Raw genomic sequence first — 238,882 nt, forward strand, 5'->3', positions numbered from 1 at the left:
GAGGAGACCTTATTACCACAGATCAGGACATTAGAAGTGGCTACCAGGATGATGGAGAGTCCCTTTTAACAAGGAGTCCCACAGAAAAGACAAGGGGTGATGGGTACAAGTTACTGCTGGGGAGATTCCCATTGGACTCCAGAAGAAAATGGTCCCCCATGAGAACAGTTGGACATTGGAATCATCTTCCAAGGGAAGTAGTGGATTCCCCTATGACTGTGCTTGACAGGGTGCAGGGCCATTGTCTCATTTAAACTGGACTATCACCTAGAAAGCTTGGATCAGATGATCTTTGGGGTCCTTTCCAGCCTGGCATTCTGTGATTTACTGCTGCTCAAAATCAGCACATTCAGTCTGATTCTGGGGAGCAGTGGCTGCATCCTGCAGCTGTAGCTCGGCTTGTCCATCCTGGGAGACAACCAGCCCAACTGCAAACTGGTCAGGGAGAGCTACATGCACACACACACCCCCCCACACCACCACCACCGTGGGCTTGGCTGGGTTTCAAACTGCCTTGGAAAAATGCCTAGAGTACATGAAACCATCCATTTGGGATTTGGGATAAGAAACCCAGCAGCCTGACTCAGCAGGAAGTTAAACCGAGGGCTCTGGCCAAGGCACAGGAGAGCGTGCTCAAAAACACGAGGCACTGACAAAAACCTCTTCTCCCACCCTGGTGGGAAGCCACAGATGTAGAGGTTGGGGCTCTGGAGCAATTTTTCAAGAGTAAATGATGTTGTCAAGGCCTTTTTGCACAGCAGGGAGGGGTTTCCCATGGCTCCCTGGGGATGACCACCACGTCCTCTGTGCAAAGCCCAGGAGAGTGTTGTGCTGAAGTGCTGCAGCACTAAGCGAGCTTGGGGCTATCCCTTGTTTAACACAGCAAGAGCTATCCAGGCTCTGTCCCGACTAGAGACAGCCCTGAAATACAACAAGATCCAGCTTGAAAAATCACCTTTGGCCAGGATGAAGGTTGGCTTGGCCTTCCCTGGGTGAGAGCACACTTGTCCTGCAGCTTCTCCTTGGAAATGAAGCTTTCTGCTTGATTTTTCTGAAGGCTCCCCCAGCAGTGCTCTGGCAAGGACTGTTTCATCTGCCTGGCTGGCATTGCCCCACTGGTATTTAGGACAAGTGATGAGAGCGTTTGGCCTGGTGAGGTGCCAGCTGGAAGGGCCTCAGCTCTGACCTGAATTTAGGCAGCAGCAGCAGCAATGATCAGTTGGTCAACTCCTGTGCGAGTGTTGTGCTGAACTTAACTTGGTTGTGTTGTGCAATGCCTTAGCTGTGACCTTCAGCTCACCCAGCCTTGGAAGAGATCTTCCTTATCTTTTCAGAGGGCTTTCAAAATAAGTCCCAGCGTTTCCAGCTTCTCCCGAGATGTCCCAGAAGGCAAAAGCAGCTTCTCGAACTGCTGGTGAGGCAACCAGGAGCTATTCTGGGAGCTCCCCACCACATCTGCTGAGTTGCAAGTTTGACCAGACCAGGGAAAACAGCATTTTACAGCCCTCCTTTGGCTACTGCTGCCAAGGCAGTTACTTTTGAGATAAGCAAATCTGGGAGGCTACCTCTTTCTTTTTTTCTGGTGGAGTCATCGTGACTGCTGCCTCCCTGTTCAAAAGGAGGACTTCTTGGGTGAAGCAAAGCCCAAGCCAGATGGAGCAGATACCACTGGCACTGCTGGACAGATTCATCTCACTGCCAGTGACTTCTGCAGTGTCTCATCGCTTCTCTGCTTGCCCAACCCAGCCCACAGAGCTTTATGCTAATCTCTTCCCCACTGGCTCAGCCTGTGGAATTTCTATCCTGTAAACACAAAACACAGAAGAGTCCATTAGAGGAAAACAAAAGCAAAAAAAGGTAAGTTTTGTTTTGGTTAGTGTTGAAGTTTGGGTTTTTTTCCTTCTTCTTCTTGGTTTGGGTTTTTTTTTCTTTGTGGGGTTTTTGGTTTCTCCTTTGTTGGTTTAGGTTGGGTTTTGGTTTTTTTCACTACTGTTTAAATCTTTATAAAACTTTGGAATTGTCTGACAGAATTCTGGAAGTCTGGCTTGGCTTTTGTCTTTCATTTTGCCCTTGGCTTTTCTCTTCCCACCCATGGCACCGCTGGCTTTGCATGTGCCACAGCATTTACTCCTCAGAACAAAGCATCTCCTGCTCGCATTGTTGGATGCTTTGATGACACACACCAAGGGACTGATTTAATCTAGACAATGAGATAAAATGTCTCGATTCAGGAGGAACAATTGGCCTAAATGGGAGTAACTGCTGTAGCTTTCTTTTAATGTTGGGTGAGGCCATGCAGGTTTAAAGATTTATATCCCCTGAATGACGTGGGGAGATGGGGGAAGAGCAAAAATAGTGACATGAGGAGGAACTTCTTCACTCTGAGGGTCACAGAGCACTGGAACAGGCTGCCCAGAGAGGTTCTGGAGTCTCCTTCTCTGGAGACTTTCAAGACCCATCTGGATGTGTTGCTGTGTGACCTGTGCTAGAATCTATGCTCCTGGTCTGGCAGGGGGTTGGACTTGATGATCTCCAGAGGTCCCTCCCACCCCCTAACATCCTGTGACATCTCAGCAAAAGCTTTCCAACTTCCAGGACAAGTATGGTCCTCATCAGGATTCCTCCCTGATTTTCACTCTTTTTTTAAGGTGATACCTTAAAACTTGGATCCTGCTGACATTCAAGCACAAGGCCACCCCCAAGCACTGCCTTTCCCCAGGGATTAGCATGGCTCCAGTGCCAGTCAGCTGTGCAAGCTGCCCTGCTTCTCACACCCCCATGTACCCCATGTACGAGGCTGCTGCTGGCACCCCTGGTGTGTGGCACTTCGTGGGCATCAGGATTCAACTGTTTCATGCCCTGGGGGCCACCTGAACCACTTCTTGCTTCTCAATCATTCTTCAACCCATGTGTGAAGCCACCAGTGTTTCCCATTGCTGTCAGCAGTGAGCTTCCTAACTTCTGACCAGCACCAGCCTTTCCCTTTCCTTCACCAGAGCTGGTGGTGGTTCCCAGCAGAGCTCTAACACTTGTGACCTCTGACACTTCCCTGGGCTGTAATCTGCAAATTAAAATTGAACACCTCTATTTCAGCAAGTCAAGAGGCTGCTAACTTCACCTCTTGAAGGTTCACAGAAGTTGAAGATTTTATGCGGATCACCCCATCTGTAAGTTAACAAAAGGCTTATCTGTTTCCTTGCCACTGTAATTGACAGGCCTCTGTAGACACATGTTCAGCATTTCAAGACTAACTTAAAGGTCAAATTTGTCATGCAGGCAGGCTGGATGAGCTCATGGTTGAGGAAAAGAAAGACCTTCTAAGGGTGACTTGCCTAACATCTGTACACACACACAGGGCCTACACATTTCACTTTGGTCTAGTCTTGTCTCGGCCATCATCCACGTGCCAAGAGACTCGGGATGAAGCTGTTCGAGAAATGTTACAGGTGGGCTGAATTTGGCACCTGGAATGCAAGGCAGCAAGGGTCTGAACAAAGGAGAGATGTGTTCAGAAACAGGCAGAGCAGAGTTTCTTTTTTCTGACCACTCTAATCTGAATCTTAGTTGCACCAAACTGTTTGTGTTTAAGCAGTTTAGGATAGAGTTAACCAGGTTGGAAAAGACCTTTGAGCTCGTCGAGTCCAACCCAACACCATCTCATCAACTAAACCATGGCACCAAGTGCCTCATCCAGTCTCCTCTTAAACTTTGTGTATCCAAGCATGGGTCTGTGCCCCACCAGAGAAAGTGCACAGAGTCCTGCATTTCCCTGCACCTGTCCAGGTTCAGCCCAGAGTCAAGAGCAGTACCTGAAACAGACCCTGGGGAGCCTGGCACAGTCATCCTCCAGCCGTGGCCTGTGACACCATGAACCCTGGGCATGTGCTAAGCCCTGCCCAGAGCACAGCTCCCAGTGAAGTACTGCATGTCCTTGGCTTCTTCACACAACTTTAATGTAAGAAATTCAAAGTATGACAAAATTGCAGGCACAGGGGACCCGAGTATGGGAAGTGGATAACTTCCCCCAGTTAAAACCAGTATCTTCAGCAGCATCTCCCTCCAGCCTGTTTGGTAGTGCACTACAGGATGCCGGCTCTCCTGCTGGACAGCAGTGGTCAGAGGAAAGTCCCTATCCTCTGGGGGTTTCTCTGGTGTGTCTCACAGACTTTCTGGCTGAGTGACAGTTTCCAGCCACCCCACCCTCCTCCTGGCAGAACTACAGGTGGTGATCACAGAAGAGTTTGGAGATAGGAACTGCTTTTTCACCAAGACACTGCAGCAACTATCAGCTCTCGCCAGTGCGCATCCAAAGCAGGACCTGTACTCTATCTCCCCTCCCACCTGTCCCATCCTGCTCCCGTGAGCCTAATCTTGCACCACACACCTCCCTCTGGTCCTCGTGCTGACCACCCCACCTAGTCTTGGAGGGACGCCCATGGCCATGGGGCTCTGGAAGCCCCAAAGCTGGCAGCAGCCAGTGAGTGCTGGTGTGCCAGCCAGCCCAGCAGCTGGTGGAGAGGTGCCCCACACCCTGAGCAAGGACCTGCTGCAGAATGAGGAGTGCCACCATGTGTCACCACGGGGAACTGGGGGGGAGAAATCAACCAGATGAAACTCGGGAGACAGAGTGCACTAAGGAAGGAGAGGTCAGCTGCATGTACCTCAAGTGGGGCACAAGCAGCAGCACTGGAAAGAAAGATTCTGTGGCAGTAATGAGGCAGAAACTGCCTGAGCCCCTGCTGCGGTGTTGTGGCACTGGGACAGTCCTGGATGCTGGAATCATCCTGAAGGAGAACAGTAAGAATGAGCAGAGCAAGCAAGAATGGAGTCTTAGGGGATGAGGCTGATTCTAGTTGTTAGGACTGGTGGAAGGAGGACACAAGGTGCCCTTTGCAGATAAGATTAGCAAAACCACCCCTCCTGCCCACTGAGGAGAGCACACAGCTGTGTTTCATCTGCAGCAGGTGTAGGTTGTGTTCTCTTAGCTACCAGAGTCATCAAAATCATTTCCTACAGGTGTGGGTTTTCCTTCATCAAGGGAGCACAAACCCTTCACCTGGATTTTCCTTGACTCTACCTCAGAGCATGACAATGACCTCCCGAGGTCCCTTCCAACCTCACACTCCTATGACTTGCCTTAAAGAGGTAAAACAGCCTTAAAATCAACCCAAAACAAAGGCTGGGAGGGTACTGCCCTGCCCTGCCCTGCTCGAGGCTCAGGTCTCTGTGTACAGTAGCAAACTGTTATCGTTTCTCTCAGCTGGAGTGTAAGAGGTATTGGGCAACCTTGTCCCCAGGTGGTGACACATGAGCCAGGGTGTGCCCCAGGCCCCGCAGGGGCACTGATGCAGCACAACTGCCTGCTCAGCGTCTGGTGTTTGCCTACCTTCTGCTCTCCAGTGTCTCCTTTTGCCCCCAGAGAAGCTGCACGTTGGCCTGGTCTGTCCTGCAGGCACGTCTCCCTGCAAGCAGAAGCTGCTCTGCCCTGTTCCTGGTGTGACTCAAAGCTCTGAGAGGATGCCCTGCCCCATACATTTCCTCTTCCTGACAAAAACCAGTGCAAAAAGTGCTCAGGGACCTGTGGATCCTTCTTGTGCCTGGGTGCCTGCAAACCTGAAGGAGCAGAAGTAGAAATACAAGTGAAAAAGCACCTGTTTGTTTCAGGGAGGGCCAGCTTCCCCTGCTGAGGGCATGTGCTGGCCCTGCCCAGCAGGCAGGATGGGCTGGACCAGGAGAAGATGCAAAGTCCCACCAAGCATGAGCAGCAGGGCTGGCATGGGCAAGGGCTCATAGGAAGCATGGCACTGAGAGGCAGCTTTGGGTGAGCACTTGCTTACTAGAAAGCCCAGGCCCTGGAGAAGGAAGGACACAGCCTGAAGCTCTTTGAAGTGTCTCCAGCACTGCTGCCAGCTCACCAAGGCTGCTGTCTGGGAGGGGGTCCCTCCTGGTCAGCAAGGAACCAGCCAGCCCATGCCAAACCTGTGGGCAAAGCTCAGGCACCTGAGCCAGCACCTGGTGGGCTGTGCCAGGCAGCAGCAGGGATGCTCATGGTGGGATCAGCCTCTCTCCTGCTGGCAAAGAAAAGTGGCTGCTGCCTCCTTGTCCAGCAGTGGGGTCACCTCCTCGCTCGGCAGGGTCCCAGCACAGCCGGCCAGGAACTTGTACCAGACTTGGGCTCCCAGACAGGAAAAACAAACCACTGCCTGCCTGCTGTTTACATTAGCTGTTTATTTTACAGTTCATTTCACAATCTGTTTCTCCTCTCCCTTTGCTCTGAGCTGATTTATGGTGCTGCAGATCCTATCTGCCTGCCCTGCCCAAAGCATGGACTTGGGGAAGCACCTGCCAGGGGTTCTCTTCTTGTCCTTGCAATCTAGGAGTTAAACTACAGCAGCTCCTTCCAAACAGCCATCAATTCCTCTCCTGCTCCCTTGTGGTGTCTTGAGAGGTGGGTGGCTCATCGTCTCTGAACAACACAAGAGCAGGGTGCTAAGGGCTGCTCCGAGTTTCCCTCTGGCTGACTTCTCCTCTGGCTGGACTGGTGCTGAAGACTCCTGGTATGCTGTGAGATCGCAGACCCTGTGCCCCATCCACTGTGCCCCATCCACTGTGCCCCCTTGATGATGAGGTGTCCTAGCTGGCCATGGGTTGTTGGGACAGTGACTGCAGGATGTGGCTGGTTCTTGCCCACCCTGCCAGGGGCTTCTGGGATTGACCAGGATTAGCTGTTCCATGGCACATTTAAATTCGGGGGTTTATGTCCCCTTGTCTTAGGTAGGAGTCTTAAGGGAGATGTTTTGGCTTCACTGGTTTAACCAAGGCCTTTCCTCCACAGCTGAACTTGCAGCTCATCCACAGCTGAGGATGTGATGCACTTCACTGAGGAAAGATCTGATCTGAAGGTCTGGTGGGAAATCCTGGAGCAAAACCTGTCCTTGCTTAGCCGGCTGGTTGCTTTGGAGCAGGAGAAGGATTCACCACTTCCTTGTACAGAGCCAGGTGCTCCCATGAATAATGACCCGACCTAAGAGCAGGAGGAAGTGTGCTTAAAAAAAACAGAGGTGGGGTAATGACAGCATTGTGCTGGAGGTGCTTGTGTAACCCGTGGGCTGTGCCTGGCTCCTGAAGAGCCTCAGCCACAGCTCCATCGCTCCTTGCAAACAGCCACAGACTCCTGGCAAGTGGACTGGCTGGAAGGGTGATTTCCTCTTCCCCAGGAAAATGATGTTCACCACAGGCAAATGTGTCTCCTCGTGGCCTGAATGCTCCTGTGGCAGATGCAGTGGCTTCTCCACATCCAAGCCAACAGCTCTGAAAGGAGTTTTCTTTCCCAGTTTCTTTATCACCATAATTGCCCTGATGATGATGATGATGTGAAGGGCCAGTGAGGAGCAGAACAGTTTCACACAGAGGGCACTGAGAACCTATGATTACCTAAATTAGCAGCTGAATAAGTGTCTCCCCACAAACTTGTTTAGCAATTTACACCTTTCAAATTGCAATTGTAGCATGGGGGTGGGGAGGGGTAGTGTTGAGAAACTGCTGTCCTGTTCAGCTTGGTGCAAACTGGAGTCTAGAAGGGAATCCATTTGGCCATGCATGGCTCAAGCTCTCTGGTCCAAACTCAGCCCATTCCTGGACTGGTAAAAGTTCTTAAAGGCAATATGAAAAGACCTGCTTTTTCCTCCTTCCCTACAGGAAAAAATAAAGCAAGCAGAGGTCCTTTTATTTAACCCAGGTGTGGACTGGTGGTGGGGTCTCCCAGGCCTTGCTTCTGAGCTCAGCTGGGCACCATGAGCTGGCAGAGATACTGTGGGCACCCCAGCACTGCAGTATCACCAGAGAGAGCCCAGCAGTGCAGAGGTGCCCTGAGTAACTTCACATTGCAGAGGTGCTGTGAGTGCCCCAAAACCTGCCTGCAACCTCTCACACCCGATGCAAACCCTGCCCAAGAGGCATTTGCAGGACACAGGCTTCCCCCTCACAAGCCTGCTGTCATCTGGAGCAAGAGTGGAGAGGTCATTCTCCTTACCTCTGGCCAGCCTTGCCTGCCTGACCCGACTCAAAATCCCAAGGGAAAAGATTTCACTGACGTTGTGCAACATCCTCCCTCTCCCTGTTTTTGCAGACCCCGTTTCTCAGCCTGCTGGCTGAAATCGAGTCAAGGACACCCTGATCCCATCCTCCTCTGCTGCTCAGGAGGGAGCAAGGGGAGCTGCAAACAGTTTGGAAAGCATTTGTTTGCATTATGTTGACATTTCTTGGGAATCTTAAACGAAGTAGAGCAAGCCATGAACTGGAACTAGCCCTGGGAAAGCAGTTAGTAGAGGACTGTCAATACATGCAGGGAGGATGCAACGTGGCAGACATCATTCTGCTAAAAAGAAAGGAGATGGAGCTGCTGTGAGCTGGGTTCCTCCTGCTTCTAAGTCAAATTTAGTGCCCTGTGAGGATGTCCAGCTGCCAGTTCCTGAGCAGTTTGACTCCTGAAGTCCTGCTCCCCACAGTAGGCTCTGTAGATGTTGGTCTCTGTAGTTTTATCCTACCAAAACTTTGGCAGCTCATGAGGGATGGTTTGCCAGCACTTTAATTCCACCACATCTCCTGAGAATGCAGCTCAGGACTAAGGCAGATGGAGGATGTCCCTTCAGAGCAGCTTGTACTCAGCAGAATGATGTGTGTCACGTTTACACAGGCAAACCTTCCCCTAGATGTATCTGCTAGGCACAGGGCAGAGCACAGAGCACACCAGCCAGGTGTGACAGCGACAGAACAGAGCCATGTCCCAGGGCAGGACAGCTTCCTGCTGGATCAGCAGCCCAGGGGGGAAGCTGTGAGAGCTATGGACCACAGGCATGCAGACCAGAGGTGGTAACAGAGAGAACTGCTGGCATAGAAAGAGCTCCTGTCCTTTACTTGGCACCCAGAAATGGTCCATAGTATCAGGAAGGGACAGATCAGAGATCTGTGAGTGCTACTTGGTGGTTGCAGGGGACTGCATTAATAGGGCTGCTGAATGTTGATAAGGGCTGCCATAGTGAGAGAAGCCAGCTGATGTGATAAGGCATGAATTTTCATGTCACATTTCAAGCCATTTGATAGCATTGGGTGGGGTGAGCAGGAGCAAAAGTTGGGTTAAAAGATGGCCTTTATGGGAAAGGAACCTGGCTGAATCCACCCTCCTGGAGCAGGGAAAGGAGGATAAGGTAGTTCAGGTAAAGCACTACCGGAGTGAATGATGCTCACAGGAAGGAAAAGTGCAAATCCCTATCCCAGTTCTGCCCATGCAGCCTGCTGGGTGTGGGGAGGGATTTTTAGCACCCCTCATAGAAGCATTGCCAGGGCCTGTGGGAAAACAATGGCATCAGTTGTAAGAAGCTGTGAGGATTCTGCACTCTGCTAGCCTAGGGACAGGGATGCCAAAGGTGCTTTCATTGCCTGTTATTTGATTAACCTCTCACTGAGGCCATGAAAGGCTCTTGAACCAACTTGGGCACCTTTTGTGTGTTTCAAAGGCCTGAGTGGGCTTTTTTTCTTAGGATCCCTCCCCTTTCCTTCAGAGCACAGAAAGCCTGCAACTGGGGGTGGCTTTCAAAGCTTCAGATCTCACTAGCAGCCAGGGCTCCTTGGGAGGCAGAGTGGAGGGGCTGAATTGCACCTGGACCAGAATGAAAGACATTTCAAATGGTACCACTCGACCCCTGGGGCTGGGACCTCCCCTCATTTCTGGGTGTGCATGCTGGGAGGCCAGGACTTGGCTTTGGAGCAGGTGTTGCCCATCATTTGGCTTGTAAGTAGTAATCAGTTGCTCCTCCTCTGACAACGGGCAACAAATCCCCCTGCAGTTCATCCTCTCTGCCGGTACCCCTGGCCCCTCTGGGCACGGCTCCCTGTGCAGAGCAGGCAATGCATACACATTCACAGGGGCTGTTTCCAAAGGTCTGTAGTGAAAGGATGAGAGGTAATGGTTTGAAGTTAGAGGAGAGGAGGTTTAGATTAGGGTTAAGAGGAAGCTCTTCACCATGAGGGTAGTGGAACATTGGAACAGGGTCCCCAGGGATGTAGCTGAGGCTCCACCATTGGATATATTCAAGGTCAGGCTTGATGGGGCTCTGGGCAACCTGAGCTAATGGAGGATGTCCCTGCTGACTCTGTGTGTGGGGTTGTTCTAGATGGCCTTTGGAGTCCCTTCTGACCCAAACAAGTCTATGATTATGGTGATCCTGCTGTACTTGACTAAAACCAGCCAAGGGTTTCAGGAGCTTCTGTACAGGGATTGTCTGATGTGGTACAACTTGTTTCTGCAGAGAACCAAGCCTGAGCTGACCTGAGTGCCTGTGCAGAAGATGAAATTTCTTATGTTTCCTCAAAGAGAGCCTGGATCTTTCCATGGCCTTTTCCAAGGCACCCCAGAAGCCTTACCTGAAACACTTCAGTATGCTTGCAAGCTGTGTGTGGTGTTTTTCCATCAAGCAGCTCTGGTAGCATCAGCATGTGGTAACATCCAGGTGAAGAGCATGCAAACAAGGGGCACTGCTGGAGGAAAGAGGAAAGGCAGCGTGTGTGAGCTCTGGCCATCTCTGCAAACCTCAGGGCTAGAAGATGGTGAGTTGTTCCTAAACTTTGACTGTGATGAAGTGGGTCCCTTTTGTAGGACTCACCACCCTGCTCTGGTGTACCTGGGTCTGTGTTTAAAGCCAGGTGTCCTGGTGGGTGCCTCACGGTGTCGGATTTGTCTCTGGAAGGGAGCTGCCTCTGGCACAGCAGAGCGCTGCCTCTGCCCCCTCAGCCTGCCGTTTAGCTGCGTTTTACAGCACTACAGCTTGTTTGTGGAGGGAGGGAGAGAAAGAGATCTTTCCACCTTGCCGAGGTGATTCTGGGGCTTTCTGCAGCAGGAGGGCTGGCAGCTTTTTGTCTTGCTTCACAAGGTCGTTAATGTCGTTAAGGGTCGTAAAATCATTGCGCTCTTTCCTAACATCAGTTGACTTTGAACTGGAGAGCCAGTGCCACCCTTTACACTTCAGCACTTCACAAAGACTCCAAATGCTGGCAGTGAGAGCTGGGTATGAGCTAATCTGGGCAGCAAGTTACGGCGTTGCTTCACTTAAGCTTTTCCACGTGTTGACTTCAGGAGCAGAGTTCCTGCATGAAGCTCTGGAGATTGTATTTAAATGTGAGTGCAGGCTGTATGTAAATGTGAGAAGTATTTCTCCCCCCCCCCCCCCATCCTGCACTTGTTGTGTCTGAGCTTGAAAAATCAGCTCCTCTGAAAGCCAGCCTGGTTTAGGGGTTGCTGAAGTGTTCTTTTCTTTCCAGAGAAGTGGAGTACTGGGCTGAGATTAAACCTCAGTCCTTCAACTTGCAGTCACTTCTCTCCCTTGGCACAAAGCTGAAGTGACACAAGGTAAAGACCATTCCCTTCAGGTCTTTGCAGAAGAGCCTTTTGCCTTTTCTGTGAAGTACTCACAGGCTGAAAGCTCCTTCAGGAATGCAGCTTTATGGTACACCTTTTGGGAGGGCAGTATCGGGAAGATGGATCCCATACAGTTTTATCTGCACAACAGATGTCTGTGAGCCTTCACCCAGAGTCACATTTTAGTATTGCAACTGGAGGCAGCTATTTAATTGTGCTGGTGCCTGCAAGAAACTGAAACTGTGACTATTTCACAATGTATGAAGAGGTAATTTGCATCGAGAATCAATATGTTAATTATTGTGTCAACACTTATTGTTTTGGCATCTTTCTTGGCTTCTTGTCCCAGGGTATGTATGCAGCCACGTATGGCCCCGGTTTGCCTGCAAGATGTGAGATGTGTTTTGGCTCTGCAGCAGTCACAAGGCTTGTTAAAAGAGATGCAAAGCCAAAGATGAAGGAGGCAGGCACAGTTTGTGCTCTCTTATCTAGCTTAGCTTCGTTCTGTCAGGAAACATCAATTAAATCAGGTGAGGAAATGAGGGAATTTCTGTGTGTGTGTGTGTCTAGCTGGTGAAGTTAAATATTGATTGAAATAAGATGATTGCTAAAACAGATGAGTCAAAATAACCACCACACCAGCCCCTATGGTTTGTGTAATGTCAAGTGGTGTTGGAATACAGGTGTTAAATATGGTCCCAAAGATGTTCTCCTCCTTCATTCTATTTATCTGGAAGATGGCTGTGTTCTGAGTCAGGGATGAGGAATAGCCATGCCAGTCACTGTGATGCCTCAGAACTACAAGAGTAACTTTGCTTCTTGGCTTCTCCTGCAGCCTGAAGGCTCTCTGGGACACCAGGGTGATGCAGATGGGGAGGATCGTGGGTACAGCTTTTAACACGATGGCTCCCAGCATGAAGCAGTATAAACACAGAGCACATGCAATGTCTGGCTGCAGAAGGGTTGGCTGCAGAGTTTCTGCTGTCTCATACTTGGTGATGGGGCTGAGCCACCCAGGAGAGCACCTGAAATGGCCCTGGGAGCCTCAGGAAAGCGACCAGAAAACACTAGGCTGGCTCTGCTAGACCTGTTAGCTCTTAATTGCTCTGCGTTAACTACTGACCGAAGAGGCCAGGAAGGATTGTAATGCAAACCTGCATCGTGCTCCTGGTCTCTTTTAAGTGCTTGCTTTAGGGACTGTGTATACGTGCGAGGCATGGGGAAGGCCAGGGGAGCGGAAAGGTGCTGTGGGTCAGGGTAAGCAGTTGCATGAGGAGAATGTGTCTCCTTACCCAGTGCAGGCAAAAAGAGTGAGCACACAACTGAGAGCTCCTCCCTTTCCAGAGGCTGACAGCACAGATGAGAGCGACTGGAGCTCCTGCAGCTGCCCAAAGAGCCACTGAAAACTTCCTGGCAGATCACTTGGTGTCCCACCCCCGGGAAGAAGGCTGCTGGATCAGCGCTTTTCCAGCCAGCTGCTCACCCAGTAGCTCACAACCAAGTCTGACACCCCACTGGGCTCAGAGATGCTTACCAGTTCTTGTTACTTGTCTCCACAGCAACAAACCGGCTCTTAAACCCACCGAGGTCCCTGTCTCTGCTGGGGATCCCAGCTATGGGTGGCCAGGGGCTGGTGGCGGGCGGTGCTGGTCCCTCTCCAGGTTTCCTCCCCACCTGCAGCAGGAGTCAAACAGCTCTTTGCTCTCTCTGGTGCAAAGATAAAGCACAACAACTAGGAAGGGTCCATGATCTATTATTGCATTTGCAAATACAATGATCTATCTATTGCATACCCATGATCTATCTATTTGTATTCACAAATAATTTTCAGCTATGTTTTTTGTAAGCCTCTGTGATCAGGAGCTAGACCAAACCATCTCTGCCAGTGATGCTACTCCTCACCTCAAACAGCCATCAAAGCCTTTATTTATTAATCTTTTTCTCTCAGTACCTCTACTTTTACTTTATGAAGTCTGCCAAGGACCTTCAGAGACTGGTGGCAACCCTGTTCATCAGAGCAAGCACGTTTTGGGGAGGGGGGTTCTCCCAAAAGGTGAGAGACAACACACATGCAGGGCAAAGCTACCCTTAGAGATGATCTGCCCTGCTGCTGGCTCATTGCTTTTCTTTTTCTCCTGCTTTGTTTCAGATTTGGTTTTGCTGGCACATTTCTGGGCTCCAGTTGTTGTGCTTCCATCCTAACATCTGACCTACTGCTTCTGTTTTACCTGCTCGCTGTTTCCAGGCTGCTCACTACCAGCAGGTAACTGAGGGTTTGGGGCTTATGTTTGTTTGGGGTTTGTTTGTTTTGGTTGGGTGGGAGGAGATTTTGTGTTTGATTGGTTGCTTGGGGTTGGTTTTGGAGGTGGTTGTGTTGTTGTTGTTGCTGTTATGTCTTGGTTGTTGGTTTGGGGTTTTCTGAAATCATAGAATCATTAGGCAAAAGACCTCCAAGATCATCAAGTCCAACCATCAGCCCAACACAGATTGCGTTGGGTTGGAAGGGACCCTCAATGGTCATCTTGTCCAGCAGCCCTGCAGTGAGCAGGGGCACCTCCCACTAGATCAGGCTGCCCAGGGCCACATCAAGTCTGACCTTCAATGTCTCCAGGGATGGGGCCTCCAACCTGTTCCAGTACTTTACCCCTCTCGTTGTGAAGAACTTCCTCCTTATGTCCAACCTAAATCTGTCCTGCTCCAGTTTCAAACACCACCATGCCCTGTAGTTCCATGTCTTCATGGGTTCATGGGTTAGCTGTTTGGGTGGGTTGGATTGGTTGATGGGTTGGACACGATGATCTTGAAGGTCTCTTCCAACCTGGTTTGGTTTATTCTTATTCTAAAGGTCTTTTGGACACCTCCAGGGATGTTGGTAGAAGTTTCTTTATCTGTAACTTAGCAGAGAGAGAGCATTTTACTGAACCCTAGGCGCACTTGACAAGTCCCCCTCATAGTTTCCCTGGGTCCTTTCACTCGTTTCCCTGCAGTAATTAACCTTTCCTCCCCCAGCCCCCGGCGAGCAGCTCTGCCAGGGGGTCACCCCCAGCAGCCACTCTCCCAGGTGAGCAGGGAGGCTCACAAAGCAGAAGTGCCTGCAGGCCCTGGGGGTGTCAAGAGGTCTGCTGAGCTATGCTGGGTTTAGTCATGCATTTTAAGTTTCTTCCTGCACCGGGGTCTTAATTTCTGTGCCATTTTCCCGGGACAAAGAGGTCAGATTATTTATAGGTCGGGCTTCTTTGTGTGCGTGCAGCCAGCAATGCCTTCAGTGCTCCAGTTCCTAGCACTCCTTTCCCCCCTGGCTCTTAAGTCTCAGCTCTTCTCTCCTAATGCAATAACAGTAATTACCCTATCGCTGCCCACCGCTGCACCCTCCCTCAGCGCCTGCCTCACCTCGCGCCCGGCGCAGGCTGGCAGCCAGCCACAGCCCCTGGCATTTAGAGCTCATCAGAGAAGCCAACCAGCCCACGGGCTTCCTGTTTTGTAGAGGTGGACTTCCCACCTTGCCACTGCTGCCATCGGTGCCATGGGTGTGCTGGAAAGGCAGGAAGACAAAAGTAGTGCACAGGCAAAGCTCCGGCCCTGGCCCTGTTTGTCTCCTCTGCTGTTTCATCCAGGCATGCAGTCAGGCAAAAGCATCGAGGCTCGATGCAACCAGGAGACAATATTGATGTGTTTTAAGCTCCCCAGCAGACCCACAGTGTTTCACAATGTAATTGTTGTTTTGCATCCTGGCTGCTGAGCACAGAATGAGAGGCAGGGAGCTGGCTCTGCTAAGGTTTCTCTGCCAAGGCCAGGATTCAGCACCACGGCAACCTCTTGCTTGGTTTTGCTGTCCTACCGTGTCCTATAGGGCATGCTGTATGGTGCCCAGCCTGACTTCACAGCTTCTTGAGTCCTTGTACTTTTGCAAGGCGCATCTGTGGCTCCTTTGGGCTGAAATCCATGGTCCATCAGTCCTCTGACGTGTGGCTTGATCTCAGAGTTGCAGAAAAGGGGCTGAGTGAGAAGGAAAAACACCTTTGAAGGACAGGGATGCTTGGCTCCTGCCTGTCCTCCTACCACCAAACCACTTGGCCTGAGGCAAGTTTTCAGTCTGTCTGAAAACCACACTCTGCTTCTGCTTTTGCCCCCAAACCTGCTCTTTCTATAGCCAAACTTTCTCTCACTCTCCACACCCCAGGAAGTGCTGTGCTGGGCAGAGAGCTGCCTGTGGGGGATTTCTGTGCATTGCCCCAAACTGGACAGCAAAGACCTGTCAAGTTGTTGGTGACCCAAACCATCCATGGCCAACCTAATGGCCCAGCTGCCCAGCTCAGGCACCAAGAACTGCTGTCACTGCCAACAATATTTTCAAAAGTGTAACCAGCTAGAAAGCAAACTATAAATTCTCCTTGGTGACAGCACTGGTGGTGTTTCTGCTCTTGGGAGGAGAAATTCTTTTCCCTTAAGTGCTAAGCTGACACATCCAGGAGGATTTGTGGGGCAGAGGTAATTGATGAGGTTAGGCAAAACGAAAAGCAGGTCTTGAAGGAATCACTCCTGACACTGATCCCAGCCTCATCCAGGCAAGGCCAGACAGCCCGTTGTGCAAAGGGTGCAATGTGCACTCGTCTGCCCTGGAGAGACAGCTCAAGCACAATCTGCTGACACCACTTGGACTTGGCCTGCTTCTGTCCTCCAGGCAGTGAGGAGCATTTCTCCCTGTGCCTTAGGACACCTGGCTGATAACAACATGCTTCCCAGCATAACACTTTCTGGCCATGTTTTGCTGAGAAGCTTTTTCACTTCTGATGGCCACATGTGCCCTGAAACTCAGCAAGAGCATAGCCATGGGGTCAGAAACATGCTTTGGTCTTTCTCCCTTTAGCTGCTGCTCGTGGCTTGGGCTGAGATAAAAGCTCTTTTGGAAATGGTTCTTATCTGCATGCAGTGCTTTGGCAATCTGAGGAGACTGCATTACTCAATGATGCTTCCAGTGAGCGATGGTGGGGCCCAGATATTCTTGGATTTGACAACCAGCAGACATCTTCATCAGTGAACTCCTACAAGGTGATGGTGCTTTGATGTACAATTAAGTTACTAGAGATCTAGTCACAGAGCAGGGCTTTGAACTGAGTAACTCTCACTGTTTGAAGCAAATAGGGGGGTAAACACAAATGCTTAAGCACCTAAGACTTGGTTTGCCAAGAGGCAAGCTGCTGATGTGGGGTGATGTTCCTCAGCACAGCCACCTCGAGTAGGGAAGGTGGAGGCTTGAGTGCAGGTGAGGCACAGAGGTGAGGGATCCCATACCCTGCCTGCTCATTCCATACCTCCATGGCACTCAGTTCTTTGGTCAGCCTTGCCTGAGGAGCCTCTGGAAGGCTGTTGGGAAGACAGAAGGGTTCACAGGCTGCAGAAAGAGGACCAGTTCAAGAAAGATGTTGAGTTGCTCAAATGTGTCCAGAGAAGGGCAACAAAGCTGGGGAGGGGTCTGGAGCACAGCCCTGGGAGGAGAGGCTGAGGGAGCTGGGGTTGCTTAGCCTGCAGAAGAGGAGACTCAGGGGAGACCTTACTGCTCTCTACAACGCCCTGAAGGGAGGTTGTAGCCAGGTGGGGGTTGGTCTCTTCTCCCAGACAAGTAGCACCAGAACAAGAGGACACAGTCTCAAGCTGTGCAAGGGGAAGTTTAGGCTTGGTCTTAGAAGGAAGTTCTTCACAGAAAGAGAGATTGCCCTTGGAATGGGCAATGGTGGTGGGGTCAGTGTCCCTGGAGGTGTTAAACGAAAGCCTGGATGAGGCACTCAGTGCCATGGTCTGCTGTTGGATGATAGGTTGGACACGATGATCTTGAAGGTCTCTTCCAGCCTGGTTTGTTCTATTCTATTAGTTAGGGTTGGGTGATCAGTTGGACTTGGTGATCTTGGAGGGTCTCTTCCAACCTGGGTGATTCTGTGACCTGATCATTTAGAGATCAAGAAATGCCAGGATAACTGTCAAAAGCAAACCTGAGCTGAAAGTTGTATTCCACAAAAAAAAGGGGGGGGGAAATTCTTCAAATCTCAGTGTAAGAGAGGAAGAAAAGCAGAGTTGGGCTGCTGTGAAGTAAATGAGATTAAAGATAATCTAAGCATGGCCTAAAATCAAAGGAGTGTTTTACCTCTGTTCTTGTTTAAGGAAGACAAATCCTAGAGGCAAAAGCAGGCTGGTTAATGGGAATTGGGATATGGAAATGGAATCAGTGCTGTGGGGAAGCAAAGCTCAAAGAGCAGGCTGTGTTCCTCTTGGGGGTGGGGTGGGGAGGCAGGTCATGCTTCTCCAGGAGTTCTGGAAAGACCAGCAGGTGAGGTGGCACATCTAAGAGCAACTGGCTTCATACATCTGTCAAGCCAGTGAGAGACCCTGTGACTGCAGAATATCCATTACAATGCCTTTGGTTGTGCAAGGTTAACAAATAATCCAGCCAGCCATTGGCCTTGCACCTCTGACCTCGTTGGCATGTGGTGAGGCTTTGGAACATGCCTGGAAGGTTAATTAAAAATGCAAAGGCACATCAAAAAAATGGGATGAAATGCAGCTAGAGGTACATCCTGCCAGACTAACCTGATGGCTCCCTTTGATAAAACAATGCTTTTCCCAGACAGGTGAGATCTGCCAGGTTTGCTTTATCTAGACAGTTGCATGTATTTGCTATGATGTCAGGCATGAAACAACTGATGTTGCTCCAGACAAAACAGATTAGCAGAGGAGCTGCATCATTGGTGAGAGGAGACACTGAGTGCTGAGGATGGAGATCTCAGGCCAGGAGGAGTTATCTGGGAGGATCCTCCAAATAAGGCTTCACAGAATGCCAGGTTGGAAGGGACCCCAAGGATCACCTGGTCCAACCTTTCCAGGTGATGGTGGAGCTGAAATGATCTGGCCCAGCAGCCTGTCAAGCTGAGGCTTAAAGCTGACCAATGTGGAGGAATCCACTGCTCCTCTTGGGAATTTTGGGACCACTTTTGCTTTGATGGTTGCATTAATGGCACACTCCTGGCCCATGCAAGCACTGTGCTGATAATGTGTGCTGCACAAAGCCGTGATGCATTGCTGGCAGGGAGATGGTTTGGAGGCCAGGCAGGATGAGCAGGGCAGCTCAAGAACAGCTGTAATAAAAAGATGATGACATTCAAGTAAAAGACAAAGAGTCATGCAGGTGAAAAACAGTGTCAGAGGTGGCTTTTGCTATTAGCAGGGAGTGAATCATTTGGGAAAATAACTGAGGAAAAAGAAAATTCAGCAGTAGATAGCCAGAGAATTACAGAACCCCAGAATGGTAGTGGTTGGAGGAGACCTCTGAAGATCACTGAGTCAGAGAAGAGTTGTGTGCTGCAAGCTTGGTCCTTATGTTTCCTCTGTTTCTAGTTAAGATGAGGAAATAGTAGTGTCAGATGCACAGCCCAAATTTGAGTCTCTTCACTTCCCACCCCTCCTTTTGGGAAAGGTGCATCAACAGCAGAGCAGCTGCAGAGAAGAGCTGCAAAGGAGGCTTAGGAGACTGGACACCTTCTCTCTCCAGAGGCCTGGATCATGCCTCTGTGTTGTGGAGAAAGAAATTTGCAGGAAGGATCCAGATGAAACCCAAGCAAACAGGTAAGTGCAGACCCTGACCTTTCGGCCATGCCTCAAGCCGGTCACACGTGTAGCAACCCGAGTCTGGAAGCTGCATTGCTACCTCTTTGGAGAGGGGCTGTTGCTGGGGGCTGTCAGGTAAAGCCCAGCAAGCTGCTGAGAAGTGAGGTCAGGATGGGGAGCAGAGATGTTTGAGGCTGTCAAGACTTCACTCCAGGGCAGAGACAGCATGGGTACACTGGGGCTCTGAGCAACCTGACCTAGCGTGAGGTGTCCCTGCCCAGGTTGGAACTGGGGGATGCTTGAGGTCCCTTCCAACCCTGACAATTCTGTGATTCTACATTTCTGAATTTCTTTAGCTTCCCCAGGAGCCAACACTGTCTCCATTGTTGATGCCTTTCTAAAGGGAGGGGAGAGAGGGAAAGGCAGAGTGTGAGAGAAGAGTAAATATGAAAGAGAAGAGCTGGATGCCCATGAGAAACCACAAGAATTAGAAGGGGAGGCTCTAAAAGCTTGTGTAAGCATTTGCAGGTTTGGCAAAGCATCCAGGAGGGCTCCTGCTCCTTCGGTGAGAGCAGAGTGGGACTCTCCCAGCGGAGAGCCCTGGCAGCCTGTTGATCAAGACATTGATGGTGAGTCAAACACAGCCGTTCAGCTGATTATTCATATTTCACTCTGCTCACTGTGGGGAAGATACTCCTTTCGGGGTTAGGTTTATGGGCCATACAGATTGTCAGAGTGAATCTAATTAGCAAGAGAAATCCGAATGGAACAATGCCTGGTAATTGCTGTTAACGATGTGAGCCTATTAAAGCGGCGCTAATGAAATCCGGAGTCGGGAGCGGCGCCCAAAGGCAAACCAACCTTAACAGTTGTACCTTCAAATGCTACAACTCCCTCCCTCACCTCACTGCTCTCAGGGGTGCTTAAGGTGAGCTCTCGCCTCTCAAACAGCCACGGCTTGCCAAATGCTTCCCAACGGCCACTGGAGTACAATGCTGCAAGCAGTGAACGAGCTGCGGAGCTTTGGTAGGAGAGGCGGATCTGGAACTGGTGGACAGGCTGGAAGCTACCCCCTGCTTTGCTGTCACTGAGGCAAACCCCACAGAATCACAGCATTGCCTAGACTGGAAAAGACATTTAAGATTTACAGATTCACAGAATGGGTTGGGCTGGAAGGGACCTTAAAGATCATTTAGTTTCCAGCCCCCTGCTATGGGCATGGACACCTTCCACTAGTGCGGGTTGCTCAAGCCCTCACCCAACCTGGCCTTGAATGCCTCCAGAGAGGAGGCATCCACAACCTCCCTGGGCAACCTGTTCCAGTGTCCACCCTACCTTTAATGGAAGGAACTTCTTTCTAATACCCAGCCTAAAGAACACTGAGTCCAATCAAACCACAGCTGCCTCCAAAGCTGGTTTAAAAATCAGAACTCCTTTTGCTTGCACAGTCCTCTGGACTGTGCCTCTGTGCAGGTACAGGGCCTCCAGCCTGGGAGTTGGACCATCCCAGGCTCCCCAGCTGTTGCTGTTGCTCTTGGCACACCTCTCCAGCTCCACCAAGCAAGTGTAGGATGGGCCACCACCCAAGTATTTGGGATTAAACTTGGATTGTGAACCATGCAACAGACACACAGACCCTATTCTGCTGCTTTTGCCACTGGAGGTGGGCACACACACCTTGTCTGACTGTACAGCAAGGCTGTGCATCTGAGTGAGTTAGAAAGATCCGGTCCAGAGCCTGCCTTGTGGTTGGCATACTCCAAACCAGAGTGCTGGAAGGTGTCCAGAGGAGGGCCATGAGGATGAGCAGAGGGCTGGAGCACCTCTGCTATGAGGACAGACTGAAGGAGTTGGGGCTGTTCAGTCTGGAGAAGAGAAGGCTCCCAGGTGACCTCATTGTGGCCTTCCAGTAACTGAAGGGGGCTACAGGAAGGCTGGGGAGGGACTGCTCAGGATCTCAGGTGGTGATAGGACTAGGGGGAATGGAATGAAGCTGGAGGTGGGGAGATTCAGGCTGGAGGTGAGGAGGAGGTTCTTCCCCATGAGAGTGGTGAAACCCTGGAATGGGTTGTCCAGGGAGGTGGTCGAGGCCCCATCCCTAGAGGTGTTTAAGCCCAGGCTGGATGAGGCTCTGGCCAGGCTGATCTAGTGTGGGGTGTCCCTGCCCATGGCAGGGGGGTTGGAACTAGCTGATCCTTGTGGTGCCTTCCAACCCTGACTGATACTATGATACTATGCTGAAGACTGGTGCTCTCCGTCTGTGGAAACTGCCATCAGTGGAGCTGGGACAACTCATAGCAGTTGTGGATTTGGTCCAGAACTGAGCTTCAGCTCTTACATGGGATGGCCCTGAACCCATGCCTTATTTTTAACTTGCTTTCTAGCCTTCAAAATGTTTCAGTCTGGCCTTCAATGCAAGACCTACCTGTTCCTCTGCAGTTCTTTTAGGTAGGATGGGTACATAAGAGGCCAATTGTGTAGAAAAGTTGTGGGGAAAGGTGGTTCAAGCTGCATCATTTTGTTTGTCAGAGGTTAAATGCAAGTTAGCTGGTTTGGGGGGGGGGGAGGGGTTGAGGCTTTTTTTTTGTGCTGCACTATAAATGTAAATGTGGTGGGAAGCTTGGACAGTTGAAACATTTTTCACTTATTCATCCTTCCAAATGTGTGTGGGCAAGACAATGTGGTACAGCCAACAATGCAGACTCTCTCTTACCTTGGAATGGGCTGCCCAGGGAGGTGGTGGAGTCACCATCACTGGAGGTGTTTAGGAAGAGACTGCATGGGGTGCTTGGTGCCATGGGTGAGTTGATTAGATGGTGTTGGGTGATAGGTTGGACTTGATGATCTCAAAGGTCTCTTCCAACCTGGTCTGGTCTATTCTATTCTATTCATCTTTGGATTTTTCTGTGGCATAAAAGATGAGCCTTATAATGGCCAAGGGTGGGAAGGAAAGCAGTAAGCATGAATATTAGAGGGAGAGTTTTGAGACTGTGGCATCCCAGAGGACCTCCATGCCTGCAGGCCACTGTGTCCTTGCTCAGAACATGCAAAGCTGGTTGTTAAATATCACTTCATTGATGTGATGTTGGAGTGTTGGTGATGGAGCTACCACAACAACAAAAATACTTTTAGTCACAAAAGAAACAGAGGTTTATAAAATAACTGTAGAAATGGAATGGGGACAAACAAAAGGGCTGACAAATACCAACACAGACAATTTTTAGTGCATTTCTTCTCTCCTTACTGAAATCTGGAGTTTTTCCAGATATTTGATGGTTTGTTTTTCATCAAAACCTTGGTCAAAGTGAGACTGCACCTTTTGGACTGTGTCTAGCTCTGGAGCCCCTGTTACAGGAAAGATCTGGAGGTGCTGGAAGGTGTCCAGAGAAGGGCCGTGAGGAGGAGCTGAGGGCTGGAGCTCCTCTGATGGAGGCAGACTGAGTTGGGGTTGCTCAGTTTGGAGAAGGAAAGCTTCCAAGGAGACCTATTGTGGCCTTCCAGTATCTGAAGGAGGCTACAGGAAAGCTGGGGAGGGACTTTTGAGGGTGTCAGGGAGTGATAGGACTGGGAGGAATGGAACAAATCTAGAAGTGGGGAGGTTTAGATTGGGTGTTAGGAAGAAGTTCTTCTCCATGAGGGTGGTGAGACACTGGCACAGCTTGCCCAGGGAGGTGGTGGGAGCCTCATCCCTGGGAGTTTTTAAGGCCAGGCTGGATGTGGCTGTGAGCAACCTGCTGTAGTGTGAGGTGTCCCTGCCCATGGCATGGAGGTTGGAACTAGATGGTCCTTGGGGTCCCTTCCAACCCTGACAACTCTGTGATTCCATGATTCATTATTAGCAGTTAGAATAAACAAAACCATTACCTTCAACTGGAAGGCTAGGAAATGATTAAAAATTACAGAGAGACCTCTTGGTATTTCTTTAACAAGAGTGAACAAATGCACAAGAGGAATCTTCACAAAGCATTTTGCTAATTCATTTGCAAATGTTGTGTGAGAAGGCATAACAGAACCAGCAAGACACCTCTGATCATTTTATAACCAAGCTTCATTCCCTCACAGCTTCAATAGCCTAACAAAACCCTTCTGTCTTTATTACCCAAACCCACCACACTGTAGCTAACTTAAATTGCCTGGTGGTTTAAAGGTGCTTTTACAGACAAGCCTCTGTGGTGCAAGTTTCCCCACGCATCTGCCTTGGAATTAACAATCAATGGAGCATTTAGGCATGCAAAACCGAGTGCAGCATGGCAGCGTGGGTCACGATGGGCTTCCCAGTTGGCAGCTGCACTCCCTTTTTTTGCAGTAGCTTAGGACATATCAAATACCTCACATGCAGCTCCCCCAAAGGATGTTGCTCTTATTTATTGCAGAGCTGGAAACAGTTTTGTTTAAGACACAGATTAATTTTCCAAGCCTCTTAAGAGTGGCTGCTGTGGGTTTTCAGGAACTGGAACGATTCCACCTATGAGGTGGTGGCTCTAGTGACTGAGAGTGGCTGTCAGCAGCACAAAGATCTGTTCTCAGAGCTTGAAAGGACCAAAACTGCAATCACAGTTGTTGATTTAAATGCCATCATCACTTCCCCCCTCCCCCCTCAGATGTTGTTCAATGGCAGTGTCCACTGCTTTTTGTGCACATGACTTCTCCATCCATTTCCTTTCCCAGGGTTGCTCTGAACTGAGTGTTTGGCAATACTGAAGAGTAAAGAAACACCTTCCATGCCACCTTCAGCCTGCCCCAGAATGCCTTCCCCCACAAATGCTGGGTGGAACTCCTGTGGAAGAGGATGGTGAGCAAGTGCTGGGCAGTGGAAAATGGTCTGCTGCTGGTTATAGAATCATAGAAACATCTGGCTGGCAGAGACCTTAAGATCATCAAATTTAATCATGACCTAACATCTTCCTGTACACAACTGTTAGACCATGTCTCTAAGTACCTCATCCAAAGATCTTTTAAACACCTCCAGGGGAGGTGATGACTCCATCACTTTCCTGGGCAGCCTGTGCCAGTGTGTGATGACCCTAGGAACAGGCTGCTCAGGGAGGTGGTGAAAGAAGCCTTCAGATGTTTTTGCTTCTTATTCCCTCCTCGTGGAGATGAAGCTGCAGCTGATAAACTTCTGCCTGGAGTAGAAGTCTCTCCACCCTTTTTGTTAAGCAGAACATAACTTTACTCTAGTCTGGGGACAAGTCAAAAGCTGTAATTTGAGGACAGCTAAACTGGCTGTGCAGTTCCCTTCTGCTCAGCCCAGCCTTTGTGTTTCCTATCGTGAATTAGGTAGGGCAAACGCAGGCAGACAAAACAAGGGCTGAAACCTGCCATCAGAGCTCGGCCCCATCACACAACCAGTGCCCGAGGCTGGAATTCGATCATGGGGGAGCTAATAATAACAACACAGAGCAAAGAGCAGAGTACTTTGCTGCTGTTGCTGAAAGCAGGAAAAATACCATCTTAATTTAGAGACTTCTTATGGCAGGGCATGCCAACAAACATTGTGTTCTGCTCTGGTATGCACTCTTATTGCAATCAGCTAAAAAAAAAAGAGAGAGAAAAGGAAAAATCACCTTCTGAAAATAGTTTGCAAAACTCTAAAGCTGCTCTGCTCCTTATTCAACAGCACCACCAAAAAAAGAGAGCTTCCACATCCACAAAATACTCTAAGTGGGCAAAAATAAGCTAAAATGAAGCAAGTAACTTCTCTGCCTCTGGAAACCTGTTGCTTGCTTCTGAGAGTTGCAGAATATTCCAGGAGAATGCTTTGTATTGGTTATTATTATTCTATATTTGTTTGTCATCATCCTTAACGTGCCCATTTTATCAAAGTTTATTCTTACAAATCCCCAACCTTGCAGCCAAAGGAACACAGGCACTTCTGAGGCCTCATCCCTGGAGATATTCAAGGTCAAACTTGATGGGGCTCTAAGCAACCTGATTTAGTTAGAGATCTCTCTGCTTGCCCTGTGTGTGCGTGGGGAGTGTTTGGACAAGATGACTCTCAAGGGCCCATTCCAACCTGTGGCATTCTATGAAAAGCCTGCTGGCACTCCATGGCTTTCATTTTCCCTAGATGTGAGGAAAAAGCTCCAAGCCTTTCAGACATTGCAGTGAGATGGATTAGGATGCTGTTTGCATGTGGGTACCAGGGGCTACCAGTCTGCTTTGTGCCTTCTTGTATTGCTCCAGCTGGGAAAGCAGAGGTGGGCTTCAGACCTGCTGGTTGAATGACCCTTCATTGATTGAGCATCTCATCTTCAGGACTGAAATCCTTTGCTCCATCCTGCCCTCCTGGCAGGCCAGGAATGGGAGAGGTGGAGAAACTTAGATGTACCATGAGGTTGCTGAAGACTGACATCCTTCAGAGCCATCATTGGTCCTCTGTTGGTGCTGAGGCTCCCCAGTGCCAAGCTGGATTCAGGCTACCCAAGACCTTATCAGAGACCTTCTCACTCTCTACAACTAGCTGAAAGAAGGTTGTAGAGAGGTGGAGGTTGGTCTGTTCAACCAAGTAACAAGAAATAGGACAAGAACAAATAGCTTCAAGTTGCTCCAAGGGAAGGTTAAATTGAACATTTTTCTTAATGTCTGTACTGAAAGAGTGGTCAAGCACTGGAACAGGCTGCCCAGGGAGGTAGTGGAGTCCCCATCCCTGCAGGCATTTAAGAGTCCTGTAGATGTAGTGCTTAGGTTTATGGTTTAGTTGAGGACTTGTCAGTCCTTCAGGTTAATAATTGGATGATCTTAAAGGTCTTTTCCAATCTAGGCAATTCAGAGCTTCTGTGACACTCTTTGCTCTTTCACAGTGTCTCCTGTTAGCACAGTGGACAAAGCCACCATGATAGAGGAGCAGGCTGCACCATCCCCAGCAGCACAGCCAGAGCATTCCACAGGCACCCTGGGAAGTGATCTGCATTTCATTTAGCAGCAGTTTAGCTTTATTTTCCAGTAATTGTAAGAAGGCTTCTTAGTGCAAGAGCCAGAGGAATCCTAAATGTGGTTGGAAAATGTGGTTAGGTGATGATCAACCTTCTCTGTCTGGTGGAGAGATTATTCTCAGGAGTTGCAAACCATTCTCCAGCAAGGAATGAGTGGTTGGGATTTCCCAGTTTTAATGCTGGTAAGAGATCATTTGGCTGTCACTAATGTTATGTAAATACAGGGTTCATGTTTATACTCTACAAAATGCACTTACAAGAAAAAGGTTGACTAATTCAGAGGTCAGCTTCTAATTCAAGGTTAGTGCTCAGCAGTTGTGTTGGTTTGGGTTTTCTTTTTTAAACTCCCTGCCAAACAAAACCACTAAAGGCTAAATTAAAAGCAGGTGGCTCTAACCTACCCTTATCTAGTTACTGATCTAAAGAAGGTGGGAGTAGTTTTGCTATTGAATTTAATGCCACTGTCAAAGGAGTGAAGTAAAACAATCTGCAGAAGCTTTTGCACAAGGATGTGCACCAAGACTGCCTGACTTAAAAGGCGTGAAGAGCTTGAGTACCTGAAAGCCACCTTTCAGTGGTCTGTCAGGTACTCCTAGAGGCTTGATTTCCCAGGAATAGGATTAAATAGACAGCAACTAAATCAACAAATCATCCTCTTCATTAGGAAGAGCAATTGGCTACAGGAAAAAAAAGCCCAGGTGATCAGCATGATGATATTTGGTCACCTGTTAGATGTTTGGCTAGCCCTGGTGAAAGAGATTAGGTCCACTGCCTCCTTTAAAACCACACTGGATGGGAGCAGTGAAGATGGCTGCCAAACTTGTCAGCTATCAGCTGTCAAAATCTGCACCAGCATTTCATTCTCCCTTCCAGCTATTTGCTTACTCACAGCTTGAAAACTATCAGATCTTTGAAGTGTCACTTAAAACTGAAATGAAATCTCAAGTCCACTGGTATTTGCTGGCTTCTCAGGTGTAAGACTTGAAATTCCCCCACCAGCTTCTGAAGACATTCTGCCTGGAGAGAGCAGGAGCATTCATCTGAAGACTCCAGCAGAAGGTTAGTAATGCTACTCAACTTCTGCCAGGCTAGAAGTAGGTTGCAATGTTTCTGTTCAGCCCCATGAGCACACTCTCAAACAGTCTAAGGACTGTCTGGCCCCATCTCTTAATTCCCTTCTGTCTCCTCCCTGGAGGTGCTCAAGGCCAGGTTGGATGATGCCTTGAGCAACCTTGTCTAGTGGAAGATGTCCCTGCCCAGGGTGTTAGGGGTGAAACTAGATGATCTTTAAGATCCTTTCCAACCTGTTCTATGATTCTATGAAGTGTTTGGCTCAGGTCTGTGAATATGTGTTGGGGTAATAAATGCCCAAGAAGGTGCAGTGCTTGTCATAGTGGTGGGACTGTGGTGTGCAGGCAGCTAGCTCCCATGTGGAGTCAGCCTGGTCAGGAGCTTCCCAACCCCCTGGCCACTGAGCTATGGACTAGGATCAGGTAGGCTCTCCATAGATGCCAAGCAACACTTCTAGTACTTAACAGCTGCAGAAGAAGAAAACTTACTACTATGAATAGAGAATTCAGTTGTGCAGCACTGCTCTGTAGAGCCAGCTAGCTCACAGAGGAGATTTCTTTCTGGCCAAATCGCTGTGGCTATCTAAAGTAATCTGCTAATTTTGGAGTATAAAATAGAAGCTGAATTATGAAACATCAGGTCAGTACTGCCTGTAGGTCTAGCACAGCATATCCAGGGGTGCAGTGACCCAGCAGAGAGAGTAATCAGAGTGATTAAAGCCTAATATTGAGTCTGTGTAACTTCAGTCTGTCACGTTGCATCTGTACCTGCGTTCTGACCGTGACTGCAGAGCCTTCCACAAGACAGAATATGCAGCCTAAAGAGAAAGAGCTTTAGGTTTTTTGGATTAAGTGGAGAAATGGTTTTGAATGGATCAGCCAAGATAGCAATAATTGCCATGAGGCTTAATGCAGCTTGTGCAGAAAATGTTTCTCAATTGCTTATGGTGGATTGTCAGATGTGAGAGCAGACAAATAGAGCAGATTGTGAAAACAATCCTAGCACAGCTTCCAACAACAGAAGTTCAACTTCTTTTTTTTTTCCCTTTTTAGTTGCTAAGAAATGTGAAATTACCAAAAAGAAAAAAGGGAGGGGGGGGAGGAAAAAAAAGAGTAATACCAGTTGCTGCAGTACCAACTAAAAGCATCAAATACTGCTAGCTGCAATCATTCATTACATGTCATCTGATGAAAAGAACTTGCTAAGTGGCACTTTCCAAGAGTTGCCCTTAGATAAAATGATACAATTTGGCAGGAAAGGTCTTCAGTATTGACATGCACATAATGAAGCTCTTTGCAAATGCAGAGGAGAGTTTTTAAAACTGGGTTGGGGGTTGGGGGGAATAATAAAGGTAATAAAAAAAATGTAAATACATTTCCTGCTGTTCACTAAAGACTCAAACCAGATTAAAACACTTCCCTATATATATATATACACACACATATACATATATATAGAGAGAGATTCATTAGCTGAAAGAGAACTAATCTGTTGTTTGAGTGTTTTCAATGCAGCCATAAAGCAATGTCAGGAATTTTGGGGGAAACAAAACAACCTCTTATGTACATAGAATAGACCAGGTTGGAAGAGACCTTCATAGTATCAGTCAGGGTTGGAAGGGACCACAAGGATCATCTAGTTCCAACCCCCCTGCCATGGGCAGGGACACCCCACACTAGATCAGCCTGGCCAGAGCCTCATCCAGCCTGGGCTTAAACACCTCCAGGGATGGGGCCTCGACCACCTCCCTGGACAACCCATTCCAGGGTTTCACCACTCTCATGGTGAAGAACCTCCTCCTCACCTCCAGCCTGAATCTCCCCACCTCCAGCTTCATTCCATTCCCCCTAGTCCTATCACTACCTGAGATCCTGAGCAGTCCCTAGCCAGCCTTCCTGTAGCCCCCTTCAGATACTGGAAGGCCACAATTAGGTCACCTCGGAGCCTTCTGTTCTGCAGACTGAACAGCCCCAACTCCTTCGGTCAACCCACCTAAACAACTAACCCATGGCACCAAGCACCCCATCAAGTCTCCTCCTGAACACCTCCAACACTCAAAACCCAGCTTGTAACCAAATTATATGAATTATACCAATACCAATGAATTCCTCCTCTGTATTTGGAGGAGCCAGATTTAACTTTGGGGAATGCTACCTTCTACAAACTCAATGGAAAAAAGAACTGAGTTGAGTGAGTGCTGCCAAGCAGCTTCTGAAGTCCTATATATTGCATGCATCTATAATAGATGATCATTTCATCTTGAGGCCTCTGCATGGTTTTCTATCATTTAGAAAGTTTAATCACCTCCCCACGTGTCAGAATTGCCAACCTTTGTCAAACTTCAGTTCCTGGGAACGATAAGGTGTGCCCTTAGCATCACAGTTTATCTCTAAACCCTCAAGTCAAAAGACCTTAAAATGCTTTTCCAGTTAATAGGAGTTATTTTTGTCCACTGTGTAAGAATTGCTCAATTGCAATTTAAAAATTCCTCAAGTAGGAGAAAGAGGGTGATGAAGGAGAAAGAGGGTGATGAAGAAGAAAGAGGGTGATGAGGGAGGTTGTGCCAGGGCAGGTTTGAGTTGGGCATGAGGAACAATTTCTTCTCGGGAGGGGTTATCAGCTCCTGGACCAGGCAGTGGTGAAGTCCCAGTCCCTGGAGGGAATTAACAGCCAGGCAGATCTTCACCATGAGAGTGGCGAAGCCCTGGAATGGGTTGTCCAGGGAGGTGGTTGAGGCCCTGTCCCTGGAGGTGTTTAAGGCCAGGCTGGATGAGGCTCTGGCCAGGCTGATCTAGTGTGGGGTGTCCCTGCCCATGGCAGGGGGGTTGGAACGAGATGATCCTTGTGGTCCCTTCCAACCCTGACTGGTACTATGATACTAGATGTGGTGCTGAGGGACCAGCAGACTTGGTAGTGTTGGGTTAATGCTTGGACTTGGTGATCTTGAAGGTCTCTTCCAACCAAAGTGATTCTATGCTTCTGTGTTTTCAGTGACTCAATGCTCCTTATCTTCACCTTATGCTCTGCTAGAAGTTTGGCTGCTCTAATTTTCAAGCTACCTAATCTTTTCTGTGGCAGAGCACATGAAATCATGCACTATTAGAAGCACAAGTTACAAGAAGAGTTCATTTGTTTGGTGTTCCATGTAACACCTTTATCTAAAATGCACTGTGTGGTTAACCAAAAAAAAACCACCTCATTTAGTTATATTCATTAAGTCTCAAAGTTTCCCTTCAGAGAACAAAATTGCTTCAGCTCAATTGAGATATTTTATCTGGGGGGGTGGGAGCAATGAGGGTTTTATAAGTTTATAATCACCAGTGAAAGTTTAGATGCTTGATAGTGAATTGGATGTGAAACCTTTGCAGAAAGGATGCTTTTTGCTGGGGGAGATGCATGCAAGTGGGTGTAGAGACCTTGGGAGTCTCACACTGGAAAGCAGTCACACATCCTCTCCTGAGAAATGTGAGTTGATTTCTATCTCTTAGAGCAGTGTGGAATGTTACATTAATTTCACTGTTGCATTTGAGGCATGTATGAATATTTTCTGTGTATGCACATGGCTGGATCGACTGCAGAAACCTTTTAAAGGCAATCCCTGCTTGAGGTGGAGCTCGCACTGCAAAGTGATTTTAGCTGTAGAAGTAGGGAGTTTTATCAGTTGACTTTTTTTGTTTTGTTTTGTTGTTAAGATGTGCTTAAATGCACTGCTGAAGTGATGCTTATCAGTTTACCAATAAACTGAAGCTTATCAGAGTGGAATGCCACACTTGAGAGCAGTGGAAATTTCCATCCTGGAGAAAAAAATCAGGCAGTGCTTGAAAAGCAGAACAGCATTTCCTGAAATGTCACTTAAAATAATGTTCCTAAGGCCTACCCAAAAATGTGTCCAACCTGCCCAGCAATGCTGCTTTCAGGACAGATGATTTCTTCTCCACAGTGCAAGTCTGAAGCCATGCTTTCAGTTCAGTCCTGGGACTTGGGGGGTTTGGGTTGTGTTTTGTTTTCAAGTGTCACTAAATCTTTCTCCCTGCCCCTCTGCTGCTAGATTAATTCTTTTCTGTGTAAGGGCCCTTCTTCTAAAGTCCTCCATTATTCCTTTTTGACCATACTGGGGAACTTATCCAAGCCAACAAAAAGGCAGCCTTTATCCCAGAGAGGCTGCTCATGAAGTGGATGGTTTCATGCATTACTGGGGGAGAATTGCCTTAACATTGCCTATTCAGGCTGATGTACCAGGTGCATCCACTTACATGACTCAAAAACACTGCTACCACCACAGCCTCTGCTGCCAAGACCATTATGTGCTCCAAGTGATGGAGCAAGAGGCAGGACTTAGATCTTTCTCTGCTGGGAAGTGGAGAGAGAGAGAGAGACTGATCTTTGTGTCTCAAATAAAAAACCCAATCTGCTGTAGGGAACCTTTTAACTCTCTGCAGCTCTGTGGCTGTGAGAGGTTTGGAAGAAGATGAGGAGGAAAGCAGCATGAGTTGAGAGCAAGGCTCTGCTCTGCATCACTGCCCTGAGATACTGTAAAGAGGACAAAGGCAAACTGGGATATAAATAGAGAGTGACATTTTCCTTGCATTGTCCACAATGAATACATTTGTCCACGCACAGAAAGCGTTGGAACGAGACAACATGCATGCCTGATGTCGAAGAAAAGCCTGTTTGTGCTTAGTACATTGGAGACATTGTTGGAAAATAGTTCATCCTTTTGTAAATATTGCCTGGGCATTGGTGCCAGGGTCACTGCTGCTTGGCACTATCAGCTGAGTAAGTATCAGTCATGCATGTGCTGCTGGGAGAAATTTGAATACGGGCTCCAGATTGGAGAGGAGAAAAATTATCCTCCTGAGGACTCTGCTGTCCATCAGTAGTTAATACTCCCTGGTTTCCACTCCTTTCTTCCATACTTACCCTGGGGTTTTTTGCACCTGAAGGGTGTTTCATGTGTCACCAGGAAATGAAACCTACCTCACCCCTCAGGTGCTACTACTGTGTGTAAAATAAAAAGGAGGACATCCTCTTTGGACAAAAGCCTGGGTGGTGGGAAAGTTGCTTTTGCTTTTCATCTGTGGTGATAGAACAGGTCCAGGCTATGTTTATTCCTGGAGCAAAGTGGCTGATGTCAGCTGGATGGTGCCAGGTTAGAGGTCTTGGCCTTGTCAGGTGGGCAGTGCCAGGCTGGAGGTGTGTTGGCCTTGTCAGGTAGACAGTGCCAGGCTGGAGGTGTGTTGGCCTTGTCAGGTGGGCAGTGCCAGGCTGGAGGTGTGTTGGCCTTGTCAGGTGGGCAGTGCCAGGCTGGAGGTGTGTTGGCCTTGTCAGGTGGGCAGTGCCAGGCTGGAGGTGTGTTGCCCTTGTCAGGTGGGCAGTGCCAGGCTGGAGGTGTGTTGCCCTTGTCAGGTGGACAGTGCCAGGCTGGAGGTGTGTTGCCCTTGTCAGGTGGACAGTGCCAGGCTGGAGGTGTGTTGGCTTTGTCAGGTGGGCAGTGCCAGGCTGGAGGTGTGTTGGCTTTGTCAGGTGGGCAGTGCCAGGCTGGAGGTGTGTTGCCCTTGTCAGGTGGGCATTGCCAGGCTGGAGGTGTGTTGGCTTTTCAGTTTGTTTGCTTGTTTTCTGGAAAGCCAGCTATGTGAAAACACTTCTTTTTTTTTTCCCCTCCAGAGTTTAGAAAATTCAGCAAACCAAATACTTGTATCAGGTGCAGAACACAATCTATGAAGTGAATGAAATCTGTTCTGCACCCAGTGAAAGCTTCCTTGTATCCCCAAGCAGAAGGCAAATGTGGTGAACAAGATACTTCTGTATTTGTCCCCACAGCCAGCTTTTTTTGGTGTGAGATACAGGCTGTGGTTAGTCTGGGAGGTAACTCTTACTGCCAGAAGATGCATTTAAGCCATGTGTTGGGTTTGGCCATCCAGGAATCATGCAGGTGTGGATGGCAGAGTTAATCTGGTCCCTGGCTGTGCTGGCTGAGACCTGGTTTCTGTAAAGGTCATTCAAACTGGAAAGGTTTGAACTAAATTGTCTCTGAGTGACCCCCACTAGAGGTAATCCTGGTTGTAGGTGGCCTTGGCATCTTCTTAAATCCCAGCTATCCATAGCCAGTGGGGCTGGTTTAACTTTAACCCTAAACAAAATTTTATCTCACTTGGGCCAAACAATATTTGCCCTTTTTGTTTGTTTGTTTGTTTGGATGACAAGGGAATATGAAAAGGATAACTCCACAACATTACATCTGCATCTTGTATTAACATTGCATATTCCTGGTCTCATTTTGGGTATCCCAGCCTGCCCTCATTTCCTTGGCTGATTGGGAATGGGCTTTTATTTCCTGAAAAACCTCCTGCTCCAGGAAGGGAATTAATGTATTTGTAATCTGAGGATGCTGCTCCCCATCAAGATAAACTGCAACCTGAAACTGCAGAAATTGCAGGACCCTCCAGCATTTCATGCCAGCAGGCAAATGCAGTTATCCCTATGACACTGACAAATAAATCAGGGGGAAAGTGAACTACTGACTTGCCCTAAAAGTGGTGGATGGAAGAGCTGCAAATTACACCTTTAAAGAATGCTATGATGTTCAGGCAATTTTGAAAATGTTTCTCTGCCCTAAAGAAGGTGTAGTTAAAGTTCAAAGAAGATGCAGTAGGAACTATTGTACCAGGCTTATACAGCAGCTGAGGATAATGAGGCCACACATCCTGAAGATTACTGTACTCTGCCACCCTTTGCTTTTATCTCTATGGCCACGGTATCACAGATTCTATGCTTAGGTTGGAAGAGGCCGTTAGGATCACTAAGTGTGAACTGCTAACCCAGGGCGGCCAAGTCTCCACTTAACCGTGTCCCTCTGCACCACATCTATCTGTCTTTTAAATCTCTCCAGGGATGGTGACTCCATCACTGCCCTGGGCAGCCTGTTCCAGTGCTTGACAGCCCTTTCAAGGAAGAATTTTTTCCTAATACAGAACCCAAACCTCCCCTGATGCAACTTGAGGACCACTTGTCCTATCGCTTGTTACCTGGGAGGAGAGACCAACACCCACCTTGCTACAGCCTCCAGAGAAGAGCAGTGAAGGGTTTGGAGAGCAGGGTTTGTGAGGGGTGGTTTAGCCTGGAACAAAGGAGGCTGAGGAGAGACCTTCCAGCTCTCTACAGCCCCCTGAAAGGTTGTAGCAAGGGGGTGCTGGTCTCCTCTCCTAAGTAACAGGACAAGAGCAAACGGCCTCAGGTTGTGCCCGGGGAAGTTTGGGTTGGATAGTAGGAAAAATACCTTCATTGAAAGGATTGTCAAGCAGTTAACTTGCACCAAAGTTCATCTGCTGTTTTGTTGCTCTGTTATTCAGCTTCACAATGTCTTCTCTCATGCTGTCTTTGTGCTGGCAGTAATCTCTGCCATGTTTATTCATGCCCCTTCCCAGAAGATTTCCGAGCTGGCTGTATAATGCTGGTCGAGGGCTCTCTATTTGTCTCCCATCACCACCAGAAGTGAGCATTCACTTCTGTGCTTTGCTTCCTCTCTTTTCACGTGTTTGCCCGTGTGAGAAGCTACCCACACAGCTTACTGACTTTGAGAGCCTTTGGTAAAGGCTGTCAAACGTCCTTTTCCGATGTGTTGTAGGTGTGCCCACCAGGTTTCCCTCTCCCCATACAGAGGAACTTGCAAGGCATGGCTTCTCCTCACAGGAGCTGCCTGTTTCTTTCCCCAAGTCACATTCACTTACCCATTTGGTCACTAATTCTTTTCTTTAACCAGTTCACCTAGCTTGCTCATCAGGCCTAATGGTCTGTTAATTACCTGGATCTTTCTCTAGAGCCACTGCTAAGAATTAGTGCCCTGTGAGCCAGTGAATTTTACCTTGAACTCAATTTTTGATACAGTTCATAGTGGTTTTAGAGACATAGCCTGACACAGAGATGTTCTTCAGCATTTCCTTCATTTGAGTGTAATTTCAGGGTTTTATAGGTTGCCTTTTAACTCCTAGCAACCTTAACCACGTTGCTTAGCTATGCTCACTTTCTTTTTAAGACTTTATAAACCCTCCAAGATAGGGGCAGCCCTTGGCTGGGCTAGAAGTGCAGTGTGAAAGTCTTGGGGCAGTAAATTGCAGGATTTAGAGGGGCTCTTATGTTTATGATCTCCTCAGCTACATGCTCAAGACTCCAAGAAAATCCTATGTTTCACCATCATCTCTGTGAGTGAGCTTCTCCTCGAATCTTTTACACAGAGGTGACAATGGGGGGGAAAAAAAACAAACTTCATTTAGCTTGCCTTATTTCTGAGTGGGAAAACTTGTACAGCTCAGCCCTTGAATCCAAGTAGAGAAGCAGCTACCTCCAATAGGATTTTAGAAGTTATCAGAGTTTAAAAGGGGGACAGAAATTGGGGCTGCCCACCAAGAATTTGGATGCAAGGAAGCGCAGGATAAATTGGATAAATAAAAAAGAAAACCATTACAAAGCTGCCCCAAGAGGACACAGCCTCAGGCTGCACCAGGGCAGGTTCAGGTTGGATGTGAGGAAGAAGTTCTACACAGAGAGAGTGATTGCCCATTGGAATGGGCTGCCTGGGGAGGTGGTGGAGTCACCATCACTGGAGGTGTTCAGGAGGAGACTTGATGGGGTGCTTGGTGCCATGGGTTAGTTGTTTAGGTGGTGTTGGATTGGTTGATGGGTTGGACACGATGATCTTGAAGGTCTCTTCCAACCTGGTTTATTATTATTATTAGGCAGACAGTTCAAAAATCCACCAAACTCCCTTTTTTTTCCCCCCTGCATCCAGGAAATGAGCTGACTTAACCTGACTGGATTTCAGGAAAGTAGTTGTTAACCTGCCACTTGAAAATGAAACCCAACCAAACCCCCAAAACTAAGGAGGACAGCAATTACTAAATTAATTCTTCATATGAATGAAAGCTTGTGGAGTAGTTTTGAAGGGGAGGAAATCTCAGGCCAGAGGAAAGCTGATAGCAGACTTCCCTTAAAAAAAAACTTAACCAGATAGATCTTACTGCTAATTTTCACTGACTGCCTTAGCCTAGGAATCATCATCCAGGGACACAAAACCAGGGTACAGAAAGGGCTGGAATGTTGTGTAGCAAAGGCCATGAAAGCCATTTTAGATGATGGACTTGGCTCAGCATCCTGGAGCTCAGCATACACCAAACCTAGCCAAAGATCTTCAGTGTGGTAAACCACCACAGTCCAGCTTCTTAGCCACCCTGCAGGCACAGAAGTAAAATATATCAGGTGAAATGACTGTTTAGAAATGCCACAGTACAGATTTCATACAGCAAATCACAAGGAAAGACAGAGTAAAGAAAGAAAAATAGATGTTTAATTAGGGGCAACTAGAGTCATAGAATGGTAGGGGTTGGAAGGGAGCTCTGGAGATCATCAATTCCAACCTAACACTGAGTTTGTGGAGTTACTAACTTCCACAGATCCAACCCCTAAAGCCTCCAGGTTGCTTTATTTTTAAAGAAAATAAGTAAGTTATTACATGTTATTCAGGAGTGCCACAACTTTTGTACAGCTTGCTCTCTGCTCATTCTCCCAGGCTGGAGGTTAACCTACAGGATCAATAGAAACAACATAACCTGACTCTAACTCCACCTCCTCTGCTGAGCCTGGAAAAAACCAGTTCAGAATTTGGTCTCTTGCTCCCAGAGCTGTCAGATGAAGCCAGAGCAGGACAGCGAGTCAGGAGTACTGTGTGACACTCTAAAGGCTTACCTGAAATAACACACCATGGTGTGCCCCAGGTAAGGGAATACTGGAGACAACTCTGTTTCATAAGCCAGGCTGCCTCGCCTGTACAGCCCTGTGCCCTATCAGGTGCATGTCCCAGCTCACGTCCGTAGCTGTGCAAAGTGTGGAGATTCCTGAGCAAATCTGGACATGCCAGGAAATTCAGGGGAAGCCCCTGGCTTGGATTAAATTGATCACACCCTTCTTATTAAAAGGGGAAAAAAAAAAAAGCCTTTTGACAGCCTTGTCATGCAACACCAGTGTCAGAGTGCAAAAGGCAAGGTCATAACCCAGCAATTAACAGCAAGAGCTTTTGCTATCAGCATCCATAAAAATAAAAGGTTAAGTTGGGTGCTTCAGTCAGTCCTCCAAGCCTGTGAGATGCTGAAAGCAGGGAGCTCTGAATAGAAACATTGAAAATTAACCAAAAAAAAATAAATCAAAATATTAGTTGCTGTTTGTCTTGCAGGGATAGGAAGGTATTAATGACACCACGAGAGGCCCTGCTGCCTTATCATCTGGAGTACGGTGTCCGCTGCCAGCCCTGTGTGTTAAAAGAGGTTTCCTGAAAGTGGGAAAGGTGCAAAGGAAAGTGAGCAAAAAAGGTCAGGAAAAAGCATCCTTGTCTGCCACAGGTATGGCACAGCTGTTTTGGCTGAGCAGATGTTGGCAGTAGCCTGTGAAGCTGAAGTGGTGACAGATGAGAAGGGACATTGTGCAGGGAGAGGGAAATGCTCTTTAAACTGAAGTCAGAGGCCACACTGAACATGAGAGGCTGAGCTGGACATGAGAGGGACAGAGAACAAGGAGCAACCTCATGGCAAGGGTAGCTTCAAGATGGAGTCTGGCATTTCTGCAAGGAAATGAACAGTGCAACATGGCTGCCTGCCATAGCTGGGAGCAGGCCTGATGGCTGAGGAGGTCTTCTCCGCTCCTGCCTACGTCCAGATCAGAGCTGACTATCGAAGCTCTGATCTTCAAAACTCCTATCAAATGTACACATTTGTCACCAGCCAGTGTATCACCACCTGCTATCTTGTACTCAACAGCGTTACACAAGAGTGTGAATTAAGGTGGAGTGCAACAACCCTCCTAATTATTACAGTTGGGGAACAACTGGGGCCGTGCATATGCAAGTACCTAATTAGTCACGCCGTGGTTGCACGTATGTGGAAATGCCATGCTTGCCTATGAAATCACACTGCCTGCTCTGGCTTATACAATGATGTGTGTTGCTGTGACTCTTGCATAAGGAGAATTAGGCCTTCTGTTTTAATAATACTGCACCATTCTGCTCAATTCTGAGCCCTTAATCTTGCATCACAGCAAAACGCTGTAGCAGCAACACATAATTGTATATTTTGCCACTTTTCCATGTTGTAAAATGCTAGTTCCTGACCTCTGCTGAAAGTGTACAGTGACTGGCCTCGACACAATGTTAACTGAGAAGAGATCCAGTGTAGCTGTGATAGCAAAAAGAAGGTGACTTTACCTACTCATGAATTTGTGCTTGGAGCCCTCAGAAGAGCCACGGTCGTCTTGGTACATCTCGGGTGCAGTTTCACAAGTTCTGTTTGTTTTAGACTGAGATGACTTGGCCTTATTAGCTCCTTCTATCCCCTCCAGTTTTGGTGGGGTCCCAAGTGCCTCCTTAGTGGTATTGCAAAAGGAAATTCCCATAAACTGCAGAAAGCCCTAAAAAAGCTGAGGGGAAATCAAAGCCGCTCTCTGCTCTCCCAGGCAGCGTCCTCCCCTTGCGCAGCGCTGCCACCGTGTCAACGGCAACTGCAAAGAGACAGAGGAGTGCAGCCCACAGGTTCTGCTGGCTCTCCGTGGCTGAGGACAGCCTCACCAGGAGCACCTTTTCTGTACGTTGCTCGACGTTTGAAGGAGCTTATTGCTGGGATTTCCCGGGCAGAGAGGCTGTAGTGCTTCTGAAGTGTACAGATAACGAGTGATGAAACAGAAAGACGGTCTGGAGGATTGGGCACAGTGCAGGGTCGTGGTCTCCAGGGCTGGTGAGATTCTTGCCTTTCTCCTCAATCTGGAGGGGCTCATTTCTCCAATTATCACTGCTTCATTTAGACAAGCATCAGCAAAGGATGGATTTAAAAATGGTCTGTGTGGTTTTAACCATGCCTGGATCTTTTCTGCAGGATAGGGTGATTCCTTTTGCTCCTGTGTAGCAATTTGGGGTTAGTTTTACCTCCTTCCCCCATTCCCCACACAAAGACATGTATGTGCAGAGGTACATGCACCCAGGCATACCCCATCAAAATTATTCCAGCAGCAGCATGAACAGCATGAAGCAAAAGTTTGGCACCCCTACTAGAGTGAAAGCTGACTGCCACCTATGGGTAAGAGTTCATCTCAACATATTTAGATAAAATTTTAATAGCATTCTTTGCAATTAATTCAATTTCTAATTATCTAGCAGGGCAGAGTTTCCATTCACTGGCTATATATTTTTGTCCACAACAACCACTGCTCATCCTCTGAAAGGTGGGTATTAACACCAACTCCCTCCCCAAGCTTTAGGATGAGTTAAAAAAAGAAAGAGAGAGGTTCTGATTTTTCTGATTCTGAATTTGCAATACAGAAAATTTCCCTCATTCCCCTTGCACAGAAAGAAAGGACTCAGCTAGGTGCACATTAGAGAACATTGTGTTTAATGATTGTTATCATTTGCAAGTTTAGCCATCTGAAGGTTCTAACATTTTTGCTTACTGCTTCCTTTTCCTAAATACATACTAAATAGCTTAGCTCTGCAGCCTCATGAAAGCGTGGATGCAATCAGCATGTCGCAGCAATTGTACATCCAACATTTCCCCCCCTTTTTTTTTTTGCCCAGAGTAAAATGAAAGCTAAATGGGGGGAAGGGAGGCGATAGAAAAATGTATGGCTTGATTATGTAAGCCTCAATTTCTCTGATAATCAGTCTACGAAGCCTTCACCTCCAAAACTCCAAAGGATGTAAAGACTAAAAAGCCAAACATTATACCTAAATGTATTTGCTTTATTTTCCCCCCCCAAATTCACCTTTCAGGTACTCAAAAGCAAACAGGCTGACAACTCGGCCTCTCTGACAATGAGAAACGCCGGGTTACAGCTGCTGTGCTGCAGTAAGCTGCATTAAAATGGACACTACTACCTATCTTCCTAGAAATCACCTCAGTTCAACTATCTGGAAGTCCAGGAAATGAAAGCATGGATTTCTGTTGGGGGGAAAGAAAATGAAATAATCATTTTGCTCCAGTACAGAGAAGCTAATGGTAGCCATTCTATTTCTCCCTTTTCAGGGCAGGGGCAGAGCATTTCTGAAAGAAGTGAGACAGGAAGGAGCTTACAGAAGGGAAAATTGTTATCAAAAGAGAGATCAACCAACACAAACTAAGGGTGAGTCTGATTTATTTATTTTTAAATCTCCTTTAAAAAGAAAATCATCTCAGTCCTGGGCCTTCTCATCTGTATTCTACTTTATTACACATGATAATCAATCTACCTAAAAAAAACCAACCCTGTGAAATAAATATTACACTAATGCTTACCTCATGCATTTTCACTAAGCTTTATTGCTAAACTTTATGTTACAAACTCACAAAGCAAGTGTCAAAGCAGTCAGTAAATGCCAGGTAAGTACCAGAGGTTGTCACATCAACGCTTCCCTCTCGCTCTCCGACAGCATCGGTACCCTTTATGACAAACGTAATCCAGACCCTTACGGTAAAAATTCTGTGCTCCACGGGGGGAAAAAAAACCCCAAACATCTTGGGGCTGAAGTAACTCTGCTCCACAGTAATATATTTGTGATGGATTTTCCTTTTTACTTCTGAACTGATAGATTTTTTTTGATGCTGCAAAAGCAGCCTTCTCCAATTCACTTCCTTGAGCCCACGCTGGCTACCGAATCAAAGCTGCCGACTGCCCGGTAACATTTCCCCTCTGTTTTCAAACCACAATTGAAACTTAACCCACTTAGACTCCTTGAAGGGTAACTTCACAGCAGACAGAAATTATTCCTTATCATGTTTGATGAATCCAGCTTAAAACAGAACACCAGAACTGCATGAACATCTGTGACAAATGACTTGTCTCAGTCATTCTGCTCTTGCTTATTTAATCTCCCGCTGGAGTACAATTTGTAGGTACACTACTTTACACTGCAGACCTCCTCCCACCAACCTACTGCTTGCAAAAGGAGTAATAAAGAAAAAAAAGTAATGTATTTTTCATGTGTCATACAAAAAAAAAAAACCTGAGCAGAATACAGCTGAACTTTAAAAAATAATTAGGAGTAGGAAAAGGGAAAGAAACAAGCCAGGGCGCCAGATTTGGAGGCAACAAAAAGGCACAAAACCATCAAAATGCAGCAGTCCAACTACCAGAGCTATGAGCAGAAAAAGAAACAAACCCTTCCTTTCCTGGTGACACATGACTGAGTTACTAATTGTATGCTTCTGCAAGTATAAACTGCATTTTTCCCTTATATAGTCACTATTATTAATTTTGAGCTATTCCCATTTCGGCATCTCTAAACCCGGGGCCTTGTTAAAGCACAGGATGCCCGGAACGATCTCCGTGATGCTGCAAAATCCAGACAGGTCTCTCCTGATTTCCACCCCCCCCCCGCCTCCACCAATGATCTCTACATTTGATAAAGATAAAAAAACCAACCCAAACCAAAACCCAGAGAATTAGCTGAGCTGCCTGGTTTGTGGTGTTAATTTCTGCTCCCCAAGTAAAGCAAGACGGCACACCATCGGTAGTTTCCAAACGGGATTCTTTCTGCTCTTTGCAGATGTCTCACCCATTTCACCTGAATGCTGCTCATACTTCTACAACACAGATTTTACTTTAAATAATAGCACTTAATGCTTATATGGATTTTTTTTTTTCCCCACTGTTGTTGTTACCTAAATAGCTTTGCTGCACTGGTCACAGATTTTTAACTATGCTATGGATTGGGTTTTTCCTCAGTGCTTCGTTCTGTGCCTGCGTTTTCCAGCAGACACTTAAAATGTTAACTGCATTCCAGGCTGTTCCACTGTGCTCTGACGCTGGAGAAGTGCATCCAGATACTCATAATGTGCTCACAGACACCACTAAACAAAGAAATCAGCGTACTTTGTGGTATGCTGCAGTGAATGGGACTTCCTTCTAACGGGGGGAAAAAAACTGCTCACAGTGGTTTGCTTGTAGCTGAGACAGGGAGCGACGCACCTGGACCTGACTCACTGTGCGTGCCAGAAATGAAAGGAGCTTCACAAAAAAAGGTCTGCAGTTACCTTGTTTTTTAAGTAACCAGGCAGAGCTGACAGCTATTAACAGCAGCAAGGACTTGCATAACGAGGACTTGAAGGAAGGCTTAGTACTATCCATGCCAGAGTGATTTAAAGAGAATGAAAGCACGTATTTCTTTATGATGCATTATGTAACAACAGAGAGGGCAATCTGAGGTATCCACAAAAATAGGGGACCCATATCTGATCTTCTGCTTGCTGTTTATCAGACAAATATTGGTGTGGTTATAGCTGAAGGCTGCTGAAACACCTAAGTTAGGGATGTGAGCTGGTAGAAACGAGTTTGAAGTGTTTTCGGTGATGCATTTCATGTTTTGTATATCTTTAGGAAAACGTAATGGGCCCTATAATTCATTCTCCTCAAACTTCTGCAACACATGCAATCTCAGATAAAATAAAATTGTCAAAATCACTGATAGCTGGACCTTCTGGTTCACATTAGTGTGAAGAGAAAACTGCTGTTGAGCTGACACATTGATAGATTGCAAGTTCTGCTGAAGAATAGCTAAAAATGGTGATTCAATCTCGTCGCTACTATGTAAGAAAAATAACAAAAGTGGAGATGTTACTCATGATATCATGCCTTACATCCAAACCCTAAAAGGTTCTGGTGCACCAAACATTCCTTTTCTGACAGCTTCTGGATCTAAAAATTACCAGAGTGAGGAACTGAAACTAAATCGGCCTGTGACAAAAAAGATTCGGATGAGCCTGTGCCCTACATTTATTTAAAGGTGAAAAATAGAGATCAGATATTTTTCAAAGACTATCTTTTAAGGGGAGCTTTTCTTCCTCTCTTCTTCTTTTTTTCTATTCTCTCCCCCTCCTTTCCCCCCCCAGTGGAAATGCTGGTCTTGTAATGATGAAATGGAGAGCTAGGAGGATTATGAAACACAAGTAACATGAAGGGCAAATCTGACAGAAAGGGTGAGTATTATTCCCATGATTTAAAACTTTAACTGGGTTAGTTCCTTAACTAACTTAAATCCATACAGCTCCCCTGAAACTAAAAGGTGATACAGATTGAGCTAAGAAGTAACTAGCATGTAAATAATGTGGATCATCACTTTCTGTTAGGACAGTAAACATCCCCACGCTTTCTAAATCACTCCTTCATCTCAAACCAGAACTTTTAAGAGAGGCACCTTAAGGACTTCTGCTATTCTATCCCTGCTCCTCTGCTGATCTGAATCTTGCATGGTCATTTACAGCGAAGCAAAGCCAGATTTAAACACTGACTTCAGTCCCTCAGTGCTTCGTACTTCCCTGTGCTGCTGCAAATCACCACGGAAGGCTCAAGATGGAGGGAACCGGGCCTTGGTGGCTTGTGCCTTCCTCCCACGGACATCACCAAATGCTCTCGGTGCTTACTTCTGATTCATCCGAGGAATTCTGCAACAACAAGGGGAAACAAGGCTTCACAGACCTCATCCTTCATCGAGACAGATAACAGGTAAGGAAAAGGAGGAAACAAAAACCTAAAGGGGGGGGGGGGGAGGGTGAATTTCTTGCTACAGGCTGCCCTCTCCCAAAAATGGAAAGAAACCTTGACACAAACTTCATCACATCACACAGACATACACAGGCACCTCACATTTCTGGTAACGTGGCTGCTTGTTCCAGGGAAGGACGCAGTATTCCTTGGATTTTTATTTTCACTTTCACCAGGGCCTCTACAGTAAATACTTCCAGCTTCTCCTACAATAATTTATGTTTCACTTTGCACAGGAATCCTTTTACCTTAAAAAAATCTGCCCAGCAAAAGGGTGATTTAAGTTTTGCTCTTAATTTGAGGATGAAGGGAGAAGAGGGGAAGAAAAGCAGCGAGGCTGAAAGTTCATCACCTTGCTCTAAAATGCAGGCAGAGGTAGAAAGTGAGATAAAATCCAAGAAAGGTCTCAGCCCTGTCCTGTGGTTTGCCTCCAGTTCTTGCACACACATTTGCCTTTTGGACTGTGCACACCGACATCTTTATTTCCATGCAACATATTAACACATTGTGGGGCAGGGAAAGAAACAAGTCAAGAATGTTTGGAGGGTGTGAAGCAGTAAACGGCAACCACGTAGAAACGTTCTAAAGCAAGGCTAGTACGGCTTGGCAGCGAAGTAAGATTTATACCTTCTCCTTTCAAGCTTTTAAGCTCGGTAACCGATGAAACCAGTTCAATTTTCTGAGTTTGGAATGCAAGTGATTTTTTGTTTGCTCCCCAACGCTACGCAGCTCTCGCATAGGAGAGCTCTGGCAGATGAAAAGTCTGCTTTTAGGACAGGCCCCGCAGTGCCAGGCTGCGGCACGGCAGGGCCAGAGCCAGGTAATTCTGGCGGGGCAGCGCCTGGCGATGCACGGCCCAGCAGGTGCCCAGCCTGCCTTACGTAAGGGTTTCATCTGCGCCAGGCTACATCTCGCCACCGCACAAGGCACAGGAGAAGAGGCTCTTGCATCTCCCCGCGCAGCGCCAGTCCCTGTGCCAAGCACAACATCCGCATTCTCCTATGTTTTTATTTGATTTTGTCTCTCTCTCCTCTCCCAACAGCACATCTACACAGGGGTGTTTACCTATTCGCTCGAGCAGTGGCTGCCACGCAACCTATCTGGGCGGCCGGCTGCAGAGCCGACGTTGACCGGAGCGTTGCCGAAGAGGAAAACCGCCGGACCCTCTTCGGCGCCGGGCGAGGGGCGCGCTGCGGGCCGGCTCCTGGCGAGCAGCTCTCCCTCGGCGGCGGCGGCGGCGGCGGGGCGGCTCCGCTCTGCGGCCAGCGGCGGGCAGCGTCCATTGCAGCTCGGCGGGGAGCCCGAACATCCAGCGGCTCCGGCAGCCCATGGGGGCAGCCGGCCCCTCTCCACTTCCTTCCCCCCATCTCTCCACTAACACCGCTGCCAGGTGCGTTTATTTCTCATCCCGTCCTCTTCCCACAAATCCGCCGAGCCCCAGCAGCCTGGCTACCCCCCAGGTCGCCACTGCCAGATCCCTCTCTCTCTCTCTCTCTTAGCTCACCCCGAGCAAGCAGCTCGACGGAGCTGCCCTCCGCCCGACGCTCGTCCGGCATTTCGCCACCCTAAGGACGCTGCAACCCTTAAAACAAAGGCGAAAACTGCCCCTATCCGCACTCCCTTCCCTCCCCGCGCCGGCACCACGGCTAGCTAAAGGGCCTCGCCTAAGCTGGGATAAAAGCCGAAGGGGGGGTTAAGGAAAGCAAACCCAGCCCGCCAGCCCCACAGCCGAGCCCCGTCCCCGGCCGGCGGGGCGCAGCGCAGCCCAGCGCACCTGACAGCCCGCCGCGCCGCGCTGTATTTCCCTCCCTTAGCGACAGGGGAGGCGCACGGCGGCGGCAGCCTCGCCATTGGCGGAGGGGAGCGGCGCAGCGCGGCGATAGGCTGGCGCCGCAGCCAATGGAGCGCGCTGTATCCGGGAGGCAGGGGGCTGTGGAGCTATTTAAATCCAACTCGGTGATGTCAGCGGGGGTGGCGGTTGGTGCTGAGGCGGGCGGGGGGAGCGGGGAGCTTGGTGCTGAGGCGGTGCGCGGTGGCCGCGCTTGTCAGGCCGCGTTAGTCACAGCGCGGTCGTTGCCACCGAGGGAAAGGGGAGCAAGAGTGTCCCGGCGCACCTGCGCGTCCTGCCGAAACGTCCCTGGGGTGCGGCAGCCCCGCTAACTCGGAGCAGGACGCTTGTCCTGGCGGTGATGCTGGAGTACGTGAGTTAATCCGAGGCGCTGGCGTGGCGCACGCTGGGGCTGAGCGCTGCCAGGCAGGCCGGCTACTTGCGCCGAGTTTCACGCCAAGCCTTCTTTCCCAGAGAAGGCGAAAGGGCTGCTGTGCGCATTAAGAATACTTCTGCAACTGTCGAGGGGGAGGAGTTACCTCGCAGCACCTCTGTGCGCTGCTCTGATTCTCCTCCAGTGCCTCCTCATGGCCTCGGAGCTGCTGCAGAGGCAGCGAGTGCCTCGAATTTCATCAGAAAAGCCCCTCCTAGCCCTTGGTGTGCCGGGCTTGCCTGGTTTGGATTCCCACCTCCTAGCCCTTGGTGTGCCGGGCTTGCCTGGTTTGGATTCCCACCTCCTAGCCCTCGGTGTGCCAGGCTTGCCTGGTTTGGATTCACACCTCCTAGCCCTTGGTGTGCCAGGCTTGCCTGGTTTGGATTCCCACCTCCTAGCCCTTGGTGTGCCGGGCTTGCCTGGTTTGGATTCCCATCTCCTAGCCCTTGGTGTGCCAGGCTTGCCTGGTTTGGATTCCCATCTCCTAGCCCTTGGTGTGCCAGGCTTGCCTGGTTTGGATTCCCACCTCCTAGCCCTTGGTGTGCCGGGCTTGCCTGGTTTGGATTCCCACCTCCTAGCCCTTGGTGTGCCAGGCTTGCCTGGTTTGGATTCCCATCTCCTAGCCCTTGGTGTGCCAGGCTTGCCTGGTTTGGATTCACACCTCCTAGCCCTTGGTGTGCCAGGCTTGCCTGGTTTGGATTCACATCTCCTAGCCCTTGGTGTGCCAGGCTTGCCTGGTTTGGATTCCCGTCTCCTAGCCCTTGGTGTGCCAGGCTTGCCTGGTTAGGATTCACACCTCCTAGCCCTTGGTGTGCCAGGCTTGCCTGGTTAGGATTCACACCTCCTAGCCCTTTGTGTGCCAGGCTTGCCTGGTTTGGATTCACACCTCCTAGCCCTTGGTGTGCCAGGCTTGCCTGGTTTGGATTCCCATCTCCTAGCCCTTGGTGTGCCAGGCTTGCCTGGTTAGGATTCCCACCTCCTAGCCCTTGGTGTGCCAGGCTTGCCTGGTTTGGATTCTGCGGGGCTGCCACAGGTGGGCAATCTCCCATCTGCTGCTGCTGGTTTAAAGCTGCATGTCTGGGCCGTGGAGCACACCAACAGCAAGTGCAGGCTCCTGGCCAGTCCTCCTCTTGTGTTTTGGGTTCTGGTTGTGGCAGGTCCTGTTTGTATGTCGCAGGGAGGACTGAGAGATGCTGAAACTTGATAGATGCTCCTGGCCACAAGTGGTGTGTTTTCTATTGTCTTCCCAGCACAGCAGTCACAGCTGGGTTGAAATAGTGTAATGTTACAACAAAATAAGCAAAGCCAAGAGCCAGACCTGTTGGTTTGTCTCGGCAGAAAATGGCTCGTGACTTGTTCTGTGCTTCGGTGTGCTGGAGACTTGTCTTGGAGCTCCTCTTGTTTAGCCTAATGAAAGCTGGGAAGTGGGATTCAAATAGATTTGTTTGACCAGAGGCATGTCCTGCCTGCAGCGTGATGCCCAATACCCTGATGGTTGCACAGCTCCCTCCCTGTTACATGACCCAAACTGCCCCCCGAGGTGACCAAAGCACAGGCATCTGCCGTCCTACAGTGGTGTGTCACCTCTGATGGGAGCACACATCACTGTCAGGTAACAGACTGCAAGCTGCTCTCGGCTTGCTGATGGCTGTGTGCTGTGACACAGGTTTTGGCCTGTAACTACAGGCATTTTTGTTGCCTAAAGATGTGCTTAGCTGTGTGGCTGCAGAAAGACGTGGTGTGGTCATCTGTGAAAGGAGCTCCCTAAAAGGAGTGCTAGGGTGTGGTAAGCTGAACATTGTTGGTACCAGAGAAGGTTTATTATGAGGAAATTAAGACTGGAAACCAGGAGTGAGGAGGTTGCTGATATCTGGGGAACTGGGGGTCTGAAGGGCCTCCCAAACAGGACAGTGGGAGCAAACAGCCTGCAGTGTGTCATGGTGCAGCTTCATAGAATTACAGTCACAATCAGCATGAGAGAGCAGGTTTGACCTAGGACTCAGCAATTCAAGCCATAATGGGGAGCTGGCACCCCCAAGGAAGGATGAAAAGCCCCTACTGTAAAGTGTGAGGGAGCTGGTTTTGAAATGATGTTTCTTTGCTGTGGCAGGATATGGCAACAGAGGTAGGAGACAGCAGGGGAAAGCTGACCATGGAGGTGGCTTGTGTGAGGGGAGCTCTGCCATAATGTGAGCTTCTGAAAGTGAATCTGACTTTCTTTTAAAGATGTGCTTTCACTGACAGTCAGATGGAAGGATGTGAGAATCCTTTGCAGGAACTGACTCCATATGCCTTTTCAGTCCCCTTGTCATTTGCTGGCTTTTCCCTATTTGGAAAACTGCTTGGAATAAAGATTAACTCACTACAGTGAGTATTTGCCCATCCCCCACTCCAGATTCTCTCTGAGTTGCCTGCAAGGCTCAGGAAATATTATTATTTGTTGTTGTGATTTGATGGAACTTTGTTCCCATGGTCCCTGGCTGTGTTACTTTTAGGGTGACTTGGGGGAGTGTCACCTCTCTCTGAAATGTCAGAGAAGCACCAGCAAGAAATGAAAAGCTGGGCAGAGGTGTTTGTGGTGGTCCTGCTCCTGACTCATGCATCTTGCTCATATGCTTGGAACTAATCTTATGATCAGAGTTGAGTGGAGAATAAATTATTCTCTAACTTGGGAGATGGCATTTTGGGCAAAAAAGGGAAGAGGGAGGCATTAACCCTTCCCTGGCACATGGTTTGCTTTGTAAGATGAACCTGGGTATTTTGGGGGCAGTAACAGCAGGAATGGACAGAGCCCTTGGCCTGGAGTAGTATAAACCTTACATTTGGATTCAGGTATATCAGCACCATCCAACAAGAGGGGAAGATGGTTGGATCTTTCTGGGCTTCATAGCTATGGTGTAAACTTACTGGGACAGAAGAGAATGGGAAGGGTTCCCCTGGTCCATCCTGTGGTTTTACTGCCATAAAGCCTTAAATCCAGTCTGACAAATACCCAAATTATGTAAAGATCTTCGAGGATGGAACTTTATAACCTCCCCAGGCATCTCCTGCAGTGCTCCACTTTCCTTTAGCTTAGGGATGGTTTTCTGTTGGCCTCCAATCAGAAACTCTTCAGGTGCAAAACACCCCATTACCTCTTGCCCTATCCATGGAGGGAACAAGTTGTTCCTTTCCCTTTTACTGTAGAATTTGTATGTTTAGAAGACTCTCATCATGTGTACCTTCAGTTAATTTCTTTATTTGGCTAACCCAAATCTTAACCTGTTCCATTTTTGCTCATCACTAAGTTTTTCTTGTTCTCCTCCTGTGACCCTGGAGGACTGCAATCCCTGACCCTTTCTTTCAAGTCCTGTATAACTGTTTAAGAAAAGTCTGGAGAAAGAAGGCAAACAGCAATAGCAACATTTCCTCACTCTTTTATTTTTCCTCTTTGTTTGTTTTGTGATCCTAAACACCCATGCCGAAGGAACAAAATTAATGGCAGCCCCTATGAAAGGAGCACAACCTGCAGGGGAAGAAGGATGGATGGCTAGTGAAACGGTGACATCAGCTCAAGAGAGGAGCACAGCTTGCTTGATGAACTGATGTGTGCAGCTCCACTGAAAGAGGAAAAACCCAAACCCAACCAACCTCAATTTTAGGACACTTAAGGAAAGGGGATGCTGAGTGGTGAGCAATAAAATGTTACAGTAGATGATGCTCACTGGGAATTACTGTGTTGCAGCACCTCAGCTATAAAGATTGCTGCTAAGGCTGAGTAAACCTGCCCCTGGTTAGGCCACACCTCGAGTCCTGTGTCCAGTTCTGGGCCCCTCAGTTTAGGAAGGAGGTTGACTTGCTGGAACGAGTCCAGAGAAGGGCAACCAAGCTGGGGAGGGGTTTGGAACACAGCCCTGTGAGGAGAGGCTGAGGGAGCTGGGGTTGCTTAGCCTGGAGAAGAGGAGACTCAGGGGTGACCTTATTGCTCTCTACAACTACCTGAAGGGGGGGTTGTAGACAGGCAGAGGTTGATCTCTTCTCCCAGGCAGCCAGCACCAGAACAAGAGGACACAGTCTCAGGCTGTGCCAGGGGAGGTTTAGGCTGGATGTTAGGAGGAAGTTCTATACAGAGAGAGTGATTGTCCATTGGAATGGGCTGCCTGGGGAGGTGGTGGAGTCACCATCACTGGAGGTGTTCAGGAGGAGACTTGATGGGGTGCTTGGTGCCATGGGTTAGTTGTTTAGGTGGTGTTGGATTGGTTGATGGGTTGGACACGATGATCTTGAAGGTCTCTTCCAACCTGGTTTATTCTATTCTATTTTCTATTCTATTCCATGAGGAAACCAGAAAGCATGAAGAACTGAGTTTGGGACAAGGCAGAACTGGAAGTCACCTCCTGGTCTCGACACTGCTTCTCCCTGGCCAGTCTTCAGAAACCACTCCTGCTTCAGTCCAGCAATATGTGGTACTGTATATTTTTTTCCCCTGTTAACACATTTTGCAGAAGGGTCAATAATGCTGTGTAGAAGCAAGCCAGATCCAGGCTGCAGGATGGGCTAAGTTGCAGTCTCCTGCTTTCATCTGTCGTGGATACAAATCTGGTTTACATGTTTTGGTCAGAACTGGGGAAGCTCTTAAATCTTTCAGCGTGTTTTGAGTGGAAAATCCCCCTGTTAAATAATTAGCAAGTGCTCTAAGCATTGCTGCATATTTCATATTTCATCTGCTTGGAAGAAACGGACAGCTCTGCTGCTACAGATTAACCACAGTTTACTTTGTGATGCTCTGACTACCGGAGGAAAAGCTTCCTAGTTTATTTCTTTTACATGTGATTAGCCCAGGAATGGGGCTGGAGAGAAGAAAGGCTTTAACCACAACTGTTCTTCTACTCCCAGTCCCAGCAGACATTTCACTTCACAAAGAGGGGGGTGAAAAAAAGTCTGCACAAGCTGAAAATCTAAAACCCAGACAGTGAGTGATTCAACAGTACAAAGCATCACAGTGCTGGATCTTATGTTCTTGGCCAGCATTGGCTGTGATGGTTTGTTTCTTTTACCTTTGACACAGCCTTATTCCACATTTCAGTGTAGACTTTTTTTCTCAGGCAGGAAAAAAAACAGTAGAAATAAAAATTGTTGCTGCAGCTGTTGTTGCATGAATTGCTCTTGGGTACCAATGGATACTAATTGTGTTTACAGTGAAGCATTTGACACAAAAAGCTGGTTAGATTTAACCTTTTCCTCCCAGACATGGAGTTACCAATGACTTTTTTTTCCCCCATGGACTGAAGCATAACATCACCTTTTAATTGATTTTGATGGCCAGGTCGCTGTTGCTGAGACTTTTTGAACTGGAGGTTGTGTCATAGTATCATAGTATCAGTATCATAGTATCAGTCAGGGTTGGAAGGGACCACAAGGATCATCTAGTTCCAACCCCCCTGCCATGGGCAGGGACACCCCACACTAGATCAGCCTGGCCAGAGCCCTCATCCAGGGACAGGGCCTCAACCACCTCCCTGGACAACCCATTCCAGGGCTTCACCACTCTCATGGGGAAGAACTTCCTCCTGAGAAGTGTGTCAGAAGCATGTCCCTGCCTCTGCTGTGGGCAGTTGCAGCAGGCCTTGGAACCCCCCCTGGAATGATCCCTGTCACATCTGTTTCCCTGGAAAGCTGCTTTGTCCTGTCTTGGAGGCAAACTTAGGATTCTGAAAGGGTTTTGTATTCCTAGCGTTGCAACTGGCAGCACCATTGCTGAAGGAATGAAGTGCTTCAATCTTCATGTGCATTGGACCTAATAGCCCTCCTGGCAGTCAGCAGGAGGCTTTAGGATGCCAAAAAATGCAGACGTGGGCTCCTCAGCCCGAAGAACTTGGCCTAGATCAGAGAGTACAGGCAAATGTTGATTAACCAAATGTGCTAACAACACACAAAAGTTCTCTTAGAGCAGAAGCTAACTTCCAAGTTTTCTCCTGTGGTGCAGCACCAGTAGCTCAGAGCTCTAAGCAGTCCTTCTCTTCATTTCACAAGCAGCAGATCCAGTTTGTTTTCTAAGCTGTTGTACAGGAGACCATTGCCTGTGCACACTATCTCTGTGTGCACTGGGGCTCACTTGTGCATTTTGCCCACATCAGCTGCTTCCCCAGTGTTGCCTGCTTAGCCCTTGCAATAAGCATCTTGTGAAGCCTGTAGGAAAGTCTTTCCAGCTTGCTAGAGACAAATGTAGGGTGCTGGGGGTTGTCTGGGGGTTGTCTGGGGTTATAAAGAAGAAGGTTGCAGCTGTACTTGGTGGTCTGTTAAGGGGCAGAACCCTAGGCAAGCCAAGAAGGATTGCAGGGGAAAAGATCAAGGGACTTGAGTGAAGCTAATTCTCCATCCTGGCAATCAGATGGGGAAATGTGTGTTTCCTTGCAGCCCCACTGAGGCCTGCAAAAGCTCTTCCATGTCCCGAGCGTTGCTGAGCCTGATGCCAATGAAAACAACAAGCAGAAACATTGTTAACGTTCACGCTGCTCATTTGCAGTTTGAGGGTGGTGAACTCTGGTGTGCTAAGTGCAGGGAGCAGCAGAGAACAGACCAGTCTGTCTACACAGACTTGAGGGACTACTTAGCATCACTGAGATGTGTAAGATTTTGGGGGGGTTTTAATGTTATTGATCAGTATTTCTAAAATGGTGTTGAATTGTACCTTGCAGCTGCATGGCTAGGATTTGGATGCTTTATTTGTTAGTAGCTCAGGACCACCAGGGACACCAAAGAAGGCTAGTAGCCTTCTGAAAGGACACCCAAAGGAGGCCAATGGTCTTCTAAACATGAGGAATTTTCTGTAGTATTTCCTGGCTACAGTGTTCCTAAGGCTATGCAAAACTTGACTCTTATTTTTCTTCATTAAACTCATCTGTACATATGTAACAAAGTCTGGTTTGAAAAGTATGAGCCTGTCTGGGCAATTACTCCTAGATTTGGGGTGAAGGACAGTGTGATGTGATGTCATGTGTTAATCTCTGCATAATTTTCCATAAAGGGCAGGGAACTTGGGAGGAATGTCCTTTTAAACCCCATATAATAAGGGGGAAGCTTGCCAGCTGGATTTCCCAGTAGGTGGATTTTTGTTGTTGTTGTTTTCAGAGGTTAGCTCTCCCATTTCAGTGTCTTCCTTTTCTCCCCCCAGTCCTGAAGACCAGCCTATTCAATAGCTAGCATAAAATTTGAGTCTGGAGACGAATGCTACAGCAAATACCAGCATGACATTTAATATGAATTCTGGCCCAAAATATCTGTGGTAAAGCCTAGATCCTATTGGTGTGCATATGGATGCACTGGTACTAAAGTATGAGCTAGGTGGGGTTTAAGCACCATGGCCCAAAAAAGCAAATCCATGTAAACTACTCATCACCTCTTCATCATCTGAGCATATGCAGACTCCTACCATCTTTGTGACACTGTTTTAATCCTGTGTCTAATGGCTTCATGAAGACAGCTCCATCTTTAGCATACGTGGAGCTTACTGAGTTCAGCATGGAGCTGCAAAGCAGCAGGGGTGGGGATTGTTCACCTCCTGCCTAATGGTCAGTCTTTAGAAGAATTGCTGAGGAAATCAGAGCTTCATTGCCCTCACTTGCTGGAGGAGAGATTTCACCTTAATGCCATAAGAAGACTCATGACACAGCCTCTCAGAGCTGATTTTCATATTCTCTGCCATGCTTGCAGGGGACTGTTTGTCTTTCTAGAAGCACTTCAAATGCTGCATTCCTCTGGTTCCTGTGGAATTCCTGGTTTGGAGTAAGGAAAGTGATAATTTTAACACAAGAACAGAAATGATGTCTGACTCCTGAGTAGATAGGAAAATGTCTCTAGTGCTTTTTCCTTAGGTCTTTAATTTCTGTCTTATGAAATGTGCATCCTTGCTCTGCTACACACACTCTGTACCTCAACTTCTCTTGCCTCCTGTGAATAATTATTCTGTTATGAGTTGTAAGTCATGCAGTGCTTTTCAATTTATACACTTCAGCATGCAGGAGAAGTGCATATCAAATTTATGGGCTGAAATGGAATCATCAGCCATTCAGGAGGCAACACCTGCAAGAAGGAGCACTCACAGCATCTTGTCCTGAGCAGTACAGAACACTGAGCAGCCACTGGGTTAACTTGTTCTAACAGAGAGCAAAAGCCCCTGGAGTGAATCCAGTGGTTACTTCTCTGTTGAAGAGCTGTGTCCATGTGTCTGATTGGTGTCTTGGCTTGGTTTTGTTTCTCCAAGGGAATCATAACTCAGTTGCACACACAAAAAAATCCCTAGCCCATAATGAATCCACACACTGGGCTTTATAACAGATACACCGAAGGAGATGTGCTCATGAGACAGCAAAGCAGGCAGTAGTAGAAAGGATAAGTACCCTTTTCATGCTGTCTGATAAGAATGATCACTTAGAGAATGTGGTTTTAATTTCTAAGTTATCCAAATACCAGCATCACAAAGGGAAAGCAGAGACAAGAAGTCTTCATGGGCACCCTGGTGTCACAAGAGCTTTGGTAGCCTGCTTTTGTGCATGCAACACCTGATAGGTAACATGGCACCACAGCACTTCTGAAGGTGTCACTCTAGAATGTGGCAGCCTAGGCTGCAGGAGGCAGTAAGAAAAAATGTCATCCCACTTCATCTTTTGTCTGAATCTTTGTGACCTTCTTCAGGGTAAGGAACACAAGGAGTGCTGAGCAGAAACTTTGTCTGGTGGCAAGTCAGCTGCTGCTCAGAAAATGGGGTGAAAGTCTTGATGGCATCCTCCAAGAGACCCAGGAAGAAGCTGTGTTGTGCTGCAGGGAGCTGAGAGTGCATGTTGCTCTTTATTAATTTAGGTGAATTTAATTTACCAGTAAATCAGCTAGGATAAGATGCTGGAGAGAGATAACCACCTTGTAGGTGTGTGTGGAAATAACATGCACAGCAGAACAACCTGGCTGGGTGTGTGGAGATGCATGCTGCTGGGGAATCTTGTGAGACACTTCCTACTAGCTGCAGTAGTGCATATTAACTTGTGTCACATGCTGTTGATCAGGCAGAATTCAAATGCTGAAGAGACTAAGCTGTGCAGGGTTTCTGCCTTTGATTACCAGAGAGTCCAGCATGGAACACTTAGCATCACTTTAACTTCTGCTTTCTGCTTGTTAGGGCTATGTGATGCTGGTTTATGGCACTTGGGAGTTATTTGGAGGACTCTGGGGAAGGGAGTCTGGATGGCATGCAGAATGGTCACAGCAACAGCTGGAAGATGAAGGAGGATTCATAGGGAAGGGGAAGACAGAGGGCAGTGGAGATAAGCAGAAGTGGACAAGCACAGAGGTTTGCCATAGTGATATAGTTCAAGACTGTATCTAGGGATGCTAGAACTTGTGGGAAGCTGAAGAGTGCATCAGTGCTGTTTGTTTAGCATGCCAGACTGATTGTGTAATTATTTTACCTATTTCTAGAATACAGATAGTGTGCAAGCTGGTACTGCAATGGGGAGACAAGCACTAGTGGCAGTGCAGCTGCTGGGATCTGCAGATGCTGGTGCCTGTGGACCCTCATCAGCTAGTAAGTGGCTGGCAGAAGGGAAGGAAGCTTAGTAAGGAAGAGGAGAGCCACAGTACAGTTGGTTCTGTGGTTCAAACAGCTCTAGCTGTCAAACTATAGTGTTTCTTGTTTGGGAGCAAGCTTGGGTTAAAGCTCTTCAGACCTGCTTGCCTGGGGCAAGCCTCCAGGCTGGAATGCTGTTAGGCATTTGCAGCTTAAAGCTCCTTGGCAGCAGTTGCCATTTTTCAGCTTTTGTGGCATCCAAGCAGGTTCTGGGGAGTGGAAAGGGAAATCTCAGGGGGTATCTGTGAGACACATGTAGAGATGGGGAGGGAATCTGGGAAAAGCCAGCAGGGTGTCATGGGCCTGTGCCAAACCTGCTGAAGAGAGGGAGGCTGTACTTGGTCTCTTTCCCTTCTCTCAACCTGCTCCTGTCTCTTCCTCTCCAGGAGTGGCTCAGCATGGTCTTCGAGTTTCCAGCTTGTTTCCAAAGCTCCCAACTGTCTCCTTCTCACCTTATAGCTGTCTTCCTTTGTCACTTCAATTCTGCCTAGGAAAAAAGCCCTCCTCATGGCTGTGTTATAGCCTCTCATTATTCTCTGATGAAAACAAAAGGATACTGGTGTGACTCCTGTTACAAAGCCAAGAGGGTGCAGAAGGTGGGTGAGGATGATTTAGGCCAGAACAGCAGATCCTGTCTCCCAAGACAGTGTTCAGCTGCCCCTACCTTGCCTTGGCCTGCTTGGCTGATGTCACTCTGGCTGATGTCAGAGGCTCACCATTATGTTGCTGTGTAGTTGTCAGGGATGTAGATTTTGCTAGGTCAACCACTGTCAAGCAAGTGTAACAAAGAAACCCTAACTGGCAGAAGTAGCAGAACTAACCTCATACAGGAGTGCTTGCCCAGTGATTTGCTGCACCCATCACTGAGCAACACGTTTAGAGCAGGCTGCCAACCAGGATGGTGCTGTCCACCTCACAAAATTCATCCACCTCCACCTGAAGGGCAGTGACACAGCCCTACATTCAGGGACATCTGGGACCAAGCTTACATAGCTGGGACTGGTGCACTTAACTACTCTTGATGACTGGCAACCACCAGCCCTGTCAGCAAGGAGAGGGGAAGCAGAGCTCACCACTCTTCTGTAACTTTGTAGTGTTCTTTGCATTATTAATCACTCCTTCACAGAAGTAATAAATATCCATGGTCCTTCACACATACCCACTTATTGCACCATAATTAAAGTGTGCATTTAGTCCTTCCTGACCTGAACCACAAGATGTTGAAGTCTCTTGAGTCAGCTCAAGCCTGCCTTGTAGGCTTCTGAACCAAGATCAATTAATGGTAGGGATTTCCTGCACTCGCTCTCTGTCCTTTCTCTTCAAGCTCTGGTTCCCAGGGCAGTGGCAGTCAGAAAGGGGTGACTGTTGGACACATTGAGGTCATAGCTCAGTGGGAGGAGGCTTGCTGGGCACAGTAGCCTCTTCTGCCTCTGCATCTTTGGGTCCATCTAGAGGTTATATGTATGGAGCTTTGTGCCTAGTTTAAATGAGCAACTGAATTAATGCTAACATGGATGGAGTCAAACATTTTCCTCTTCCTTCCAGCTCTGTTTCCTGTGCAAACTAAAATCTTGGCCAGTTGACCTGTCCACATCATTGATAACATCCTCTGTCTCCTGGCACAAATAAACCCCAGCTCTATGTGTTTCTTGCAAGCTATCCTGACTTAAATGACTAGTCAGCTCTTCATTCAGCCTTTGGTCTCCTCATAGTCCTGCTACCCATGAAGTGTGTAAAGCTGGCTGAATCTTCCCCTAAGTTATCTCTAAATTAGTCCAGTCTTGACCAGTTGAGCTTTACCTGGACCTTCTCCATCTTGTAGCTTTGTTAGTGAAAGATTCAGTGGTTTGAGAAGCCCTTTTTTGTCTTTTCTGGTTTTGAAGGAAGCTGTTTCCTCTCTTTGCTCAGCCAGTGATTCCATAATACTTTGCTGGGTTCCAGCTCACTCTTCAAAATGCTTTCTTCCTCACTACCTTGAAGTTTCAGTAGTCCTTTACAAACATGTATGATAGACCATTTGCAATGGTATCCTTCTTCCAGCCACTCTCCAAAACTGCCTTCCCACCACAGGCACCAAAACACAGCCACAAATTAGTTGCAGATGTTCTGGGATTGACACTTCCCATCGTAGCTGTGCCTTCATGGATCCTCTCCCTCTCTGCAGCCACCTCTCTTTGCCTTAATAATTGGGTTGCAGTGTCTCTGTGACCAAGGCTGGCATCATTTTGCTCTGGATTTGGAGAGACACAGCGATGGGCTCACCATTCATGCCTGGAGTTCCTAGGTATTACACAAATACAGAGAGCCTTTATTTTTAGGCATGCATTCTTGTAAAAATAGCATGTGATTGTAGGGAGTATTTTTAGGAGATTTTGGTGGAATATTTCTGAGAGAAATACTAACTGCCAGTGACTCACTCCAATTGCCATGGAGTCCTCCTTCTTACTTTGTAAACCCAGTGTTCAGCACTTCTAGTGTTTGTCTGGACTCTCACCACAAGACCATGAACTGCGTCAGCTTTCACTGCACAAGTGTTGTGATATTAGGACAGAGCAGTTTCAAACCCTCAGCAACTGTGTGTTCTTGTAGATACTTAAAACAATAGATTTTCCAAGCTGTATAATCTCACCAGCTCTTACAGGACACCATCTGGCTGTGCCATCACAGAGGTTCATGCCCTCCTTCTCCCAAAAAATGCAAGCTCTTTTGAAGCTGAATTTATTCTTACAATGAAAGAAATGTAGCAATGTGTTTGAAGGTGAAAGAGCATCAACTAAACTTAAGAAAGCAGCTTGAATGACTTTCATCCCTAGAAATAGGAGAAAATCCCAGACCTGGTGGGAATATGGATTTTGAGCAACCTTTTGTCCTTTGCTGCCCCAGCTCAGAACACTGTTCTTCCTCCACTGGTGATAAAAATCATAATACATCTCTGGATGGACCATGGGAATAACAGGGAAGGGTACAGAAACCAAGTATTTACTTCTGACCAAGTCCCACTCCACTTAATGCTTTCCCAAATTAAGACTTATTAGCAGCAGATCTGATGGTAAACTTTCTCATCAACCTTCTGACTGCTAACTGTGGCTTTCAGTATCCTGCAAGGCTACAAGTCACAAGGCCCAAGTTCTAGCTGTGCTGCAGCAGGGGCCTGACTTGGGTTAACATCTGTAACAGATGACCTGGTAGTTGGATGGGGCAGAGTTCTCACTGTTCTCAGTTGCTGTACCTGTAAGAGCAAAGGGAAGTGTCCTTTGCATGTGGTGCTGCTGGTCAGAGAGGCTTCCTGCCCTCTCAAAGACCATCACTCTGTTTCCTTTCTGAACAGTATCATTAAATCTTCTGCTGGCATGGGTTTTTGTGGAAATCCCTCATGCACATAGATGAGTAAAACCAGAATGACAGTAAACTGCCTCAAGCTGAAGTATCAAGATGCAGCTCCACAATTAGCCTAGGCTGCTCCCAGGCCGTTTTGCTGTATCCTTCCTTTGTGCCCCACACCTGCCAGCAGCACAAGTGGTCCTACTGTTACATAATCGTGGTTCAGCTGCCAGATTTGGCAAAAGCAGCTGCTTTTGGAGAGGGAATAGGGATTCCTTCCCACTGAGGATCCTTCCCTAACTGTGCATCCCCATGAGAGCCAGTACCAGCCCCCAGCAAAGGGGCAGGCCATAAGAATGTGTCGCGTGGGGAGGGATGTAAGGTTGTCCATATCTTTAGCAGCAATGCAGATGACTTAAGATGTAAAATCTCTCTGTGAAACAGATCTTAGACTGATAAAAATGAATTGTGCAAATTGCCAGGACTTGACAGTATCTGCTCCTGAATTCCAGCTTACCTAAAATGTGGAACTGCTGTTTGGCTTCTTGTGGTGTGCCACTTGAACTGACCCAGAAGAATCACAGGTGCAGAGTTTGGGATTTCCTTTAAGGCTCAGCCATGTGTTTGGTAAGCATAAGCCAGAGTGTCTGATTTCTGTGCCTAGAAATTGAAGTAAAACTGTAACCTAAACTAGAATTAGTGCATCCAGTAAGTGGATAGAAAAAAAGAAGAGTCAGCCTGGCTTTGCCTGAGAGCAGCAGTGCTCCAAAACCCCATTAGAGCTCATTACGATGAGTGCATGAACATGCACACAGAAGGAGCTGTGAGGGATCCAGTTACACTTCTAAAATGCTTTTGACAAGATCCTTCAGTAAAGGCTCATTAAAACCTGTGTTTCTGATGAGGTAAGAGACAAACTATTCTGTGGCTCAGTAGCTGGTGAAAAGCTGTGTGGCAATGGGTAAAAATACAAGGGATTTCACAAGAGATTTGTTACAGTTTCACTGGTGCTGGTCTTTCATTACTACATGATATTGAAAAGGGGAAGAATACAGTGATGAGGTTTACTGAGGATGCTAAGTTCTTTAGGGTCCTCAAAAGCCAGTTATAAAGTGTTGTAGGACCCCACAAACAGCTGAATTTTCTGAAGAGGTGACAAAAGCAGGGTAAGTGAAGACAATCCTGACTTTTTAATACAGACCCATTGTGCCTAAAATAACCTGGCTACCATTCAAGAAAGAGGCCATGGAATCATTTTGACCAGCTTGGTAAAAATGATGAAAAGGCAAACCCTAAGGAAAGAAAGTGAGAATAAATGGAAAACATTGGTGTAGCACTCTCCTCATTCCTCTTTGTTTCTCCAGGTTATGAGGAAGATTAAGAAGAATGATCAAAGGTGCAAGACCTTTCCACGTGAGAAGGTAGGAGATGGAAAGCAAACAGGCTAAGATGTTTCTGCTTGGAGAGAGAGTAATTGAGGGTGGTGCTATGAAAGAAATCTATGGGAATGGTGACTGGGCTTAGGGCACAGGAGCAGCAGTCTTGTATGGCTCCTCACAGTCAGAGACCTGAATGGGAGTCTGTAAAACTCCCACTTGGCAAGCTCAGAACACAGGAAGCAGTTTCCCCCGAACGCAGAACACACACACTGTTATGGTAACAAAAAGTGGTTAAAAAGGAGTTGGAGCTATCTGAGAGACAGGTCTATTGAAGGCCATTACACAGAAGTCTAGAAAGAAATCTCCAGCTTGGAATTATTGGGAGCTACAGGATGTGCCCTAGAAAGGATCAATTTCTGTGTCTAATGAGCTTTTCATAAGGAGCCACAATTGGCTGCAGCACGGAAGAGGAAACGAAGCTGCTAGGACCTTTGGTCTGCCCAAGTACAGACATTTCAACTTCTACTTTCCAAACAGAATAAATAACTTTAATGAGGCTTCTGCTATCAACCACACAGTGTGAGGTTAGCACAGGTAAAGGATATTTCAGCTATTACATTTAGCTCTGTATTGCCTTGATAACAGCAATGAAACAGGGCATCATTCAAGTGGCATTGATCGTATGCCACGAACGCAACAAGCCTATATATGAGCCCACAGCTCTTGCTCCTGGTGAAAAAACCCCAAGCCATATGTTTTGATCAGGCACTAATTTGGGGGAAAATTAATCTTTATAAAGTTGTTACATTGGAGTGTCCTAGTTATGTCAAAGTATAGAGCTGGGGGCTTCTTCATTTATACAAATATTGCTGAGCATTTCATTCCAGGTTCTCAGTCTGGTGGCTAATAAAAAATGACTCCTCACCAAACTTGTAGCATTAGCTGGAGACTGGGATTTTTGGTTTTGGTAGCTCCTTGGAGAGGGCTTCATATTACTAGAATTGCTTTGTTTCTCAGCAGTGCCTCCTTAAAACCCAGCTTCCTCTGGACATACATTTCTGTTTTATTGAGAAAAGGAAATATGGTATTAGAAATCAATGGTTTTAAAGGGTAATTTAAAGAAATCTAATCTTGGCAGGAGCTGAAATATTTTCAATTTAGAACAAATAGTATTTCTGTCATCCAGTCAGCTCTTTAAAATTAGACCATTACTCCTTGATAAGTTAATTACACAACAGAAAGCGACTCAACCAGTTCAAAAAAAGAAAAGCATCTTAATGACAGTATAGAGCAGACATCTAAAAGCTGCTTGTTCTGATTTATGGGTCAAATTTCACTTTTTATATGAAGAACCTTCTCTCCAATGCCTTCAATCATAGGGGGGGTGGGAAATATGCTCCATTTTTCACCCAATCACCAGTCATTCCTTCCATTGGTACACTGATGGACTGTTGTTTTCCTCTGCTGCCATTCATTACAAAAAGTGATGGCATCATAATGGAAATTAGTTAAAATATGGTGCACTCAGATAATTCTTCACTTGGCTATAAACAGGGCTAAATAAGAAATGCTGCTAGGATGAGCTTCTGAAATGGAATTGGTGCTCAGCTGGCCATATTCCTCTGGGGGGTAGGAGATGCAAAATCAGAGAGTCCTTTGAAATGGGGGAAAGAAGAAAAAGGTAAGAGAAATAGGAGGAACATTTTTCATTGTATCTGAGGCCTGGTCATCTTTACTCAAATCTTGATGCTTGCAGGGCAGATCCCCAGTAGCCAGTGCTGCAGAAGTTTCACATTGCAGAGGCACTTGGGCTCCTTGCAGACATGGGAAGCACGGCATGCTGCAGACGTGGAACGAAACGTCTCCAAGTCCATCAGCTGTGTCCTGGTCTCACTGAAATCCCCAGCAAGTCTTTCAGCTCAGTGAAGTTACAAGTGCACCCAAAGGATTTGAGGTAAAAGCAAGCAAAACTCACAAAAAGAAAAGTTAGTTAGGTGATTAGCTTTGTAGTACCTGCCTGTGGATGTTTCTGGTACCCCTGCTGCATGGCTGCATTTTGTGCTTCTTACAGCAAGAACCTGCTGAAGTGCCCAGTGGGAATCCTTCCTGGTTAAGGGAATCATGGAATGGTTTGGGTTGGAAGGCACCTTTCAAGGTCATCTAGTCCAACCCCCTGCAGTCAGCAGGACATCTGCAACTAGAGCAGGCTGCTCAGAGCCCCAAACAACCTGACCTGGAATGGTTCCAGGGATGGGGCATCTCCCAGCTCTCTGGGCAACCTGGGCCAGGGTCTCACCACCCTCAGAATCAAAAATTTCTTCCTTCTCTCCAGTAGGAATCTCTCTCTTGTAGTTTAAACCATCACCCCTTCTCCTGTCAGAACAGGCCCTGGTCAAAAGCTTTCTGATGAGCTCCTGTGCCTGAGCCAAAGTCTAACAGTTTAACAGTATGAATAGAGGCAAGCCAGAATCCAGACCAAATACCTTGCCCTTGATTACTTTACCCGTATGCAAATTGTCCCAGGTGTGAAGTGGTGTGGTAAAAGGAGCTAAAAGAAATACTGGGGGGGAGGCTTAACCCCTCCCACCTGGCAGTGTTGGTTTCCTCTGCTTCTCACAGTCTAGCCCACCAAATATGCCTACTTTTCAGAACTAGCCCAGGTTTGGAATGCAGGTGTCAGTGGCTGCAAGACTCCATGGGGTGTGATCGTTTTCCTTCCTGCTTGAGGACGACGTTTAAACATCTGCCAAATGAGAAAGGTTAATTCTTCTAGCATTACTCTGGAGTACACTTAATGGTAGTCTTGTTACTGACTGACCTGCTGTACCTACAGAGATTAAACATCTTGGACAAGTTTTCATTGCTCGAATCTATGCCAAATCCTTTTAATGTGTGAAGGACTTGATCACTTTTAAACCAGCGATGTAGAGCAAACAAGTCTTGGTCCTTTGATGCCAAGGGGACTGCTTGGGTTTCTTTTCTTTTGATTGCAGTAAAGCAACTGAAATTCCTAACTACCACAGGGGCAGCTGAAGAAAATGGATCTGCACAGATCTTTGTCAATAGTCTAATCTGATTGCTAGGTACATCCTGCCTGGCCCAGGCTGAGCGATGCTGCAGCAGCCAGCAGCACTGCAGCCATGCTACCTTCCAGGGTGGAAACACAATTAGCTGTGCCCAGGGCTTCCCATCAGCTCTCAGAATAAGGGATACACTTTTAAAGTATTTATATTGTGGAAATTAAAATAAATTAGCTGTTCTAGCACTGGTTTTAGCAACTTGCACTTACTCCCATCAAATTTAGACTTAAGTGTTGCTGAAAAACCTTATAAAATCTATAATGGGGCTATTTTTAGGCCTTTTTAAATGCAGCATTGACTGTTAACATTTCACAGCATCTGGCAGTCCTGGCTTGGCTGATAATATTGAACCTTGCTGAATGGGAATCTTTGCATCATTTAAGAGCAATTCCTTGCACTGCCTGTATCCTCTATCTTCTCCTCACAAGCAGGGATGATGACAGGTGATGTCTCAAAAGATAAGTAATCTCCCACTACATACCCTCTGTCCACAGTAAGTTCTCTAGATGTTGTACATGAGGCTCACCAGGAAAATTCATCATGGCATGTTACCTACTTCATGTATTCACTGCACTTGATACAGCTACTAAAAATAGCTGCACACAGATGAGTGAGTCTTCTCCTCTCACTTGTGTCAGTTGGCTGTTTCTAACCCTGGGACTCATTTTACACAACTGAAGATTCCTAAGGTGAATGGACTGCACTCACCTACTAACCAGATGTGAAATTGTGTCCTCTAGGGAGATTTTGATGGTTGGGAAAAAAATTAATAGGGTAGATGTCAACTAAAAGGAAAACCATGGAGGGATTCTGTCTACCTTCAGATAAGCTTTCTGTCACCACATTGATTTTGCCATTTATTTATGTCTGTTTCCTCTGCTTTTTGCATGTTCTAGGTTACACTACCACCGTGAGAGAATGTTTCTACTTATGGCAAAGCCTTTTCTGTATTTTTATTGCTAATGACAATGAGATTGGAACCAAGTTCAGCATCAGCTGATGGCTGATTAATGGCCTTAGTATTTGTGATACAAATGAGCAGGTAAGAGTTGGATTTTGAAGAAGAGGGTGACTATGACAAAATTGTGTTCATACTCTGGGGTTTTGTTGATGCTTTCAGTAGAAAAGATCCAGGTGACTCAATGTAACCTAGCTTCTCACCACTAGAATGGTTTTCCTTAAACCATGATTGAAGACTGCACTGCCAGGAGACCTGTTTAGTCCATACATGGGACTACTAACTCTAGGAGGTGCTTTATCACCCCATGATCACTGCCCAGCAGGGAAGGGGGATCAGGAAGGAGGAGAAAAGACCCACAGGTTGAAATGAAAATGGATTTAATGAAAGAGCAGAATTAATACCAATGTCAATATAAAGTTACACTTAGCCCAGCAAAGCTGCAGCAGTCACACTAAACAGGAAGACTGTCCTCAAGAGCAGGAGAAGAAAGAGGCACAGGAGAAAAGGAGCAGAAGGAGAAGGTCTAGCAGAAGTTCTTCCTCTCCTCAGCAGACTTCTGCCTTTATCCTGAGTGTAATGCTTGGGGTCTGGGAGACACCTGTAGCCAGCTCCAGTCAGCTGTCCTGGATGACTCAGAGCTGCTGATCATAGAATTGGCAGGGTTGGAAAGGACCTCAAGGATTCTCTAGTTCTAACCCCCTGCCATGCCACTTCCTAGATCAAGTTGCCCACAGAGAGCTTTACCTTCATGAACATATTGTTACATGTTCCTGGCTTATTTTTCAGTGAGGGCAAGCCCTAAAACTATTATTTGTTAAAAAAAAAAGGTAAACCAAAACCCAAACTTGAGGAAGAACAGGAATAATATTGATGCTGAGACCTATTGAGGATGTTACCCTGGTATGCAGAATCCATTCCTGACTCAGGACAAATCCAGACCATGCCACCAACCACTACTGGCTCTGAAGGCATCGTGTTTAGCAGCTTAGGAAAGATATGGGAGGCACTAGAAGGGAATCTAACAAAGCAAGAAAGATGGTAGACACATGGTTGTGTGTTTCACAAGCACTGAGCTCTCTTAAAATAACATGGAAGGAAGAAAGAAAAGCCAGAAAATTACACATCAGCAGCACTATTGCTAAAAATAATGGTTTCCAAACTTTTCCATGAGGCATTAACAGCTCTTTAAGGGATAATCTTTATTGCTTTGTAATGTACAAAGCAATAAACAGCTGCTGAGATTGATTAATAGCCAAAGCAAAGTTGAGGCATGTAATCAATCTAAACAGCCATTTATTGTGAGTATACTACAAAGCAACAGAGATTATTGCTGTTGCACAACAACCCATAACAGGGAAAACACACAGACACACACACACACAGAGTGAAAACAGTTGCTTGCTCCTCAAGGCTTGCAGTGCTGTGCTCTTTTTTTCCTGAGCTTTCAAATGTCAATTTGACTAAGGCAGGTGGCTGGCCTTCCAGCAAGTGATCTGCTGAAAAAAGTAAGGCTTTAAGAACTCCAGTGTTACCTGAGGGAGAAATAATACTTGGGGGTTTTTCAGCTCTGTAAGTAGAAATACAAAATTCCACATGTATTCATCTTGACCTCGGAGCTGGTACTGGTAGAACAAGAGGACACAGTCTCAGGCTGCATCAGGGCAGGTTTAGGCTGGATGTTAGGAAGCAGCTCTTCATAGAGAGAGAGGTTGGCCATTGGAATGTGCTGCCCAGGGAGGTGGTGGAGTCACCATCACTGGAGGTGTTTAGGAAGAGACTGGATGGGGTGCTTGGTGCCATGGTTGAGTTGATTAGATGGTGCTGGGTGATAGGTTGGACTCGATGAGCTCAAAGGTCTTTTCCAACCTGGTCTATCCTATCCTATCCTATCCTATCCTATCCTATCCTATCCTATCCTATCCTATCCTATCCTATCCTATCCTATCCTATCCTATCCTATCCTATCCTATCCTATCCTATCCTATCCATATTACCAAGAGAAACTACCTCATTTAGAAATGAAGGCTGTTTATTTTTGCTCCCCCCCCCCCCCTTTTCTTTTAATGGCTACTAAGTGACTTAAGTTTATCACAGGAATACTGAATGGAACAACTGAGTCTCAGCTCCAGTGGTTTTGGGTAACTACCTCACCCCATTCTTTTTTTATGCAACTTGAATATATTTTGGGTTTTGAGGGGCTGGTTCAGAATCTTACCTCTTCTGTGGGTTTCAACCCTTTTAAACACTTGCATTCTGAATTCTCCAGGTCCTACAATGCCCATTTGTTCCTGAATTGACATAGTCTTTTAGCATAAATGGCTCTTTATCTTTCAAAGAGATGATAGGGAGAGAGTCTCTTACTCTCCACTTTGGCTAAATAAACAACCATGCTGCCGCAGCCTCATGCCATGACAGGCTTGTCCTTTGATCAGTTTCACCACTCTCCTCTGCACCCCTCCCCATCTCAATCCCTTTCTTCTCTGCACCCCTCCCCATCTCAATCCCTTTCTCCTGAACACAGATGCTCTGGATGGCACCAAGCTCCAGAGGGGCGCTCAGCACCACCTTGTCACTCACACTGTCTGCTGGAAATGTCTCACCCACTAAACCCAAGGATCAAATTTGCCTTTTTCATATCCCCTTAACATTTGTAGCCAGCAGCTAACTGGCACTTCCAGGCACAATGTGCATATTTCTGTTCCTGAACTGATGACCTTGTAACTTGGGAAATTTGTATGAGTTCACATGGGCACAAGCTTGCAATCTGCACTATTAAATTTCACTCCATTTCTATTACTCTGGTTCTCAAGGTTATTCAGGTCTTCCTGTATCATATTGCCATCCCCTTCCATATTAATGATGTCTCCCACTTCCATGTCATCAGCAAATTTCATTAACAAACTCCATCTTCCTATTTTAAGGTAATGAATAAAAATATGACTCAAGATATATCCTTGAGGAACTCTGTTAGTAAAACACCACTCAAGGCCAAGCACCACAATTTCACATGTGCAGGAAATGCAGTTTCAGCTCCGGGGAAATGAAATTTCATACTCTGGTGGATATGAAACTTCCAAACCCTTGTCCTTGCACATCTGAACTGTTTCATACCTGAAGTTACCTAGAATTTAAAAACACTTAAAGTATTAGAATAAGGACTTTTCCCCCCCCTAATTCCATGTCCATTCCCCTTTACAGCTATAAAGATTTGAAGTGTAAGAGTTGTGCTAATGGTACAGTGGTCACTTTGGTTTCCAAGCATTTGACTCTGGTGGTTAAAAGATTGTTTCCTAAGTTATTTTTATCCTAGCAGTCAATTTTACCCTGTAGCCAGTCTTACATTTAATTTCTTTTCACTTTCATACTATTCCAGCAAACCACAGCTTCCCTGGAGATTCTGGTCCCCCCCACTTGAGCTCCCATTCTCTGTCATTTCCTGTTCTCTCTGGGTCTGAAGGTTCATACTGCCTCATTTTCCCCACTTGGGGCAGCCATCACATTCTTCTTGCAAGAAACAACAGGAAGCAGATTCACGACCTTCATACCCCCTCCCTGCTTTTTATCTTTGCTTCCAGAAATAAAAATGTTTAATAATTACCAGTGATATTTCTCTCTTTCCCAGTAGTATTTTACTTGCAAACTGGTTTGTCACTGCAGGACATGATCTTTTGTCCAGAATTTGAAAGAGAACTTCTACTATCAGCAACCAGACTGAAGCTCTGTGCCTCGTCTCAGCTGCATCTAAAGCTACATTTGTGTTGCAGATCAGTCTAAGAGTGAGAGAGGCTGCTGGTGAACAGAGGCTGGCCTGCTGGAAGCTGGGTGTGCTGCAGAGAGGGGACTGAGAGTGGTCAGGTGAAGATAAGTCAAGCAAGATGCTCTGCAGCATAGTCAGAAGTGCTGCACAGCACCCAGCATAACTGGACCTATGAAGAAGTCCTCTGCAGATCAGTCACTGCATGTCAAGGGCTCCTGCTGGCAGAACTGCTGCCAGTAACAGTGTCTTGTTCAGACAAGGCCAGCCACAAGAGTGTGCAGGAGGTGCAGGGTGCAGTACTGCTTCTGACCTGGCAAGGATGGGCAATCTGACCAGACCCTTGGTGCCTGATGGGTGTGATCCTGGCCACTGCTACACCATGCCCTAATCCCCTGCTTTTGTTTTACTGTGCCAAACTTTAAATGTCTCTGTTTCAGTTTGTAAACCTGAACTCGGAGAGAGTGTATTGTGACAGCTCACCTCCAGCATTTCCAAACTGAATAAATTGTATCAGCCCTAACCTGGGCTTTTGTCACCTGCTGTTATGCCCTAAAAGAGGGGCCAGGCAGGACAGAGAAAATGTGCTCCACTAGAATCACAGAATGGTAAGGGTTGGAATGGATGTCTGAAGATAATCTAGTCCAAACCCCCTGCTAGAGCAGGGTCATCCAGAGTGAAACACACAGAACACATGCAGGTGGGTTTGGAATCTCCAGAGAAGGAGATTGCACAGCCTCTCTGGGCAGCCTGGTCCAGTGCTCTGCCCTCCTCAAAGTGAAGAAGTGTTTCCTTATGTGTACATGGAACTTCCTGTGTTCCAATTTGTGTCCACTGCCCCTTGCCCTGCCATTGGACATCACTGAGAAGAGTCAGGCTCCAACCTCCTGACACCCTTTAGGTATTTACAAGTATTAGTGAGATCCATCACTGGATTACTCTCAGCTGTTTCTTCTCCCTCTTGAACTGAGGAGCCCAGAACTGAACACAGTATTTCAGGTGAGACCTTGCTAGCACAGGGTACACATGGAGGAGAACCTCCCTCGACCTGCTGAACACGTTCTTCTTAATGCACCGGAGGGTGCCATCGACCTCCTTGGCCATAAGGGCACATTTCTGGCTCATGGTTAGTCTTGTCCACCAGCACTGCCGGGTCCTTTTCCCCAGAGCTGCTCTCCAGCAGGTCAGCCTCCAGCAGGTCAGCCCCCAGCCTGTACCGCTTCCAAGAAAACCACCGTCCGAGGGGCCAGCGCTGCAGCAGGACCCCCTCACTGCCCCGGGGTGCGAGGTCGCCAGCCTGCTTAGGAAGTGGCTGTGACCCCCACAACACTACCCCAGTGCCCCCCAAACTCCCCGCAGCATGCCCCAGCGCCCCCAGCCCTCCGGGAGCTCCTCGCCGTGGCCACTCTGGTCACGCTGCGCATGCGCGGCCGGTGCTGCGCGGCGCTGTGGCAGCCTGCGGGCTGCCGGACCCCCGCGCCACAGGTGCGCTGGGACGAGCGCTCGAGCCATTAACGGCCCTGCGGCGGCGGCGGCAGCATCGCGCTCTCCTTCGGCGGAGGTGAGTGAGGGTCCCGTCTGACCCCGAGGCACTGCCCCGGCGGCAGCACATCGCGCAGGGCCCGGTGGCCATGCTGTGTAGGGTTGCCATAGGAACAGAGGGCGCCGGTTCCGTCGGGCACGGGGCTCGCCTGCAGCGGAAAGGGAGGAAGAAATCGGGACCAGAGACCGGTGGCGGCGGTGGCAGGCCCTCCCCCTCCATCCCTACGGAGAAGGGCTCGATGGTGCCTTTGGGCAGGCAGAGCGCCGTGACCAGCAGCCGGTGCCCTGCCGGTCGTAACGGTCGCCGTCGGGGGCTGGGCTGTGCGGTGAGTGGGGCGGGAGGCTTTGCGGACGTGGCCGGAGAGAGAACCCCCGGTCCGTTTCTCGGTAGCTTGCTGCCCGCTGTGCCCTCCGGGGAGCGGCCGGGTTCGGTTTGGGTGGGTCAGGCTTTTGCTCCACAGGTGTCGCTCGTTTGGAAGGTAGCTCGGGGCTGTGGTGTCTGATGGCTGCACTGAGAGCCGTGCTCGGTTTGGGTGGGTCAGGCTTTTGCTCCACAGGTGCTGCTCGTTTGGAAGGTACTTTAGGGCCGTGGTGCCTGATGGCTGCACTGAGAGCCATGCTCGGTTTGGGTGGGTCAGGCTTTGCTCCACAGGTGCTGTTCGTCTGAGAGGTACTTTAGGGCCATGCTGGCTGATGGCTGCACCGAGAGCCATGCTCGGTTTGGGTGGGTCAGGCTTTTGCTCCACAGGTGCTGCTCGTTTGGAAGGTAGCTCGGGGCTGTGGTGTCTGATGGCTGCACTGAGAGCCATGCTCGGTTTGGGTGGGTCAGGCTTTGCTGCACAGGTGCTGCTCGTCTGAGAGGTACTTTAGGGCCATGCTGGCTGATGGCTGCACTGAGAGCCGTGCTCGGTTTGGGTGGGTCAGGCTTTTGCTCCACAGGTGCTGCTCGTCTGGAAGGTACCTTGGGGCCGTGGTGCCTGATGGCTGCACCGAGAGCCATGCTCAGTTTGGGTGGGTCAGGCTTTTGCTGCACAGGTGCTGCTCGTCTGGAAGGTACTTTAGGGCCATGCTGGCTGATGGCTGCACTGAGCCGTGCTCGGTTTGGGTGGGTCAGGCTTTTGCTGCACAGGTGCTGCTCGTCTGGAAGGTAGCTCGGGGCTGTGGTGGCTGATGGCTGCACCGAGAGCTGCGCTCGGCTGCGGGCTCTGTTTCTCCGAACTTTGTTCTCCTTTCTTTTTTCATTGCAATTATTTCTCTTTCAGAATTTCATCAAGCTGAAGGCATTTTGGCTGTGACTGTGCTTCAGTTGCTGATAATAATACTGCTTGCACTTATCAAGAAGCTGCCCGTGGTAAGATTGATGACTTACATTGGGTGTTTCCCGAGTTCATTGGAAAGAAAGTGTCTTTTGACAATATATTATTGAATTCCTCGTTTGGCTGTGATGTTTTATATGTGGCCAGGTATTAAGAAACAGATTTTCTGTAGTGTTGGAAGGTATCACATTTGGCCCACAGAGCATTGTGGTAGTGAGTGTGGTGTATTTTAGCTCCCCCTAAGGAATTAAAGGTCCTTCGGGGCAGATGCTTTCTGCTCTTCAGTGTTTTCATACAGAACTGAGAAATGAGCGAGGGAGATGCAGCATCAATGAGCCTTGTTTGCCACTACCTCAGCACTGCCTAGGATTTTGTTACAGTATCCCTTTTAACTTTGTTGTGGTAGCATAACCATTTGTGGTGGGTTGAAATGATCTGTGTTTCCCTTTTCACACCCAATAGTGGTTTATTCACATTTCACTACTTTTCTGCTGAAAAAATTTTAAAGGCATAGCCTTAAACTACCACACCACTGATGATGGAACAGTTAGCAGTTCAAAACTAGCATTAGAATAGGATAGAATTAACCAGGTGGGAAGAGACCTTTGAGATCGAGTCCAACCTATCATCCAACACCATCTGACCAACTAAACCATGGCACCAAGCACCCTATCCAGTCTCTTCCTAAACACCTCCAGTGATGGTGACTCCACCACCTCCCTGGGCAGCACATTCCCGTGGCAAATTACTCTTTCTGGGAAGAACTTTCTCCTCACCTCCAGCCTAAACTTCCCCTGGCACAGCTTGAGACTGCATCCTCTTGTTCTGGTGCTGGTTGCCTGGGAGAAGAGACCAACCTCTGCCTGTCTACAACCTCCCTTCAGGTAGTTGTAGACAGCAATAAGGTCTCCCCTGAGTCTCCTCTTCTGCAGGCTAAGCAACCCCAGCTCCCTCAGCCTCTCCTCACAGGGCTGTGTTCCAAACCCCTTCCCAACTTGGTTGCCCTTCTCTGGACACCTTCCAGCATCTCAACATCTTTACTAAACTAAGGAGCCCAGAGCTGGACACAGGACTCAGTGTGGCCTAACCAGTGCTGAGTACATGGGCAGAATGACTTCCCTGCTCCTGCTGGCCACACTGTTCCTGATGCAGGCCAGGATGCCATTGGCCTTCTTTGCCACCTTGGCACACTGCTGGCTCATGTTCAGCCTACTATCAACCAGTACCCCCAGGTCCCTTTCTGTCTGGCTGCTCTCCAGCCACTCTGACCCCAGCCTGTAGCACTGCATGGGGTTGTTGTGGCCAATGTGCAGCACCTGGCACTTGGATGTGTTCAATCTCATGCCCTTGGACTCTGCCCATCTGTCCAGCCTCTCGAGGTCCCTCTGCAGAGCCTCTACCCTCTAACAGATCAACTGCCCCCAGCTTGGTGTCATCTGCCAACTTACTGATGATGTACTCCATCCCCTCATCCAGATCACTGATAAAGATATGAAAGAGCATGGGGCCCAGCACTGATCCCTGGGGGACACCACTAGTGTGTGTTCTGTGCCTTCTGTGTCTGTTGCACAGGGTTTGTCCGTGGAGCACTCTGCGGAGCAATGCGAGCTTCAGCGTACAGAAACACAGGACAGGCAGAACCTTTCTACAGGCTGTCAGTGCCAAGGCAGAAGAGCAGTTCTGAGATTGTAAGTGAAGCCAGAAACGCTCTACGGACGCTGGGAACTCGGAGACCACTCACACCTGCCGAGGACCAAAGGAAACTTTTTGGATCCGCATCTTCACGAGCTCCTCAGAGCAGACCCCCTTCGGTTTTCAGGTACTCTGGCTTTAAGAGTTTTGTAATAATATCCTTTAGCAACAAGAGATTTGATTCTGTAATTACAGTTCTGGTGGTTTGTTTCCCCACCACCACCCTGTGTTAATCTCGATTCCTAATCATGTCATGTGCCACCTTCTAATGATCCTTCTTGGTGTTAATCTACATGACCAGGAGGTTCCCATGGATTAGAGCTACTAGAATCAATCATTACAGTAGTGGAGGATAGCATAGGAAAATGATCTGCGACTCACCTTTTCCTTAAGACAATGGTATGCTTTTAATTTGGGTAGTCTTTAAACTCTGAAAGCTTGGAGCTTTCCACGCAGGCTCTGTGGTGGAGCTTTCCACGCAGGCTCTGTGGTGGAGCTTTCCACTTCCAGGGCTTTCTCAGGTTTGTTGTGGGTTTTTTTGATATCTAATTATAGGTCTTGAAGTTTGAAATGCTCATTTTTAAGCAAAACTTCCGCTACTTCAGAAGTATTTCTGTGTGGACTTTCGTCAGGAGTTGTAATTCACAGAGCTCAAGAGAGCTGTCTCTTGGGGCAAAGAGGTGGGGAAAGGAAAGTACATTGGGCTCCTGAAATCCATTTCCCCAATCCTATTTTTTTTTAGCTCTCCTTGTATTCCATTTCTGTGATGACTGTAAGGAGGGGATATGAGCTGTATTTATCACATTTGGTGTCAAGCATGCCAGAGAGGATGCTGAAGCATGGTTCAGTGGCCCTGTATGTTGGTGTCCATGCTGTTTTCATGGCAGCATGACCTGAGGCACTCAATGTATCCAATACTCCTTTTGTGCCCTTGCAGAGAATGAGAGCCTGAGAGTGCCCTTGCTGTTTGTTGGTGACCAGGTAATGAGGTCCCTCTGGCTGACATCCATGCTTGCCCTGACTGTGTATGGGAAGGAGCATGCTCGTGCCTGCACAGACTTCTGCCTTGCAGTGTTCTGCATCTTGTGCTTGGGCACTAACCACAGCTGGATGCATGAATTTAAGCTTACATTTGAGAATTCCTGGTAGATGTGTATGAAAAAGAAATGGTGTCATGGCAGGTGTGCAGGTGATCTTGTAATTCATCTCCCTTGATGCTGCTGGAGTCCCAGATACCAAAGCTAAACAGCATTCATGTAAGAAGAGTAGTGGTGCAAAAGCGCTGTCACTCTTCTTTCTCCTCTTCCCCATACTCATTGGCAGAGGGAGAAAGCATGCAATCAAAACACCACACACACAGTGTCTGCTTTATTCATGTTGTGTTTGATTTCTTTGTGCAAGTCTTCATGCATCCAGTTTTGATTTGGCTGAATCAAGACCGCTGTCTGGTGTTCGCCTTTGCCCGTTGGACCATGTGAGTACTCTGGAAACCTTTGCATCACTGAGATAGAAATGGGTGCATTGCTAGTGCTAGGAAAGGATATGGTTTGCATGGGCTGGGGAGAAGTGGGAGCTTGTCGGCATCTTACTCTGAAACTCACAAAGTCAGTTTTGTCTTTTTTTCCCTCTCCCCCCCAAAACAACCCTTGAAAATACAGTGTTTAAAATATTGCTGTATTGCATGACAGTTGTAAATGACATCAACAAGAACCAGTGGATGGATTCCTGGAGTCAGGGTTCCTGTGTAAGATAGGAAAAGGTCTTAAGCATCAAGAGCCAGCAGCATGCCCTTGCTGCTGAGAAGGTGGCCAATGGTATATCCTGTGCTGCACTGGGAGTGTTTCCAGCAGGTTGAGGGAAGTGATTCTTCCCCACCTGCTCAGTACTGCTGAGGTCACAGCTTTTGAGGTACTGTGTCCCATTCTGGCCTTCCCAGTGCAAGAGAGAGACAAGCAACTGGAGAGTGCCCAGAGAAGTGCCACAAAGGTGATGAAGGGACTGGAGCAAGGCTGAGAGACCTGGGACTATTTAGCCTGGAGGAAGAGCAGGCTCAGGGAGGGCATCTTACCAGTATAAGGAGGCTATATTGACTGTACCCCCACCTGAGGGGAGGGTGCAAAGAGCTTGGGGCCAGACTCTGTCTAGTGGCAGAATTAGAGGCAATGGACACAACCTGAAACACAGAAGGTTCCCTCTGAGCATCAGGAAACACTCCTGTGAGGGTGATGAAGTCCTGGCACAGGCTGCCCAGAGATCTCCAGAAGCTTCTTTCAGTGCTGACAGTGCTATAGGTGTCTGGCTTGGTGAGTGGAATGCTATGATTAGATTCTAGGTGTGAAAATTCCTTAATGAGCAAACCTGTGCCACCCTTACCTATTCTACCCTCAACTGAACCCTTTGCAGAAATCACTTGGTTTTCTGGTGGTTTTGGGGTGAAAATGAAATGAACTGTGCTTTTATTCCAACATCTTCTTTCTCTCTGTCACAGAAACCAGTGCTGCCTGCCTCTGCAGAAGATGGAGACTCTCCCATTTCCATTCCCAAGCCTCCTGCTGATGCTGCAGAGCTTAGGAAAGTCAGCAGGGCTCGGGCACGCTTGCTTAGAAGACCTCAGCAAAGTTTCCTTCCTGCTGAAGTGCTTCCTCCTGATCAGAGTAAGGGTGAGACCTATTTCCTACAAAAACAACTGCACGATGGCTTTCAATATCATTACAGGAATTAGTTTATTAACAGGACCTGCTGTGCTTTCAGAGTGAATTTGAAACAAATACTTCAATGGCTTTAAGGCAGTTTTGAAGGTGTGATTTCCAAAAATTATGCTGGCTTTCACTTCTGGAAGTGAGTTGAAAGCTACTCAAATGCCTTTTCCACCCAACCCCCCCCCTGCCCCCAGGTTTCCTTTTTCTTTCTCCCCCTCCCAACTTTCCTTCTTCTTTTTGTTTCCCCCTCTAGGCTTCCTTCTTTTCTTTTGGTTTTGTTTTCCCCTCTAGGTTTCATAGTATCATCATAGTATCAGTCAGGGTTGGAAGGGACCACAAGGATCATCTAGTTCCAACCCCCCTGCCATGGGCAGGGACACCCCACACTAGATCAGCCTGGCCAGAGCCTCATCCAGCCTGGGCTTAAACACCTCCAGGGACGGCACCCCAACCACCTCCCTGGACAACCCATTCCAGGGCTTCACCACTCTCATGGGGAAGAACTTCATCCTTTCCTTCTTTTCTGTTGGTTTGGTTTGCCCCTCTAGGTTTCCTTCCTTTCCTTTTTCTGTTGGTTTGGTTTCCCCCTCTAGGTTTCCTTCCTTTCCTTCTTGTGTTGGTTTGGTTTCCCCCTCTAGGTTTCCTTCCTTTCCTTCTTGTGTTGGTTTGGTTTCCCCCTCTAGGTTTCCTTCCTTTCCTTCTTGTGTTGGTTTGGTTTCCCCCTCTAGGTTTCCTTCCTTTCCTTCTTGTGTTGGTTTGGTTTCCCCCTCTAAGTTTCCTTCCTTTCCTTTTTCTGTTGGTTTGGTTTCCCCCTCTAGGTTTCCTTCCTTTCCTTTTTCTGTTGGTTTGGTTTCCCCCTCTAGGTTTCCTTCCTTTCCTTCTTGTGTTGGTTTGGTTTCCCCCTCTAGGTTTCCTTCCTTTCCTTTTTCTGTTGGTTTTGTTTCCCCCTCTGGGTTTCCTTCCTTTCCTTTTGTGTTGGTTTGGTTTCCCCCTCTAGGTTTCCTTCCTTTCCTTCTTGTGTTGGTTTGGTTTCCCCCTCTAGGTTTCCTTCCTTTCCTTCTTTTCTGTTGGTTTGGTTTCCCCCTCTAGGTTTCCTTCCTTTCCTTTTTCTGTTGGTTTGGTTTCCCCCTCTAGGTTTCCTTCCTTTCCTTTTTCTGTTGGTTTGGTTTCCCCCTCTAGGTTTCCTTCCTTTCCTCCCCGCAGGGTTTCCACCTAATGTAATTTTCAACAGGAAGTTTTTCTTCAATGGCTAAAACGAACACTAAATGCTGAAATGCTTAAAGAGATAATGAGGTGACATCATCCAGGGAGATTCCCTGGTGGATTGTTGAGCACAAAAGGAGGAGTGAAAAGGAGTGATGTGTCTTGACAGGCCTCCAACTACATTGTATTTATTGTGAAGAGTTTCATTAGTGGTGACTTAATAGAGGTCGCTAAACGTGGGATTTAAAAGCAATTTTCCTGCAGATGGGAAATGAGTTGACACTTTGTTTTCCTGCACACTGGCTTGTAAGAAAATGTGCTGGGACTCTGTCTTTAATGGAGATTCACTTGCAGTAATGACAACTCTTCAGGTTGTCTGGGATTGTCACTTAGTTACTAATTGTCCATTATTAAACAGCATTATCCCACTGTTCACCTCGTTGCAAAAGAAATTGCCCCCCAAAACTCCTAACCTTCATGATTACATACATACTCTGTAAATATTCCTGTCATGTACCCTTACACAGAGTTGAATCCATTACCTTTAATGAGTTGATTTTGCTAATTGGAGAAATTGAGAACCTAAGTTTGGGCTGCCCAGGGAGGTGGTGGAGTCACCATCCCTGGAGGTGCTCAAAAAGGGATTGGATGTGGCACTTGGAGCCACGGCTTAGTCAGTCAGGAGGTGTTGGGTGATAGGCTGGACTTGCTGATCTCTGAGCTCTTTTCCAACCTTATTGATTCTATGATTCTAGCCTGGCTTTGCCTCTTCTCCCCTTTGGGGATCCTACAGATGTTTTTTGTAAGGTTCTTTTTGTGCAGGTTCTTACCATGTTTGCATAGCAAGGTACAAGATCAACAGCTACCTTTTGCTTGAATTCCTTCCTAATACTCAGACCCTGAAATACAATCACTGCTCTCACAAGCTCCAGTCCACCTGGCTGTAAAAAATGAAGTAAAAAATCAAATCAGTTTGAGTGGAGGGTTTTAAATTGTGAAAACACAAACCTGAAAGGCTTTAAGAAATGATGTTGGTAAGAACTTTACTTTGCTCTGAGTAGTCTTAGGCTTTCTCACCTTTTCAATTGATGCAAGCAATTTTTGGATGGTACAGGCAAATGTTGATAATGCAATATGACAGACTGATTTTGAGCTTTGTTGGGTGTACTGGGTCAGAACACTTGGACAAAATGTCTTATTTTGGGCTGTTTCAGATCAAGCGAAGCTGGAATGTGAAGAGCCAGCTGCAATGAGTAATCTCTGCAGAAGTCATAAGAACTGCTCAGCAGAGCAAAGGTCACCCACAGCATTCAATGATGAAAGTAGACAATTCATTTGTAATGAGCATATCAGCAGATCAGAGAGGGAGGACTTTCTGAAAGGGACAGCAGGAAAAGGTTTCTTTCAGCTGAGAGGAGAAAGGTTGGTATTGCTTGAGCATGAGCCTGTGTGCCTTCCACACAACCACCTGCCTAGTCCAAGTTGTGTAAGGATCAAAATGGTTAACATGGATGGAATTTGAAGATGATGCATAACCTTCACTGTTTTAAAGCATTAAAACTACTGGGGGGGGGAGGAAACATATTTACACTTATGTTCTTAGGAAGTTTTTACTCTCAGAAGACTAACCTGCCCAAAAAGTGTCGGTAAGAAACTGCTTAATATGAAAGGTCTTTGGTAAAGGACAAAGATTCCCTCATCTATTACCAGCCCAAGCAATTTGTGCTGTTGTCTGATGGAATGGCTGTAGGTAATCTCAGCTCTTCTCAGGCATTCTAACTCATTGCTAATACTTGTGCCAATAAAATTGGTTCAGCATTCACAGATGGTACTACTGATGAGTCAGGCAGGCCTTGATCTATGTCCTTTTCTGAGTTCAGAGATGTCATTCTTCATCTGACAAGGCAGTTGAAAGTTAGCACCAACCTGTCCTTCAATAGTTTGTTGAGTTTGGTCTTGATAGGAGCTGTACATAAAAGATTCCAGTCCCATGGAGGGGTCACTGCACTGGCAGAGTTTTGCCATTCTTTCTCAACAGAACATATTTTCAGGCACTAGATGATTGCTTTGATTAGGTTGCATCTCCTATGTCATAAATACTTGAGGCACCTTACATAAGGTAAAAAGATCCTTTCTATTTTAAAGCACATTGTGTTCAGGAAGAATAGGATGAAGGCTTAAAGAAAACATTTATTAGCTGGACTCCTGTCATTCACCACGTGAAGCAGTTGTGCCTGCCTCAGTTCTTCATCCCAGTGATTGAAGATCCTGGCAAGAATTGAGCAGTAAGATGACAGAAATAGTAAAGGGGAAGGGGCATGAGGCTCCTTATTCCCCTTGCCCCACAGTTCCTCTACGGGCACCCAAAGAACTTTTCTAACGCAGCTGTTTGTGTTAATGGTGACCCTGTAGAGCATGCCAAAGTAGCATGGCAGACTCCTGCCATCAATGCTATTACACTGGCTTCAAAGAGAACAGAAGGGAGGCATTTTATTCCAGTAAGAGACTTGCTCATTTTCCATCTTAGGTTGGTTTGTTGTCCCAAGGACTGCTGAAAAGAGTGAACAGCGCTAATGAAATCGCTGCTGCTTTGTGAAAGACGCTGGGAGCAAAGAGAGAAGTTGACCTTTGGGAGAAAGGACTTATTTGCCATTTTGTTGGCAATTGTCTTGCTCAAATCACCACCTAGTTAGACTGGAACAGGTGTATTAATTGAGCAGATTTGAATTGACTGGCATGCTGCCTCAGGAAAGCAAGGAGCACTTTCTGACAGGCAGTCATCAGGAAGCTGAGTTTTGTTTACATCTTCTGCCAGCCGTTGTGCCTTGCCATCTATTGTGATTGCTACAGAAATGAAACTTCTGAGATGTTTTCTGCATTCATATATTTCAGCAGGAGTGTCAACAGGGATGGCAGATTTGCTGATGAAGAGCAACAGTTTCCCTGGTGAGAAAAGATGAATTATTTTTATTCTCCTCTTCCAATGTCTCAATATTCTGAAAGCTTCGATGTCATTCCAGGACTCCTTAGGAACATAGGTGCCCTCAATGAGGAGAAGCTTGGTGGCAAGCAGTTGATGCCCATGTGGCCTGCTCTAGACTTTTAATAAGTGCTTCCTATAAATAGCTACCAAAGGATTAGAAGATGCTATATGGAAGATATCTTATGCCCTGGTTTCTATCACCATTGCTGCCCTTAATAAATGCCTGTTGGACAGAATCCTTGGAACAGGCTGCCCAGGGAGGTGGAAGCCTCATCCTGGAGGCCTTTAAGGCCAGGCTGGATGTGGCTCTGAGCAACCTGATCTAGTGTGAGGTGTCCCTGGCCATGGCAGGGGGGTTGGAACTGGCTGATCCTTGAGGTCCCTTCCAACCCTAGCAATTCTATGACAAGACTGGCTTCTCTTCCTTGGACTTCTCAGAGTGTTGGAATGCTCCAATAGAAAATGATAAAAGGGACAAGTGAATACTGGAAGTCCCTTCTGGCTGCTTAAACTATTCTGTGCCCACAATATTAATTCCTTTTCTCCTCAGAGGAAAGGATTCCTACAGGAGAGAGAGATTTCCCTTTTTCCCACAGGGAACAACCATTCTGGTTTGCTCTGGGTGAATCTCTGAAGTGAATGCCATGGTGCAGGTATCAGTCTGTTGTGTGGTTCAGCTGGCACTGCTGCAGATTCTCCAGGCTTCTTTCAGGGTTTGTCTTTTCTTCTTGTGTCTGTGTATATATATTTGGTTTTCACAACTTCTGGAGCTCTCATGCAGACATGGACACAGGAAATGAATCCACCCCTAACTAATCTTTCCCTCAGTTCCAGTAGGTATTGATACCATTCATTTAAGAGAAGCAATCCAGTGGTGGGGAAGCTTCCTCAGACAGAGCTTTCTACAGTGTTTCCCAGAGAAAGGATGACCCTTGCCCTTCCAGGAGGGTGCCTCCCTTTCTGTAAGGTTAGGGGATGCTGATAGGAAAGTGGGACTTTCCACTTCAGTGGAAATCTGGGAGATCTAGACCCTGAGAGTCCTTACTACCATTTTCATGGTAGCTCTAGGATGGGAGAGAGTGCCATGAAAGGTGTAAAGAAAGACCAGTCTAGGTAAGACCAGAGCAATGATGGATTTAGACTGATTTTTTGCTTAGCATAAGAATGCTTATGGAAGAGTCAAGATAGGAAGATGATGATGATGTGGTTTTCAGACTCCAATATATTTAGGCTGGTGTTTGTGGTTAGAATTAGGCTGTCTGTTGTCTGCTTGCTTGAAGATTAACCTGCCACAAATAGATATTGCTAATATTTTCAGGGGGAGGCAGAAAATGCCCAGGCTGTGAAGGATAAAAAAAGGATGTAGAAGTTTTTCAGCAACCTCCACTATTCTTCTTAGCCTTGCTGTTTAACATGTGCATGAAGCTCTTCATCAACAGCCTGTATAAATGCAGGGCTACGTTCTTTCTGTCACTGGAGCTGTCATAAGTAATGGACTATGCCCATGATTGTGCTTAGAGAGGGATTGTTATTTGCTCATCTTTAGGATGAGTCAGAGAGTGGTTGGCCTATTTGTCAATGTGTTTTTGCAAATGATGTGCCATTCTACTACTGCTCCTTTCTCCTCTCCTTGGTATCAATTATAGTTAGAGTCTCAGTCACGGTTTTTGCTCCCTTGTTGCTATGCACTGCCTGCATCTGAGTGGCCTTCGTGGTTTCCATGGGATGGTCCCAGCTCTTATCTCTACTTCAAGTGAGAGTCCACAGATTCAGTTTACATGGGTGCAAGAGAAGAGGCTCACAATCTCTGGAGGAGCAAAGCCAAGTGACATCTTGCACTGGCAGATACTATGCCCACTGCCCTTATCTTTTGTTTTCCATCCCCTGTTATTCCTGCTCCTCAAAAACTCATTCTATCTCAGTTACTGTGCTCCTCTGGTTTTCTCCTACTTGCATATCTTCTAGTTTTGCCTTCCAAAGTTGTAAGAACAACTCACAGAAAGAGAGATTGGCCATTGGAATGTGCTGCCCAGGGAGGTGGTGGAGTCCCCATCCCTGGAGGTGTTCATAAAAGGCTTGGATGTGGCACTTGGAGCCATAGTTCAGTTGTTAGGTATTAGGTAATAGGTTGGACTTGATGATCTCTCAGGTGTTTTCCAACGTGGTTGATTGCATGATTCTGCAGTATGAGGAAGAAGCACTGTTCCTGTACTGAGACTTTGCACATTTGTGGATCAGACCTTGCTGTTGTGTGCATCTTCTTTGGAGAGAACCAGCCCAGGTCTCTGCCTCTGGGATGCAGTTCTTAGAAATGTAGTTTTTCCCCTGGAATGCCACTGAAGGGGGAGAGAGTTTGCAGCTTCACCATTCTCATGGCAAGGACAAGCAAGTAAACAGCTAAACATGCAGAGTTTGTGAATAAATGCAGCTTTCACTTGATTATGCATTCTTTCTCCAGGGAAAAATACTGAACACAGTACTGCAGTGCTGACTCACCTTACTTTTGCAAGTCCTCATAGTCTGTGTACATTCAAGAAAGCAGAGAGGCTACTATGTGCTCCCTTCCTTGAGAAGGATAGAGGTGATACAGTTGCCAGATTTTTTTTCCCCCCCTCTCTAAATCATCAGAGCCTCTGTCAGTTGATTTCTTGATGAGTCCCTTATCAGATGATCAGATTTCTGCCAATTGACTTTGTTTCCAAGGCAACCACTCTCTTGACAAGCCAGTTCCCTTCAATAGTAGGTAACTTATTTTTCAGAGCAGGCTGATTACATTTTAACTGCCTAGTTCTTAACAAGATATTGCTGCTTAAGTTTCAGCCCTGGATGAGAATGAAAAGCTCACCAAAAAAAAAAAGGCAGAAGTTTCTGTAACTGAGATGGAGTTGGCAGTGTGGTAAGGATGGGTAAAGGGATTTATAACCTCTCACTAAATACATCAGTTGTGCATATTCCCTAAAGAGAAGCAATTTATGTGCTGGCCAGTGCATGCTTTTTCTGAGAACAGAGAGTGTGCCAGGGAAGCTGTTGAACTTGGGAGGATGTTCCTCCAAAGTGCAAATAGCTGTGTGAACATCAGCAGTACAACAATCTGCTTTCCTGCTCACCTAGCTCTCTAAACTGCTTGGTACTGGTGTACAAATCCTCTTCCAACCAAGCCTTTATCTTAAAGCAGTTCAGACTTTGATGTGGCCTTACCCTTCGTGTCACATGTGGTGTTTCTATCTGATGAGTGTTCCACATCCTTTGCTTCAGTGTCTGTTCTAGTTGGTTGCTTCTGGTCCTGACACATCTTGTGGGTTGCAAGAGTTGGGGCTCTTCAGCCTGGAGAAGAGAAGGCTCTAGGGAGACCTTACAGCTGACTTCCAGTACCTGAAGGAGCCTGCAGGAAATCTGGGGAGGGAATTTTCATCGCAGCTTGTAGTGATGAGACATGAGGGAACAGCTTTAAGCTTGAGGAGGGCAGATTTAGATTGGATATTAGGAAGAAATTCTGTACAGTGAGACACTGGAACAGGTTGCCCAGGGAGGTTGTGGATGCCTTCTCTTGGAGGTGCTCAAGGCCAGGCTGGATGAGAGCTTAAGCAACCTGGGCTGGTGGGAGGTGTCCCTGCCCATGGCAGGGGCATTTGGGACTAGATGATCTTTAAGATCCCTTTTAACCCAAACCATTCTATGAATCTGTGCCTATCTTTGAGGTTTCTTGGATTTATCCTATGGATAGGCATTGTGGGGGAAGAGACACAGGCAGGGTATGGTTACAGAGTTCTTCTTTGGAGGGCAGCAAGCTCAGGCATCCACATTCATATAGGCAGACACTGTCGTGCTTACAGAGAATTCTGAAGGCAGTGATGTCTGAATATAGCTTGGTTAGTACGAGGTGAGTGAAGTTGTTATTCTCTTGCTTTTCCAGTGTTTGGTCCTTTGGACATTCTTCTCCTCACATCTTTTCAAGGTGTTCACTCTTTCAGGGATAAAAAAACAAATAATAAACCCCACTGTCCTTGTGACCAGACGAAGTTGCAGCTTGAGGCTAGCTGAGCTTAAGTTCAGTGACGAGGGACTCAGAATTGGCTCTTTCCGAGCGCGGCTGGGTTCAGCTTTCAGTTTCAGCGTGCGAGTGGAAAGGGTTTTTGCGTTCCATAATGCTGCCCTCTTGTGGTGCCTCTCAGTATCGCTGCAGCAGCGTTCTCTATCCCCCGCTGTCCTTTCCGACCACCAGCTGACCTACTGACTTACTGAAATAACTTCCAGGCTCTTCCAGGCAGGTATTAATGAGCAGCTCTCGCTCTGAGTGCGTGTTGAACGCCGAGGCCTGATCTGTGTTTGTCTGTGCTGTGTCTTGCAGTGACCCAGGGACAAAGCCTGGCACAAACTCATCATGGCCAAGAAGTACAGGCTGCAAGGGACCAGAAACAGGTACTTTGGAAGGCATTTCTTGCAGTCTCCAGTCAAAAACGGGGAAAAGAATAGAATTAACCAGGTTGGAAAAGATCATCCAATCCAACCTATCACCCCACACCATCTGATCCACCAAGCCATGGCACCAAGCGCCCCATAAAAGCAGTCAAACAATCAAACTGTTGTGATCAAAGATCTCTTTCTTTATTCACTGTTTCTTTATTCTAGATGTATGGATTTTTATTTGTTGCTTTTTTTTTTTACTGTTGAGAGACAACATTCAAGACATCCACATTCTAAAAAGAATCTGTTGATATTCTCTCTCATTTTCCCCATATGCAGGCTTAGGAATTTGCCAATCCATTAACACCTTGTTTGCCCATCACTTGTTGTAAACAGGCAGAGTTGCACAGAAACTAGGGAATTTATGCCAAGCTGTGCTTTGTGCTGAAGAGAACAGATTCTGGATTGCCCTGTAGGGATGCAGTTCCTTCACTTTAACCTAGCAGATTTTGATTGATATTTCCTCATAGCTGGCACGTTTCAGCCGTGGCAAGTGCATGCTTAAAGAGTCTGGTGTAGAAACCTGAAGTTTCTGCTCTGCCATTTCTATGCTTTATTACTATTTGTCTGGAACTGAGGAGCTGCATTGTTCTGGAGCCTTCTGGTGAAGGCTGTAATAGGCTCTGCTTGTGTTTTCCTTCAGAGGAGGGGGGAAATATTTTGCCATGTCAGGGGAGTTAGAATTCTGTGGGGCTGTATTTTCTCTGTTTTAATTTGTATGGGCTATTAAAAAACATAGTGTGTTACTAGGATTGTTCCTTTTTATATCTACTCCTTCACCCACCATGTAGCTTCCTCACCTTATATCTACTCCTTTAACCATTATGTAGCTTCCTTTACCTTATATCTACTCCTTCACCCACCATGTAGCTTCCTTTACCTTGTATCTGCTCCTTCACCCACCATGTAGCTTCCTTTACCTTGTATCTGCTCCCTCACCCATCATGTAGCTTCCTCACCTTATATCTACTCCTTCACCCATCATGTAGCTTCCTCACCTTATATCTACTCCTTCACCCATCATGTAGCTTCCTTTACCTTCTACCTGCTCCTTCACCCATCATGTAGCTTCCTTTACCTTCTACCTGCTCCTTCACCCATCATGTAGCTTCCTTTACCTTCTACCTGCTCCTTCACCCATCATGTAGCTTCCTTTACCTTCTACCTGCTCCTTCACCCATCATGTAGCTTCCTTTACCTTCTACCTGCTCCTTCACCCATCATGTAGCTTCCTTTACCTTCTACCTGCTCCTTCACCCATCATGTAGCTTCCTTTACCTTCTACCTGCTCCTTCACCCACCATGTAGCTTCCTTTACCTTCTACCTGCTCCTTCACCCACCATGTAGCTTCCTTACTTTGAGCATACTTCATCTTTAATCCAAGAGCAAACAGTGGGATAGCAGTAGGAATTCCCAATCATTTCTTCTCTGTAGTGCAGCCCTTGGTGGGGGGGAGTGTTCATTTGCAGCTTACTTCTGGTTTCTGATATGATTTGTGTTTATGCTTTCACATTTTCCTAGTGAGGAGGTAGAGTGGTTTTAATATTGATCTATTCCCAGCCACTCAGTATTCTGTGGAAGGGCTACACGTGGTAAGTCAGGCAGTAGACAGCTTCTGGAAGCTCAGTGTTGCTAAGGCTCTTGTATTTACATGCTAAAAACAGCAACCAATAAGTGGAGACTGATTAGTGATTATTTATTTCTTTTCCTTTGACCAGAATGAAAAGCTGTGGTTAAGACCTATGAAACACTGAGAACTTCAACTTGCTGAATTCTTTTGCTTGAGTGTGTTTGAAGTGTGATTCACTCCAGCAGAATGTTGAGGACAGTTTGTGTAATGCTTTAAACACAGTTAGTGCCATAACTTTTCAGCAACACCTTAGAAACCTATCAGGAGTGAAACACAAGGCAAGTTTAACATCTACTGATGTTGCTTTTCTCTATAATCATCTGTTTTGAGGAGGCTGGTGAGAGGCCTTCAGCACAAGCCCTATGAGGAGAGGCTGGGGTTGCTTAGCCTGGAGAAGAGGAGGCTCAGGGCAGACCTTATTGCTGTCTACAACTACCTGAAGGGAGGTTGTAGACAGGCAGAGGTTGGTCTCTTCTCCCAGGCAACCAGCACCAGAGCAAGAGAACACAGTCTCAGGCTGTGCTGGGGAGGTTTAGGCTGGAGGTGAGGAGAAAGTTCTTCCCAGAAAGAGTAATTGACCATTGGAATGTGCTGCCCAGGGAGGTGGTGGAGTCCCCATCCCTGGAGGTGTTCAAGAGGGGATTGGATGTGGCACTTGGTGCCATGGTTCAGCAGTCATGAGGTGTTGGGTGATAGGTTGGACTTGGTGATCTCTGAGGTCTTTTCCAACCTTATTGATTGATTCTGTGATTTCCTCTTCATTGTTATGGCCAGGATTAATGCTGATTCCACACCCCACCCCCACCTCCAGTTCCAGGAGAATGATTTAACTTTTTTAATTATGCCATTAGGGCTTCTAGGTTGCTCTGGTTTTTGTCTGATGAATGTGAGATAAGTGCAGGAGAGTGGCACAAAACAATAAAATGAAATCAGCTCTCTTTGTTCTGAATGGCTTTGCCAGTTTTTCTGCTAGCTGGGAGTTTGGTCATGCCTGCAAATGCATACATGAACTGTTGTTTCTTACTTGCAGTACCTGAAAGGGGCCTGCAAGAAAGCTAGGAAGGGACTTTTAATGAGGGCTTGTAGTGATAGGATGAGAGGGAATGGATTGAAGCTTGAGGAGGGCAGATTTAGACTGGAGATTAGGAAGAAATTCTTTCCAGTGAGGGTGCTGAGACACTGGAAGAGGTTGCCCGGGTTGGTCCTGGATTCCCCTTCATTGGAGGTGTTTAAGGCCAGGCTGAATGAGGGCTTGAGCAACTTGGGCTAGTGGAAGGTGTCTCTACCCATGACAGGGGGGTTGGGACTAGATGACCTTTAAGATCCCTTCCAACCCAAGCCATTCTGTAAGGCTATGAACTATTATAGTATCAGTCAGGGTTGGAAGGGACCACAAGGATCATCTAGTTCCAACTCTCCTGCCATGGGCAGGGACACCCCACACTAGATCAGGCTGGCCAGATAAAGTTAAGCACATGCACAGTTAAAGTCAGCCTCCTCTCTCAGTTTAGCTACAAATTGGAAAGAAAACAGAGTCAATTTGTGGCTTTTGTGGTAGGAAGGAACAGTGCAAACTACTTTAGTGTTCTCATTTCAGCTGTGCCCTTACATTGTCTGGAGCAGAACTTTAACTCAATTGCCAGTGCTGCATAGTGGTTTATTAATTAAGCTACTTGTAGATCTAAAAAAGGCTGTTAGCAGATCTGGGAAATAAGAGAGCTGTGCAAGATAAGTGATACTAGTTGTATCACCTGTTAAGATGGACTTCCACTAATGTGTGGAGATGAACACACCAACTGTGGTAACACCCCAGGGCATGCCTTGTGCAACAGCAGCATTTTTGTGCAATCTCTTGAAACAGAGAGAACTGACAGATTTATTCTATATGAAATACAGGTAAGGAGTTAAAAGTTACCACAGAGCCTGGATTTTTCAAGAGCAAGCCTTTAAGATAGTCAGGAAGTTTTGTTGGGCTCTTTTTATTGTTTCCCTGCTCCAAGTGATGCTCAGGAGACCTTTTTCGATGGTGTAAGATGCTGTTCTCATGATGCAAGCCGCTCGGTGTTTTCATGTTGTACAGCATTTCTGTGTGGGATGAGGAGGCTGTGAAGAGCTTGCATTGCATTTTGCATTCACAAGCCAGTAATGAACAGTAGGAGACACTTTCTGACTGGGGAATAAAGGATTTGTAGCTGTTCATCTGAGCAGAAGGTGAAACCTTCACTGAACGTGTGCTTTTGTCTGCAGTGTACTTGGGAGGCTTGGAGGGCAAAACAAGAATGAATGAATGGGGAGAGGAAGAAATCTTTTGGCATATGAAGATCCTACCAATTCTGCATGAACTGGACAGTGGTGAGTAACACTGGTCATGGAAGGGTGTGTTTTGTGTACTGCTGCCTGCTGGAAACATGAGACTCACTTGTCTTGCTGTAAAAGAACAGGACTTGGACTATGAAGCCTTTAATGCTTTCAGTGTGTTTGCAGTGTAAAGCTGGCCCTGGCAGCTGTCTCTAGGTGGCCCCAGTTGAGCAGGGGACCAAATGACCTCCTGAAGTCCCTTCTGACCTTCTGTAATTGTGTGTGTGTGTGTATATCTATATATATATTAAAGTGCAGGTTTAGAGATGTTGTCTGATTAAATCACCTTATTTTAGGCAACATAGCTTTGCCAGCTTAGAATCATTGAATTGTTAGGGTTGGAAGGGACCTCAAGGATCATCCAGTTCCACCTCCCTGCTATGGATGGGGACACCTCACACTAGATCAGGTTGCCCAGAGTCACATCCAGCCTGGCCTTAAAGACCTCCAGGGATGAGGCTTCCACCAGCTCTCTGGGCAGCCTGTGCCAGTCTCTCAGCACCCTCATGGGGAAGGACTTCTTCCTAACATCCAATCTGAATCTACCCACTTCTAGCTTTGCTCCATCCCCCCCTCAGTCCTATCACTACCTGACACCCCAAAAAGTCCCTCCCCAGCTTTCTTGTAGGCCCCCTTAAGATACTGGAAGGTTAGTCAGTGATGAGGCAGTGCTCTTGAAGGTCTTTTCCAACGTGGTTGATGCTGTGATTCTGTGATAACTTTAAGGTGCTTCACTATCTTAAGCACAGACTTGATTGAAGGGCTCAATTAACTTCAGGACACTGAGGAAATCTTAATGAAAAGTTCAGCTTGGGTTTAAAGTGTTAGATGTCTCTGAAAAGTGTGTCAGGAGTGAAGTACAACTGAGGAAATTATGCCTTGGAAGACTGAACTCTGAAATCCATTGGCACGGGGAGATTGTAGCCAGGTGGGGGTTGGTCTCTTCTCCCAGGCAACCAGCACCAGAACAAGAGGACACAGTCTCAAGCTGCACCAGGGGAAGTTTAGGCTGGAGATGATGAGAAAGTTCTTCACAGAGTAATTGGCCACTGGAATGTGCTGCCCAGGGAGGTGGTGGAGGTGTTCAAAAAGGGATTGGATGTGGCACTTGAAGCCATGGTTTAGTTAGTCAGGAGGTGTTGGGTGACAGGTTGGACTTGATGATCTCTGAGGTCTTTTCCAACCTTCTGGATTCTATGATTTAGTTAAACAGGTGATTTAATTGCTTTCTACAGACTTTATATTTGCTTGAGTGGTGGGAATATAGAAAGGAGTTTGGGCCTTACAAGTGGTTAAAAGTGAGTGTCAAATGAAGGGATTGACTCTGTTTTGCAGCATCTTTGGCAGTGTTCATTACAGCCTGGTGCAGATCCAGTTGGCTATTGAGGTGCTCTGGAAAAGGTGGCACTAGTAACTGTTTTTTAACTTGTTTTCTCCACTCCCTTTCCACCTCCTTCAAGTAGAAGACAACATAGAAACCCTTTGTCTTGCTTGCACCAAGCTCTATCAAGCCTTGAGTGAGGGAAATCTGCTTGGAAGAAGGTTTGAAGGGAGAAGCATGCTCCTGAAGAGGTTATACAAACTTGTAGACATTGACTCAGATCCACTGCGCCTGAAGCTGGCAAAGATCATCCTGGCTGTAAGTGTTGCAGCGTCCTGGGTTGTAGGGCATGAAGCTCAAGATCATGAATTACAGCTTGCATTGGCTTTTCCATTTCATACTTTTGAACTGTGTCTAAACTAATCCTTTCCTAAGCACAGATACCTTTCATCCAGCTTGGTCCTTGGTAGAGCCTTTTATGGGGTTTATTGCTGTGGAGAAATGATGCCTGAGGGAGGAAGGAGGGACACAAACTAGGAGAGCTGGTGGCAGGAATATTGCTTAGACATCATAGAATCAATAAGGTTGGAAAAGACCTCAAGGATCATCAAGTCCAACCTGTCAGCCAACACCTCATGACTAACTAAACCTTGGCACCAAGTGCCACATCCAATCCCCTCTTGAACATGGAAAAGAGGCAGTGTCTTAGGATGGGATTTAAACACAACAACAATTAAAAGTTCCACATGGAAAGGAAGCTTAGTTTTTGGAATAATATCTTCATAGAAAGAGAGATTGGCCACTGGAATGTGCTGCCCAGGGAGGTGGTGGAGTCACCATCACTGGAGGTGTTCAAGAGGGGATTGGATGTGGCACTTGGTGCCATGGTTTAGTTAGTCATGAGGTGTTGGCTGACAGGTTGGACTTGATGATCCTTGAGGTCTTTTCCAACCTTACTGATTCTATGATTCTCCACCACATGAGTTTTGAATAGTATCTTGATATTTTTATCTCAAAATACCAAACCTCTTTATTTTTGGAAGTGAGTAAGCTTAATTATCTTTTCCTCTAGTACCTCTGATTAAAACTCTCAATTAAGTTAGTGCTTTTAGACCTCAGCTTCTAGTAAGCATGTCTGGATAGCCACTGGTAAAAGGGTAGCACAGTTTGCTAAGCATAGAATTAAATTAAGCAGGTTGGAAAAGACCTTTGAGATCACCAAGTCCAACCTATCACCCAGCACTATCTAATCAACTAAACCATGGCACCAAGCACCCCATCCAGTCTCTTCCTAAACACCTCCAGTGATGGTGACTCCACCACCTCCCTGGGCAGCACATTCCAGTGGCCAATCTCTCTTTCTATGAAGAACTTGTTCCTAACATCCAGCCTAAAGCAGAGCTTAAACAAGTTGACTTTCACAGCCCTTTAATTCTGCAAACAGTTTGGCTCAGTGTAGTGGCAGGGTTTCAGCTGGAATTTACTGGTGAAGACAAATTTGCCATGCTGTCTGCACTTGTAAAATGGCAAGGTGCATTTTGATACCTAGGTTTTAGTTGTGATTTGTGTGTGTGTGTCTTTTGCTTTCATCCTTCCTTTCTTTGCAGATGAAAGTGGCTGGGAAAAACCTTCTGAGTGCCTGCAAGCTGGCATTTCAAATTTGCAGGAAGGACCAAAACGATTCCATCCTCCAGCAGGACAGGTTATTGGGTATGTGTTCTGCTCCTCTGTAGAAGTTAGGTGTGGAAATCCAGTGGGGAGATTGAGCCTCTTTCAAGAAACATTCCCTGAGTTAGTTTAGTTGTGCACTAGAAGTTGTCTCCTAGGTCAACCTTGCAGTCCATCTAGTGCAGTATTCTGCTAACGATGGCAGTAGGGGATGTCCTTCAGGGATCTTTCCTGTGGTCTCTTTCCCCTCTACTACCTCAGCATCCAGAATTATGTGCTTTTTAGTGCTCTATTTCAGATGCTTTGAGGCATTTTGTTTTTAATTTTCTTTTCAGGAAGTATTGGGAATAAAGCTCTTTAGAGTGTCTCAGGTTTAGAGTGTCTCAGGCTTGGTACACTGCAGTGCAGGCACACACAGGTCAGGTCCATTTTCTTATTCAGCAATAATTGTTGCTTGGTTTCAATCCAAATATCCTTCTTTTTCCAGCCCACTTTTTAGAACTCATAGAATCACAGAATGGTTTAGGTTGGAAGAGGACCTCAGAGCTCATCTCTGTGCCATGGGCAGGGACACCGCTCAACTAGATTTGGCTGCCCAAGGTCACATCCAGCCTGACCTTGAACACCCCCAGGGAGGAGGCATCCACAGTCTCTCTGGGCAACCTATTCCAGAGTCTCACCACCCTTGTCCTGAAGAACTTCTTCCTCAGCTCCAATCCAACCCTACTCTCAGTATCACAGCAGCATCACCAAGGTTGGAAGAGACCTCAAAGATGATCAAGTCCAACCTGTCACCACAGACTCTCCTTCAGCTTCAAACCATTCCCCCTTGTCCTGTTGCCAAACAGCCCCATGAAAAGTCCCTCTGCAGCCTTCCAGTAGGATCCCTTCAGGTATTGGTAGGCAGCTCTAAGGTCCCCCCAGAGTTCAATCTGAATGTTTTTTCTTCCTGAATCCCTTCAATGCCAGGACTATGTCAAATCCAATCATTAATATTAGACTTTCTGAATAATGATTGGTTTTTTTCCCCTTCCAGACTGTTTGTTGGAGGTCCTGAGATCTGAAGATCTACAAAAAAACAATGAAGCCCTCCTGTATTGCATGGGAGCTATAAAATTCATGTCTGGGAATGCAATACTCCTTAATGAGATGGTCAACAAAGGAGCTGTTGAGATGCTGCTGCAGTTAATGAAGCAGATTAACAACATAAAAGACAATGAGAGACACTTCTCCAGCGTGGGCCACCTATTAGTCCAGGTTAGCTTTTACTTTGATTTGTAAAGTACAGACTTCAGGAGCAAATTAAAAGTCTGTTAGAGGAGATAAGCTAAGCCTGTGTGCCCCTGACAGATCTCTGCCTATGTTTGAAGAGGTTTCTTTAAAATAAGTTTACATGAGGTGGTTCAGGACCTGCATTTCATTATCATAGAATTTCTGGGGAGTCAATTTGAAAAAGCTTTAGACATTCTGAAGTTAACAAATACTTACAGTTACCTCATAAAACCATTTCCTTCTTATTGCTTTATGGTGCTGATAAGGTTCTGGGTCTTATCTAGTAAAATAGAATAGAATAAACCAGGTTGGAAGAGACCTTTGAGATCATCGAGTCCAACCCATCATCCAACACCATCTAATCAACTAAACCATGGCACCAAGCACCCCATCTTCCTAAACACTTCCAGGGATGGGGACTCCACCACCTCCCTGGGCAGCACATTCCAAAGGCCAATCTCTCTTTCTATGAAGAGCTTCTTCCTAACACCCAGCCTAAACCTTCCCTGGTGCAGCTTGAGACTGTGTTCTCTTGTTCTGGTGCTGCTTACCTGGGAGAAGAGACCAACCCCCACCTGGCTACAACCTCCCTTCAGGTAGCTGTAGAGAGCAATAAGGTCTCCCCTGATTAATAAGGTCTGCCCTGAGCCTCCTCTTCTCCAGGGTAGAATACAGGCACTTCATTTTTCCTGTGAGAGAAGTTATGATGCTTGCTGCTATCAAATCCTTGTGCAACTTCACCAGACCTTCATGAATGTGCACCATTTCTCCCATGTGAGTTAGCTTGTTTAGTCATCACAGGGAGATACAGAAATCATTCCCTTTTTTCCAGGGATTTCATACTGAGAAGAGTTTCTCCCTATGACTCATGTCTGCAGAATAAAGAAAGGCTTTGTAGCATACTTTAACTTGCAGCAAAAAAAAAAGGATCACTGTCCAGTGACCTAAAGAAGTAATGGATAAGTACAGGCTTTCAGGAATAGAGAGCACATTCTGCTGGAGGACCAAACCACCTCTCTCCATCTCTCCCTCCTGATAGCTGAAGAGTCTCAGGTGGCTGGGCCCAGCTCTTCATTCCTTAGCTGTGTGACTGCAGGATCAGCAGATGGCAGTGCTAGACATCGTCTTGCCAGGACCTTTCTGTGGGAATAAAGTTCCTCTCTGCTTTCTTCCCTGTTACACAATGGGTTTTATGCTAACCTCCCACAAGGATAAAAATGTTGGTAATAATAATTATTTTCCCTTAATGGGAGAGATGAAACCAAGGTCATACTTGACTCATGTTATGTTTCTTCACCTTACAGTCTGATGATTTTTATATGAACTATGGCAATGCTTTTCCAAAAGCCAAGGCTTTTGAAGTGTTACTGACATGACTTAACAAGTACTCCATGTTCTTTAATTGAAAAGCTCTTAAATGTCTTCTCCTTCAAAAACAGCACTTGTCTGCCTTTGCATTTGTTTTGTTTGGGTGAATTTGATCTTTCACATGGCAACATAAGGATTAAGGCTGGTAGGGATTGCTAAAGCCAGTGGTGATGCCTGGGGGCATGGTGGAAGCCTCATCCCTGGAGGTTTTTAAGGCCAGGCTGGATGTGGCTGTGAGCAACCTGCTGTAGTGTGAGGTGTCCGTGGCAGGGGGGTTGGAACTTGCTGATCTTTGAGATCCCTTCCAACCCTGACAATTCTATGCACTCCTTTGCTGGAAGGGTTCTCAAACACTGGGACAGGCTCCCCAGGGAGGGGGTTGAATCCCTTTCCCTGGATGAGTTTCAAACAGGCAGAGACATGGTGCTGAGGGTGGATGGTTGGACTGGATGCTCTTAAAGGTCTTTTCCAACTGAAAAGATTCCATATGTTTAAAATCTGGAGACTTGATGGGGTGCTTGGTGCCATGGTTTAGTTGTTTAGGTGGTGTTGGATTGGTTGATGGGTTGGACACGATGATCTTGAAGGTCTCTTCCAACCTGGTTTGGTTAATTCTAAGAAATGATCCTATGAATTTTGTTGCCTGGACGTTTCCTTTCATAATTTATTGGTAGGCAGGTCCCTGCAGAACATTAACAGGGCATTGAGGCTGTCTTGGACGTTATAAATGAGACCTGAGCTTTATTAAATTTCCAGGGCAGCGTGGATTCTGCTGCAAGTGGCTGTGGTTAATAAATCTTTCCGTGTCCTGTGTGCAGCTGACAGCGACTTTGCGCAACTTGGCCGAGTGCCCCGCGGCCAGGCAGCAGCTGCTGGGCGGCGCTGCGGCCTCTGAGCTCAGCGTGGCGCTGGAGCTGCGTGCGGGGGACGGCGATGTCTGCGCCTACGTCCTCAGGACCTTCAGGTAGGTGTAGGACACAGTGCCTGAGGCCAGGTCGCTCTTAGCTGCTTCAAGTGATCTCGGAGAGGGCAGCTGCAAGCACTGAAACGGGAAGGTTTTCTGAGTGAATAAGCTAGAAGTGAGCCAGGGGCTGCTTTCACCAAGGGCAGCTGCACATCCTGGTACCTCAGCCATGAGCTCTGTTTGGAGAGTAATGGGAAGGAGCTTTACAACTGCTAAAAACGTTTGAGAGTGTGGTAGTTTTAGTTTCAACCCACCACAGATATCTTAGGTAGTGATAGGACTAGGGGGAATGGAATGAAGCTGGAGGGGGGGGGATTCAGGCTGGAGGTGAGGAGGAGGTTCTTCACCATGAGAGTGGTGAAGCCCTGGAATGGGTTGTCCAGGGAGGTGGTTGGAGGTTTAAGCCCAGGCTGGCTGAGGCTCTGTCCAGCCTGATCTAGTGTGGGGTGTCCCTGCCCATGGCAGGGGGGTTGGAACTAGCTGATCCTTGTGGTCCCTTCCAACCCTGACTGATACTATGATACAGAGAGGTTTCCTTCTCTGGCTGTGACTTGGCTTTGCTGCTGCTTACAGTATCTGGAAGATTTGGAGGGCTTCTCTTTCTTAAAGAGGGGAAAACTGAGCTTGTCCCTTTAGTCCCAAGACCACTTATTCTACAAAATGTTAGAGCTGTTTGGTTGTTTTCAAAACTAGAGAAGGTGAACCTTGTTTTGGGGGTGAACCTTGTAGAAGCAGGGTGATCAGCTGGTGACCCCAAGGGTCTTTTCCAACCTGACCATTTCTGTGATTTGCATGCAATTGCTTTGGTCTGTCTGGTTGGGTGTTTTTGTTTGTTTCTTTTAAAGCTCCATGCAGTTTTGAGTGGGTTTTGTGTGATCATTGTGCCTTCATTAATACTGGTGGGATTGTTTAATTGCTGCCATACAAACTCAGGTTGGTTGTCCCTGTGGAAAACGTGTTGTTGCGTTGTCGTTCCTTGAGCCCACAGGTTCTGACTGGGATGGTTTTTGAAGTGCCATTGCTTAAATTCCCCCAAATCACAGAATGGTAGGGGTTGGAAGGGACCTCTGGGAGATCATCTAGTCAAACCTCCCTGCTAGAGCAGGATCACCCAGAGCAATTTGCATAGGAACGTGTCCAGGCAGGGTTTGAATGCCTCCAACGAGAGACTCCACAACCTCCCTGGGCAGCCTGGTCCAGTGCTCTGCCACTTTCAAAGTGAAGTAGTTTTTCCTTATGTTTTTGTGGAATCTCCTGCTGTTAAGGTGATTGTTACTAGTTCCAAATGGTTGTAGTTTTATACTGTTAATGGTTCCATATGGTTGTGTGAGTTGTTCTGGTTATGTTAGAGACACGCAGTTAATAGTTGTAAATGCTTGTTAGGGTTGTCCAATTGTTGTCCATCTCTTGTTACTGCATTTCTCTGAGAATCCTTCACACTTTCACCACATGGTATCACTTCCTTTGCCTTCTTGAACTGGACACAGTACTCCAGATGAGGCCTCACCAGGGCAGAGTAGAAGGGGAGGACAACCTCCTTCAACCTGCTGACCACACTCCTCTTAATGCACCCCAGGGTGCCACACTGCTGGTTCATGGGTGACCTGTTGTCCACCAGCACTCCTGGGTCCTTTTCCCCAGAGATGTTCTCCAGCAGGTCAGCCCCCAACCTGTACTAATATCTGAAGCTGTTCCCCTCCAGATGCAGTGCTGCTTGCACTTCAGAGCTGCTTAAATTAAGTATCTATTAGTCTATGCTTTAAAAAAAAGAGAGAGACATTGCACAAGCTTCAATTGTGTCAGGGATGGTATATTGTGAAATAAAGTAGAGGAAAGAGAGAATGTGGTCAGTGTGCATTGTTTGGAACTGTCACAGAGTGTTTGAGGAGATTCCTCTGTGGGATCAGGGCTGGAGTGTGCAGATGGAAGCACTGAAAGAATGACAGTTTTATGAGCAGCTCGGTGGCTCCTTCCCAAGACAGACTTTCTAGAGGGAGATCACTGTGAGTGAATCACCCAAAAAGATCCCTTTGTAGTCTGAGTATCTTCTCAGACAAAAAACATCTTCCAGTTACCAAGCACCAGCTTGCAATATCTATTGCTAAGTGGACTTGCAGGCAATTTAAGGATTTTGAAGGAGCTGTGAAATTAGCTGTTGATGATTCCAGGAGGAGTTGGGTAATAAGCACCATCTATGACTGTCATTCTGAATGAAGTATTTCCATTGCTGTGTTGTTACTGGCCTGAGTCATGTTGAGTCTGTGGCTCCATGTTCACTGAGATTCTGACATGGACTTCTGCTAGATGAGATCTCCTTGCTAGATGAGATCAGGTTGTGCTTTGAAGAGCAGCTGCTGTGACTTCCTCTCCACAGCTCAGAGCAGGCAAATCAGGTCCTTTGCTGTCTGTGCTACCTGTAGAGCTTATGAACTTCCTTCCCCAGTTCCATGCTGCCTTGTCCACATCTGGTTCTCTACTTTTGCCCCTAAGAATGAGTTGGGTTCTTGCAATGATTGCAGCACTTGGAGTGTATTTTCCTCTTCTAAGGAGAGAGCATTTCTTCTGCTTGGGAGATGCCCTGAGAAGTGGGGTGGTGGGTTTGTAATTACATGTAACTGGTGCTCAGACTGTAGTTCTTACAAGGACATTTACTTGGTCCACAATTCAATATGGAACAAAAGTAATTTGTCTTATTTAAAGTTGCCTACTGCTTCAATATTTATTTATTTAGGTTTAGAGAACTGCATGGTCTGAGGATGCAAATTAGCCATAAGATCAATTTAATTAGCTTCCTGGAAATGGCAGTCATTGGGGGAGGGAGTAATACAGATACACACTGTGCAGTACAGGGCACAGACTTCAATTTCATTTTGGCTTCTAGTGATAGAGAAGGATGGTTATTTTCTCTCAGTCAGTAACTTTAGGCAGTTTCTTTGTGGAGAATGTGCTCAGACTATTGGGATTTACTCATTGCTCTCTCTAAGTCTCGTTGTAATTGAACATCAACACAGCTGTCTGCTGGGTGGCTCCAGGGGATGAGGCCATCCTGGTTTGTTCTGTGGTTGCAGCATTTCTGGAATGACCAAAGCCAGTCCACTTCTCCCTTTTTGTGATGGTCAAGGTGAGCAGTGCAGGACCAGAGCAGCTGTTAGGGACCACTCAGAGATAAAATCCCGAGGACCAGAAGGTGTGCTCTCTGTATTTGCTGGGGAGAGAGGTGCTCTGCCAGTGCTGTTGCTAGGCTCCACTAGATGTGCATTAGGAAGGAACTCTTCATTTCCTCTCCTCTCTGACTTCCCATGTCATCTTGAAATTACAGTTCTCCCATTTAGCACTGAGAAGTGCTAGTGTTAGCATACTGTGCCCATATGGCAGGCAGGTTGGGAAGCTCCTTATGCTCACTTCTTCCTGTAATTCACTGTGGCAAGGAGAGCCAGGCTTCTGTTGGGCTCTTATGTAACTCTACCAGAAGGCCAACTATGGGCATCCATTTAACTTGTTGGAAAAGGTGGCACAGAGCCAGAAGCAGAGGGCTTTAAGGAAAAGAATCTTCTATGGGGTGAAGGAAACACAAAACCCCCAAACCCTTGTTCAGTGATGTTTTCTTTTGTACTTTTTGCAGCAAACTGTCCTCCTATGATGACTTCTGTGCAGCTTTAGCAGACTGCTCCAGATGTTACAACTTATTCTTAGCCCTCCTAAACAACCACCAGAAGCAGCAGGTCAGTTATTCCATCTCTTGATTGTTATTATCTATTGAATTAAATGGATGAATCCCCTGAAGTGCCTATGTATTGCTGTGTGTAAGATGGTTTCCAGTGACCTACTTTCATGTGTTTACCCAATGAACATGTTAAATCGTTTCTAAGTAGTGAGCAAATGAAATGCAACAATTTGGATGGAAAAACTCAAAGCTGAGAGCTGATTGACTTGGCTGTCACTTGCATGTGTTAGAAACAGACCTTTACTTAATAATTGGTTTTCTTAGTCTTCAAACATCCTTTTTGAAGCAAACAGTTTATTTGGATATTTCATAGTTGGAGGCTGTTGGGATTGCTCCTGTCCTGTGTCCAGTTCTGGGCCCCTCAGTTTAGGAAAGGTGTTGAGCTGTTGGAACATGTCCAGAGAAGGGCAACAAAGCTGGGGAGGGGTCTGGAGCACAGCCCTGGGAGGAGAGGCTGAAGGAGCTGGGGTTGTTTAGCCTGGAGAAGAGGAGGCTCAGGGGAGACCTTCTTGCTGTCTACAACTACCTGAAGGGAGGTTGTAGCCAGGAAGGGGTTGGTCTCTTCTCCCAGGCACCCAGCACCAGAACAAGAGGACACAGTCTCAAGCTGTGCCAGGGGAGGTTTAGGCTGGATGTTAGGAAGTAGTTCTTCCCAGAAAGAGAGATTGGCCATTGGAATGTGCTGCCCAGGGAGGTGGTGGAGTCACCATCCCTGGAGGTGTTCAAAAGGGATTGGATGTGGCACTTGGTGCCATGGTCTAGTCAGTCATGAGGTGCTGGGTGACAGGTTGAACTTGATGATCTCTGAGGTCTTTTCCAACCCTATTGATTCTATGATTCTATTCTAAGCTCCTGAGATAATGGCTTAGTGTCATAATGAGCTGCAGGCTCATCTATAAATTCCCATTGTCTGTTGTCAGGTAATGTTGAGACTTCAGCTTCTAGTTAGTGGTCCTAAAAAAAACCCTCTCTCTTTCCTCCCCAGATTAGCACTGCTTTTTGTGTTGAGCTGTCAGTTGTTTTACCAAAACACACATTAGTCAAGAAATAGCTTGTGTATTAAAAAAGAACCCCCAACAACACAGCCCAAACCCAACCTTTAGTTATTATGTTGTGATGATTAGATATGCAGTGTCTTTAGAGTAATTATTTCTCATTGCACCTTTTAAACAAGCATCCAACTGTCACTTGTCAGCTTAGTGAAGCCCTGCAGAAGGGAGAAGAGGGACACAGATAATGGAATGCAACTTGTTGTTGTTGTGGGTGCTGTAGTATATATCCTAAACACTTGAGCTGTGAGGAGTGCAAATGTTTTTCCTGAGGTGTAGTTGGCACTGCTAATCTCTTTCTTTTAAAGTGCTGACAGCTACTGAGTTCCAGCCCCAGTTGGTATGTGCTGAAAGGAAAACAAGGAGCAGCAGCGTGGAGTGAAATTGTCTGCTGTGGGAAGAAGCAGCAGAGAGGGAGGATAAATCAGTGTGATTGACTCAAAGCAGTAAAAAAGCCTCAGGATTAAAAACTGAGATGTTAAGAAGTGTGTGTGTGAGAGATGTTAAGAAAGGAGAAGTGTATGTCTGTGTTCCTAGAGCAGCAGAGCTGGACACCAGGTGTGGTAGTTTTAGGCTCTGCCTAGAAAACTTTCCACAGGTCTTTTCCCAGGCAAACAGTGGCAGAACAAGAGGACACAGTCTCAAGCTGTGCCAGGGGAAGTTTAGGCTGGAGGTGAGGAGAAAGTTCTTCCCAGAGAGAGTTGTTGGAATGTGCTGGCCAGGGAGGTGGTGGAGTCCCCGTCCCTGGAGGTGTTCAAAAAAGGCTTGGATGTGGCACTTGGAGCCATGGTTTAGTTGTCAGGAGGTGTGAGGTATTAGGTCATAGGTTGGACTTGGTGATCTCTGAGGTCTTTCCCAACCTGGCTGATTCTGTGATTCTCTGAATTTTCAGGTTGCAAAGTCTGTGGGGTCAGGGCTCTCTTGTTGGCAGTTACAAACATACTGGGGAAGAAAACAAAACTAGCAGTCAGACTTTTCCAAGTGCTTTCATAGCTGTGAGTTTTAAAATAAACATTAAATACATGAAAAGAAAGCCTGGAAACAGGATTGATGACCACCTCCTCATGGCCTCTTCTCCTCCAGTGCATTCATATGTGTGGGGGAAGGATGTTCTCTCTTTAATGACAAATACTCCCTGCTGCTAGTGTGGCAAAGCTTCCCTCTGCTCCTTCTTTCAAGTCCCTCAGTCAAGAACTTCTTCATTTGCTTTTGATATTTCCAGGGCACTCTGCACACAGATGCCCTCTTCCTTCTTCTTTAAATCAAGTTTCATTTGGGCTCAGTTGTTATTTCTGGGTTTGACCAGGAATTTTCACAGCCAGAATGTCACTTCAGGGTGAATCCTTCCTGTGTTTGAAGGAGGTTAGCTCCAGGATGGCAGGACTACTGTTCTTTGGCCTGTAAGTAGAATATCAGACCCTGCAAAGAAAACTCTCAATTGTCTGCCAAGGGAAGATAATGAAGCAGGCAGCCAAATTTAGAAATGAAGTGTAAATTAGATCTGAATGCAAAGCAGTTCAGACTGCCGGGCAGGTGGTTGAGTTTTGACTCCCTGCGCTGAAGTTTGTGTGCCATGGAAAGCACACTTCATTCACAGCTGTGGATTCAATCAGAAGTCAGCTGCTGGGATCTGAATGATTTGGTTTCATACTGCTCTTCCCCTTCTGGATCCAGGCACCAAAGAGACTTAACAACAGGTACTTGGCCCGAGTGTACAAACTCTGGAATGGACTCTCCTCCCCTTTTTCTAGTTTTAGTTAGAAATTGCTGACCTGATTGTCTTTCCTCTCCTCCTGATAAGTAAACCTGTACAACTTGTACCTACACTAGCTACATGATGAACAGAGGTACACTTTAATCACCAAGATAAACTGCTGTCATGTTCTGTGACTCAGCAGCTCCATTGCTGCAAACACCTTGCCTATTCAGGCAGTGCCAGGGAATGGATTTTTAGGAGAGATGCAAAGAATCTTCCATGCCAGCAATCAAATGCCTATGTTCCAGTTGTCAGACAAATAGAGAGTTCCATTCCCAGGGAGTATGGGATGCCATTGCCACCTTAAAAACAGAAATCTCAGTTTCCTCACAGATGGGGGGGAGGAAATCAGTTCTTCTCAAGCTTTTTGTTGATGCTTCATCAACTCTGTGTAAGTGAAGTGGTGTGGTCTCATCTATAACCTTCCAAGCAGGTTGGGGTACACTCTCTGGACAGCAAGCCTCACAGGAGTGATTTGTTGTTAAAAACCAAACAAACCAACCCCCAAACTAAATGTGGTTCTTAAGTTTGTCTTTAGTGCCATCCATGTGAAAAGCTCCCTACTATATAAACTAAGCTGATAAATCATAGAGTTGTTAGGGTCAGAAGGGACCTCAAGGATCATCCAGTTCCAACCCCCCTTGCTATGGGCAGGGACCCCTCACACTACATCAGGTTGCTCACAGCCACATCCAGCCTGGCCTTAAAAACCTCCAGGACAAAGCTTCCACCACCTCCCTGGGCAGCCTGTGCCAGTCTCTCACCACCCTCAAGAAATGTAAATGATCAGTGTGAATTCTTCTGTAAGCCTACAAGAATGTCTGAAGCTCCACATGCAGTTACTACTCCAAACATTTGGACATGCAGAGCAGTCTCATTTGTTAGACTGATTTAAAGTTTTGGGTGGGCTTTTCATTCTGGACAGGAGGAGCCATGGGTCCTGTGCAGGTTTGGTCTTGCAAGCAGTTTCTCAGTGCCATTTGTGTGTTTCTTTGTGCAGCAATGCTAAGCTGCTCCTGCTTACTTGGGCAGCACTTACTCTATAAGTATCACAGTGTAACTAAGGTTGGAAGAGACCTCGAGGATCATCGAGTCCAACCTATAAATACAGACCCCATGACTAGACCATGGCACCAAGTGCCACGTCCAATCCCTTCTTGAACACCTCCAGGGACGGTGACTCCACCACCTCCCTGGGCAGCACATTCCAATGACGAACGACTCGCTCAGTGAAGAACTTCCTCCTCACCTCGAGTCTAAAGTGTGACAGTTTGAAGGGGGAACTTTAACCTAGTCCCTGACTGCAAAGACTGAAAGTAAAATGAATGACCATTGGGTGCAGAAAGAAAATTAGGATAAGGTCTGTAGAATTCATTGGATGGCTAATAGGAACAGAGAGCAGAGGCATAAACAGCTCTGTTTTTCTTCTCTTTACTTCTTTGGTTGCTTCTGCTTGCAACTTCCCTCTCTCTTTGGTGGCCTTGCCAGGGGTATCTCTGTTTTAACTACTGTGTGAGGTAATGTGAAGGAAGGAGAGAGTAGGGGGAGGAGATGAACAGGTCCCCTGCATCCATCCAGGGAGGTCTGAGGGGTTTTTGTAGTGTTTATAAATACATGGCTGTGTTGCACATCTAGTGTGCAGCTTGCACACGCTCATTGCATTTCATGTTTCCAGATTTTAGTGTGCCTGTAAATGAAGCTTCATTTGCTTCCACCCCAAACTCAGCTAAGTCTGGCAATTTATTTTGGAGGGGGTAGTTTCTCCAAATTAGTTGAGGGGTAATTTCAACCCACCCCAGTAAGCATTAAATCTATCTATCTATCTATCTATCTATCTATCTATCTATCTATCTATCTATCTATCTATCTATCTATCTATCTATCTATTTATCTATCTATCTATTTATCTATCTATCTATTTATCTATCTATCTATCTATCTATCTCACCAAAGAATGCAAACCCTTGAGTATTCCCTTCCCCATCAGAAGCTGTCCCAGCTTTCCTCTTTGCCCCTGCTTGGCAGGTGATGAAGCTGCAGCGATGTGCTATTAGAACCGGATGTGCTTAGCTTAAAAAGAAGTTGGTTGGGTTGGGTTTTGGTGGTGGTGGTTTTCTTTCTCTCTAAGTTTGTTTTTGCCAGGCTGTAGGTGGAAAGCACAGCTGAGATCACACTTCTCAAAATACCAGTTGATTGCTGCATGGTACCTGTTTGTCTGTGTGCTGATTGGGCAGGGCTGTTGCTGGGCTGATAGTGTTTTGACCAAAATTAGAAAGTCAATATAAACGAGTCAAACTAGCCTGCCTGCCTTTTTTTTCCCCCCTCCCTCCTTCCCCCCCCCCTCACTTCCCCAGTTCTCTCTTCTGATTCATCAGTTGTTTGTTACAAATTCTGACAGCCTTTGTGAATTGAGGGTTGTGCCAGCAAAAGGTGAAAGCTCTTAGTGGTTAGTCTAGTAAGAATGCTCATAAAAATTTGTCTTGATGACCTTTAGATGTTAGCAAAAATATGATGCCTGGTTAAAAAAAAATGTAAAGAGGTGGAAGGGTGTCCTTCAGAGTGGTTGTATGAAATACATGGATGCAAGAGCCTGGGCCCCTCAGCTCAGGAACGATGTTGAGTTGCTGGAACGTGCCCAGAGAAGGGCAACAAAGCTGGGGAGGGGTCTGGAGCACAGCCCTGTGAGGAGAGGCTGAGGGAGCTGGGGTTGCTTAGCCTGGAGAAGAGGAGGCTCAGGGGAGACCTTCTTGCTCTCTACAACTACCTGAAGGGAGGTTGTAGCCAGGTTGGGGGTTGGTCTCTTCTCCCAGGCAATCAGAACAAGAGGACACAGTCTCAAGCTGTGCCAGGGGAAGTTTAGACTGGAGGTGAGGATGAAATTCTTCCCAGAAAGAGAAATTTGCCTTTGGAATGTGCTGCCCAGGGAGGTGGTGGAGTCACCATCCCTGGAGGTGTTTAGGAAGAGACTGGATGAGGCACTTGGTGCCATGGTTTAGTTGATGAGATGGTGCTGGGTGATAGGTTGGACTTGATGATCTTGAAGGTCTTTTCCAACCTGGTTAATTCTGTATCCTCGGTTAGGAGAATGCCTGCTTCTCATGTTGAGGGATAGCATTCATCCCCTTGTCCCTGGGAGGATGTTACTACCTATGTCTTGTGACACTTAACAAAGGCATGGATGGAGAAGAGGAGACTGGGGGGGACCTCATTCAGGCTTATAAAGATGTGCAGGGCAGTGTGGGGAGGACAGAGCCAGGCTCTGCTCAGTGATGTCCAGTGATAGGACAAGGGGCAGTGGGTGCAAGCTGGAGCAGAGGAGGTTGCATGTGAACATAAGGAAGAAACATTTTCACTGTGAGGGTGCTGGAGCCCTGGAACAGGCTGACCAGAGAGGCTGTGGAGTCTCCTTCTCTGGAGACATTCAAAACCTACCTGGATGCCTTCTTTCGTGACCTGCCCTGGGTGATCCTGCTCCAGCAGGGGGGTTGGACTGATGATCTTTTGAGGTCCCCTCCAACCCCTAACATTCTGTGGTTCTGTGCAACGTTCTGTGATTGCTGCTTACATATCTTTTTCCCTTGAGTGTGTGTACTGGATCAGGCTGGGCTGTGCCTGGTTAACTCCAGGGTTGATTCATTCCTTGCAGGATTTGGTTGTCCGTGTCCTCTTCGTCCTTGGCAATCTAACAGCAAAGCATAACCAGGCCCGTGAGCAGCTGTTTAAAGCAAAAGGAAGCGTTAACACCTTGACATCATTGTTCCAAACCTACCATGAGCTTGATGTGAAGGCACAGAAATGGTGCCATCGAAGAGAGGGGGAAGGAAGAAGCCACCCAAAGCATCCTTCAGCAGCAGCAGATGTGCTGATAAAACTGATCAGAGTGTTGGCCAACCTCTCCGTTCATCCCAGCGCAGGAGCAGCTCTGGCAGCTGCCCATCCTGTTGTGGAATTACTTGTAACAGTGCTAGGTAAGCACAATCTGTGTTTTCTTTGTTCAGTCTGTAAGGAGAGTTTAGAGTGTTTCTCCTTGACCACTTCATCGAGGCTGAGCCATATCTAAATTGCTGGAGGTCATAAACTGCTTTAGGTAGGAAGCTTGTTGGAGACAGGGGAAGCATTGCTGCTTTGGTACTGACTTCTCAGTCTCTGGGGAAAGGTGTTGCAGAAGTATTCCAGGATCTTAAGGGGGTCTACAAGAAAGCTGCTGAGGGACTTGTTAGGGTGTCAGGTAAGGACAGGACTGGGGGGAATGGGGATTAAAAAAGTACAAATGGGTAGATTCAGATTGGATGCTAGGAAGAAGCTTTTCCCCTTGAGGGTGGTCAGACACTGGCACAGGTTGCTCAGGGAGGTGGTGGAAGTCTCATCCCTGGAGGTCTTTAAGGCCAGGCTGGATGTGGCTCTGATAAACCTGCTGTAGTGTGAGGTGTCCCTGCCCATGGCAGGGGGGTTGGAACTGGATGATCCTTGAGGTCCCTTCTGACCCTACCAACTCTATGATTTATCAGCTTAATTTATGTAACAGAGAGCTTTTCACATGGATGGCACTAGAGACAAAGAGAAGAACCCCATTTACTTTTGGGGTTTGTCTGTGATTCTAGCTGTCCATGATTCTATTTAATTCAGTGATCAGATTTGCAGAAATGCAAACAAATCTTGTTTCAAATGCATTTGCCTGAGAGTCCACCCATGAGGGAAGTCTGTTCTTACCAGCTGCTACCTGGGTGTCTTGGCTTCTGTAAGGTTTGCAGGTTTTGTGACTGTTCTGGAACAAGCATTCCTTTTGTTTCCAGCATCCATAACTTTCAGCTTCCTTGAAAAATAACCTCTCTTCCCCCCCTTGTTCAGATCTCCAACCTTTCTCTCTTGCAGGTGGAAGAGTGTCCCATTCCCTCCAAGTGGAGGCTTTAGGACTGCAGTTCCCTGACCACTTACTTGATCCCTTTGTAAATCTAATTGTGGGCTAGAACTGGGCAGTCTGTTCTCCTGTAAGAGAGTTTAGCAGGGCCAAGACACATCTCAAAGCCCTCAGTGTGTGATGAGAACATCAAATATTGTGTGAGGGCTATCAACAAGATTATCTGCAACACTCTGACCCACCAGCCATGGGGGATCAGACAAGGCAAACTCACAGCTTTGTCCCTTCTCACTTCAGCCCTGGAGGAGCTTCCTGGGTTGGAACTGCCTTAATCATTGGATGAACACTTCTGAGCCTCAGAGCTTCTCTCTGCCACCCTCCCATTCTCTTGAGCACTGTCTCAGTTAATTTACAACAAAATGCTCTCTCTGCCTGTGAACTTACCCCTCTGTTGTTTCCTTCACTCTTGGTTTGTGAGGCCAGAAATCTCAGATGATATTGGTACACACAACTTCCCAGGAGTGCTGGTGTCATTTTACACTGCCCAGCATCCTGTCAGGAGCCCTGAAAGAGAGAACCTTTCAAATGCTTTAATGAAGCTTGGTTGTGGTTTTGGTCGTGCCAATGTTGCATGGCACCTGACACATCCAGTCCTTAGTGTTTCTCTGTCACTCTGGCATGTGAATTCTACTCCATTCCCACTTAAATATCTGTAAAATGTCTTGACTAGTTAGGTTTTAAACCATGTTGCCTGAGTCATGATGGTAAAGGTAACTTGGTGTTGCCATGTTTGGATCAGTCAGCTTCTGCCGGGGGATTGGAACCCACAATAGTTGTCTCTGCTGGTGGCCATGCAAACTGTGATTCAGTCTGGTTCTGAGACAGAATGCAGTGCTGAGTGACTCATCTGCAGCTACACATTAGGGGATTTGTTGTTTATTTACATGTTATTTTACTATCAGAATCCAAGTCGATAGATGACTGTGAGGAATTGGTCATCGGCGCTGCGACGGCGATCAACAACTTCTCCTACTACCGAGTGAAGAGTTCTGCTGTGCAGGACAAGAAGCTACACATTGCTCAAAGTAAGGGCTTCTGAACTCTTTTCTCTTGTACATCTTTTTGAAAGTGGAAGCTATCCTTGCTATGTTCTGACACTGCAGAAGAGACACTGCTTTATGACACTGTTTGTGACACTGCTTTGTGACACTGAAAAGACACTGGTTTATGGTATCATGTTGCAGGAATAGGAAGTTGATGGGGGCTAAATTGTTCCCACAATGGTTTCTCATTCTTTCAGGACATAGCTCAATGACTTGTGTCCAGTCCTGGGCCCCTCAGCTCAGGAAAGATGTTGAGTTGTTGGAATGTGTCCAGAGAAGGGCAACAAAGCTGGGGAGGGGTCTGGAGCACAGCCCTGGGAGGAGAGGCTGAGGGAGCTGGGGTTGCTTAGCCTGGAGAAGAGGAGGCTCAGGGGAGACCTTCTTGCTCTCTACAACTACCTGAAAGGAGGTTGTAGCCAGGTGGGGCTTGGTCTCTTCTCCCAGGCAAGCAGCACCAGAACAAGAGGACACAGTCTCAAGCTGTGCCAGGGGAAGTTAGACTGGATGTTAGGAAGTAGTTCTTCCCAGAAAGAGAGAAATTTGCCATTGGAATGTGCTGCCCAGGGAGGTGGTGGAGTCACCATCCCTGGAGGTGTTTAAGAAGAGCCTGGATGAGGCACTTGGTGCCATGGTTTAGTTGGACTCGATCTCAAAGGTCTTTTCCAACCTGGTTAATTCTATTCTATTTGCCATATTTTCTGTTCAGCAGTTTTCCACAGACCTGTTCAAAATCCATATGCCTGAGCCAAAAGAGATTGTTACTTTTCACTTCTAAGCAGATTATGGTCAGAAAGCCATGGATTTTTCTTCTTAGTATCTTCTGCTTAGGTACTTTCTACTGCAAAATCTGATTGATGTCTGTTTGTGGCAGCAGAAGAGTGCTTGTGACTGTGTCCCCTGACAGTGTGGACAGTAGTCATACCTTAGTGATGTGCAGGAACTGCATCTGAGTTGTGGGACTCATTGTGTTAATGCTCTACAAGAGAGGCTCTGCCTTCCATACCTTTCTAAAGGGAGAAGACTTGGGGGGGAGAGGTGGTGCCTGAAGTTGGCACAAGGAGAATGAGGAGCAGGAAAAAACTCTTCTGTCTGTCAAGCCAAGTGCCCTGACTGGCAGCCATCATATTCTCTCTAGGCACCAGCTCTGCTCCTCTGTCACGAGTCACTTTGTCACCCATAAACCATAATCTCTAATTGCTAGTTGGATAAATGTGGAAGCAAATTACTTCTCTGCCTGCCCCCTTTGCTCTCCCTCTCCTGTTTTTATTGTTGGTGTGTGAAACCAGTCCCAGCACCTTTCCCCTGCCTGCACTCAGGTGAGGGAAAGCTTTCTGATGGAAAAGCAGCAGGGTTCCTCCTCCAGGAGACCCTTGGGGAATACTTGCTGTTTGAACATGCCTTGAACTTGTCTTAGAGAGGGATCTGAAGTGATTAGGTTTTGTCTTGTACCAGTGTTGAGAGATGGAAGCAATGGGAATGAAGCCAACTTCTTTCCAGATGTGGTTTTCTTCCTGTTATTTTTCAGTATGTAGTAGAAGGCTGAGGGCTGGGCTGAGCCCTTGGCTGGGCTGAGCCCTTGGCTGGGCTGAGCCCTTGGCTGGGCTGAGCCCTTGGCTGGGCTGAGCCCTTGGCTGGGCTGAGCCCTTGGCTGGGCTGAGCCCTTGGCTGGGCTGAGCCCTTGGCTGGGCTGAGCCCTTGGCTGGGCTGAGCCCTTGGCTGGGCTGAGCCCTTGGCTGGGCTGAGCCCTTGGCTGGGCTGAGCCCTTGGCTGGGCTGGTTTCAGTGGTTCACTAAGTACTCACAGAAGACTGAAAACCACTTCTGTCCCATGGCTCCTTTGCCATGCACTGAAAACCTACCTGCTGGCAGCACTTCCTAGGAGCTGCAGAAGGTTTGTTCTGTCTGCTGAAGTTCTGTGCTAATCACATGTGAAACTGCCAAGGAGGGAAGCAGCAAGCAAGTGCTTCACACCAGGGCCAATATTAGGTAGCTGCTCAGGGGGAATGTGTTTGCTTGTTGTAGCAGCACTGAGAGAAAATAGAGCTAATGTCAAAATAATTGGAGGTTTAGGAGACATCCCACCTTAAGGCCATCTGCTCAAGATCTAAATCAATTCCATATTACCACATATATGTTATCTTTTTTTGCTTTGTCTTCCTGGATTTTCACATCAGCCCACTCAAAACTGTATGGCAAAACTCATTTGTTCCCTTGCATTGAGCCCCACGTTGGAGCTCTTTGTCTCCTCTTCCAAGCCCTGCACCATTTAGCTGTTGTTCTGCCCATCAGCTCACCCCTTCACTACAAGCAGACAGAGAGCTGTTCCATTTATTCCACTTCTGGCTGTTGCTGCTTGCATTCTGACTGACATTTGAGTGACTGATTAAAAAGCCAAGCACATGTTTGGGATACACAAGCAATTGCTTTGCTTTTCATTTCTCTGCAAACAAGCAGTGCTCTTAAAGCTGTTGATGAGCAACAATCTGGAAGGAGCTGTGGAGGCTGTCAGAGTCTTTGGCAATCTGTCCCAGCATCACGAGATCTGTGACTTCATCCTACAGAAAAAGGGTGAGTTACTTTTTGTGGGAGTTCTGGCTGTAAGTGTCCATGGCTCTAAAAAAGCAAGGTTGGTAAGAAGGTTCTAAAAAAGCAAGGCTGGTAATAAGCTGCCTCAGTTAAAGGGCAGAAGGAATTGTCTCCCATGCTCTGCAAACCAGCAAATGCTAGACTCCAGCAGCAGTCATAAACACAGCAAGGACACAGAGCTGTTGGAGTGCGTCCAGAGGAGGCCACAAAGATGAGCCAAGGGCTGGAGAACCTCTGCTGTGAGGATAGGTTGAGAGAGCTGGGGGTGGTCAGCCTGGAGAAGAGAAGACTCAAGGGGGGACCTTAGAGCTGCCTTCCAATACCTCAAAGGGATCCTTCAGGAAGGCTGCAGAAGGACTTTTCATCAGAGAACAGGACAAGGGGGAATGGTTTGAAGCTGAGGGGGAGTAAGGTTAGACCTGGATATGAGGAAGAAGTTCTTCAGTACAAGGGTGGTGAGACTCTGGAATAGGTTGCCCAGAGAGACTGTGGATGCCTCCTCCCTGGGGATGTCCAAGGCCAGGCTGGATGAGACCTTGAGCAACCAGGTCTAGTTGAGAGGTGTCCCTGCCCACGGTGGGGAGGTTGGAGTAGCTGATCTCTAAGGTCCCACCCAACCTAAGCCATTCTGTAACTTCAGTTTCATTCAACCAGAAATAGCAGAGTAGGAAGATCTGCCATGGTGCCTTCACCAGGGTACATGCTGCAAAGACTTTGTTTTCCCTGGAGATCAGGGTTTTGAAAGTCCTCCTCCCTGCTTCAGTTTCTCAAGTCCTCCAGGGTAGCAGTGATGTGATACCAAAATGAAATCCAGCTGGATTATTCTTGTTCAGCTTCATGGTCACAGGTTTGTTTTGCTTGCCCTCTTTGACAGCATGTTAGCACTCTGTAACAGGGCTTAAAGGTGTTCCACTGCCTCAACAGAGAGAACTCCTCTTTGCCTCTGGGTGAAGCAGGGTACAAGTCTTCTCAAGCCCTTTTGCTCTGGGTGTCTAAGGAGCTTTGAGGAAAACTGCAACTCCTTACTATCCCCAGGAGGTGTGTCCTTAGTTTAATTAACCACCAGCTCACTCTACACTGCTGGGGGTTTTTGTGCATCTCCCTGCCAGTGCTGAAGGTGAGCGATAAACAATGTGCAGCCTCCCCTCTCAAGGGTGAACGTGCCACTGCTTTTGGAGGAGAAGCTATCTGCAAAGGGCAGCTGATGAGCTGTCTCAAAGGACTGAATTCTCCACCTAGGAGAGACTCTGTGGGGTGGCTGTGCCAAGCTCAGGAAGAGCTGGGAAGGTGCAAGATTGAGTCCCTCACCGGGGTTGCCTTCCACTGCCTACTGAGCTCAGCATCAGCAAGTGCTGGGAGGTGCTGCACATTCAGCATCTGCTGCTTGCCTGTCTCCTGCAGCAGCCCCAGGCTACAGCAGTTCCACCTGGACTTGGTGCAGTCTAGGGCAACTCATGGAGGTAGCAACTTCCCTCTCTGAGTGCCAAATGCCAAGTCCTAGCAGTTTCTGCTGGCTGTGAGATGGAAAGGAGGGTGATAGTTAGGAGGGAGGCTGTAGTTCTGGTTGGAATTTCACCTTGCTGTTGTGTGCTTGTATAACTAGAACTTGGTGTCTGTTGCTTTGAAGAACACTGGTGTCCAGCATGGTGTAAGAATGGCTCTTACCTTGGCTCACAGACTCACACAGAGTTGTCAGGGTTGGAAGATACCTCAAGGATCATCTACTTCCAACCCCCCTCAGGGGCACCTCACACTAGATCAGGTTGATCACAGCCCCATCCTTCCAGGTCTTAAACACATCCAGGGATGAGGCTTCCCCCACCTTCCTGGGCAACCTGTGCCAGTGTCTCACCACCCTCATGGGGAACAACTTCTTCCTAAAGTCTAATCTAAATCTTCCCTCCTCTAGCTTGGATCCATTCCCCCCAGTCCTGTCACTCCCTGACACCCTGAAAAGTCCCTCCCCAGCTTTCTTGTAGCCCCCTTCAGCTACTGGAAAGCCACAATAAGGTCTCCCTGCAGCCTTGTCTCCTCCAGCCTCTTACTCTACAGCTGTCACAGTAGTATGCTACAAAGTTAAGCTTGGGGGTGGGCAGGATGCATTTGCCTGCTTTCCAAGTGCATGTATTTATGAGGTCTGTGTAATGCCACTCTGTGTTCAGTCCCTCTTGCCAGTCACACTGCTTCCCTCTGTTCCAATCCAGCACACAGGTTCATGATTGCTTTGCTTGATTCCAAGAACCAAGATGTCTGCTTTGCTGCCTGTGGAGTTCTGCTCAATCTCACAGCAGATAAGAACAGAGGAGCTCTTCTGATGGAAGAAGGAGGAATTGGGAAGTAAGTTCCTGATTATGCTTACCAGAAAAAAAAAGGGTGGGGGGGAGGCAATTTTGAGTGGTTTGGCCAAAAAGCTTCAATGAGACTGTATTGCACTGGGGAAAACAACTTGGAATAAGGACACCACCTCCCTGGGTGCCTTCCCCTCTCCCTGGGTGCCTTCCCAATGGTTTTAGGCTGGACTTGACTCTCAGAGGTCTATTCCAGCCCCAATAATTCTGTGATTCATCATCTCTTGTTCTTCAAGAAAAAGCCTTCCATGTGGTTCAGTGCTTGGGTTTGGTTTTGTTCTCCTGCAAAAGCATTAGGGTGGTTTACTACTGCAGTGCCAAACCTCACAGAGTAATCTTCCAAAGGTTCTCCTGATGGAGGACCAGCAGAGGAAAGTGCCCTACAAAGCAACTTAAGAGCTGGCTTTGCAGTAGCTGCTTGTGCTTGCCTTGATTGGATCCCAGCTGGGCTGCTCTTAGTGGTCACCATTGATGTTCCTCTGCTCTGTGAACTTCAGGAGCTAGGATTGCAGTTTTTTGGCCTGATGTATCCATGCTCAGCAGAGTCTCCTCCCTCCAGAGCTCAGGTTTAAGGCAGTTAGATGTGTAAGTGGTGGTAGATGCTGACAAACCACTGTGGGTGCAACCCCTGTGGCTTTGATGTTCAGATAAGAGCAGATCCAGCTTAATGGGGAGCAACATGAGTGATCATGTTCCTGGGCTTGTAAAGCTGTTGGTACAACCCACATGTACCAAACAATGTGCTTTCCTGTTCCTAACACCATATAATTACTGCTATACAATGTAAACAATGCACTGTCTGCTCATCCTGCCTGCCTTCCCACCTTCTAGTTGCCTCCCAAAGCATACAGCCAGAGAAGAAGAACAAAAATAAGTTTACAGGCAGCTTGAATAATAAATGTGAGACATTTCTGTGGTACCAATGAGTCTGTGGAATGTGACTCAGGGAGAAGGTGGAATTTTCTATACAGTGGCTAAAAAATGGTGAATAACAGGAGGAAACCCAGTAACAGTATGGCATCAACCTAGAGAACTTGGAAGTGATTGATTGAGGAGATCATCCTGACTGTGCCACACAGTCACAGCTTGTCGTGACACAAGCCCTATGAGGAGAGGCTGAGGGAGCTGGGGGTGCTGAGCCTGGAGAAGAGGAGGCTCAGGGGAGACCTTATTGCTCTCTACAGCTACCTGAAGAGAGGTTATAGCCAGGTGGGGGTTGGTCTCTTCTCCCAGGCAAGCAGCACCAGAACAAGAGGACACAGTCTCATGCTGAGGTTTAGGCTGGAGGTGAGGAGAAAGTTCTTCCCAGAAAGGGTAATTGGCCATTGGAATGTGCTGCCCAGGGAGGTGGTGGAGTCACCATCACTGGAGGTGTTCAAGAGGGGATTGGATGTGGCACTTGGTGCCATGGTCTAGTCAGTCATTAGGTGTTGGGTGACAGGTTGGACCTGATGACCTCTGAGGTCTTTTCCACCCTTATTCCATGATTCTATGACATTTGTTTTCAGTTCACAGAATCATAGAATGCTTCAGGCAGGAAGAACCCTCAAAGGTCATCCTGTCCATCCCCCCCTGCAGTGAACAGGGACACCCTCAGCTAGGTCAGGCTGGGGGCTTGGTGGGATTCCAGTGCCTTTGAGGTGTGTGTGATTGACATTGGGTCAGTTGGGTTGCAAACTTCTAGGGGACAGATGCAGGCAGACATAGGCACATCTGTGTAGGCAGAAGGCAAGTTCATGGCTGTGGGGAACTGGACTGAATGAAAAGGGGCAGGTTACTGAGGGATAAAACAGCATCCTAAAGTTCACCACCATCAAATTTTCCTGCAAGCTTTCATGGAGCCTGCAGACATTTCTAGACTGCCAGATTTTGAAGAGCTCAGGAGAAAACTACATGGAGCAAACCACTGTTTCTGTTTGATACTGACAGGTTAGTTGAGTGTTTACAAGACTTTGGGCCTGCAGACTGGCAGCTGGCTTGTTTGATATGCAAAACCCTGTGGAACTACAGTGAACACATCACAAGTGCAGCCTCGTGCTTTGGAGAAGAGACCAACACATTGCTGGTGCTGCTCACATCACTCCTAGGTGAGGTTCATCATCTTCCTCTCTCTTCCTTAGTCAAAGAAATAGAAAGGAGCAAAGTCAAAGCAGTGTTAGTTTGGGTGGGAAGTCTGTCACATGGCTTTAGGACTGCCCAGCAGCACAGTGCTCTGCTCCACACAGCTCATTCCTTCAGGTCTCAAAGACTGCCACGGTGGAGCTGGCTGCTGTCACCCCCCACTCTACTTTGTCTACTTAAGTGTTGCTTTTCTCAGCTGCCTTTTTGCCTGCTTGAGCCAAACTACCCTGCAAAACATCCTTTCCACTGGACAAGAGCCCTTCTGGCCTCAGAGGTCCCTGCAGGGGTTGACAGAAGCAGGGGCACAGCTGTGATTCACCTGGTTCCTGCCCAGCACCCTCCTGCAGGCAGGGCAGTGTGGCTCTTCCCCTCGGCTGGAGGGTTGTGTGGTGCAGCAGGCTGAGCTTGCTGCTTGTCACAAGAGTCTCTTGGCTGCCCCTCTTTTCTCATCATGATCTTGTGGGCAAGGACAACATCCTGACAATTTCTCGTCTGCTCCCCAAAGCTGGGCAGGATGTGCTGCTCCACAAATGCAGCCTGGAAGGTGCCTGCAAGTGAATCACACAATGGTCTGGGTTAGAAGGGACCTCCAAAGGCCATCCAGTCCAATCCCTTTGCAGTCAGCAGGGACATCCTCAACTAGATGAGGTTGCCCTGAGCATCTTCAGCAGGCTCAGGTTGAGCATCACTTTGAGTATCTCCAGGGATGGGACCCCAGTCACCTCCCTGGCAATCTATTCCATGATCTCATGGTGCAGAACTTGTTCCTAGCATCTGATGTAAATCTGTTCTTCTCTAGTTTGAAGCCACTGCCCCTCATCACTGCAGGCCTTTGTAAACAGTCTCCATCCTCCTCTCCATGTTGAGACCCTGGTCTGTTTGCCCAGTTGGCTCTCCTCATCTCTACATTTGTGTTAGCTTCAAATTACCCAGAGCTTAATTGCTGAGCAGTAGTCTACAGTCACTCTGTGTCATTTTCCTCCTGTATTTGATGAGCACTGCTCTGGTAGTGGTTTTATTTTAGCTAGGTCGTTTGCAGTTGTCTTGTAAACAAAACCTTTCCAATGTGCATGAAACTGAAGCAAACCTTAACTGATGTTGATTTAGTTTGAAGTGGAAACTTAGCAAAGGTGAGTGCTTGCTGCATGCTAGTCAGACCCGGAGAGAAAGCGAGGTCCCCAGGGTCTCTCTTGTTTTCAGACAATCAGAGTGGGTAGAGTAGTGAGGAATTCTTTCCAGTTAGGGCAGAATGAAAGTTGCTGATGGCTGGAATCATTCCTTGCATTGCATTCCTTGCTGTGACAGAGCAAATCTTCATGTGGGCAGCAAAGCTGGGGAGGGGTCTGGAGCACAGCCCTCTGAGGAGAGGCTGAGGGAGCTGGGGTTGCTTAGCCTGGAGAAGAGGAGGCTCAGGGCAGACCTTCTTGCTCTCTACAACTACCTGAAGGGAGGTTGTAGCCAGGTGGGGGTTGGTCTCTTCTCCCAGGCACCCAGCACCAGAACAAGAGGACACAGTCTCAAGCTGTGCCAGGGCAGGTTCAGGCTGGATGTTAGGAAGTAGTTCTTCCCAGCAAGAGAGATTGGCCATTGGAATGTGCTGCCCAGGGAGGTGGTGGAGTCACCATCACTGGAGGTGTTTCAGACTGGATGAGGCACTTGGTGCCATGGTTTAGTTGATTAGATGGTGTTGGGTGATAGGTTGGACTGGATGATCTCTGAGGTCTTTTCCAACCTGGTTAATTCTTTTCCATTCTATTCAGTGGCTCCAGCTAGCTCTGCCAGAGTGCTCAGGCCTGCAGGATCATTGGTGCTCTTTGATTTTAAAGCATTTTGCATCAGAACTGCAAACTCCACAGCCAGGCCTGAATTGTCTCTGCCATGCTGCAAGGTTTGGAACAGTCTCAACTTCTTTTCTTCCCCTCTGCATTTAACACTGCTTAGCCCAGCAATTAATTAATTTGACTGCAGGTTCCAGGCTGGGCAGTAATTGGAACTCTCATTAGCTAGCACAGCTTTTGTGGAGGGGAAGTTCATGTACAATTGCAGCTACAACTGGGATTGCAACGCAGCTGTAATGGCAGTTAATTAAAACTAGGTCAGAATTAAGTCAGGAGGTTAGGCTTGCTTCACACCAGGCAGAGGAGGAGCTGCAGCAGAGGCACATTTGATCTGGTTCCCCTGTGTGTTCAGAGCCAACAAATTTTAGTCATAGCAGCTGGTTAATATTGTCCCACATCTTCCTCCTCCCATTGTGTGCAGTAACAGCCTTGAACCGTCTGTTGCTCTGATCCTATCATTCAGGAAGCAGGAGGCAACTGCTGACAGCCACTGGGCTGTGCTTGAGCATCAGCACACCCTGGGGAGGCAGGGCCAGGGGAGCGTGGCACAGCAGACACCTCACTTCACCTGCTGTGCTTGGCCTCCTCCCCTCCGTTTTTCTTTCCCCTCCCTGGCACAAGATGGTGCAAGGGAGGGAGCCAGGAGGGGCTGGAAATAGCCTGGCCAGAGGCTGGGCCCCAGAGAGGCTGGGCAAAGGCACCGTTGGGTTTTCTCTCTGCCTGATGCCAGCAGGCTGAGCAGCAGGGCACTTCTTTCCAGTGGCACTGTCACTGACCTCCTTGAGCTGCTCCTGAGTTTCATGTCACTTTATTAGCTCAGAGCTTCTGGGGACTGGTGTTTCCAGGCCCTTGGCAGCAGCTTTACCTTCTCTTGGTCCCTCAGGAGCAGCAGTAGAGCTGAGACTCTGTCTGGAGAACATTTTTCTGTTTGGGCATGCAGTGAAATCTCCTTTCTCCCTCTCTTCCCAGACTTTTTAACCTGCACTATGCCTCTGAGGAAGCTGTTTTGGCATCTCAGTACAGGTGAACTCTTCCATGGCATGCCACTAGCTTCCAGGGCTCCTGGCCCCTCTCTTGCCAGAGTTAGAGGCATGAGCAGCCCTTGCAGACTGGAGTCTGTACTCTAGTTTCCAGCTTCCCCCAGAGTGTGCTGGTCTGGCTCCTGGGCTTGCAGCCAGTTCATCTGCTGCTTGGCCACTACCCAACTGTGCTACTTTTGAGGAGGGCCGTGGGAAAAGTGAATTATCTGAGGATGCACAGCCTGGATGTGGGACAGTGATCCTTGCTGAGCCCCAGTGATGCTCACACTCTGCTTTGGGAATTTTCCTGGTTATGGTTCAACACTTCAGCTTTTGAACTGGATCTGAGCCTTGTTCTTGGAGGCTGGAATGCTCCACCTCAGTGATTCCATGAACATGCAGTCACATCTGGGGGGCCACAGCTGTCATTCTGACCCCAGGGCTGAGGGTGGTGCTGTCTTTCTGGCCCCAGGACTGATGGTGATATTTTCCTTGCTTACAGATGAAGAGCTAGTGTGGGGCTGCAGCCCCGACAGAGATTTAGAGGACTACCCCAAACTCTGTTGGGAAAGAGAGTTCAAACCTGTGGCAGAGAAACTTCTTCACAGGATTCAAAGGCATCACTCCTCCTGACTGTAACTATTACTCCATTTCCATATTTTCTGGGGGGTGGTTGGTGTAGATGGTTCAGATCTCTGTTTCTAACACACCTGTGCATTGCCAGTGGGAGCATGGCAGTGTAGTTGTCCAGGAGTCAGTCAAGCCTGGCATTGCTGTGCTGGATCTTGTCCCTTGAGAAGCTGACATGACATGGACTGTATTCAGAGGAGTGTGTCCAGCAGATCCAGGGAGGTTCTCCTCCCCCTCTGCTTTGCCTTGGTGAGACCTCACCTGGAATATTGCATCCAGTTCTGGGCTCCTCAGTTCAAGAGGGACAGGGATCTGCTGGAGAGAGTCCAAGGGAGGGCTACAAGGATGCTGAAGGGACTGCAGCACTGCCTGGTGAGGAGAGGCTGAGAGCCCTGGGGCTCTTTAGGCTGGAGAGGAGAAGGCTGAGAGGGGATTTGATAAATGTTTGTAAATATCTGAGGGTCAGGAGGGAGGGGACAGGGACAGGCTCTGCTCAGTTGCTCCCTGTGATAGGACAAGGGGCAATGGATGTGAACTCCAGCACAGGAGGTTCCACCTCAACATGAGGAGGAACTTCTTCACTGTGAGGGTTCCAGAGCACTGGAACAGGCTGCCCAGGGAGGCTGTGGAGTCTCCCTCTCTGGAGCCATTCCAGACCCATCTGGATGTGTTCCTGTGTGACCTGTGCTGGATTCTCTGCTCCTGTTCTGGCAGTAGGGTTGGACTCAAAGATCTCCAGAGGTCCCTTCTAACCCCTTGCATCCTGTGAGCCTGTGACCTTTGCATGTGATAACTCCTTTTTTTACAAGATGTTTGAGCTGATCAAGCAGCTCTTCACTCTCATTTATTCATTAGGTTGTTTCTTGCCTGGGAAAATGAAACCAAAGCTATTTGCTGAACTATTCATTTTTAAAAGGTAAATTACCACCTGGGCCCCTGTGGCAGCAAAGAAGTTGTGGCACCAGAAAAGGATGTGGCATGACTGGAGCCACATCTTACCTATGGCTCTGGGTAGACTTGGCAGCTCTGTGGCAGTGACCCAGCTGCTGCTGGGGCATTCTGCTCTCTTTCATCACAACCATGACTCCTCAGATTGAATGCTCTCAGTGGTTGGAGGGAGTCATCCTCTTTGCTTTGGAGTTTCCCTTTTCTTTACAAGATGCTCTGCAGCTGGGGTGTCCCAACTGCTGCCTTGGTGCTTGTGGATGGAGGTCCAGCTGTGCCAGACAGAGGCTTTTCTGAACTAGGACTTCACAGCTGAAGGCAAAACACCCAATCCCTGCTGAGAGAAGCTTTCAGCCAGTCTGGTGTGTTCTGCTGTCAGGTGTTCCCATGGCTCATCTCCATTCATGGGGCAAAACACCCTCTACATCCTCCACCTTCCCTCTGCCTGCTGCTTGTTTATTGCTGTGTCCATCCCTCCAGTGTGTAGAAGTCCCTGCTTGTCACCCATGGCTTAGCTCAGCAGCTGCACCACTGGCCTCAAGCATTAACAGCCCCACTGGCTGCAGCAAGCTTTCCAGCCTTGACCCATTTGTCTCTTTTCTGACCTCAGATTACTAAGAATAAACCTCTGCCCCGGGGCTGCTGAGCTGCTGGCTCTGATCCCGAGGGTCAGCAGCTTCCCCCTGCGCTGTGTGTGCCAGCAGAGCAAGCTGCAGCCTGCCAATCCCTGCAGAGAGGCTGGGGGAATGTTTGTGTGAGGCAGCAAGTCAGGGCTCCCTCAGTGGTGCTGCTCTGCCTTTGGACCTCTGCTTCCCAGGGAGGAGGCTGGGAAGTAAAGCAGTAGTAGAAGGGCAGGGAAAGGTGGTTTTCCTAGCCGGTGTCACTGCTTCTCCATCCCTGGGGACATCTTTATTGTTGAGAGGGAAGGGGAGATTTCAGGGTTCAGGGGGTGGGTGTGGTGAAGAGGAAACTTAAGTGACAATGCTGAAGTGTGCAAGGTTCCTTTTGTCCCTGAGGTTATTTCTTGTGGCCAGCTGGACAGCCCACCCCACTGCACCCCAAGGAGAGAAACTCAGTATGGTTTGGCTCCAACAACAGCTTTGCTGTGCTCAGAAAGAGCACAATTGCCATTCCTCCTCTTGCCATTTCACTGCTAGCTGAAACGGAGGGGGAAGATAAATGGCTTCAATGCCCCATTTATTTCGTGGAGAAAAAGAATGCCTTTGCTTTCTGGGGTCATTAAAGAGAGGCTGCTGGCTGAGTGCTCCCTGCAGGGGCGGGAGCTGCAGGCCTTGTTCTTGGCATTTGCATTGAGGCAATAGGCAGCAGTGGCCAGGGCTGTGCAGTGCAGGGTGGGGAGGCAGTGGAAAAGGCCCCCTGGCCAGGTCCCCTCAGCAGGTCTGAGCAGAACTGATGAGTGCTGGGGGTCTGCCAGGCAGCAGCCCGGGACTGGGGTTTGTTCAGGTCAAGGGGGGTGTGCAGGCAGCTGGGATTTGTTCATGTCAGTCATTGCTGATCACACTGAGCGAGCCTGCAGCATGTGTGTGTGAGCTCTGGCATGGCTGTGGTGGTAGCACAGGGCAGATGTGGGGCTCCCACAGCAGGGCACAGCTGGGCAGCTGCTGTGTGTGGGCTCTGGCCTGTATTCAGAGTTTGGCTGTGACTGCTTCAGGAGGATGTGCACTCAGCGCTGGGAGGAGCAGCAAAAGCCTCAGAGCATCTAACAGCAGACCCCAGTGGTGGCTCCAGGGGTGCTGCCTGGCCCCTGCTCTGCAAAACCCCCACCCTCTAGGTAAGAAGCTCCCAAGTGCTGAATTTCTGATGTATTGGTGTGGCACCTTCTCCCACTTGGGTGTCTTTGCTCTCTTGTGACTTCAGCTGTCCTGTTTAGCAACTATTTGACCTCTGTGCCACTGCTCCTTTCTCACCCGAGGTGGGGTGTGTGTCTTTTCAGCTGGACCTGGAGGATGGAGAGGGGAGGGCTGTGACTTGCAGGTGCCTCTGCCCCCTAAGCACAGAAAATCCAGAGTAGTTCATTTGTTTGTTTCTTCTTTTTCATTGCATCCTTACCTGGGCCCATGCAGCAGCCACCCCTTTAGCTCCCTTGAGTGGTGCTGGTGCATGCTCTCTTGTCCCACACCCTGCCTGGCCTTTCAGAGGCTCCCCACTGACATCTTTTGGGGTGAGTTGCCAGTCCCAGTTGTGCCTGCATCATCTGAGGTGCAGGAGAGGCTGCTGCTGGGCAGGAGTTGCTGCACTTTGCAGCCACAGCTCTGCAGGAGCTCACAGCCTGCAGCAAAGGAGGGCAGCTCACACCTTCCAGTGTTTGTTCCTTCAGCCCTGGCCTCAGGCAGCTGCTGCTCTCTGCAGCATTCACCACCCTGCCGGAGCAGCTGGCAGCTTAACCATTTTCTTGTCTACAAAGACCCTCTCCCCAGGACCACAACCACCTCAGCATTTGAAGGGGACAGCCCCAGCTGCTTTTGGGCCCTTTCTCCAAGGTGAGAGCTTTCTGTGTAGCTGGGAGTGGCTGCAGGGTGTGGTCAAGTGCACTGCTTGCAAATGTGACTGGAAGAAGGCACTAACCCCACCCTGAGGTGTCTAGTTGGTGACAAGGTCTCTGCTTGCAAGGCAGCTGCTTGTGGCTGGAGAGAGGAGGAGGGCAAGGGCCAGTTTAGGCTTCTCAGAGAGTTCACCTCTACCTTTGACCCCCCCAAAAAGCAGCAGGAGAAGCAGGGGGCTGCAGAAGCTCCTCTTGCAGAGGGGGCAAGCCTTGTGTGTCCTTAGGCACAGCTCAGCTTTATGCTGTGCCCTCAGACAGGAAAGTTTTGCTCTGGAACACTGAAAATCCTGTATTTTTAGTTAAAAGGAAGCAGCAGATGCATCCTGTTAGGCACTGTTTTTGACAGTTTATTAATCATTTCACCCTAGATCTCTTAAAAATACTGCAGCCTGTGGGACTGTGAACCTCACAAATGAGCTCAGAGTGTGCTGCAGTGAGAGAGGGGAACCTGGGCTGGGCTGAGCCCCAGGCCTGGGGGCAGGAAGCTTTAGTTAATTCTAGCTGTGGGCTGGGGAAAGGCTGCTGGGTGGTTGGGATTTATTCCCTGCCTTTCCTGGAAGCAGGCAGGGGTTTCTACACTTGAGTGCTCTCTAACCCCCCCCATGGCAGCCAGCTGTAGCAGTGGGGCTAGGAGCTGTTTGTCACTTCCTTGTAGCAAATCCCTCTCCTGCTGCCTGTTGCTTCTTGCCCTGAACTCATCAGGCTCACCTGACCCTCCCCTCCTGATGCCAGGTCTCCTCTTGGCAGGGGCCTGTGACTTTCAGCAGCTGAAGTTCAACTAGTCCACTACTGGGGAAACTTAATTTAACTCTTAATAATTAGAGCCAGTAATTGAGACTGATCATGGACAATGAACACTGAAACCCATGGCACACCTGTGAGGAAAGAGGGAACACAGCAGCAGGAAGAGGAGAACATAGGGGAGAGGAGAACATAGGGGAGAGGAGAGGTGTTCCTACTGTCCTTATAGTAAAGAGAGTTATCTGTGTGTTAAACTTTGGGGGGGGGGAGGTTTCCCCCCCTCATTTTATGCTCATGGTTGTAATTTCAAGTCTGTTTTCTCAACTGCTGCCTCAAAGCATTTTAAGATGGTCTTTGAGCCAGTCAGCCAGGAAGAAGAGAAGCACAGGCTCTGGAATATCTGAGCAGAGGGCTGGAGCTGCTTTCCTATGAGAACAGGCTCAGAGAGGTGGGGTTGATCAGGTTGGAGAGCAGGTGGCTCTCAGGAGACCTCCTTGTGGCCTTGCAGTATCTGAAGGGAGCTACAAGAAAGCTGGGGAGAGAATGTTTAGGGTGTTGGGTAGTGATAGGAGTGGGGGGAAGGGATCCAAGCTGGAGGAGGGGAGAATCAGACTGTATGTTAGGAAGTAGTTCTTTTCCCCATGAGGGTGGTGAGACACTGGCACAGGCTGCCCAGGGAGGTGGTGGAAGCCTCATCCCTGGCTGCTGTTAAGGCCAGGCTGGATGTGACCTAGTGTGGTGTCCCTGTCCCCAGCAGGTACTGGAATTGCTCCTTGAGGTCCTTTCCAGCCCTGCCCCTTCTGCTTCTGGCAAGTTAAAGGCACACAGAAACCACCAGGAGAAAAAGTTGTCACCTTTATTTAAAAAATACCCATAATACTGACCAATTTAAAAAGCAATTCACACTCCTACAAAAGTATTCATGTGCTCTCCAGGCCCCCCTGGAGACGAAACATCAGCATTTGTAATCATGGTTTGATTTACTAAAAATAGCTCTCTCTCTTCCTTTGCTTTTTTCAGCCTAGTTACTTAAGCAACTGCAACAACACACAGAGCAGATCAGTAAGACCAGCATGGGGCAGGTACTCCAGTAGGACTGTTTGGCAGTCTGGAACAACATTCCCACACCTTGCCCCAGCTCCTCCTTGCTTCATCCTTGCAAACAAGCAAGGACAAGGAGCTCTGGGACACTTGGCCAAGTTAGACCTCTACAAAGCTCTGAGGCCCCCCTTTCTTTCCAGAGGCAGCCCCTCTCCCCCCCCCATTGCACTTTGGAGCTCCCCAAAGAATGCTGAACACAAAGAGAGCGTTTTTAAGGCTAAACTACCAGAGAAAAATTGACTGCTGTGGTTTCCAAGTGATCAGTGTGGACAGAAGAGCTTTAGTCCTGATGACAAAAGAAATCTGAAGAACAAGGCTTTTGTTTTGATTTGTTTTGAACCCCCACACAAGAAAGGCTCAGACAATAGCAGTGCTCACTTCCACTCGTAGCTTGGCTGGGACAGGCTCTGGCTGTTCGCTCCACCAGCACAGAATAGCAGCATCAAGACTTTCTACAATTATTCTGGGAGGGAAAGCAAAATGTCATCAAGTCCCAGCTCTTGTCAGGCTCCAGCTCCCCCTAGGATTTGCCTTAACACAAAGATCTATGTATCTATCATTTGCTATGTTGCCACAAGGCCGCAGAGTGTCCTGTGTGCTGTCTAAAGCCGAAACAGCAGGGGCAGGGCGGCGGCCCCCCGCCCGCTCGCCTGCCAAGCGACGTTCCACACACGGAAAGAGCTGAAACTAAAGGAGTTATGGCACAATGGGCATCTTAACTTAGAGCTACCGTTGGTCCTGAGGCTTCCTCTCTTCCTCTGCCACGCTGCAGCACGTTCCAAGGTCTCCAGGCAGCTGCAGCCATCAGGTCATGTAGCGAGTAATAGCTCTCAGAGCGTAAAGTAGTTCGGCTTGCATCCGAGCTTCTACCAGAAGCAAATTTACATGGACCTAGGGAGGAGAGAAGTGACACCCTCAGAGCCTGCTCACAGGAACCTGCTCCCCTGCAAGGAAGGCTGGGGGGCTGTGGTTTCTCTATCAGTGTTTGCAGCAGCAGAGGGGGAGCTTTTCTCTTTCCAGCTACCCAGCTAGTATCTGTCTACAGCTTGCTGAGGAAGGAGATTGACCCAGAGCAGCACTGGGGCACAGCTGCAGGGCCAGGCTCAGAGGAAGAGGCAGTCACCCTCCAGCAGACCTGGCTTTAGCTGGACAAAGACAGGTTTGTAAGCACCTAAGGCCTTCTTCAGCAGCAGCCTAGGTGCAGCTTGCAAAGAATTGTTCAAGTTTAGCTTTAATTGATAAGGTAAGGGCCATGGGGGGGGGTTGGCACCCACAGAGCAGAGGTGTTACAGGCAGAGGAAGAGGTCACTGTTAAGACAGCCAGCCTCTAACATGAAGTAACTGCTTTGGGGCTACTTGCACTAAAAGTGACCATAGGACTGCCAAGACTTTGGGGCGAGCAAGCAGCCTGCTCTGGGCTGAGGCCAAGGCATGGATCCCCCATCAGTGCCCTGCCCCTCTGGGACACAGGCAATGCTGACAGCAGAGGCAGATGCTGCAGCAGAGCTGAAGCTGTCCCACTTGCATGTCTAACCAAGACAGGCCAGGGCTTGCCCAGTCCCTGTCAGCTGTTAGCTACCAGCCATGCAGCAGGAAATGAAAAACTATTGCAGCCTGGCAAGTCCTGATGAATGCAGTGCCTGTGAGCAGAATCCTGCTAACATCAGCCAAAGCTTACATGCCAGCTGGGTAGCTGTGGCTTAGAGCAGGGCAAACCGCTCTACAGCCCCTGTCCCTCAGCTCACACGCAGACTGTACCTTCTCAGAGTGTTCAAACTGCCTCCAGAAGCTATCATACATTCTTTTTGTGGTCTTTTCAGGAGTGCAAACCACTGTCTTGATATAAACTTTAAAGCTGCGGTCCAGCAACTGATTAATTTCACCATAGTCATAATCATCGTATCTGTGGGGGGAGGAGAAGAGAAGCACTTTCATTTTCAAGCAGCACTTCCCTCACTTGCCTTGCTTCTGAGTGCCTATGGCAAAGTAAATGCTTGTGGGAGTTGTACACACCCCCTCCCCCTCCCAAACAAACCTGTGCTTTGAAATATGTAGGTTTGCTTAATGAATAGAATGATAGAAGTGGCAGGGTTGGAGGGGACCCCAAGGATCATCCAGTTCCAAACCCCCTGCCATGGGCAGGGACACCTCACACTAGATCAGGCTGCCCAGAGTCACATCCAGCCTGGCCTTATGAGGCTTCCACCCCCTCTTTGGGCAACCTGTTCCAGTGTCTCACCACCCTCGAGGGGAAGAACTTCTTGCTAAGATTTAATCTGAATCTCCCCTCCTCTGGCTTCGCTTCACTCTGAGCAAGGAGATGAAATCCAGCACTGCCCCCTCTGCTGTGTTGAGAAGGGAAGGGGCACAAACTGACCTTATGCCAAACATACAGTGAATATAGTTCCAGATAGCTCGTCGCAGCATTGAGGTATCCACATCTTTGTGCATGGCCATGGTGTTGTAAGTCAGGTTGTAGGCAATGTGGAACTTCTCGTCAAGGAGCTGGCCCACGTCCGGGTAAAGGCGATTCACCAAGGAATAGCCATGGTCCTCCCAGGAGTAATCCTTAGAAGAAGGGGAAGAGCACAGTGGAGCACTTCAGAAATGGACTGGTGAAGACTCAGTGCTTCAGTGCAGCTTCTCTCAGAGGGAGCAGGACTGTTGTCACCTCCCAGCAGCACAGAATGTTAGGGGGACCTCGACAGATGGGCAGAGTCCAATGGGATGGCATTCAACAAGTCCAAGTGCTGAGTGCTGCACTTTGGCCACAGCAACCCCATGCAGAGCTACAGGCTGGGGTCAGAGTGGCTGAGAGCTGCCAAACAGAGAGGGACCTGGGGGTACTGATTGACAGCTGCCTGAACATGAGCCAGCAGTGTGCCCAGGTGGCCAGGAGGGCCAATGGCATCCTGGCCTGCATTAGGAATAGTGTGGCCAGCAGGAGCAGGGAGGTCATAGTGCCCCTGTACTCTGCATTGGTTAGGCCACACCTTGAGTCCTGTGTCCAGTTCTGGGCCCCTCAGTTTAAGAAGGACATTGAGACTCTTGAAGGTGTCCAGAGAAGGGCAACAAGGCTGGGGAGAGGCCTTGAGCACAGCCCTGTGAGGAGAGGCTGAGGGAGCTGGGATTGTTTAGCCTGGAGAAGAGGAGGCTCAGGGGTGACCTCATTGCCCTCTACAACTACCTGAAAGGTGGCTGTAGCCGGGAGGGGGTTGGTCTCTTCTCCCAGGCAACCAGCACCAGAACAAGAGGACACAGTCTCAAGCTGTGCCAGGGGAGGTTTAGACTCGAGGTGGGGAGAAAGTTCTTCACCGAGTGAGTCGTTCGTCATTGGGATGTGCTGCCCAGGGAGGTGGTGGAGTCACCATCACTGGAGGTGTTCAATAAAGGATTGGATGTGGCACTTGGAGCCATGGTTTAGGTGTCAGGAGGTGTTAGGTAATAGGTTGGACTTGATGATCTCTGAGGTCTTTTCCAACCTGGTTGATTCTATGCCTCAACTTCCCCCCCTTGCCCCTTGTCCAGTCACTGGGCATCACCCAGCAGAGCCTGGCTCCATCCTCTGGGCACAAACATAAATGGGGTCACTTCTCAGTCTCCTCCTCTTCAAGCTAAAGACCCTCAGCTTCCTCAGTCTCTCCTCCTAAGGAAGATGCTCCACTCCCTCCCTCATTTTTGTGGCTCTATGCTGGACTCTTTCAAGGAGTTCCCTGCTTGCTTTAAGCCTTCTCAGGGGGCAGCAAGTTACACAGCAGAGCAGTTTCCAGGTGTGCCATTTGGCAGAGATTGTGAGAGCAGCCCCCAGCCTTACCTGGACACGAAATGTGGGCACATGCATTCCATGCCTGGAGAAGTCCTTGTAACCATAGCTGGTGTCCTCAAAGTGTCGAGACACGTCTCTTGCTGGAGCTGATTCCTCATCCTCTGTTTGTTTCAAACAGAATTTGACACCATTTCAGCAAGAACAAACTGGAAGTGTTCTAGGAGAAGGCTTGCAGAAGAATGGGAGTCTCTCTGCTTTTGAAATCCACACAGCTGCACTGGAGTACCAGGGCTAAAATGCTTTGATAGAGCTCAGTGTGGCTGCAGCTCTGGTGTTTAGAAGCAGCTTGGTGAAAGCCACTCAAGATTCTCACAGATTAATGTCTTTTTCTTACTTCTTTTGTCTACCAGTCTGTCTTCACCCTGTTCCCTAAGGCTAAGGGACACTCTGCTCCCAACTCAGGGGCTCTACCAAGATGTCAAAGGAGCTTTTGGAACAGAGAACTTAATAAAACAAGAGAGACCTCTCTGATTTCCATGTCAAGCTTATTTCAGAGGGGCCTACAAACTCTGCTCTCTTATGACACTTCAATCTCTCAAGAGAGATTTTCTGTTGGAAACTTCTGTTAAACATAATAGTGGTCAGGGAGTATTATGGTGTGCTTGAGAGAAGCCACAACCTTTGCACGACTCTGCTTTTAACCGTTCCTGGAAGACTACAAGGCACCCCTGGTCTTCATCCCTTCTAAGAAAAGGTGAGGATTTGACACCTCTAATAACACTTCTGGGGTTGTTTTTTCCCCCTTTTGCAGTAGTATTTCAAGTGATTAGGAAAAAATGTCCATGAATGTGTCTGAAGCACATCTGTCCTACCTGAGGAGCACACAAACATGCTTTCTCTCTTCTCTCTCTCAAAACGCGTAGCCATCTCTTCTTGGCTGGCTTCCTCTTCATCCCTACACTCCTGCAGCTGCTTCATTTTCTCCATGAGAGCTTCAACTTCACAGACAGACTCTGTGGACTTGGAGAGGGAAAAAACAACACATTTCATGTCCAGCTAACAAGAACTGACAGTGATGGCAGAAGTTGTCAAGCCAACAAATTTGACTGCAAGTCCCTGTCCTTCATTTACATCTTTAAATGCCAATTCTTTGAGGAAGAGAGTTCTGGAGAGAGATGTGTCTCGACCCAACAGCTCACATTTAATCATCATCTTTGCTCAGTTAAATGCCTGGTAGCTGCAGCATATTTTAAGAATCAAAGCTTTCTGGAGCAAGTGGTTCTCACACTACAAGAAATTTCTCTTACTTCATCTAAATGTTTAACAACTGAAAAGAAACAAACACCCAAGGAGGTGTAACAGAAATTCTGCTAGAGGAAGTAACCACAATTTACTACCCAACTGTAATTTTCCCCCTTCTCTGCTTGCAGAGGAGAAACATATTGAAGGGAAAAAAGGAAGAGTGAGTGTAAATGCAGATTTAATGAGGCCTCAAAGGAAAGCCAGTGCTTGTTTCACAAGAGCTGGTTTAACACCACAGCACATTATTCACTCAGGATCTGGTCTGGTAAAAATCCATCAGTGCAAGGCAAAATAAAAGTTGTTGTCTTCAACTGATACAGTTCTGCCCCTATCCCCTCTGCCTTTTGCAGTTTGTTCCTCCAGCAAGCTCCACCAAACAGGATTTAAATGCCAGCCACACTACTGCAGTGAAGTCTCATAGGGAAGGGAGTTGCATGGGAAATACCCTGTGAGCACTGTTGTTAATCCAACACCTGCTTCACTCTGTGCTCTTCACTAAGCACAGATCACTGAGCAGAAGTGCTGCAGGCAGGCAGTACTTGGTTAGTGACAAAGTCAGAAAATGGTCAGTGATCTCTGTGATCCTTCACACAAAACACCTCCAGGCAACCAAGTCCAATACTGGAATCAAAGGAAGAGCCAACTTCCCTCTGCACCCATGACCAAAAGCTCTCCTGGCCCCTGCTGCTCAGGACACACATCAGAGACTAGCCAAGGCCAGAAGCCATCTCAGTTTGCCTCTATGAATGACAAGAGACCCCAAAAAAGAAACAACAGAGACTGTATCTTTTTGTCTTCCTCCAGTAACCTCCCCCAGTCAACCAGTGTCATTTCAGCTTCTCCTACACCTATCTGCTCAACTGGTAAACCCCCATCTGAATTAGGCTGCTCAATCCCAGGGAGGGGGCACCCCCCACCTATGAAGTTCTGCTGCTTTTGGAAGCGATTGCTCAGGCAGGTACTTACTGGAATAGTTGCAACTGGGCTGGCCTGAATCTCCTCCACCCCGTGGTAACCATTTGTGATGTCACATATGCAATAGTTGCTGACAGAGGGGGGCCTGAAGGTGTGACCCCCTTCACAGTCGATCTCGGGGCTGATGCCACAGCCAAAGGTGAAGGACGCAAGGGAGTGGTAGTGAGTCAGGAGAACGACTGCATGGATCAGCTCTGCCAGGGACCAGCTGTTCTCTTCAGTCTTTAGAAGTTGCTTTAAAAAGAATACAGAAGTGTTAGCTGTGTTCAGCTGGTCCCACCTTAGTTCAGTGGATCAACACACTCCTTCACCAGACAATTATTCTTCCAACATCCTAACTCTCTGCTGCCACCAGCGTGCTCAGTGTGCTGTTTCCAGGTGACCTGCCAGCCACAGACTCGTGTGGTTAAGCCACAGAGGAGATGACTTCTCTCCACTCTAGCCCTCAGCTCTTCAGTCAGCTGGGGTTTCTATTTCTCTCCATCTGGTTTGTGTGGAGGCCAGACCAACTTGCATTGAAATTTCACGCCTCTGATGAAGGTGCAACCACAACAGTCACATGCTTCTCCAGCTGCTCTTTGCAGTCTCAGGGAACCCTGGCAACTCCTTGCTGATCAGCTCAGTAAAACCTGGCATCAAGGCCAGGCTCCCTCCATCTTGTCCCTGTGGGTGGAATGTTCTACATTTGACAAGAAGCTTCAACCCCCAACTTCCCCTTTGGGCAGGAAAGTGTGGGAGGTTTGGGGCCTTCTGGCAGAGCTCGTGCCCTCCCCCACAGCCCAGCACCCTGCCTCCCAGCAGGACCTGCTGCTGCCTCTCCACCTATAGCAGACAGCCCCGAGAAAGTTCCAGCACCCACTTCCTCCTCACAAAGGGTAAAGAGCAGTGGAGTTGGTCCAGTAAGCATGGCCAGGCCCAGGGTGGGCATACCCCTGCTGTCAGAGCTGCCACTGCTGCACACACCCTTGGAGCTGGCTGACCTGGGTAGGCCTCAGAGAAGGGGGAAGCAGCAGCAGCTGCTTGGTGGCTTGTTGGTGCTGCAGTCCTGGCTAGCTTGGGCCAGTTCTCCCTGGGCTGTTCTGCCAGCCTGCTCCCTCCAGCCCTGCCTGAAAACTAAGCAGCAGCAGAGACAAAAATGTAATGACTGATGTTCTGCAAAACCTCTGGCAGCATCCCAGAAACGCTCAGGGGGTGCTGGCTCCTCAGAGCACAAAACTTAAGGAAAAGCCCATCTGAGCACACAGTCATGGCACCAACACTTCTGAGATGACAGCTGTGAAGTGTCACTGTGCTGGGCATGGAAGCTGTGCATCATTTCTGAGCAGTTAATACCATGTTAGCTTTACAGGGGCACAAGCAATGAAACATCATCAGTGTCAGAGTGACAGAACACTGACAGGAGGTCAGCAAGGCAGAACATCCCTCACCCTAAGAAGCTGTGAGAGCATTACTGAAACCTCAGGGCATATTCCCATCACTCCAGGAAGGGTTTACCTCAATATGTTCCTTGGTGATGAGCCAGGGTCGGTGAGCCAACATTTTGTTCAGTTCTCCTAGATTCTGCAGCTTTTGAGGTGCACTTTCCAGACCATTCAACCATTTAGGGTCTCCACCGACATGAAGGAAGTCATTCACATGGAGGTTAACCAGATAAGAGCACTGATGTCGTGCTGCAGCCTAGAAAACACAATTGTGATACAGAAAACAATGACAGTAAGTCAGAGCGTCAGGAAAAATGCCATAAGTCATCATTTCCTCAAAATGCTCAAGACTAAGGCTTGCACTGATCAAAGGCTGAAGTGAAAGAATGAAGAGATGAACACATCAGGCTGTTTTGGTTCTTGTTCTCGTAACTGTGGCTACTCTGGCTACAGGTGCAACGTGCTTATGTCCAGGGAGAAATGCAGGCATGGATTCATTGCCTATCCTGAAGCAAATAATCCATTCTGCAGTCCTGTCCCCTGGGGAAGAAGCAAGGCTGCTGTGAGGTCAGCCCCCAGAAGCAAAAACAAAGGGAGGTTTTTGGAATGAACACAGCAAGAGAGACTAAGGGCAGACCAGAGATGATGAAATCAGCCACTTCTGGCAGAAAACCTGCTTGGAATTCAGACATTCAGAAAGGGATGATGGGACAGAGCGAGTTGGAGGGAGGTGTAATTGACAGGAGACACACAAACAAGCCCAGGTTTCTGAGCTGCTAAGGAAACAGAACAAACCATTGTCTTACTTTACAACAGACCTTTCCCCCCGAAGCTATGAAGCACTGGTCTCACAAAACAATTTGTGAAGCAGACAGACAAACCCCCTCTGCTCCTGAGGAAATGCCCTTCCAACTACAAACTGCCACCCAGAGCATTAAGTGCTGCTGCAGAAGCCCCGAGGCTGCTGCTGCCAGCAGCTCCCCGCTCCAGCATTACCATGATGCCGATGTAGTGCCGGTAGTGCAGCGGGAGCGGACCATCCATCTGCAGCAGATAGTGCTGAGTCTTCAGAAAGCTTTCAAGATACTGTGGGTGGAAAACCATCACCAAGGTGACGTTGTCCAGCCGGCCCAGCGCAGCAAAGGAGTCAGCAAACAGCGTGTGCATCACGGCGTCCTCGTTTCCCACCTGAATGGTCTGGTTGGACAGAGAGAGCAGTGAGGGAAACAGTAAATACCTCTATCAGCACAGCACTGAGGGCAAGGATAAATCTGCTGATGGCACCGCAAGCAAAACCCCTTCAGCATCTCTCCTTTAGAAGATCACAGATGGCTACATCAGCAAAAGAAGATTCTTCTTGGTTTTGCTCTATGCTTTCCCACTGACTTCTCATTTTTATCTGTCTTGAATGCCTTACTTCCATGTCTTACTTTCTTGAATGCCCCAAACTGAATGTAGTTTGTTGTAAAAACACAGAGCTAGCTGAATCATCATTTTTACTAAGGCAAAAACAAATAAAAAGGGAAAGAAGTAAAAACCCATCTAAGATGATGAGAGAAAACTAAAAGGAAATTGAAATTTAAGGCTCTAAAATGCCTGGAAAACCACAGGCATATTACTAACCTCTCCTCTGCTCCAAATTCTCTCACCAGACAGGCAAGAGAGAAGCACCAGAAATGCTCAGCCACAGCACTGTGAAGCTTCTCAGATTATTCGGAGCAGTAGAAGCAGCTGAAGAAAAAGCAACCCCAGAGCAGGGGGCAGGTGCCTTGTGGACCAGTAGGAAATTACATCCCGATGCTCACAAGGCAACAGACACTCTTAGAGCACACAGGATTGAGTTTCCCCTTATGCTAGACAGCAGCACAGGAGGAGTCAGAACTCTTCCCAAGCTTCCCAGGGCTCTCCCTGCTTTGGCACGCTAGAACGGTAGCCAAAGCCTCCCCAGGACTGAATGTGATCACAACTGAAAATGTTTTGCAGTTCAGCAGCTGTCCTGAAACCAAAAGAGTGTTCCTTAAAAGCATAAAGTTCACTGTGTACTGGAAAAACACTACCACACCTCCTTCTCGGGGATGAATCTGCTTGGTCCGTGTCCCAGTGGTCTAGGAATTCTTATTCCCAGTTCCTAGAAAAGAAAATTACACCAGCTCAGCATTTAGTTAGGAACAGCTTTTTAGCTGTGGTTGCAGGAAACAGTTCTCCCTTCAGCGCTGGGCTTATTTGGGTACTCATTGTACTCTCACAACCCAGCTACTTCTACTAGGACCATTTGTACAAATGCAAATCGTTTTTTGACAGGAGTGCTTTATAATTAGCCACCCTTGTTTACAGCCCCGCGCCCGCCCCAGCCACCAGGGGCTCAACAACAAAGGCCCTGCCAGCCACCCAGAGCACACACCAATGGATGTGCACACACACACACATGCACTCTGTGACCTGCTTCACAAGAAACTCCTGCACAGAGCACATTTTGGCAGGGTGTCCAGGACAAGGAGTTCAGTACAGGGCCGGCTGCTGTGCGGTTGTGCCACTGATACAAACCGAGACTGCTCTGCCTGTGCACATCCGCAGCGCCCTGTGCATCTGTCAGGAAGTGAAACAGCTGTAACCCTAATCAGATTGCTTTTTCCCCAGCCTCAAAGAGCCCTTAGACTGCTGAAAGTACCTGATCTACATTGGCATTTGCTTGCTTTTAGAGATAGGATAAAAAGCTACTCCGCTTGGGAAGGAGGGGACACTGCTCAGTCACTGCCTCGCAGGTGAGAGGGAGGTTGGAGCCCCCTGCAGAAGGTCCCTGCTTGCCTCTGCCCCCAGCTAGATGCAGATTTCTGCCAGGCCTATGGCACCCTTTGTGCAGACAAGGAGCAAAAGACTCAGGTGCATTTGTGCCCTGCCTGTTAAACCATTCCCTTTGGGAGGGTAGGAGCCATGGCTCCAGCATGTGGCACGCAGCAGCTCTCCCAGAAGGCACAGCAAGGTCCACAGGGCATGTACCAAAGACAGACATCTCCTCACATATTCATACCTCCCCACTGCTACAGAGCCCCACTCCACCTGCACAGCACTCTAGATATTAGCAGGAAATTCTTTACAGTAAGAGTGGTGAGACACTGGAAATAGGTTGCCCAGGGAGATCACAGACGTCCCCTCCCTGGAGGTGTTCAAGGCCAGGTTGGATGAGGCCTTGAGCAACCTGGGCTAGTAGGAGGTGTCCCTGCCCACAGCAGGGGGCTTGCAACTTGATCATCTTCAAGGTCCCTTCCAACCCAAACCATCCTATGAATCTGTGATTGCTCCCAGGCCAGTGGCATGGCTTCCCCAGGAAAGACAGGAGCCTTGGCACCTGAAGCAGCTCTCAAGGGGCAGCTGATGGCATGGTGCTCCTACTGATGGAGACCTGGGACTGAAGCTGTGGCTGGAGCTGACTGCTGAACACTGGGCTATAACCAAGTAGGCCTTTACTTGTTCCCCTCTCCTCTGGTCATCTTTTAAAGCACATCCATTACATCTCTTCCATGGCCTGAACCACTCATTTTCTGATGATACCGACCCCATCCAGCTTCTCAGCTGAGTTCAGATGAACACAAACATTTCAGGCTGCGCAGAGCAGAGGGACACCTTCAGCTGTTTAAAGCCTTGTAAGCAAACAAAGCCCCTAAAAGCTACCTGCCAAGTGCAGTTTTTAACTTTGCTCCATTTCCCCCACCTTGACAAAGGCTGTAACAAACAAGCAGGACTGGCCACACTCACTACTGCTCTTTTTCTGCCTGTGGCTGAGGTTTCTGTTTGCACGAGTTCATCGTACGAGAAGCAGTTTTATTAATCAGTTACCCTCCCCTGAACTTTCCCCAAAGACTAAAAACCAGCTTCAGAGAGCCAGAAACAACCAGCTAAAGTCAGAACTACCAAGCCAGACTGACAGTCTCCTTAAATCCTAAGTCCTTTCTCAAGTGTTACTCAGGTAAAGCGAGATCAAAGGGCAGCTCTTCCTACCACTCTGCTCACATTTTCCCTGGGACAGCCAAGTTTGTGATCTAACTGTTGCCTGCTGAGGATCCCAACATTCACCAACAGACTCTACCTGTCAGCCAAGTCTCTGGCAACCCCACTGTAAGAATTAAATTTGTATCTTAAAAACTTCCTCTCTCCTCAGAGCTCCAGCACAGCTGCTTATCTCAGCTGCAACTACACTAGCAAATTAAGAGAAGCATCTTGCAGCCGAGTGACAGCAAGGAGAAGCAGCCTGCATGCATCATTTAACTCAGCAGATGTCTGCAGTTGTCAGCCAGCTCATGCACTCCAAGAGAAACACCTTAATTCTTGAACAACCACGTTTCAGAACAGTGACAGGAAGAAGAAAACCCAACAAAACCAAACACCCAAGATTTGAGACACTGAGACCAGCAGGCTGCTAACAAATTCTGCCTCCCAATCTGGAATACATCCCTAGCAATACACCACAGTTTTTAGAGCATGCAGAGACCAACCTGCTGTCATTACACTGCATGTAACAGGCTACTCCAGCTAAGTAACCAAACCCTCTACAAAGTGACTTTGAGGTTCTTGGGGGGATTGTGTTAAGTCAGGAGAGAAAGCATCCCCCTGAAACCATGGCAGCAGCCTATGCTCTGAGCAGCCTGGGTTCAAGTCTCTAGCAGAGATGTTGTAAAGGATTTGCCAAGATGAGTCTCCATTTCCCACCTGTAATATCAGGGCAAATGTGTTTCTTCCAGAGGGTGCTGAGAACAGAAATAAGCTCAAGGTGCTCTGTTAGCACATCTATAAGAGCTGTAAGAATTCTGGCACATTAGAATGCTATTCTTCAGCTACAAGCTAGGGCAGACCTTTCCAAAACTGGGCTCCCCTTCTTTTCAGCAGCAGCATTTAATCAAGTTCTCTTAGAACATGCAGGCAGCTCTGGGTGCTACCAGTATCCCAACATTCCAAATCTTATAGAGAGAACACATTAGTGATTCTCAAAACAGTCCCAGAACACCTTCCTTTCCTTTTGAACATAGTTCTGTGCTCCATGATGCCCTTCACTAAGCCTCCACCTTCCAAATACACTCAAGCAGCACTGCTCTCCAGCATTCCCTCTCAAAGGCAAGACCTGCATCCTAACCAGGCACGTATCTCTCCTGCACCCTTCCTCTCCAAGCGCCTGAAGCACTGACAAACACTTGGCAAAGCAGCCAGGGCTAGGATGAGCAGCAGTTGCAAGCAACCAATATTTACTTTGGTTATTACAAAAGTATAAGCAACTTTCATGTGATTCCAGACCATCAAGTTGCACACCAAAGTCACCTACCTAGCACCTTATTTTCTGCATCCAACTTCTCCTGGCTTCTTTCCTCCTGTTTATTAACCTTGCCACACCACTTCCATTCAGTCGAGAAACTCTGCAGCCAAGACAGCCAAATACAGCTCCAAGCTCAGCAGAAAGCCAACCACAACTGAGTCTTTAGGTGCAAATAATACATAACAATAATAATAATGATGCAGCTGAGGCACCCTGTCTTCAAAGCCAGAGCATAAAACTCAGTTGGACTGCAAAGCTAAGCACTGAGGATGGAACAGATTTCACTGTCAGCACCCAGGAGCTTACAGCTGATGGAGGGAGGTGAGACTCACCATACAGCAATCCACTCCAGTACTCGCCTTCCACCAGTTGCCCCTTGATACAGAGGCAAAACTTTAGCCACATAAATGCTGCATTGCTATGCTGTGAGAGACCACCTCAGAAAGCACAGGAAAGCCTCCTCTTTCCCCTTATGTAACCTGTATTTCAGCACAGCCACAGTTGTTATTTCCATGGAAATAGGTTCATCAGATAGTTACCATTCCTGGATCTGCATGTCCCTCATCACTGCTGTACCTTGAGCACCTCATCCCCTGTATTTCACTCATGCACTACTCCTGTGAGGCAGGGCAAAGCTATTCTCTCCCATTCAGGTAAAGAACTGAGGAAGAGCAGCACTACATAGCTAAGAGGCTGCTACGGAAGACTGGCAGCCTGACCTGAGATCTCTCCTGTCACGGGCTAATGCCTTAGCCATCAGACTGTGTGCCTTTTAAGAGGCTTTTCAGCCAGGAAATGTGTTTTATGCAAATTAACACATAGAAACAGCTCTCCAGAGCTGAGACAGAAGAGCTAACGAGACAAGTTTGCAGAGTTAATTATACCCTTCCCAGTTAGCATTCTCTCACCAGCCTGGCCCATTTAGGACATCCAACTACACAACAAGGACTAGACCCAAAATCTGTACTGCATGCACAGAGGTATTCAGAGAAGACCACTCTAAAAGCTCAGACACAAACTCACTCTGCTTAAGGCTTTTCCTGTATTTTGGGGCTGCCAATCAAGCTCACCTTTAGGTAGCTTTTTTAAGCCTCTTGAGAAGAGCAACATTCCTATTCAAGTTACAGAAAAGCTCAAGCTGGAAAACCGAGCTGCAAATACTTGAAGTACAACACTCATCTCTGCTAGTAACAGAACATCACTGCTTTGGTTCTGAACCTCTTTAAAATGTAAGTGAAAGAATAAAATAATTTCTAAACAGACATCCCCTTATCTGAAATGCCACCTAGAAACACCACAGCAGACTTAAGTTGCAAGCCAAATGCAAGGGCTCTAGAACAGGAGCAGCTACCTACCCTTAGCTACAACTCATGCTCCAGAGCATGTTTAAAAATGCATCTTCAGATCCCTGTTCCTCCCCCACTACTGACTCCTGGCAGCTACAGCTCTGCCTCTTATCACAAAACCTCTCCCAAAACTCAATTACAGTTTTGCCAGATGACTACAGGGACTGCTACCAAAGTGTTTATCTTCAGCCATGGGAGATTCATGAGCTGAGCACTAGGTCTGAACCACAATCTTCAGACTGCTTCCCTGGTGTTAGCACTGAGTCATTTTGCTCCCCACAAGTACAGTCAGTCCCCATAGCAAGTGCTGTATCTCCCAGAGAGATTTATTTACACACTAACTCAAGCCTCCTCTAAATGACTAAAAGAACATCGTATCAGACAGGCAAGGTGAAAATGTCGTCATCTGTTTGTTTCACAAAGCCACATTTGGACTCATATCTTCACCTGGATCATCTGTGTGCTGGTTAAGCACCAAACACTGCTAGATTCCAACAGAACTGTATGAACACCACAACTGGCAATGCAATATAAAACACTCTAAAAGGAAAGAGCCAGAGGAGGGAAATGAGTCTGAGGTGACCTTTTTGGGCAATGACATTTTCCTAGACAACCAGTGATCACTGGGAGTACATTCCTACCCACATTTAGGGTGAAGAGAGACACAAGGAGCCGTGGGTTAAAAACTCTTCAACACAATCTCCTAGCAGAGTGAACCCCCACAAGGTGCCAGTGCTGAAAATCCAATTTAATATAGCATGGTATGCAGTTGAAGTTGACACTAGAAATACTTTATATGTTCAGAGGATGCCACAAAGCATCCAAATGTCCAAGCAGCTTGCCCTGCACTTCCAAAACAGACTTTGAGACTTGCCAGTTTAAGAGGCCTGGTGCTGGTGCTGCTGCTTCAGTCACCATCTCCGATTCCTGCTTCCCCTTTAAGGCCAGGAACAGCACAATCTCACTGGTGGTGACACTGCCAGGCTAGAAATTTGGAGTTCCCTTGTTTAGGATCTTAGGGACAATGACTGGCACAACTGGCCTCACAGAGCAAGTTATTTATCACCAAGCTGATACAGACTCAGCTTCAAACCAGTCTTTTCAGTTCTGCTAACTGCAGGAGCTACTGGGGAGTTCTTATCAGATAAGTAGCTTTTTGGAAAGTGGTCTAAGGAACAAAGATCAGTGACTAAATATGACTCTCTTCCTGCAAATATTGCAAGAAAAAAAGCCCACAAATCCTACACCTGTTCTAAATGTGGGGCTAGGCAGAACGGGCAGGTGTTCCCAATTCACTAATTTACCTAATCCAAAAGCAGCTGCAACCGTTGTGCCACTCTCAAACAAACAAACCAACCACGATTCCCATTAAAATGGCAGAGAAATCGTCATGTACTCCACATTTTTGCACTGGTTTCCATCTCAGACTGTCACTCAGCTGAAGCACCAGACATGTCTGCACTTGCCTGGATCTAAAGAACTGAGAACATGTCCTTCCCCTCTGCTACAAAGCACTTTGTTCCACAGACCTGCTGCTCCTCAGCGGGATTAGAGCACGGCAAACACTGAGCCGTTTCTACTTCACAGAACATTTATTCATTCATTCCTCTCGTGTGCATTTAAATCCTTTCATTATTTTTCATCACCAGTTAAGTGCACTGTCTCTGAATCCCTCAAAGTCCTCTGAAAGATCAGATTCCTAAAACATCTCCAACTGGTTTATGCGATTTGATTCAAGACAAAAATCGAGGCAAGCGCTTGCCCAAGGTCACACACCCCTGCTCACAAAGCTCAGACTCCTCAGTCTCAAGCTCGAACACTTCTCCACTGGACCAAGTAGTCAGAGCAGGTCCAGCTGGAGTCCTCTCAAGGCACCGAAGCGCTACCCATTCTTCCTCGGCAGTAATAACTCTTCCTGAAGTGGTTTGGTGACACAACTGCCGAGAGCCCACAACCCAATTTACTTTTGATATGAGCTCACTGAAACCCAGAGGCTGAATTTCAATGATCAGCACCTGGTTTCTCAATATGCCACCGCCTCACGTGTGCAGCAACACAAAAACCATCGGAGGGCAGAGGATCTGGAAGGCACGTCTGCAATTTCCATCCTGTAAACACTGTTTAAGGTCCAATAAATCAGAAGGAAGCAAGTTCAAATGTGACAGTTACCGTTTGCATGATGTGGACTGCACTGCTGGGTTATGTCAAGGCAAAGCTATTTGTATATCCAAGAGGTATTAGATATGAACACACCAGGGAAGAAAGAAACCGGAATAGATTCTGTGGCAACCTGCAGCAGTCTGAGGATTTAAAATTCCCTTCACCAGAAAAATCTTAATGCACTGACACTGAGAAACTTGCAAGAGAGATCCAAAGCAGCATTTTAATTCCTCTCCAGAGGAATGCCTTCGGCTTCATTGTTTACAATTACACCCAGGCTCCTTCTCTGCCAGGCACACAAGACCAGCCTCTCTCTTTCAAAAGGATCGTTCGAGTCCGTGCAAACCCAGAAGAAATACCAGGGGCAAAAACTACCTGGATGAGCAAAAAGCCCAGCAGAGACACCCCACGGCGCGCACACACACCAGCGCGACCAGGCAGGGACCAGGTGGCAAGAGGGAGGCTGCCGACAGCATCTGCAGTGCCACTGTCGGCAGGGACTAGATATCCCCTCGAGCTAGGAGGGACCTGCTAATCCCTCAAAGTTCCCCCCCAGCAGCTCTGAACAACGCCTTTAAGGGGTCGAGCGAGCGGCCCGCAAGCTCCTGCCTCCCGGGTCCCCTCCCCACCTCCCAGCGGGTTTGTTTTGCTCCCCCGGGAGGCTCCCCCCGTCCCGTCGCGGTACCTGGTGCTGGGGGCCCGGCCTCGCCACCCTCATGCCAGCGCTGCGGGGCTGGGGCCGCGGCCGCCGCTCTCCCTTGGCAGCCCCGGGGCGGCTCTGCCGCACCGCTCGCGCCGCGGGGCGGGGCCCCTGCGCGGCCCGCCCTCCCCCCTTGCGCGCGGCCCTCCCCGCGGGCGGAGCGCGGAGCGGGGCCGGAGGACAGCTGCTCGCCGCCGCCCCGCTCCCGCGCCCCGCTGCCTGCCGCCGGCCGGGAGCGCTGAGGGATGCCCGCAACGGGGGGAGAAGCGGCAGCAGCCTCTGCCGCGGCCAAGCCTCGGCGTGGGGCCGTCCAGCCCGGGGCAAGTGTTCCCCCAGGCCCCCCACATCCACCCCGCTCCTCCCGACCCGGCAAGAGCCCTTCTCCCCCGAGCCCAAGCCTGTGCTGCTCCACTTCCCCCCAGCGCAGAGGAGCCGTTTGGACACCACTTGTCGCTTTCTCATTATTATATTCCCCCCCGCCGTGCTCCTTCTGCACGAGTGTCTACCTTTTCTTTAAGCAACAAGCTAATTATGGCTTTTAAACTGAGAAATCGCAGGAGGTTAACATTTTGTAGATCCTTGTGTGACTAAGTCTGCTGCTGCAGCAATCTGGCCTCCTGCCTATTCCCAAGATCATAACAGTCCTGGGCAAACATATGTTTTGCAATCACATCAGCAAAACACTCAGCCTTTGTTTGCGGCAGGCTGTATTGCTCTCCTCGACCCCCCAGGGCTAGAAACTCTGCCAGATGCCTTCCTTACATCTCCCACCTCTTTTGGTCTGGGATTTTATGGCATCAATTATTTCAAAAGAAACAAGTCCCTGAGCTGGCCAACCATAATTTTATGATTAGTTTTCTTTTGTCTTCCACAGCAATCTAGGATTTATAAAGCTAAATGCTGTCAGATTGTTTCCCTTTAGGTATTTTGGGATTAAAATAAAATATGACAGACCCCAAGGAATAAACTTCTACTGCAATTTTGATGGGAGGAGGCCAGGCCAAGGCCAGCTCTGAATTCCCCAACATCCTCATTTTGGGAAGGAAGGTTTCTGTCTATAGTCCAGGCTGCTTGTTTTGAGTCCTACCAAGCTATCTACCGACCAAGCAGGGGAATTCCACCACACTGAACTTTACACTTCTGTTAAATGTAAAACTAAAGGCTGCAAGGCTGTTTCCAGGCTGCTCCTGCTGTGGGTGTGCAAATCTTGCAGGAGACACTGAGGACAGTGCTGCCAGGGAAATGCAGCAACACCGCTCAGGACAGCAGCTCTGCACATTTATAATGCTAAAGCTTTAAGGTTTCCTGTCCTTCCCACATCCCAAATACCACCACCACCTCCTCTCTGGGCAATGCAGCTGACTGTGGGAAGCCAAGGGATACTCCTTTTCTGAAGGTTTAGTAGAAGTTGTAAGGTGAGATTATTGAGAGATACCCAGGCAGGAGACCTGGGGCCATGGCTTTAAGCTGGTTGAGTTTCTCCAGAAGTGTGCTTCCTACCTACTTGCACTTCATAAAACCCTCAACAGAAGCATGGAGAAAGAAGAATGCAACACTGGCAAGACAGGTCACATTTTGTGAGCCAATAAAATAAACTAATGAAAAACACTGTTTAATTCCCACTGGCTATTTCCTTACTTCAGGCCAAAACATAACAAGAAGAGAAGGAATGGGCTCCTCTTGCAACACAGGCAAAGGACTGGCTTGTGCTGAGAAAAAAATACTCTTGCAAGAGAGTAATTACCTGAAAGCTGAAATGCAGGAAGATAGCTCACCATCAGAAGTCTTCCTGCATGGCAGATGAAAGGTCATCCCCATCAGTGAACTGGTAACACCCTCCATAGAAAAGGGGGCAGGGGAGAAAATGAAGGGAAAAAACAAGAAAAGAGGGGAAAACAGGGAAAAGAAGAGGTGGGAGGCAGCAGTCCCACAGTTCCCTGAAGGGTTTTCACCCCCTGCAGTCCATTGCCCTGCTTGGACACTGGTGGGGAAGCCTGCTGATGGTAACTTTTGTTCCTATACAGAGAACTTTGGCAGACAGATTTCATGATTTTTTTTTCCTGATATTGTCCAAGGGAAATTCTCTCTCATTAAAGAACCAGAAGCAGAAGGTAGGAAATTATACCATGTTCTTTGCTTTCTGTGTCAGGATAGATGAAGGCAGTGACAGCGTGTCAGAAAAAAAAGCAGGCACAAAGGGGAAGAGGAAGTAGCAGAGCTGTAGCAAACAAGTAATAATGGTCTTAAAAGCTCTCCCATATGGCCTGAGTACACAAGCTCTGCTCAGGCCCCAGGTATGGCTCTGCCTTAGCAGCATCTCATCCCCCCAGCCTGCTGCATGTGCTTTCCCCACCCCAGCCCTCACACAAGTTATTTCCAAAGCACAACTCTCCCAAGTGAAAGAACACCTGAGCCTGAGCCAGCGCTCATCGAGCCAGCAGGGCGCAACAGGAGACCCAAGCGATTTCCATTTGGAGACCAGTAGGGCAGGCTGCAAGAGCAGCTTCAGGAGGAAGTGTGGAGCACAGCACAAAGCTGGTTTGGGTACTGAGCAGTGCAGAAGCCAGCAGAGCCTGGGGACACAGGGACAGCTCTATAGCCCAGTTTGCATAACTTGAGCATTCCCCCTGGGGGAACACAACAGCATGTTTGACCATGTAAGCAAACAGATCAAGTGAAATGCTCACCAAGGAAAACAACAACAACAAATGTTTAACATGAAAATATGGAGAGATAGCAGGTTTCTTTTCACCTAGAAAGAGTGTATGACAGACACACAAGGAGCCACCCAAAGCAAACATCACCTAGATCATGAAGACAGCACTCCTGCACAGCAAGCACTTCCATAAAAGCTGCTTGCTTGCAAAGGAGGTCAGCATTGAGCATCTGTGCGCCCTGGGTTAAGTCATCAGAAATGCAATTGTTCCTTATTGCTACAGTTAAATAAATGTCCTGATGAGGCTAAAAGGGGACCAATCAGTGGCAATGTGAAAAGCCTGATCCTGCAAATCCATGTGTCAGCACTTTGCTGCTGTAACTTGGAACAGTTCCACCGCAGTCCAATGGGGCAACTTTTTTTTGAGTCAAGTTCAGCACAAACAGATGACTCTGAAGAACTGGCAAACCAAATTCTTTCCACAGAAAAGCTATCCAAGCAGGAGCACTCCAAGGGCCTGTTACTGCAATGCCCTCACACAAAATTAACGTCTCAGAGGATGACCAAACAATTCTTTCCCAGGAGCACTCAAGTAAAACTAGATAATTCTCTGGGGGCCTGAGACACTCGATGTTGTATTAGATCTTAGGACTGGATTTCTCTCTCTTGCAGTTTCATAAAGTAGCACCAGCTGTGGCAAGACCTAGCAAGCTTAGCAGAACGGCTGTCAATATCAGCATTCACCTCCCAGCCTCTTTAACCCAGCTGAGAGAGCTCACAGCTGCATGATGTCTCCCATCGGCAGCTACACCAGCTGAGGAGGTCTCTGCACTACCCTGGGTGTCACTGCTCTCTGAGGGGTCAGGTCTCTCTCCTAAAACCTGCCCACTCAGCTGCTGCAAACAGAACTCAGTACTGCCAGAGCCATTGGAGGACTCTTCTGGGGTGAGGGTGGCTGTTTTGTTTGGTTTTCTTCCCGTTTTAGCTCATTTTGACACAGAGGCATTACACACAACGACCAGATCTCGGGTGATGCAACTCCTAGTGAAGCAGAAGCAGCAATACGAGCACAGGGGCAAGAATCTCTTCAACCAGAACGGCTCAAACAGCTCCACCTAATCTGGAGCCTTAATGAAGTCACCAGGTGCTTCAGCAATGACTAAGCAGCCCCACACTGGCCACTTCCCTGTGGATTCCCCTCACTCCTTGCTGCCCACAGCTATTACCTTTTTCCTAAGAAATTTCAAATCTCTTCCATTTCTTCACCACAGGTTTGCTGTTTCTAAGGCAGCAGCAATCTTTGCCATGATAACACAATGGGAGGCACAGCAATGGAATCATTCATTACAGTGAGGAACGAATTTAAATGGAAACAGAGGAACATGTCACCCTAGCATGCAAGCCAAGAAGAAAGGGTCAGTATTTCAGAGCATTCTTCCTGATCTAACCTTAACAATCTGATCTGTCAGTCTCCACAAAGCTCACTCTGTTATGACAATCACTACCTCATTCTAGGGAGGAGGGTAAACTCCATTCTTTGTACAACCAAATTCTTGCTGTGTGTGTCAAAGAGGACTGGCCCTTCAGAGTGCCATGGCACCTGACAGCTGTATAATAAATCATAACAAACCTGAGGTGTTTAGAAGAACGGAGGGCTGACAACTGGCCACATCAGGAAATAAGTTTAGAGCAACATACAGCAGCTTTCCTTTTGCAGTCTTCAGGATTGCAAGGCTGGCTATGACCAAACATGTCTGTGCTTCAAACCTTATCCATTCCTGAAATGCTAACTTTTCTAGCTCTTTCTTACACACTGCTGTCTTAATGGCCACACATTCAGCTTTTATAGGGCTTGCAAGTAATCCAGGGCTTTTGATAACCCACTGTAGCCCCCCCAAAATCTTCTTTCTTAAAGCTGCAAAGGGCTGTGAAATTCAGCTGTTACACCTGAGCTGTCCTCACAGCTGACTGACTTCCATTCACCTTATCTGGCTCTATCTTTCCACAGACTACCTGGTTTGTCACTCATGGTTCTTATTGCCCCTAAACAGTCATTCATGGAATCAGTGAGGTTGGAAAAGACCTCAGAGATCATCAAGTCCAACCTGTCACCCAACACCTCATGACCAACTAAACCATGGCTTCAAGTGCCACGTCCAATCCCTTTTTAAACACCTCCAGGGATGGTGACTCCACCACCTCCCTGGGCAGCTTGCCCCCACCTCTAAACCACAAGTTGTTTTGGTCTATTCATTCCCCAAAGCTCATCCAAATTTGACATTCCCTTCTGCACTTACTAGGTAGCAGAAGTACAAAGTTTCATTCAGGGAGCTAAAAGAAGTTGAGAACCTGAGATTATTCATGCCTTGGCAAGGACATGAAAAACAGATTTATAGTTTCTAGGACTACTACAAATAGATTAAAGATGCATATCTAAAGCTTAGTAGATTGAAAGAATGTCTTAACAGATCACTCTTCCCCCTTTTTATGAGGGCACACAGCTCCTCCTGGGTTAATAAGCAGCAGCTGAACAATAGAGGTTGTTTGTCTGGCTTGCTGTCAAAACCCAGTATCAGAGAAGTGCTTTCTTCTGATACTGTTCTGAGGTGGCTCCAAGCTCAGGCTCTACACAAGAATACTCTGGCCAACAATTCCCCCCAGACCCAGCTCTCCCAGGATGCAAGTCTGTGTTAACCACCTTCTAAACTGACCTTGGTAACTTCTGATCTTTTGGTGGCTAGAGGCTGTATGGAGAGATCAGCTGTCCAGCTTCAGCCTGACACTCTCTAGGGAATGGCAAATGTACAAGCTGCCAGTCACTCTGCTGTCTCAGTCCTAAATCAACATTAAGGTTAAAGAACCACATATTCTAACCTTAGTAAGAGAGGGTATTTGGAGTACAATCAATAAAAATAAAATTGAACACAGCTCATAGCTGTCTAGAAATGGTTTGACCTGAAGAAGTCTCCCCTCTTCCCTCCAGTTAGCAAACCCTGCAATGCTGACATCCAAACAGCTGCACTGGTAACACCCTGTCCCATTTACCTTCTCAAATGCATATTTGCTAGGGTACCTAAGTCAAGACAGACATGGAACCAATTCTAGCACTTTCTGTTCAAAGACTGCTAAGTGTATTCATCTTTTGGTGAGTGTGAGGGTTTTGTTTTGCTTTGAGGTTTTTGTGAAGCTAACTGCAATACTGGAACTTAGCCTTAAATCCACTGTGTGTGGAAGGGCCACCCTTGTCAGACCACCAGGACTACTCAACTACATACTTCCAAAGTCCTGGGAAAGGCCAGCACTGCATTTGTATCCCCTCAGAGTCAAGTGTGGTGAAGCCACAGACAAAATACACAGCAGAGGTGCTGCAGAAGACACAATGCTTTCAGATTTCCACAGCAGAATCAATCAAGCCAACACCAGAGCCTGATTGTAGTAGTTTTCAAACATAAATGAAGTAGAAGCAAATAAACCATACTAAGCACACAAATTTCACTAAGATGGTGTTAAAACAGAGAGAATGCCCTTCAACAAGGGCTTTACTTTGTAGAGTTCAGACTTACAAACCTGTTTTACTGGATACAAAGCTACAGCATTCCAAAGCCTTCTCATTTTGTCAGTAAAGACTCAAATCTATACCTGTCCCAGGGTGCCAACTGCTCTCTACCTGCTCAGTAGGGATTCCAAATCAGCAAATGAAAGGCAGAACTGGACCATGCTTTCACTCCTGATGAGGATGAGACACTGAAGCCTATAAACTAAAGTAGCAACAAACTGTGGGTTGGTTTTGTTTTGTTTGCTGACATGTGTGTCTTATTAACAAGAACAGAGAGGATAATCTCTCTTTGTCAGGCTGTGTTTGCCACCTTCCTGAGAAGTCCCCTGCTTGGGAGAGGCTACCACAAGAATCACTTATACTGTAATTTTCTTATATGCAAAACCAAAGTTGCTAAGAGTAATAAATGATTTATAGCTTCATGTGAAATGTGACTCAACAGAAATTCACAGGTACCACCACAGCTCTTCTGGGGCTGGTAAAGTTTGAGGCTAAACCAACTTTGGCTTGTAGCCAACAAGGACCAGAGACCAAGCCCTAGCACTGCAGCAAATAAGGAATTAAGGATCACTGCACAATGGCTAAAACAAACAAGACTGGGATGAGTCCAGGGGAAATAATTTTGGTGAGCTTAGACCCAGGGCTCGCGGTAAAAACAGGATCTGCACTTGGATTTGAACTAGGGAAGGCTGGCAGGGCAGAATTTGGGCATTGGGCTAAGGCAAGAGAGAGGAGCCCTGAGGATTATCTGTCTAGATCCAAGCCTCATGGGAGCAACTTCATTAAGGCAAGGTGCTTGCATGTCCACAGCTAGCAGGTGAAGTTTAGAGCTTGCACTGACCAGTGCAGAAAGTGAAGTTCAGCTGTGGCAAACGAGAGGGTTCCATGGGCCCCACTTCTTGTTTCCAAGAACAAAGCCACCCCTGTAGCCCTGATTTCCTATTGCAGTACCACCTATATTCTTTTTCATGTGCAAGGGCCACATTTTCCACAGTCAATTCTCTCTCAGGGCTCTAGGTTCATGCAGCATTACACACACAGGCAGGCACCTTCTTAATAGCTGTCCTGTATTCATTCCTTTGTTGAAATACAATCGAGACATTGCTAGGAGGGAACGTTTTGGACTGGGGTCACTGAGACTTCAGGTTGTTTCTGGCAGCACACCACCCTGGCTGAGGGAAATGGTCTTGTACAAGCAATCAAAATTCATCCTCTGACCACGCCTAGGCTGACCTGAACAGGAAAGCAAGATAACCCCCATGTAAACTGCTGCAGCAAATGTCAGGAGTGCAGGACTTTGCCCTGCTTTACAGGAGAGAAGCAACTGCACAAACCCTCCTAACAGCTCTGAACCCTTCCCAAGCCCAACAGCTCTGAGGGGCAGAGGGAAGAGAGCAGCAAGAGGCGAGCTGGGGAGCTGGTTCACAGGGAGCCCATTTGTGGATGGGAATGTGGACACAGCCCAGGTGGCCAGCACACATGGGGTTACATGAACAACCCAGGAAAACTAACTGCAGAGCATCCAGATTACATCTAGCTCTCTGGGCACTGCCTGTGACCTCCCAAGCACTGCCTGCCCCAAGCACACCAGGCTCCTGGCTGTATGCACACAGCAGCCATTTTACACAGACTATAACCAGTTACCAGAAGCCCCAGATGACCAAATCCCTTTTGTTTTGGTTTTTTTTCTCCCCTTGTCTCTGCAATCCTGCAGGAGGGGAGGGCAGGGCAGGGGTGGAACGGACAAGAATGTGTGTGGATAATGACAGGACTATTTATAGGGTCCTAAAAACAAACCAAGCCTCTGCATGGGTACTCACTGATGGAAAAAAAGCCACCACCAAAGACCACAACTGCCTGCTCTGTCTCATAACAAGACACATTCACATAAACCAAACCATACCTCAATACTCTTCTCTCTCAATTGTTGCTCTACATAACAACAAGTGATCCTTTGTTTTTAAGAAAGCCTTACTGGCCACAAGTTTCCCAAGAGAGGGACACTCCATCCTCAAGCACTGACAAGCCTGCCTGGTAATAAGCAGCCAGCATGTATGGGATAGATGGCACAAAGCCAGGGCTGACTATAGAGGAATTGCAAGAGTAATCCCTGAAGGAGAGGGGAAATTAAGAAGGCATCTGGATACAAGAATGACAGCAAGGTACTGGCCATAGCTACCCTCCAACCCTGCTATGCTGCCTTGTGTGCCAGCTCATGGACATTTACATGGCTATTAAAAAAAGAGAGGACAACCACAAACTAGTCACTGTGCTAAGCTTTTTTCTCCAAGTACCATGGTAAGGAATATTTGCCACAGAGGTGCCCAAGCCACTCCTGAAGCACAATCAGCTTCACACCGAGGCTCACTGGCTAACAATTCCCAATCCCAAGCACCTAGGACCACGGGAAGGACTGCAGCCTGTTTAAGAGTCAGGACTACCATCAAGAGCTGCATTAGAAACAGAAGCCTGAGCCTGGCAAATGAATGCCTTTTCCACTCCTTTTTATAAGGAAGCCTCTTGATGGAAATTGTCTATTTTAAAGTAATTGAATTGTGCATTTGCTTATCCTACTGAATTCTTCACTGAGCCATGCATGGCTAAAACATTTCCTTTAACAAAAGACAAGACGACCAGGGTAACTGGGTGGGGCTTTATGAACAGCCTGTTGACAGAACAGATCAACAACACTTTGTAGCTTTCAAGTAGTAAATAAACCCTCCAATAACAAATTCAGTTCATGTTCTCTCTGTCAGCTAGCAAAGGATCAAGTGAATGTTAATGGCATTCATCCTGCTATTCTGGTCCCCATCAGATTTGAAGGAATGCAGCTGCATCCACGTTCCACATATGCTTGGTGCAAGCCTCTCCCTAACTCATGTTTTGCTGCTGCTCTCCTCACACAAAACCTTCCAGCAGCCATGGAGAAGCGATGCAGCCGCACTTGACATTCATGTGAACTTCCCAATCAGACCATCCACAACCTTTAGCCCTGCTTCCCAGTTGTCTCAGGGGGCAAAGGGAGTAGCTGCTCGGAAAGTTTGTAACTAACAGCACGTTGTGAAAGCCGGGACCTAGAGTCAACAAATTAGATTTGAAGTTTCAAGCTAACTGCAGAGAGCAACAGCAACAACCTGGACCATTACATAAGTGCATTGTGTACATTACCCTGGGAGGCACACAGGTCCTGTGGTGGAAGGGTGCTTTATCTCCACAGCTTGTCTGATAAAGCAGAGGAGCTCATCTTGGGCGCCCTTAAAGCAACTTGACAACTTGTTAAAGAAGTGTTGAGATCCTGTGCAAAATGGGTGGGGAAAGACCCAGAAAGCAAGCTTCCAAGGTTTTCAATTCACTTCCAAGTGATTCCTCTAAGAACCACCATGTCTGATCCAGACTGTGACATTAATTTTCCCACTTTTCCCTTTGCCCTGTATTTTGCAAATGGTCTAGGTCAGCCCAGGGCAGATAGGAGACTCAGAACACTGCACACTGAAAGACATCTCACAGAATCACCAAGGTTGGAAGAGACCTCAAAGATCATCAAGTCCAACCTGTCACCACAGACCCCAAGACCAGACCATGGCACCAGGTGCCACATCCAATCCCCTCTTGAACACCTCCAGGGACCTGTCTCAGCAGGTCCCTGGTTTCATGACCTATTTTATGTAATGGAACTCTGCTAAAATATGACTCAAATGTAGACACTGAAACTCTTTGCATTTAGATGCTGTCACCTACATGTGCATCCCTTAACACACATGCACCAGCAAGGTTTGTACACCAAGTTCTTTCCTGGTAGGAAGCCCCTTCACCAAATAGTCATGAAATTCACAACACAACAGCCAGTTACTGACAATGGCACCTGGAAGAGATGAAGATGTACAGAGAACAGCTGGGCTTTTAGATTCAGATCAGTGCACACTAATCACTATTCAGTCACAAGCTGACTTCCCTCTGCACAGCCTGGGTTCCCCTCCTCCCTCATTTCTCTCCCTGGGGCACCTTCCCCACCATTACTTCTTACTTAACTTCAAAGAATCAGAAATGATGGTTCTTAGAATGGAATTTACAAGTTTCACCATCCAGCAAAGCTGCCAGTAAACAGAAACACACACACTGGGTGTGAAAATGAAAGGGTAGCCCCTCTGCTCCTTCCACTGCAGCTACTGTATTTGGCTTCCCCCCGCCCCCCTTCTTGGGACAAACACTCACCCAAGCTTGGGACAATTCCAGCTGGTTACATCAGCAGTTCCTACAGCAGCTGTTACCAAAACTTAGTCTTCAGTGTAACTATCAACTTCATTACATTTTCCTTCTAAACATCAGCAGCATTACTTAGAGGTGACCTTAGATATTATTAAATCTATAGCATCTGAGAAAGAAAATCCAGATGCTTTCTGTCTCCTCTTCAGAACAAACACAACAAATCACTGTTCCAAAGAGCATCTAAGCACCAGAGAGACTTTCAGAGACATCAAATTATCACCACCTCTGCAGTTAACACTGCAGGCCAGCGACAGAAGATGCAGGAGTACCTGACCACACAGTTTAACAGCACCACTGAAGTCCCAAAGCAAAGAGGGACTCAAACTCTTTCAAGCAGACAAGAACTTGTGGCCAGCTGGCAATGCTGAGAGGCTTAATGAATACAGCAGCATTCAGAAGAGACTTGAAAACTGGCTGCTTGGGTAAGGATGAGTTCTTAAACAACAATAACTTAATATATAATCTCAATTTCTAGGGAGTGTTGATGGGATTGAAGCAGCCTGTGTAAGAAGGATTAGAAGTCAGTTGAAAAGTCTGTACAGATAAGAAGCAGAAAGATGCTGTGCCCTTGAGTTCTGTACACACTGTTTAGCCTTATCTCTGTTCCAGTCTCCTGGCACACAGCAGGGGTCAAGCAGGCTGCCTTATGCATAGCTGGTGAGGTGGGCACTGAGTTAGGGCTATTTAATGCTTGTACAGAGCACTGAGCTATCCCTTCTCCTCCTCTCTCTGCTGTGTACTACAAGATACCATTTCCCAACCCCAGCAGCTACAGCTAGCAAATGCCAGAGAGACACAAGTTGGAAGAGTCTGTCCAGGCATGCAATAAGGCTTAGGTGTTTTCCCTCCTTTATGTAACTGATGATCCTGCTATTCTCTGCTAGACTTTTATAGCTGTATGCCTTCACTATAACCAGTGTAAATATTGACAACAGGGAGGCAAGTGGGGATTTCTGGGAGGAGGAAGAGTGGGCAGGAGATGAAAAGCAGGCTTTAAGGCTTTCTTTCCTCTGGCCTCCAAAGCATTCTGTAACATTCTGCTTCTCCAGAAAAGTTATTATGGCTTTTAACTTATGTATCACTCCTTAGACCAAGAAGGAGGACAGGAGCACAGAATTAGCTCTTTTCATTCATTAATCCCTCCCCTATCCTTTCTCATCTTCTCAGCTCCTCCAAACTCCAGCCTATTCTGGTAACCCAAGTTGCCTATTTCTGATGTGCCTTTTGTACGGCAGCCAAAGCGAAAGAGCATCCAAGGTGAAAATGTACAATACCATGGCTTGTCTTGCTTTTCTGAGCCTGTAACATAGCCTAACACTTGATTTGCCTCTTTTGGTCTCATCCAGGACACAATAAGAGCTTTATGAGAAAGCTCTGCAAGAATCTGGGCCATTGATTTGAACAAGGCCTATTTAGCCGTGATGCACAGCACCAAAGAGAAAGGCTCAGCAAGCCAGCTCTGGAAGCAGGATTGCCACTGCAGTGCAGGCAGCACACTGCCAGGCAGCAGAGCTGGGTGGCTTCTGGGACCTGAGGTTATCTCTTGGCACAGCCCTTCATTGCACCGTACCAGCCTGGCACAGCTCGTGCAGGTGTGTCCAACGCAGCGGCACCAAACAGGCTGTAAGCAAATCCTGATGACTTATCTGTGATATTTATCAGTCTGTGTGTTGGGGTTCCCCCCCCAGGGAATTGTACAAACCATTACAGCAACAAACCCAGACCACCACAGGCAGAAAGGCACAGCTATTCCCCTGGGAAGTGGAGCTGCATTTAAGAAACAAACAAACAAGCCAGCCACAGGTATTTAGGAGCATGCCGCCCCTGTGCAAATTCAGAGTGGAAAGGGAGAACCTGAGTATGCCCTGGGGAGATGCAAACAGCTGATCGATTCACTTGCTGCATTTGGATAAACCACACAAATTCTGTAGGAAATAAACTTAACTAAACTAACTCCATGGCCACAAAGTTAATCTTTTAAATGCCCTTTTACTGCAAGCCAACATAACCTCATTTCCACCTGCCTGCTAGAGCGTGAAACTACCACGGCAGCAGCAAGCTTCTCGCTCTCCCTTACCCTCAGGTAGGGGAGGAAGATAAAGCCCTAGTGCAAATATTGTTTGATGACTGCCTCCCTCAACAGATTTCATCATCCAGTTCTTATCAGGTTACTGTACACTCTGTGTATTCATGAATATAGCTCCCTGCATTTGGTAAGTGTGGTCTGATGTCCTGCAGAGCAAGGAGGACACTGGCGTTCCAAACGCATCTGTGACTGTTTTGCAGCAGCGTGTTCACGGTCCGGTCCTCACTCTGGATGATATGCAAAGGGAGTCCACATCAAGAAGATGGAAAGCTAACAAACCCAATCCCTCAAAGCCCATTACTCTCTGAACAGAACATACTGCTGAACAGGAGGGTTTCTTGGTACTTTTTACTGTTTGAGCAGCAAAGTCAACATTGATAACATAGCTAGGTCTATTTATCAGTCCCCATCTCTCTTTATATGACAAGAAGGACTGGACTACTGTTCTGTAAGGGCTATGAAAGGTGAGGTGGACCTTAAAAATTGAAAAATCACCTTGCACCAGCCAGCTACCTCACTCAGACTCCTTCAGAGCGCTCATGCTGGGTCCCCTGCTTCAGTGCACGTAGTTAGAGGACTGTGAGCTAAAAAAAGGGCAGTTTGACTCCCTCCCTGTAACCTCACGGTGCTATTTGGGATTTATGAATAGCCAGATCTCCATGCAGCAGAGCTGCTAATAGCATGGCATGTACCAATCACACTGCAAAGCAAGTGATCTCACCTAGGCAGCTTGGGTAAACAGCACAGCCACACGAGCACCACAAGCTTGGGAGCATACTTAAGGTTAATTCTATGAAGAACAGTTACTGTGTTGCCTGCAAACACACAAATAGGGCTTTGGGCTTGGGTCTTTTCCCCTTCCCCCCCTCCCATTTTCCATAAACAAGATTTATGGAAAGAATAAAGACTCCTTCAAATGCAGGTGGCACTTGTGATAACTTAGTTTGCCATATGATACTCTGATGAGTAACTTCTCTAAGCAGCACTTCCAAACCCAGCAGCCTTCCCTTCTGAGCACCTCTTTCCATTAGGAAGGATTCTGCTGCTATAAGCAAGGAGTGGTGGCACTCCAGAGTGCCCTACTTGAACAAATGGGCACTGCTGGAACAGGACAGCTTCTCCCCAGGAATGCCCTTTGGAGATGCATTCAGCTAACAAGCACTGTTTAATTAAATAACCTGAAAGAAGCACTCAGATGGATAAGCACTATTTAAAGCTCCCTGGACAGGCCAGAGAAACAGTTTAAAGCCTGAAAGAAAAAGGTGGTCAAAGCCTTTGAAGTCATTATTAATACTTGTGTCTTTTCTTCCTTAACCCCATACTTGTTACTTCATTTTCCTGTCAGGTAGATAACAAGTCAGTCTTTGGTTATTCACAAGGTCTAACAAAGTCACTAAAAACCAAGAAGGGGTAGATCCATCTGTCTAGTGGTCTCAGAGAAACAGCTAAACCCCAGTTCTGCCCAAATTAGAAGGGGGTAAATCCTATTTCCCTGCATTTAGTTTCCCCTATACTAGCTCTTCCATTAGTAATACTCAGAGCAGAAATCTACTTCATGTGGAGCAGGGTTACAGAACAGAAATCCCAGAGGGGAGAGAGAGAAAATATGAAGATTGCTGGCTATTAAGTTTCTGGCTTGCAAAGTGTTTAGCAGAGAACCCTGCAAGAAAAGGTAGGTTTGTTTTTCAATAATGTATTTCATTAGAGAACTAATACAGCTGGAAAACTACAGGGGGCAAGCTCTACTTCAGATCAGGCTTAAAAGCTTATCTCCTTTTATCAATTGTATGAGCTCATCTAAGAAAAGCCACCACCTCTCCCCACAAGTCTGATTTCCTGCTATCAGAGCCACACCACTGCTTGTAGTCAAGAAACAACCACCAGCCCTCAAACATTTGCTAAAAGCTTTAAGTTCTTTGGGGGTTCCTTCCCCCTCCCCCCCCAATCAAAACAGCAATTAACTCCTTCCTTAAAGGTTCCACTGCCACAAACAGCAGAGAGCAGGAAAAGAAACACTGATCAGACAACTTCTATTAGAGATACATGCTCTGGATTAAGTGGGATTGCAGAGAAAAACTCTGTGCTAGCCAAGTGATAAAGAGGTTTAGCCACCAGCTTTGCTATTTTTGAGGGAACTTTGTAAAGTGAGCAGCTGTTTAGTTTCAATCTATAGTTCCTGAGCTCTGCCTGCCTTACCCAATGGATACAGAAAGGTCTAATGCAAAGGGACAGAGAATTACTACATATCCTTCACTTAAGCCCACCAAGAAATACCTCTGATGAATTTTCATAGCACACCATGCAGAATACTTGGGAAACAGTCACAAGGAAATGACAAAATTATCCCAGCTGTAGGAAAAAAGGACAGATGGGAGCCCTGAAAGCCTATTCAAGACTAACCTCCTGCTTCAGTAGAATCAGCTAGAGCTTTATCATCCTGACAGATGTTTGCCTAACCTTTTTGAGGGCCTCTAATGACAGGCATGTCATGACTCCCAAGGTAAAGAGTGCTCCAGTAGCCTTACTATTTAAGACCTACATTTTACCTGGTACCATGATTAGTCTGTGAATACAGAATGACTCTACAGTGTCAGCCAACAACCAACCAACCCTGACATTCCTTTTCTAACTGGTGATGAATTTAACACACCACTAATTCTCACAGAAAAAAAATACACATACACACACATGTTGTAATGCTGCTTCTGTGCATCTACAAGTATCTTTCCATCTAAAGTGAAGCAAATGCAAGTCTAGGAGCAAACAGCATCAGATTTAATGCACCACAGAGGACCACTGACAGAAGGTAGTTAGGCTGAAGCATGGCTCAAAGCATTGCTCTTCACAGTTCTTTTACAGTCATGGTGGATTTGTGACTGAGAAGCAGGGGACAAGGATTAAAGAAAAGAAAGGGGGGGAAAAAAGGAAAGAAAAAAAGAGGGGTAATTAAAGATTTCTACAGAACAAGCTGCTTTGGGATAGACTTTTCAGAGCAGGGGAATGAAGCTGTTATCTGCCATCTCCATTCACTCCCACTTTAGAAGCAGCTCTTCCTAATCTCTTAAGCATTTCTTGTTCTTCCCCAGCAGCCCCACTGTTAGTTACTCTAGCAGGGAGAGAGATAACTTCTTTAGAGAGACAGGTAATGGCCTTGGACAGGCAGTTACTCACTTCACCTTTGCTTCAGAAGATGGAGACAAAGTGTTCTACACAACCCTCTGCTGCCAAGAAGAGATCAAGTAGGGCTAATGCACTGCTACAAACAACTGCTGCAGTGAACACTCTTAAAGAGGGAGGAATTAGATTTGCCCCTCACCCTGGCATAACTGCAGGCAGAAACTCTTCAACTATTTTTTTCCCTAGATGTCCAGTTCTGGCTGCTCCAACAAATCCACAGACTATCCTACTGGAGACTCAGCTCCTAACTTTTCATGTTTTGCTCTTCATTCTCAAGCCAGAGACTAGACCTTTCCATACTGAAGAGCAGCAGTAAGAGAAGTCTAGTGAGAGGTCCATTGCTGTGCTTCCTTAACAGCAGCTGAAGTTCAGCAAGAACTTTTCCCCTGTGCTCTCTGCCATTGTTTCTTTAGCTGCCAATTCACTACAGTTGTATCATGAGTCCCTGTTCACACCAACTCTGCAAACAGAGAGCAATCCTCTCCTCTCCTACATCCTGGAAAAGCCTTTTCTTCTTTTCTTGCACAGCAGTAGTAGCCCTGTCACGGCATCAAAGAACAGAGATCATTATCAGCAAGCCCCTCAAAGGCACAAAGGGCAACAAAAATACACAGCTGTCTTGTTGGGGACACTCAACACAGGCAAACTCAAACAACAGCAGGACCACTGAATCTCCAAGCAAGACTCCAGCAAGGCACATGATGTTCAGATCCCAAAAGACTTGTCACATTTGATTAGGGGAAGAAGTGCCTGGAAACTCTTTTCACATTTTCATGAGTAGAGGTGAATCAGAAGTGTGGAAGTACAGATCCCTACCAGGGTGAGACACAGGTGATAGAAGGGTAACAGCAGGTTTGTGCAGGAGTCTTACAGAGTCAATGTGGAAGGGCATTTCTGCTGATTTTATTACAGAGGAAATGCAGGGCAGAAAGGAAACAGCTTTCACTGAACCTGTATGGGTAGGAAAATAAAGAGGATCAGCTTCTAGATGAAAAGACAGAGAGGAGGATGTGAAGGAGGAGGAAATAATAAATAAATTCATTAGTTCAAGTCAGATGGTTAGAGGTGAACAAGTATTTTATGAAAGCCAAGACAGGCACAAAGGGAGAGAGAAAAGACAGCCAGCTAAGGAAAGGAAACCAAAGGGGATTCAACTTGACAGAAGCAGCACTGCTTGACAACCAACACAGCCAGTGCTGCCTTAAAAAGAGCAACTTGTCTCAAGCTGCACCAGGGGAGGGTTAGGCTGGGTGTTAGGAAGAAGTTCTTCACAGAGATTGCCCATTGGAATGTGCTGCCCAGGGAGGTGGTGGAGTCACCATCACTGGAGGTGTTCAAGAGGGGACTGGATGTGGCACTTGGTGCCATGGTTTAGTAGTCAGGAGGTGTTGGGTGATAGGTTGGACTTGATGATCTCTGAGGTCTTTTCCAACCTTATTGATAGATTCTGTGATTTCCTCTTCATTCTCATTGCTAGGATTAATGCTGATTCTGCCCAGGGAGGTGGTGGAGTCACCATCACTGGAAGTGTTTAAGACGACACTGGATGAGGTGCCATGGTTTAGTTGATGAGACGGTGTTGGGTGATAGGTTGGACTTGATCTGGAAGGTCTTTTCCAACCTGGTTAATTCTATTCTATTCTAACCATCCCAGAGCAGATACAGTATTGCATTTCAAGTAGCTGAAAGGGCTTTGCTGATGCTGCTCAAAGCTGACGACCACTGTCATTCTTCCTCTGCTAGAGAGTTCACCAAACTAACAGGAGTCAAAAGCAGTGAGCATTCATGCAAGTTGCTATGCTCAGCAGATCCCTCCATTGTGAGGGGAGACAAGATCTGTTGAGAAAGCAGTCTTTTTATAGCCCTGGCTACATGCAGGATTTGCAGTTAAACTGCTACCAATTATTAAAATGGGTTTAGTTAAACTGTCACAAACTCCCTGGGTGCCTTTTAAACACTGTTTACAAATGGCTTAAACAAGGAAAGGGGGAAAAAAAAAAAAGAAAGATAAAGCCAAATCAATAAGAGGCTTTTATAAGCCAGTGTAGGTTTATTTACATCAGGGCTCAAGCAGCTTATGCTTCACTGATGAGCTGGGTGATGTATGGAACAACATTTGCCAAACTAACTACTGACAGAGCTGTGTAAACCTATGCTTGTCCCTCTCAGTGATGTCAAATCAGCTTGGGAACTGCTACTGCTGTGGTTTCCTTCTGAAAGTGTAAGCACTTTGAGATCTGATAAGAGGCACTGTAGGAGTGTATTATAATAGAGATAGAAATTTAGTTTCAGTTCTTTATCCTCATAAACTGACTAGGACAACAAAAGCTCTGTGACATACCTGCAAGCACTTCTGGGCTTTAAAAGCACAGAAACTGCCAGTCTGAAGCTCAAGTATTTGAACTTGACCCTGCCTAGCAGTACTGCCTGGGCCAAGGGAGAGTCCAAACTTTGCCTCTTCTCAGCTTCAGCCAAGGTATTTATGAAAAGCTTTACCTTGCAAATTAGCACATTTAACTATGCAGAATCCAAACACCTGCATGTTTGCTTACTCCCCATTCAGAACTGGCATACAGGTCTCTGTACCTGCACTCAAAAACAATCAGCTGGATTACTGATGCCAAGCTATTGTTGAAATGCTAACTGCATCCAGTGAGTATAAATGGGGGCAGGCAGAGAAGCAGCTCAGCAGTCACCTGGGCACTCACAAAGTCAGCATGCTGAAGGAACAGCCTCCTTTATTTCTCAAACATGGTAATGCACCCTCCAAAACAAACCCCACAGATTATCTGAACCATAATAACGTGGCCTCAGAGAGATGCACAAGCAAAGCACGCAGGGGAAACAGCTGCGTGATATGCTCTTCTTCCTCCCCAGAAACAAGTGGGAGAGGTAAAGCAAGCTTTATTTGCTAAGCTTGGAAATTCAGGTCTTGTTTACTTGAGCCACTAGAGAACTAGAACAGCTACACTGCAATTTGAAGCAAGCAAAGCTCTGGTCATAAATTACAGTGTGGACAGCCAAGCAGGGCGTGACTCATTCATTTTGCAACCCCGCTTTAATATCTACAAGGCCCTGCCAAGCAGCCTGTTTTCAGGAATACTCTTTTTTTTTTCCACACCTGCCTAATGGTTTACAAGTAGAATTTCAGGATTTGGGGTTTTTCCCCCCATGAGGGAAGCCCAAGCTCCAGCACAAGTCCTGTCTCCCGAGCCCAGCTCTGCCCAGCTGCGACAGGCAGAGCGAAGTGAGTGTCGTTGGTTTAAGTGGCAGCCTTCATAGCATCATAGTATCAGAGCTGGAAGGGACCACAAGGATCATCTAGTTCCAAGCCCCCAGCCATGGGCAAAGACACCCCACACTAGATCAGGCTGGCCAGAGCCTCATCCAGCCTGGCCTTAAACACCTGCAGGGATGGGGCCTCAACCACCTCCCTGTACAACCCATTCCAGGGTTTCACCACTCTCATGGGGAAGAACCTCCTCCTCACATCCAGTCTGAATCTCCCCACCTCCAGCTTCATTCCATTCCCCCTAGTCCTATCACTACCTGACATCCTGAGAAGTCCCTCCCCAACCTTCCTGTAGCCCCCTTCAGATACTGGAAGGCCACAATGAGGTCACCTCGGAGCCTTCTCTTCTGCAGACTGAACAGCCCCAACTCCTTCACTCTGTCCTCATAGGAGAGGAGCTCCAGCCCTCTGCTCATCCTCCTGGCCCTGCTCTGGACACCTTCCAGCACCTCCACATCCCTCTTGTAATAGGGGCTCCAGAACTGGAGGCAGTACTCCAGGTGGGGTCTCACCAGAGCTGAGCAGAGGGGGAGGATCACCTCCCTTGCCCTGCTGGCCACACTTCTCTTGATGCAGCCCAGGATCTGATTGGCTTTGCAGGCTGCAAGTGCACACTGAGAGCTCCTGTTGAGCTTTTTGTCCACCAGCACCCCCAAGGCTCTCTCCTCAGGGCTGCTTTCCAGCCACTCCCTGCCCAGCCTGGATTTGTGCCTGGGATTGCCTCGACCCAGCTGCAGGACCCTGCACTTGCTCTTATTGAACCTCCTGAGGTTGGCTTGTGCCCACCTCTCCAGCCTGTCCAGGTCCCTCTGGATGGATCCCTTCCCTCCAGCCTGTCTGCTGCACCACACAGCTTGGTGTCATCAGCAAACAGGGAACATCCCTCCAGACTCTTGGGTCCTCTGCTCCCGTCTTAGGCCACATGAATTGACTGCTAGAGAATAATATTCATTTGGGTAAAGCAGGAGGAGAAAACTGCACAAATGAGTGGCTACAAGAGGATTTAATTTGGAATGAAGAGGGGACAGAGAAAAACAATCGTTGGGAAGCTGGACTCATTTTCTGTTAAGAGAAGATACTTTAAAAATACCTATTACAGAAATTGGGGGGGGGGGGGGGGAATGCAGTGATACCTCAAATTTTGAATGTATTTACAGCTTTGCTGAGAGTTTAAATGAGCATGATGCATTTCTTTACAAGGCAGTTTTTGCAGCCAGTTCTCACAGGACATTTGTCTTTTCGCTGCCAATTTAACCAGACAAAAACTGCCCAAGTTTATCACCAAGAAAGCCCTTTCCACACACACCCCCCAGATTCTGAAACTGACTTTTATACATAGACCTATGTAAACAAACCAACCCTAAATATTTAAATAGCTTGAAAGAGTCCTATAATTAATCTGGCTGTAAATTACTGGGGCTTTGGTAAGCAATTCACAGCTACTTGATAGACACAGGGCCTACTGCAGCTCATAAATTGAGAGAGCCTTCCATAAAGGTGGCTAAAAAGCTTTACACTTTTAAAAGGCTGTAAAATTTTTGTGCTAGCCATAATCCAATGTGTGAGCATGTGTGTATATAGAATGCTTTTAGGTTGGTTTTTGGGGGGGGGTTTAAATAAAAGCATTTTCCAGACAAGGAAATTGGTCTCAGCTACAAAAGCCATAGCTGGCTTCCTGCTCTTTCATTAGACCTAAATAATAACTCAAAGCAAATAAAATAAAGAGTGCAGATTGCTGCTTCTCCAGGAAAACACTGCTGTAAGTCACCTACCATTCAAAGGGTGCAAGTATCAAGGCTGAGCTAACTGATACTATCAAAGCAAAAATCCTTGTCTGGATGTTCTGTCTGTATTCCAATCAGACATATCGTTATCCTTGCTTGCTTACTGTGTTTTGGTCTAGATTGCTAATGGTCAAAAATAACTTGGATCAGTAGGCAGAGCTGCTCTTTCCACTAATGCATGTCATTGGGACCCAAAAAGATGTTGTGCCATAGGCAACACGTGACTGTATCAACGGAGCTCTGCAGCCCTGAAAGGTGAAAAGGCTGCCAAAACCTCAGAACTTTCGGTCTGTCTGCATCTATTTCCCTCCTAACTTGGAGTTAAAAGCAAAAACAAAATAAGTATTGAATCTTAGAGAGGAGATATTGTGTGGAATGGAAACACCACAAGGTAACATAACTCAGACAAACCCAGCTGAATTTCCTTTTTCAACCCTCAGAGCCCGACACAAATTGTCAGCCTAGAAGGCAGAAAGCCAGGCTACAAAAACACCATTGGCTGAAGTCTTCAAACTAGCTGGGCTTCTTTAATTCCACTTTAAATACATAAAGAACTGACTGAAATGGGTAATGGCAGTTTGAAGACTTTAAGGAAGATGAGTAAAGTAGTAAAAAAAAAGCAGAGAACCAAGAGGAGTGCTGCTACTGAAAGGAGGGAATAAGACAGGAGCAAGAGAAGGAGTGCTGCTACTGAAAGGAGGGAATAAGACAGGAGCAAGAGAAGGAGTGCTGCTACTGAAAGGAGGGAATAAGACAGGAGCAAGTTCAGCCAGCTGAATTTCAATCCCTGGAAAAAAAAGGAACAGAACAAAAAGAAAACAAAGCCCAAAACCAAATAAAGCCAACCAAACACACTTGGCAAAACAGTCTGCAAGTGCCTGGATGACAATATGGGGCTGAGTGAAAGCCAAAAAATCAGTTTGATACAAACATCTTTCTAACTTGCCTTCCACAACAGCACTGCAAGCCTGAAGGGAGGATTCTGTACATGCTATAATCATGACTTTAAGGAAACCTTTTCCTCAGTAAGACTACAGCAAAATGAACACAAAAACCATCTTACAGAATCATTAAAGTTGGAAGGAACAGCCACCAATGGCTCACTGTCAGCATGAAAAAACAGTGTGTGAGATTCCACAGCAAGTGTCCCCTAAGCCTGACCTGAATTATTGGCACTGGGAGAATGCTTACAGTAATGAATTGATCAAAGCTTTTAAGGACTGAGGGAAACTGGGAGGACAAACTTGAACTTCTAAAGGTTCTGGACAAACTGGAGAGATGTTCTGGAATCACCTAAAGAGGGAATACAGCTCTCAGGGAAGAGATTTAAATTACTGCTCTCCAACAGAGATTATCAACTGTACAAAGACAGGAAAGGGAAACAAGATGCTAGAGAGACTCTGCTGAAAAAGAGTTAAGGTTACAGAGAGGATTATGGCATCATGAGGTCAACATGAAAAAAGCCAACAAAACCCTGATGTGATTCGTGGGCAGCAATGTAGCTTAAGACAGAGGAAGCAAACCTCTCTGTTCTCCTCGGCAGGAATATCCCATTGTTTTGGTCAGCACATATCAAAGATGTGAACTGAATGCTGTCCTCTGTGTTCTCACCAACACAAGTGATCAAATGTCTAGGAGAGATGACTGAGAACAGGGAGTAAAGCCAAAGCACCACAAAGACATTTGACCTGAGGAGGAGGGGACTGAGAAGAGAAAGGATATTCTGTAGAGTCTTGGCTGCTGGGAGTCTTTAAAGCAGGCAGATAAACTTCTCATGCACATCCTAGTTGTATTAATTGGCTCTTCCCTGGGGCATCTTGATAGATCTAACAGATCTCTTCAGGTCCTTCCCTGTGCTGCGGCTCTATGAAAACACATTTTAATACAGCTAGCTATCCCACACATAAAGACAAAGAAAATAATCACCATGTACACATGGGAAAGTCATTTGGAAAGCAGTGTCTCCAGAAAGAACATTGGGTACTGCAGATCAGGCTCTGCTGTGCATTCACAGTGTGGTCCAGCTGCCTAGCAGCAAGAAAAAGTGAACCCCGAGAGCTTTCACTACAGGAAATGGACACCACTGCTTCCATCCTTAAGCATGATTAGAGATCTTCCAGAAGGAAATACTTCTTATATTCAGCTTCTGGGAGAAGGGCAGAACTCCACAACCCACATGTACAAGAGAGTGGACCAGATTATCACAATTCTCTAACCTGGCCTAGCAGCCTAAAGATTTCTTTCCCTCAGCTGTTCCATCAGGAGCTTCTTAGACTGTGCCTTTTGCAGCAGAAGCTGAAAGGAGCTGAACACATAAGCAAAGTGATGCAGAAACAGGCAGAGAGAATACTGCTCCAGGTACCTCAAAGACAACAGCCACAGAAAAACAATTCTTTTAATTACACACAGTAAGAAAGGTGCTTTAACATTTGTCAAGTAGAAAACTCAAAGAGCCATGGGGAAAGAAAAATGCAAGGGGGAAAATGAACACAGCAGGAGGAAGATGCTTGCTATCCAGCAGGGAAGAAGTGGTGAGTTGCCTGTTGAAAAGGCTGTGGGCATGCAGTATGTGCAGGGAGAAATGAAACTCATCTGGCTCTGAAGACTGGGAAAGAAAAAATCCCAAAGGCATTCCACTTTCCCTAAGAGCTGCCTGACATGGTTCATGTTAATTGCACCTGAGGCTTTCTGTTGTCCCTCCATAGGCTCAGACTTGCCTGACAAAGCATTTCCAAAGTCACTTTGCTTTCAGGGACATCACAAAAAGCAAGCAAACGCTTCATGGTGATTGCTGCACGGATTAAGCCATGCCTAACCCAAGCCTCCACGTTACATGCAGTCAGTGATTACATTTTAATCACCCTATGAGCTGTTCCAAAGGAATCCTTCCCTTCCCTATAGCAACAACCAGGGAAAAGAAAAATTTCCAGTGATGGATTACGTTTCCAAGTGTGGTTATTGTCATAACAATTTAACCTTCAGCCCATCCTAACAACTACTGCTAGGACAAATTCTCCCTTTGGCCAGCAATGCATCAAGTCAGATTCCAAAACACTGTCAGGGCTGCTACTGGATGCTCAGCAGAAGACATAGCAATGTAGCTCATTTATGCTACCTGCCTGCTGCAGCAGCTGTAGGCCTGCTACCACACCTGGCTCTTCTGAGATCACCATTCCTAACTGTGAATGTGTGGAGAAACACACACACACACTCTTGGTAAGCCTGTGTTTGAATTGCTGGTCCCAAGCTGCTCAGCCTACAGATGCATAATGCTCTGAGAGGCTTAGGAAAGCTTGTAACATATTTGTATTTATGATTTGCATATGTAAACCATACATTAAAACAGGGCTTAATTACAGCTTCAATTCCCCCTCCTGCCCTGTTGATGAAGAGATCCAGCGCAGCAGCGTTCGCTTTAGGATAAAGCTGATGAAAATAGAACTCGCTGTACAGTTGCTCAGAACCACACTCTTTGTTTTCTGCAGTTTCAGCATTTCCAGAACTTGTGGGAAGGCAGAAATAGACTCCAACAATGAGACAGAGCTCCACCAGAGAGCTGAGACAATGTATGCAAACACAGGAACTTCCCTTTTGCAGCTCTTGGTAAGCTCCCTAGAATATCCTACATCAAAAAGCTGAGGAGATGGAAGCTGGACATGGGCAAATGCTCAGCTTGCTCTTGACTATGATTGTAACTCATGTTCTCAGAACTCAACTGGAGAGCGACTGTGGTGAGGATCACATCTCTATGTATTTGAGGAGTCTGTCAGCACTCAAGGGGATAGAATTTAGATTGCATGAATGATTTGAAACACAAGCAGCATCTTGCATCAGCTCCCACTAAGCTTCAATCCTGGAAACTTGGGCACTGTGGCACAATGCTGCTGCTGGTGCCCTGGGGGACAGGGAGAACTTTACTCACAAGTAGGCATTTTGATCTACAAGCCAACCAACCCACCCAAATTACTGAATAATGCACTTCTTCCTCCCAAACCAGTGTTTTCTCCAGCTCTGCTTTACCGTTTGAGGTCACTAGTCACCTGTAATCTCTCTCTGCTGCAAGACTCCCTTCACTCAGAAGTACCTCTGCTGTGGGGGACTTGATTGTTTCCCTTGTGTTTTCCTATAGAGAGAGATTACAGACACTTGCCTGCATAAGCAGAGCCAGAGGGGGGGTTAAACTCCAGTATCTGCAGCTTTTACAGTCCCTGAACAACCTGTTTACACATTTTTTGCCTCAGCTTCCACTTGGAGCAGAACAGCATAGCTCAGACCAACCCCTCTGCGTAGGAGGCAATTATTTATCAGCTTCCTTTTGGCAAAGGTTTCTTTCACCTCTTCTTTTAAGGCACCGAGGGTACCAAGGTGTTTCCTGCTCAGCCATTGATCACAGCAGGCTTATGATTTATTTTAACAAGAGAGAAGAGAAAGAGGCTATCACAGAAAGCAGAATGCCCCACAGTATGGGGAATATCATTCTAATAGCCAAGGGGACTACTGGGGAGCACACTTGAAGCTAAACACTTCCCACATTCAAGGTCCAGATTTTGGCCTCTGTTTTCTAAAAAGAAATCCAAAGTTTAAAAAAAAAAACCAAACCCAAACTTCACCTTTGCCTTGAAGATTTAAAAGCAGCTTCCACTAAGAACTTCACACTTCTCCTCTTAAATTTATCTTTATTGTTTGTAAACCATTGCATCCTCTCAGCATAAGGAATTCATCAGCTGTTCTGAGCTACCCAACCAACCCAGTTTCCATTTTCCCAGCCAAACATCTGTACTTGCCCTCCCCCATCTGCTGCTCTGCTCTTTAGTTTGCCATCTCAACCACTGCAACTTCCTTCTCAGTTTCATCAGACAATACATTGGTGCTTCCCTGAACAAGGATTGGAGACTTGATGGGGCGCTTGGTGCCATGGGTTAGTTGTTTAGGTGGGTTGGATATGATGACCTTGAAGGTCTCTTCCAGCCTGGTTTATTATTATTCTTAAGGATGCCTTCCACCTTCTCTATCACTCCATCTTTTCCCCTTTACCAAGCTGAGGTGACAAGATGAAACAACAGGCAGAGTTGGTCTCCTTCCCTTAAAAAACAGCCTCTTATTTAATCCTGGGTAGCAACACACATGCTAGTGTTTTGGAGAGTAAAATCAGAGAGAAGAGAAATGTAAGACCAAGGCAAAAGCAAGGACTGTCTCTGTGTATATAGAATAAACCAGGTTGGAAGAGACCTTCAAGATCATTGTGTCCAACCTATCATCCAACACCACCTAATCAACTAACCCATGGCACCAAGCACCCTGTCAAGTCTCCTCCTGAACACCTCCAATGATGGTGACTCCACCACCTCCCTGGGCAGCACATTCCCATGGCCAATCTCTCTTTCTCGGAAGAACTTTCTCCTCACCTCCATCCTAAACCTCCCCTGGCACAGCTTGAGACTGTGTCCTCTTGTTCTGGTGCTGGTTACCTGGGAGAAGAGACCAACCCCCACCTGGCTACAACCTCCCTTCAGGTAGTTGTAGAGAGCAAGAAGGTCTCCCCTGAGCCTCCTCTTCTCCAGGCTAAGCAACCCCAGCTCCCCCAGCCTCACCTCACAGGGCTGGTGTTCCATATACACACACATACATACAACCACACACACATATAACATTTAGTGAAAACCAAATTTGCTCTAAAGCAGCCTGGTGAGAAAGACCTTTAGAAGCAACAAACATATCCCACTATAAGAAGGGCACAGAGCTGTTGGAGCAAGTCCAGTGGAGGGCCACAAAGATGATCCAAGGGCTATGAGGCCAGGCTGAGGGAGCTGGGGGTGTTCAACCTGGAGAAGAGAAGGCTCCAGGGGAACCTCAGAGCTGCTTTTCAATACCTGGAGCCTACAGGAAATCTGGAGAAGACTTTTCATGAGGGTGTCTAGCAACAGGACAAGGGGAATGGTTTTATGCTGAGGGAGAGTAGGGTTAGACTGGATCTTAGGAAGAAGTTCTTCAGTATGAGGGTGGTAAGACTCTGGAATGGGTTGCCCAGAAAGGTTGTGGATGCCCCCTCCCTGGAAGTGTTTTCAGGGCAAGACTGGATGAGGCCATAGGCAACCTAGTCTAGTTAAGAGGCCCCCCTGCCCCTGGCTTGGGGGTTGGAGTAGATGATCTGAGCTCCCTTCCAACCTAAGCTTCCTACAAAGCACTGTAAGTGTTGCTAATCATTTACTTGGTTTCCTCTGGAGCCTTCATTATTATTTGAATGGTGTGCATGCCAACAGAGCTACAAAATTCATACCCATGACTAATTCCTGATTGACCTGACTCAGGCAAGGGTGTCAAAACCATCTCTACACAGACTTTCAGTTCTCCTTAAGTGCAGGATCCTCTTTTGCCATCAGCAGTACCAGCGCCTTGCAGCAGCACACAAAGTGTCATGAGATCTAGCTGCTAGTAGTCCACATTCTCCTCTAATTGTTCTCTCAGGAAGAGGACTGTATGTGTAATATTTTCTCCTCCTATAACTTTTGATTTGCTTCTTAAATTAGAAGCAGCAAGCTTAATGTGTTCCTTTTTTAACACGTACCGGGGAAAAAGAACAAGTGGAAATGTCCTTGAACATATTTGTTTCCCCATGGGCATTTAATTCATAATCTAGAAACACTCACCTGCACAATGAGTAACCCTGTGCTTCCAAAGTCCTCCCCAGGCGTCAGGAATACAGCTCTCAACCAGCCTTGGGGTTTGAGCCTTTTGCAGCCTAAGGATTCTTTTTACAGCGCTAAACCCTCTGCACCTTTCGGGCACTGGAAGCAACTGGCGTCGTGACAAGCTACAGGGCTGCTCCACAACTCCAGCAGTGAAGAATTATGAAGGTTAGATGTTACAAAGAAGACAGATGGTAGACTCTTGAGGCCAAATGTGAGGTGACAGTCTCCCTGAGTGGAAAAAAAACCCCAACACCCAACCAAATCAACACTAAGCTCTTGGCTACCAGCAGCTCTGGGTACTGATCACCCCCCGTTACTAAAACCAACCTCTTCCTTTACAGCTCTTGGAGGAATTGGAACTTCTGCTTCTTACAAGCTAACAAAACAAATCAGAAGTCTACCATCCCATTCCCATTCTATTCCTACATACTTTATGTTTTATTCCAGGGAAGGCTTTCCTCAGTCACTTTTCTGGGTGAAGAACTGAAACAAAAAGAGACTTGTGCCTCAAAGATTTCAAACCTCTCTCGCTCAGAGCTCCCCCATAAATGCAGCTGTTATTTCCTCATCACTTCACTCCAAAGAGCCAGGAATTTTAATGGGATAATGTGGAAGCTTATAAAACCATCACTGAGGGTGAAAAGACCTAGGAAAGGAATGTTTAATGTTAGTTAAGCAACACCCATCATGTAGCAAGGCTAGGTTTTTTTGTAATGTTAATTCTTGCACTGCTAATTCTATGGAGACAAGGAAAATAGAGGTGCTCCTGCAAACGCTGACTGCCAGCTTCACTGTTGCCAACTACTCCCTTTACCCATATTTAAATGTATCATAGTATCATAGTTTCATTCAGGGTTGGAAGGGACCACAAGGATCATCTAGTTCCAACCCCCCTGCCATGGGCAGGGACACCCCACACTACATCAGGCTGGCCAGAGCCTCATCCAGCCTGGGCTTAAACACCTCCAGGGACAGAGCCCCAACCACCTCCCTGGACAACCCATTCCAGGACTTCACCACTCTCATGGGGAAGAACCTCCTCCTCACCTCCAGCCTGAATCTCCCCACCTCCAGCTTCATTCCATTCCCCCTAGTCCTATCACTACCTGAGATCCTGAGCAGTCCCTCCCCAGCCTTCCTGTAGCCCCCTTCAGATACTGGAAGGCCGCAATGAGGTCACCTGGGAGCCTTCTCTTCTCCAGACTGAACAGCCCCAACTCCTTCAGTCTGTCCTCATAGCAGAGGTGCTCCAGCCCTCTCATCATCCTCATGGCCCTTCTCTGGACACCTTCCAGCACCTCCAGATCCCTCTTGCAATAGGGGCTCCAGAACTGGAGGCAGCACTCCAGGTGGGGTCTCACCAGAGCTGAGCAGAGGGGGAGAATCACCTCCCTTGCCCTGCTGGCCACACTTCTCCTGATGCAGCCCAGGATCTGATTGGCTTTGCGGGCTGCAAGTGCACACTGAGAGCTCCTGTTGAGCTTTTTGTCCACCAGCACCCCCAACATGTACAGAAACAAAACCAGTTATTTGAGGGGGGAGCTGAATGTGGGTTTAAAGAGCTTTGGGGCAGTCAGCTTCTCTTGCCTTTAATCTTCCCTCTGATCCATTTTTCATTCTCATTCCCTGCTGTATCTTTGCCTCTACAGCCACTGTTCCTGTATTTGGTGCTTGGTCAAACCCCTGTTACCTGAGAACCCCCAAATTTCCTCCTCACCAACTCATTTTGCACAGCCTTCTGGTTCTCTATGCATCCCACTAGAGCTGATCACATCTCTCATTCAGTTATGAGCTGAAGTTATTTTATGTGGGGCTTTAAATCCTTGCCTTAATAAAAATCCAATAAAACTCCACATTGTTTAAATTCTATTAAAAAAAGGGCAAAAAAAATCCCTATTTTTATTGAAATGCAATCAGGAATAGTAACTTGATGTTTACAGTGACAGACATTATTTCAAGTGGAAATGAAATCTGCAGAGCAGACACAAAAACAGCTTTCAAAGGAGGGCTGCTTCCAGCAGAAGCTGGAGCCAGGACATGATGAAATCTGCAAAAACAACTTTCAGCTCTAGTTAAGATACAGCAATGTTCTTCAAGATCATATATACCCACCCAGAAAAATATGAACAACAAGATCTAGGCAACTCACACAGGACCCATTGTACTCAGAAGGGGGGAAGCAGCCAACCAACATACAACAACAAAAACCAACCCTGAATTCATTCTGCTCCTCTAGCTCAGCCTCAGCCCTTCCAAAGAGGTTAACCGTGTTTGCTGGGGTTAATTTGGATATTAAATGCAAGATAAAAGAGCTCTAGATGAAATGTAAGAGATGGTATCTCGTTCTTGGGAAACAAACAGATTCCAGAGGTGTGTTCCTGCCCAGCCAATCCCAAGGCTGTTGTGCAGCTCTGCCACCTCTGCGAGCCCAATCGCAGCTGCGAAGGGAAGCTCGCTGCCGCTTGGCTCGGCGGCGCTGCCGGTGGATGCCTGCTGCAGGGGATGAGATCAAGCTGTGCGGTAAATCTTGCTATTTGTTCCATCTGCTTTTCTATTTTAGACAGCTGCAGCGATCAGCCTGGCACCCTATATTAAGTGCATGTGAATTTCATAAGAGCACATACATTTATGTAAGTGAAAACATGGCTTAGATTTGGCCTCTCCTTCTCCAGCTGAACCCTGCAAGAGCTCGGCAAGCAGCTGAGGAAGTTTGCTATCATTTTGTATCTACCTTCCAGAACAGGTATAGCCTGACATTGCTGGATTTTACAACTTCTAGAAGGCCATACCTCATTTCCCACCTCTCTTCCTGCTCCTAATCCCACTTTCAATATCACTTTAAGGGACAGCAGACTCACAGAACGCATTAGGTTGGAAGGGAACCTCTAAGGTCATCTTGTCTGACCCCCCTGCAGTCAGAAGGGACACCTACAACTAGGGCAGCTTGCTGGGGGCCACAAAGTAATATGCAGGAAGTAATATCCAAGTGGAATATGTTTATGCCTTTACAGAGGCCTAATGCACAAAAGTCACCTACCTTACACTTGTGCTGAGATTGTGCTAGCACAAGGCATGCCCAGTGGTTCCAACAGTCATGATTCCTTCCAATAAAGCCCATTATCAATTTCTAAGCTGAAAAGATTACCAAACATACTGAGACAAGCAATGGAGGCTTTTTGCTTTGTTTGCAAACACTATTCCTGACTTTAGGTTAAGCCCAAACTGGTTGGATCCCAGTTTGGCCAAACCCTGCTTTCCTTCACACTTTCAATATGACTTTCAGTATGTTGTTCCTTGTATCCTGAGACACTGTGCAGCATCACTGTGCTCTGCTGAACAGCTTCCTCACTTCCCAAAGCTGGCTACATTCCCATGGCCAGCAAAAGCAGCTCAGTGTCTTGATGAGACTACTCCCAGATTCAAATATTTCAGGATTCTCAGGAAAGAAAACCTAAGCACATGTGGGTGAAAAGACTAAAATGTTTCTTTTCACCTCCTTCTATTACTCATGCTCTATTTCTCTCCCTCCATTTAAATTCAGTTGCTTTGAAAGTTTGAACATGTTTAGCTACTTCTAAACTAAAGCAAATGAGAAGTGAAATGGCAATGAAGTTAAACAAAGGCAACTAACAGCACTGCAGATTGCCTGTCCACAGTAGCCAAGTAAGTTATTGCATCTCTCTGATGAGAATTTCCCCCATATTCCATCCACATGGAATTTTCTTCCCATGAATGTTATGCTACAGGAGTTTTCTGAACTGCAGAACATATAAAAGTTAACTGGAAGTATTGGAGCTTCAACTAACCACATCTCTGGGACTCTACCCTGGCAGCTTTTCACAGAACTTAGAACCACTGTAAGGTTCCATGAGCATTATTTCTGTTTTACTGCTAAGCAAGCTGAAAGGGGGCTACAACTCATCCAAGATCACACAGCAAATCCCAAAGTGGCAGGGCCAGGAACAGACCTCATCTGTACTCCCAGGCCAGCCCCAGAACTGTCATGCCCACTTCACTACTGCAAAAGAAGCAGAAGGTACATTGGGGGGGAGGGGGGGGGAATGGCAGAAGATGATTTCTTAGTAAGGAGTCTTAAGAAGTCAGAGAGAACACTCACATGCAAAGTCCTTGAAAGTGTGAAGCCTCGGTTATGCCTCCATCCTCTCCTTACAACAAACCAGCACAAAGTACCTCTCAACAGCAGGACACAGGACTGTGAATCTAACACCAAGTTGGCAAAGGCTTCAGAAGTTAAGATAGGATCTTATAGGCCAAGTACAACAGATCTGATCAGCAGAACTCAAAGCTGACAAGTTCATAGATGCACTGCAGAACTTTGCACACACTGTGACTGGACAACAAAATGCCTACAGTCCCAGTGATAACCTCTCAGGAAGAAATCAGAATTGTCTTAGTGGAGAACTGTTTATTTGTACAGTTTATATCACCTCTCTAATTTCATTTTAGGTAAGATTTTAATCATTAAATCAGTTTCAAGACAGTTAGAGGAAGTCAGCACCTTTCAAGAAGTCTACAACAGAGCTTGTCATCTTCTGTGTGCAAGACAGACCCAAGCTGGAAGTTCTGAATAATGATCTCATGGTAACATAATACACAGTTAAGTTGTGCTACCCAGGGTGGTTCTTTGGTTCTCCAATACACACTAGAAAAATAGTGCAAAAGTCTCTGCAGAAGGATCTTGAAAGAGCCATGTCAAAGTAACCCAGAAGGAAGAAAAACCCCAACAAACTCCATAAACATAGCTCTACACTTACCTGCTCTTAGAGCGGGAGCTTTGCTTTATGCAGATGCTACTGAGTTGTCATAGTCTGTGAAGGAGCTGCAACACTAAGTTGTGACTTCCCATGGGCTCACAGTTTTCCTTTCAGTGGGGATTTCAGAGAGTTGAACATTGTTTGCTTGATTTCCTCACACCACCCACCCCTCCACGTCCTGCCCCAGCAGTACCTCTCTTCTGTTCCTGCGTCAGAGGGATGCGTTACCGCAGCCCCGCGTGAGGCAAGGCTGTGCAAACTGGGAGAGCTGCTCTTGAGACAGGCCCACTATGGTATGTGCTTTATAGGCACACACAGGACCTCTCTGCGTGGTCAATACAGAAATCAATAGCTTTGTGTAGTAAAGATCAGTGGAAGTGAACAGATGTTTAAACAAACAGCCTGTTGACTCTCATGACGCATGGGCAGCGTGGGACACTGCAGGGAAACTCACACAATGGCCAAGCTGAGAGCGAGAGCAGCGAGAGGACTTGGGGAGGGATTCAGGAAGGGAAAGGCTGAAAGGAGTTCAGCTTGGGATATGCTAACTATGGCAGTCATCAAGTGCAGACATCAACTTGATCTATGCAGGGACAGCTGAGATGGCAAATGGAATCTGCCAGACACCAGAGACGGTCTACCTCGAGGAAAATTAACAGGGCAAACATCAAGGAGTTGGACAGCAGAAAAACACTCCAGTACTTTGCAAGTTTAACTATCTGGCCAAAGAGAATTTGCAGGGGAAAAAGGAAAAAAGAAGAGTTAAAAATCTGTACTTAGTCCTGGCATAAAGATATTTCTTGAATGGATTTTGCCATTCACTTTGCTTTCCTTTCCAGATTCTGCCAGTCTAACTTCTGCAGGTTGCATTCTTCCCTTCTGATCACTGGTTGTAGAGCTCAGTGAGCTGATTGAATGATCTAAGAGTAGTGATCTAGGTGAATGACCAAGTACTCCTGTGCCTCAGCAGGATATATGCTGCTTCATTCCAAGAACGTGCTCTCTTTTTTTGGCAGTTGGTACAAAATAGGCATTAAGGTCATGATTCATTACTTGGTTGTCTCAGGAATCCAGCACTGAATGAGCTTCCATTCCTGCCATTTGGTAATCAGGCTATTAAAAGACTGCAAGAGGCAAAAAGGTTTCCAAAGCTCTGCCTAAAGAAGCCTGACTGTTCCACGGGGTGCTTTTCAAGGACAAGATCACCAAACAATCAGCCAGCAATGCCTACGTTCTACAGCAGTATTTATTGTGCTGCTGTTAGCTAAACTTTTCCCTCATACCTTTCTTTGCTGCTCCATATAAACACACTGAGTTCTAACCCTCTGAAAAATACCACTTAGGTTTCAATACATTCCCAAAGCTTTCTGTTCTCCCAGCCTTTATGGAATAAGGAGCTTTCCCTCAGTGTACCACCAAAGGGGAGCTAACACTGAACAACCTTCAGAAAAACCTCCCCAACTTCACAAGCTACTTTGTTGATCCCCCTTCACCTACCTATGCTTCTCTCTCTCCCACTGCAGAGACAGTAACTGGAGTTCATCTCTTCCTCCAGCTCTGTCTCCACAGAAGGTGGCAAGCAGCCTGCATTACAACCCCTGCTCTGTTCTGGGCACAGCTCCACCAGCACTGCTGGACAAGGCTGTGTCTGATTGATTCCAAACCCACCCAGAGCAGCGAGCCCAAAACCCTCTGTTCTCCAAGAGGCTGGATCTTAAGCCAGAAGTGAAAACTTGCTACACTGTCATTAACTGAAAACCACATCTCAAATTCTAACCCTAAGAAGGAAAAGAAATTGCTAGAAGCAAGTTCGAGCTTGGGCCATCTCCTCATCCCATCAAAGCCCAATGCCAGAGTTCAGTGTTTTCCTCTGCAGCTTACAGTTCTAGAAGTTAAAGCTCACAAACCAGCACTTGGACAATGTACACTGCAGGAGCCCAAAGAACTTGCTACTCTTTCTTTACATCTCTGCCAGGCCTGGTCTCTGGTTCAGGCACAGGTCTAACTACACTCACCCCAGTCCCTGTAACTCACCCTTTTCCCAACCAGCTGGGTCTAGTAACCCATGAGGCTGGGCTGAGTCACATCTTGTGCCCACAATGGATTGTGTCACTGTGGGATAGAGTAACTGAATAACCATACATCATTTAGGCTGGGGAGATTCCCAAACTTCCAGCAGGGACAAATCAAGCACTAGCAGTGGATCATTGCACAAGCAGAGTCTCAAACAGATTCCACCCTGCAGAAGCTGCTGTGTTCCCTGGTCCACGATACAGGACTGGATGGAGCCTGTCCCTCCCCTCAAGGACATTTCATTTCATCTTAAAAAGAAAGCTGCTGAGTTTGGTTTTCTTTTGTTGGTTTAGGCCTTTGATTTTTGTTTTGGTTGGTTGGTTTTGGGGGACTGTTTGTTTTAGGGCTTTTGTTTGTTTGTTGGGTATTTTTTGGTTGCTCATTTCTCCACTTGACATCAGCAAAGGAAGCCTGGTAACCTGACAGCAAGCCAACCTTCACTTTCATGCTAGCTACTCCAGAAACAAAACCCACCCAAACAAACACAACCCCCCACCACACCATTTTGAAGTCTCCTACTCAGAACTCCAGGCTTCTGACATTCATAAAAGCCTTTACAGCTAGGAGGTCACTAAACAGTCACCCAGGAACTGTGTAACTAATCCATGTCACTTGGGGAAGGTGGGGGGAAAAACTGTGAGCCCAGTCTTGTGGGAAAACAGAAAGAGGACACCATCATCTGGCATCTTCTTTAATCTACTGCCAATAGATTGAACCAATAATTGTCTACAGAGCCACCTGATGTTTGGCTTTTGCTACACTTCCTTCCTTTTCAGAATCTTTTAAGAAGAAGTCTTGAGGCTGATGCAATATATGCCCTAGCATGCAGGCATGCTTTAGCTCCAGCGCAGAAGGCAAAGTAAACATTACCAAGCACTTACCAGAATAAGGCCACACAACTGCCCACTGTCCATTTGCCACACACAAGGCAGTTTTTACAGGTTAGCCACTCAGATTTTCATGGTGATTTAGCTCACATACAGCCAAGGGAAGTTCCCCAAAAAATCAGAAGGCCTGAGTGTGAAGGGAAGTGTTGCAGCATACCCTGTGAGCTCAGTCACAGAGGAAGACTGATGCTCTTCAGGTTGTCCAGAGAAGGGCCATGAGGATGATCAGGGGCTGGAGCTCCTCTCCTATGGAGACAGACTGAGAGTTGGGGCTGTTCAGTCTGGAGAAGAGAAGGCTCTGAGGAGACCTAATTGTGGCCTTACAGTATCTTAAGGAAGCCTACAGGAAAGCTGAGGAGGGAATTTTTAGGGTGTCAGGAAGTGACAGGAGTGGGGGAATGAAGCAAAACTAGAAGTGGGTAGATTCAGATTGGATGTTAGGAAGAAGTTGTTCCCCATGAGGGTGGTGAGACACTGGCACAGGTTGCCCAGGGAGGTGATGGAAGCCTCATCCCTGGATGTTTTTAAGGCCAGGCTGGATGTGGCTCTGAGCAACCTGATCTAGTGTGAGGGGTCCCTGCCTAAGGCAGGGGGGTTGGAACTGGATGCTCCATGGGGTCCCTTCCAACCCTAATGTTTTGACTTTATAGGTTGCAGACTTTCACAGAACCTCTGCCATTTCAGGGTGCTCATTGCTATCCACTGTGAACAAGATTCAGCTGCACACAGATCTGACAGAATGAAGTTCTGTCAAACAGAGTTGAAGCACACTGTCACTAGAAGAGGCATGCATTTCACGTCCTATTGTTTGATATAATTAGAGGATGGGGAAACAAAAAGGCCTCTGCACATTTAATATAGGCTATTATGTCATCTAGTTGCATGTTTGCTAGAGGCTTACTTCATTTGGCCTGAATATAAACTTGGAAGAACTTCAGGTTCTTTTAATGGTAATGATCTAGTTCCTGTATAGTACAGTCAAGTGAAAAAAGCTTGGCTTAGTAAAACCTAAGGAGCAGCAAGAGCACACACTTCTCTTCAAGAATTCTTGTGCTGAACTCAGCACAGCACACAGCACTTAGTGACACCGTTTTACTCTTCCTCCAGATTGCCCTGCTGGGTCTGTAGCCCTGTCTCACCCACTCAGCTGCAGCACTGCAGGTTGCACACACCTTGTTGCACTTGGGTTTTGAAAGAAGGTTGCAGGTCTACTTGAGACCAATTATTCCCTTTCCAGGTGCCAAACTCTGCTATGAAGTCTTACACAAACAACCCTGGTATCTCAAAGAAGTGTTGTTCTTTCTCTTTGATGGAAGCTTCCAGATCAGAACACTTTCCTCCACAACTGAAGAGACACCCAGTTCTTGTTCAAAGCTGCACCAAGAGCTTGTAGAGCCACTCAAGTATAAAGCAAGAATGAACCCACAGTGCCCTCAAGTGTGAGGGGATGTGAAGTGGAAGAAGTCTAGAGATCTAAGTGGAAGAGAAAAGCTCTCAAGCCCTCGAAAGGGACACTCACTGAAGGAAAACATGCTTACTTGTAATGGGGGTGGGGAGTAGAATTGCCCTTAACACATTACAGACAGACTACATACAACAAACAGGTGAAAAAAAGGCCAAGTATGAACATTTCCTCACTGCCTGGATCTCCATGCAAAGATCCTACCTTCAGCCTACCCCCAAAGAACACAAAAGTTGTATCTATTATTGTTATATAACAATTGAGGGTAATGCACCTTCAGTGGCATTCACAAAAACCTGCAAGTCAAGTTGCAAGCCACCTAAATAAGCCAAGAGGAAACACCAAAGACAAGAATGCACCTTCAGTCTCACCTCTCACTGTGCTACAGCTTTCTGCCCATCACCAAAAGGCATCTGCATCTATTCCAGGCCACAACCTCAAGCCCAGAGACTGGCTCTCTCACCTCTGTGGTCAGATCACTTAAAGATAGAGGCCAAGTTCAAGTCATTAATAAGCCCGAGGTGATTTCAGCCTCTCCTCCCTAAACAGAGTTAAGCCATTTAATGATGGCAACACTGTCAGCGCTTCCAACTGCATTAGTCTGCTTTACATGCAATCCCCAAGGTGTTCACTGGCCCAGAAATGACAGCAAAAGCCAGGCCAATTCTCTCACCTTGGGAGCCTAGGCATGTAAGAGGCAAGACTCTGAATCACCTCAGGCAGAAAAGGTGCTGAACCTAGAGCCCTCACTCTTTGGGAATGCTCTAACCACTAAGCCATTCCTCAGGAGTGGGAGGGGTAGCTCTGGTTTGTTTTGTGCAGAGCCCATCTGATAGGTCTTCGATAAACATGCTCTGAGAACACCATGTTCTGTCAGTTCAGAGAGGAGATAGAGAGGGAAACATCTAATCTCGGGATCCAGGGTGAGCTTGAGCACAGGCGTGGAACTATTGCCCACTTTCAAAACTGCAAAACACTCACACATGGCTGAACATCTGATGAGGTTCTGCCTAGCTGCTCACTGGCTTTTCCTACAGGGTTAGAAGGATCCTGAGGTCTGAAGCTCTGATTTGGGCAATAAACACAAAAGTTTTCTGAACGTGATTACAGCCTTTGGCTGCAGAATTCTCTCTCAATGGCTTGGTGAAAGCCAGGACCTTTGTCGTGCTTAGCGATGACCATACCATAACGATGACAGAGGAGTGGCCACCCTGCTGACCAGAAGTGGCACAGATCTTGAGGGGTTTGTTTGCTTGGGGGTTTTCTAAACAAGCAAACCAGACACCAAACCCTCAAACTAATAGCAACAAACCCCACAAACAAAATAACAACCAAACATGCTATAAAAACATCAAGTTTGAAAAGCAAAGTGATCTGATGCTTTGGAACTACCAGATGTTGAGTCTACCTAGATGATTCCAAGCTTCAACTTGCACATTTACATTCTACTATAGGGAAAGCTTCTTTCAGAGCTACCTCTTCCTGCCCCTTGTTGCAGACCCTCACCTCTTTTATCGCTACTGTGAGTTACATGATGACAAAGCAGGGACAGACTGGTCAATGAGAACACTGCACAGCAAGCTCTGCCACAGTCATGATCTAAATGTGCACCAAGTGTCTGAATTGTCATTCAGGTGATCTACAGGAGGCTATCCAATCCATACTCAGAACTGTAAGAAGTAGTCTAATATTGCACATGAAGGCATCCCAAAGGTACAGGCTGTGTGATTCTTTCAGCTGCATGCTTACAGTAATGCAGTTCAAACCATCTGAAGAGCATTTTCATCCAAGAGGCCACAAACTCCAACACTTCCCCTCCCCTTTCATTAGAAATACTACCTATTTTCTGATGCATTAAGGCCTGGTAGTTAAAACTCAGGGGATACATAGACCCTACTAAAGCCAGGGTTGCACTAAGTAGAGCACCCTTCCAGACAGAGGAAAGCTCAGCATCAAGTCACACTGCAGCAGCTAAAATGCAGCACAGAAGCCAGAAGTTTCACCATGCAGAGTCCCTTTGAGCACAAAGTCTTTTGTAATGGACCACAGACACAGAGCAAACAATCTAGTTTCTTCTAGCAAGTATGGATTGCCAGAGAACTATTCTTTCCACCCTTTCTTTATACTACTGGACAGTTAACAGTATTGAAATAGATTCTTCCCCCCAACTCAGCATGGATAATGCAGTAGGTTTACTTTGCTTGTAAGGCTAAGTAAATGTAGGGGAGAACCAGTACCACACAACACATGCTCTTACTACACAGATAGTACAGATCAGCAAGGAAAGGGCAAGAGTTTCATTTTTCAAGAGTGCAAGGCAGTAGAAGTCAATTCACAGTCAATTACTCCAAACAAATCAAGACTTGGAAACTAAACATGAGACATGAAGTCTCCCCCAAGTGTTCCTTCAAATTCACTACATCCTTCCACAGCAGGTGCAGCAGCAGCTTCAGTTCACTTCGGTTACCTACCCCTGAAAACAAACCTGTCCATGAGATCTAGACTATGGATGCTCTCCAAAGGAAACAGTTTGCTCCAGTACAGCTAGGAACTGTAAGCTGATACTCCTGTCTCCAAGAAGTCTGGCAGAGCTGAGCTCTAGCAGGTTATCATCTCAAGGCAGCTACCTGCTATCAAACCCATTTCATGTGGAATTCTCTGAAGCATTCTCAAGGGAACAAGAGTTTGCTTACACTAATTTAGCTGCAAGCATTGGCATGAACCTTATCTATTTACCAGTGGCACACCTGGCAGCCTACAGTCAGTGAGCCAGTTTGGTCCTGAAAACACTCAGTGGCATTCATGTGCCGTTACACTTAAGCTCCTGCTAAAAGTTACACCACCACACAGATACTGTGCTTCCAGACTCCATGTGGCACATCCAAAACCTCCTTCCTACAGCTCTCTGCTCACAGTGTTAACTCCTCAGGCTAAGGGACAGCTGTGACTGTCAACTTGGCACAGTGATCACAAACCTTATGGCCACGAACTGTCCAGGACACCTGCAAAGGGAGCCAGACAGCCAGAAAAGGAAGCACACTGTGAAACAAATCCTGCAGCAAGGTAGCAAGGTGCTTCTGAACAGCCCAAGCAGCACAAAGCCTCAAGCCTGCAAGCACATGGCTGCTTCACTCTATCACACACCAGCAGTGCTGCTAACTCAGGGCTGCGCCCAGTAATAACATGAAGCAGTTGTGAATTTTTGTTCTCAAGATAAAGTCACAACTGCCTTTTGTACAGCAATGTTTTTAGTGAAGGACCTGCTGGTTTATTTTTCATCCATAGTCCTTTGATCATCAGATGGGAATAATGTAGCTACCCTCAGTGAACAGTCCCCAGTGCAAGTGTGACAGCAGGTGGTCGAAATACTGCTGCTAAGACAACAAATACTTCAGTGCAAGATTTAAATCTTCAGGAGAAGGGAGAAAAAAAGAGAAAGGGAAAAAGGCCACCTGCACCAATCTTCTCCTTCACCAGATTTAGCTAACATCATAGTAAGGGACACAGGAATACTAATTTTTCCTTTTCAAAGTGCTCCAGCACAGGTCCCCCAGCAGGTCACAAGCCCTGACAGCAAATCTGATCCAGCATGGGCTTCTCTTCTCACAGGGCCACAGGTCCTGCCAGAAGCCTGCTCCAGCACTAGGTTCCCTCCTTCAGAAGCTCCCATGACCTTCCAAAGGAAGGTCACAGCCTCCTTCAGGTCATAGAATGGTTTGGGTTGGAAGGGACCTCTGAAGGCCGCCGAGTCCAACCTTTCCTGCAGCAAAAGCAGGGACATCCTCAACTCGATGAGGTTGCCCAGAGATGCATCCACCTGCTCCAGCAAGGGGTCCTCCACAAGCTGCAGGTGTTCAGGAGGAGACTTGACAGGGTGCTTGGTTGCATGGTTTAGTTGATTAGGTAGTGTTGGATGATAGGTTGGACACAATGACCTTGAAGGTCTCTTCCAACCTGGTTTATTCTATTCTATTCAAGGGGCTAACTCAGAGCATATTTACTTGCCAAATCTAGGCAAAGTGACTTGATGTCCTGATGTGAACTCCAGAAAAATGTGACCTGCATGGCAGCTGCCAATCATTTAGTCCTGTTAAAGGGACATAAGTTTGCAGTCAGCACTGATTTGAAATTCAGGGGAACTTAGAGAGAGAACTGAGATCAAAAAGATTTTTCTGCTCTTCAGTCTTTTCTACACTGAAATCAGTGCAAATCTAGGTGAGAACTGAAACTGAAGAAATGGAAAAACCCAATCAAACAGCTGAAACCTGAGGGGAATTTGCTGTTGGCAAACAGGCTGAGTTTTAGAGCTGAAAGTTTTGTTGCACTACACCACCAGGCAGAGGGGAGGCTCAGAAACACGCTGCAACAGAAAATAACAACCTAAATCTTTCAGAAAAGAGGTTCCTGTCCTCCTTAAATAAGCTAAAAGGCTCACAGGAAAGGCTTCAGAGTTTCAAGTAAGCTTCCATTTTCATGTTTGTTCCTCCTTTGAGCAAATCTTATTGGTCCACGTTTGCTCTCTAGGAGTTAAGGGATCATAGTATCATAGTATCAGTCAGGGTTGGAAGGGACCACAAGGATCAGCTAGTTCCAACCCCCCTGCCATGGACACCCCACACTAGATCAGCCTGGCCAGAGCCTCATCCAGCCTGGGCTTAAACACCTCCAGGGACAGGGCCTCAACCACCTCCCTGGACAACCCATTCCAGGGTTTCACCACTCTCATGGGAAAGAACCTCCTCCTCACCTCCAGCCTGAATCTCCCCACCTCCAGCTTCATTCCATTCCCCCTAGTCCTATCACTACCTGAGATCCTGAGCAGTCCCTCCCCAGCTTTCTTGTAGCCCCCTTCAGGTACTGGAAGGCCACAGTTAGGTCACCTCAGAGCCTTCTCTTCTCCAGACTGAACAGCCCCAACTCCTTCAGTCTGTCCTCATAGGAGAGGGGCTCCAGCCCTCTGATCCTTAAGTAAAAGCTTTTTGGGAAGAACAACTGCTTAAAGACAATGCAATAGCAAGCAGGAATATCCCAGGGGAGAAAACATCCCTAGGAGGTTACTACACCCTCAGTCTCAAAACTCAGTCTGACAGAGCCAGTCAGATGCTTCGGGAGGCAATGAACTTGTCAGAAAGGAGCTGTGCCTGCAGAAAGCTTATCACTGACTCCAGGAAGCACAGGAGAGTGAAGTTACCATTTCAATTAATTTACAGTTAAAAAACAACCCAACCACCCCATGCTTTCAGAAGCACCCTGCCTTCCTTTTGCACAATGCCTGGGCTGAAAATTAGGTTCTTGTAGCTGGAGAGAGGGCAGATGTGTATCGGACTGCATGACTTCAGCAGCAGGAGGTGTTCTAGCACCAGCTCTATCTTTAAAACACCAGCCCAGTGTATTTGGTACCCAACACTGAGATACACTTTTGATTCAAAATGACTTGAAACACTAAGTTTGAGTTTCTGCATAAAGCAGGAGGAAGGGAAATGGTGAATTGTTTACTTGGTTTTATAGAACTAAATCAGTTCACCTTCCCAACATAAGCTCCCGGCAGCAATGTAACCCCCAGGCATCCCAGAAGAAAACCCAAAGAAGAAAGTCAGAGTGGCTGGAAACATCAAGAAACTGGTAAAGAAGAGGAAAAACACCACTTAACTTTTTGGATTTAAGTCATCTCTGTAGGTCCAAGTGAACCCTACATGTTCCACTTGAGCTCTGGAGAGACAGCTAAGCTTCCCTCCCCCCCTCCCCTTAAAGCGTAAACAACTTACTGGAACAGAAAAGCGTACTGACAGCAAGCCGTATTTTTGGCAATTTAAACACTCACTATCCACAGCAAAATATACTCAAGCTTTCAAAACTATTTTCTTCTGTCCCACAATGGTATATTCAGTACTTTTCCATTGTGTTTATTTTAAAAGGAGGAACCCTGACCTGAAGAAAAAGTCAAGAGGGAGATGACAAAACAAGGGACTGCTTCTTCAGCGCTCCCTTTGCACTGGTGACAGTGAGACAAGCTAATCTTCTGTTAAACAATCTGCTTTGGGGGGCAAGCTAATGGAAGAGCTATTATTTTACAGAACCTCAAAGTCCAAACTTCTGGTTTTTAACTTAATACTTTGCATAGTTGCATAGCTGGAGGTGGGGAGATTCAGGCTGGAGGTGAAGAGGAAGTTCTTCCCCGTGAGAGTGGTGAAGCCCTGGAATGGGCTGTCCAGGGAGGTGGTTGAGGCCCCGTCCCTGGAGGTGTTTAAGCCCAGGCTGGATGAGGCTCTGGCCAGCCTGATCTAGTGTGGGGTGTCCCTGCCCATGGCAGGGGGGTTGGAACTAGCTGATCCTTGTGGTCCCTTCCAACCCTGACTGATACTATGATTTCTAAACCTTCCAAATTCTCCGTGCTTTGCACTTTGTTTGAAGCCTCCTCGCCATGCACAAAAGGTCTCCGTGTGTGAGCAAAAAGCATCCAAATATGCATGCCAGCAGCCCCTAATAAAAGACAGTTATTTACTAACTAAATGAGGAAAACAAATTCTCACTGTAATAAATAAATAACTAAGTTGCCTTTTTTGGCCACTTAAAGCAAAGCCAAACTTCTGGCAAAATCAGAGAGGGGAAGGATCACTGCTGCCCACACACCGTTTGTACAAGAGTGAGGAAACATAAGACAAAAGGGCTGAGTTGACATTAGAATACAGGAGTGTAGAGTGGAAAGGATCATCTAGAGCTCTGAATTTAAAAGAACAGCCAGCATCCAGAGTTGCCTCTAGAAAAAAAAACACACAGCAGAAGCAAGGAAAAATAATAAATCATCTAAAGCAGAGCTTGTGTGAGTTAAGCAACTGCTAAATCAGGAGCACAGATGCTCTTATTTACAAAATGCATTCAAGCAGAAGTATTTCTGGTCCCTGCAGACCTCTAGATATTAGCTCCTATTAAAAGTAGTAATAATAATAGCTTTTTAAAACCAGGAAACAAACTTTTATACATCTCTATCTATCGAGAAGGCAGCAATGCACAGCCTGCAGTTGCTTACCTCATTTGTAACAGTAAGAGAGGAGGAAATGATTGTTAGATGTCTTCAGTTTAAAGCATTTCACAGAATCATCAGGGTTGGAAGGGACCTCAAGGATCATCTAGTTCCAACCCCCCTGCCATGGGCAGGGACACTTTCCACCAGATCAGGTTGCAATGCAGTCAACAATAAAGATCAACCAAGGCAGCAGTACAAAGTGCGTGCCTCACCTCACTTGTGAGACTTAAAAAGCAGTTTTGATGTCCTGGGAAAAATCACACCAGCAGAGTCACATCAATCCCCACATTTACAGATCCAACTTACCCCAAACCATTGCAAGAAAAAGCTGACTAAGGAAAGTTCACTTCCATGCAAGAAGAATGGCACACAGCTAGCATGGAAAAGTTATGGGAAGGCTCCAAACTTTAGAAGTGGCCCAGCTACCCTGCATCCCTCCACTGTTTTCCAGCAACTCTTTGCTCCAAACAAAGACACTCCCAGGGTCAGGCAATTCTGCAGTTGACAAGCTCACCAGACTGAAGCCCTCAAAAGCAGGCAAGTAGGGTGAGGGAGGGAGGAGGCAGATAAGGCAATCTAAGGGCTATTGACAATTTCAGCTTGTTTAACCATGTGTGTTCACACCCCTGCTCAAAACATTCCCTGACACGTCAAGATTAAGTCTTCTCCCTTAACTTCTTCATCCAGCCCTGCTACAAACCATTCAGACCTGATCAGAACATGTTTACAACAAACACTGCAGAGGGACAGACCCTCTGTAGGCCAGCAGAAGCTGTGAATAAGACTAAGCATTTCACTGCATCATTACTTCAGTATTTCTCCCATTACTAGTGGGGGGGGAAAAAGGCAAAAAGCAAGAGTATCTGACCACCACAAAGACACCCTGATCCCTAACAGCCAAATGTTTTCTAACCCAGCAATCTGGCAGAGTGACATGTGGCTTCTGAAAGGAACACCCTACAATACATAATGAAATCCATTCCACCTAATGGCTGGAAGAGACAAGCCCCTTATTTTTGCTCTGAAGTGAACTCAAAGAAAGGGGCTTCATTCACTCTTTATGTAACAGCACTAGGGGAAACAGAAAGCTATTTGGGTACTGGCATTGTGCAAGGAGACCTGACAACTTCCAGATGGATCAGATTCACTACCACCACTGAAGATACTGTTTTTCAATGCATGGGCTTGGGCAGACTACAGATTTCATCCAAGACACCTTTCCATGGTGACTGGCCAGCAGTAGGCATCACAGGGGAGTATCACTGCCATACAGCAGGGTATTGTTAAAGTAACTCAGACAAACCCAAAACCCAATCCCACCACCCAACAGATCTGCCTAGCTTCAGATTTCAATGTTCACTGAAGAACTTTACTTCTGTTGTGCAGGAAGGCAAACCAGACTGAAAACAAGAAAGGCTGATGACAAAGCTGTGAAGTCATTTACCAAAGACCACACCAAAAGCAGATTGAAGATTTGGAAAGTTGGCCATTCTGCAGCACCAGAGTCATCAGGACAAACCCATTTGAGAACAAAGAGCATATTTGAGTTTCACTCATCACAAGCATGCACCAGCAGAGACAGTGAGCTCTGCTGTGAGGGAAAGTATCTCCCAGTTTATGCACAGGGGAACTTCTACCTCCTCTCCTGGTAGAGGCTTTATTGGTCCCATACAGTGGTGGAGGAAAAAAAGGCACCACATCTGCTCTGGCTGCAATCAGAAACCCTCCCATCAGTTTTCAGAGGCTCATTTAGTTTAAATCCATGCAAGTATTTTGTGAGGATTTGGAAAAGCAAGAGTGTTCCATTCCATGTCCCCTGCCAAGCAGGCCTAGGTCCCAGGCAGTGTGTGTAATACAAGATGACACGTATCAGATGATGATATATATTTGGCTGCTGACACGACCCCTCTCTTCTGTGGCATACAGCCCTCTGCTAACTATGGCACTCTGTTACATTTATCAGAGCAGCAGGGCTAAGAAAACAAGGTGGGACCCAGCCATCCACTGTTTTTCAGTAAGAGACAGATTCCAGACCACCATTCCAGGGCTACAGTTCTGGAAATTATGGTCTTGGTGAGCAAAGGGAAAGCACTTGGGGGGTACCTCCCTCCAAGCAGTTATCAACACAAAATGAAAATAAGCCAGTCAGCAGGCTAGATGTGAGGAGGTGGTTCTTCACCATGAGAGAGTGGTGAAACCCTGGAATGGGTTGTCCAGGGAGGTGGTCGAGGCCCCGTCCCTGGAGGTGTTTAAGCCCAGGCTGGATGAGGCTCTGTCCAGCCTGATCTAATGTGAGGTGTCCCTGCCCATGGCAGGGAGGTTGGAACTAGATGATCCTTGTGGTCCCTTCCAACCCTGAATGAAACCATGAAACTATGAAATATTCAGCCTGTTGCAGGCTGAGATCAAATAAGCACATGACACCTGCTTGATGAGATTTATGACCAGTTTAGACAAGCAGTTCCAATGATGAACATGACTCAATAGTCTATGCCACTGCATTGCCATGCTAGTCCATGACATTTTCCCCCCCAAATGTCTAACCCCAGTCTTGCTCAAAATTAGGTCAAGTGATCATCCATTCTAGCTCACACTGCCTTTCAGGTTTTCTCATTCCCTTCATCCTCCCATTCATCTGGGAGCACACTGTCTTCACCTCCTTCTTAGCTGACCATACCACCAAGTGGTTCAAACCTCCTTCCCAAAAAAACCCCACCGAGATTAAAACAACCAGAGGTCTAGAAGATAAGGTCCAAGCTCCCATTAACATAATATTAAATTCCACAGGTGCTCTCCAGTATTCTTACTCTCCCCTCCTAGGCTGTAATCTACACTTCAGCAAGCACAGAAATGTTGATCAAGACCATGCTGGACAGGACGTGGCAGAATCTGTACCAACTACCTGCGACTTGACCTTGCTTCATTTCTGGGCATGGCTTTGCCAGCTAATTTGACTCACTGCACAGTGGCTTCCAGATCACAATTCAGATGTGTACTGAGGTCTCCAATACATCAAGATATGAACATTCTAACACCTCTCTGAGCCAAAGGCCAGGTACTTCCTACTAGTCACAGAAACACTGGATTTAAAGTAACCTGTCCTGGATAAATCTGTTTTGGCTGTTGCTTATTTTTTTCTAGGCACTACAGATGTGTTTCACCACTGCTCCAGTATTCTTTTCTTTAAGGCAAAGTTAAAAACCACCCTCATCCTCTTCATCCCATCCCACTGAGCCCTACTGAAGAGCTATGCACCATCATCCTTTTTGAGTCTATTACTTCGCTGTCTGGAGATGGCTATTCACTATGGGAGATTGCTTCAGCTAGGCTGGGGTTTCTTTTAAGTACCTCAGAATGAGTTTCCTCAGGCCCTACCAGACTGAAAAGTCTGTTGCTTATCCCCCCCCTGCCCCCAGCCAGTCTGGGAGAGTACTGTTTGTGCTTTTATCACGGCTATTAACTACACTGGCTGGATTAACCATTTCAGAGAACGTTTCAATCACCTCAGCATTAGCTGCTAAGCCTTTAATCTCCGGATCTTTTATTTCTTGCTTTCTTCCAATACCCCTTGTAGCTGCACCTCAGGATGCATTCAGCTGTCCCAGTTTTGTTCATGCATCCCCAGGCACTCTGCATTCACCTTCTGCAGCAGTTCCCCATCTTCTGTATGTTTGTGTTTACACCAAGGAAGAGAGCAACACAGAGCAAAGTTCTTTTCTTCATGATTAAGGTTTCCCTTCAATGAAAGTGTTTGGGACTGCTACTTCTCAAAGAGGCTGAGACCAAAGCATTTGCCCCCAGTCAGGCTTTACATGGCAAATTCCACACTGTTTGATATTTGTGGGGTTGCTCTCTGCTGCTCTGCCTACATAGGGCTAACATCTTGACCCTCCTGTAGAACCTGCTTCCCACTGATGCATTCTCTTTGTTAATCTGAAAGGCTAACTTTTATTAATCCACCTACTTCATACTTCAGTATGTTCTGCTCAGACTTTTCCAGAAGAGACTGAATGGTTATGAGAGATCTGAACCAGCAAATCTCTTCCCCAGCTGCTGACGCACACCTTGGATTTATAGTCACAGTATCACAGCATCACCAAGGTTGGAAGAGACCTCGAAGATCATCAAGTCCAACCTGTCACCACAGACCTCATGACTAGACCATGGCACCAAGTCTAATGTCTAACAGATGTGACTTGAGGCTGGGCAGAGTGTTTTTAATCATCATTCATTATGACCTTCCACTGCTGTTCATTCCCTGTATACTTGTGTTGGTGTGCAGACACCTAGCACACAAGGTGGAACAGCCTGCTCTCCTGCCAGGTCACAGGCAGTATGTTCTAAAGAGGTGCAAAACACCAAAAATGCAAGCAGTCACCAAAAAGTTAGGATCTCTTTGGGGTTTACCTCAAAAAACCCACCCCAGTCACCAAACATTTGCATATACAAACACTCAAACTATTTTCACTTGGTTAAAGCACTGCAGCTGAACTATATGCAAGGTCAAAGTGACTTTACCAACTTTGGGTTGATTAATAGAAGCAAGGAAGTCTTGTTTAGGGAAAAGAGTCTGATTTGCTGGTAGTGGCTTTGTAATGATTCAAACTAAGCCAGTTTGGTTTGAATGATGTAGCTTAGTTTGAATGATTCAATGAGAAATTAGGCCCTATTTAAATGAGAAATTTAAGTTAGATTGTTTAAGGAGTCATTAGATCCATTTAAACAATTAGCTCTATTTACACATGATCATTGAAATGAGAAGCCAGATCTACTTTTAGGCTGAAACATATTATTATGCACATTAAATATATATATATATATAGCATCTACAAAACTAACCTCATGAGCCTGAATGTAAGTCAGGTCAACAGGACTTTACACCTTAGGCAGTTCCTTGTCTCTATAGATTCTGATCCAGGCAATGCTATTGCTAAAAATGACAGCAGTAACATTACTATTTCTTAGTAGCAAAGCAGCAAGTTGCACACTTAGGATTCCACCATATTTCAGAGGAATTTCTCTACAGGGGGAAAAAAAGAAGACCATAACAAAAGCAGGCTTAGAGGGCTGCCATGCTGACACAGGCTGCTGCCAAGCCTGCAGCTTACCCCAGCCACAGAATGCATTCCACCAACTTGCTCCAGACACAAAGCTGCAAACCCACCAGCAGCATACTTGCTCATGCCTAAATATTTGTTGCTTATCCTGACAGGCAAGAGGGCACTAGACCCAGAAAGAAACAGCTATCAGACCACGTGGCAAAGTCAAACCTTTGATCCCCTCACCGACCCATCTTGGCTGCAGGGCAGAAAGAAGAAAGCACATTTCACAACTCTCCATTTCATGGAGGAGGGGGTGGAAGATTTAGAAAACCCTTAATAAATCAGTCCAGGCTCAGACAACCAGTCTGAGTTCATCCCAAAGGAGAGAGAAGGAGGTCAGCACCACTTCCCAGAACCAACTTTGGGTTCAAATTTGCCTCTCCTGCCCTGGGTTCTATGTCCTTCAATAAGCTGGCAGAGGATAAGGTTTGGGCAGCACAGTGGGACATCCTGCTGCTCACTTAAAGATTGTCTCATGTCCCAACACAGGGAGGGAAGGCAATACAAGTGAGCCCTGTAAGTACTGATACTGTTCTGAGCAGGACTGCGTATTTTTGTGGGGTTACTAAGTTATTTATCCTCAGAATCACTGCTGAAAGCCACGAGTTCTGGGGGATAATTGTACTTCATTTAACACAATTTATCTGCCATTTTCATTGCAGAGATTTGAGTCCAATTCCTCCTGGCCATGAAATCAATAGAAAAACCATTTTGTGCCTGACAGCTGTCCACAGCATCCAAAATGGAATACTTAGATTGGATTATAGCTCCCCACAAATCCAAATGTTACAATGAAAATGTCCATTTATGAGCACAACTGTAAGGACTAAGACTTGACACTCTATATTCAGAGAATACAGACTACTTCCTTCTTAGATCTACTCCCCCAGAAGGCACAAAAGCAGCCCTGGAAGACTTTCCTAATGCTGTATTTGATTAACTTGTTTTACTGCAGCTTCTGTGCACACAGCTGGTTACACACCCATTGCACCTTTCACATCTATTTTTATTAGCCAAGCCAACTAGGACCATAGGATTTGAACTTGCTGTAACAAGATGGACTGACTTTCTGCCAGAACTTTCTGATCTATTTTAAAGAGTTAGTAACAGAGTCTCTAAACAAGACTAATGGTCAAAGACATCAGGAAGTTCAGGCACAAAAATCTATGAAGGAATTATGAGATCATGTGTTTTGACCTCCTCCAAGACACAGGTGAGGGCTCACCACCTGTTTGGCCTTTGAACAGACTCTGCTAACTTGTGCCTGACAAAGCCAAGCCTTCCCTGAACACTCTGTTCACCACTCTCACTTCTCATTTGAATCTTGAACAGGGAAGATGTTGATGTAAAGCTCCTTGATCAAATTTTCCTAGGGGTTGGTTTGGTTGTTCTATTTGTTGGGGGTTTAAAGCAAGGCAGTGTGGCTGTCAGGCCCTTCACACAGACCATATGTTGTACATGTAGCTTGTACTGACAAAAATCTGCTGTAAGAAGATTGCCCCATGCAGCCTGAACTGTACAGGATCAATTTCACTCTATTTATCACACTGCACACCACTGCAAAGTTAGACCAAATAAACAGAGCCTCCCTCAGCTTCAATAATCCACAATTTCTCTAACCACTTCAAAGTAGGACAAGGCAAGAATGGACCTATAATATAATAGAATAGAATGGACCTATATGGTTCCTTTAAAATATTAACATAAATGCATTTTTCATACATAGCACAAGTGACTATTCCATATATTATGATCTATGGAACGTGCTTGGGTTGGAGGGTTGGTCTGGGCTTTTTGCTTGTTTTGTTTTCTCCCCCCCCCCCCCCCCCCCCTAGATTTCCCTACATTAAACCTGTCAATGTTCAGGGATAAAAAAGCCACAATCAGGCAGCTAACCCCAAGCACAGCTCACTGTATCCACTCCTGATTAAAAGAAATGCCCAAATTTCCTTTTCCTACTCTTGCAGCAGGCAATATTGTTAGCAGCGCTGCTGGACCAGTTTATGCAAGCCCTGCCTGTGGATTTCAAGGCATGCGCAAAAACTTTAGGTGAGCAAGAGAATTGCAGCGCCAGGGACTATAATTAGACTGTAACAGTGGCAGAGTACAAAGCAACGTGTATTTTCCTTAACATAAAAGGTCAGTAAATTTAATCCCCTACTGGCTAGGCTGCCTATAAGCTATAAAAGCATAGTTTCAATCTCACTGATTCCAGTGGGCAAACTATTGACCCATAAACACCAAAAAGGTAATTTTGTAGTAGCGATGAGCTTAAGTCTCACAGAGCTTTCACGAGCTCAAAAGCTTCCCATACCGATTTACACTTTTAATTACCAGCTCTGAATGTTTCTACCCAAGTCTTCCCTGCTTTTGTGTTAAAGCCAACTAGTAATACCACAGCGCTGGTCATGCAAACCAAAACTAGAGCATTAAAGTTGTCATTTTAGCACTTCCTTCGGGATGCCCCAGCTACTTCCCAGCCATTCATCGCTGAAGTGTCTGCCGGATTGCCCCAAAACTTGACGCTTTCCCCCCTGCCTTTTAGTAACGCTTTCCCAAATGTTTCCTCGCCAGGAGCAGGAGTGGGGCTGTTGGTATGTATTGCTGCACGAGTATCTCTGACCTGCCGTTGCACAGCTCAAAGTCCAGGGTGCTCTGCGTGCGACGGGACCGGGAGAGCCCCGAAGGCGGCCGCGGGGCTCTCCCAACCCCGTCCCACGGCGGAGGCTGCGGCGCTTACCTGCACCTCGCTGAGGATCGCCCCGCTCTTCTCTCTCACGTCGGGGAAGGGGCAGCGCTTGGAGAGCATCAGCAGACGGGCCAGCACCTCGCTCAGCCCGTCGCGGGCGGCAGGAACCAGGAGCCCGTCGGCAGCCCGGGCAGGCGGCACGGCCGCCACGGGAGCGATGGTCTCGCTACGCCGGAGAACGGCTTGTCCGATGGTGTCCAAGGCGGCGGCGCGGGTGGCAGCGTCGCGGCTGCACAGCCCGTCCCAGCGCAGCTCTCCGTCCCGCTCCTCCATGGGGCCGTCCAGCTGCTTCTCCACCGCCGCCTCAACAGCTCCGGTGCGGCCGCCCCATGGCGGGCTCCCGACAGCCGCCAACCCGCCCACAAAGACGACAAACGCGGCGGCGAGCGGAGAGCCCGCTGCCTGCGCCGCATGGGGGGCAGGGGCGGGCGGGAGCTCCTTCAGCCCCGACGGGCGCCTTCGCCAACAGCCGCCCACCGAGGTCGGGGCTGCCGAGCGAGCAACGCCGCTGGGGCTTCGCCTCTCCCGGAGGGGAGCGGGGCAGCCACCACCCCGCGGCTCCGGCGGCTCCTCCTCTCTGCCCCAGGCATGGAGAAAAGGGGACGGCCCCGGCCCTGCCTCTCCGCCGCGGCGCGGGGCGGCCCTTCCCTTCACCCCTGCATGCCGAGGTCACCCAGCCACAGACCCCCGACAAACCCCTCACCGGGGCTGGGTGGGAACAAGGAGGGGCAGCGGCTAGCCCCACCCAACACCGCGAGCCTGCATGACTGACGCACCTTTTAGCCAGTCACCTTTCAGCAGCTGCAGCCAGCGGCCCAATGGCAACCCGGAACGGCAAGGGCCGGGAGGGGGTGCTGGGATTTGTATTCCGGCCCTTGGGCCCATGGAAGAGAACTACGTGTCCCGCCAGGCAGCGCGCAGCGCGAACCCAACCGAGCCGCGGCGCGTACTTGTGCGCAGTGCCCCCCGTGGGGTTGTTTTCTGCTGCTGTTTTTCGTTCTGATGCAGCAGGTTATCCCAAGCAGATGGCTTGCCTCCCGTTGTGCCAGGGGAGGTTTAGACTGGACATAAGGAAAAGTGCTTTGGAACAGGCTGCCCAGTGAGGTGGTGGAGTCCCCATCCCTTGCAGGTGTTCAAAAACACGTGTGAACGTGGCATTTGGGGACGTGGTTCTGGGGGCATGGCAGCGTTGTGTGCAGTTAATGATCTTGGAGGTCTTCTCCCAACAAAACGATTATCTTCAGGGCTAGGAGTAAAGCAATTCTGGTAGTGGATTTGCGTTGGCAAAAAGTGAAGCACAGGCGTTTAAGGCAACTGTAAAGGCTTGTCAGATACAGGCTTCAACAGAAGCCTTTGATGTAGCTAAGTAAACACATCAGCAAGAAGGAAAAAGAGTTGATGCAAGCAAAATATAAGCACCTTCAACACTTGAAATGAAAGGGGGAAGAAAACCCCCAGAATATTCAAACTGCGTTTTGCAGTCTTGCAGTTAGACCGAGGGGTTTTTAATTCAAACTCTGCTGGGGTTGATAAGGCTGGAGAGGAAAAGGCTTGGGGGATCTTCTCCACATATGTAAATACCTCAAGGGAGAATGCAGGTAGGGTGGAGCCAGGGTCTTCTCAGTGCTGCCCAGTGGCAGGATCAAAAGCAATGGGCACAAACTGAAACACAAGAGGTTCTCTCTGAACACCAGAAACCACTTTTTCACTGTGAGGGTTACCAGGCACAGGCTGCCCATTGAGTTTGGGGAGGCTCCATCCTTGGAGATACTCAAAAGATCTTTGGTCATGGTCCTAAGCAACTGGCTCAAGGTGGCCCCGTTTGGCTGGGTAGTTGGACTAGATGACCTGCAGAGCTGCCTTCCAACCTCAGCTGTTCTGTGTCTAAGTGTAATCTGCCACCAAATGGACAAGATTGCTGTTTCCCTTACTTTTCCAGCAGGGATAAAAGCACTCTTTTGGATAAAGTTAATTTTTGGCCAAGTCAGTTCCTTCATCCAGTTTATATCATGGCAGAGAAGTGGGAAACAAGGGCAGAACCACCCATTTGCAGCTGAAACATGAAGACAGTCATAAACCTACACTTTTGAGTGTGCTGGAAGCCAAAAGAAGGCTTACAAGTAAACCAGAAACAGAGTCTCACATAATTACTGTACATTTCTCAGCTACGCTTTCCCCATGCTAAAATTCAGACTTTGAAACAGGAGTAGTGGCTCAGTTGGTAGTGCATAAGACCCTTAATGGGAAGGTTGTGAGTTCAAGCCTGCAGTGGGCAGTAGTGTCCTCCCTACTCTATTCATGAGGTCTGTGCTGACAGGTTGGACTCGATGATCTTTGAGGTCTCTTCCAACCTTAGTGATACTGAAAGTGAATACTGAAAGTGAATACAAAACATTAAATGCAGAACGAACTATGTGCGTAGCACACACACATTGAAAAAGGAGAAAAAAAGGGGAAAAAAAGGAAAAGAAAAGAAAAATTAAAAACCCACCAACAACACAGAAACTGCTTCTGAGTCCAGGAGCAGAGCTTGGACTGGCTCATCATCACCAGCCATCACCATCACCAGCCATCACCATCACCAGCTCTTTAATTTGTAAAGAATCTGCTTTCTTCATCTGACATTCCTTTTGTTTCCTGGCACTGTTTCTCTCAAGCTTGCAAAATCAGTGTCATTCTCTCATTACCTGTACCTTTCAAGGAAGACCAATCTCTTTTTCCCATCAAATCCTTTCTGCTAGGAGTCTGTGCTGCCATTGTTTGGCGGGGTGGACAGGCCTGGACTGCTTTGTGCAGCTGCTTCCTTTGGCACCCTCCCGAACAATGTATCTACTGAGATCATCACTACCTGTAATAAATGTGAGTCTTGACTTCTCTAAGCACTCAAGGCCTCCACCCATCATAACTGATGGGTTCAAAGAAATTAATTCTGCCAGTGCCTTTCATCTTTTATTTTCTTTTCTTTTTTTTCCCTTTTCATTAGCTACAACTTCAGCTTCCTGTCCTCTTCTGTCGTCACTCGCTGTGGCCTCCCAGTTTCCCTGGGAATAAGCATGGCACCTATGCTTGCTTTATTTCCATCTACATTTTCATCTTCAGAAGGTGGAAAGGTCTCATTTTTCTCATCACCAGTTTGTGCTTCCTGGGTGTCTCTGACAACGGCTGCATGTATCTGAGATCAATAAAGTGAACCAGAGCCAGAGCTCAGGCGTTCATGTCAGGCTGTGGGATGGGTGTATTCCCACACTGAGTGCTAAGATTGATTGGAAGTCACAGCACTGCCTTTTATCTTTTAGAAGCTGGTTTTTTCCACTGGCTGCAAATGAACTCTGGCTACAGGAAACAGATTGTGAAACTGGCTCCAAGGCCTAAACTTCACATTTCAGCTCTTTGTTGTATAGACTTTAATGCAGTACTTTGTTAATGGAGATGAAGGTGGCTTGATTTTTTTTCCCAAACGGAATCTCTGCATTTTTCCAGCAGCAGGTCAAGCTCCTGTGTGTACTGCAAGACATTGTGGAAACCAAGGTCAAAGGCTAGCAGTGGAATTAATCAGGCCCTGATGTGTTTGTTTGATTTGTGTGTCCGCTGGCTGAAGTTAATATGCTCGGGTTTGATCCCTAAAGAATGGGAAAAGAGAGAGGCGGAATCATGAAGGAAACAATCTGGCAACTCATCCAGGATTACAGCAGTTGAGTTTTTAAAATGATAAGCTGCAGAAAAACAAATTTGTGGCTGTTTTAAACCTCAGTATTTCCTTCCTTGATGATTTACCAGCTTCCTTCTTTTTTTCAAACTAGATAAGGACTTCCATGGCTATATGCAAATGGTAGCTGAAGGCAGGATTATGTTTGGGAGAGACAATATATAGCAGTTGCATTCATATCCTTTCTGAGATATGAGACCTACATTATATTATATTTGCTTTGTTGAAGTGTTTTCCAGTTGTTGTTTGTCACAGAAGAGCATTGTGCCCCCAGGATACCCTTGGTCAGTTACTGGAGAACTAGGAATAACACAGTAAAACTTGCACAACTTAGAAGGAACTTCTCTTTGAATTAGATTAGATCCCTTCAGCTGCTTTTATTTACACCTGGTTTGGTTGGGGCTTATTTCATTTGGGTTAGTAAGTACCTGGGATGGGACTGCTGCCTTCTGAAAGTTCACCCTCCCCTTTTAGATCTGAGGTTTGCCACGTTAACACGGTAAATGAGTACTCCCCGGTGTTTAATGTGTTTTCCTTCATAGTAGCCCTCTGAGGAAGCTAAGTTCTGTGATTCTTGTTTTGTAGAGACACCAGAATGCCAGAGGCTACTCCTCTCCTGTCTTTTGAACCCAGGCCCAAGCTTGATGTCAAGCACAGACTCGTGTTATCATCTCAACAGACTGGCCTCACTGATCAAGCAAGCTACAGTGTAAGATGAGGCAGAAAATGTGGCCCTGTTTAACTTCCAAGGACATGTTCATACATCTACTATGTGTTCTGGCCTACTGTAAGTTGCATGTGTGTGTTTGCATCAAACTCTGCCACCCTGCCTCCTTAGAGGTTACAGCTGCAGCAGGGATGAGTAAGTTAGCCACCAGCTTCTTCTCAGGAGACCAAAACTTTCTCACTGAAGGACTATGAAAAAGTTCTGTGCTGAAAGGTGTGTTGGTCTGAGGAGAGCTGGGCAGCCTGCTTAAAGTCCTGAGGAGAGCTGGGCAGCCTGCTTAAAGTCCTGCTGTACTTTGCCAACTCTGTGACTACACCCCATTTAGCTGTATAAATGTAGCCTGAAAGACCAAGAGCTGGACTCCAGAAAACAGTATGGGTAAACTAAACATCCAGATCCACAAATCTCCCCTGAGCAGCCACCTGAACTATGTTCTTCTGTTTCTGGATACAAGTGTCCAGAATTGCCCCCAAATGGCAGTTCTTGGCACCTCTCTCCTCTTTGTGCCCACTTGAGGTCCAGTAGGTGGGTTAGAGCAGCTCCAAGAGAGTGCTAGCTGAGAAGAACTTAGCTGAGCCCAAGTCACATTCTTCTCTTACAGCTACAGCTGGCTTCAGTGCCCAATTTCATTTGGTTGAATGTTCACCTCCAGTGCAGTAACCCAGGGATGAACAAATCAGCTTTTAACTCAAAGGGATTTACATCAATATCTCACAAGTCCCAGGAGAGTGTCCCAGGTGCTCAAAAGGGCCACGAAATGGAGGAGAAGCCTTCATCATCTCACCTGTTGAAGTCGTGACCTTATTGGAAAGGATGACAAACATGTGGCACTGGAATGAACTAGGAGGGAGATGCAGGGAGCTGTAGGCACTTCTGGTTTCTGGTAGCTATTCCCAGGCAGTGCTGTGCTTTATCTAGGAGCTATTTACCACCAGTATGTATACATAAAATCCAGGACTCTCTTTTGATGATTAAACTAGATGAGAGAGACACATCCTTGGTTTTCTCTGTCCTTTGTCTCAGCTGCCTTTTCCTTGCCCTGGGTTCTTACATGCCTTTCTGAACAGGGTCAGAACTTCAAACGAAAAGGTGGTGACTCCCTATTTCCTTCCTGCTCTTCCTCCTCCCAGGCTAGCATGGTGGTCAGGGATGCAGTATGAATGCTTCCCAGGAACTCCTGCTTCCCACCCAATGCTCTAACCACTGGCTAACCAGCACAGAGAAGATGAATGCTGTTTCCTGAAGCTACACATTGAAAGAAAATTTGTATTACTTATTGGGAATTTTTTATCTGCCTTCTAAACACCATTGGCAAGCTGTCCTAACACAGACCTCGGTGTGTTCCAGTAACAACACAAAGGAAAATGCTGTGGCCAGCAGCCACGTGAAGTCACAGCCCAGAGTAGCTACAGGGACTCTTTATTCATTGTTACAAAGAACAGATTTTTGGCACTCATCACCAGAAGAGGACTCCAGATTCTGAGTCCCAGGGGGAAAAAGGTGGGAAGCATCAGGGTGGGACTTCACACCCATCTATGTTCGTAAAGTTTCCCTGCACACAGCCTTTGTTAGCTCCTCACTGAGTGCTGCATGTTTTGGCCTTACACCTGCACTTCTCCTACATGCAGGGAATGTAAGCCTATCATTACCAAACTGGAGATTCAGCCCTGAGGCTGGAAGGCTCATGTATCCTGGAACATCAGGCCCTTATCAGCCCCATCCATCTGTGATGTATTAAGGTCACAGAGAATAGCAAGAACGCAAGTAAAGTCCCTAGAGATCCACCAAACAACCTGGCAGTCAGGAACTGTGCATCCAGTCAGTAGGAAGGGAAATGTCTTTTAAATTATTTATAGGCAACTGAAGTTAGTTTTATAGATGCAACAGTGTGCAGGATTTTGTAGCTTCTTGCTCAGATTATTTGTCTCCCTGCATCTCTGAGGTCCTGCAAGTTTCAGTATACAGATTACATGAAACAAAAACTCTGCTGCATGGCTTTGAACCTTGTGAGTTTTCCCAGACAACCCAGGGCAGAAGCAGGCCACTTTTGCATTTTTCAGTGTATTCATTATACCTTGTGATACCCAAACAGTGACTCTCTGTCTTCACAGAGAGAGTTGGTAGCTGTTGGAATGGGCTGCCCAGGGAGGTGGTAGAGTCACCGTCCCTGGAGGTGTTCAAGAGGGAATTGGACGTGGCACTTGGTGCCATGGTTTATTAGTCATGAGGTGTTGGGTGACAGGTTGGACTTGATGATCTTTGAGGTCTTTTCCAACCTTGTGGATTCTATGATTCTATTCTATTCTATGATCCCTGGAAGTGTTCAAGAGGGGACTGGATGTGGCACTTGGTGCCATGGTTTAGTTAGCTATGAGGTGTTGTGTGACAGGTTGGACTTGATGATCTTTGAGGTCTTTTCCAGCCTTATTGATTCTATGATTCTATTTGGATTAATGCTTAGGGTATTGTACCTGTTCAGGATGCACTGGAATATTCTGACTCATGTAAACAGATGTTGATTTAAAACTATTCCTCAGCAAGATATGTCTCCAAAATAAGACTGAGGAGCTGCCCTGACTCAGATCTGCTTGCATTCTTTTCTGCATCTCTAAAGACAACTGTTGCTGACAGAAGATTACTTTGGGAATCATTTCTTGCCAGGAGTGAAGCTCATCTTGTTAATGTTCTGGTTTGGGTCCCCCCCCCTCCCCATCTTTGTTCTTAGGTTGCCTGATGCACAAATGCAGAATGGAGTTCTTGTTCTCTGCCAGGTGCCTGGCTAGCAGCAGCACAAGAATGTAAGAAAAAAACCATGTGGGGGTGGCAGTAGGTAAAAAGAGACAAATCCAATGAATGATCACCCTTTTTGTGCTTCTCTCTTCATCCATGTCATGCTCTTCTAGTTACATGGCTAAAAATCTGCCTCCTCCTCATTGCTAAAGCATGTTGATTGAAAAGACTGACAATTTCCCTGAGAAACTATGGGTAAAGCCAGATGTTTACTTTGAAAACAAGTTGCAAGGCAATGGTGGGGACACAATCTGGGTTTCATCTGCCTAGAGGGCAAGTTGCAACATTCAGAACTGTCTTTCAGTGTTTCCACTAAACATTTGGGACATAAAAGGTGAAAAATCAAACTCTTTCACTGCATGCTCTTGTATGAGTCAGTACCTGCAGTAACCATCCTCTACATTTCCTCACACTTACATTTGCCCCACCCTACCCTAAAATGTGTTTTTGCATTTGCCCTTCCAATCTCTATTCTGCCTCTGCACAGACAGTCAGCCTACTATACAGGAGACAGCTGCCCTTGAAAACCTTCCCTTTCCACAAAAGCAGAGTCTTCCTCTTTTTAAGTAAGGTCAATAGCCAGAGCCAGCAATTTCCTTCCACCTTGTCATCTATTGGGACACAGGTGCTCTGCTTTCCTCCTTAGAAAGTCATGAGAGTTGCTTCCAATCGAACGAGGAGAAGCAGATTGTTGAGGGTGAAGTGATCTAGTCATGAGGTCTGTGGTGACAGGTTGGACTTGATGATCTTCATAGTATCATAGTATCACAGTATCAGTCAGGGTTGGAAGGGACCACAAGGATCATCTAGTTCCAACCCCCCTGCCATGGGCAGGGACACCCCACACTAGATCAGCCTGGCCAGAGCCTCAGGTCTCTTTCCTTTGAGGTCTTTCTCCTTTGAGGTCTCTTCCAACCTTGGTGATGATACTGTGATAAAGCTAGGCAAACTACTACATATGGAAGGCAGTGTGATGCCATCAGCAGCAGAAAATGACAGTGAGGGGGGAAAAGCAACTTTTTAGAGTCTTCATGTAGAGTACTGAGGAGAGCACCTTCAGTTTCCACATCAGTCAGCATATTAATTAACAGAGTTCAGCCATTTGTGCTAAATTCATTGCAAATTGCTCACTCAGCAGAACTTCAAAACATGTTGAACTCTCTGATTGGTTCAGTGGGGTTTCACTTCCTATCAGTTTTGCAACTGCCACCACGTAGTTTCTAACCCAGTTAGATAAAGAAGACAGAGAAGTAGCAGCTCTTTAGATATGTCCTGAGCAAGGCCCTGTGTTTCAGGCTGGTTCAAGCAGCTGTGTCAGGATGCTGGAGACTGGGTGTTCCCCAAACAACAATGCACTTTGCCTACAACATTCTTTACTTCTCTTTGCCAGTGGAAGGGCTGTTCTTTGTCTGCTGGGAATAAGGCTGAAAGAGCATTGCAGCACAGCTAGTACAGCTGAGCAGGCTTTTTCCTCTGAGTCTCAAAGGAAAGTGAAAGGGGGGGAAAAAATAGAGCAGTTTGGATTGTGTCACGAAAGTGGCCTCTCACATAACCTTTCGCCAGCAAGGCTTGGCTCAAGCAGAGGAGGCAGCAGCCAGCACTTTAGGAGTTTCTTGGTATAGCCTCTGTTGGGACAATTCTTCAACATTTCTCTTATAATATGTCAGATAAACAGTGAATCATTCCCTAATTCATCTGAGACTTTGTCTTCAGTTCAGAGGAAAAGCAGTATGAATTGTTCATGCCCAGTAGGTCAGGGCAGGAGATGCAGATCTTTGTATTTCTGTCTGAAAAATGCTTTGAGTGTTGTTCTTTTTCCTGCTAAAGGAACCAGCCCTGATTGTCCTCACACCCAAGGGGTGGGCAAAGGTAGGCAGGCAGTGTGACTGCAGTAGTGCAGTGCTGTCACAGAGCTGATGTGCCACATCTAGCAGCATGCATCATGAGCAGAGTTGCAACCATGTGGCACTGAACTCTGGGGACCCTCCTGGTAAAAGCTTGAAGTGGCTAGGCCAGGATGAGAGTTAATAGTATGCCCTTAGGAAGCACTAAACTGCCCCATGTTTGATGCAGGGTATGCATGAACCACTGCTTTGTGTTGTTCTGTGCAAAGGAACTCTGGGCATCTAACCATCACCACTGAGCCCAGCAATACAGGCTGGGTCACCTCTCCAAAGGGCTGGTGGTAACTCCAGATGCAACCTGCAGGATGTGAGTGTTTTATCCTGCTCATTGCACTGGTGCAGGCTGCTGGGGTAGGAGTGGGGTTTTTCTTCTTTCTTTCTTTCTTTCTTTCTTTCTTTCTCTCCCCTCCCCTGCAATGGAGTGATTTGCCAGCCTCTCTTTAATGTGCATACTTCTCCCTTGGCTGTTCCCCAACCTCAAGCAAGTGTGCTAATTTCCTCAACCAAGGGCTTGTCTAAACAACAGTGTTTTGGCTGCATTAACAAGTGTTGTTCAACTGCTAAATCCCCCTAAGCCTGGTGGAGTTCTGTTAGTACAAACATTGCCATTCAGGATGCAGTATCTGGCAGTATCTGCTTTAAAAGCACCTCTCTAGGGCTGTGTACCAGCATCCAGGACAGCATGGAATTAGAGAGTGGCAAGTGAAGCTTGCAATGACTGTGGGACTTGGTTTGAAAAGCAAACCTGTCTGGGATGGTTTTATAGGAACTTAAATACTTGCAGGGGAAGAAGTTGATGGTAGAACAGTTGATGTCCAAGCATATATCAAGCTACTTAATTATTTCCTGATAGTTTTCGTGGGCTAGTGAGCTGCAAGTGGTCAGGATGTTTGGTGATGTCTTAGAGTGTACTGACTTTGTCCTTCTCCTGGCCTGTGTCCCTGCCTGAAGCCTGCAGTGTTGTAGAGATTACTCCTGTGCAGGATGCTTGTTCTAAATTACATTGACTTGCTAAGATACTAAAGGTCTTGTCTACACCAGAGAACTTCTGCTGGAGGAGTTATGTTGGCAGAGCCTCCAAGCACTATAGCAACCATTCCCTCAGCCTCTGTGTCTGAGGGAGTTGTGGCAGAGCAAAGAGTCTGTAACTATGGCCACAGCAGCAGTTGTGCAAACACAGGTGTCTTGGTCCCATGGTGTTGTATTCTTTCACACCCCTTGCTGAGCCTGTGCTCTTAGGAGTAGCTGGGGGAGCTTGCCCCTCCAGCCCCAGGGTGCACGTTACCCTCTGCTGTGCTGGCAAAACTCTGCATCTGCACAAGTTTTCTGCTGCTTTATTCCCTCCCTCTCTTAGTCACTGTTTGCTTCTGATCACTGCCCTCCTCACAACTGTCCACAGTCCTGTCTCCTTGGGAACAGCAGAACTTGTTTGTGTGACAGTAATGAGGAAGCTAATTGATGCATAGCAGCAGCAGGAGGCATGCGAGGAGGCTGTGTTCCTCCGGAGGACAGCGGCAAAGCAAATCTCCACTCATGCTGACACACAGAAGGTTAGGTGGTGTGAGCTAAAGCCACCTTCTGCCTTTGGAGTTTCCAGAGTTGTCTTCCTGTGATCACAGCAGAGGTAGGAAGCTTGCTGCATGCTCATATGTGTATTTTTATGGCCTTGGTTAGTCTGTTTCATCACCAGTGTGTGGGGGATGAGAAGCAATGGGGAGCTGCTAAGTCTTGCTCATTTCTTGCTTTGTGGAATACCCTGCAGATCCACTGTGCCATGCCCAGCTCTCCTGTCTTAGTGCTGACCCTGCCTATGGCCACAGGACTGTCTCATCCATATGCTGAGAGTTCTGCTGCTCCAGCCTTGTTCCCTTTACTGCCCTGCTTCTCACACTGCTGGAAACAGCCAATGCACCAGCTAGATGTTAGAGTTGGTTTGGACTCCCTGCACAATGTTTCCTGGTCCTCCAGGAGGTATCTGTGGAGGCCCATAAATGGCTTGTGTGGCTGTAAGTGTGGCAGTGTCATCAGGTGGCACCTCTCAGCAGGGATGCTGGCACATCTGGATGCCTGCAGCTGCCAACCCAGCACAGAGAGTCTGTGGCCTGGACTTGGGCAGGATGGCAGCAGAGCTTCAGAGAGACCTCTCCAGGTGCCTGTGGTGCAAAGGCAGCCTGGGCAGCCCCCTTCTTGCTGGTCTGGGTGTCCATGCTGGTGCTGGGAGGGCCAGGCTGGTACCAGAGGCAGTCACCTTGAGCTATGGGATCTGCCCTAGAGATGTTAGCACACAAAGCATCTGTGTCTGGGAGGCCCCAAGTCAAGCAAGCCCTGGCAAAGAGATGCTCATGTTGATGTCTCTGTGATGACAGCTTGGTGGAGGAAGGAAGCATTTCCATGTACCTTTGGCTTAGTGCATATCTTGAAGAGATGGTGTGGATGGATGAAGTTTTCAGTTTTATCTGGTCTCTGGAACAGTGCTCAAAGAGATGTTCCTGGAAACTTTTTCCATTGCTGAAAAGTTTCTTCCCCACCCACCCTGTATGAATGTCTTGCCCTGGGATGTGCTTCATCAGCAGGTTCCAGTCTTGGCTTTGAGTTTCTTCCTCCTGTGTCTAGACACCTTCTTTGGGTGACTTTCCTTGGGAACTGGTGTCTGTAAATAGCCTTGCCCAAGTGGGAGGCCTTTTCCAGTTGCATGTCCTGTATTTTAAACTGGAGTGATCCTGCAACTGTTATGTCATGGAACCATCAAATAAGCTGCTTTTCCTAGCAGCTGAAGCTGTATACAGTCTCCATTTCTTACTCTGTACCAACTGTAATGCCTGATGCCACTTTGCTGGGCAGCTGAGGTGTGATTTAAAACTTGCTGTAGCTTCCTAGAGGTGGTATTGGACTAAAGCACTATCTGCAAGTTTCACTGGCCATGTCTTGAGTATTACAGGCTATGGATTCTCAATCAGAGAACAGTTACACAGGAAGAGTTCTTCAGCCACCAAATGAGATGCTTCCTGCAGCCTGTGCTTCTACAGAATCAAAGAAGTTGGCAGCTGTTGGTGGTGACAGGCCTGCTGTGCCAAATAGCCAAGGTGAAGTCAAAATGTGTCCTTAAAGTGGTCTTTTCAAATGTTCTATGTGAAAGCTCTTGAGCAAACTCCTTGTTGTGTTTTACTTAGTTCAATGACTTGCTGCAGTTATCAGAATGACACTGAGACAGGATGTGTATGTGTGTCCTGAGGGAGCAGTCTCCCTGGAGTCAGATGTCTGAAATGGAAACTGCTGCAAGTCTTCTAACATCCCTTAGAAACTTTGGCTTTGAAAATTGTTTACCTTCAAATCATCAGACTTCCTCTAAAACTGCTTCAAACTCAGCAGAAGCAGTTCATGGCTTTAAATACAGCCAAAAAAAGAGAGTCCACTGGCTTAAAACTGCCTTTCTGTAGTGCTATTTGATGCTCTCTACTTTAAACTCACTTCTAAGTCTTTTTTTGTGTGTGCTAGGATTCCTTGGGAGAACTTTTGAACAGTTAGTATCATAGTATCAGTCAGGGTTGGAAGGGACCACAAGGATCAGCTAGTTCCAACCCCCCTGCCATGGGCAGGGACACCCCACACTAGATCAGGCTGCCCAGAGCCTCGTCCAGCCTGGGTTTAAACACCTCCAGGGACGGGGCCTCAACCACCTCCCTGGACAACCCATTCCAGGGTTTCACCACTCTCATGGGGAAGAACCTCCTCCTTACCTCTAGCCTGAATCTGCCCCCCTCCAGCTTCATTCCATTCCCTCTAGTCCTATCACTACCTGAGATCCTGAGAAGTCCTTCCCCAGCCTTCCTGTTCAGGCTGTCAGGAAAGTTAGCAGCATGGAAGTTCCTCTATGAAATATGGGTCCCCTGTGGGTGTCTTGTGCCTTGATGGGTAATTACTGTGTGGAGCTCACAAGCCAAATGCTTGGTGGCTTAGCTTATCTGGAGAGCTCAGTGAATCACAGGGGTACCACACTTGGATTTACTATCATGAGCAGCTTTGCAATATTGCACAGATGTAGCCTCTGTGTGTGCCTGTGGTCCTTGTTCTTCACTTGAGGGATCTGTGCCTTCTGTAGTCATCTTGTGTCACACAGAGTTTGAACTTCTGGGGTGAAAGGGTTCAGTTTAACGTTATGCAGCTAGGTGTTTCTGTAAAGAAATGTTTGGCATACCAACAGAAAGATGGAAGAGGTGCTCCCACCTCTCTGGACTACCTGTTCCAACCACCCTCATTGTCAAGAACTTTTTTTCCTAACATCCAATCTAAATCTACTCCTCTCTAATTTAAAAGTTAAAGTGTAGCTGAAAGGTGGTTGGAGCCAGCAAGGGGTTGGTCTCTTCTCCCAAGCAACCAGCACCAGAGCAATGGGACACAGTCTCAAGCTGCGCCAGGGGAAGTTCAGGCTGGAGGTGAGGAGAAAGTTCTTCACTGGCAGAGTCATTCATCATTGGAATGTGCTGCCCAGAGAGGTGGTGGAGTCCCCATCCCTGGAGGTGTTCAAGAGGGGATTGGATGTGGCACTTGGTGCCATGGTCTAGTCATGAGGTCTGTGGTGACAGGTTGGACTCGATGATCTTTGAGGTCTCTTCCAACCTTAGTGATACTGTGATACTGTGACACTGAACTGTTGCATTGTTTCCTAGCTGTGGTGGCAGCCCTGAAAGCTCTACAAGAAAAGATCCACCGTCTAGAGTTGGAGAAGTCCCAGGCTGAAGATCATCTGTGCAGCCTCTCTGTAGCAGCTGCTCAGTGTAAGAAGGCCTTAGAGTGCGAATCCCACAAAAAGAAGACAGCACACCAAGAACTGATGCAACAGAGGGAAGGTATTTCTCTTGAGTGATAAGGTGTAGCCACAGCAGCTCCAGGACTGCATAATCCAGGGAGTGTTTATTTATTTTGACAAACTGCTAATTAATGCAGCCTTTCTTTGCTTTTGTGCTTCAGAACTGGGGAGGGGCAGGAGCCTGCTAACTGGGAATCAAGTTGAGATCTTGTTTCTACACATATCAACCAAGCATTGTGTAACCCATAGAGCTGTTTCACAGAATAAGCAGATTTCAGGTGGTATGTTTAGCTCCTGCAATAAGCAAGCAGCTGCTTACATGTTTAACACTGCTAACTTCAGAAAAGTGAGGAGAAGGGGAAAAAAACCCAGAATCTGTTTAGGCATCCTCTGATCTAAATCAAAGTAAATGCAGCGCTCACGCCTTTGGAATTCATACTAGGGACTAGCTCTGGAAAAGCATCTTGATTCTCCTGTCCTTTACATGAAATACATTTTAGCCACATGACTTGTTCAGGCTAACAAAACTCTCCTTGCATGTTTTCAAGAGGGAGGATTTCTCAGTGAGGCGACAGAGTGGCTAAATGTGGTCTCCCACTGCTGTACTGAATGCCTTTTGTTTCTCTCTGTAGATGTAAGAGTGCAGCTTAATGCAACTCAGTCTCGCTGCTCCCTGCTGGAGAAGCAGCTGGATTACATGAGGAAAATGGTTTCCAGTGCAGAACAAGAAAGGAAAAAGGTTTTAGAACAACAGGTGAAGTCCTTTTAGCCTATCTAACAAAGCAGTGATGGAGTTTAAAAGTACAGAAGTGTGTAAGATCTGAACATTTTTCTGGGCATCGTTTTGCCTCAGCTGTGCTCAGGGTGGTAGCAAACGGAAGCAATTTACTGTCTGAGTGGCTGATGACAGCCAGCCAATGAACTGTATGAAAAGGCTCCCTAGGTGGAACTTCTAATGAGCAGAACCATGCTAATACTTGCACAAAAGGGCTGCTGGAATCTGCAGTCTTCTTTGTCTGCCTGGTATTTTTCATCACTTTGTAATTTAAAAACCATACAGAATGGAATCTGCTTTACCACCTTTGCTGCAGTGTGTTTGGTTTGGGGTTTTTTTTCTGCCTGAAACAATTCCAGTCAGCTGCCAACTCCAATCTTGCTTACTTTTTGCCAGGCCAAGCTTCAGAAAGAAGAAGATCAGAACTGTTTGGAACTGCATGCAAAACTTGAGAAGCTTGAAATGCTCGAGAAAGAGTGGCTTCACCTTACTGCTGCTCAGAGAATTACAGAAGTAAGCATGCATGGAATGGCAATTTGAAAGTCATCCAATTCAAGCACTCTCTCAAAACTGTGAGATGTGATGTGAAACCAAGGATTCTACTTTATGTCTTAGTTTTAGGTTAGTCCTGTGAGGAGCAGGGAGTCAGACTCAAGGATCCTTCTGGGTCCCTTCCAATTTGGGATGGTCGAGGGGATTGGACGTGGCACTTGGTGCCACTGTTTAGTCATGAGGTCTGTGGTGACAGGTTGGACTTGATGATCTTTGAGGTCTCTTCCATCCTTGGTGATTCTGTGATTACTCTATGATAGAATTGGTATGGCATGCTGTGCTACTAAGTTTTGCAAGAGTTTCCTCTGTCAAAGCAAAGATCATAAAGCAGACCTGACTGAATGCCACCTTGGCTTCCCTTGGGTGAATCTTTTGTTCAGTGTGGGCTTTAAAAACTCCCCCAGTCTTGTTTTAGTCCAGGTGAAAATTGCAGGCTGCTTCAGACTTCTGACTCAACATGACAAACTGAAGTGGCACTAATCATTCTCACCTTCAAATTCAGGAGAAGATCAAATGCTTGGAAGAAAAGCTTTGCAAAGAAGAGCATCACTGTAAGCTAATGCAAGACAAAACTGCTCAGGTAGACTGAAAAAAGGTTTCATTTATCTTCTTTTTGATGACCAAAGAAAGAGATTCTCTCTGTCCAAAATAGCCTCTTTTCTTTTCAATGACATTTACACTCCACATGTTTCTTACTCCTGGAAAATGACCTAGACCAGTTAGAAACTACATAGTAGACAGCTTGCCAGATGCATATCTCAATCAAGAAGATCCTACCTGATTGTTTTACTAGCAATACAGGCCAACAGCTTCCAAGCTGAAATGAATTTCTAGAGAATCTGCAACTGAATCAGGTAACTTACAGTAACTGGAAAGAGATCCTCTAAGAAATCCTATGCTCCAAGTAAGATTATTCTCTTTGTTTCCCTCTTTTTGTTAAGTTCTACTGAAATCTGATATATTGAACCATGCTTGGAAAAGTTTTTCATCAGGGGGAGATTGAATCATTCATTACTCTGTGAAGTCATAATCAGTTTGTTGGGCCACTGTCCATCTGAATGGAATGGAGTGGAGTGGAGTGGAGTGGAGTGGAGTGGAGTGGAGTGGAATGGAATGGAATGGAATGGAATGGAATAGAATAGAATAGAATAGAATAGAATAGAATAGAATAGAATAGAATAGAATAGAATAGAATAGAATAGAATAGAATAGAATAGAACAGAATAGAATTAACCATGTTGGACAAGACCTTTGAGATCATGGAGTCCAACCTATCACCCAACGCCATCTAATCAACTAAACCATGGCACCAAGCACCCCATCCAGTCTCTTCTTACACACTTCCAGTGAGAGGGGTATTTGCCAGAGAGAGCAAGATCAAACAATAAACCTTTTCTTAAAGGAGCAAAGTAGCAGCCTTCCAGCCCTCACTTCACTGAGTAGTAGCAGCCATTCTGAAAGAGAGCAGTTGTGGTGGGGATGCAGAGCTGAAGAATAATAGCAAAAGAACCTGGCCATAAGCATAGCCGGCAGCTTGAATGATTTGTGACTGCTGTCAGTTCTCATCCAAGCATGATGGGCTTTTATCAGTCCAGGAAGCCTGAAAGGATGTGCAGATTGTAGCCCAGATACCTGACCACCTCCAGAATCCTGCAGGATCTCACAGTTGAACAGGTTTTGGGGTGCTTTTTGTTGGTGTTGTTGTTGAACTGCTTGCTGCTGCAGAGCAGGCAGCTTAGTATGGAGAGTTTCTCTGCTGAGCAGCATAGCAAGAGTGAGTTTCCCAGAGCAGATAGTCTGACTTTAGCAGTAGTATAAACATTTGCTCCAGAAAGGGCTTAGGTGCAGTAAACTGAGTAGCAGAACTGTCTTAGCTTACTGCAGGATACTTTTAGGTCCGCTGGATCTGGCTTGGGAAACGGAGGGTGTGGGGTGGTTCACTTCCTTCTGATGCCAGAAAAGTCAGAATAATCTCACTTTAGTGATGGACCTCCAGCATTGTTTAGCCAGAACTGTTACCCATGCCAGAACAAAGGCCTTGTCCTGTGTCTGACTGGGCATGGCTGTTATCCTGTTTATCATGGACCTCCGTAGCAGCTTTGAGCTACAGAGCAGTCTGAGGATTGGCAGCAGGTTTGACCTGTGTTACACAGATGGACTCAGTTCTCTCTGCCCCCACCCCAGACTGTAAGATCCAAATGTTCACATTCTTAGGATTTTCTGATCAGATCCCAGCATGTGGCTGGATTGGTTTATCTCAGTTGCTCCTTGGTACAGTGGAAATATACAACTGCTGCAGCTGGATAGGAAAATGAGGACTTCTATTCTTTCTATTCTAGTACATTCTATTCTATTCTATTCTATTCTATTCTATTCTATTCTATTCTATTCTATTCTATTCTATTCTATTCCATTCCATTCCATTCCATTCCATTCCATTCCATTCCATTCGCTGCAAGATCTGCTGATACCCTGCCATCCTCATAATCTGTTCAGTTTTAAAGTGTAGCTTATGCCTTCCAAGCAGGACAGTTAATAGTGTCCTTAACTGTGTCTCTTCCATGCATGAAAGAAGGGGTTAATTAACCATGTGACTTCATACTTCCAATATTACATTGAAAGGTTAGTTTCTTTTTTTTTTTTTTGCTCACTCCTACAGCTTCAAACAGGATTTGAAAGAAACAGAATTTCAGTGTCTTCAGGAACATCTCAGAATGAGCCTAAAAAGGGGAATGGGAAGAAGAAAAAAAACAAGAAGGTAACATGAAGCTGGAGGTGGGGAGATTCAGGCTAGATGTGAGGAGGAGGTTCTTCACCATGAGAGTGGTGAAACCCTGGAATGGGTTGTCCAGGGAGGTGGTTGAGGCCCTGTCCCTGGAGGTGTTTAAGCCCAGGCTGGATGAGGCTCTGGCCAGGCTGATCTAGTGTGGGGTGTCCCTGCCCATGGCAGGGGTGTTGGAACTAGATGATCCATGTGGTCCCTTCCAACCCTGACTGATACTATGATACTATGATACTGTGATACTATGAAGGTATTTATTAGGGTACTGCTGCTGCCAGCATCTGAACTGCACAGAGATTGGAATGTCTGAAAAGTGGTGATGTAAAAGGGACTTCATTTGCCTGCTGCACTTGAATCCATTTCCAAGGTGATGCAGTGTGCTGAATACCTCTTTCCTGTTGGAATTACAATGGTGCTAGGGCAGGTAGCACCTCACTGGAAGACTTTCCCTTACCAGCATAACAATAATCTCTGTTACAGTCTCACTGCCGTGCCCCTGTCCTAAGTGCCTTTCAATTTATCTGGCAAAATCAGTTTCCAAAGTAATTGCAACTAGGCATCTTCAGATGGTGTGTTTGAGGGGGGAGCATTGCTGACATCAAGAGAATTCATTTTGCAACACATACTACAGGGCAGTCCAAATTGTGTAACCATGGTTTTGCAAACTTGAGTAGGCAATGTTGAATTTCTTTAAATGCCAACCTAACTGCCACACTACCTGCTGAATGCACCTGGAATAGAACTTGGTGTTGGAAAGTCCTACCCCTTCCACATACAGGAGGGAAATGAGTTTTATTTTAGACTACAGGGAAACTGAAGTAATGCATTTCAGAAATGTGGGGAGGGAGCTTTTAGGATGTCAGGTAGTGATAGCACCAGGGGAAATGGAGCAAAACTAGAAGTGGATAGATTCAGATTGGATGTTAAGAAGAAGTTCTTCACCACGAGGATGGTGAGACCCTGGCACAGGTTGCCCAGGGAGGTGGTAGAAGCCCCAGCCCTGGAGGTTTTTAAGGCCAGGCTGGATGTGGCTGTGAGCAACCTGACCTAGTGTGAGGTGTCCCTGCCCATGGCAGGGGGGGTGGAATTGGATGATCCTTGAGGTCTCTTCCAACCCTGACAATTCTATGATTTCACTGTTTGTCTATTTGACTTACTCATTAAAAGATATAGTTGAAGGTTGTACTTTTGGGTCAGCAGATTGGAATTCTTGTCTTACTTTTCCTGTCTATCTTATGGCAGAAAAATGCCACAATGAAGACAAAGCACCTCTCACAAATACATATAAAGGCTGGTGAACTACCTTTTGTGGCTGGGAAGGTGAGTGAAACCAAATGGTGTCTCTAAATTAGCATCTGCAGGTTGACTAAGTCTCTTCACTGCAGTTGTTAATCACTTGTGCAAACCACTCAATGATTCTGCTTTCAGTCTGTCAGCTGCAGCCATTCTGTCAGTGCAAACGTGCAGAGCATGTTGCACATTATGAAGCATCGCAGCCCACAAGTCTCGCCACGAAGCCCAGGAGCTGCCTCTGGGACTTCAGGACACAGTGGACTTTCAAAATCTATATCCTCCTGTTCCACATCCCCTACTGCTACTGGAAGTCTTTCAGACCTTCTGTTGGCCACACAAGATGAGCTGGGCCAAATGAGCCTGTGAGTACTCATTCCTGGGGTCATGAGTAAAAGTAAGATACAGGTTGAGCTGAGTCTAGTTTTAGTCTCTTCCAACCTTAGTGATACTGTGATACTGTGATACCACTTGTTTGCAGGATGGTCTGAGCAGGCCTGGATGGAATTTTAAAGCTTTTTTTGCCTACCCTTAGATATACTGATGTTTTGTATTAGATTTGAAGGTTCACTCTTGCCACATCTTTGGTATGTTTTCTTTCTATTAGCTGGTTGCAACCTAGTTTGTGTTCTATTCTTGTTAGAGCTATTATTTAACAGTTCCACAGTTTCCCCTCATTAGCCAGCAACACACTCCTGCTCACTTGGGTTTTTCTGCTTCCACATCCTGTGCTTAACTGAGCTGCTACTGAAGTAACACAGGCACCAAATGAGAAATCTTTCAGGCCTGTGCTTGGTAGAAGTTGTAAACATGTTCTGAGATCTACAGAGCAGACCAAGGATGTTCTCCTGGAGAATGTGCAAAGGTGGTGTTTGTGTCAAGTAGGCCTGCAGCACATAGTCACTCAGGGTGGTGGAGCAGATTAGTACAGCTGTGGCAGGATTGGTCCTGTCACATCTAGCCTATGACCTTGTCCACACTCTTTCAGTATTCCCTGTACGTGCTTACATGATGAGCCTTTGTGCTGAGACAGCCTGGTTTTTGTTCCCTGCCTTTGCTGGGAACAGGAGAACTTGCCAAGTCCTGTAGGGAGGTTGTGAAAGAGAGGCAAATCTCCTGCCAGAAAATGGGCAGGGTGTGGAAGAAGCTAACTCTGGGAGTGTGTGCATCTTTCTAGCCATGCAAGTACATGTGGATTACAACTTGTGTTCTTAGGCATCTTCCCATTAAGGCAAGCTTGTAGCTGGTCATAGTAGATATGTTGACAGGATGAGCTGTGGTTTGAACAGAGGGGAAGGTATTGGTTAAGCCAGTTGGGATGGTGACATTGAGCTGAAGTCCTTGATGTGGCAAAATTTAAACTGACAACCAATCTCTTCTTCAAAAATCAGCACCTGGCTCACTCATGGCAAGTCAAGGACAGGCTTCTGGTTGTTTGTTGGGGGTGTGTGTGTGTTTGGTTTCTTGTTGTATCAACAACCAGTTGCTTCAATTAAACTGTCAGGGAGCAGCAGTACTTGGAAGTCAGAAAGCAAGCCAGGACCTTTGTAAAGACATTACCTAAGAGAGAGCCTCTGGTTTTGATTAGTTGAGACACTCAGGTATCAAGTAAACCCACACCATTTCTCCCAATTAAGCTGGGTAATTACCTTTTATGCTTTGCTTTTGAGGAGACTATTTTAATTTGAATAAGCTGTCAGAAAAACTATGACCTGGACACTTTTCTGTACTGCACTGAGCTTTTAAAGTCTGCACCACGTTGAGCAGAGAGTGAAAATACCATGCTGCATGGCTGATGTTCACTCTCCAAGTTCTCATTTTGCACACTGTTACACATGGAGTTAGGACTGTGACAGGAGGAAGGAGTAAGGTGCACATCAGCTATAAATCTGGAATAAGGAAATCAGGCCCACTGGAAGATAATTTCCTTTTCTAGTCTAAGTATATTCCTGATGAATGTATATTGTGTGAGGGGGGTAAATCATGCTGGACAAGATGGCTAGCAACTCTTAAAGTACTGAACAAATGCCAGAGATTATGTCATAAATACTTATTATGCCATTCTTGTCTTTAATAGTGAGCACCAAGAGCTTCTGAAGCAGTTACAGGAGGCTCAAGACTCCAAAGTTCGTGAAGACCTGGAATGGGAGCTGAACTGCCTTGTAAAAGAAATGGATACTAAAGGAGAACAAATATCCAAGCTGGAAAAGCATCAGGCTACTGTAAGAATAGAATATAAACTCTCCAGCTAGTAATACTCCAGTTGAAGTCTGCCACAACTCCTCTTCCTGTTATCATTAACTAGAATGTTACTGGAATGCTTGAGGAAGGATATTGGGTGACTATAATTGAGGAAGGATATTGGGTGACTATAATTAGGCTGCTAGCTCGGTGTTCTTGCACCTCCAATTCCTTCATGGATCAAGAAAAAGTGCTTACCATTGGCAGCCTGGACTGGGTGCTAGTGGGAAAGCTTCCTGTCCTCTGGCAGTCCTGCACTGCAGAGCTGGGTTGCTCAGTCTGTCACTTCTGCTCACTGTGCTAAGATGAACTCTTGAGATTTCATTCCTGTCCCTGTGGGTAATGGGAAAAGAGAAGCTATAATTCCTGTACAGATGGGATTAAATGTCTTTTATGTTAGTTACTGAAGCATTGAAGCCTTTATTAACCAAATAGTCTATTGACCACAGCTTCCCCAAATCACAGGCAAGCCTAACCTGTATTCATCCTGGGATGATGAGAAGAGGCACAGCACATACAATATGGTGCAAGCTTGTTGTCACTCTTGTCTATTATCAGGGTGCAGATCTGCTGGCACGTCACCTGTGCTCTGGTACAGCCTTGTCAGAGCCCACGCCTTAGGGTCATGGTGTAAATAACACTTTCCTGGTGTTTGTCTGCTTGCTGTCCATCAGGTACTAGTTGTCAGTGCAGGCCACTCCTCTGATCCTTGCCCTATATTGGGGTTCCTGGTGCTTTTGCACACAGGCTTTTCCAGTTGAACAGATATTAGGAAGAAATTCTTTACAGTGAGGGTGGTGAGACACTGGAACAGGTTGTCCAGAGAGGTCATGAATGCCCACTCCCTGGACGTGTTCCAGGCCAGGCTGGATGGGGTCTTGAGCAACCTGGGCTGGTGGAAGGTGTCCCTGCCCATGGCTGGAACTCGATGATCTTCAAGGTCCCTTCCAACTCAACCCCTTCTATGAATCTGTGAATCTCTTTGAATTTCTGAGGCATATTTCTGCTTTTAGACCCTGGCACACTGTAAATGCTCTACTCATCTCTCTGTTTCACAGCTAATAATCTGCTCTAGAATGCACTGCAAGTTAATTATTTTTAGAAATGGACTTAAAACCTAAATTGGCATATGGAGTGCTTCCAGCCTAAATTTATCTTGGGGAGTGACCTTTTCATGCCAAGTGCAAGTCAAGACTTATTATCTGAGGTTTACAACCCCCCATTCTTTAGCAATTAACCCTACTCACTGTGTTTTCACATCGTGTTATGAGACTTCCAAATAAGCTGCTCAGATACAGCAACTGGTGACAAACAGCATACATTTGATAGGCTTGTGGGGTGGGGGGGTGTTGGAGTGGTACAGTCTGACAAGCAAAAAGGCAAAAAAGAAATTGGTGACTGATGAGCTCTGTCCCGCTCAAGCTCAAGCAAGCAAGTGGTGGGGCTCAACAACCTGCTGAGTGTGGCTGAGGTCAGCTTCCTGTAGTGCTTTCTGTTACAGTCAGACAATTGTGTGCAAGATTAGTAGGTTTTGACTTCCCTTTCTTCTCTTTCTTTCCTTCTTTCTTTCTTTCTCTTTCTTTCTTTCTTTCTCTCTCTCTTTCTTTCTCTTTTTCTTTCTTTCTTTCTTTTTCTTTCTCTTTCTTTCTTTCTTTCTTTCCTTCTTTCTTTCTTTCTTTCTCTCTTTCTTTCTCTTTCTTTCTCTTTCTTTCTTTCTTTCTTTCTTTCTTTCTTTCTTTCTTTCTTTCTTTCTTTCTTTCTTTCTTTCTTTCTTTCTTTCTTTCTTCTTTCTTTCTTTCTTCCTTCCTTCCTTCCTTCCTTTCTTCCTTTCTTTCTTCCTTTCTTTCTTTCTTCCTTTCTTTCTTCCTTTCTTTCTTCCTTTCTTTCTTTCTTCCTTTCTTTCTTCCTTTCTTTCTTCCTTCCCTCCCTCCCTCCCTCCCTTCCTTCCCTCCCTCCCTCCCTCCCTTCCTCCCTCCCTCCCTCCCTCCCTCCCTCCCTCCCTCCCTCCCTCCCTCCCTTCCTTCCTTCCTTCCTTCCTTCCTTCCTTCCTTCCTTCCTTCCTTCCTTCCTTCCTTCCTTCCTTCCTTCCTTCCTTCCTTCCTTCCTTCCTTCCTTCCTTCCTTCCTTCCTTCCTTCCTTCCTTCCTTCCTTCCTTCCTTCCTTCCTTCCTTCCTTCCTTCCTTCCTTCCTTCCTTCCTTCCTTCCTTCCTTCCTTCCTTCCTTCCTTCCTTCCTTCCTTCCTTCCTTCCTTCCTTTCTCTCTCCCTTCCTTCCTCTCTCCCTTCCTTCCTCTCTCCCTTCCTCCCTTCCTCCCTTCCTCCCTCCCTCTTTCTCTCTCTCTCTTTCTTTCTCTCTTTCTTTTTCTTTCTCTTTTTTTTCCCCTTCTCTTTGGTTTTTTTTTTGGTAAAACAATCTCTTTCACTTGGAGTTTGAGAGAAGTCCCAGTAAGCTCCACAGCCCTAGGTCTTCTGAATGCGTAACATCCTAATTGGTAATCTTTCTCCCTAGGTGCAGAATGTAAAGAGAAAAACTCAGGAATTGAAGCAAGGGGCAGCTCATGTCCAGCTAAAGTGTGGTGATCAAAAGGAAGCAAAGGAGATTGTAAAGGGAAGTGTGGCTAGGTCTTGTCCTGGGCAGAAAAGCAGAAGTTCCCTTCAGCTGCTAAAAACTGTGCAGAAGCTTCAGTCAAGACTGAGAACACATGACAGTGCCTGAGAACAGCAGCTCTGAAGTTTACTGTCTTGGAAGTTTGTGAAGTTGGCTGACAGGCAGCAAATCTTTTATTTCACTAAATACCTCTTAAAAATAAAATAGATATGGCATAGATAGATCCATTCTAAACTACCTACTCAGTAGTGAGTCAGTTTCTTCACCTCAGAATTAACTTTCATGTAGGGCAGCTCTAATTCAACTGTGCTGACTTGTAATAAAGTGGTTTAATGGATGAATTAAATGCTCACTTGTGAACTTGTCAAATAAAACTGTGCATTTGTTACACTTAAAACAGTTTGTGATCTTTGGTGTTCTGTTCCTCCTGCTGCCAAGGGGATACTAAGGGCTTGCTTTTCCAGAATGGGTTGGACTAGTGCTTCTGTTCAAACAAGAGCAGTGGGTTTCCTTTTCTCTGTGAGAGAGCAAGTGAGCAGGGCCTTCCCAAGCCCTAAGGACCCTAAAGCATTTGGTTTCATCCAGAGGTCCAGCCCTTGAAAAAAACATCAGGCACTGAGCTGAGAGAGAAAAATGGTCATCAGTTTGCCCCAAAGGCATAAAAATGGGTGGAATGACTTTGCATGGTGGACATGGCAGGACTAAGAGCAAGGAGCATCCCAGGAAGCCATCACAGCTCCTATGGCTTGGAGTTGCTATAGGAACAGCTGGACCTGTCTGGGCAAGGAGCTGGCACACCAATCACCTGCTCCCTCTGTGCCCTGACCTGGCATTTTTGTTGCCTATAGAAGCCCAGGGAGAGGGACCATTTTGGAGCTGGAGAAGTAGAATCCTGGCTCCTCCTTTGGACAAGAAGCTGTGATGGAGAGCAGCAGCTTTGGGTTGGTCAGACAGGTAATGGATGGGGAAGTGCTTAAACAATGGAAGCAATGAAATGTGTGTGCTGACAGGGCCTGTCCAGAATAAAGCTGCTCTGTTTGCCTTTCTGTGGAGTGAGTGGCTGGAGAAAAAGGAAAGGGCTGGAAAAAAAGGAAAGGGCTGGAGCTGGTCCTGTTGTCAGCTGGGCATTTTGCATCTCTGCCCTCTCCCGAGGGGATGGGGAGCTGACAAAGCTGAGCTGCTCAGAGCCAGGAGCTGGGATGTGAAAGAGGACAATAGGAATGGATGACATGCAAGCTGACATTAGTAAGCAGGGCTATGATCACTGATTTCAGCTGGGCAGACTTCATGTATTTTAGTAATTCTTTTGTGCTGCTTTTCCCCTGTAGCTTTTCTTTCTCTGCTGAGCCTGTTTCCACTCACTAAAGCAAAGCAGATGAGCTTCAGCATGGGCTGAGAGGGTCCAACTGGACACAAAGGAAGTGCAGCTGAAGTTCTCTTGCTTGAAGAAACAGAAAAAATTGTTTTCAGAGTCTGTCTTGGGGGGTGGAGCAGGAGATCAGCTCATTAGCAGAGTCACAGTTTGAGGCAACTGTCAGCCCCATAAGTTGATTCTTTAAAGAAATGCACAGCAAGTCAGAATTCTGCAGAGGCTGCAGGGAAGGGAAGCTTGTGCACAAGTGTTGGTGAGGCGGCTCAGCTCTGCAAGAATCAGGCAGGCAGATTGCAGGGTTTCACTGGGCTCTGGATGCTTTGTGTCTTCTCTTCCAAGAAAAGTTCTGGCCTGGAACTCCACAAATGTACATTTGGGGAAAGCAGAGTGGTCAGAGCAGGCTTCTTCACAAGAACAGTATGTATTGGCTTCCTAAGTGCTTGCTCCACTCTTTTACAGATCCTTGTTTTGATTTATGTCCTGTGTGGTTTTGTTTGTCTCCTCAGAGGAAACTGTACATTTCTATCTCTTGATGAGTTGTTTTGAACCTGGCTCTACAGGGGCAGCAGATAAAAACAACGATCTCAAAACAGCCTAATGGGTTTATTTACCCAAAATCCAGGTCCTTTTACGCTGAGTTATGCAAAGCTGCCACAAGAAGTTGAGTTAGGATTGGAATCCAGGGGCATATTTTATGGCTAGGCATTAAGAAACTTGGACACAAGATGTAGGTCAAACAGCATAATTAAAGATAGAGACCAGCAAATTGTGCCCAACAATAGTTCACTTTCCTGCTGCTAATGAAATATGCTAGCAGAGATTAATGGCTGGTTACCTAAGCCTGCTGGAAAGACTTTGTCCTAGCACAAAAAGCATTTGGTTTGAGCATGTGTGCTACAACCTTCTAACCAGCAAAGCTGGAGGTTGGACATAGCTATAAATCCAGTGTGTTCTGGGAATAGAAGCTGGCAAAAACACTCCCAGCAACATAATCAGGACAGGATCTTGCTGGGCTTTGGATACTGACTAATGTAACTAAGTGCAGATGTTTTTGTGGACCCAAAGAGGTTCCCAGAATAAGAATACTGTACAAACACATGGTGATTTTTATAGCAGGAAAAAAAACAACAAGGAAATGGGGATAATAAAACATGAGCTCTTGTTTCTGATGAAGCTTTTTCTGTTTTCCTTGACTTGCCTGTACTGAACTGGGCGAGGCTGCCTCTATCTGCCAGGGTCTCTTGGAGCTTCTGCGCTTCCCTTGGCTTACAGCTCAAGGAGCTCCACTGCCTAGCTGTGGGATGGATATGTGCACAGAGAATTGATAAGCATCCAGATGGACTTGTTAACATCTATTGACTAAAAAATGGAGGTGGAAGAGAACAGCTTGCCAGAAAATGTCTGCTCATGGAATCAGTTCTGCTGCTTTAATATAGGCTTTTCATCCCCTTAAACTTGCTTGCTGCTAACTTCACCATCCAAGTCTGGGCCTGACAAATGTTTCCTTCATACCAGCTTCTCTGGAACATCCTCTGAAGCATTTAATATCTCTTTTTTTTCCCCTGCAGTCCTGTTCCAAATCACAGAATCACAGAATCAATAAGGCTGGAAAAGACCTCAGAGATCATCAAACCCAACCTACCACCCAACACCTCCTGACTAACTAAACCATGGCACCAAGTGCCACATCCAATCCCCTTTTGAACACCTCCAGGGATGGGGACTCCACCACCTCCCTGGGCTGCACATTCCAGTGGCAAATTACTCTTGCTGGGAAGAACTTTCTCCTCACCTCCAGCCTAAACTTCCCCTGGCACAGCTTGAGACTGTGTCCTCTTGTTCTGGTGCTGGGTGCCTGGGACAAGAGACCATCCCCCACCTGGCTACAACGTCCCTGCAGGTAGTTGTAGAGAGCAGTAAGGTTTCCCCTGAGCCTCCTCTTCTCCAGGCTAAGCAACCCCAGCTCCCTCAGCCTCTCCTCATAGGGCTGTGCTTCAGACCTCTCCCCAGCCTCACTGCCCTTCTCTGGACACATTCAAGAGTCTCAATATCCTTCTTAAATTGAGGGGCCTAGAATCAAGAGCTCTTCAAAGTGCTTGGCAGAGCATATGAGCACTAACCCACATTACCAGCTGACAAATCCAAAGGTGGTATCCTTTTTCAAAAGAGGTGATCCTGAAGAAAGGCTTACAGGAAGGTAGCTATGGCATACACTGCCTTAGGAAAAAAACCTTTTGCTCTTTGCCAAGGAGTAACTGGAAACTGAACCAGAGAAAGGGATGTGATCGTCTGAATGAAGAGCAGCATCAAGGCAGGATGGGGGGAGTTATAATGTTGTCTGCACAGCAGTGAAACAGTATTCCCTCTTTTTTTGTCATAGTATCATAGTATCAGTCTGGGTTGGAAGGGACCACAAGGATCAGCTAGTTCCAACCCCCCTGCCATGGGCAGGGACACCCCACACTAGATCAGCCTGGCCAGAGCCTCAGCCAGCCTGGCCTTAAACACCCCCAGGGACGGGGCCTCAACCACCTCCCTGGACAACCCATTCCAGGGCTTCACCACTCTCATGGTGAAGAACTTCCTCCTCACATCTAGCCTGAATCTCCCCACCTCCAGCTTCATTCCATTCCCCCTAGTCCTATCACTACCTGAGATCCTGAGCAGTCCCTCCCCAGCCTTCCTGTAGGCCCCCTTCAGATACTGGAAGACCACAATGAGGTCACCTCGGAGCCTTCTCTTCTCCAGACTGAACAGCCCCAACTCCTTCAGTCTGTCCTCATAGGAGAGGTGCTCCAGCCCTCTGATCATCCTCCTGGCCCTTCTCTGGACACCTTCCAGCACCTCCAGATCCCTCTTGTAATAGGGGCTCCAGAACTGGACACAGTACTCAAGGTAGGGTCTCACCAGAGCTGAGCAGAGGGGGAGGATCACCTCCCTCAACCTTCTGGCCACACTTCTCCTGATGCAGCCCAGGATCTGATTGGCTTTGCAGGCTGCAAGTGCACACTGAGAGCTCCTGTTGAGCTTTTTGTCCACCAGCACCCCCAAGTCTCTCTCCTCAGGGCTGCTTTCCAGCCAGTCACTGCCCAGCCTGGATTTGTGCCTGGGATTGCTTCAACCCAGATGCAGGACCCTGCTCTTGGTCTTGTTGAACCTCCTGAGGCTGGCTTGTGCCAACCCCTCCAGCCTGTCATTATCATTGCTATTATTAGAATAATAACGTGACTCTGGCCCGGCAGCGTTTGTTTATGTGACAACTTCCCATTAACCCAAAGCCTGAAAAGTTTTCGTTATTCACGAGATCCATTCAACGTGCGCTCGGCTGGCAGCTGGAAGGAGCAAACCCTCTTGTTATTCAGGCTGGCGTCGTGCAGAGGGAGTCAGAGAGCTGCTGGAGAAGGGAGCACACAGCAGCAAACTTACCCCTGCGGCGGCACCGGGCAGGGCTGTGGCTTGCCGAGGAGATTCAGGAGCTCTCCTCTGGCCCAGCAGGTTGCACTGTGCACTTCGGGAAAGAAAATCAGTGTGCAGGTCCGTCCTGAAAAGGAGCACAAAAATGTTACGTTTGCAGTTTCCTTGTACGATGTGAAAGCTTCCTCTTCTCTTTCTCTAAGGCACTGCAACCTAAACCAGTTCAGACCTAGACCAGCTTAGGAACCTAAACCAGACCAGTCCAGTCCCAGGGCTGGGACAAGGTTCTCATTTCCTGGGGGTTTGGTGCTTTTCTAGTACAGCTGTGTTGCAGGTTGGTTTTGTTTTCCTTTTCAAAGAGGAGTTCAGATTTCTAGGTCCAGTGGACTGAATTCTGCTGTTTTCCTTGCATGAACTGCTTGGGTTGGGTTGGGTTGGGTTGGGTTGTTGGGGCTTTTGGGGGGGGTTGGTTAGTTGGTTGTTTTTTTGGTTTTCTTTGGAGAGACTTTTTCCTGTATTATTGATAGAGTCAGACACTGTCAAGGGGCTAAGTCATCTCACAGAATCACACAGAAACACAGGAAAGACTGAGGGAGCTGGGGTTGCTCAGCCTGGAGAAGAGGAGACTCAGGGGTGACCTTATCACTCTCTACAACTACCTGAAGGGAGGTTGTAGACAGGCTGATGATGGTCTCTTCTCCCAGGCACCCAGTACCAGAACAAGAGGACACAGTCTCAGGCTGTGCCAGGGGAGGTTCAGGTTGGATGTTAGGAAGAAGTTCTATACAGAAAGAATGATTGCCCATTGGAATGGGCTGACCAAGGAGGCAGTGGAATCGCTGTCATTGAAGGTGTTCAGGAGGAGACTTGACGGGGTGCTTGGTGCCATGGGTTAGCTGTTTGGGTGGGTTGGATTGGTTGATGGGTTGGACACGATGATCTTGAAGGTCTCTTCCAACCTGGTTTGGTTTATTCTAATAAAGGTTTTATTCTAATTCTATTAGGGCCTGGAAGGGACCTCAAAACTCATCCAGTCCAACCCCACTGCCAGAGCAGGATCACCAAGAGCAGATCACAGAGGAGGCATCCAGGTGGGCCTGAGCAGAGAGGGAGACTCCACAACCCCCCTGGGCAGCCTGTTCTCAAAGACTAGTCTGTAGACTTGAGTAGTTGTTTATTCAAGCATCACTTTTCAAACCCAAATTGGAACACTCCCTTATTGCACCTGTTTTTTTCCCCGTGAGTTTATTACAGTGACTGCTACAAGGCATTGACAGTAAATGATCTTCTCACATTACACACAGCAGATAACTGGTTTGGGGCTTTTGTTCTCTTTTGTGTTTTCCTTTATTCCTAAACTTGCAAATGAATGGTTTATCTGCTTTCTAAGTGGCTGAGAATAACACCAGACATCTTCTTAACTCCAGCTTCTCCAGCACTTGCCTGTTTCTCACAGAGTGAAGGTAGCTGATAAGAAATGCCCTGATGTGGTCCAAGACAACTGGGACAAATTAAGAAGTGCTTTGACAAGAATTCAAGGCTTTCAAGCAGAAATGGTGAGGAGTTATCAGCTTTGCTTTAAACCCTCAAGTCCTACAGGTAGTGCATTTGTTGATGTATATTCCTTGAGAAAGGTCTACAGTGCAAATGTTGCCATCCTGGGTTTGTCTGCTTGAGGCATTTGGAGTGTGGCAGCACTGCCCCCCAGGAGCACAGAATTACCAGTGTGAAGGTGCAGGGAGTGGAGGGTTAAACCCTTCACTTCAGATGAAGCTGCTTCTACAGGCTATGTTTCTCTCAAATGAGCAGGGTAGGGTGGAGACATGCTCCTAGATCTCAGATATGGTGGGCTAATATTGTATAGAGAAAGGTGCAAGACCTTGCAGAGTTCACCTGAGCCAACTATTTTGCCTTGCACTAGACCCTCACTGGCATTAAAAAGCAAATCAGAAGTGCTGTCACTCATTTTGATCTTCAGTATTTAGTTATCTAATGCTTGAGGAACACTATCATATTACCATCATGAGCTTCATTCATGTCCTGTCTAGATCTGAGCTTCAGAGATGAAACAGCAAAATGATTAAACATGACATTAAAAGCAAAGCTGAAGTAAAGCATGGAATAGAAATGCAGATGGCCTTTTATTGCTGAAACAAAGAGATAATAAATTAGATGACATGTAGTTCCACTAAACTCCAGGAGTTTTGCTGAGCTTTAGCAAACTGTAACATGCCTATGAGCATCCTCACCTGTATCAGCAGTACCCACCAGTACTGGGTATAAGAGGATGGGCTGGCACTTACTTGGACTTAGAAAAATCATTGGAAAACTAGTAGCAGAAGATGTGCTGCTGTTTGTCATGGCTTGGCCTGAGCCAAAACCCAACCAAACCAACTAAGCAGCCCCCTAGGGTTAAATATCCCTGCCAAAGAGCTCAGGAAAGGGAAGAAAAGATGACAATACCTACAGGAACACAGCAGTTTTGGCTCTCCAAGGATGAAGGAATCCTGATATTCTTCCAAGCACTGAGCAAGCCTGAGATGAGGCAAAGAAGAAGGAGCAAGCCTGAGATGAGGTGAAGAAGGAGGAGAAAACACTTTGATTCTTCTAAAAATGGGTTCTGGGTTGTCCTCAGGCTCTTCAACACTGACAAAAGGCCAAACTCAGCCATCCCAGTACACACTCAATTCAGAAGTTTGTGACAGCAGCATCATGCCAGATACCAGAGGAGTGATAACCCTGAAATAGTAATGTACTTGAAGTTCCTGTGGCTTGTGAAGATCTCTGTGTGTGTGTGTGTGTGAGAGAGAGAGAGAGAGAAGAATGTTGTGCACCCCTGAGCCAGGAGTTTCTTCAGGCAGTTGCATTCATTAGCTGGCATCCTTTCCATGCTCAGAGATAGGCACTTCTCCAAGGACAGTGGAAACGCCCTGGTCTGCAACAGCTGTTGGACTTTCAGGGTCTGGTGGAAGGCCCCTTCTTAAAGGAAAAATTAAAGTGTTGATGTTCTCCAGCTGGTTTGATGATGTTTTATTTCTTTGCAGAATGCTGCCACAGGGACTCTGGATGCACTTTGCCCCAGTGCAGCACTGAAACTTGAGGAGCTGCATCTTCAGCTCCAGCTTCTGCTTACTCATTTTGGTATCGACTACAACGTGAAGGACCTCAAGAACTCAGCTGAGGAGATGGAGCTCTTTTCCCTGGTAACTCAAATGTAGTTCTCTATATAGAAAAAAGCAAACAAACAAAAAGTTGAAAGTATGGAAGGAAGTTCCACTGCTTACAAGTCAGTGTTTTGCGTCATGGAAAAAGGAGACTGGGGGCATTTGGGAGGAAGCAGCAGCGCAGCCCAGCTCGCTCCCACTGAGCTACAGCAACTGCTGACGTTGGAATTCTCATCATCAGGGCTCTGACTCCACACCTTTGTTTTCCCAGCTCTCACCCGTGCTTTTTGTGCGTTTTCTGGAGTTTTCCTGCCCTTGCTCAGCGTCTCCCGGCGCTGTGGTACTTCCACTAGAGGTCGGCTGTGGCACACCGTTGCCCAGCACCTCACCCAGCCTCAGCAGCCCGGGGGTTGCCAGCAGGGAAACTCTGGCTTACATCCTTCCTGGCATCCAAAAGGCAAAACCAATCTGACATCTCCACCATGTCTCCGGGGCCCAAAAGAGATGCACAACTGTTAAACAGTCAAAATAAGCCCTGGAATTTGTGTCGAAGGAATTGCTCAGGACAGCCTATTTTTTGTGTTCCCCAGGTTCAGACCTGTGCTCAAAAGACCCTTAAGGAGATGTGGTCTGATAGTGAGCTACAAGCCTCAAGCTGGGTAGGCACAATGTGCCTCACAGAGACCCACACTGAGGACCCCCTTCCCTTCCATCCCTCACTGAGGGTCTCTGCTTTGGTTTTAGCTTCACACATTCTCTTGCTTCTGGTGATGCCTTGCTGGTTTTGTCCCCTTTGCAGATGCTCTGCAGGATGGCTGGCAGGCAGCCTCCTTGGAAACGTCTGCTGTGGGCATTCAGAGCTGAGGCCTGCTCGGCAGCCATCGTCCCCTCGCAGCACGAGCAGCGCCAGGCTGCACCTGCAGCAAACAGCACAGGGACATGGCTGCGGCGGGGCTGGGCGAGAACCAGGCCGCAGGAAGTGGAACTGTGCCCCAGTGCTGACTGGAACGTGGCATATTAGCATGGCATGGCATGTATTGACTGCTGGAGGCTGCCCAGCAGCTGAATCACCCAGGCTGGAAGATCACCAATTCCAACTGATAATCCAACCCTAACTAATCAACCAGACCATGGCACTAAGTGCCTCATCCAGGCTTTTCTTTAACACCTCCAGGGACATTGACCCCACCACCTCCCTGGGCAGCACATTCCAATGGCCAATCTCTCTTTCTGTGACAAACTTCTTTCGAAGACCAAGCCTAAACTTCCCCCTGCACAGCTTGAGACTGTGTGCTCTTGTTCTGGTGCTGGTTGCCTGGGAGACGAGACCAACTCCCTCCTGGCTACAACCTCCCTTCAGGTAGTTGTAGACAGCAAGAAGGTCTCCCCTGAGTCTCCTCCTCTCCAGGCTAAACATCAGGACGTTTCTTACCAGCTACCTTCCTTCTGTGACTTGAGAACCAGCAAGCCTGACAGTAGCTGTCTGCTCTGAGCAGGGACAGGTGTGACAGCAAGTTCCTCCTCTCAAGGAGGAAGTGGCATTTGTGGGCATGGCTTCAGGGAGGTTCAGTAGCTGCAAAGAGCAGAAGCTGTGAGAGAAACAAACAAACAAAAAAACCCAACAGAAATAGGCTGTCAGGGTGGTGAATGAAAATTAAGGTCTGGTGAATGAGAAGATCGATCTGCCTCTGATGTCTGGCAAATCTGTAGCAACTGACATGCCTTAGGAGGAGAGTTCTGTGACTAATCCTCTGAATCTGAAGGCATCCCTTTGGTGAAGGTGGAGTTTGATTACCTGTTTCTTTATAGTCCTTCTGACTCAGCTGCTGTGCACAGCTGCTGCTGTGAGGAGTATAAATTACAAACAGGGCTGTTACATCTCAGATGTTCCTGTCTCTGCAGCCTGGTGCTTCTTTTGGCTTGCTGTACCCATGCCCTCCTGTCTGCACCAGTGGACCCTGGTGGGAAGTTAAGAAAAGACTGAACTATCTCCTTGTTCTGCTTTTCTTTTAAAGAGGAAAGGTCTCAGCTACTGGGGCTGGAAGCAGCCCCAAGGTGAATGAGAAGGTCTTGCTCCCCTGCTCTTGGCTGGGACCAGGCAGGGCAATGAGTAACACAAAAGCAAAGGAGAGGGAACAGAAGGAGAGGGCCAGCATTTAGTCTCTCCCTATTCCCTTCTCCCTGCTGATTAGATGGCCTCAAGCCTGACACCTTATCTGTGTTCAAAAATAAACCTGCAGTTCTTTGTCAGGAAAAGTTCCCCCATGTGAGGTCTTAGCTCAGGCTGACCTTGGCCAGGAAATATTTGATTGCTTAATGAAAACTTCAGGAAAAAAAAAAAACTATAATAAAAAAACGGGCTGAGTCATGCAACCTACAAGATGATGAACTGAAAAAGAGAAGGAAAACAGGGTTGCATTGTATGTCTTCTGTCAAGTGCTCTGAGCCTCCAACTGAGTTGGGCAAGAGTACCTGTTTGGGAACAATGCAAGGGATGTGACTGACCTCGATTTTGAAGCAATCTGGCCATGGTGCTTATTGAAAAGCTAGCATTAGATCCTCCACCCAAGAGAAAAAAATGCTGTCCAGGCCTCAATGTTTTCAAAGGAAAGTTTCATCCATCTCAAAAGAGGCTCCTCTCTTCACTGGCAGCTCTCAGGCAGCATTTGCTGTGCCCTTTTGTAAGCAGCAGTTTGGAGTGGAAATGGTTCATCCGTATCCTTCTTGTGATATTTCATAGAGATGCCTGATAAATGCTGTTGATTGAGGAAACTTCAGTTCAATTATCTTAAATGATAGAGGTCCAAAGGCCTAATTTTTTTCCTAAAATGTAAGAAATTTTGGAGTCAGAACAGGATGAGTGAGAATGGTCATGCTTGGGAATAGGATAAGGATAGGGAAATCAGATAAGGGACAATCAATCATTGAGAGAATTCACTGTTTGCCAGTTTATCAAGAGGTGTTTTGCTGGAAGGACTACTTGGAGGCAATATGTTCATGTCAGCTTGCAAAACAGACAACATAGCCCTGAGTTCATCTGTGCTGTTTCTTTGTGTCAGTCAGCATGTCTGGGAAGCCTTAACTACTTCAGGTCCATGGAGAGAAGCGATCAGTACCAGCAGCCTCTCCTGCAAGGCTGGTCTCTTAATTCCCAGTGCAGAAGACACCTCCTGGGTTAGTGCTGCCAAAGGAGGCACTGCTGGTTTTGGTGGCTCGAGTTCACACTTCTATGTTCACTACACACCAGCTAACTACCAAGTGAGATACCACCCAGCCTTTAGCCTTCCAAAATGTGTTTCAACACCCTATTCCAGCTCCCTCTTCCATGCAAGATATGTTGTGATCCATTTCTGAGTCATCTGAGAGATCCAGTTTAGCTTTGTCCTCAGAACCACAGGTCTCACTTTAATAGACTAAATGCCTATGTCTACCAAGGGTCTGTAGCCAACCTCTGGGAAACTTCAGGCAACTAGAATAGAACAGAATAAACCAGGTTGGAAGAGACCTTCAGGATCATCGCGTCCAACCTATCATCCAACACCACCTAATCAACTAAACCATGCAACCAAGCACCCTGTCAAGTCTCCTCCTGAACACCTCCAGTGATGGTGACTCCACCACCTCCCCAGGCAGTCCATTCCAATGGCCAGTCACTCTCTCTGTGTAAAACTTCCTCCTGACCTCCAGCCTGAACCTCCCCTGGCACAGCCTGAGACTGTGTCCTCTTGTTCTTGTGCTGGTTGCCTGGGAGAAGAGACCAACCTCTGCCTATCTACAACCTCCGTTCAGGTAGTTGTAGAGAGCAATAAGGTCACCCCTGAGTCTCTTCTTCTCCAGGCTAAGCAGCCCCAGCTCCCTCAGCCTCTCCTCATAGGGCTGTGTTCCAAGCCCCTCACCAACTTTGTTGCCCTTCTCTGGACATGCTCCAGCAAGTCAACATCCTTCCTAAACTGAGGGGCCCAGAACTGGACACAGTACTCGAGGTGTGGCCTAACCAGTGCAGTGTACAGGGGCAGAATGACCTCCCTGCTCCTGCTGGCCACACTGTTCTTGATGCAGGCCAGGATGCCACAGGCATATCAACACTGCCTGCCAGATAACCATTTATTTAGACCATGCTGTTGGCTGTGCTTAAGCAAGGACCTTTCTAAGGGTAGGATTGTCACACAGAGTATTCAGTATCAGTATCACTAAGGTTGGAAGAGACCTCAAAGATCATCAAGTCCAAGCTGTCACCACAGACCTCATGACTAGAGTAGGGAGGACACTACTGCCCACGGCAGGCTTGAACTCACCACCTTCCCATTAAGGAAGGTCACTCCCAACTGAGCCACATCTGCCTGCTCCTGAGAAATCTAAAGCATTTTGCAATTTGTAGGAATGCTTTCTGAAGTAACTCCTAAGAACTTCTACAGTGCATTGTTTAGGGCTTCTTGGGTTTTTTAACCTTGGATGAGGGCATGTGGCTGAAGTGATGTAGTTAAGTACACTTAGCTTCGCAGATGAGGAAAACAATCCTTCAGATTAAATTCCTATGGCTTACAAGCTTTGGTTTCCCCAGATATATTTTTTGGGTGTGTCAAATGCACTGAACAGAATCAATACATCATGCTGACATTAGTGGTTTCTTGTGACATAGAATCATAGAATGGCTTAGGTTGGAAGGGGCCTTAGAGATCATCTGCTCCAAACTCCTTGTCATGGGCAGGGATGGCTCTCAACTAGACTTGGTTGTTCAAGGCCTCATCCAACCTGGCCTTGAACACCTCCAGGGAGGGGGCATCCACAACCTCTCTAGGCAACCTGTCCCAGTATTTTGGCTTTTAATCTATAGATTTTTTTTGCAGCTCTGCTACCTAACACTCCCCCCAGAATTTCTCACGCAGAAAGCCTGAAGCAGCACAATAGCATTTTAAAAGAAGGGTTTTTCAGCAGTCTTAGGTCACATTTATTTCTCATTTACTGAAAACTTGTTTGCTTGGCTTTTTTTCCCCTCCCTTCTCTGTAAAAACACACAGACCCAAGCACACAAGCCACTTCACAGAAGAATTGTGGCTAGAACCAAGAAGGAAGTGGGCTTCCTGCCCCCGTTTGTTGCTTATGTTAAAAGACTCGAATTCCCCTGCTCAAAAGGAAACCCAAGCCAGAAAAAAAACTTCATGTCCCTAAACCTCTTGAAAATATGACTCCCAAACCAAAGATGAGAGGAAGACAGTCTTCATTTCTTTCTGGTTTTGCTTTGTAAGAATGCTCCAGTTTTGTAGTCACCTGCTCCTTTTGCAGAACGCAGCAGTCTGGACTGAGATTTTTGCAGTGAGACAGAGCAAGAAGCAGCAGGGGGAAAAAAAGTCAAGAGCTTGAAAGTGGAGACATTTCAGTGAATATTCTCTGTAAGCCTCTTTAAAAACACAACTAAAAACCCCTTCTACCTGCTCTGGTGAAGCCAGCCCAATATTTACTCAGTTAATTACCTAAATCAAGTTGAATTTAGTTCTCCCATAAAGTGCTTTGGTTTAACCTTGAGCAAATTCTGCAGCCCGTCTCTGAAAGCAGTGAAACAAACAGATTGTTCAGAAGAATAAGGAAAGAGCAGAGAGATCAGAAAAAAGGAAAAGGAATCTGACCAGGCTGATCCAACATTATGTTCAAATCAGGCATCTATTCTGTAGGCTGCCTCATTAATTTTATGGTAAAGATCCAGCATGGATCTGTGAAGCTGGCAAGCTGTCCTTCCCAGTCTGTTTAAATTCAACCAAGATTTCCATGACTAAAGCAAACACCTTTTCCTTTCCTCCATCTTTTCTTTTAACAGAATTTGAGGCATCCAGGTGCTGGCAGGTAAAGTTTGGCTGGCACTGGGGATCTTATAAAGGCAAATGTTAGGAGAGCCAACGAAAGGAAGGAGTCCCAACAGATGGTGCGTTATTATTTGGCACTGAAATGAGAACAAAGTTGCATTACATACCAGGAAACAGTGAAAACAAACAGTGGAAAACAAGGAGCTTGCTTGCTTCTTGGGAGAATCATTTTCCAAGAACTCTGGGGCTACAGCCCTCCAGCAAGTGTTTATTTACCCTGGGAGATTAACTTCTGTAAGGATACACCTGGAGATAGCTGTGTGTAACTCCCTTTGTGGCACTCCTTGGCAAGCAACAGAAGAGCTTGTAAGCTAACACCGCTTCTGCTGACTGCAGTACTGGATCCTTGCCTGGGGTCTAGCTAGTGACTAACTGCCAAAGCAGATGAGTGTCTTTTACAGTTGCTGATGTGTTTTGGGTTTGGGTTTTTTTTCCTTCAGAAAAGTAAAGTAATTGGTGAAGTGTTCTGTTGAATAAGTGCTGGGGCCACAGCAATTTGAGACACCAGTCAAAGGGCATTCCTTGTCATTTGTCCTCAAGTCTTGGTGTGTGTGAGCTGGTCTCCAAATCTTGCAAGTGTAACCTCCCCAAGAAGGCTTTAACAATGTTAACTTCCTACTTGAGTTGTCAGAATTTAAGGCACTTTTTGCCAAATTTGAGCTACATTAGAAAAAGGGGGGTGGGGTGGGGTGGAGTGGGGTGGGAGGGATAGCTACCTTAGTTCAAGGGCTAATCTTATTTTGATGAGGTATTGAGCAACCTGATCTAGTGGAAAGCATCCCTGCCAATGCCGGAGGGGTTGGAACTAGATGATCTTCAGGGTGCCTTCCAACCCAACCCATTCTCTGAATCTGTGATGACTTCTTGGACAGGCAGTACGTTGAGGCAGACAAAAATAAGCTCTCTATAGGTTCACCACACCTGTTTTCAAGACAGGCTGATCCTATGACTTCTACAACTGTTGCTCTATTTCTGCAGGACCAAGTTCTACCTGGAGTTTTGGAACCTTACTTTATCCTCCTACATAGCCAAGTGCTGAATGTGTTGCAAGGACCTGGCTGAGCGTGCAGAAGTGATTGTCACCCCTTGTTTATGTCACAGTTTTGCACTTAGGCAGGGTCATAGACATCAAAGTCATCCTGGAGGGGAAAATAACACAGAAGGGACATCACTGATGTAGTTAAGTAACATAATGAGCAAGCACATCTTCAGGGCACAGAGAGTCAGAAAAGAATAATGTTAATTGTTTCTGAATGGCCTTTAGTTAATGCAGCCAAGTGTTTTTCTGCAGGACTAAATTCACCTCCCCACCACTTTTCAACTTTTCTCATCTGTAAACAAGAAGCTGCAAAAGATTTGAGGTTCCAGACTTCCTTTTCTTTTTCTTTCTTTTCTCTCTCTCTCTTTCTCTCTTTTTTTTTTTAATAGTAGGAAGTGAGTTGAGACAGAGTTCTAAAAAGAGCAGCTGTACTTCCTGAAGAGTCAGGAGGAAGCAGCTTGTAATTGCACAAAGTCTGAGGGGAGGGCCATTAGGCAAGTGAATGAAGGACACAAACACATATGATATTCAGGGAACTGAGTCACTGGAATTATCTTCTGTATCGACAGGAGAACGGTTTTGTTTCAGCATGCTGCCTGACAATTTCTGAGTGTACTGACAGAGAATACAGGGCATTAACTGAGGATTAAGATGACCAAAGACCTTTACAAGCCTGTGATTTCCTACATGCCTGCTAGAACCTTCTTTGAAGTCACCTGAAGATGCTTCTTTTGGAGCATCTTTCATGTGAGGAGAGGCTGAGAGAACTGGGAGTGTTCTGCCCAGGGAAGGGGCAGGAGGGATCTAATAGGTGTTTATAGATACCTGGTGGTAGGGAATGAAGAACTGGATCAAGGAGGGAGACTTCATCCTTGAAAGGAGAAGACTAGACAAGTTCAAAGGAAGGGAGCCAGAGGAGCTTGGCAGGGTATTTCTGTCTGTGGGACTCATCAGACCCAAGGAGAATGCTGTGGAACGTCAGGAAACAGAGAGGAGCAGACAGTCCACTTCAGAAGCAGGGAGAAGTGGCACTAATTGAGGCTGTCTTCACACACTTGAAATGCTTTGTTCTCAGTCCTGGGGTAACACAAGGCAGCTCACAAAACAAGAATGCTGGAGTGTGTTAGGGAATCTCCTGGGTACCACTGAAGAGGCTTTAAATAGAAAACCTTTTAAACTAAACCAGTTGTATGCAGCATAGGAAATCTCCTAAGGCCACTCTCCTGTTTTCATAGAGGAGCTTTGTGTGCTGGAGCCATACAAAATGCTGTCTAATTGCCTACTTCACTACATTTCTGCTCTCATCCCAATAGAATTTGCTTTCCACTGCTCTATGACCATGCTACCTCTGTGAATCTACCTTTTATTTTTATCATGGCCCTTCTCTATATGGTAGCTTGCTTTCTTTCTGGAAGAAAAGCTCCCAGTAGAGAAGAATGAAACTTCTGCAGCAGCAATGCTCTAACTAACTTTAAAAAACCCTTCAAAGAGTATGTTCTGGAACTGCTCTCATAACCCAGCTCTCTAGGCAGAAGTAAAGGTACAGATGTGCTCTTGCTGGAGGTCTTTTGCTGTTAGCTGAAATTCAGTGGAAGTGGGTCTTGCTAGGTTTGTTTCCAGCTGGGATAGAGTTCTCTCTGAATGAGGAATCAACAACTCTTTGTCAGCAGCTGAGACAGCTTAGCTTAGCCACTATAAAACTTACTCATGGCTTGTTGCTTAAGCACTGCCTTAGCTTCCTCCAGAGCAGCAAAGCTCAGGCAGGTCTAAATCAGAGAACTGGACTGAAATCTGAATTCTCAGCTATTGAGTTACCTCCTAAGCCCTTTTGCATCGTCCTCTTATTGCAATGGAACGCAGATCGATCTCATGCCAGCATAAAGCAAGAACAATCAGATTAGGGAGAAGGGAAAGGCACACACTTAAACTGACATGAGCTCATGGTACGTCTCCAGGTACTGCATTTGTGTGTGTGCAGTACAAACATGAAAAGCTGGATGTTAAAGCAAATACTGTTATAGATGGAGCCAGCTATTACTGTAATGGCCACCATTTCCTGGTGTGGAACTCTGAGTTTGCTTGGTTATGATTTTGATGAATGCTAATTACTGTGAATGAAATTATCAATGCTGGATGTCTCCATCAGGTTGTTCTGGCTTGGGGGCTGGGGTTTGTTTTGTGGTGGTTTCTATTTTTTAATTAGTCAGCTTAGTTGGTGCTGAGAGCAAGAAATAGAAAGTGTTTTCTTCTGTTGTCTCTACAAGATTGTGCTACAGCTGAGCTCTGGAGAGTACATTTCAAGTTTGGGACTTGCTCATCAAAGGAGTGGGTATGAAAATCATAGAATCAGTAAGGTTGGAAAAGACCTCAGAGATCATCAAGTCCAACCTGTCACCCAACACCTCCTGACAACTAAACCATGGCACCAAGTGCCAAGTCCAATTCCTCTTTGAACACCTCCAGGTATGGTGACTCCACCACCTCCCTGGGCAGCACATTCCAGTGGCCAATTACTCTTTCTGTGAAGAACTTTCTCCTCACCTCCAACCTAAACTTCCCCTGAGGCAGCTTGAGACTGTGTCCTCCTGTTCTGGTGCTGGTTGCCTGGGAGAAGAGACCAACCCCCGCCTGGCTACAACCTCCTTTCAGGTAGTTATAGAGAGCAAGAAGGTCTCCCCTGAGCCTCCTCTTCTCCAGGCTAAGCAACCCCAGCTCCCCCAGCTGCTCCTTACAAGGCTGTGCTCCAGACCTCTCCCCAGCCTTGCTGCCCTTCTCCAGATATGTTCAAGTGTCTCAATATCCTTCTTAAATTGAGGGGCCCAGAACTGGACACAGGACTCAGGGTAAGTTTAAGGTATGGAAACAGAACTGATTAGATGAAGACACTGTGAAGACAGTGCTGGAATGCATGGAGTCAAACCAAAGGCAGAAGGGCACAGCCTCCTAGGATACCTCCCTCTCTGGCTTAGAGCAAACCCCAGAAATTACTTACCCAGCAGCTTTGTGCTGCCAAGAGAACACACTGTGGGTGTCCCACTACTCTCTTGTCCACATCAGGTCACAAGCAATTCCTTGCTTTCTAAATTTAAAGTCCTAAAAGTCAGTGGCAGAGCTCTGTGATGAATCTTACAGTTGCCACACTGCTGTTCCCAAGGGGAAAAGGAAGGGATTTGGTTGTGTTTACTGCTTGCCTGTTCCTTTTCCTGCAAGAGAAGCTGCAGCTGAGACAAGCACACACAAGCAGGCGGCGGCTGGGAGGTGCTCAGGTTGTAAAAGCCAAGCATTTAAATGTTAGGAAATTTACCTTTGCCAGAGGAGATTTCATTTGGTTTCCTTTTGCATAGGCACGATGATGCAGCCTTTACATGCTCACATTGTTTTCCTTTATGGCCTGGTATGCTAAAAATCAACATTTCTGTCCTTCCTGGACTGCTCCTTTCGTGACCCTGGACCTCTTCCTTTCATACCATTCCAACCTCTCGATAAGGATGGGTTTACAAGGTCCGGTTTTTACTCCCCATCTGACTTCCTAAACATTGTTCAATGTCATAATAAACAAATTACCCAGGGCTGAGTGCACAGATGCTACCAGTCTGGGACCAGGGATTTGTCCTATGGCAAAGTATCAGAGTGCCAAAAGAAAAGTGAACCCTGGCATTCCAAGACCAAATAATCTCTGGGAAGCTGTGAGACCCTTCAGTCTCACCTCAAGCCAGGATTTGCTAGACTTGCTGTTCCCATGAGATAAACAGCTGTGCTGTGACAATACCAACATTTTGTCAAAAGGAGGAGCAGGAGGAATTCATTGACTGAATGAATACAAAGATGTTTCCTTGCCACAGGTGACTACTTTCAGTGCCTGCTTATGAAGAGTGGTGCACTATGAGAAAAGAAGCACAAGAAGTGCAAGCTTTGTTCACTACCAGAGGTAGAAAAGCATTAAAATTGCCCTGCCTAGGCTGATCCTGACAATGATAATGAAATAACCAACACATGGGAAGTCCAAGTTGTGCATTTCTGGGGCTGTGAGCTGGAGGGGCTGACAATTTGTGCCAGAAGACAAGGAAGATAAGGGCCAGGCTAACGGGGAGACTACAAAGGGCAGTGTTGCACTGCTGGCTGGGAGTCAGGCTGGTGGTGAAATTCCTATTGTTCAGCTCCATATTGCTTGACATTTTTATTAATGATCTCAGCAGAAAACAGAAGAGGGTGTTATTAAATTGAGGACATTGTAGTGCTGGCAGATAAAACCAATGTGAAAAGTAAATGGAATATCTTACCAGGAAGGACTCATGGTTCTACGGGCTGGGATAATAGAAAGGAGATAAGCATCAATAACACAAAGCTGAAGGGGATGCACAGGAATAGGAAATTCTCCTGTGAACTTTGAGCTTATTAGATGGAAGCAGCAGAGGAGGAGAAGTAGCTGGGTGTATAGCTGACCAGGGGGTGATTGTAAACTGTCAGCATATTGCAAAGCTGGTTTATCTGCCTGGGAATCAGGCAATGAGTTTTGTGACCGGTAGAGAGAGGGAGAATTGATGCCGTGGATGTGATTCTGCTGAGGCCTCACCTGGATTGTTAAATGTAATTTGGGGATTTGTGTTCAGGCAAGATAAATTCAGATTTGAATAGCAGCAAAGATGATCTAATAGCATGCTGAGGGGAAACAGAAAAACACATGTTCCAAAAGCAGAGGAAATATCTTGGCTTGTTCAGCCCAGCAAGATGAAGACTGAGGGAAGATAAGATTGTTCACTACAAATACACCAGCAAGATAATCGCTGGGAATGGAGAGGAGCTCTTCAAGCTAAAGGCCAATTTTGGCAGCAGAACAAATGGATTTAATCACTGTGAATAAATTTAAGTTGGATTGGAAATTAAAAGAGGGTCTCTGAGAATTAGATGACAGAGTTCTGGAAGGAAGAGAGCAAAGGGTTAGACCACTAACACTTTTCAAATGGGGCTTGATTCATTTATGAAAAGGATTTGTGGGATGTGATTGCCTACAATAGCAAAATGGATTGTGTAGGATGAGTGAGGGAGATTCAAGCCATGACTTTTCTTTGTCTTACCCCTTCCCAAGCTTTCTTGCAATTTAGAGTTTGCATCAAAAAAAAACCCCAAAAGCCAGCACCATTTATTTTCAGAGCTGAAAACTTAGACATCTTTTCAGCCAAGACCACTCAACTTCTGTCAAAACTCTTTTCCATTCAAATAAGCACCTCTTGAAAAGCCATAATTGGTATCTGGAACCTTCTTGGGCCAGCTAACAAACAACTTCATTTACTTAAACCCAAATCAGTTCCATGAAGCAGGAAGATCTCCTTCCATGGGGATTTGTGGGGGGATTTCTGAGATGGTGACTCAGCATGCTAATAAAACACAGCTTCTAGTTGGGGCAGTCAGTGGAAAGTTATGATAAAAAGTAAGACTCTCTGTGCCTCAGTGTTCTTCAGTTCCTCAGCATTTGCCTGCTCCCCTCTGCTGAAAAGGGACACCCTTTGGTAGAACAGTGGAGCTGGACGCTGCAGCTTTGCTCTGAATTTTGCTCCTCTCTGATTCTGTTTGACACAAACCAAAACCTCAACCTTTTGGATCTCTTGCCCTTGGTTGGTTTGTTTTGTTTTGTTTCTCTTTGCAGAGTCTGAATAAGCTGATTTGTGTGCTGATGACTGTTCTGTGCAGGCTATCCATACATCTCTGCTGGTCAAACAAGAGAGCAACATTCATAATAACTACAGAGAGCTCTTTGTTCTAAGACCTTTAGAGTTGATATTGGCTGTGCTCCATATGATTATTGATTGATGCCCATGATTTATTTCATCTATTTGTCTCCTCTTTTCTTTCCCTTATTTTACAGGCAGAGAGTGTAGTCTGATTTTAGTGGACAAAGAGCTCTCTTCTAGGTCCTATTTGTGTCTTTACCACATTCTTACAATATAGCTTCTCTGTGACCTGGGTTTTTTTTGACTGATAAAAATCCTGGTTTAGATGGTAGGAGGAAGCAAGAGAGAATCTCATTCCTTTGCAGTCACAGAATCATAGAATCATAGAATTGTCAGGGTTGGAAGGGACCTCAAGGATCATCCAGTTCCAACCCCCCTGCCATGGGCAGGGACACCTCACACTACAGCAGGTTGCTCAGAGCCACATCCAGCCTGGCCTTAAAAACTTTAAAAGATCTGCCTCAAAAAGGCAAACTCTTTCTTTTTAGCATCTTCCTACACTATGTCCATCCTCCCTCAGCCCCCTCATGCATCCCTCATGCTCCCCATACTCAGTCCTTTGCCACCAGTGTCCTCAGCTCATTCCTGTGCATGGGAAGTGCCCATGCTTTGCTGTCTACCAGGGCAAGAAGCAGCATGGCTTGCAGCAGGATCACAGCCCTGCCTGTGCTGACTCTTCCTGGCTGTTGTGCTGGGAGCCCAGCTGGCTGCTTGCCTCCTGGGAGCTGAGCAAGCCAAGCAAAATAGCTAGAGATCAAACTCTCCTTGCCTTTTCCCTGAGCAGGGGGCTCTTCTCACTAGCTGAATGCTGGGTTTGCAGAACTGGAAGGAGCTTTATCCCCTTGAGACCTCTGTTCTTATGTCAAATGTACTCAAAATGAGTGTTCAAAAGTTATTAGAGGTGGGTTGAACCAGCTAAGGGAACAAGGCTAAAACATTTCCTGTGTGACACTAGTTTCCTTCTGAGTTTAAAATCAAAACTAGATGTTATCATGACTCCTCCTTGTCTCTTTTTGGGTCACTCAGAGCTGCAGTGTGAGAAGGGGAGGGAAAGCTGTCTCATGCAGCTGTGACTTGCAAGCTTCACAGAATGACTCTTCCCAGAGCAGTGTGCTATACACTTTCCTTACATCAGAGGTGTGTGTAAGAGAGGTCCTAGGGCCAAAACTCACCCCAGAGATTATCAGCTGCACCAGAACAAATGTGTTTCATGCATGGTTTGCGTCCTGTCCTAACATCAGCCAGACAGTCATTCAGCATTGAGCAGCTGAGATCCACTGGTCAAGACCTCAGAACACCACCACTTGTTCCTGCTTGAAAATTAGGACTATTTAAATATGAATATGCAGAATTCTCTGAGGTTCCTTCATCCCAGGAGCCACTGGAACTTAGATAAGCAGTGGAGAGGAATGAGTGTAAATTGTTGGGTTTGTGGGGAGGCAAACTGTTCCTCCAGACAGGTGATCTGGATATACAGTTATTTGTACACACTTGAAAGTGTGACTAGCTGGGAACACTCATATTTCATTTGCAGCTGACAGGATGTGGAGGATGTTGTCTGACTTATAAATCAGGTGCTGCCTCTGAGTCTGCTGCTGCTGGTTTCACTGTGCCTGTGCTCAGTGAGAAATGGGGGTTTCTTCTGTGACTTTCAGCAATAGCAGTGAATTATCACATCATAAAGCCAGGGTAAATGAAAGCAGAGAGAATTGCAAATCTGCACAGATTTAGTAGGAAGAGCTGCCAGTCTTTATGGGAGCAAGCACAGAATTGATATTCATGATACCTTAGGAAGGATATGGCAGTCTAACAAGTTGGGGCAGTTCAGCAAGCAGAAGAAATTCAGCATCTGAAGGTGAAACAGAGGCTCAGATGCTGGAAGCAGACACATTGGCCACACATTGGTGCACTGCAGGTTTACTCTCTACCATTAAAAAGTGTTTCAATAGAGCCTGGCCAAGCCCCTTCCACTGGGTAGGGGTCAGGCAGGTGCATGTGTGACCCCAGGGAAGAGAGGAAGGAAGGGAGGAAGGAAGGGAGGAAGGAAGAGAGGAAGGAAGGAAGAGAGGAAGGAAGGAAGAGAGGAAGGAAGGAAGAGAGGAAGGAAGGGAGGAAGGAAGGAAGGAAGGAAGGAATCTATTTCTATTCTACTTTGACTGTGTTGATATACTGCTCTAGACTAGTTTATGCACTACCTTTCCACTGGAGTGTGCAGCCTGTTATGAAGCCACCCAAGAGCTGTATACTCCAGATCCCCTCTGTCAAAAGACTGGGCAAAAGCTTGGCATGTAGCCAGCATTCAAATCTGCCTTCTCCTCATAGGCAGAGGTGCCACTGAGCAGCCCTGGGAAAGAGCACAGCAAGGAGCAAGTCACAAGCAAGGCAGCTGCTTCTGCAAGCCATGTTGTGCAAATCCCAGCATCACTGAGGTTGGAAAAGACCTGTGAGAGGAAGCCCAGCTGCCAGCCCAACAGCACACAGACCTGTGTGATGCTGCAGTTGCAGACTGCCTTTATCCCAGGTACAGCTCCTCAAGTGTGTGAGTAAGGTCAGATCAAAGGTTCTGGAGGCAACTTGCAGCCAGAGGTTGGAGTGGAGTTTCAGCACAGCTTGGTGATGATCGAATCGGAGTCAGAGTCACAGTCTAAGTCCCAGATCTGCAATTAACTCATCACCTCTCTTACCTCCTTCCTGCTTCTGCTTCCTTACTGCTGTGCAGATACCACAAAGTGGCTGCTGTATTAAAGGGAGGGTATCTCTAAATCATTGCAAAGACCTCTGTGTGCTGAAAAGCATTCAA

General features: G+C 47.0%; 4 protein-coding genes and 3 long non-coding RNA genes across 10 annotated transcripts; 6 read left to right on the forward strand and 1 right to left on the reverse strand.

Annotated features, from left to right (window-relative positions):
• The first annotated feature begins 1,006 nt into the window (after positions 1-1,006).
• LOC137452246 (uncharacterized) lies at positions 1,007-13,661 on the forward strand. The gene is made up of 4 exons (XR_010990026.1): positions 1,007-1,857; positions 6,836-6,999; positions 10,308-10,605; positions 13,563-13,661. It is a non-coding gene; the product is annotated as an uncharacterized lncRNA (long non-coding RNA).
• A 2,745-nt stretch (positions 13,662-16,406) lies between these two features.
• Positions 16,407-19,782, forward strand: LOC137452247 (uncharacterized). Its single transcript, XR_010990027.1, has 3 exons — positions 16,407-16,462; positions 18,879-19,027; positions 19,366-19,782. It is a non-coding gene; the product is annotated as an uncharacterized lncRNA (long non-coding RNA).
• Positions 19,783-23,664: 3,882 nt separating this feature from the next.
• Positions 23,665-44,687, forward strand: LOC137452245 (uncharacterized). Its single transcript, XR_010990025.1, has 7 exons — positions 23,665-23,801; positions 26,917-27,003; positions 36,578-36,782; positions 40,073-40,164; positions 42,909-42,995; positions 43,280-43,521; positions 44,603-44,687. It is a non-coding gene; the product is annotated as an uncharacterized lncRNA (long non-coding RNA).
• Positions 44,688-45,519: 832 nt separating this feature from the next.
• On the forward strand, positions 45,520-67,916 carry LOC137452190 (uncharacterized). The gene is made up of 8 exons (XM_068160399.1): positions 45,520-45,537; positions 45,777-49,490; positions 50,141-50,266; positions 59,253-59,367; positions 60,105-60,161; positions 61,876-62,073; positions 64,096-64,241; positions 67,534-67,916. Exons 1-2 carry the CDS (start codon positions 45,520-45,522, stop codon positions 47,016-47,018), a joined length of 1,260 nt encoding a protein of 419 aa, XP_068016500.1. The 3' UTR covers positions 47,019-49,490; positions 50,141-50,266; positions 59,253-59,367; positions 60,105-60,161; positions 61,876-62,073; positions 64,096-64,241; positions 67,534-67,916.
• Positions 67,917-70,724: 2,808 nt separating this feature from the next.
• On the forward strand, positions 70,725-126,810 carry ARMC2 (armadillo repeat containing 2). Its single transcript, XM_068160499.1, has 20 exons — positions 70,725-70,807; positions 72,345-72,591; positions 73,866-73,938; positions 74,953-75,118; positions 77,581-77,788; positions 79,262-79,312; positions 83,698-83,768; positions 87,692-87,796; positions 89,266-89,441; positions 90,731-90,833; positions 91,828-92,048; positions 94,250-94,395; positions 98,018-98,117; positions 104,571-104,892; positions 106,745-106,867; positions 109,339-109,452; positions 111,675-111,807; positions 113,748-113,905; positions 117,299-117,431; positions 126,721-126,810. The coding sequence occupies exons 2-19, from the start codon at positions 72,374-72,376 to the stop codon at positions 117,427-117,429; spliced, it is 2,619 nt and encodes an 872-aa protein (XP_068016600.1). The 5' UTR covers positions 70,725-70,807; positions 72,345-72,373; the 3' UTR covers positions 117,430-117,431; positions 126,721-126,810.
• On the reverse strand, positions 122,518-192,057 carry SESN1 (sestrin 1). 2 transcript variants are annotated; one of them, XM_068160492.1, is made up of 10 exons: positions 191,318-192,057; positions 132,303-132,368; positions 131,237-131,437; positions 130,314-130,496; positions 128,811-129,053; positions 127,415-127,562; positions 126,591-126,703; positions 125,154-125,344; positions 124,535-124,679; positions 122,518-123,667 (listed from the first exon to the last, which is right to left on the reverse strand). In XM_068160492.1, exons 1-10 carry the CDS (start codon positions 191,597-191,599, stop codon positions 123,581-123,583), a joined length of 1,659 nt encoding a protein of 552 aa, XP_068016593.1. In that variant the 5' UTR covers positions 191,600-192,057; the 3' UTR covers positions 122,518-123,580. The 2 variants fall into 2 exon arrangements, with proteins under 2 accessions (XP_068016593.1, XP_068016594.1); XM_068160493.1 differs by lacking the exon at positions 191,318-192,057 and adding an exon at positions 139,734-139,835.
• A 9,625-nt stretch (positions 192,058-201,682) lies between these two features.
• Positions 201,683-215,951, forward strand: CEP57L1 (centrosomal protein 57 like 1). 3 transcript variants are annotated; one of them, XM_068160494.1, is made up of 11 exons: positions 201,683-202,077; positions 203,392-203,536; positions 205,121-205,300; positions 205,893-206,014; positions 206,432-206,548; positions 207,090-207,167; positions 209,247-209,345; positions 210,612-210,689; positions 210,798-211,024; positions 212,737-212,881; positions 215,408-215,951. In XM_068160494.1, the coding sequence occupies exons 2-11, from the start codon at positions 203,395-203,397 to the stop codon at positions 215,612-215,614; spliced, it is 1,395 nt and encodes a 464-aa protein (XP_068016595.1). In that variant the 5' UTR covers positions 201,683-202,077; positions 203,392-203,394; the 3' UTR covers positions 215,615-215,951. The 3 variants fall into 3 exon arrangements, with proteins under 3 accessions (XP_068016595.1, XP_068016597.1, XP_068016596.1); XM_068160496.1 differs by lacking the exon at positions 207,090-207,167; XM_068160495.1 differs by lacking the exon at positions 201,683-202,077 and having other exon boundaries at positions 202,995-203,536.
• Positions 215,952-238,882: the final 22,931 nt, after the last annotated feature.

Source organism: Melanerpes formicivorus, unplaced genomic scaffold (genome assembly GCF_026170545.1).
Source record: "Melanerpes formicivorus ecotype bairdi unplaced genomic scaffold, bMelFor1.0.p_v2 SCAF_50, whole genome shotgun sequence".
Lineage (NCBI taxonomy): Eukaryota > Metazoa > Chordata > Aves > Piciformes > Picidae > Melanerpes > Melanerpes formicivorus.

Coding starts and splice junctions, on each gene's coding strand:
- ARMC2 (XM_068160499.1), top strand. CDS start 72,374: ATGCGAGCTTCAGCGTACAGAAACACAGGACAGGCAGAACCTTTCTAC. Junction 72,592..73,865: donor AGACCCCCTTCGGTTTTCAG/GTACTCTGGCTT, acceptor TCTTTGTGCAAG/TCTTCATGCATCCAGTTTTG. Junction 73,939..74,952: donor GCCTTTGCCCGTTGGACCAT/GTGAGTACTCTG, acceptor TCTCTGTCACAG/AAACCAGTGCTGCCTGCCTC.
- SESN1 (XM_068160492.1), bottom strand. CDS start 191,599: ATGGAGGAGCGGGACGGAGAGCTGCGCTGGGACGGGCTGTGCAGCCGC. Junction 127,563..128,810: donor GCCCAGTTGCAACTATTCCA/GTAAGTACCTGC, acceptor TCCCTCTCCAAG/TCCACAGAGTCTGTCTGTGA. Junction 126,704..127,414: donor CATGTTTGTGTGCTCCTCAG/GTAGGACAGATG, acceptor TGAAACAAACAG/AGGATGAGGAATCAGCTCCA.
- CEP57L1 (XM_068160494.1), top strand. CDS start 203,395: ATGGATTCTCAATCAGAGAACAGTTACACAGGAAGAGTTCTTCAGCCA. Junction 206,015..206,431: donor AAAAGGTTTTAGAACAACAG/GTGAAGTCCTTT, acceptor ACTTTTTGCCAG/GCCAAGCTTCAGAAAGAAGA. Junction 210,690..210,797: donor TACCTTTTGTGGCTGGGAAG/GTGAGTGAAACC, acceptor TTCTGCTTTCAG/TCTGTCAGCTGCAGCCATTC.